The sequence below is a fragment of the Eumetopias jubatus genome, unplaced genomic scaffold (genome assembly GCF_037043125.1).
Source record: "Eumetopias jubatus isolate StellerSeaLion01/CBP00866 unplaced genomic scaffold, mEumJub1_p1.0 scaffold_5, whole genome shotgun sequence".
In the NCBI taxonomy this organism is placed as follows: domain Eukaryota; kingdom Metazoa; phylum Chordata; class Mammalia; order Carnivora; family Otariidae; genus Eumetopias; species Eumetopias jubatus.
In genome coordinates this window covers 81416298-81704655 of record NW_028274811.1, presented here as the reverse complement: position 1 = coordinate 81704655, position 288358 = coordinate 81416298, and positions in this window count along the sequence as shown.

The following is a 288358-nucleotide window of genomic DNA, read 5'->3' as shown; positions in this document are numbered from 1 at the left end:
TATTCTAAGGTGTTTTTGCCAGGACCACTACTGAATTATGGCTCTTAGCTATATATACTGGAAAAGAAAAGTATATTTTTAAGAGAATAATCGATCTTGCGGAATTTCTAACTTTACCTGAAACAAATCATACCAATTGTTTTTCCTTCAATACTGGGAGAAAAAGAAGTTTACTCTTTGTTTAGAATAAGAATAAGAGAAAAACCCGGATCTCTCTGAAAAAATTATATAAAACCCATAAAATTAATATATGTTCATTTTTTTCCTAAGAATCTCAAAATATTTTACCCAATATTAATTGGTCACCTATAGCAGCATCTTATTTATTTGCTGATTTTACTATAAAAGATAAGCTATCATCAAAAGCCTGTTATTTGTGCACAGTCCCTTCCAAAACCAAAAAGTAAGTTAACTATCATTAACTTTTGTGTATTTGTTAAATGTTCTGAGCATATGTTAATTTTTATGGACATGCCTATCTAAGCAGGAGAAAAAAATGCATTGCTACCAAACTGACTTTTATTTTTTGCTTTCACAATGTGAATTATACATACAATGTATGAGACATTCCAAAGCCAAACAAATTATTTTTAGATAACAGACATGGCTACCTTACCTTAATGCAGAAAATTCAGAATTCTTCGAGTGTGTCTATATAGATCTCATTATATATCAGTTCTACTCAGGACACCTGGGTGGCTTAGATGGTTAAGCGTCTGCCTTTGGCTCAGGGCATGATCTCAGGGTCCTGGGACCGAGCCCTGCATCAGGATCCTTGCTCAACTGAGAGTCTGCTTCTCCCTCTCCCTCTGCCTCTCTCCCTACTTCTGCTTTCTCTGTCTTTCACTCTTTCTTTCAATTAAGATAAATAAAAATATTTTAAATTATTCTACTCAATCACCATTTTTATTCCTTTTAAATAGATGCATAAAGTAACAACACAGTTTTAAATTCTTTTTTAAAAATAACATTTCTGGGGGCACCAGGGTGGCTCAGTTGGTTAAGCATCTGACTCTTGATTTCGCTCACATCATAATCTCAGGGTTGTGAGATCAGGCTCCATGCTTAGAATGGAGTCTGCTTGTCCCTCTCCCTCTGCTCTTCTCCTCCCCCCACCGCCACTCATGTGCCCCTTCCTTTCTCGCAAATAAATAAATACATAAATAAAATCTTTAAAAAAACATTTCTGGATATATGGCATAACAGATATCTGAGTTGAGACAAAAGATACCTGATTTATGCTTGTAGTATCTGCATTGTACCAATAGGGAGAGATGAAATTTGCTTCAGCTTTCTAACAAATAAATTACTCTTAATGTATTAATTATATACATTAATGGGGTGAACTTGGCTTTTAGTACTGGTAAACTAATAACTTGAATTGCCATGGGGTATTTAGTTCTCAAATCAAGAGATAGACACACACACTTGAACACTTTTATGCTCACCTCATTTCCACAAATAAAAGCAGTACAAAGTTCACTGGTGATAGTCAATGGAAGTCCTGGTCCTTTCAAAAATAATTGCCAGGCTGTAGTATAGTCATTTAAATTATATAACCTCTTAATCTAGTTTTCTTAGCCATTTACTGACAGTGTTCATATTCTCCTAAAGCCAGTTACAGGAATGAGGCACTGCAGAGCTATAAATTGTGATCTGTTTTTATAAATTTTGCCATGACATATTCCCACATCCTTTATAAACTGTATGAAAAGTCATGGGAAGGACAAAGTCAAAACTGTATTTTTCAGTTGCTTGTTCATCATAGATAAAATTATGTACTTGTGCTCATAATTGTTTTGCGTAGAAATGGCCTTTAAATTTACTAAATAGTTACTGAGCATCTGTCAGATACCGGAAATGTTGGAAGTGTGAGTAGTATAAAATGAAACTTCTGGCTTAGAGGAATCTGTGGTCTTGGTTGGGGATATATTATATTCCTAAAAATATTAAATGGTAGAAAGTGGTGGACAGAATAATTATTGGAAAGATGAATCTTATATTATGCAAAATATATGAGATTATAGCAGTCTTGAGGATTCAAGAAAAGAATAATGTAAAATTTGAGAGTTAAGCTGAATTTTTAGAAAGAATGAAAAGATGGAGTAAGAGAATGGTGGCAGACATTACAGAGAGTGCAACATAGAAGTAAATTGAAAAAATCAGGATTTCATAGAGCATATGGGTTTCACAGGAAAGGAGTGTCTTGTTGGGAGTTTGTGACAGGTAAACTGCATGTACATTAAGAAGAGTTTGAAAAATCTGTTTTAAAAGTTGGATATCTTCCTCTTAAGAATATGGATTCTTCATGATCACAGAGATGACAGTGATGGTCTGTCTTTGGGGGCTTTGGTAAATTGACTTCTAGATCAGCAAGTGGACACACTCTAAATTAAGGTTATGTGTTTACCAGAAAAGGGTAGAGATTATCTTTGAGTAGCAATTCCTTTTTCCCTGTAATGTATTTGTTTCCTAAATTTTTTTCTCTTTTTCACATACACACATAGGCACACACACATGGTGCACTCAGAGGATCAGCCTTTACTTACCTAAATTGTTGGAAAAGAGCCATGATTAGGGAGCTCAAAATTGAAAAACAATTTTGGTTTGGCTTTGGAATGCTTAGTAAAAAGTATCAGTGCATATTCATTTTGCCAATTGCTTTTTTTACACTGATACTAAAATGAGTTTATATAATAAGTAAGTTTCATTTACGTTGTTAGCCACATCAGGCTTTTTGCCATTCCCTGAGCGTAACATCTCTTCCGCTGCTTCTGCATGTTGTGCCTGGCCAGTCTTATGCCAGGGATGTTAACTTTAGCTACTATTACATTCTTAGAATGTGCCAAGCACTATGCCAAGTGCTTTTTATTGATCAGCTCATTTAATCCTTACAACAATCTCAGGATGTTGATTTTACAAATGAGGTAATTAAGACCCAAAAAGACCAGTAACTAATTCTATCCCACACTAGGTCATGAACTCATTGCGGGCTGAATCTGTGTATTACTCTTTCTTCTGTCAGTGACTATCACAGTGATACTAAGTGTTGGCTGATTAAATACATAGCTGATGAGGAGGAAGGCACAAGCAATTACACTAACCTGGAAAGATCCAGTATTATGTAAAAATGACATCATACTTATGTAGGCAAGGCCGAAATGTTGGGGAGTAGAATGTTCATGTAAAAGACAAGTGGAGATCTAGTCAAGTTACAGTGCAATTATTGGAGATCTCACAGACACTCACAAGTCATTAACCCCAACACAGAGCCACACTTTGGATTTCATTATCACCTAGATTAATTCATTTTTAATATTTTAAATAATAGTACCATAGTTTCTGACCAAAACCTTTAATGTTTAGTTTATAATCCATCGAGATAGTCTGTGCTTTTCTCAATGGTGTTCTCCAAGAAAACATGATCACCTTAGTCTAGTTTCCCCCTCAGACTGGTGATGAGTTGGCCTACTACGTTATTAATGGTCTCAAAATTACAGTCCTTATATCTTTGACTGCATCAATCATTCAACCCACAAATGTGTTATCTATTTTCCTGCACTAAAAAATTAAATACTTTTGGAAAAATAACTGCAAAAATATTTGGAATGGTAAATTGATACAACTTCGATATTTGTTTTCAGTTCTAGTTGAGCCATGTACAGTACATGCCAATCATTTTAAAAAATGAATTTGTGCTCCTTTTCCGTTAAGTCCTCCTAATAACTTTAGAAATCTTTGTGGTGCTTTACCAAACTTCCAAACCATTGCTCTCAGAAGCCACACACCCTCTGACTTGATTCACAGGGCAGTGGCCTACAGTTCCTGACTCGACCGTCTCCTCAGCAATGCTCATTAAGCCTTTCTAATTAACCTTTTACTTACTCATTCCTAAATCCCTGGAACCTAACACATTCTCTGAAATATCACAACTAATCAGTTGTTGAATTAAATGAAAAAAAAATCATTAGTTAATAGAAGTGAGGTTGATAACAAACTGGCAGTCAGAAATGGGGATAAGGTATTCAATCTGAGGACAGATTGGAGAAGCAACAATAGTAGACACTGACAAACTGAATATGAATGCTTGAAGTGAAATGGAGGCCAAGCACCAGAAAGAACCATGTCTGAACAATAACTATGATTAGTCAAGTCTTTATATTGTGTTTTATGAAGAAATGACACAAAACCTTCTGTTGGCTTCGATTTTAAAGAAATGGAGCTTAGCCCATGAGAGAGAATGCAGTAGCTATCCTGCAGAGACGGATGGGTTATCTGAGTTTAATAAAAGGTGTGACACATGGCAGTTGGCTCTTACCCTAACCTCTCTTTTTATTAAAATCACTGGGCACAGAAAACCTAAAATTTTTTTTAATTTTTATCACTTTTTTTTAAGATTTTACTTATTTATTTGTCAGAGAAAGAGAGAGAGAGAGAGCACAAGCAGGGGGAGCAACATTTAGAGGGAGAAGCAGGCTCCCCACTAAGCAAAGAGCCTGATGCGGGACTCAATCCCAGGTTCCTGGGATCATGACCTGAGCTGAAGGCAGATGCTTAACTGCTTAACCGAACGAGCCACCCAGGCATCCTGAAACACTGATATTTATAAGAACTTCCTTCCTTTTAATGGAAAAGGATGGCTTGAACAAATTGCAGGTATAGGTTAGCAATGGATACTGATACCTGTCTGAAAATTTGTTTTACTGTTTTTATTATGAAAGAAAGAGGAGGAGAATTTTAAATCCAGACACATTGACTCTATATTTCACTTTTCATACATGTCTATGTATGCTCCCAATTCTTTTTAAGATGAAAGGCATTCTTATCATATTTTGAATAAGGAAATGTATGCTTAGAGAGATAATTTGCTTACAGCCATTTATTACATGGTAGAATTGGATCTGAAACCACATTGTCTTTTTCCATTATCCTGTACCGATTAAGAAAAGAAACTGCATCTTCCTTGAGTGGCCTGGATAAAAAGCAGGATTAGATAACTTAGTAAGAAAGTTTAGGAGATATTTAATTTATCATGCTAAGCCATTAAATAACATTTCCTACTAAATGATGAAAGGAGGAAGAAAGAGTTGCTAGTTAAAGGAGAACTCCAACCTTGAAAAACCCTTTCTAGAAGTGGGTGCAAGTATTTTTAGTTTCTACCTATCTATTTGAACTTCTTTAAGTCCTGGTCAAAATAAGATGTTGTTTTAAGTTTGTTAAGTGAATTTGGGAAATTAATATTTACTTAAATATTTGTGATAGGACATAAGAATTTTAGATTTAACAATTTTTTGACCTGATAGATAATGTATGGGAAATTCAGACCCTGGAAACAAATTTTACTGTGCATCTCTCTGTCATTCATTCATTTTTAGAAAGGTGAAGTGTAGTAAATGAATTATTTTGGTGACCTTGTAGGCAGAGCATTCTGCAGCCTTAAGGAAATGATGCCTAATTAATGCTTTTGTTTTATTTTACCTTGAAGTTTATACTTTATGCTACTGATTATATGAACCTAATTAATTTTTAAAAATAACTTGTTCATACTAGCACCACATTTTCCCCTATTTTTTTCCTTTGATGAACTTAAAAGCATAGTTTTTAAGACTAATTCTGTATTTAATTCAAGCTTTTGACTCTTTCTCCCCAGAGCTTACACTGTCCACAATCAGACTCACCATTAGCAGATATGCATAGAGTGGCAATACGTAATGCTAATTCATGCCTAGAAGGAAATACCTATTTTAAACATGAAATTGTTGAATAGTTGTAAATGTTAAATACTACCTTTAATCACTCATTTTGCCTGCTCTCCAGTTGACTAAATAGTACTTAAACCATGTGAATTGTCTTTACTTAACCCAATTAATTATATGAGATTATTGAGCAGCTACTATGTGTGACAAGGAAAAAAATGGAAATCACTGGTATTGTAATCACCTCTCTATTTTGCCTTTTAATCTCCAAGACTAATCTCCCAGGCTATATTGAAGGAATAGTGGTCTATAGGAGAAATGGAGAAGTCAAGAAGAGGTTGAATTGTGCCAAATGGAGCTAGATTCAAACAAGCCGTAAGGAAAGTTATGTAAAGTGAGCAAAGAAGCAGTAAATCAGGAGTTGGAGAAAAAAGTATTGAGAGAAACAGACATAGGAGATTCTAAAAGGAGTAGAAGTTTTAAGAAAGAAATATTGAAAGAGAATTCTTTTATGAAGTCTTATTGTAATTAGCAAGATGTATTCTCTAATCTGACACAATTGGTAAAGCTTGGCCATATCTTTCAAGTATTTTGACAGAAAGGATTTGTGTGTGAGAGTGTATGTTTTGTGTGTCTACAATTAGCCTCTAAAGAGTAAGGCAAAGGGATAGTTAAGCAAGTAATATGTAATATCTGAGTTAATAAAGACAATAACAACATAAGAAGAGACCTTAATAGATAAAAACTAACAGAAACCACTGTAGGTATTTATATTTATGATTATGCCTATATTTATTAATATACCACATTCTAAAATCATACTTCTAAATCTCCCATTGATAAAAGTTGACACTCATTTTTTTAACCCTTTGGGCTTATTGAACAAAGTTGATGTTATTGATTCGATAATGATAAATTGATCTCTAAACTTTTAACCATGAGTTTATTGCACATTTATTTTCCTCCAGGTTTATATTTTTCTAGTAACTGGCAGCAGTAGAGCCATTATACAAAACTTCAAAAAGAATATTTGATTTTCTCATTTCTGTGCAAAATATTTTATGAACTCTTGGACAGTTTTTCTGATCTTACTATGTATTTTATATAAAGTATCTGTAGAGTTACTCTGTATTTAAGTATATAAGTAAACATCTTTTTCTGGCATAAACATACATATTTAAATTTAACTAAAATGGAAATGTTTAATTTTCATGCTAGCCAAGAGGAAAATATACATTTGGCTGCTCAGTTATTTAAGTTAGATAAATTTAATTGTACAATTTCTACCATTCAGTGGATTCTACATTTGTTTTAAAATCACACATTTTACACTTAAATTCCTTAAAGGCTTTGAGTTACCCAGACTTGTAGAAGTATTCATCATTTGATTTTATATGATTCTGAAATCTATAGCTGGGAATTCAGTGAACAAAAATATACATCATTATTTTTCACAGTGGCTAGTAGAGTGCCTGCTTGAAATTGAAAATGAATGGAAGTCAGTAACCCTTGGTGATCGATCAGCTTAGCACATGTTTTCCTTACCTGGCATACTCATCATGCATTTTCAGGCCAAGTGACTTTTCCACTATTAACTCTTACTATGTCTTGGCATATAATCTAAGGATAAAATTGCAACTAAACATTTTATAGGAGGATGTTTGTATTGCTTATATGTTACATTATGTGTTCTTTATTGAGATTGTGATGGCTTTCAAATTTAAATCTAAACAAGTATAGTAGTCTCTTGGTATTCAGGCATTTAGCATGAAATTTCAAATATTCATAATCAACCTTAGAGTTAAGTGACAAATAGTAATCAGTAATTTTACTGAAGTACTAATTTGAATCACTCTTGAAATGAGGCTTTTGTTGACAAAGAAGTTGATGGTTTGCCTAGAAAACTCATCTCAGGGTTGCTCTGTGGTTCTTCACTTGCATATTTTATGCTTATTTTTGTCAGGTTTCAGTACAAGAAAAAGAAATTACACCAAGCATTTTAAGCAGAAAGTGATTTAATAGAGTTAATTAAGAGCATATTGACACATTAGAAAGAAGAGGAGCAAACTTCACATTAGGCTTCAGGAGAGACTTTCAGAAGACCTATAACTGTCCAGGGGAGCTACTAATTCTGTCACTGTCAGACAGGCAGAAAGCAAGAAACCAACGCTAGAACAATTTAGTTCAAGAAAACCCCACTATAGCTGCTATCCAGGAACGAGCCTCCACATCCAAAGCCTTTGTCTCTCAACACCCATGATGCCCATGACTGGACACTGGAAGTCAGCTGCAGAAAAAACTTCCTATGTCCACAGTCACACTTGCTAGGAGATTGCCCAGATCATCAGTGAGGCAGCATCTGCCTTATCTATTTGCTTTGATTCTTATGGAGTACATCTAATTGTTGAAACCTAATTTGTATTCAGAGGGACTTCAGAGAACACAGGTTTCCAACCTGTGTAGTATAAGAAAACACACTAGAAAGTTATGGGAATGGGTGCCGAGAGTTAATGGGCTATATTTTTAAAAGATCTTAGGATGATTCCTCTTGAATGTCAAGGATCTTATACTGTACTTAATTATGTGCTGTACATAAGTTCCATTTAAGGAAAATGTAAAGGCAGGGAGGAGATGGAGTCTTCCTTTCTTGACCACTTTAGTGTAAAAGACTGTAGCCTTACAGCAAATTAGAACATTGCAGGACAGAGACCTCTCAAGTGTGTTTTTAACATCCCAGGCAGTGTTTAAGATGATTGTGGTGATGGAAGAACTTTTGTGTGTATTCATGTTTTATCTAATCCTTTGTTAAATATGAGGTACAACATACATCATTTATTGGTAGATTATATGTGTCTATTTAAAAATTGATATTGATGACATTTACTCAAAAACATTGTAGCAGTAGTGATGTGTGATGAAAACATTTGGAGACGACTAGCCTAAAATAATTTCATGTAGCCATATATATCATTGATGGATTCTAGTAACCTTTGCATGTCCTGCACATGTTGTAGAAAAAAACAATTTTAAAATTTTCAGGAAGATTATTCTTGCCCTGTATGATTGGAGAATAGGCCTTATTTAGCATAGACTACTGTATTTCATTGCCTTCCCAGAGTCTGATAGTAATGTCCATGGACATAAAGCAGACTACATGTCCTATGCCTAAAAAATAGCAGAGGAAAGAAAGGAGGAGGGAAATGCTCTTCAGATCCTTTTAGTTTTACACAAAACTGACAAAAAATACAGTCTTCACTGCCTGATTTCTCAAGCACATTTTCCAGCTCTCAATTAAACAAACAGGAACTTAGAGGCCATTCAGAGCTCCCTGCTCTTTGGCAGATGCACACTTGTCCCTTCCTGGCAGAGCCGCACATATTGTCTGCAATACACAACTGGATGTATAATGGCTTTTTGCAACCTTGGATCATTCTCTGGGCCTTGGCCACCTACACTGAGCAATAAGGGGACAAAATTGAAGAAGCTTTTTAGCTTTTATAGCTTATTGATTTTTATATTTTCTGATGTATTAGAGCAATTTTTCAAACGTATCCTCCTTACCTTGATATCTTGAGTGCAGAGAGAGGATTTCACATTTATTAGCTTTGCTTTGGTAAAAAAAAAAAAAAAAAGAAAAAGAAAAAGTATATATATGTGTGTGTGTGCGTGTGTGTGTTCTCAATGTTATCTCAGCGGTATAAATGGTTTGGTATGAAAAAAATCAATTCTCAGAGTAAAATTCAAAGACTGTGTGCAAGTGTTACATAAAAAGCAGACAACAAGAAATATACCACAGGTAACAAAGATGGTTTTGAAAAGTACAGCTTCTCGACTGCAGTTAAACTCACAGATGCTTAATACTTTTCAAATAGAAAAGTTCTATCATAATGGAGAGCATATAATGTGGTAAATACTTTTTATTATCACTGATCATCCGTGACAGAATTAAACAAAGAAGTGCAGCAGAAATGTCTTCTCCAAGGGGAGTGGTCTTTTCTCAGAGCTCAGATAGTGAGACAAGATGTGAAGCATTTCATGGTAAAGGCTCTTTGAAGTTTTGCTTCTAAAATAAAAGGTGCAAAAGGAAATTACTTGGTGGTATACTAGTTCCCTGTTTCATACAAAGGACTTGATACTTTCTATTTCAGAGAGAGTTTATTACTTTATAATCATGAATTTAACTTGAATATTTTCTATCTTTAAAATGGTTTAGGATCAGGCTGAACATTCCCCTTTTAAATTTTTTTGGAAAATAAATTCCACGATGAATCAGTATCTTTTAAAAACTTTGAAAACTGCACTTGTAATGTATTTGGATAAGAAAAACCATTAAAAACAGCAAGGGATTTTTTTAGAAACCTCAAGTCTTCCTTCCTCCAAACATGTCTCCTATTATTTTGATATCATGAGTCAACTTTATGGAATTATATTTTCCCTGAGTGCATTTTTTTTCAAGAGTTAACTATTACAATATAGAGAGCAAATTAAATTAAACACATACTCCTGATTTAAAACAAATTATCATTTTAGATTCTTTTTTTTACTGGTGATCTAAATAAAAAAGCAAGAGGGGCGACTGGGTGGCTCAGTTGTTAAGCGTCTGCCTTTGGCTCAGGTCATGATCCCGGGGTCCTGGGTTCGAGCCCCGCATTGGGCTCCCTGCTAGACGGGAAGCCTGCTTCTCCCTCTCCCACTCCCCCTGCTTGTGTTCCCTCTCTCACTGTGTCTCTCTCTGTCAAATAAAATCTTTAAAAAAATTAAAAAAAAAGCAAGAGATATGATAAAGTCTTTTTCGATAAAGGGAGTGCAGAAGATAACCTTAAATGCTAGTGCCAAGTCAATTATTGCATGACCTTTGTAAGGTAGTAAACCTGAGAATAGTTGGTTGATCTATAAATTGGGTATAATGATATTTAAACAGGGGTTGTTTTGAGATCAAATAATATAACTGACATGAAACACAAAGCACCCAATCAGGAATGTAGTTTTCACTAAAAAAAATACGACAGTGCATTGTCTTCATTGTTCCTTCTCATCGTTTATGAATTTATTTTTTAGAGCACTTTTTTAGATGTTTTATTTATTTGAGAAAGAGAGAGCACAAGCAGGGCTGAAGAGCAGAGGGAGAGGGAGAAGCAGACTCCCCGCTGAGTAGGGAGCCCAACACGGGGCTCGATCCCAGGACTCCAAGATTACCACCTGAGCTGTGGGCACACACTTAACTGACTGAGCCACCCAGGTGCTCTATTTATGAATATATTTGATTTGGAGGGTACTGTATTTGGAAAACAGTTCTGATAGTGATTACATGTGGTATAAATGGTGGTAGGTATTGAGTCAAGGGCTCTAAACTCATCCCAGGAAAAAGCTAGGCACTGTATGAAGGAAAGAGAGAAGAATAGATCCTGAAAGGAAAACATGGTAAAAAGGAGCAGATTAGTTCACCTGCATCCTAATTTTATTTAGGACTTACCCTGAGCTTTGCTTTTATATGCACAGAAGATTTGATAGAAACTGTAAAACCTTGAGCTGCTATGACATTGGTTTATAAGCATTTCTTTCAACCACAATGTGGCTCTTGCCATCCTCAGGTCTTCAGTATAAATTGACTACATCCTTTCCTTGGCTTCTTAAGTTATTGAAAGTTGTCCATTTTAATTTGCTTACTTACATCTTCTGGCAAAGAAAAATATGCCAGTGTGGAATATGCCCCCCTTTGGTTCACTTCAGTGAATCAAGGTAGGGGTCGGGTATGGTGATTGAAAAACTGTCACTTAATTCTTAGCAGCTGTGTGAATGCTCTGAATAAAGAATGAGCATCCCTAGACTCTTTGTACAATGGCAGGAGATCTCCATATGGTCTCTACCTATTTTCCTATCCCATATCTTCTTTTCATCCTTGAAAAGAAACTGCAAAGCATTGCCATCAGTTCTGCTTTAAGAGCAGAGAACAAAGATGATCTGACAGCCCATTCTGTGATCATCACACAACAGATTTCTGGAGTCCAGCCCAGTCTTTGGAATTATCACTAAAGTTCTTAGCAGTGTTAAAATCCCCTTTGCCTGACCCTGATGGTTTTGACTTCAATTTTCTTGACAAGCAAGTTTGTTTTGAACAAAGGACTGGGAGAAGAGGATTGGAGTTGAAGGGAAGTAGGCTTTCTAATACATTGAGAGCAATAGAGCCTTGAGTAAACATTGACCTACGGTGATGCTATAGATCACTACCTGAATAGATTATCTGCCAGATGTACACTGATTGTGTAAACTGGAACTTTCCAAATATGGTTTAGCTTGAACTATCTTAGTTAGAATCTGTAAATGGTCTCCATTTCTTCTATGGCTTGCTCGTACTCTATAGCATTTGCTTTTCATAAATGTTCCATTTTCCATTTTCCTCAGCAAGTATTCCACTGTTAATATTACATGCCATTTAGTTTATGGTTCAAGCGAGGATACACTTGAAAGTGAAAAGGGTGAGACAGATAATATACCAATAAGAACTTTGAGAAAACAGGACAAATAGTCATAAACTGGGACATCCCAGGCAAACTGGGACAAATGGTCACTTATTGCCCATTTTCATTTCGTCTATAAAGAAAGCTGAAGGATTTTGGCAATATTGGGCTTGGATTAAACATATAGATATAATTTTATTTAAAGGATTGTCTGTCATGGTGAATTGCAGCAGGAAGAACTTGAGGTCAAAGATAGGGCTTTTGGTCCGCTTCTAATATTGCCCTAATAAAAATTATGGGGAAATGCATTTAATAATGCTTGCACTTAGAGTTGTAAGAATTAAATGAGATAATATATTTGAAAATGCTTTATAAACCGCATAGCTATATCAAAATTTAAAAATGTTATCTAAGACCAAGGTGTTTTGAAAGACCAATGTTTTGAAAGTATGTGGATTCTAAAGGGATCAGAGGAAGAGTTTCAGGAATTGATAAATAGGGTCAGAAAAGGGAACACCTAGAACTCAATAGAGGTATGTGGAAATCAGAATCAACAGGAAGGTGATTTAGGGTATCCAGACTCCTATAGTGCCTCCAGTGGAGGCAGTGGGTATTGAGATTAATTCTAACATTGCTAAGACAATACCTGATAGGCAAGGCTTAGTGTTAGAGGTAGAATAAGAAAAGAGATGGGTGTGGTTGCAAGAGACTGTTACTGATTATGTATATTCAATTCTTTTTGTAGGAGGATTGTACATTGGTGATTCTTTGATTTTAGGTTTGGCCATGTGATTTGTGTCCCTCGCCACCATTTCTTGCAGGATTTGATACTATCTTGCTTACTTCAGGAGTGGGCAGGTGACTTTCAGAAATGAAATATGGGCAAAAATGAACTGTGATTTCTTAACAATAAATTGTCACCCTTGGCTTGCCAGACCCCTTTTATTTCTTCTTCCTTTTTTTTTTTTTTTTTTTTTTAGTTTTAAGTAGGCTCTACATCCAACATGGAGCCCAACATGAGACTTGAACTCATGACCCTGAGATCAAGACCTGAGCTGAGATCAAGAGTCTGACACTTAACCAACTGAGGCACCCAGGAGCCCCCAGATCCCTTTTACTTTTGCTATTCCTCTGATAGACAGCTTAGTCAACCTGTTCCCCAAATCAAGGTGATACTGGGCGGAATCATAACCATCCACGATGGACATGTAGCATTACCAAGATACTAAGCTTTGCTATAAGCATGGAGTTGGGATATTGCAGTTTAGTTGTCTTGAGTGATCCAGTGGTCTTCTAATCTTCCCAAGGAGTGTTCTGATGGGAATATGAAAGTTGGCAGGGATTGGTCTTATGGCAACATGTCCGTTTCCATTCCAAAAATACATACAATGTGGTCTCTCCCAACTAGTATTTTTTTCTTTTAAATTTTAGTTTTAACAATTCAAGGAATTTTTAACACTTGCTCTATCTGTCAAATCTGTCCTTGTAACCCTGTTTCCACACATTCATCAAGTGACCCTTGTTAATGTCTCTATACTTCAGTATTACAGCAATAGTTCCAGTTACAACCTTGTCAACTCTTTTAAACCACAACCATGTTACCTTGTACAAATTAACTTTGCTATGAGTGGAGAACAATTGTAAGAGAGTAGATTCAGCATTATTAATTAGTTATCAAAAGTATAAAAAAAGATTCTCTTCATAAACACTGAAAATCATTTAGAATACTTTTGGTTTCCAACAACAGAAGTCTAAAGCGACAAGAGTTTCTTTAGGCTCCCCCATTAGTATAAATCTAGAAACAGAGCTGGAGATATGGCTCCAGGGATGTTTTTAACAAGTGGGTTCTTTGGCAGTTCTTTCTCATGCTCCCCCTTCTGGGGGGCAGACTTCTTATTTAGGCTGTCTTGTTAAGTAGCTTTATTTGAAAAGCAAGAAAACATTTCTTCCTCTAGAAGCTTCATCAGACTTCTCCTTATAGGAGATCTGATTGTGATATATAACTGATGTATAAATGCCACTGTCTTTGATGTCCAGTTGTGACCAGAACTATGTCATGCATTCATCAGCTTGGCGTGTGTTCCTAAATAAAGTAATGAAGTGGGAGAGTTACCTTAAAAATAAGTCCACCCAGGGATGGACTTAGTCGATGGCTCAGTCAATTGGGCATCTGCCTTTGGCTCAGGTCATGATCTTGGGGTCCTAGGATTGAGTCTTGCATGGGCCTCCTTGCTCAGCAGGAAGCCTGCCTCTTCCTCTGCCTGCCACTCCCCCTGCTTGTGCTTGCTCACTCTCTCTCACACACACACAAATAAATAAAATCTCTAAAAATATTATAATTAGTCCACCCATTCTTGAATACCTGGGTAGAAGCTTATCTGAAGACACAGAGCTTATGTCTTAAAAAAAAGAAAGATGGTGGGGTGCCTGGGTGGCTCAGTTGGTTAAGCATCCGACTCTTGATTGCAGCACAGGTCATGATCTCAGGGTTGTGAGATCCAGCCAGCATAAGGATCCATGCTCAGTGAGGAGTCTGCTTGAGATTCTCTCTCTCTCCCTCTACCCCTCCCCCCACAATAAATAAATAAATAAATAAATAAATAAATAAATAAATAAAATCTTTTTTACAAAAGGAAAGTATGACTAACATAACATAATAAAATAAAATTAATAAAAAGGAAAGAAAAATGTTCACTATATATGCTGTAATTTATCTGAACAATTATCTTTTGTATTATTTCTTAGTGAAAATAATAAGCAGTAATAAAAATATTTTTGAATACCCACTCAAATCAAGACAGTATAAAGAATAGATGTAACATCATCCACAAACATTAGACCATATATTTAATTGAGAAAGAACAGCAAGTATTCATGTTGTTATGTTATTATCATCATTGCTATAGATATTTCTATGATTCCTATTGAAAAGGTCTTTGGGTGGACTGAGGATGCACTTAAATTATTGCCCAATTTCCAAATATGCATCTTTTCCCACTAACAGAATAAAACTATAGTCAATCTTATTGTATATTTAAATAACTTTTCTTGTCTTCTTTTATTTATATTACTTAATTCACTTAAAGACTACTACTTTCAAAATGTCTCAATGCTTTGGTAGAGTTAAAAATGAGATAAAAATCATCAATATAATTCCCACTAATTTCCTAATAAAATGATTATCATTAACATGTACTGAGGTCTATCCTAAGCACTTAAGTTTAGTTAATCCTGTTCATTGATTTGACATATCTACGGTTGCAAGAAGTTTCTAAATGTTATTTTTAGCTTTTTTGACCCATTTTATTCTTTCTGAGCTTAATACTGCCTTGGTATTACCTCAGGAAGAATTTAAAAAATTATACAAATATTCAAGAAATATAATTCATTAAAAGAATAATTTGTACATTTGGAGTATACTCCTCAAGAGTACCATCTGATATTATTTGGTGGCACATAAGTTAATCCATATTTTATGCCCTTTGGGTATAAGGAGCAGCGTGTTGCCCTTGGAAACACTGTCTACTGCCTTGGCATTAGTGAGATCCACTTGGCCTGAATTATGGAGTTAGGCCAGCCCTGAAGATCTGAAATCATTCAGGTTTCTAAAAGGGAGTAAGAGGGGTGCCTGGGTGGCTCAGATGGTTAAATGTCTGCCTTCAGCTCAGGTTATGATCCAGGGTCCTGGGATCAAGCCCTACATCGGGCTTCTGGCTCAGCGGGGAGCCTGCTTCTCCCTCTCCGTCTCCCTCTCTGTCTGCCTCTCCCCCTGCTCATGCTCTTTCTGTCTGTATCTCTGTGTCTCAAATGAATAAATAAAATCTTTAAAAAAAAATAAAAAGGGAGTAAGAATACTATTGTCCCCAAACCCTCATTTCATACATCATCACTCAAAATATCTTCATGTTTTACAACCTGTTTTAAATCATTTTTATCAGCATTCTTAGTATTAGATTCAGGTCATATTTCCTTGTTGTTATTTGTTGTTGATATTGCCATTTTGTTTTAATTAGTGTAACTGGTATTATAGTGCAATTAACATTTTTATTCTTTGTACTCTTTCAAGTTAGGAAAGCTACAGTATGAGTTATTGGCAGGTGGTTTTCCTCTTACTACATTGAGATGTTCTCATTTTGCATACAGATTGAATGGCCATCTGTTCCAATTTTTTGTCTCCAAATTTAAGTATTTTCAGTATCACAATCTGGAAAAGGTAAGATCCTTACTAAGATATAATAGGGCATACAATAGTACATGAACGTAATAGCATATAATGACATGTGAATTAACTGCAAAGAGTTGAAATGACTCCTCTAACACCTACCTGATCTATTCCATTTATTAATTGATTTTCTACTCTGACCTATAGTCTGTACATTCATAGCTTTCTTGGCTATTTGGTCGTTACCAAAGAACCTAAGTGTGAGCATGAGTATATAATTTTTATGTACTAGAACCTGTCTCATTATCAGTCATCAAAACAGTTGCCTTCTAGTAGGCAAAACAGTTGAGCAAGGTAATAACCCAACTGGGTGGTACAGTTACACTCCTTTTATATCAAGCTGTGAAGTCAAGTGAGGTTATCAGTTTATGCTCATTCAATGTTGTTTTGTTGTTCAGTATCAAGGGCTCGGGGTCACTAGAGGATGTCCATTTAAAGTATGGACTCTGAGAAACAACTGAGGCTTTTAGAGGGGAGGGGCGGATGGGGGATGGGTTAGCCCAGTGATGGGTATTAAGGAGGTAACCTACTGCATGGAGCACTGGGTGTTATACGAAAACAATGAATCATGGATCACCACATCAAAAACTAATGATGTATTGTATGGTGACTAACATAATAAAATAAAATTTAAAAAAATTAAAAAAAGAAATAATAAAGTACTGAGGAATTGGCCAATAGAAAATATGAGTGATGAGCCAATTCCCAAACATCTATGGTTGCATTCTGTGAATATCCTTAGATCTTAATTGTAGTAAAAATGCTATTAAAGTCTGTATTCAGTTGTATCCACTTATTAGAAAAACTAAAAAGAAAAAAAATGAGGGAGCTAACATAGCTAAATAAAAGCTGTAAGGAAAGGGTCTTATTATTTTTTTTCTAGAAATATAAATAGAATTATGCCTTGGGAAAAAAACTTAAATTTGTATTTATCCTCCAAATACCAGAGAATGATTTGTATTATAAGGAGATTAATTTTATGATATTGGGCACATATTGTTTTGAATGAAATATAGTAGGATAGATACATTTTCTTTTTTTCTTAGAAATCTACACTCTAACTCATGAAAATGTTTATTTCTTTATTAGAACTCCTGGAATAAAATGAGACAGATGTTACGTACCTAATCTGTTTTATTACATAAAAATCCTTTGACAAAATTAAATTCAAAATTTCCACTTTGTTCATTCTAAACAGAAATTCAGTGCTAAGTTTTAATAAACATGAAATTCAATATTTTTACTAAATTCATTAGTTAGTCAAATATCTAACATTCATATTTCTACAAGTACTTGAACATATTCTCCCCTTAAAGGACTACGTAGTGATCTTTAGTCCCTTTCCAGTACTTCTCTAAATCAGTCTTGTATTAATTTATCTGTTTATTGAACTGACATATTATTGTTTGGAATGAATAAATCCAATAAAAAGGATAAGCCATAATTGCACAATAAGCACTGCCTAACAAATACTGCATAACCATATGGTTTATTGGAAATGTTTACCATGAAACAAAGTAAAAACATATTATACTGCTAATTTAGTTCAGCTTGCTTTGGGTTGGAAAGAAGGTAAGCTTTTTAAATCACAATATGGTTTAATTTTAAAACAATTTCATGGTATATTTTTTATTGAATATCATGAAACATTAAATATTTATTAAGGTTTATGAGCACATGTGGAAAAGAATATATTGTCTACTAATATTTATGAAGAAATATTTCATAAATATCTCAAATATCTAGAAAAAGTTTCCATGTAAGTAAGGATGTATTTATAAATAAGAAAATTTTACAAATTTTTGTTCTATGTGTATTATAAGTGTCCTCTATATAGCAAAAGTTCAATTGTGTAATGGTGATAGGTTTTCTTCTCTCTCTCTCCCCTTTTCTTTCTTTTTTGTTATTTTGTGAAAAATCATTCCAAGTGTGCCTATAGTCCTAAATGGATAGACACTTGAATACACTGGAAAATTATACACTGATATAATTTTTTGTGAAAAGGTAAGTATTTGTGAAATATTCGCTATACTGTATTCTTTCTAGAGCAGTTATTTTGAGCTTTTTGAAGTCCAAATTAGATGTTTTCTTTATCACTATTTAAGTGATATTTAAAATCTGTATGTGAATTGGTTAATATCATCTATACTCTTTAATATATACCTGAGCTCATCTATTAATATTATAGGCTAAGGCATGGATTTTAGGCATGGACGCTTTTTTTTTTTTAAAAGATTTTCTTTATTTATTCAACAGAGAAAGACAGCAAGAGAGGGAACATAAGCAGGAGGAGCGGGAGAGGGAGAAGCGGGGTTCTCTCTGAGCAAGGAGCCCGATGCAGGGCTCGATCCCAGGACCTTGGGATCATGACCTGAGCCGAAGGCAGATGCTTAACGGCTGAGCCACCCAGGCACCCCTCTTTTTCTTTTTTGACAAAGATGATTAAAAAGCATATTAAGTTCTACAGAGATACCATTTCAGTGATAATGTGTTAAACGGTATTATTTATATTTCACTCTCTTCCCCAAAAACATGAAATATGTGTATATATAATATGGATATACATGGATATATCTCCATTTTCATTTACTTTCTTATGAATTCTATCTATACATATTTATTGAGCACTTGCTATTTATGAGAGGTTGTGCTGGACATTTGAAATAGAGTAATAAATTTATTGAGACCCTGCTGTTATAGAATTTACATTTTCAGTGTTTAGTGTGTGTGTGTGTGTGTGTGTATGTGTTTGTATGTGTACAGGGGAACAAATGATAAACAAATGAACAAAATAAATAATAAGGGAACTTTACATACTACTGTGATAGTTTTATGTGTCAACCTGACTGCGCTAAGAGATGCCCAGATAGCTGGTGTCTTCAGAAGAGATCAGCATTTAAATCAGCAGACTGAGTAAAGAAGATCTGCCCTCACCAATAAGGGTGGGGACCCCTGAGGGCCCAAACAGAACAAAAATGTGGAGGAAGGGCAAATTGACTATTTTCCTGACCCATGACTTCCATCTTCTCTAGCCATCAAACATTGGAGCTTCTAGTTCTCATACCTTGGACTCACCAGTGGCCTCCTTGTTCACCAGCTTTCAGAAGGCAGATCATGGGACTTCTTGGCCTCCATAAAAGATTCCTATAGTAAATTTTTTTCCATATCTGTAATATCTATGTCTATATATCCTGTTGGTTCTGTTTCTCTGAAGAACCCTAGTACACCTGCCTAAAGTGTACTATGAGTAGGATTTTGAAATTGTGACTAAGAAGCTACTTTACATTGGGGCGTAAGGAAGACAAAGTTTAAGCTGAGACCTAAACCATTAAAAGCAGCCAACCAACTAAAGATTTGCTAAAAGAGATTATAATAAAGAAGAGTAAATATCATGTTCATAGACCCAAAGGCAGAAGTAAGGGCAGTAGGGTCAGGGAATAGAAACTGCAATGCTATTATGTTTGCATGGTATCAGTGAAGTGAGGGAAGAGAGATGAGCCAAAGGTGAGACACACAGGCAAAGGCCACATTGTTTCTTATTATTAATTGCACTGGGAAGGCATTCTAAGATTTCAGGTGGGAAATTACAGGATATGATTATTTTAAAAAATACTACTCTGGCTATTCTTGTTTATAATGTACTATAGGGGATTGAGTCAAAATGGTAAGAGAGAGACTCCTTAATAAAATTAGTAAGCCTTTATAATAGTACAGGCAATAGAGGGTAGGTACTGGGACAAGGATAATAGAAGCAAAAATAAGTAGACCCATTGGCAGTATGTTTTCAGGTAGGTATAGACAGTATTACCCACCTAATGCACAGTATTTCTTCAGCCTTCTCCATATCCCCAACCCTACTTTGGCCCCAGTTGTTTATTTCCCTTTTTTTTAATTTTAAATTTTTTTATTGACATACAGTTTATTGACATACAGTTTCAGGTATGCAACATAGTGATTGCATTGGTCTCTATGTTATGCTGTGCGAGTGTAGCTACCATCTGTTACCATACAATGCTATTACAATATCAATGACTATATTACCTATGTTGTACCTTTTATCCCTGTGACTTAATCATTCCATAACTAGAAGCCTGTACCTCACATGCACCCCTCACTCATTTTGCATTTACCCCAGCCCCTCCCCCCTGGCAACCATTAGTTTGTTCTCTGTATTTATGAGTCTGTTTGTTTTTTGATTTTTAGATTCTGCATATACATGAAATCATGTGAATTTGTCTTTCTCTAACTTATTTCACTTAACATTATAACCTCCAGGTCTATTTATGTTGTCACAAATGGCAAGATCTGATCCTTTTTTATGACTAAATAATATACATTGTAAAATAATCTGCACTCTTCCCACTAACTTAAAATGGCACCTTTGTTGGTAATTCATGAAATCTCATAAAAAATGAGATATCTTTGTAGAATTTCTATTTTGTTCCACTGGTCTATTTGCCTACTCCTATGCCTATGCCATATTAATTTGATTACAATGTTTGTGTGTTCTAACATCTGGTAATGCAAGCTTACTCTGACTATTCTTTTTAATACTGTTCATGACTATTCAATTTTGAGAATGCAGTGTTCCAGATAAACTTTAAAACCAGGTTAAATAATTAAAATTATGCCTACAATAAAAAAGTCCTGTGGCATTATAATCATTATATATTACATACAAAAAAAATAATATACATACACACATCTTCCTTATCCATTTGGACACTTGGGTTGCTTCCATATCTTGGCTACTGTAAATAATGCTGCAAGGAGTATAGGGTTGTATATATATTTTCAAATTAGTGTTTTTGTTTTCTTTTCTTTGAGAAAATACCCAGTAGTAGAATTACTGGTATTTCTATTTTCAATTTTTTGAGGAACCTCTATACTGTTTTTCATGTGGCTACACCAATTTGCATCTCCACCAATAGTACACAAGGGTTCCTTTTCCTCCATATCTTCAGTAGTACTTGTTTCTTGTCTTTTTGATTCTAGCCATTCTGACACATGTAAGGTGATTATCTCATTGTGGTTTGATCTACATTTCTCTGCTGATGAGTGATGTTGATCATCTTCTCATATGCATGTTGGCCATCTGTATGTCTTCTTTGGAAAAATGTCTATCCAGATCCTCTGCCCATTTTTAAATCAGATTATTTAGTTTTTTGGTGTTGAGTTGTATGACTGTATATATTTTGGATATTAACCCCTTATTGGATACATTGTTTGCAAATATCTTCTGCTATTCAGGAGGATGCCTTTTCATGTTGTTGGTAGTTTTTTCCATTGGGCAAAATCTTTTTATTTTGGTGAGTCCTAGTAGTCTATTTTTGCTTTTGTTTCTTATTTCTGAGGAGACCTATGTAGAAAAATTCTGCAATGCATCAAATAAATTGTTGGCTATGTTTTCTTCTAGAAGTTTTATGGTTTCATGTTGCACAATTAGGACTTTAATCCATTTTGAGCTTATTTTTGTTTTTAGTGTAAAAAGGTGGTCCTGTTCATTCTTTTATATGTAGCTGTTCAGTTCTCCCGGCATCATTTATTGAAGAGACTGTCTTTCCCTTGTTGTATATACTTGTCTTTGTCATAGATTAATTCACCATATAAGTATGGGTTTATTTCTGGACTCTGTTCTCTTGATCTATGTGTTTATTTTTGTGCCAGTGCCATTCTGTTTGATTACTATAGCTTTGTATTATATCTTGAAGTGTGGGATTTTCTCCAAGCTTTATTCTTTTTTCTCAATATTGCTTTGACTATTTGGGTCTTTGGTGGTTCCATACAAATTTTAGTATTATTTGTTCTAGTTGTGTGAAAAATGCTGGTGGCATTTTGATAGGAATCGCATTGAATCTATAGATTGCTTTGGGTAGTATGGACTTTTTAACAACATTCTTCTAATCCATGAGCATGGAATATCTTTGCATTTGTTTGTCTTCAATTTTATGTTTTTATCACAATTGTAAATGGATTTGTTTACTTAATTTCTCTTTTTGCTACTAGAAGTGCAACCAATTTGTGGGTATTAATTTTGTATCCTGCAACATTACTAAATTGATCTGTTCTAGAAGTTTTTTGGTGGAGTCTTTGGGATTTTCTATGTATAGTATCATGTCATCTATAAATTGTGACAATTTAACTTCTTTCTTACCAATTTGGATGCCCTTTTTTTTTTTTTTTCTTTGTCTGATTGCTCTGGCCAGGATTTCCAGTACTATGTTGAAGTGGTGAGAATAGGAAACCTTATCTTGAATCAGATCTTAGAAGGAAAGATTTTAGTTTTTCACTGTTAAGAATGATGTTAGTTATGGGCTTATCTTATATGGCCTTTATAATGTTGAATTATGTCCCCGCTATATCCAGTTTGTTGAGAGTTTTTATAATAAAATGATGCTGAATTTTGTCAAATGCTTTTTCTACATCAATTGAGATGACCACATGATTTTTATCATTTTCTCAATGTGGTATGTCACATTCATTGATTTGTGGATGTTGAACCATACTATAATCCCAGGAATAAATAACACTTGATCAAGGCATATTATCCTGTTAACGTACTGTTGAATGCCGCTTGCTTATATTTTGTTAAGGATTTTTGCACATATGCCCATCAGGGATAATGATCTGTAATTGGTTTTTGTTTTTGCTTTTGTTTTTGTTTTTTTCTGGTAGTGTCCTTGTCTGGTTTTGCTCAGGGTAAGGTGGGGCTTATGAGTTTGAAAGTGTTCCTAGAAACATATAAATTACCAAAACTGAAACAGGAATAAACAGAAAATTTGAACAGACTGATAACCAGCAAAGAAATTGAATCAGTAATCAAAAAAACTCCCAAGAAAAAATATTCCAGGGCTAGACGGCTTCACAGGTAAATTCTAGCAAACATATAAAGAAGAGTTAAGGTCTATTCTCAAATTATTCCACAAATAGAAAAGGAAGGACTACTTCCAAATTTATTCTAGAAACTACCCTGATAACTAAGCCAGATAAATACACCACTGAAAGAGAGAACTATAGACCAGTATCCCTGAAGAATATGGATGAAAAAATTTTCAATAAAATACTAGCAAACCAAATCCAACAATACATTAAAATAATCATTTACCATGATCAAGTGGGATTTATTCCTGGGTTGTAAGTGTGGCTCAATATTCGCATATCAATCGATGTAATATATCACATTAATAAAAGGAAGGATGAGAACCATATGATCATTTCAATAGTTTCAGTAGATGCAGAAAAAAGCATTTGAAAAAGTCCATCCATTCATGTTAAAAACCCTCAAGAAAAGTAGGTTGAGAGGGAATATACCTCAACATAATAAAGGCCATATATGAAAAATCCCACAGCTAATATCACCCTCAATTTGGAAAAACTGAGAGCTTTTCTTCTACAGTCAGGAACAAGGCAGGGATCTCCACTTCCATCATTGTTATTAATATAGTACTGGAAGTCCTAGTTACACCAATCAGACAACAAAAAGAAATAAAAGACATCCAAATTGGTAAGGAAGAAGTAAAACTCTATTTGCAGATGACATGATACTATATATAAAAAACCCAAAAGATTCCACAAAAAAACTGCTAGAACTGATAAATGAATTCAGTAGGGGTGCCTGGGTGGCTCAGTTGGTTGTGCATCTGCCTTCGGCTCAGGTCATGATCCTGGGGTCCTGGGATGGAGCCCTGCTACGGACTCCATGCTCAATGGAGAGCCTGCTTCTTCCTCTCCCTCTGCCCTCTCCCCTCCCCTGCTCATTCTCTCACTCTCTTGCTTTCTATCTGAAATAAATAAAATCTTTTTTAAAATATGAATTCAGTAAAGTCACAGGATACAAAATCAACATACAGAAATCTGTTGCATTTTTATACACATATGATGAAGCAACAGAAAATAGAAATTAAGGAATCAATACTATTTACAATTGCTCCAAAAACAGTAAGATACCTACAAAGAAACCTAACCAAAGAGCTGAAAGACCTGTATTCTGAAAACTATAAAACACTGATAAAAGAAAGATATCCCATGCTCATGGGTTGGAAGAACAAATAGTGTTAAAATATCTATACTACATATTTAATGCAATCTACATATTTAATGCAATCCCTGTCAAAATGCCAACAGAATTTTTCACAGAGCTAGAACAGTCCTAAAATTTGTATGGAAGCACAGAAGACCCCCAAAGCAAACTTGAAAAAGAAAAACAAAGCTGGAGGCATCACAATCCCAGACTTCCAGTTATATTACAAATTTGTAGTATTCAAATCATTATGATGCTGGCACAAAAAATAGACACATAGATCCATGGAAAAGAATAGAAAATTGAGAGATGAACTCATCATACTATAGTCAATTAATCTTCAACAAAGCAGGAAACAATATCCAATGGGAAAAATAATGTCTCTTCAATAAATAGTGTTAGGAAAACTGGACAATAACATGGAAATGAAAGAAACTGGGCCACTTACACCATATGCAAAAATAAATTCAAAATGGATTAAAAACCTAAATGTGAGACCTGAAACTAAAAAAAAAAAAAAAAAAAAAAGAATCCTAGGAGAGAACACAGGCAAGTAACTTATTTGACATCAGCCATAGCAACTTCTTTCTAGATATGTCTCCTGAGGCAAGGGAAACAAAATCAAAAATAAACTATTGAGATTTCATCAAAATAAAAAGCTTTTGAGAAAGAAACAGTCGACAAAACTAAAAGGCAACCTATAGAATGGGATGATATTTGCAAATGATATATCTGATAAAGGGTTAGTATGCAAAATATATAAAGAACTTATGTAAAACTCAACACCCCCAAAAATGAATAATCCAGTTAAGAAATGGGCAGAAGACACAAACATTTTTTCCAAAGAGGACATCTAGATGGCCAACAGAAACATGAAAAGATGCTCAACATCACTAATCATCAGGGAAATGCATATCAAAACTACAATAAGATATCACTTAACACCTGTCAGAATGGCCTAAATCAACAAAACAAGAAACAGGTGTTGGCAAGGATGTGGAGAAAGGGGACCCCTCTTGCATTGTTGATGGGAATGCAAACTGGTGCAGCCACTGTGGAAAACAGTACGGAGGTTCCTCAAAGTGTTAAAAATAGAACTACACTAGGACCAAGCAATCACATTACTAGGTATTTACCCCTCCACCAAAAAAATAGTAATTCAAAGGGATATATGTACCCTGATGTTTGTAGCAGCATTTTCTTTCAGCAATTTCTACAATAGCCAAATTATGGAAACAGCCCAAGTGTCAATTGATTAATGAATGGATAAAGAAGAATATATATACAATGGAATATTACCCAGCCATTATAAAGAATGAAGTCTTGCCATTTGCAGTGATGTGGATGGAGCTAGAGAGTATTATGTTAAGTAAAATAAGTCAGTCAGAGAAAGACAAATACCATATGATTTCACTCATATGTGGAATTTAAGAAACAAATGAGTAAAGGGGAAAAAAGAGAGGCAAACCAAGAAACAGACTCTTAACTATAGAAAGCAAACTGATAGTGACCAGAGGGGAGGTGAGTTGAGGGATGAATGAAATAGGTGATAGATATGAAAGGCAATGTATGGAAGTGCTGAGTCACTATATTGTACACCTGAAACTAATATTACACTGTATGTTAACTGGAATTTAGATAAATACTTTCAAAAATAAATGTATTTAAAAGGGAGAAAACTTGGTAATGGAGATAGTAACTAGCAATATAATAATGAACAAAATTAACATTTGTGTATTTTTTGTGGGGGCAGTATAATAAAAAAATATTCCTTCCTCTTCTGTATTCTGGAAGAGTTTGAGGATTGGTATTAATCCTTAAAATTCTTAGGATTCACCAGTGAAGCCATCTGGTCCTGGACTTTTCATTCATGGGAAACTTTTGACAAGTAATTCAATATTTGACTAATAATTGTCTTTTTCTTCATGATTCAGTCTTGATTTCTTGTGTTTGGGGGAATTTATCCATTTATTTTGTCTACTTTGTTGGCATATAATTGTTCATAATAGTCTCTTATGACCCTTTGTATATTATCAGTTGTAATGTCTCCTCTGTCATTGATAATTTTATATGAGTTCTAATCTTTCTTTTGGTATGTCTAGCTAACATTTTATTATCTTTTTAAAAAGCAGCTCTTACTTTCACTGATCTTTTTGTCTCTATTTCATTTATTTTTGCTCTAATCTTTGCTCTTGTTTTCCTTGAGGAATAAAGTTAGGTTGTTTGAGATAATTGTTTCTGAATGTAGCATTTATAAATACCCTTCTTAAGACTGCTTTTGTTGCATCCTTAAGTTTTGGTATGGTATATTTCCATTCCCATTTGTCTCATGATATTATTTGATTTCCTCTTTTTTTTCTTGATCCATTTGTTGTTCAGAGACATGGTGTTTATCTCCATGTATTTGTAAACTTTCCAGCTTGTAATTGATTCCTAGATTTATACCATTGTAGTTGGAAAAGATACATGGTATGATTTAAATCTTTTTAAATTTATTAAGACTACAGTGAAAGACTGGGAAATGGGCAATTTTGGTGGCTCCCTCTGTGCTGAACCCTGGTGAGAGAGCTGATTCACAGTTGCTTCTCTGTTGGGTACAGTCCTGTGGGACTCACGAAAGGAATCTCCTTCAGCTATCAGAATCAGACATTTGTGGACCTGTCCTTTGGCTACAGTTGCAAAAGCTGGGGTGCAGATGTGTATGCAAGCTCTTTCTAGGGATTTTCTGGTGACTTGGGGACAGGCTGCAGGGAGACAGCAGGAGTCGTGTCCACCAGCTTACCTGATCTTTGAGTAGAAGTACCTCAGCCCCTAGAATGAATTTTGAAGTGTGTATTTAGTCATTTGTGTCATGTTTTGGAGTCCCTCAGCTATATTCTGGATCTCTTTCAGAGAGAATTGCTCCATGTATAGCTGCACTGTACATTTGGTGCATCCATGGGAATGGGGAATCTTAGGAGCCTCCTCTGTTGCCAACTTGGTCAAATTCCTCTGCTGTATTTTTCTTTAATGCATTTTTTTTTCAGGGGTACAGGTCTGTGATTCATCAGTCTTACACAATTCACAGTGCTCACCATAGTCCATACCCTCCCCAGTGTCCATCACCAAGCCACCCCATCCATCCCACCCCCCTAAACTCCAGCAACCCTCAGTTCATTTCCTGAGATTAAGAGTCTCTTATGGTTTGTCTCCCTCTCTGGTTTCATCTTCTTTCATTTTTCCCTCCCTTCCGCTATGATCCTCTGTCTTGTTTCTCAAATTCCTCATATCAGTGAGATCATATGATACTTGTCTTTCTCTGATTGACTTACTTTGCTCAGCATAATACCCTCTAGTTCCATCCACGTCATTGCAAATGGCAAGATTTCCTTTTTTGATGGCTGCATAATATTCCATTGTATAAATATATCACATCTTTATCTATTCATCTGTTGATGGACATCTAAGCTCTTTCCATAATTTGGCTATAATTTCGCTATTGTGGACATTGCTGCTATAAACATCGGGGTGCACGTGCCCCTTCAGATCACTACATTTGTATCTTTGGGGTACTTAGTGCAATTGCTGGGTCATAGGGTAGCTCTATTTTCAACTTTTTGAGGAACCTCCATACTGTTTTCCAGAGTGGCTGCTGGCTGCACCAGCTTGCATTCCCACCAACAGTGTAGGAGTGTTCCCCTTTCTCCACATCCTTGCCAATATATATCGTTTCCTGACTTGTGCATTTTAGCCATTCTGACTGGGGTGAAGTGGTATCTCATTGAGGTTTGGATTTGTATTTCCCTGATGCTGAGTGATGTTGAGCACTTTTTCATGTGTCTGTTGGTCATTTGGATGTCTTCTTTGCAGAAATGTCTGTTCATGTCTTCTGCCCATTTCTTGATTGGATTACTTGTTTTTTGGGTGTCGAGTTTGAGAAGTTCTTTATAGATTTTGCATACTAGCCCTTTACCTGATATGTCATTTGCAAATATCTTCTCCCATTCTGTCAGTTGTCTTTTGTTTTGTTGACTGTTTCCTTTGCTGTGCAAAAGCTTTTTATCTTGATGAAGTCCCAATAGTTCATTTTTGCCCTTGCTTCCCTTGCCTTTGGCGATATGTCTAGGAAGAAGTTGCTGTGTCTGAGGTCGAAGAGGTTGCTGCCTGTGTCCTCCTCAAGGATTTTGATGGATTACTTTCTCACATTTTTTAGTCTATTTTTGTGTTTGGTGTAAGGAAATGGTCCAGTTTCATTCTTCTGCATGTGGCTGTCCAATTTTCCCAACAGCATTTGTTGAAGAGACTGTCTTTTTTCCATTGGACATTCTTTCCTGCTTTGTCAAAGATTAGTTGACCATAGATTTGAGGGTCCATTTCTGGGCTCTCTATTCTGTTCCATTGATCTCTCTATCTGTTTTTGTGCCAGTACCGTACTGTCTTGACGATTAGAGCTTTGTAATAGAGGTTGAAGTCTGAAATGGTGATGCCACCAGGTTTGCTTTTCTTTTTCAACATTCCTCTGGCTATTAGGGTCTTTTCTGGTTCCATATAAATTTTAGGATTATTTGTTCCATTTCTTTGAAAAAAGCTAATGGTATTTTGATAGGAATTGCATTAAATGTGTAAATTGCTTTAGGTAGCATAGACATTTTCACAATGTTTGTTCTTCCAATCCATGAGCATGGAATGTTTTTCCATTTCTTTGTGTCTTCCTCAATTTCTTTCATGAGTATTCTATAGTTTTCTGAGTACAGATCCTTTGCCTCTTTGGTTAGATTTATTTCTAGGTAACAGGGTTTTGGGTGCAATTGTAAATGGGATCGACACCTTAATTTCTTTCTTCTGTCTGTTGTTGGTGTATAGGAATGCCACTGATTCCTGTGCATTGGTGCCACTTTACTGAATTCGTATATGAGTTCTAACAGTTTTGAGGTGGAGTCTTTTGGGTTTTCCACATAAAGTATCATATCATCTGCAAAGAGTTTCACTTCTTCTTTGCCAATTTGCATGCCTTTTATTTTTGTTGTCTGACTTCTAGTACTATGTTGAACAGCAGTGGTGATAGTGGACATCGTTGCTGTATTCCTGACCTTAGGGGAAAAGCTCTCAGTTTTTCCCCATTGAGTATGATATTCACTGTGGGTTTTTCATAGATGACTATAATGATATTGAGGTATGTACCTTCTATCCCTACAATGTGAAGAGTTTTAATCAAGAAAGGATGCTGTCAAATGCTTCTTATGCATCTCTTAAGAGGATCATATAGTTCTTGTTCTTTCTTTTATTAAAGTATTGTATCACATTGATTTGCAGATGTTGACCCAACCTTGCAGCCCAGGAATAAACCCCACTTGGTTGTGGTGAATAATCCTTTTAATATACTGTTGGATCCTATTAGCTAGTATTTTGATGAGAATTTTTGCATCCATGTTCATCAGGGATATTGTTCTGTAGTTCTCCTTTTTGATGGGGTCTTTGTCTGGTTTTGGGATCAAGGTAATGCTGGCCTCATAAAATGAGTTTGGAAGTTTTCCTTCCATTTCTATTCTTTGAAACAGCTTCAGAAGAAAAGGTATTAATTTTTCTTTAAATGTTTGGTAGAATTCCCCTGGGAAGCCAACTGGCCCTGGCCTCTTGTTTGTTGGGAGATTTTTGATTACTGCTTCAGTTTCCTTAGTGGTTATGGGTCTGTTCATGTTTTCTATTTCTTCCTGGTTCAGTTTGTGTAGTTTATACATTTCTAGGAATGCATCCATTTCTTTGGTGTTGGTTGTGATCTCTCCTCTTTCATTCATGATTTTATTTATTTGGGTCCTTTCTCTTTTATTTTTGATAAGTCTGGCCAGGGGTTTATCGATCTTATTAATTCTTTCAAAGAACCAGCTCCTAGTTTCGTTGATCTGTTCTACTCTTCTTTTGGTTTCCATTTCATTGATTTCTGCTCTGATCTTTATTATTTCTCTTCTCTGGGTTTAGGTTTTCTTTGCTGTTCTTTCTCCAGCTCCTTTAGGTGTAGGGTTAGGTTGTGTATTTGAGACCTTTCTTGTGTCTTGAGAAAGGCTTGTATTGCTATATACTTTGCTCTTAGGACCGCCTTAGCTGTATCCCAAAGATTTTGAACAGTTGTGTTTTCATTTTCATTGGTTTCCATGAATTTTTAAATTCTTCTTTAATTTCCTGGTTGACCCATTCATTCTTCAGTAGGATGCTCTTTAGCCTCCATGTGTTTGAGTTCTTTCAAACTTTCCTCTTGTGATTGAGTTCTAGATTCAAAGCAGTGTGGTCCAAAAATATGCAGGGAATGATCCCAATCTTTTGGTACTGGGTGAGACCTGATTTGTGACCTAGAATGTGATCTATTCTGGAAAATGTTCCATGGGGCCTAGAGAAGAATGTGTATTCTGTTGTTTTGGGATAGAATGTTCTGAATATATCTGTGAAGTCCATCTGGTCCAGTGTATCATTCAAAGTCTTTATTAAAGTGCCCTACTACCATTGTATTATTGTTGATGTGTTTCTTTGATTTTGTTATTAATTGGCTTATATAATTGGCTGCTCCGATGTTAGGGGCATAGATATTTAAAATTGCTAGATCTTGTTGGATAGACCCTTTAAGTATGATATAGTGTCCTTCCTCATCTCTTATTATAGTCTTTGGTTTAAAATCTAATTTGTCTGATATAAGGATTGCCACCCCAGCTTTCTTTTGATGTCCATTAGCATGGTAAATGGTTTTCCACCCCCTCACTTTAAATCTGGAGATGTCTTTGGATCTAAAATGAGTCTCTTGTAGGCAGTATATTGATGGGTCTTGTTTTCTTATCCAATCTGATAGCCTGTGTCTTTTGATTGAGGCATTTATCCCATTTACATTCAGAGTAACTATTGAAAGATATGAACTTAGTACCATTGTATTGCTTGTAAGGTGACTGTTACTGTATATTGTCTCTGTTCCTTTCTATGTTAAGTCTGTGTTACTTTTAGGCTCTTTCTTTGCTTATAGGACCCTTTCCAATATTTCTTGTAGGGCTGGTTTGGTGTTCGCAAATTCTTTTCATTTTTGTTTTTCCCAGAAGATTTTATCTCTCCTTGTATTTTCAATGACAGCCTAGCTGGATATAGTATTCTTGGCTGCACATTTTTTTCATTTAGTGCTCTGAATAGATCATGCCCATCCTTTCTGGCCTGCCAAGTCTCTGTGGATAGTCACTGCCAATCCTATGTTTCTACCATTGTAGGTCACAGACCTCTTGTCCTGAGCTGCTTTCAAAGATTTTCTCTTTGTCTCTGAGATTTTTAAATTTTACTATTAGATGTTGGGGTGTTGACCTATTCTTTTGATTTTGAGGGTGGCTCTCTGTGCTTCCTGGATTTTGTTGCCTGTTTCCTTCCCCAAATTAGGGAAGTTCACTGCTATAATTTGCTCCAATATAACTTCTGCCCCCTCTCTCTCTTTCTTGTTCTTCTGGGATCCCAATTATTCTAATGTTTCAATTTATGGTAGTACTTATCTCTTGAATTCTGCCCTTGTGATCCAGTAGTTGTTTCTCTCTCCTTTTCTCAGCTTCTTTATTCTCCATCATTTGGTCTTCTATATCACTAATTCTCTCTTCTGCCTCATCTATCCTAGCAGTTAGAGCCTCCATTTTTGATTGCACCTCATTAATAGACTTTTTGATTTCAACTTGGTTAGATTTTAGTTCTTTTATTTTTCCAGAAAGGGATTCTCTAGTGTCTTCTGTACTTTTTTCAAGCCCAGCTAATATCTTTATAATCGTCATTCTGAACTCTAGTTCCGACATCTTACTAATGTCTGTATTGATTAGGTCCCTGGAAGTCGGTACTGCCTCTTGTTTTTTTTTTTTTTTTTTTGAGGTGAGTTTTTCCATCTTGTCATTTTGTCCAGAGGAGAATAGATGAGAGATCAAAATGCTAAAAGGGTAACCGACCCCAGAAAAATATACACTAAACAAATCAGAAGAGACTCAAAACCAGAGGGGGGAGGAGAAATATGATCAAGCTGGTGAATATAAGAGAGCCACACACTAAATTTTGGGTGTATTTTGGTCTGTTTGTTAGAAGAAATTACCTCCCAAATTTTAAAGAAAGAAAAACTTACATATATATACAAAAATAAGGGTAAATACAATGAAGGGATGGAATATGACTGTAAAGATGAAAATTTAAAAAGATCTTAAAAAAGGAATTGATAAGATGTTGGTTGAAAAAAGGAGAGAAGAAAAATTCAACTAAAAAAATAGAAAAAGACACTTTAAAAAATTAACTTTGAAAGACTAAAGAAGCATTGGAAAAAAGCCATGAATTCTGTGCTGTATTCCCCTAGCACTGGAGTTTTTCCTTTCTCATTGATCAGTAAACTTGGTCTTGGCTGGCTGTTCTTGCTAATCTTCTGAGGGAGGGCCTGTTGCAGTGGTTCTTAAATGTCTTTGCTGGAGGCGGAATTGCCCTGCCCTCGCCAGGGTCCAGGCTAAGTAATCTGCTCGGGTTTGCTCTCAGTAGCTTTTGTTTCCTGAAAGCTTTCCGTACAGTTTTGGTGGACGAGAGTGACAATGGCTGCCTCCCAATCTCTGGCCCTGGAGGAGCCGAGACCTTGGGGCCCCACTCCTCATTGTGCCCTTGGAGAAAAGCAGTCAAACACTCCTGTCTCCCTGGTCTCTGGCCGCACTCCGTGCTCACGCAGCTTGTGACTGAGCATTTCTATCCCTGCCACAGGACCCCATTTGGAGTCTCCAAACCCAGCAGATTCATGCGGTGCACTCCTGCACTGCTCCTCCCAGGGGAGGAAGGGGAGTCTCCCCAGATCTGCCGCTTGTTGGGTCCCTGCTCTTCAATCAAGGTCCCTGTGCCTCGGATCACCATTTATGGCAACCCCAAGCTGAGCGCCCACTCCTAGTCTCTGTCTTTGCAGCCGGCTTTCCCGCTCTGATACCTGGGAGCTCTGCCACACTCAGGCACCCCCGGTCTTTCTGTGACTCTGAGGGTTCCACCCCCTGCTTAGCCACTGGAGCAACATCCCTCAACAGAGCAGACTTCTAAAACTTCTGATTTTGCACTCCTCTACTTTATCACTTGCTGGTAGCCAGCTGACAGAGGCTCCCTCCCCCTGTGGTCTGTCTTCCCATATATTGCCTCAGATTCACTTCTCCACACGTCCTATCTTCCAGAAAGTGGTCACTTTTCTGTTGAGAGAGTTGCTGCTATTCTTTTCTTTGATCTCCTGTTGAGTTTGTAGGTGTTCTGAATGGTTTGATAACTATCTAGCTGAATTCCTGGGACCAGACAAAATTTAGGTCTCCTACCCCTCTGCCATCTTGCTCCTCCCCCTCTGCTATATTCTTAAGCATAGTTGTCACCAAGTGCTTGATCTCTTAAATGTTCTAACTACTCCTAGCCCAACAACCCACTCAACAGATGATATAACTAGTCCATCAACCAAAAAGAAAGTTAATGCTGGAAACTACAAATTTCAACTTCACAATTCTTATCCATCTTGAAAATATTTAAAGACAGAAAGGGGATGACCAAGGTGTGCACAATTGCCTATTTACTTGGTCACTGATGTGGCTTGGCCAAAATTTAGTCAGGCTTCCCCTCTCCCCACAGTCCTAAGAACTTTAGCTTACTCTGGATTCTAAGGTAGTACTAAAGGGGTAGAACACACTCCATTTAAAGCTCATTCTGATTATCAGCTGGCAACAGGAAGAAACATTACCTGTTAGGCCACCTTTTTCCCCTCTCAGTTCTTGCCAACTCTGTTTGACTCTGCTTCATATCCTCTATAAGAGTCTTTTCTGTTTGATTTAGAAATACCTGCAGATCTCATTGTCTGGATGTTCTCCCTATTGCAGTAGTCTTTCCAGACAGTCTCTCCTTGGTTGAGTTCAGATTTGTTTTTATTTAAAAACATATTTAGATTATGCAAAATAAAATCTATTATTCTGTTTTATATCCATGGATTATAAATCTGCATATATATATATTTATTTAATGTAAAATTTCTTGGGTATAATAACCACCTTATTAAGAATGGTGGCTACATTGGGAAGGAAGAAATAGTTAATGGATTGTATTTATATGAATTATGTAAAGAGCTTCAACAATTTGGTAAGATTTCAGTTTTTAAGCTGGATTTTGGGTACATAAGTGTTAATTTAATATTCTTTGTATTGTATTGTATCTCTAAAGTACTTCAATGTCTTATTAAGGCTTTGATAATGTTAAAAAGAAACAACAGGCCCAGAATGGAATCACTTGTTTTTAGCCCCACATCAGCAAACCAAGATTTAATACCTAATATAATTGCAGTTTCAGCCTTTCCCAGGAATGAAACCTTTACCTAATCAACTGGGAATTACCTGGTCAGCACTCGTGAGGTAATTCCTGATAAGACCCCTTCTGTTTCCCATCAGTAGGTTACCTAGCCTAAAACAGTACACTCTGTGCTAATACATTTTTTCCACTCCTTCTGTGCCTTTAAAAACCTTCTCTTTTCTGGCACATTTTGGAGCTCCTTTCTATTTGTTAGATAGAATAATGCCTGATTCCTGAATCATTAAATAAAGCCAGTATCATCTTTAAATTTAATCAATTGAAGTGTTTTTTTTTTTTACAATAGTAAAGAAAGGAACAAATTAACAATAGAAGTGGAGATAAGGCAAGGCTGTTGCTGGCATGTAAGAGCTTTACATGTTTATTTCATTAGCAAGGGTTAAATATAAACTAAAAACTAAGATTCAAACTGTTCTCAATCAAAACCTTGGGTACTCATAAGTTTTCTCCTGAGATAGTATTCATAAGTACAAGATTTAGTGTCAAACAGTTCCAGAATTAAATTTGTTGTTGACACCTTCTATTTCTGTCACCTTAGAGCCTCTGATCCCTCATCTATGAGATGGTGTGGTATAAGTGCTACTTCTTCAGTCTATTTTGAGGTGTTAAACAACAAAATCCAATGAAGTAAATTTGAAGATCTAATTGGGTTTACTAAACAATTCATGAATCCAGCAGCATCCCACCTAGCAAATAGGAAAGAACTCCACTGAGCTGTAGAAAAGGAAAGGTTTTTAAAGGTAGAGAGGGAGTGGTAAAAAGAAAATTATTAGCAAAGATTACATTATTTTAGGCAAGGTTGCCCTCCTAAGGGGAACAGGAGGGGTCTATCAGTAAATTTCCTAGTGATGATCAGGAAATTCCAGGTTAACTGGTTAAAGGTTATGTTCCTGGGGAATTGAAACTATGGTTAGGTATTAAGTCTTGGTTTCCTGACATGGAGCTCTTAACATAAGATTCTCAGCTTAAGTGAGAGATGTGATCAAAATATAAAGCATTAGCGCCACTCTGAGCTACTGCACTGTATTTCTTTGCAGTTTTTGTTGATTTTTTGTTTGGTACTCACAGGTCATAACTTCAGGTTCACGATTTTTAAGTCCATCATTTTCTTTGATCTTTAGGTTGATCATTTCCTTGGTGGCTACCAGCTGCAGACATATATTTAAAACTTTGAGAGACTACAACACATTAGGGAGATTATTATGATTACTATAAGCAGGAGTTCCCAATGTTGGGAATGCACTTCAGAGCTATGGTTCCCAAGACCCAAACAAGTCAAATTAGGTAAGTCAAAGACCCCACTGAAGGAGTCACTATTGAATTTGAGTGGCTTGTTCAGTGTCCTTATGTAATTGTTTCAACTTTCCTAGATGTGCTAACCCAGGCACAACAGGGGGTAATGGCTACAACAGACACTTCTTTGCTCAGCTAAAGTATAATCAGGGGCTTCCCTATTATCAAGAATAACTTTGGCCCAGAGCTTAAGGATCCTTGTTGGGCAGCTATTGTCTTAGCAATAAATTTCATAATATCTTCAGGATTTAAGGAGACGTTCTTGATGATACTCTCATTTACTCCTAGGCTGAAGTATTGCTTGGTGAATTAAAGCTAATTGAGTCATATATGCCTCCTGGTAGGTTTTGCTTTGTTTTTTGGGTTTTTTTCCCCCCAACTCAGTGATGTAAATCCAGAGGAGGTGACCAATAAGATGTCTTTATATACCACTTGTGAGAGGTACTACCCAGCTGCGTGCCAGCCATTGAGGCATAAATAAGCCCAAGGAAAATGACAACCATCACAAGGGCAAACCTTGTTGGGACACAACCTACTTTCACTAAGGTGGCATTGCTAAAGGGCAGATAGCCATTTTTGATGACAAATGTTACCCCCATTAGCAATGGCCTGGGAAAAATGGTTTAAGGCCAGGGCCGGAGTAAAGGAAAGAAAGGGAAGAAGCAAGGGTTTCATGTTTGAAGTATGAAGTTATAATCTAATATCTTGGAAGGTGCAGTTTACCTCAATGTCAGCTTCTTCTCCTCCTGGTCAATTTGGTAAGAAGGTCTCTGGAGTCTGTCAGGTGAAGCCTTTTTCAGTTGTGAGATGCATGTCGAAGGGTTAAGTCCCTGAGGTTTGGTTGCTACCTTAGTGAGTAATATTTGGTGTGGTCCCTCTCAAGGAGATTCAAGGGCAGTCTTTGTTTTACTGATTCCAAATCTGAAGAGTGGGATACAATAGGAAATGTTAGTTTGGAGAGTCAGAGGGATTTTTACAGAAACTAGAAGAAGTTAGGAAGTAGTTCAATTTATAGGTATACCAGAACCACAACAGGATTAGAATCTAATACACAGGTATAAAAATATTTCTTCCCTCTAATTACCCTCTGTTTTTAATAGTGAAACTAATTTGTTTGCATTAAACTTTGCCTGATTATATATATAAGTGTCCCAAGAATAATAATAGAACACTTAAGCTCTTTTTAAGACTGCTTTGCTGGAACCTTGTAAGAAGGTAACAGGTCATTTTTTTTTTTCCCAAAGGGCTTTAATGGCTCTGTAAATCAACCTTACCTTTTTAAAACTGTCATATATGAGTCTCCACATCTCTCTCATTTCCAAAAGTGTTCAATTATGGGAAGAACAGATTCCCATTGAACTCATGTAAATAACTATTTAGTCATGATAAAGAATACTCAAGAGTTTTTGAATTTTGGAGGGATCAGGTAGGGAGAAATATACATGTTTCATTTTTGTTCACAAAGTATATCTTACTGAATTGTTGATAGCTTAAGAAAGAAGAGAAAAAGGCTTCCTAAGGTCTAAAAAAGTAAAACATAAGATAACCAGTAATATTTAAAACAAGTAGTCACAAAAATTATAATCATCTTCATTTCATTTTAACCTTTGTTATTCATTCTTGTTCTGCTAGAATCATTTTTCTGCTAGTTCTGAAAATTCTTACCTAGTTCAGTTGTATGATATAAAAGTTATCAAAAATCTGTATTCTAGAATACGTGTCAGATTCCTTTCCATAAATTTCTCTGAAGATGAAACACATTTGTAGGAAACTTTTGTAAAAGCATCTGAGTAAAACAATAACTGTCAGTAAATAACCATTTCATTTTTAAGTCTTCTAAGGGCTGATTAGAATTCATAATTGATCAAAAAATTGACAAAAAACAGAATTATGACTGATAACGTTAACATTCTGATGTACCAGATATAGAATTTTTTTTACAACTTCTATAACACTTATATTAATATTTACCCATACAATATAAGCTAAAAAGGTTTAGATGACTTATTGACAATGCTTCCCATGTAATTTAGCATACCAAATAAACTTAATTAGTTTTACATTTACCTTTCTATGAGAAAACAAATCCTTGAAATGTCCCAGGTACTCTCTGCAAGATTTCAAAGTTAATTTGTGGTCAAAAGTCTTCACTTTAAAATTTATTTTTGGACACTTAACTAAATAGGATCATAGTTCACTGTGAAACAATACTTAGTTATCTATGCAAACAAAGTGACCAAGACTTCACAGGTAAATACAGAAGGTTACAAAGTTCTGAGCAAAACTTAGCTCTTTTAATATCAGGAAGGCTGAGTTTACTTAAGTAATCAAAGACTTGATAAAGACAAAACACAGAATCTTTGTTTTTCTAGGCAGATTATATTAAAGGTAAAGAAAAATCTGTCCTTTTTTAAATTTTGTACTAGTGTACTTTAAATATTAAAACTCTTATTTTTATCTTAGCCAGCTTGACCACACATTAAAATTACTTTTCAGAGATTCCTTTTCCACAAATCTATAACCTTTTTTTTTTTTTACATTTGGATTTTGCCTATATTTTCCTCTCTTTAAAAAACTAGCTTTGCTTTAGGACAAAATTATATTCTTTTCACTCAACAAAAATGCATTTCCATCCCTATCTTCTATTACCAAAAGCATACACCCTAATTTTTTTTTTGCATTCAGAGATGTTTCTCTTATTTCTAATAGTTTTATTCATATATATTAGAATTCTTAACCCTGAGGACCTTTCAATTTCTAAAATTAAGTAAACTAAGTAAAATTAAGAAAACCAAGTAGTAATCAATTGTGAACTATTATAGTAGCATTCTTTAGGTTGACGAATTTATGAATACCTTTCATAATTTCTGGAAACATGATTCTTCATAGTACAATCTTTGAATAAAGGTCAAAAATGCTTACTAACAAACCCAAATTTATTTTTAATTTCTCTGTGGTAAGACGAATAGATAAACCTATGTTCAGTAATTATTTTATCATTCAGTGAATTTCCATCACTTTTTAAGTTTCAGGTTACCAAAAAGATTTTGAAAACTATAAGTGGACATAAAACATAATTATTGTTAAAAAGTTAACCTTTTTAAAAACTCCTATCTTACAACTATCTAAATCACTTGCTCCCAACTGTATTTAGATTACCCACAAAAACCTCATGAGACATTAGACCAAATCAGCCATCATTCAAAGCCATTTTTTCTGACAAATTTTCCAAGACATAATATGAGCTCATTCAACAAATAAACCCAAAATAAAATGTTATGTCTGCGTTATATCCAATGTTGATAACTTTGACATGTCTTTATTAATTCAAACACCAAATTGGTTTTTATTTACTGAAAATTATCCTAGATCATGTGAACTTGAAAAAACTTTGGGTTAGTTTCTACTATATTTCTAAGATAAATGCTTAATTTACCAACGCTCATTTTTAAAACAATTAAACAGAGCTCTTATAAGTTAATTTTAGTGATAGCATTCAGAGGTAGAAAATTTCACACATCCATAATAGACACATAAACAGAGATCTTATTGTTTTAAAATTTTTAGCCATAACATAGCTATGATAATGTAAAATTCACTGGTTTACAGAACAGTAGTTGGATCCAAACCGTTTTTCTGGCAAATGTAATAAGGATACCTGCTCAGATGACTTAAGATTTTTCTACTAATTTGTTTTAGAGAAAACATGATTTTTCATTCCTATAAATTTCAAAGGACCTTTCCCCATTTTATTTTACTTCTGATAAGATCTACCTCCCTAAATTTTCAAAGACACAGGGAAAGAATGCAAGTTCCTTCAAGAAGAATTTGGGTTTGAAGGCCAATAATTTACAAGCTCTTTGAGATAAATAGGGGAGGTTTTAGGATTGGTAAACAGGGATAGACTTTGGATTTTTCTTGAGCTGCATTTCCAATTTTATTAACATAAAGACAGTTGCTTTTAATTTCTCAAAGAACTGAGTTGTAGCCTAGATGTTAAAGAAATGACATAACCATCTATCTGTGTTGGAATAGATTTGTTTTATTTTAGTTTTCCCTTTGCTGTTTAAGAGACTAATGCAGGAGTTTATCAGAAAACCCCTCAGAGTCTCATCAACTCTGGGAGAGACACATAGGCGGTCCTACTTTGAAGGTGTTTTTAGAGCCATTAATTCGGTGGACTTTTCTGTATACTTGCTTAAAGGGCATTTCAAACAGAGCCCTAGAACGAGTATTCAAGTAAAGAAGAAGAGAGGGAAGCAGTAATAATAGAGTCAATCTTAGTCTTTTGCATTAGGTACTTCTTGTGTCTTTTTAATTTTATCAGCTTTCTGCAATGAAACTTTCAGTGAAACTATTTTTAGAATTTTGAAGTCTGCTTTTAAGTGTGCTTCTTAAATGATCTTATCAAATTGGGTTGTTTCTCTTAATGGCCTTTGCGACTCTAGCTTGTAATTACCCTGAGGGCCCGCAGCAGTTTGGTTGCAACCCAACTGTAAATGGAGTGTAACCCACATTTCTCTTTGGCCTTACTTTGATGCCCCCAACGTAAGAGTTACCAAGCCAAATTCTTCAGGACCAAAAACAAGCTTAGTAAGATTTTGCCATTTTTGAAAATATTTCTGGCTTCTGCAACTATAGTTCTAAGACATAAAATAAGCAGGTGTGCCACAATGTGTCACACTTAACTCTTTGTACTTTTAAAAGATCCCATTTAAAACAAATTTTATTCACCTGAGGCCTCCCACTGGACTCAGTCCAGCCTAAATGGGGCCCAGTTCATAAATTGAACTCAATCCAGCTCAAGTCAGACCCAGTCTATTCCCAGACCCAATCCAGTCTTTAAATTGGACGCAGTCCAACTATGGCAGGTAACCTCCAATAATTCCCAATATGGCAACGGCTAGGGTTTTCCACTAAAAAACCTGGGAATTGTGTCTGCCAGTTTAAGCTGCCCAGTATTGCAAGGGAAAGCCAATTAGACTGGGAGCTGGAAGCAAAGAAAACAGAGCTCAGAACTGAGAGTGAACTTACTCAAGGCCTTTGCAAACAGTGAGAAAGGCTCTGAACTCAGAGGGTTAGTAGGGTATTTCTTATTGTCCCCCAAAGCCACCAGAGGTCTGTTTTGGATCCTGTTACTGCCACGATCTGTTAAACAACAACAAAAAAACAGCTGAATAAATGTGAAGATCTAATTGGTTTTATAATTTATTTGAAATTTATTAAAATGGTTCACTAGTCAGCATCCCATCTAGCAGACAGAAAAGAACTCCATCAAGCTTCAGAAAAGGAAAGTTTTGTTTTGTTTTAAGGTAGAGAGGAAGTAGGGAAAAAGGAAACAAATTATTAGCAAAGGATATAGTTTTAGGCAAGGTTGCTCTCCTGAGGGGAACAAGAAGGGTCTATCAGTAAATTTCCTAGTGATGACCAGGAAATTCCAAGTTAACTGGTTAAAAGTTATGTTCCTGGGGGAGATGAAACTGCAACATTTTTCACAGAACTGGAACAAACCATCCTAAAATTTGTATGGAACCAGAAAAGACCCTGAATAGCCAAAGTAATGTTGAAAAAGAAAAGCAAAGCTGGAGGCATCTCAACTCCAGACTTCAAGTTGTATTACAAAACTATAGTGATCTAGACAGTATGGTACTGGCACAAAAATCAGACACATAGATCAATGGAAGACAGTAGAAAACCCAGAAACGGACACACAACTATATGGTCAACTAATCTTTGACAAAGCAGGAAAGAATATCCACAGGGAAAAAGAGAGTCTCTTCAACAAATGGTGTTGGGAAAACTGGACAGCAACATGGAGAAGAATGAAACTGGAATACTTTCTTATACCACACACACACAAAAATTCAAAATGGATGAAAAACCTAAATGTGAGACAGGAATCCATCAAGATCCTAGAGGATAATACAGGCAGAAACCTCTTTGACTTTGGCCATAGCAACTTCTTACTAGATATGTCTCCTGAGGCAAGGAAACAAAAGCAAAAACGAACTATTGGGATGTCATTGAGATAAAAAAAAAAAAAAAAAAACCTCTGCACAGTGCAGGAAACTATCAACGAAACTAAAAGGCAACCTTTGCAAATGACATATATGATAAAGGGTTAGTATCCAAAATCTATCAAGAACTTCTAAAACTCAACACCCAAAAAACAAATAACCCAGTTAAGAAATGGGCAGAAGACATGAATAGACATTTTTCCAAAGATGACATATAGATGCTAACAGACACATGAAAAGATGCTCAGCATCACTCATCAGGGAACTACAAATCAAAACCATGAGATATCACTTCACACCTGTCAAAATGGCTAAAATTAATACAAGAAACAACAGGTGTTGGCAAGGATGCAAGAAAGGAGAACACTCTCACACTGCTGGTGGAAATGCAAACTGGTGCAGCCACTCTGGAAGGCAGTATGGAAGAACTACCCTATGATCCAGCAATTGCACTACTAGGTATCTACCCAAAGAATACAAAAATACTGCTTCAAAGGGACGTATGCACCCCAATGTTTACAGCAATATTATTAACAATAGCTAAATGATGGAAAGAGCCCAAATGTCCACTGACTGATGAGTGGATAAAGAAGAGATAGTACACATATATGCTATGGAATATTACTCAGCCATCAAAAAGAATAAAATCTTGCCATTTGCAATGATGTGATGGACATAAAGTGTATTATGCTAAGTGGAATAAGTCAAATACAAGTGCCATATGATTTTACTCATGGGAAATTTAAGAAACAGATGAATATATGAGGGGAAAAAAGAGAGGCAAAGCATAAAACAGACTCATCTTCATAGAGAACAAACTGAGGGCTGATGGAGGTGGACAGGGGAGGGACTAAATGGGTGATGGGGATTAAGGAGGGCACTTGTGATGAGCAGGAGATGTTACATGTAAGTGATGAATTCAAACCCTGAAACTAATATTACATTGTTAATAAATGGAATTTAAATAACTTGAAACAAAGAGAAACCGCAGTTAGTTTAGATATTAAGTCTTGATTTGCGGACATGGGGCTCTTTTTTTTTTTTTAAAGATTTTATTTATTTATTTGAGAGATTGAGAGAGAGACAGCACATGAGAGGGAATAAGGTCAGAGGGAGAAGTAGACTCCCTGCCAAGCAGGGAGCCTGATGCGGGACTCGATGCTGGGACTCCAGGATCATGACCTGAGCCGAAGGCAGTCGCTTAACCAACTGAGCCACCCAGGTGCCCCTGACATGGGGCTCTTAATGTAAGTGGCTTCATTTGGGGACTGTGGTTTCCTTTTTCACAGAGGTAAAACAGAAATAACTAGGTACTTAAAATGTTAAAAGTAATTATTTAAATAAAAGATTATGACAAAAAGCGCACCTGGGTGGCTCAGTCAGGTAAGCGTCAGCTTTTGACTCAGGTCATGATGCCGAAGTCCTGGGATCAAGCCCAGCGTTCTGCTCCCTGCTCAGCAGGGAGTCTGCTTCTCCCTCTGCCCTTCCCCCTGCTCATGCTCTCTAAATTTTTTTTAAAAAGATAAAAGATTCATAATAATCTGTCTTCCACATGATTTTTACAGCCAGACTCAAGACTACAAGAGAGCCTGAGAGCTCAGATTTAAAGAAATTTAGTCTAACTTTAAAAAAAAAAAAAGATTGTTTTAAAAGTTAGGAGACTTGCATTATAGTACCAACCCTGACACTAAAAAGTTATATTATTTTGGCCTCTGTAAAATATTTTTGTTGAGCACATATTAATATGCCACTGTAAAGTGATAAATGCTAAGGACAGGTATTAAATATAGTAAGTTCATTTGTTTTAGGAGCTTACATTTTATCATCTATAAAATGAGTGCCCTTAAATTGTTATTTTTGTTTTACTCAAGCTCCAATTCCCAAATAACAAGTGCTTTGCCAGAGCTGATCTTGATTTTTTTATTAATACTGATTTACCATAAAGAAAGAAGAGTCAACTGTTTGCACCTAAGATAAAAGTTTTCACCTGGGCCTTAGGCAAGGATCTGTGATACTAAATGTTGATTATCTAAAAGGAGGGAAATTCCTCTCTCCCCACAACCTTGCTGTATAGCCCCAGGTGCACTATGTAATTTCGGGTCCTATTTCTTTAAGAATAAATGCTCCCCCTGCACTCTGAAAATGCCTACCATGATGGCTTTCCCTTAAAGATTATACTTTGCGGGAGTTCCGGTCTAAGATGGCAATGTAGAAAGGCCCTGAATTTACCTCCTCCACAGACACACCCAATCTACACCTATTTATAGAGTAATTCTTTTCAAAGACCACCTGACGGAACAGCTGCACAGCAAAAGATAAACCACATAGAGAACAGCAAGAGAAAAGTAGACACAGTAACGAAGGGAACTCCTACCACAATGCTACCAACTGCAGTGGGGAGGGGTAGTAGTGAGGAATCATGAGCAGATTCCTGTGCCCTGGGCACAAAAGAAAAGCCACCTTTTTTAAAAAGCAACTAGTATATAAAAGATCCAGCCTTAGAACCCCACCAAATGGCAGGGGAACTTCCAGGTTGGAGTTTTGAGTGCTGTGGCTTTATGTTCCCCTCCACCTTGACATTGTAGATGGGAAAGAATCTGGGCACTATAACCAGCTTGTCTCCTCAAGGAGTACCAGATTCTCTGAGGCAGGGGAAAAAAAAGCCCTGGCTTATAAGAGCCAGCCCTAGAACTGTTGGAACTCTCTGCAGGTCAGATGGCTGGCCTCCACATTTTATGTTCCCTCTCTCCACACTATTGGCATGGATGGAGGCAGGTTCCAAGTACCAAAGTCGGCCATCTGCCTCAGTTAACCAGGGGCCCCTAGCTCACATCAGCTCCTGCCATCCTACTAAAGCAGCCACAGAACAGCACACACCTGATCCCCCTGGTCAGTGCTCACAGTAGCTCCAGCCATCATGCATTCCAGAACATCCCAGACTGTCCCCATTTCACTTCCAAATGGCTTGCTAGGGCAACCCCAGTGCAGAGCACTCTGAAACCTCCTGGCTTATGCCTGCTTCAGCGACTGGGTGCCCCTTGCATGGAGCACCCTGGGAACCCCCAGTCTGGCACATGCCGAGCCCCGCAAGACACCCCAGCTTGCATCCACTTCTGCCAAGGTTCTCTCTGCACAGAGAGTTGAGAGACCATCCGGACCCACACCCTGGCTTGGATCCAATCCCCACCCCCACAACATGTTGCCTGTGCAAGTCACCTTAGGATACCCTGGCCCAAGCAAAGTACCTAAGACACCCCCACTTGCACACTTCAAGTTCAGCCATCCTGCCAGGGTACTACTCTCTGCAGAGTCCCAAGACCACCCCAATCCACACCCACTTCAGCTCTGGTCATCCCAACTGGGCAGCTCCGGCATGGAGTACCCAGGGACCCTCAGCTCTTGCCAGCCAGCCAAAGTCACCAGGCACACATTGTCTACACAGGGGATGACCATACATAAAATCATTTCTTCAAGTTTAGGAGGCATAGCTGTTCTGCCTAATTCACAGAAACAAATAGAGAAAGTCAAAATGTGGAGACAAGAATATGCTCCAAACAAAAGAACAATACAAAAAATGAAATATAGGTAAGCAATATGCTTGACAAAAACTTTAATGATCAGACGTCTGGGTTGCTCAGTCAGTTACTTCACTGCCTTCGACTCAAGTCATGATCCTAGGGTCCCAGGATCGAGTACCACATCGGGCTCCCTGCTCAGCGGGAAGCCTGCTTCTCCCTCTCCCTCTGCCTGCAGCTCCCCCTACTCATACTCCCTCTCTCTCAAATAAATAAATAAAATCTTAAAAAAAAACCTTAATGATCATAAAGATGTTCATGCAACTGGAGAGAAAAGCGGAACTCAGTGAGAACTTCAACAAAGAAATAGAAAATACAGAAAGAACCAGAGTTGAAGAATGCAGTTACTGAGGGCCCCTGGGTGGCTCAGTTGTTAAGCGTCTGCCTTTAGCTCAAGTCCTGATGGAGCCCCACATCGGGCTCCCTGCTCTGTGGGAAGCCTGCTTCTCCCTCTCCCACTTCCCCTGCTTGTGTTCTCTCTCTCACTGTCTCTCTCTGTCAAATAAATAAATAAAATCTTTAAAAAAAAAAGAATGCAATTTCTGAAATGAAAAATACAACAATAGGTGAGCAGATGCCCAAGAACCAATCAGTGATATGGAAGATAGGATAATGGAAAGAACCCAAGCTGAGTAGCAAAAAGAAAAATAATCAAAACATGAGGACAGCTTAAGGGATCTCTTGGACATCAAGTAAACATTCATATTACAGGGGTCCCAGAAGGAGAAGATAAAGGGGAGAAAATGTATTGAGGACATAATAGCTGAAAACTTCCCTAACCTGGCAAAAGACTCAGACATCAGGTTGAGGAAACACAGAAAATTCCAAAAAGATGAACTCAAGGCGGTCCATGCCAACACACATAATCATTAAAATGCCAAAAGTTAAAGATACAGAGAGAATTATAAAAGCAGCTGAAAGAGCAAAGCGTTATGTACAAGGGACACCTCATAAGGCTATCAGCTGATTTTTCAGCAGATACTTTGCAGGCAAGAAGGAGTGGTGTGCTATATTCAAAGAGCTGAAAGGAAAAACCTACAACCAAAAATACTGTACTTGGCAAGGCTGTCATTCAAAATTGAAGGAAAGACAAAGAATTTCCCAAACAAACGTTAAGGGAATTCATCACCACTACACTAGCCTTATAAGAAATGTCAAAGGGACTTTTCTTTTCTGCTTAAAAGAAGCCATAGCAGAAGAAAATGATGGATAAAAAGATATAAAATATGAAAACATATACATAAAATGTGGAGGGAATAAAAAAGTTGTTTTAGAATCTGTTCAAACCTAAGTGAGCATTAACTTACTATAGACGGCTACATACTTTGGATCCTAGATATGAACCTCATTGTGCCACAAACTTAAACCCTTTAATAGATACAGAAAAAACTGGGCGCCTGGGTGGCTCAGTTGGTTGAGCAACTGCCTTCGGCTCAGGTCATGATCCTGGAGTCCCGGGATTGAGTCCCACATCGGGCTCCTTGCTCAGTGGGTGTCTGCTTCTCCCTCTGACCCTCTTCCCTCTCATCCTGTCTCTCATTCTCTCTCTCTCAAATAAATAAATAAAATCTTTAAAAAAAATAGATACAGAAAAAATAAAGAGAAAGCAAGCCAAGCATAACATTAGAAAGTCACCAATCACAAGGGGAGAAAGCAAGAGAAGAAAGGAATAGAGAACAACTACAAAAAGAACTAGAAAACAATGAACAAAACGACATTAAAATGTAAATTGTCTGAATGCTCCAATCAAAAGACATAGGGTGAGAGAATAGATTTTTTTTAAAAAGACCCATTTTTATGTTGACTACAAGAGACTCACTGCAGACCTACAAGCATATACATCCTGAAAGAATGGAAAAATATATGCCATGAAATAGAAGCAAAAAAAAAAAAAAAAAAAAAAGCCAGAGCAGTGATGCTTATACTGTATTAAGAGACAAAAGAAAGGTGTTACCTGGTGATAAAAGAGTCAATCCAACAAGAGGATATAACAATTATAAACATCTAAGCATCCAACATTGGAGCAGCTAAATACATAAAGAAAATATTAACAGACCTAAAGGGAGAAATTGACAGGTATACAATAGTAGGTAGGGGACTTTCTCATCTTACTTACATCAATGGATATATCATCCAGGCAGAAAATCAATAAGGAAAGAGTATCTTTGAATGACACATTAGAACAGGTAGACTTGACAGATAAATATAGAACATTCCATCTAAAAACAACAGAAGAACATTCTTTTCAAGTGTACATGGAACATTCTCCAGGATAGATCACATTAGGCCAAAAAACAAGTGTCAATAAATTTAAGAAGATTACAATCATATGACACATTTTGTCCAACCATAATAGTATGAGACTAGAAATTAATCACAAGAAAAAAAAACTGGAAAAAACAAACATGTGGAGGCTAAACAACGCACTACTAAACAGCATATGGGTCAACAAAGAAATCAAAGAGGAAATAAAAACAGATGGAGACAAATGAAACATAATAGTCCAAAATCTTTGGGACTCAATGAAAGCAGTTCTAAGAAATTTACAGCAATACAGCCAACCTCAAGAAACAAGGGAAATATCAAACAATCTAAGCTTACCTAAAGGAACCAGAAAAAGAAGAACAAAGCCCAAGGTTGGTAGAGAGAAGGAAATAATAAAGATCAGAGTGGATACAACAGAGACTAAAAAAACCCAAAAGATCAATGAAACCAAGAGCTGATTCTTTAAGAAGATAAAGAAAATTGATAAATCTTTAGCTAGACTCATAAGAAAAGGAGAGGACATGAATAAAATCAGAAATGAAAGAGAAATAAAAGCCAACACCACAGAAATACAAAGGATTATAATAGACTACTATGAAAAACTATATGCCACTTATCACTTTTAAATATAGTGCTAAAATTCCTTGGCAGACTAATTAGGCAAGAAAAAGAAAGGCATTCAAATGGAAAAGGAAGAAGTAAATTATTTTTGTTTTCTGACAACAGTGTCAACTACCCTGATTGTAACTGACATTTATAGGACTCAACTCAAATCATATCCAGAACCTTAAGTCTCCACCAAAAAACTGTTGGAACTAATCAACAATTTCAGTAAAGTTACAGTATACAAAATCAATATAAAAACATCAGCTGTGTTTCTAATATAGTAACAATAAATTATCCAAAAAAAGAATTTAGGAAAACAATCCCATTTGCAATAATATCACAAAGAATAAAATAGGTATAAATTTAACCAGGGAGGGGGAACATCTGTACACTGAAAACTGTAAGTCAATGATGAAGAAATAGAAGAGTACACAAATAAATACAGAAGTATTTCAGACTTATGGATTGGAAGTATATTGTTAAAATGTCCATACCACCCAAAGCAGTCCCTATGAAAATTCCAATGGTGTTTTTCAGAGAGATAGAAAAAAATATTCCTAAAATTTGTATGGGTTGCAAAAGATTCCAAATAGCTAAAGCAATGTTAGGAAAGCAGAATGAGGCTGGAGGCATCACATTTCCTTATTTCAAGCATTATTACAAAACTATAGTAAATGAAATATGGTATTGCCATAAAAAAAGACACACAGAACAAATGAACAGAATAGGGAGCCTAGAAATGAACCCATGCATATGGTCAATTAATTTTCAATAAAGGAACTAAGAATATTAGGAAATTGGTAGTTTCTTCCATAAATGGTGCTAGGAAAACTGGAAAGTAGCATGCAAATGAGTGAAATGGGACCCCTGTCTTAATACTAGCCACGAAAATTAACCTGAAATGGATTAAGGACTTAAATGTAAGACCTGAAACCATAAAATACCTGGAAGAAAACATAGGGGGTAGTTTCCATGACACTAGTCTTGCCGAGGATTTTTTGGATTTGACAACAAAAGGAAGGCAACAATAGCAAAAATAAACAAGCAGAACTACCTCAAGCTAAAAATATTCTGCATCCTAAAGGAAACAATCAGGAAAATGAAAAGGTAAACTATGGAATGGGAGATAATATTTGCAAGCCACATAAGTGGATAATACCCAAAATATACAATGAAAACATACAAATGAATGAAAGTTTGTTTAACATCACTCATGATCAGGGAAATGCAAGTCAAAACCACAATGAGATACCACCTCATCGGTTAGGATGTCTGTTATCAAAAAGGTAAGAGATAACAAATGCTCGTGAGAATGTGAAGAAGAAAAGGGAACCCTTGTATACTCCTGGGAATGTAAACTGGTAAAGCCACTATAGAAAACACTAGAGGTTCCTCAAGAAGTTAAAAATGGAATCATCATATGATCCAGCAATTCTACTTCTGTATATATATATATTTTTTTTTTTTAAAGATTTTATTTATTTATTTGACAGAGAGAGAGACACAGCGAGAGAGGGAACACAAGCAGGGGGAGCGGGAGAGGGAGAGAAGCAGACTTCCCGCTGAGCAGGGAGCCCGATGTGGGGCTCGATCCCAGGACCCTGGGATCATGACCTGAGCCGAAGGCAGACGCTTAATGACTGAGCCACCCAGGCGCCCCCTGAATATATTTTCAAAGGAAACAAAATCATTATCTCAAAGAAGTATCTGTATTCCCATGTTCATAGCATTATTCACAGTAGCCATAATATGAAAATAATACAATCTAGGTTTCCATCAATAGACAAATGGGTAGGAATATTGTGAGTGTGTTTGTGTACACAATGGAGCATTATTCAGTCTTAAAAAAAAAAAAAGAAAATCCTGTCATTTGGGACAACATGGTTCAGGATAAACTTGGTGGGCACTATGCTAAGTAAAATAAGCCAGACAAAGGAAGGCAAATACTTTATGGTATCACTTATTTGTGGAAAAAGAAAAGGAAAAGGGGCACCTGGGTGGCTCAGTCATTGAGCGTCTGCCTTCGGCTCAGGTCATGATCCCAGAGTCCTGGGATCGAGCCCCGCATCGGGCTCCCTGCTCGGCGGGAAGCCTGCTTCTCCCTCTCCCACTCCCCCAGCTTGTGTTCCCTCTCTCGCTGTATCTCTCTGTCAAATAAATAAATAAAATCTTAAAAAAAAAAAGAAAAGAGAAAAAAGCTCAATTCCTAGAAGCAAAATAGAAAAGCAGTTTCTGAGCCATCATATTGTATACTTTAAATATCTTATATTTTTATTGATCAATTATACTTCAATAAAGCTGGGGAGAAGCACATCATACACACAAAAAATGAATAAAAATAGTGAGTATTAAAATCTGAGTAAGAGTAAAAAGATTAGAGATTTGAGGGGAGGCAGTCAGGAGAATTCAGAATATTGGGCCCAAAGTGTTCTTAGATAATAGAGTGAGGATGATAGTGGTGATGCAATAAATTTCCTGAATGTATTCACTGGTGGCATAGACATCACAGTTTTCAGGGAACATATACATAGCAGTCACCATAATCACTGCAGAAGCGTATCCTTAGGAAGCCAGAATCACATCTAATACTGTATGATTATAGAGGACCATTCACTAGAGTTCCTGTAGGACTTTGGCAATGATGTTCATTATTTATGGTAAGATTGCCCACAGTCCTGATAATTTTCCAAGGAGGGAAATTGCAGGATTTCCAGTGAACTTCCTGAGTGGCTCATAGCAACACCTATAAGCACAAAAGCTGCCCAAAAATGATCTGCAATGGCAGTCAAGTCTTTTAGGTTTACTCCCAATGCTTTAGCCTCTTCTCTCTTAGGAACATGATGAGAAAAGAAGTTCATAGATGGCTTTTAGTGTTGGAATTTTACACCTAAGCTTGTAGGTGAAACACGTTTTTATAGACCTTTTGGATCACCTAGTGCCTGGAAAAATCCGAGGTCACAGAGTAGTTAAGAAAATAGTCTGGTTGAAGATTGATGAGGGCTAATAAGATTAGCTATAAACAGGATCCAGTCCAATAGATATAAATAGGCACAATCGCCATAAAAAAAAAAAATCTGTCTCAGGGGAGGCTATCCAGGGTTTATGGAAATAATTGTCCCATGGATTTGTATTTTGGAATTCATATCAGCTTTTGATGGAAATGTTCTCCTATCCCTCAATTTTATAGAAAATCCTTCCCTGTTGGTGGGTTAGGGGGGTCCTTTATTGTTACATGTAGATCAGATACAGACCAAGGCTTAAAAGTAATTAGTTGAGGAGAAGGCGTTGAAGTCATTTAACTTTCCTTCCCTGGGTCTGAATAGTAGGGGAGCAGGACCAAGATCTTGAGTAGCTTTGAGCAACTGGGGAGTGGAAAAAATAGGAACAGGTGTGAGGAGGGGCATGTAAAAGCAAGGAGGGTCAGAACACGGTGATGGAGGAGACAGAAACATGCTGAGAGAAGCATAATGATAAAAAGAGGGAACATAGTGAGGTGGGAGTGTCTTTGAGGTAGGAATAGATGTGGGACTAATAGTTGAGGACAAGTGAATGTTGATATATTGGAGTTTCAGATAAAGTAGACAGATTGTTGGATGGCCTAATTAAGATTATACTGAGAAAGCTGTTTTTCTTCTTTACACCTGGAGCAAAAAGCAAACCATATTTTAGAGGAGATTTTAGATCATTGGTATTCAAGGCCTTCTGGAGATAAACCAATTTGGAGAGACTCCCCAAATCCTTGCTCTCATAAACAATGCTGCTTCATGTGTATGAGACAGAGTTTCTCAAAAATATATATGTAGAGGAGGATTTTTAGAATCATGGGAACTGGGACCTTTAACTTTACTAGCTATTGCAGACATATTTTGAAAATGATTGTACTCATTTTATTTTCACCATAAAAAGTTTACACTTGGTCCAGATCCTTACAACATTTAGTATTGTGAAACTTTTATACTTACTCGAACAGAGGGTTTGGGCTATAAATCGGTCTCTTTTTGCTTGTGGTTTTAATTTTGTTTTCTAAAGAACTTGAACATTTCCCCCCCTCAGGTACCTTAATTGTATTGCCTATTTATATTTTCTACTATTTTTCTAAAGTTTATAATTTTTTTATACCTTTGTCAGAATTCTTTAAATACCCTAGCTGTGAGAACTTTGGTGGTCATAAATATTGCAAATGTCTTTTCTCAGCCTGCAAATTATCTTTTTACTTAAGTACTGAATTTTGAGGACTAGGGTAAGGCACATGTTTTCACTTTTTCATTTTATGATTTGTGCCTGTTAAATCATTTTTGTCTACTACAGAGTCCTAGAGATATTTTTCTATGTTTTCTTAAACTTAAGTGTTTTTCATGCTAAGATCACTGTGTCCTTTTGAACTGATTTTAGAAGTAATAATAACCCTCTATTCGAATCCAAACCTTCATCAGCAACATTAGGTGGGGGGCCCCAGAATTCATCCTCAGTTTTGACAAGACTTCTCCAATCTTGCCTTCTCTCTTAACATCTACAGGATTTACTCTGTCATTCCTTTTCCTGTACAACAGGAAGCACAGGATCAGAGGTCATACTCTATATTCTGGACTATAATTCTCATGATCCTATACATATTCTTCTCTTCCCCATCTGCTACATCCCTCCATTTCCTCAACATTCATTGTGCTACCTTAAATTGAAGGTCAGTAATAAAAGCCTCCTTACTCTTTAAGCACTTGTAAATATTTCCTTCATCTTTGTCTAGCTTCACTCTCATGTCATATGCACTCTGTCTTCTGGTACTACTCCTTGTAGTCATCTGCAACTCACCCAATCTCTCCTCTTCCCTCCCTGAATATTTTGTTTCCTGGGTCATTATCCATCTCTCCAATAATATGCCTGTTATTGCTCTTGATAATTTCAATATCTATGTCAATTGCACTCCTTTCAGTTACATGATCAAATTTCCTCCAATGATCTTGCCTTCCATCCTACCCAGCCGTTCCATTATCATATCAATGCTTTTCCAAATCACACTCTATTACTCCACTGACAGCAAATGTTTAATTCAAATATAAGTTTAAATCCAGTGACACAAATACTTTTTATTCACCTCTTATCATCCTCCCCATGAACTTTATTCCCTTTTTAGCTAACTTTATGCTGTTGTCAATCATTTTGAGCATTCTACTCCAGCCTTTCTATCCTTTTGCAGTTTTTGTTACGCCACACAACCTACTTATATCTAATGGCTTATCCATTCTTGTTTTAGTCAGTTGCACTTTACCTCAAAATAATGCACAATAATATTACTAGTGTCACATTAATAATTAATCCCCCAGAGAGGATTCTGATGCTTAGTCTATTGTCTTTTCTGTGAAATATGAAATAGGATTTCTTGGTTTTTGTTCATTTCTAAAAGGTGTAATTTCCTATAATATCCTCATCCTCATTATAAGCTGATACAATTTTATTCTAATTCACACAAAAAAATTGAAGCAATTATAAGAATTTCCATTCTCACTAGCTCTTCCTATTATGATTTACCCAACAATACCTATCTGGGCCCATTTACTATAGCCTATGTCCTTTTACTGAGAATGAACTTACCAAGCTCCTCATTCTTTATCATGCCCTCAAAGACATCATCATTATTTCCTTTCTTACTGAATTATTCCTATCAGAAAACAAACATATCTTTATGTCTCAAAATAACAAACCACAGTAAATTATTTTAAACCCATTTTATCCTTCAGCTATCACTGTTTTTCTCTTCCCTTTATAGCTAAACTTCTTGAAAAAAACATTTATCCTCACTGTCTCCAATTTCTCTCCATTTCCTATTTAACCCCTTTAAATAAAGTACATTCTTATATCTTGCTTCAACTATCACAACAGTATTTGACATAGTTACTTATTTGTAGGACTTTTTTCCCTGAAAGGAAAAACTACTTCCTACTCTGTTTCTATTACTACCACACTCAGTAGTCTGACACTGGATATGTCAGGTTTTTCATAGTAAGCAATTCTCCAATTTTTGGTGGACATCCACTGGGTGTTTTAGAATTTAACTCAATTTGGACACTAACTGCCAGAATTAGAGCAGACCCTAGAAGTTAAGACTTCCCCTTACTTCAGACACCAATAACAAGTCCAGGTTGCCACCTGTGCTTCTGACCAACTAGCTATTTAATGGCTATTTAAACTATAAGTTCCTACCACCTCTTCATAATTTCCTAAAACTTTACTTACTAGATAAGCAGTTTATTATAAAAGGTTATATGACTCAGGAGCAGCCAAATGGAAGAGATACATAGAGCAAGGTGTATGGGAAGGGGTGCAAAGGACTCCAAACCCTTTCCAGGGGTGCTGCTCACCTAACACTATACATGTTTGGCAACCCAGAAGTTCTCTGAACCTCTTCAGTAAGAGTTTCTTAGAGAGGCTTCATCACATAGGCCTAATTGATTGATTCATTGTCATTGATTTATTCAACCTCTAGCCCTTTTCCCCTCCCTGGAGTTGGGGGAAGGGGCTGAAGGTTCAACCCTGTAATCACATAGTTCCCCTGGTAATAAACCCTCATTTATGGGGCTTTTCAAAAGTCACTTCATTAACATAAATTTGGGTGTGGTTGAAAGGAGCTTGTTATGAATTAAAAAAAACTACCCTTTCACCATTATTGCACTTATCACTTAGGAAATTCCAAGGCTTTTAGGAGCTCTGTGCCAGGTACAGGGACAAAGACCAAACACATATTTCTTATTATAACATCATGCTCCCTAAACCCATCCACCCATTTTCAGCATTGTTTTCTTCTCCTCTTTTTTTCCCCCTTATCACTCCTTTTAACACACTATTCCCACTGCTAACTTCAGAATTTTGCCATGTCCTACATGTGCCATGATTGCTCGCAGTTCTTGGGCTTTGTCAAGTTAATGAATAGAAAATTCTTTTCCTCTCTTTTTTAACTTTTTTTTAAAAGATTTTCTTTATTTATTTGAGAGAGAGAGAGAGTGAGAGAGGGAGAGAGCCCAAGAGGGGGTAGGGTCAGAGGGAGAAGCAGACTCCCTGCTGAGCAGGGAGCCCGATGTGGGACTCGATCCTGGGACTCCGGGATCATGACCTGAGCCGAAGGCAGTCACATAACCACCTGAGCCACCCAGGCGCCCTCTTTTCTAACTTTTGATATCCTGCCAAACCTTCAAGATACTCATTAACTATCATCTTCTCTGTCAAGAATTTCCTATTTTCTTATAGGAAATTGATAATTTTAGTCTCAAAGAATTTGTAGTAGCCTTATTTTGTATAATAATTAATTGAATATACTTGATTCCTTTAATAGTTTTCTTGAGGACAGAACCACTGTATTATTAATTTTGGTATCTTAATTACTTAAGTCAATACTTGGATCGTTTATGTGCTGAGCATATGTTTTGGATTGAATTTAGAATTGAGTAAGAGGGCAGATTTTTTAGTAGCATCTTTGTTTTGTATAGTTACCTGGGGAGATCTAGATCTATGAAATATGATTATTAAGTTCACTTCCAGACACGTATGTAGATCAAAACCCAGATCAAAAGGATGAGTAGGATACATTTTGCCAGCTGTAGTGACTACTATCAGTTATTCAAATTGTTAGTATATGGACTTAAAAGGAAATGTGCATGTTTTTGGTAACTAGTTCTTATCAATGACATAACCTCTTCCTCAAGTAGGACTTGGCTCAGTTCTTATTTGTTAATAATAATATACATAAAAAATTTTCAAGTTAGAAAATAAAATCTTCTCAACATAAAAGTTTTCTTTGTTACTTTAAAATATATATATGCCTACACATACACATATCTATAAGAGTATTACACTGACACATGAATATAGAAGGCGTAAGTGTGGCTTATTAGAAATTCCAACTTTTATACAAAATTAATGATATGAGCATATCTTCACAGCTCCCTCCATCAACTCACACAATTTTAGCAGCTACGATGTCCTTTTTTATATTAATTGAAGGCTTTTTATTTTCCACAGCACTCAGTTTTCTCTGCTACAGTAGCCAAAAAGAAAGCTTCTGAGAAAAACTCCAAATTCATAGTATTTAATATTACAGAGTAAGAAAAAAATTCTTATATCTCAGTACAGGCAGAAAAAAGAATCCCAGTGACCACCATTTCTCAAATCTGATTTCTATTATGACCAGTCTGAGATAGAACAATTAGAGTAGCAGAGAACTAAAGCAAGTAGAGAATAGATCTGGATAATAATTCTGAATATATCTGCTATAGTCTGAATATTTGTGTCCTCCCCCAATGAACTGATGTGTTGAAATTCTAACACCCTAAGATTATGGTTTTGCAAAGTGCTAAGGTCATGAGGGTAGAGCCCATGGGAATGGGATTAGTATTCTTTTTGAGAACCATCAGAGATCCCTTGCCTTTTCTGCCTTAAGTGGTAGAAGACAAGGAGGCACTGACTATGAACCAGGAAGAGGGCTCTCACAGAATGTAACCATGCTGGTGCCTTGATCTTGGACTTCCTAGCCTCCAGAGCTGTGAGAGTAAATTACCCAGTATGTGGTATTTTGTTATAGCAGCCTGAATGGACTGAGACAATCTCTGTTTCTAACTACAGACTTGCAAATTTATTAAATTTTTACCTCATTACTAAATTTGGGGATAGTGTCACTTCTTCTTTGGCTCCCAACTTCTTGGGGAAAACAAAACAAAACAAAACATTAACAGTATTTCTGACTCAATGAGGTATTAAGGACAAGCTGATCATTCTGGTTTCATTCCATATAGTCTACTCATAACCCATCCAAATAGAGTAAGCTGTGGATAAGACAATGCCTTTGTAGAATCAATGTGACTTTGACATTATGTTTCTGACCTCTTTATTTCTATATTTAAGATGTAGCTCCAATACTGTCATTTCCACACATAAACTTTTGATCTCATCTTAGAACCTAATAGCTCCAGCACAAATCTTCCCAAACTTTAATCTGCATAGGATTAACTATGGATATTATTAAAATGCAGATTTTGATTAACTAGGCTTGGGGTGGGCCCTAAGATTCTTCATTTCTAACAAGTTACCAAGGGATACGAACACTGTTGTCTGAAAACAACACTGAGCAATAGGGTTCTTGCAGATTTTCCAAGATCCTTTAAGAAAAATTTCCTCACATCATTCTTTAAACTTTTTCTTACCTGTCCTACTTGATTGTAAGCTTCTTGAGGAGAAGGAAATAGTCATTCATATTAGCATGTGTACATGTGTGTTTTCTTTTCTGTTCTCTAAATTCTTAGCAAGTATCTCTATTTTCGCAGTTCCTCACTAAAGGCCAATATTGCAGACTGAATGGATACTTCAGGGCTGGGAATGACTGGGGAAGCCTCAATATGGGCAACCAACTATCTCATATTTGCAGGTTTTATGTGACTTTGTATGATGGGGAGAGTAGCAATTTATGTTTGTGGGGAATGGAAGTTAATGAAATCTTTTTAGTTTGAAAGTAAGTATAGTGTGTCTATGAGGAAAAAAAAATGAAAGAAGAATAGGCAGTGCATGTGGAGAGGCAGATCTTTACAATTCGGCTTAGACTACATGAAAACAAAATAAACAAGCAAAACAACAACGACAACAACAAACACAAGAGCAAAAATTTCACTTGGGTTTCTCCAGACTTCTGATAGCTTTTACGAAGATCGTAAAGTCTATCAGGTGTGACCAACTCTGATCAAGAAAGAGGACCAAGTGGCTTTACTCAGACAATCATTGCTAGGGAAAATGTTTTTAACCTTCTAATGAAATAAACATCTTTATCCACAGTATTTCTGTGGATACAAACACAGTAATTTAAAACAAAACAGACATAGTGAATTGATGTAGAAATTAACTTGAATGCAAGCATCTTAAGTATACTAAAGATCTTAATAGCTCTTAATCTGAAATATAGCTGAAGTGAAATAACTTATTAAAAAATGAAGGACCTGCTAAGAGAAACCATTTATTTTTCATGGACTGTTGGTGCCAAAACATAAATACTGAGATCATCTAGACCTGCACAGGGCCTTTGTACTCTATGCCTATGCATGAGTCCCTATCAGAGGACTGGGAATTTGCCAAGCCTCATATAAAACTGCAGTGACTTTTAAGGCCAGTGAGGCCATTCTCTCTACTCAAAAATGAAATTAGGCTTTTTTTTTTTATAGGCTTGAATCCACCTAAATTTGACCTCTATCTAGCACATCATTTTATCCATCAAAATTATCAATACTGTGAGTAAGGGGTAGAAAGTTTTGAGTCAATCACCTGAACATATCACTTATAATGTCTTTTATCAAGGTTTTTCAAATAAATTGGTTTTACAAATGCATTTAGAGAGAAATAATTAACTTTGAGGGTCAGAAAGAGAATATATATGTAGGCTATACAAGATTTTCTTTTCCTATCATCCAAGTTTATTTTTTTCTCCTTTGTGTTCACTTACTATATATGGAGAGTCTCTTTTGTAAGATGGGTAAAGAGATATTTTGTTAAAGGAATTAAAGTTATACTCTGAGAATTTATCGCTATTAGTTAGAAAATACAAATAATTGCCTGTAGGTGTTTTACTCTGAAGATTCTGAAGTCCTTAAGTCTTAGCCAGCAAGTCATAAAGGCTTAAAGATGTGATGCTATCTGTGTTTTAGGACCTGGAAGAGGAACAAAAGAGTAGAAAAAGAAAGAAGGTTTCCTGGAGAATTTAAGAGTCTAAGAGACCAGATTAATAGGAAAATTAATGATGAAAATCCAAGGTAATTTCCATATGTACTTGATGGGAAAAGTAAAAAATGTTTTACACATGAGACCAAGTGTCCTATGAGGAGCTAATAAGAATTATGTTGTTGGTGTGTACTTAATTCTTCTTCCCAAACCTTTTGGGCGTAAAGGTTTATGCTGTATTAGAAATAACAGAAGCCAACTTTGGTCTGTTTCTCCAAATTGACCACTGAGAAGTGGAGTTGGCGTTAATCTTTAAAAGAGCATCTTTCTAAACTTTGAAGGATTTCAGAGCAGCAATAGTCTTAGTTTTGCATTGTCCTTATTTTTTTCTAATTAGAACAGTCCCAGAATGAAGCTGGACCAATGAGTGACCAAGTAGCAAACCTAAATGGACACTCTTCCTTTCTTAGAGTAATAACTTGGCTCTCTTTCAGGGTCAGAAGAACTTAGTGAAGTATCAGGACAGGCATCTATCCAGACACTTCCCAGGCTTCCTGTGCTCCTATAGGGTTAGGACAGTCATTCCCTACACAAAATGAGCATAAAATGAATTTGAATGAGCAACTTAGGAAATAAAGATTTTAAAAAGATGTATTACTTTGTGGAGAAAACAGTAAAATTTTAGTAGCTCTACCAGTACCTTCCCAAATAACCTCAGGTGAAACTGCTAAATATACCTGCATGGGTAAACAACAAGACTTAGGTTGGGTTCTCAATGTGATATATTGCATATGCTGATCACCTTGACTAAGTATTTTCTAGTACACTTTGTTATGTGCACAGTGTGCATTTTATATGGCCCTTAGTGATATTGTGCATTTTCAAAATGATTCCTTTTATAGGTTGCTAAGTAATACTTCTACATAAAGAGACATTCATTCCAAGTCTCTTTTCCAGGACTCTTTAAGTATTTTGTTTTTCTGAAACACTTTTTGGTCCTTTTGTCCACTGTGACACTCAAATTAATTACCTGCCTCCCCACTAACACAAACATAACTTAAATAGGGAATCATTCTCCATCTGAAATATCAAATAATACACTTATGTAAATCTCTTTTTTAAGGGTAGCTGCATTGGCACTAGCAACACAAACACCAATAGTATGTCCTAGGCTTGCAATAGAGAGCAGCAGAACCCAGAATATACTGTGACTTTTGTCATTGCAACATTATCCACAAATGGATTAGCAGGTATTTTAGTAGAGGAGTATCCTGAAGTACAACCATTGTTGGTTTAAGCCCAAATTTTCAGGGTGTCTAGCAGAGGTGAAACGTTTTAATGATAATGGATGTTACATTCTTTGCTTTATACTGTGTACCAGGCACTAAACTAAGTGTATTTTCTAGATCATCATATTTATTTCTAATGCAAAAAAAAAAAAAAAACTGATGCAGTAGATATCATTATACTGATTTTACAAATAAGGAAACTAAGGCCTAAGAAGACCAAGTAACTAATATTAAATCTCAGCTACCGAGTAAAGAAGTTGAAGTAATACTAACTTTGACTCCCGAATTTCCAGTTATACTTACTACGTGTGGTGACCATTACTTTCTGTCCACCCAGCATACATTCTAATATTTAAAATAACACTTAGGAGATACTCTAAAAGAAATATAATGAAAAATATTATTTTTTTAAGATTTAATTTTAAGTAATCTCTACACCCAACGTGGGGCTCAAACTCATAACCCTGATATCAAGAGTTGTATGCTCTACTGACTGAACCAGCCAGCTGCCCCTGAAAGATGTAATTTAAAAAAAAAAATTATTCTTTTCCTCAAAAATTGGCCAAGGTAGCGGTCTCTTCCTCCCCTCCTTCCACACCTATAAATGAAAATGTCTCTACCCTTACCACACAGCCTCATCCAGCTGTGAAACTGGATAGAATAGCCTTCTCAGAAGAAAAGGGAATATACTTGGTAGGACAAGAAAAAAGAAAGTTGGTGTACCTGAAGAGCATAGGAGAAAGAATAAGATATTATCCTAAGGGGAGAAGTTTCCTAAATATCCAAGACAGGAGTGTTCATTGGATGCACAGTTCTGAGTCTAGAGTGACTATTGTCATGTTAATTAAGTAGCTGAGCATATTGTGAGATAGAGTTGCCTCTCTGTTCTTGAACCTTGTGGATTTTAGATGATCTGGCAAAGATAAATACAATGCTGATATTTAATATGAAGACAGTGTGTATGTCTGGTAACCCGCAAGAAGACAACCCAGTAAATATTTTTCATAAAGAACTGTACTGTTCTTGACTTTATGCAGGTGTTGTTCATCTTAAATGGCTATTTCCACAGTCTGGATTAATGATAGAAAGAAAATCTCTTACTGGTTTAATTGAAACCATTATTTCTATTATTCCATGTTTACATTTAAATTAAATTTAAATTATGAATCCTGATTTATTTACATGTGATACATTCTCCATTTGAGGTAATGTGCGGTAATAAATTTCCCCAAGTTAACTTTATCTTTCTTTCTAGGATTTAAGAATGTTTTGAAATACTGTTTCATTTAAAAACCATCTGCTGGATAGCTAACATATGTGTATCTGGGAAAATACTAGGTACTAGATTAATAGTTTAATGGAAGAGAAAAATAAATATACTAACATTTAAACATAATGATTGTTCAGATAGGATAAGCCCTGAATGTTATGAGTGTGCATATGACCACACTTAATCAGGCTTGTCAGAATCATGGAAGGCTTCCAGGAGGAAGTTGAGTAACTGTAAGCAGTCTGTTATGGCAGGAACAGAGGTTTAGAGATGGGGGTTGGAATTCTAGGAGGGAGTTGGGGTGCTCAGATTTGAAGTTTTAGAGTTAAGTGGGGGCCAGTCTATGAATGTCCCTATATGCAAAGGTAAGGAATTTGGAATTTGTTCTAAGTGCTATTGGAGCCACTGAAAGATTTTTGGCAAGGAAAATTAGTGTCTAAATGTATATCTTAGATAAATTTATCCATCATGTCTTTGGAATATATTTTGGAAACGAGATTGGAAGGAGGCCAATTAGGAAATGATGTAGGTTTGACTAGTTCAAGACACATAAAACTAGTAGAATCAACAGACTTGAATGAATGATTCAGAGAAAGAGGTAAAGAGTGCAGAGTTAAGGGTGACACTCATGTCCTTCATTTGGACAACAGATTGTAGTGCTGATAACCAAGATGTATAATCAAATACAAGGATCAGTAAATTCAGAGGGGGGTTTCAAAAACTGAACATCAAATGTAACCATTTTTGAAAGGCAGAAACTACCAAACCTCATTCAAGAAAAACTATATATGCTGAATTATCCTAGATATCTGAATTACCCTATGTCTTTAACAAAAGAAACTGAATTTTGAAATAAATACTCCTGTAATTAAATGGCTTCACTGATAAATTAGCTAAACACTGAAGGAAAAAATAATTTTTACACAAACTCTTCTGGAAAGTAGAAGAAGGCAAAGCACATCCTCATTCATTTTATGAGGCCAATACTAAGACCGGACAAAGACATTAACAGGAAAACAAAACAAAACACCAGAACCAAATTCCCTCATGAAATACATGCAACAGTTCTTAACAATGTTTTACCAAATGAAATCTGGTAATATATAAAATTGATAAGACATTATGACCATGTTTGGCTCATCCTGGAATGAAAAGTTGCTTGGATATTTGAAAAATAAATGTTATTTGCCATAACAGATTAAAAAATGAAAATCATAATATTATCAGATATAGAAACTCATGGCAAAATTCAACATATTTTTAGGATAAAAATTCTGAGCTAAGTAGGAATAGATACTAATTTTCTTAGCCTTCTAGAGAGATCTATGAAAAACTTAATACTAATATCCTACTTGTAAAATGTTTTCCCCTAACATTGGGAGCAAGCAAAAAATAATTTCTCATCGCTTCTATTCAACATTGACCCGGAAGTCCTACAGAGTGAGTGCAGCAATATAAGAGAAAAAGAGTAGGAATTTTTCTTCTAATTTTATGTTTAATCAGCTTTGTCAAATCTGACCCTTCCTCCATGAGTAAAATGTTATTAATTGCCCCATTTGACTCATCATGCCCATTTTCTTTTCTTTTTTTTTTTTTTTTTTTTGAGAGGGAGAGAAAGGGAGAGGAGGTGGGCAGGGAGAGGAAGAGAGGGAGAGAGAGAGAGAGAGAGAGAAAGAGAGAGAGAGAATCTTAAGCAGGCTCCAAACTCAGCATGGAGCCAGACGTGGCCCTTGACCTCACAACCCTAAGATCATGACCTGAGCCCAAATCAAGAACTGGACGCTTAACCCACTGAGCCTCGAGGTGTCCCTCATCATGTTCATTCTTAATAGCATCAGAATCTATAATTGAGAAGGGAGTTAGGAATTGTTTCAATCAGGATACTCTAGATTATGCTGCACCAATAACCAAGCCCAAAATTTCATTGCCTGAGAATGATGCTAGAGATAATGTTTTATTTCTTATTCAACCTATGTGTCTATGACGAGACATTGGCAAAGACTCTGATGATTATATTTGTTCAGGAAACCACACTGATGGGGCACCTTACATGTCAAATATTATCCATAATTATGCCAGAGAAAAATAAAGCACTCCGCAGTGTCTTACACCTGCAATTAAACCATAGGCCTATAAGTAACAAACCCAACTCCTATCCACAATTCCTGGTCAAGAACTAGTCACAGGACCCTAATCAAGCATAAAAAGGTCAGGAAGGTAATCTCTGAAAAAGGAGTCTAAGAAATATTTATTAAATACCTGAATACCTCATAATTATTTGGCTCTTCCAAATAACAAGCTAAATACTTTTGATTATCATCTAAAACAACTTTATATATTAAAAAATAAGTATTAAAAATATCTGTAATCTCTGGGTGATAGACATTGGGGAGGGTATGTGCTATGGTGAGTGCTGTGAATTGTGCGAGACTGTTGAATCACAGACCTGTACCTTGAAACAAACAATGCAATATATGTTAAGAAAAAAAAGAAAAGAAGATAGCAGGAGGGGAAGAATGAAGGGGGGAAAATCGGAGGGGGAGACGAACCATGAGAGACGATGGACTCTGAAAAACAAACTGAGGGTTCTAGAGGGGAGGAGGGTGGGCGGATGGGTTAGCCTGGTGATGGGTATTAAAGAGGGCACATTCTGCGTGGAGCACTGGGTGTTATGCACAAACAATGAATCATGGAACACTATATCAAAAACTAATGATGTAATGTATGGTGATTAACATAATAAAAAAATTTAAAGAAACAAAACAAAACAAAAATATCTGTAATCTCAACTGGTAAATATATAAGGAACAAACAGTAGTTTAGGTAAAGTACTCTTATTTTTCTAGTAGTTCCACTTATTCTTTTAACAAATTCCTCATTATTTATTCTAGTTTAATGCATAATTCCTCATAATTTATTCAGATGAAAAAGGCCTGGTCTCATAATAAATATTTTAAATTCTACATATGGCTTTTTGCAAAGTCACATATACCATAAGTTGGCAACCTATGGACTATGTAAACCAAAACCAATAATACTAATATTTTTATGTTGAAAAATATTTATGCACATATGCATATATATACACATCTATATGTGTATATAGATGGTAAATGGTAATAAAAAGAACTTTTTTCCTGAAACTTATTTTCCTCACGTATATCATTAGGGTAATTTTTACTATATACTAAAATTTGCAGCATATATAATGATTAATTTAACTATAATAATTTTCTGTTTATATCATGGATATAAATATATACTAATCAAAGCCTAATTTATAAAATATTCATTCTGATGTTGCTTTGCTATTCAATACCATTTGTGGCTACCAAATGCAATAAATAATCTTCATGGCTAATTTAGTTTCCATTTAATTTATATATAAAAAAGACATGCTTAAGAAAAATACACTGACCATTTCTACCATGTCACACTGAATTTATATTATACTTTTAATATTTGTAACTCGGTGCACATATGTCTTAGATCAGGTTTCCTCAGGATTAGATTAATACTGTTATCAAATGTTTTCACTTAATTCCCAAGCCCTTTTGCTTGCATGGCAACACTCTTAACTCTGTCTATATGTATATTTATATGTGTAAATATGTGTATCTTTTATTTTCCACTCTTGGGAATGAAAGAGAAATCAGTGTAGAGAGGAATGAGAACCAGGGAATAGGAACAGATGAAAGAAGTAATAGAAGGAGCAGTTAAAAGGAGAAAGTAAGACAGAGTCATATTTTTCCCTCATCAAATGATTTGAAAAAAAAATTTGTTTACAGAATTAAATATAAATAAAATTTTACAAATTAACATTACAAAATTAAACTGGATAATAAAATTAGGTTTTAATTTTGGTTTATGCCATATGAAACAATGTCAATTTTCAATTATTTTTTGATAACATGCACATGATTTAAGGTCATAAAATCATTTCTGGCTGATAATTTCCTAATCTATGGACACAAAGATAGTTTTCAATTACTGAAATGGCACTAGCACAAAGTATTTGTAGTATGAACTCTGAAACAAAATTGATCTATATAAAAAATTCCTATTTTTGAGATCATACAAAGTATTGGATAGAAATAGTTCTTCATGACTTCTTTGTGTCCTTATAGGAATGCATTTTTAAATATATTTTTACTCATTATATTAACTTCACACCCAGATGCTTATTATTACCAAAAGCAGGATTACATGGTTATTACTTGATGTTACTTTTTAAGTTACAGAACCATAAATTTTACTCAAGTCATTAAGCAATAATAAATACAACCACAAAATTTTTCCAAACTTTTACATATAACAGTGTGTAGTTGTTTCTAAATCTAAAATGATAATTTAAAATTTTCTTGAGTTTTGTAAAACTTCTCATTTTGGAGGCTCAGTGGATGGTTGACATAATCTTTTAACAAATTTATACATCATTTCTTTTTTTTAAAAAAAAGATTTATTTATTCACTTGAGACACAGAGATACAGAGAAGGAGAGAAAACATGAGCAGGGGGAGAAGCAGAGGGAGGGGGAGAAGCAGGTCTCCCGCCGAGCAGGGAGCCTGATGCAGGGCTCAATCCCAGGACCCTGGGATCATGACCTGAGCCGAAGGCAGACGCTTAACCTTCTGAGCCACCCAGGTGCCCCTATACATAATTTCTTGATAATTCTATTTTAATATGAATAGTCATCTTTGATCCAATATTTGCAAATGAAAAAAATGGAAATTATGGAGTGTACAGAAACCGCAGAAGTCATGAGACCACAGTCTCCCTATACATTATGAACCTCAGATCCAGGACTTAAAGATAACTCTTTGGTATTCCCTGAATTTTTCCCCTTGTGGTATCTGCACTTAACTGTGCTCCAGACACTGTAGTAAGATATAAACTTATAGAGCATGTCAAAGGAATTCTCCTCTGTGAATTTGAGGATGTTACACATATAAAGTACACTTTCTTTCCTTTCTTCCTTCTTCTCCTAGTACTTTTTTTTTAGTTTTTCTACTAATTTTGTAATTTAAAAATTTAAAAATCATGTTTATGCTTACCTGTGTTTGCTAGTGTGTCTGTCTGTTTAAAGTCATTACAAACTTTTGAAAACTGGGGATAGATTTCCAAGGTGTTTTATATCCTCAGATATTAGCAAATGAAGTAATTCACATGTGGTTGTAAAAATTAGCAATGGGATTGGAAAGAGAAGGAAGCTTTCAAAAGTTTTTGTTGACTAGAAGAAATTGAATACATGCAGCTTGCCCTGCTGTCCAGCATATGTGATGAGACCAAAATCTATTTTATTGCTTTTTTTAGTGAAACTGAAAGCAGCTTTTCCCCATACTAAGGGTAAAAAAAAAAAAAAAAAAAAGGACAGTGTCAAGAAGGTAGCTCAACATTTTCATCCTATTAAGTTGGTGAACAGGAAATTAAAGATTTTTACCCTAGAGATAATCTGCACTGGAAGGTTTTACGGCCATGTTTCCCAGAAGCATCAGATTTTACCCTCAAAGAGGATGGTAATAGAATACCATATGCTATGTTAGTAACTATTTGGGAAAAAGAAAAAGAATCATTTTATTGAGTATAGAGCAATGATCAATACATTTGCATTTTTTCACAATTTGGGGTATGAATACTTCAAGAAGGATAAAAATAGGTTAAAAATTTAAATATAATGTTGCTTTAGATTAGACTCAGAAAAATCTGTAAAATAAAAGTGGAATAACCTCTGCTTCCTATAGCCATTGACCAAGAATTAGATCGGCTTATCTACAGAAGAGAGACAGTTTACTGAGGCATCCTTCCACTATGGGTAAAAAATATAAGTTTTATGTGTTTTACATATTCCTGAAACATATAGATATGCCTTCATTTTTCTTGGTAGAAAATTGGTGAGAAAATGGTAGCTCCAACAAATCAGTGAGTAAACAAGACCATTACATCAAAATAGATTTTTCTCATTTACTCTGACAAGTATAGCAGTTTAAATTATTTATAGTTCCATTCTGAATGGGTTTAGTAGATGCCCCATAGTGCATTTTGTAAATTCAGTAGTCTTAGTAACTTCTTTATTAATTACATTTATAAATTACACTCCTTACAAAAGCCCTGGAGCATGTAATTGATACATTTATTTAAATATTTAGCAACTCAGAAGATAGAGCATTTTATATATAGACCTATTTAACTAAATATGTAGATACTTCCTTTTGGTAAAAGAGTAATAATTTATTAGGAAAGGAATTATAAAATAAAGAAATACTTTGAAGTTCTCCTAATTATGGTAGAAGTTAGTTATGCCTTCTAAGTCTTTCTCATCTCCCTTTAGGAATGATATGCTCATAGACATCATAAACACAATACTCAGTCCTTTGTCAACTTTTGAGATTTCTAATTATAATAAGTGTGATCAATTATCTCACATTACTATATATCATTATGTAATAGTTAACATTTATTGAGATCTACACAGCCATTCAGGAAGAAGATGGGAGAAATGCTGCACAGGCTCCCAGAAGGTGGGGGCCCTAACAATGTATTAAAAACTCCCCTAGTCTCCTATCTGCCCACACCTAAATGAAAATACACAAAGAGAAAAAAATTACCTGACTAGGCAGTGTTACTTGATTTTTTTCCTCCACACTTCTTACCATTTTCATGCCATTCACAATCAAAAGATTTTAACTCCCCATAAGACAAGAAGACCTGAGATAAAAGCAATGGATGGTGTGAGATATACCATGTTTGGATGTCAATTCTGTGGTAGGTATTGGAGAAGCAGGGAGAATACTCGGATCAGTGCACTCGAGAGTTTCTGGCTTCTCAGAAATCATTTCCAGATAACTAAAAATTGTAAACCATTTTTATTTGGGGGAATAATTTTGCTACTTCTTCACAGAGAGCCATGCAAAATTATATATAATATATACACTATATAAAGCACTGTATATGTGTGTATATTATATACATACGTACATACATACATATTTCTTTATCACTGTCTTTGCTAACATTTGAAGCTAACATGAACTTGTTAAAGCAGTAGGGGTTTTTTGTTTTGTTTTGTTTTTAAGATTTTTTTTTAATTTATTCATGAGAGACAGAGAGAGAAAGGCAGAGACAGAGGCAGAGTCCCGCGGAACAGGGAGCCCAATGTGGGACCCAGTCCCAGGACCGTGGGATCACAACCTGAGCCGAAGGCAAATGCTTAACTAACTGAGCTACCCAGGCACCCAAAGCAGTAGGAGTTTTAAAAAGAAAAACAGTATTTGTGAGTTTTCTTTTTGGTTCTCTTTCGCATGCTTGGTAGTCATATTTTAGTAAGTCTACAGACTGGTGAGTTTATCTTAAAGTCTTATTTATAATCTCTTAATCTTGTCAGGTAAGAAATCAGAGCAATTGTCAGCTACCTGCCCCATACTTATAAAGAAGTTAAATAGATTAATCCATGTAAAACATTCAGAATTGACCCAATTTTGAGGGCGTATAATCATTTTATTGCTAATTACAAGAAATAAGTTATTTTTAGGTAATAACTGCTTTAAGAATTACACATCATTGTTGACTGCAGCTTTAAAATGTAAAATTAGGGGCACCTGGGTGGCTTAGTTGGTTAAGCAAATGCCTTCAGCTCAGGTCATGATCCTGGAATCCTGGGATCGAGTCCCACATCGGGCTTCCTGCACAGCGGGGAGTCTGCTTCTCCCTCTGACCCTCCCCCCTCATGCTCTATCTCTCTCTCTCTCAAATAAATAAATAAAATCTTTAAAAAAATAAAAATAAAATGTAAAATTATTGGTTTTCTCTTTACTATATTCCTTCTTTCCAGAAGTAAAGGGATATATTTCCATTTGACCTCTATCTAGGCTGGTGTATATGGAGAAAATGGTACAAATCTTTTATAGTCTTTGGCTATGAGTAGTGCAGTTGCTGTTCTCCAGGAATGTTAATGTGACAGGATCTATAAGTCAATATCTCCTTGCATCTCACAGTATTCTAATTCTTTCCATTTGACAGTCATTAGATGAAAAATGGAAATAAAACTTCGTGAAATCAGGAATTTATCCAATAGATATTCTTAATAGGAAGGAGGGAATTTTGAAGAATAAATTATTCCTCTCTAGTAGATTCTCCAGGTCATAAACCCTTACCCGAAATCACCTCCTCTGGTGATAAAGCACTGATTTCATCTGCCCTTGCACACAGGCAGTGACAAGGGACACAGTGCAGGAGTGTAGAGAGTTACAGATATATTTAATGGAAAGATGAAAAAGGAGACAGCGACAGACTGAAAATGTGTGCAGAATGTGGAGTCAGAACAGGAGGAGAGTATGCTGTGGAAATTGAAGTAAAATAAATCTTAAGACCAGCAGCTGGGGTGACACCTAGAGTGTGTCTTTCCTCAACACTCTTGAGCCCAAAAAGAAAACTAGAACTAAGACTATAAAAATAGAAATAGAAAGAATCTCTACTAAACTTGGAGTTGTCACCTTGAAAAGGAAAAATGATAACAACTTATAGCATTTCCCCAATACAGAGCAAAGTGGAGGTAGGGCTGTATGCTCATGTCAGAAAGAAATGGACTATTGATCCATTTTGTGAGCCCTTAAAACAATAGGATTAGATTACCACACAAATGATTGTGAAGATCGCTTGCCTGGAGACCCAACCTATAGCACAGATATTGGTTCCTGGAACAGTAAGATGAAGAAAATGATGACTGTGGACAGAGGATGAAAGGGAGGTAAAGAATGCATAATGCTCAGGATAGGCTATTAATAATGTATATCTTATGTGGAGCCAAAGGCCTGCTCTCTGTTAAACTTACTATAAAAAGCATGCACTCTGGTAAATTTTCTGACTTCAAGGTACAAACTATTGCATCAGCTTTTTGTGCCTAGTTCATATATGATTTAACACATAGCAGATTAATTTCTGGGGACAATTCACAATGAATTTCATTTCTTGGCAGAAAATGAACCCTAAGACAGAAAGCACTAGAAACCCAATATCAGTGTCTGTTTACAGTCAGCTCGTGGACTTGGTATTGCATAATGCACATTTTCAGCTGAAGACTTACTCATTTGCACCTCTACTGTTTACCTCTCATTTGTGTTCTTGCACAACCACTCTCTGTTTAGGGAAATCTTCATACTATGAGTCATCGGTCACTCTGATTCCTGCCAGATTCCTAGGGTACATTTTACCCTAAAGTAATAAAAATAATACATCATACATGACAAATTCAAATTCAAACTAGCTGAAAGAATTCTTACAATAGTTCAGTTAACCTGTGGATGTTTACACTGGATATGCACTTCTAGGTGAGTTATATATAAATTATGTTGTTTGAGAAAAAAGACTCATTTAAAACAATATAGAGTGAGTTTTTAGACATTATTTATCTTTACCATTGAAATACTATAATATTTTCCCATTAATATTAAGTATTGTGGTCTTATTGAAGTTATTTCAGTAAAAAGGAAATGATTATATTTAATAAAGTCCTAATGAGACAGATTTACTTTCTTGAAAAGTAAATTTCTGTAGTAAGGTAGCAACTCTGTTAGGTGCACTGAAATTAACCAGTTCTTGCACCTTAGTATGTTTAACACATATGTGAGACCCTCACCTTTCATAATCATCTTCTACTGGGCTCATGAAACTCTGGGAAACCTGGTTTTTGTAACGCACACTTACATGAAGTTTAGTTTACAACAGAAAACTAATTAATTTACATGAAAATATTATTGCTAAGGTCAGAATACATATGTTAGCTAGTTACCATATTATCATACCAGATGGGAAAGATCACTTAAGGGGTGCTTGGGTGGTTCAGTTGGTTAAGCGTCTGCCTTTGGCTCGGGTCATGATCCCAGTGTCCTGGGATCGAGCCCCACGTTGGGCTCCCTGCTCCGTGGAGAGATTGCTTCTCCTCACTCTGAAGCTCCCCCTGCTTGTTCTCTCTTTCTCTCTGTCTCTGTCTCTCTCTCTCTGATAAATGGATAAAATCTTAAAAAAAAATCACTTAAACACACGCACACGTTTGTTTTTTAACTTGGTGAATATGAGAGTGGAATGATTGCAATGCATTTCCTCAGTCATCCTTCTCTCATGAAAATATGCTAACCAGGACAATGGATTTGTGTTTATCAGTATGATAAATCCTCTCTTCTAAAATGTGTTAAGGAGGGGCATCTGGGTGGCTCAGTCATTGGGCATCTGCCTTCGGCTCAGGTCATGATCCCATAGTCCTGGGATCAAGTCCTGCATAGGGCTCCCTGCTCAGCGGGGAGCCTGCTTCTTCCTCTCCTTCTGCTGCTCCCCGCTTGTGCTCTTTCTCTCTCAAATAGATAAATAAAATCTTTAAATGTGTTAAGGATGCCATAAGAGTGTATTTGTTTTTCCATTTATTCTAATTCAGGAGAAATGAATCACTGAGTGCTCCATTTTGTGACCTCCGTCACCTTTCAGCATTTAACATTACTTCTCCTTTTGTAAAATTTCAATATTCTTTGGTAACATGCCATAATTTCCCACACTGTATCATGTTTTATATTGATTACATTTCAGGATGACTGCTTCTCAATAGCATTTTGAGGAAGAGACAGAGCAACTAACTTCATAAAGAACACCAAATGTGTTTTCATACACTTCTCTGTTGGGAAGTATACCTGCTAATACAACATAATTATTATTGTAAACCATAAGCTATGTCCTTTTACTGAACTTTGCCTCTTTTTCACTTTTTTTTGCAGTTCTTTCCTCACATTTCTGCTTTAGCTCATTCTACTTCCTCTGCCTTCTCACTCTTATTCACTCATTTTTAAAAAGCGAACTACAGCATAGCTTATTTATACAGGTTTCTACCATTTGGAACCTGTATATTTTTGTTACCAAATATTTTGGACTCTAAAGTGTTCTTAATTCACTTTCATTTTTTTTTTATGGAAGCAAGTTTGAGTATATACACATTGATTACAGCTACAATCATAATTAATTCCCAATTTTTCATGCCAAGATAAAGAAACCTTACCAAGTAAATTGTGCTATATTAACTACCAGACCTTGCGCCAGAGAGAACACAGGTACTCAGTGTTAGGTTACCTTTCTGAGGGTATCAAACTCCTGTTGCTTGGTGGGAAACATGAGGTAATCAAGACTATTCTTACTGACAAAGTTGGCATTTGGAACCTAATTAAAAAAACAGCCAAACAGAATTAACTTTTATAGAAGTAGCATAACATCCTAAAAATTTCAATGACTCATAATATCCCCCCTTGTCATTCTTCATATATATATATATATATATATATATATATATATATATGACCGATAGTAATGAATCATCTTTAATGGACTTCACAAAGTCCTCTTTCTTCTTGTGCAAACTGCCTGATAGATGGAATTATCTAGAGGATTTTCCAAAATTTTTTGGTTTAGTCAAGTTCCCAACTTTGTGGAGGGGATTTTTATTTATTTTTTTATTGAGGTACTATTTTATATTAGTTTCAGGTGCACAACATAGTGATTCGATGTTTGTATACATCGTGAAGTGATCCCCATAATAAGTCTATTACCATCCGTCACCATACAAAGTTAATACAATATTATTGATAATATTCTCAATGCTGTATATTAGATCTCCATGATTTATTTTATAACTGAATTTTGTACTTCTTTATCCCCTTACTCATTTTACTACCCCCAACTTCCCTCCCCTCTGGCAACCACCAGTCTGTTCTCTGTAAGTCTTGGGTTTTTTTTTTTCTTAAATTTCACATATAAGCAAAATCATGTGATATTTGTCTTTCTCTGACTTTGTTCTTTTAGTTTAATACCCCCTAGATTCATCCATGTGTGGCAAATGGCAAGATTCATTCTTTTTTATAGCTGACTACTATTCCATTGTGTATGTGTGTGTGTGTGTGTGTGTGTGTCCATGCATATGTGTATGTTTGTGTGTATGTGTATATACATACATACCACATCTTTTTTATTCACTCATCCATCAATGTACACTTTTTCCATATCTTGGTTATTGTAAATAATGCTTCAATGAACATAGGCATGCACATATCTTTTCAAATTAGTGTTTTCATGTTCTTCATATAGATTAACAAGTAGTGGAATTTCTGGATCAAACAGAAGTTCTGTTTTTAATTTTTGTGAGGAAACTTCATGCTGTTTACCACAGTTGCTGCACAAATTTACATTTCCACCAACAGTGTACGAGGGTTCTTTTTTTTCCACATCCTCACCAACACTTGGTATTTCTTGTCTTGAAGATTCTAGTCATTCTGACAGGTGTGAGGTGATATCTCATTGTGATTTTAATTTGTATTTCTCTGTTGATGAGTGATGTTAAGTATCTTTTATGTGTCTGCTGGCCATTTGTTTGGAAAAAATGTCTATTCAGGCCCTCTGCCTGTTTTTTAATTGGATTGTTTTTGGCATTGAATTGTATGGGTTCTTTATATGTTTTTAATATTAATCCCTTATCAGATATGTGATTTGCAAATATCTTCGGTAGTTTGCCTTTTCATTTGTTGATCATTTCCTTGGCTGTGCATATGCTTTTTAGTTTAATGTAGTCTCAATTTTTTATTTTTGCTTTTGTTTCCTTTGCCTTTCCCTCTCCTTTCCCTTCCCCAACCCAAAACAACATTTCTGAGACCAATGTCAAGGAGCTTCCTGCCCTTGTTTTTTCTAGGAGTTTTATGGTTTCAGGTCTTGCATTCATGTCTTACTTCATTATGAGTTTAGTTTTGTGTATGGTCTAAGAAAGTGTTAGGCTTATTCTTTTGCATGTAGCTGTCTATTTTTTCTAGTACCATTTATTTAAAAGATCCATTTATGATAACTCTCAGTAAAGTGGGTATAGAGGGAATGTACCTCAATATAATAAAAGCTATATATGACAAACCCACAGCTAGTATCATACTCAACAATGAAATACTGCAAACTTTTCCTCTAAGATCAGGAGCAAGACAAGGTTGCTCACTTTCCCCACAGTTATTCAACATAGTATTGGAAGGCCCAGCCACAGCAATTAGGCAACAAAAAGAAATAAAGGCATATGAATTAGAAAGGAAGAGGTAATACTGTCACTATTTGCAGATGACATCATACTATATACAGAAAACCCTGAAGAGTACACCAAAGGATTATTAGACTAATAAATGAATTTAGTACAGTTGCAGGATACAAAACTAATATATATAAACCTGTTGCATTTCTATACACTAACAGTGAATTAGGCAATCAAGAAAACAACTCCATTTACAATTATATCCCAAAGAATAACAACTAGAAATAAATTTAACTGGGAGAGAACCTGTACACTGAAAACTACGTGACATTGATGAAAGAAATTGAAGAAGATGTAAGTAAGAAGAAAGATATCCATGCTTATGGATTGAAATAATACTGTTAACTTGTCCATACTACCCAAAGTAATCTACAGATTCAATGCAATCCATATCAAAATTCCTATCAAAATGACATTTTTCACAAAATAGAAGAGATAATTCTAAAATTTATGTTACCACAAAAGATCCCAAAAGCCAAACAATCATGAGAAAGAGTAAAGCTAGAGGTACCACACTCCCTGATCTCAAACTCTACTATCAAACTAATCAAACAAAGTAATCAAAACAGTATGGCACTGGCATAAAAGCAGACACATAGATCAATGAAACAGAATAGAGATCTCAAAACTAAACTCACTTATATATGGTTAATTGATTTTCAACAAAGAAGGCATGAATATACGATGGGGAAAAGAACAGTCTCTCTGTCATTTTTGATTTCTAGAATAAGCTTTCTTAGTGTGATCTCCTTGCTGACCCAATTTCCTGTCTATAGAAATTATGTTGAGGCAAAAATCATGACATTACCATTGCTTTTCTTATTGACAAATGTATGCTTTAGAGATGGTCTAAGTAGACGAGCTACCTATTTATAGTCAAGACCTTGAAAAGCCCTCTTTGACCCAATTCAAAGTTTGCTTATTAGCAGTATCCCTTATGTTAGGCTGACAGAAATTCCAAACAATGGTTCTTACTTTTTGTTCTGTTAAATAATCTGATTAAAACTAGCTCTTTCTTGAGAAGAAAAGACACTTTGACATAATGCTTTGTTTACAATTTGATGATTGCCTGAAGACTATTTGGGACCTCAGAACATGGACTTTGGATTAAGACTTCAAGTTCCCATAGTGACAACTCAGACCCTTTGTGGGAACCAAATTCATGGCTTTCTATCCAGGTAGATGCCATTTTCTTTGAAATTGAGCCTAAGATCGTTAGTCTGAAGATGTTAGTTTGGTTTCTAACAATTCGGGACAATGGCTCTTTTTGCATCTATCTTATAAATTCTATACATTCTGAAACATATGCACAGATTTTGGACCCATTTATCTACTTGTTTACTAATCATTTATACCTGAGAGACCAGGGGACAATTTAACTAGAGATGATCTCTTGGCAGATAGCATCTATCTAAAGCCTGTCTGTATTTCTACCTGTATCACAGAGACTATGAAGTTGTTTTTGTTGCTGTTGTTGTTGTTTGTTTTTCTGTTTTTTGGATTTTTTTCTTTTTTTTTTTTTGGTTTTGGTTTTGGTTATGTTTTTGTGGTTTTCTTGCAAATAAGTTTCTAGATTTAATTTTGATTCTGCCAATGAGATGTCCTGGTTTGATATCTGGAAGATATAGATGAGGTGAAGGCTACCTTCTTTCTGTTGTGTTTTCTGGTGACCCAGGTGAGACAAAAGTGAGTGTGGCACTCACAACACCAGTATGGCAGCACTTGATGACAGGTTGCCAAGATGTGACAGACCACAGTGTGGATATTGGGGGTAGAGGTTGTGGTAGTTTCCTGATATCTCAACCAGAACTACAGGATAATGATCTTGAAATCAACAGAATCTACCATGACTTTAGGCATCTGTAGCCCCTTTGGTGACTGTGTAAGCATCTAATTCTGAATTAAGTTCCTTTTCATTTGAACCACCGGGAGTGATTCTGTGGTAGTTTCCAGCTGAAACCTGATTTACAGATGATTCTAAAATGAATCTATGTACTTGCCTACTTACTTCTTATTCAGTGCTCCTTCAGTATTCCCTGCTTCAGCAAACGACACTACCATCCGTATAGCTGCACAAGCCAGAAACCTAGGAACCATTATCTGTTCTTTCCTTTTCATGACCATCCCCTTCTCCAAATGAACCACATACTACTAAGTCCATATGGTTGTCTTCTCTAATCTTTATGACAAAGTATTAAGCCATATCTACTGCTTCTTCATTGGTCGAGGTTTTCATTAATTTTTGGGTGGTGTTCACTTCATTCTTGACATTTTGTTTGGACAACATGGCTGTCAGGAGTTCTTAAAATTACAAACTTCTACAGTGAACTCCAGTAAGAAAGAGAAAAAAACACTTATTAAGTAGAAAAAGGCCCAGAATACAGTCTCCTTTATTTGATCACTTTGAATTGGGTAATGTGCCAACTTAGGAAGTAATAATGTGCAGCATGATGAGATCTAATGATTGATTGGTTTAAACTAAACTGGTCAACCCTTAATCAAGGATGGGATAAATATAAGCCAAATTGTGGGTTTTAGGGTACTTTTCAAAAACAGTTAATGAGGGAAAAATTTCCAATGTAGGTTTTTATTTAGCCTCTTTACTATTATCCTGGTGATATTTATAAAATGCAAATATAAACATGTCACTCTTTTTCGTAATCCTGCCAAGACATGCACATTTCCCTTAGGATTATGTTCAAATATCCGAGCAAAGCTAGCCCTTGCCTATTTGTCTTTTATATATAATTATCATTTATCTAATAATGACACTAAAATAGTTACCATATTATCAGGCTTTACAAGATGTGCCAGAGACTATGCTAGATATAGCATATGGGTAATCACATTTATCTTCCTCAAAATATTTGTATTTATTGTTTGTAAGTGATGACACTGAGACTGAGAGATATGAGACCATTTGATCAAGGTCACCAAGATAAATGGCAAAGCCAGACCCTTGGATTTTCCACTCCACTCTTCTGCTCAACAGTTGTTTATTTCTTCAGAGCGGAGTATCAAGAAATGGAAGAACTTTAGAAACAATCTAGTCCATTTCTTTATATTTTATATGAGGAAATACATTCAAAACTGTCATTTGTTCCATAAAATAGCCTAATAAGCTAGTGTAGGCAAAACATGTGTGTGTCTTAGATGATGAAAGTGTGAAAGAAGATGGATACAAGTGTCCCTAATTGAAATTGTTTATAAAAAAGACTAAGTAGTGTACATGTTTATTAGACTGTCAATAAAACAAGGGAGGCAACACTAGTGCTTAGCATCATGCCTCTCCTAGTAGGTAATTCATGACTTATTTTAAATAATTATTACAATTTAAATCAAACAAATTAGTTATGTATTATTATATTCACAAAGCCAAAATACTAATTCTATACATGAAGATTTTCTAATGATTATTTGTCTGATTACTTATACTGAACACCCTTCTTGAACTGTATATAATACACTTCAAAAAATATTTAAGTATCTACAGGAAGTCATTATGAAATACATCAATTTGTGTGATGTGTTCTTGTTAGTATTGGAATCTTAAAGTGTCAGCCTTTTCCCAGGTAATTAGAAAAGGACGTATTATTTCTGAGTAATTTCTTTAATTGAAATCAGATAAAATTTTGAATTTAACTCACAATGTTCTCTGATTATCTAGTAATGTGAATATATTTGGTTATTTCTTTTCTGGCTGTTTGAGTTATACTTGAATGCTCCTTTCCTGAAAACTGATATTTTTCTTTACTCTTCTAAATAAGATGAAAAGAACAGACGGGGCTTCTCCCAGAGGTGGTTATATTCATGATCTCCAATTTCAGCATCTTGGGTATTCCCAGACCAGAAGGTACTGTGACACTTGTCCAGCTTTGATTACATCAACCTAACTTCCCAAAATGCCTGTGTTTCCTTATTTGTCAAATCATTAATCTCGTAAGGAGAACAAACTTCTCAGGCAATAAGAAAATATACATATCACATTTAATTCTATTTCTTCAGTAACACTTTAAATATTGTTTAGAAATACTCTTTCTTCTTTTTTTTGGCTCATACTGCATAGTTCAATGCCAATTTATGAAAAAAATGGATAATTATAGTCATACTTTTTGGCATACTAAATAGCTATTTGAATATACTTAGGAGAATGGCATAATAAAATTTCAATTTATTACAATTATTACAGTACTTTCTTTTAGAAATAATAATTAATAATTCACCTTGTTTTTAGCAAATTCAAAATCCAATCCCAAAGGACTAACTACTATATATTTAAGTGACTGCTCTTGCTGTAATATTAAGAATTCTTATAAAAATATATGTTCTATGTGTGTGAAATTACAAGATACAGGAATTAAGGTATACATAATAATTTGAATAAAATAAAATTAAACATGTCTTACATGAAAGGGAATCTAAAAGTGGTGCCTGAATCTATATCTCTGAACTTGAGTATTTTCTTTCTATGACACAATTTAATATGAAAGAGAAAAAAAACAATTTTGTTATATAAATTATCCTAAACTATACTGAATTATATTTTCAAGGATTTTTTTGTTTTTTTTGATAGGAATTATCCTTCAAAGAGAGAGGCAAATTCTCTGTCTGGAACAAAGGGCAGATGTGTCTGCTGTCCATTATAAAAGCTTAGGGATCTCTAAGCTCATGGTTCCTCTCCTGTAAAGTTATCCACAGGATGTGCAGGGGTCTCTGGACATCTTTGCATTACCCTTGAGAACTGGGGTCTGGGAAAAACATACGTGAAAATTCTATTAGTCCATCTACTACCATTAACACTAAAGTCCTTTTTCTCTGATCCAGGAGGGTGTTCCTAGTATTCATGAAATGTGGCAGGCTAACTGGTTAGCATGAAGTAGACTGATATTTCAGACACTTTGTAGTTTGTGCAATCCATGTTGATATTTTTATATACACACACAAAGTACATTTGAAATGGTTCCATAGATCACGCCAGTACTCTGAGGAGAGAAGATGACAAGGAGAATGGGATCAAGGGAAATTATAAATGAAACTCTTCAATGCTATCTATAATGCTTTATCACTTTAAAAATGATCTGAATAAAGAGATGGAGCTTGGAAAGACGGAATAGGAAGATCCTGGGTTCACCTTCTCCCACAAACACAATGATGCTATAACTACATATAATGCAACTCACTCTGAAAATGACTTGAAGACTAACAGAAGAACTCTTTCACAACTAAAGATAGAAAGAAAAAGCCACATCAAGAAAGGTAGGAGGGGCAGAAACACAGTTGGGAAACCCTTCACACAGTGACCCACAAGTGGAAAGGTTATCACACTCATCGAGGTCCACTCAGAGGAATGAGGGGATCAAGTCCTATAGTGGGCACCCTCACCTTGAAGATCTGCACCCAGGAAGATCAGCCCCAATAACATCTGTCTTTGAAAATCAGTGAGGATTAACTGTGAGGAGCTGGAGGGCTGTAGGCAACTGAGAGTCCACTCTTAAAGGGCCAGCACACTATACCACCCACTCTAAGACCCAGCACAGAGGCAGCAGTTTGAAAAGTGCCTGAGTTATATGTAAAGGTGATTTATTGACAAATTTAGAGCATGTGCAGGAGAGGCAGGAATCTGTAGGAAATTTCTCCAAAAGAGAAGTGCCAGAGGGTTCCATTTTTCCTGCTCTCCTTCAGCTTAGCTGGCAGGATGTTGGTGGGAGTCAGTTCTGACACTCTCCATCTATCTTGCTTGCACCACTTACCCCACCCTGGCATTCTCGTGCAAAACCACCCCACCCAACCTGCCCAGCTCAGCAGGTGCTTTCTCAAGCAGATGCTACCCTACCTACCGCACATGGCAGACAGCCTCAGGTGGGACTGGCATCTCCTGAATTGATTATGTCCACATAATACCTGGCAGGCAGCCTCAGCCAGAACCAGCTTCCCTCCAAAATGACTAATACTCTGAGGGAGGGGAAGGAAGAACAGACTACCAGCATGCTCATAGCAGCTACAGCCAGTTGTCTCAGCCAGCCATGCAGGAAGGCATCCCTACCCACCAAGGCACCCACAATAGTCATGGCTGGTCATTGTCACCAGCCATCTGGGGGTCAGCCCTGCATACCAGCACACCCACAGCAGTTGTAGCCCAGTCACAACAGGAAGGTGTACACAGCCCTCACAGCAAACACTTCACAGCAGACTATGTAGCCCACCTCCCTTTCCACTCCTTTGAAGTGCCTGATTCTGGTGACCAGGGAGCACTGTATTACAGGGCTCCATAGGATGCCTTGTACATAAGACCACTACTTTCAAGACCAGGAGGTGTAACTGACCTACCCAACAGAAAGAAACAAACACAGAGAGTCAGACAAAATGGGACAAATATGTTCCAAAGCAAAGAACAAGACAGAACTTCTGAAAAAGCTAAACAAAATGGAGATAATTGATATACTGGATAGAGTGTTCAAAGTCATGGAATACTACAACAAAAACTAATGAAGTACTGTATGGTGACTAACATAACATAATAAAAAAAAAAGTAATGGTCAAAAAGATGCTCAGTGGACTTGAGAGAAGTGTGAATAAATGCAGTGAGAACATCAATAAAGAGATAGAAAATATAAATAAGAATCATAGTTGAAGAATATAATAACTGAAAAAAATACACTAGAGGAAATAAACAGAAGATTAGAGGATGCAGAAGAATGTTCACCAATCTGAAAGACAGGGTAAGAGAAATCATTCAAGCTGAACAGCAAAAAAAAAAAAAAAAAAAAAGAATTTTAAAAATGAGTATAGTTTAAGGGATCTCTTGGAACATGTGTACTAAAATTTGCAATATAATGGTCCCAGAAGGAGAAAAGAAATGGAAAAAGGGACAGAATACTATAGATTTTAAGATATAATACCTGAAAATTTCCCTAGCCAGGAGAAGGAAGCAAATATCCAGTTCCAGGAAGCATAGACAGTCCCAAACAAGATGAACCCAAGAGGTCCAATCAAAGATACAGAATATATAAAAATGTCAAAAACTTAAGATAAAGAGAAAAACCTAATAGCAACAAAAGAAAAACAATTAGTTAAGAACAAGGATAACTCCACAAAGTTTATTAGAATCATTCAGCAGAAACTTTGCAGGCCATAATACAGGGTGACATGTTCAAACTGCTGAAAGAAAACAAAACCAAACCAAAACAAAAAAAACCTCCAACCAAGAATACTCTACCTGGAAAGTTTACCATTTAAAATTGAAGGAGAGACATAGAATGTTTAATGAGTTTCCTAGACGAATAAAAATTAAAGGATTCATCTATCATTATAACCATCCTTATAAGAAATGTTAAGGGACTTTTTAAAGTAGAAAGGCCAAAACTACAGGTAAGAAAATTATGAAAGAAATGACATTTCATGGATAAAAGCAAACTACAGTGCAGGCAGTAGATTAATCACTTATAAAGCTAGTATGAAGGTCAAAAGACAAAATTGGTATGGTCAATTATATTCACAAAAATTAGTTAGACACACAAAAAGAAGTAAAATATGATGTTATATACATAAAAGGCGGAGAGGAGAGTAAAAATGTATTTTTACAATGTATTAGAACTGAAGTGACCATTAACTTAATATAGACAACTCTATACATAGGATGTTATATATGAACCTCAAGGACCCAAAGATCAAAAACCTATAACAGGCACAGAAAAAAATAAAAGGAAAGGAATCCAAATATAATACTAAAGGAAGTCATCAAATCACAAAGGAAGAGAGCAAGGTAAGAAGAAAAAGGAACAGAAGAGCTGTAAAAACAACCAGAAAACAATTAACAAAATGGCGGTAAGTACACACATATCAATAATTACATTAAATGTAAATGGACTAAATGTTCCAATTAAAAGACATAGGGTGATTGAATAGGTAAAGAAATATGATCTATCTATATGCTGCCTACAAGAAATTAATTTCAGACCTAAAGACATATACAGACTGAAAGTGAAGGGATGGAAAAAGATATTCTGTGCAAATGGAAGCAAAAACAACAACAAACAAACTTATTTAAAATAAAATAGACTTTAAAACAAAGAATGTAACAAGAGGAAAGGAGGACATTACATAACAATAAGGAGATCAAGCCAAGATAGATCTAAAAATTGTAAATATCTATGCACCCAACATAGTAGCAACTAAGTACATAAAGCAAATATTAACAGAAATAAAGGGAGGGTGCCTGCGTGGCTCAGTTGGTTAAGCGACTGCCTTCAGCTCAGGTCATGATCCTGGAGTGCCAGGATCGAGTCCCACATTGGGCTCCCTGCTGAGCGGGGAGTCTGCTTCTCCTTCTGACCCTCCCCCCTCTCATGCTCTCTCATTCTCTCTCTCAAATAAATAAATATTAAAAAAAAAAGAAATAAAGGGAGAAGTTGACAATAATACAATAATAGGAGGGGACTTTAACATCTCACTTACATTAATGGATTGATCATCCAGACAGAAAATCAGTACGTAAACAATGGCTTTGAACAACACATTAGATCAATTTGACTTAATAGAATTTTACAGATCATCCTACTTCAAAACAGTAGAAAACACAATCTTCTCAAGGGCACATGGAACATTCTCCAGGGTAGATCACATGTTATGGCACAAGACACATCTCAATAAATTTAAGAAGGTTGAAATCTTATCAAACATCTTTTCCAACCACAATGGTATGAAACTAGAAATCGATTATAATAAAATGGAAAAAAACCCATAAACACATGGAAGCTAAACAACATGATACTAAACAAGCAACAGACCAACAAGGAAATTAAAGAGATTAAAAAATACCTTAAGACAAATTAAAATGGAAACACAATGGTTCAAATCTTTGGGATGCAGCAAAAGCAGTTTTAGTTTCCTACGAGGGGAGTTATAGCAATACAGGCCTACACTTCAACAAACAAGTAAATCTCAAACAATCTAATAGTACACCTAAAGGAAGTAGAAAAAAAACAAGACCCAGTTACTTGAAGGAAGGAAATAATAAAGAGTGGAAATAAATGAAATAGACACAAAATAGAAAAGATTAATGAAAATAAGAGCTTATTCTTTGCAAAAATAAACTAAAAAAACCTTTAGCCAGACTCATCAAGAAAAAAAAAAGGAGAACTCAGAAATGAAAGTAAAATCAAAATGAAAGAAGAGAAGTTACAACTGACACCACAGAAGTACAAAAGATTATAAGAGACTGCAATGAAAAATTATACTTGAACAAATTGGACAATCTAGGAAAAATGGATAAATTCCTAGAAAAACACAATATCCAAAGACTGAATCAGGAAGAAATGGAAAATCATAACAGACCAATTACTAATAACAGAATTGAATCAGCAATCAAAAAACTCCCAAGAAACAAAAGTGTAGGACCAGATGGCTTCACAGATGAAATCTACCAAATATTTAAAGAGATAATTTTTAAAATATTTAAAGAGATATTTTAAAGAGATAAATTTTAAAATATTTAAAATAAAGAGAAGAGGGAGGAATGCTTCCAAATAATTCTGCAAGGCCAGAAATACCTTGATACTAAAACCAGGGAAAGGCACCATAAAAGAAGAAAATTACAAGCCAATATCCCGGGTGAACATAGATGCAAAACTCAACAAGAGATTAGCAAACTGAATCCAACAATATATTAAAAGGGTAATTCGTCTTGATTAAGTAGGATTCATTTCAGGGATATAGGATAGTTCACTAATCTGCAAATCAATGTTATACATACATCACATTAACAAAATGAAGGATAAAAATTATGAATTTCTCAATTCATACAGAAAAGGCATTAAAAAATCCAACATCCAAACATGACAAAAATTCTCAACAAAGTGGGCTTAGAGGGAATATACCTCAATGTAATAAAGACCATGTATAAATGACAACTAACATGTACTCAGTAATGAAAAGCTGAAAGTTTTTCCTCTAAGATCAGGAACAAGACAAGGGTGCACACTCTCACTACTTTTGTTCAATGCAGCACTGGAAATCCTAGCCACAGCAATCAGACAAAAAATAAAAGACATCCATATGGGTAAAGAAGTAATAAATATGTCACTATTGGCAGATAACATGATACTGTATATAGAAAACCCTAAAGACTCCACCAAAAAAACTATTAGACCTCAGAAATATATTCAGTAAAGTTGCAGGATACAAAATCAATATACAGAAATCTGTTTTGTTTCTACACACTAATAACAAACTAGCAGAGAGAGAAATTAATGAAATCATCCTATTTCCAAATGCACCAAAAATAATAAAATACCTAGGAATAATTTTAACCAAGAAGGTGAAAACCTGTACTCTGAAAACTATAAGACACTGATAAATAATACTGAACACAAATAGAGGGAAAGACACACTTATAGATTATGGAGAATTAATATTGCTCAAATATCCATACTGCCCAAAGTAATCTACAGTTTAATGCAATCCCTATCAAAATACCAATAGTTTTTTATAGAAGTAGAACAAATAATCTTAACATTTATATGGATCCACAAAAGACCCTGAATAATCAAACAATCTTGAGGAAGAAGAACAAAGCTGGAGGTATCACAATCTGTGATTTCAAACTATACTACAAAGCTATAGTAATCAAAAGAGTATGGTCCTGGCCCAAAAAATAGACAGAGAGCTCATTACAGAATATAGAACCCAGAAATAAACCCACACTCATATGGTCAATCTATGGCAAAGGAGACAAGAATAAACAATGGGATAAAGACTGTGTATTTATTAAATAGTGCTACATGCAAAAGAATGAAACTGAACAACTTTTTTGCACCATATACAATAATAAACTCAAAATGGATTAAAGACTTAAAGTAAGACCAGAAATAAAATTCCTAAAAGGGAGGCCGTAAACTCTCGGACCTCAGCATTACCAATATTTTTCAAGATCTATGTGCTCAAGCAAGGAAAATAAAAGCAAAAGTAAACAATCAAGACTATCAAACTAAAAAACTTTTGCGAAGAGAAGCAAATCATTGAGAAAACAAAACTGTGACCTATCAAATGGGAGAAGATATCAGTAAATGTTATATCCAAAAAGGCATTATATATAAAGAACTTATACAACTCAACACCAAGAAAACAATCTAATTTTTAAAATGGACAGAGGATCTCACTAGACATTTTTCTGAAGAAAACAAACAGATGCCCAAAAGACAGATGAAAAGATCGGAATTACTAATCATCAGGGAAATGCAAATCACAACCAGAATGAGGTATCACCTCACCTTAGTCAGAACTGCTGGTATGAAAAAGACAAGAAATAACAAGTGTTGGTGAGGATGTGGAGAAAAGGGAACCCTCATGCACTACTGGTGGAAATGTAAATTGGTGCAGCCACTGTGGAAAACAGTATGGAGGTTCCTCAAAAAATTAAAAATAGAAATACCATATAATACAGTAATTCTGCTACTGGGTATTTACCCCAAGAAAATGAAAACACTAATTTGAATAGATTTATGTACCCTTTCTTTTATTGCAGCATTGTTTATAAAAGTCAAGAGGAGGAAGCAGTACAAGTGTCCATCAATAGATGGATAAAGAAGATGTGGTCTATATACACAATGAAATATTACTCAACCATACAAAAGAATGAAATATTGCCACTTGTGGCAACATGGATAGACCTAAAGGGTATTACCCTAAGTGAAGCCAGACAGAGAAACACAAGTATCATATGATTTCACTCATATGTGGCATGTAAAAAAAAAAAAAAAAAAAAACCAAAAAACCCCACAAAAAAACAAAGTAACCAACTCCTAAAAACAGAAACAGACATAAATACAGAGAACAAACTTGTGGTTGACAGAAGGGAAAGGGGATGAGCAAAATAGGTGAAGGGAATTAAGAGGTACCAACTTCCAGTTATAAAATAAATAAGTCATGGAGATGAAAAGTACATCATAGGAAATGCAGCCAATAATATTTTAATAATCACATGGTGACAGATGGTAACTACACTTATTGTGGTGAGCATTTCCTAATGTCAAATTACTATGTTGTACACCTGAAACTAGTAAAATATTGTATGTTAACTATACTTCAATTAAAAAAAATTTTAAAAAATTGACATTCCTTAAAAACTACATATTTTTTCAAAGATGTACTTATTTTCTGGGGGAGGGGCAGAAAAATCTGTGCTCAAAAGCAGAATTTGCCACTTTGCTAGTTGTGTTATATTGCCAAAGGACTTGAACTCTTGACCCTTAGGTGCTTCAATTATAATACTGGGATAATACCTATCCTTCATAACTCCTGGGGTTGTTTTGAGGATTAAGTTCATTATATGAAGATAATTTTTGTTATAAAATATGGTGTTTTTTAAGACATTAGTCATGCTCCCTTGCTCTTATCATGTCCCCATATTTGTTTTACTCCAAAGTCCATTTCACTAACCATTCAGCATAAACACTGCTTTAATATTTCTCACCATCCTGATCTTTCTCCCCTGAATATGCTGAGCAAATGACTGCCTCCTCCCTAATACTACTTAAAATACAAACTTAAAACAATTCAAGGATGGGAAAAAAAAGTAACAGAGTATGAATAACTAACTTTAAAACTATGATAATAAATCATAAAAAGTCAAATGCATTTTACAGGTACTTTTCCAATTACAAAGAATAAAATGTTATTTTAAAACATATCAAAGTGGTTTCATTCTTGAGTTCAAGCCAAAAAAAAAAAATCAAAGACTACAGCCAAGGAGCCTCAAAGATTTATGAAATTTTATTTTTAAAATAAACATAAGATGTAAAGCATGAATATAAATGTAAATAAGGAAAGAAGAATAGAGCTGAGATTCATGGCTTTGGAATCAGACCTGGGTTTAAATTCTGACTCTGCTTATAGCTGATCTATACCTTGGTTTTCTCCTCTATTAGGTTATTTTAGAATACTGTAATAGTTACATGAGATATTTCAAGCTGTTAAGTCCTATGACTTCCAAGTAAGCAATCAATCAATGATATTATTATAAATTAATTCACACAACTTGCCCTCATATGGACATATTTCAAAGTTGCACAACCTGTGGATATTCTTATATTAATGCTGATTAATTAATCCTTTATTTTAATATTAAAAAATTATGGAGAATTTTAGAATTTATATAGCATTCCAAAAAATTTTATTTTCAACACTTATTTCCCTTTAATTTTATTTTAAACAGTTTTATACCTGTGCTTTAAAATTACTAGGTTTGAAAAGATTTAGTTCTTTCTTTCTAAAATTTTTTTTGCTTTTCATGACACCAAATCATCAGTTATCAGACTGACCCTCAGTTTTTAGGCTGTAATTTAGCAGGCAATTTCATATTGAATTGGAATTTATTAAATGTGAGCAAAAATTTCAGGCTGCAGTTTTGATAATATATTTGTGACCATTTATCTAGTGGAGTTTGGGAAACATATCATTTCTCTAAATAATGCCATGAAGAGAAAGCCTCTTTCCTTTAATATTTTGTATTTGTTGTGCTCTATAGAGCAAGTTTCAAATAAGAATAGAGCCATCAATGACAATCAGTTTTACAGTGCAGTATGCTTATCAATACATTTCTGCATCACATCTTAGGTTAAATGTAAACCAGGTTTAAGAATTCTTAAATTCATCTTTTTTTTTTAATTTGGTTTATTTGCTAGAGAGAGAGAGAGAGAGAGTGACAGTACAAGCAGGGGGAGTGGCAGGCAGAGGGAGAAGCAGTCTCCCCGCCGAGCAAGGAGCCCAATGTGGGGCTCCATCCCAGGACCCTGGGATCATGACCTGAGCCAAAGGCAGACGCTTAATCGACTGAGCCACCCAGTCGTCCCAGATTCATCTCTTCTTAAAATTTTATTTTGGTAGGCATTTTTCCTTTCTTTCTTTTGAGATCAGGTCAAATAGTCAAATATTATCCTTTTGTGCAAGGTAGGTACATGAGTGCTATATAATGATAAAAGTTCCTGCTCTATAAAAATCTAAATTGTCTAATAGGGTTAGAATTAGAACCCATGGAACATTATTCTCTGTAATAAAACCTGGTATGATGTTGATGCACATCAGTAAGTTTTTAAACTAATTAGGCCTGGATCCTAATCTTGGGTAAGTTATTTTTTTCAAGGACTCAGATTTCCCTTATGTAAAATAAAAATGTTGGGCTATATCAGCATTTCCCCAACTTAACTTATCCTGTGCTGCCTTTATAATTGTTGAGATATCCACAACTTATTTTATTTACTTAATATTTTAATTAACTCATTTTTTACACATATGACTTTTAAATGGAAAGTATAATATTCCCCCATAAATGGAAGCCAGTATTACTTTTTATTAATGGAAGGTAACCATAAAATTGTAATTAAATAGAGCTGGATACTCTTGCACAGGCAAGACTTGTTCTGTTGTTTGATCTCTCTTTTGGGAAAAGGAAGATTAGCTCCTGTTAGAGCAATGTCAAAGACAAACTTAAATCAAATTATCTGTGTCCTAAATATAATCCAAATGCTCAAAAGGGAATTAAAAGGGGAATAAACCTCTTTGTGTTTAATACAGTGCCTATCAAGCACAGGCATCTCACCAGGCTCAAAGCCTTCTCATGTTTGCTCTCTCTAATGGCCAATACTCCTAGGATTGTTAATTGCAGAGAAAATTTAGGTGTACTAATTATAATGATGTTAGTACTGATAATTATTTAGCTAAATGTATTAGGCTCTTATTACATGCCAGGTAATGTTCAAAGCACTTCATATGTTTTTCCCACTTAATCTTCGTGACAACTCTATGAGACAGGTGGTATTGTAAGCCATTTAATAAATAAGAAAAGGAAGACAAAATAAGATTTCATTCTCACCACCAGTGAAAGAGAGAGAGAAAGGTTGATAAAAATAGAATACAAGACAATGTGTAGAATTTTAAAAATGTAATTTGCTTCGAAAAATTACAAATAAATCTAGTAATAAATTTCTGAGGGTACTCTCAAATGAACTTAGAATTAAGATTTTGTATTTTTTTTTTAGGATAGGTAAAAGACATAAATTTCACAATGTCACCAGTGCCTAGCATAATATATGACATACAGTAAGAGAGCAGGTAGGTTGGAAGAAAGGTAAGCAATCAAAAAAACTGAAAGGAAAAAAGGGCTAAATAGAGAAGAAAATCTTGACATGAACTATACAACTCCTGTCAGGACATTCAGGCCCCAGAATGAATTGTGGTCAGATCTGGACTCTTGTAAGGATGCTAAGGCCTTGAATAATCAACTTGCCAAGACTTTTTAAATCTTTTTCACAAGCATTGGGTCTGCCAGGCCAATGGGAGTTCTTTTATCAGTGAGAGAGGGGTAGAATTCTGGAGAGGCATGCACAAATCAGCAGTCTACAAGAATATTTTATTTTAGATTCCATGTCCACCATTAGCCTTATATTGAGCCAAATTATATTTTGGACTTATATGTTGTAGGTGAATTGTGAACATGAGCCTGAGATGCAGTTGATTTAATTTGCCTGGAGTAAGAATGCTCTAACAACTATGGAAATAGAGTTTCTGGATCTTAGCCAAAAAATAAAACAAATTGATGGAAATTTATTTTTCATTATGTTTTGGCTTCATTTATATTGACATAGCTATAGATACAGATTTTGGTGAATAGACTAACTGCAATTCAGTGAACTTGAACAATTTGATCCAAGAGCAAAAATTAAAATACAGATAAGCTTGGAATCCCAAATTGCTTTTTATCTGAAGACTTTAGAATTCCTTTTCAGTTTTTCAACAATATATGATGACACTACTTGTAAAGATTTTCATGTTGAGTAAAAAAAGAAGACTGTGAAGTTTCTTAATCTCTAACCTATAAATAATTAGATGCAGGAATAAAATGCAATAAAATGCACTCCTGTTACTTTAACTTGGATTTCTTGCTAGGTTATGCTAATTATTATTGGTTTAAAACCAGTAGGAAGACGGTTTTTCTAGATGTCACTTATCCATCACAATTATCTGGAATTTAGACAAAAACCCAGAAAAAAAAATAAAGTCTCTCATGAGCTAGAAAGGAAGCACAAAATGAAATCACCCGAAGCCCTTACAAAATATTTACCAATTACCTCCAAATTCCTCCCAATTCACAACCTCTTTTTTTCTTATTTTAGACATGAATCTAATGAGATGGTTTACTTGGTTTCTTAAGCCACAACAAAAACAACAAATTAGAAGAGGGTAATTTTGCAAGAAGGAGGCAACTTGATAGTTCCAAGACATGGCAGCTGGAAAATTAGAAGAGACAGTAAGAAAGAAATACTGCTTCAAGTTGAGACAAGATGTCAGAGCATTATCATCCAGGGTATTTATTGAACAGGTATTCTTTGGACCTTGCTAAAATCAGGGGAGAGTATAGGTCCCAATTAATCAAAGCAGAAGTTTTTTAATGGCAAGAATATGTTTTTTATTCCCTATGTATTTTCACTGTAATTATATTAACTAACCTTTAGGTAGTACTCTTCTTACGAGCCACTATTTCATTATAATTCTTTCAGAAAAACCTGAACATATCTGGAGCTTTCATTTTAGGCGTGGCAGTTTCTGACAGACAGAAGGTCACAACCAGAAGGTCACGAGGCCTATTTTTTTCATGACTTTATCTGCAGGAGAAATGGTGGGTGAAATTTTCAGCAAATGATAATTTTATTACCTTATTTGAGAAACAGGCAGGTTCCTTTCTTTTCTATAGCAGCAACATTACATAAAGTAATATTTACACTCTCAGTATCACCTGTTTGAATTGGTATAATGGGTGTACATCATTTTGGGAAAATCTTGCTACATAAATTGTGGGCCTTGTGCCAGTGGCATGAACATCACCTGAGAGTTTGAAATGCAGACTCTCAGGCCATACCTCAAATTTCCCGAATCAGAATCATTTAACATTTTAACAAGATCTCCAGCTGGTTTTTGTGTGTATTAACATTAGAGAGTCAGCGTATAAACATTGGCATACAGATTTTATGATAACTTGATTTAAGTCACTGTTTAAACATTTTCCTAACAAGTATTTTAACACTAGAATAATGTGATACATAGATTTATGTATCTATATTTTTATGTCTCTATCTACACAGAATAATTATTTTAGTATCCTAGAAAGCTACTGTGAAAGGGGCAATTAAAATATCAGAGAATTGTATCTCGACTTTTACTCATGCATAGTATATTTCTTTATCATGTCTTTGAGGCTCTTTGAACACATAGAATCAACTAATCAGCAAGTATTTATTGGGTATTTGCTCTAAGCTGATATTCTTCTGGATCCTAAACAATTAGGTAAAGTTTATAAGACTTATATTTTGATTTTTACGTTATTTCCTCTCAGGTATTATAGAACCCATTTTCCCTTCTGAAGGCAGGGAAAAGTTTATTTACCAATAAAATGACATTAATCATAACTCAAGTAATAAATTAATGAAAGGTTAACATGTAAAAAACACTAAACTTTTTACATTAAGAACTTAATGATATTTCAGTAAAATTCATAAAAATCTTGGTAATGCAAAAGATTAACAATTAATGTACAAAAATAGAGGAAAGGGAAGATGCATGTTATTTCTACGGTTTGCAAAATGTTATTATGCACAAGTATTATGTAAGATTGTATGTAAGTACTATAATATATTTTATCACACTATTGGACCTAATCTATTAAAAACTGTTCGATGAATATCATCAGCACATAAGACCCTCAGTATTGCACTCTATACTATTTTAAGTTCTTAGGATCTCAAATAAATAGCTTTTTTGCAGTTAACTTCCACGATTGGTTAAATTGTAATTATTAAATTGCCCTTTTCATTAAGAGTGTACTAATTTCCAATGAGATGTAGTTTAGATTTGGTTTCACTTGGTAAGATTTAATTCAAAAACACTGATTGGTAATTAAAGACATTGTTCTCTATATGGAGCAGAACACTATAACTGAAGGTTTTGTGTCTTTCACTTTCTAATCTCTTTCCCCTTTCCTTAGAGGGAATTGTTTTATCTTTACATAAAACAGATCCACATAAAAACGTTTGTAGATTTTGACAGAAATCAAACCATACTACACAGAAAATAAACATGTTGGGTGATGTTTGTACCACATCTATAATACAATGTCACTTTTTTCTTGAATTAATATTTGTCTCTGTCCTTACTGAAACATCGTGATTCTGAGCATGAGGTGCCCAGGTGTTTGATAACATTATTTGAAAGAATAGACAAGTGTTAAAAGTCCCTTCCAGCATTGACCTATTTAAACTTTATAACCTTTCCCTTCTGGCAATGGTAGTTGGGGAAAGAAAGTTCAAGAGAGTGTGTAACCGCAATTACAGTGGTTTTGGCTTGGCACCAAAGTCATCCACTGAATCATAGTTTACAGTTTTCAAGAGTGCACTTACATTCCTAAAGTAGCTAGTGGCATGAACAGTGTAAACAATGGCTCTATATATTAAGTGATCATTATCTGATTGGCAAATAGCTATTGTAGTTAAATGAAATCACATTAAAGTCATTGAAATATACATTCCCTAACTGTATTCACCAATTGGAGGGAAACATATTTTAAAAACTTATTATAGATAAAAATGGTATTTTGGGAATGAACTATGTGTTTTCCCACATACACTTAATATGCAATACCTCGCATTATACCTTGAAGAGAATGCTAACATTTTTTCTTTTTTTGTCTGCACATTTCAATACCCCTTTTAGGTGTTTACTCAAATGTCACTTTGGTGGGGTCTGCCCTAACCCATTATTAATAATTACAGAGAAGTGACATCATTAATATGATGGAATAGGAAGCCCAGGATTTTTCCCACTCCACTGCACCCCAACATACCAATTCAACAGCAATAGAAGGATCAATTCCCTTTGTGAAAAATCCAGAAAATAAGAGGCTCCTGCACTCTAGAAAGGTGTGAAACCAGCAATGTCAAAAGTCTTAGGAAAAGTAGGGACACCTCCTCAACAAAATCCACACCCTAACACAGTGCCATATGATTGGGAGTGAATCCCCAACTCCCAGCTTCTTTCTGAGCAATGAAGATGTTGGACTATACCTCTAATGCCCAATTTGTCTGGATATTACTGTAGGTTCTGGATTTTATCTTACCTGTCTCACAGAGCTGATGGGGCCCAGCACAGTCTCTTGAGGGCTAGACACTAATATAAACATGTATAGATATTTGTGTGTGTGTGTGTGTGTGTGTATACATACACACATATATATATCTCACCTATATCACATATATACACATATACACTAATATAAAGTAAAATAAATTATATATGTATACTATATACTAAGGATACACTATATAATACATACTATATATTATACTATATATACACTATTTCTAATATATATTTACCACAGATATACACTATATATACTATATGTATACACACTATATTTAATATGTATATACACTAATAATGAACTATCTGAAATTACAACGCAACTGAATTTATGATAACGTTAAAGAGTAAATTACTGGGATGCCTGGGTGGCTCAGTTGATTAAGTGGCTGCCTTTGGCTCAGGTTATGATTCCAGGGTCCTGGGATCGAGTCCTGCATTGGGCTCCTTGCACAGAGGGGAGCCTGTTTCTCCCGCTACCTGCCACTGCCCCTGCTTGTGTTCTTGCTCTCTTTCTCTCTCTCTCTCTCCCTCTGACAAGTAAATAAATAAAATCTTAAAAAAAAAATAGTAAAACCCTTAGGAACAAAAACTGAGGAAGAGAAGAACTTGTACACCAAAAGCTATTAAACACTGTTAAAGAATCCAAAGAAAACACAAACATAAAGGTATTCTGTGTTCATGAATTGGATAACTTAATATTATTAAAATGTCCCTAGCACCCAAAGTAGCCTACAGATTTAATGCAATCCCTATCAAAATCCCAATGGCCTTTTTTTTTTTTAACGGAAATGGAATTCATATGGAACCAAACAAGACCCCAAATAGCTAAAACAATTTTGAAAAAGAAACACTAAACTTGAGGCATCACACTTCCTGATTTCAAAATATATTACAAAGCTACAGTAATTAAAACAGTATGATACTTATATAAAATCTCTAAAATGCTGACACTATAATGTCAATGTTAAAGGCTTAGCTGTTTTGTTACTTAACAAAAGTGACCTAACAATGAACAAAACTGATCAGCAACCATTTGGAAGTCAATACTGCCACATCCATCTGTTGCAGGAAAAGAAAAAATTTAACTGAATCCTTCCTATAAAGTTCTTGTCTACATGGTAACTATTGATGTTGTAAATAGTGACCAAATTACACATAAGAAAATAGGTCTTCACTGTATGTCTGCTTGTATACATATACAAATACTTAAGCATATACATACTTGAGAATATGTATATATACCCAAAAATATATATTATGTATATATTTTATATATATACATAATATATTTTACCTATATATTAATAGGTACATATGTGAATATGTATATACACATATATTTACACACATATTTATATACATATAAACAAGATGTTTAATGTATTACCAAGATATTTAGGACTTCAGAAATTTATATGTCCAGGTATTATATGCGGGGCTGTTTTCTACCTTATTATATAAATATCTTAATTGGGAAACATTAACAGAAAATCCTATAATCCATTCATTTTTATTACATTAGATGAAAGCTACTTCAGAACTCCTATAGTACTTAATTTCATAATAATTTATTTAGAAATTTATCCTAACTTTCCTAATGGAATTTTACTTCCAAAATGGTTTCACAAATGTTTTATTTAATGTCCAAAAAGTATATATAACGTTTTTTCAAATAATATAGATTCTTGGAGGAAATGGTCATATCTTATTCAGAGCATATAGCACAATGTTTTACACAAACAAGGTGTGTGTTTTTGTTAAAAAGGAATTTTGAGCTTTTATTTACACAACAGAGAATTTTTTGTAACAATCATTATCCATGTCTTTGCCTGTGACTATTAGAACTATTACTGAATAATACATTTGCCTCTGATTTGTAAATTTGGAGAGTTATATGTCAGTTTGAAGAATTGCAAGCTCAATAATTGAGAAACAGGAGCTGCAAAATAAGTTAGTCCAAACTAATTTCTAGATATAGAGATGATTATCTATCCATCATGGAAAACCAGGATTCTAGCTATACATTATATCCCATCATCCTTATGTGCTCAAGAACTCCCTCTAGCAATTCTTTCTTCACTTTCCCACATTATGAAATCTCCACTGGATCATCAAACACACACACACATTTTTAAATCATCAAACAAAGAAACACACATACAGAGAAGAGACATCTTTTTCTATATACATTCCATTTCTATATACATTCCATCAAATAATCCTATTAGCTCAAACTGCAAAAAATAATCAGGATTTGACCATTTCTTACCATCTACACCATTACCATATTGATCTGAGTACCACTACCTCTTGCCTGGATATTTGCCTACAGTGATATTTTCTCAACATGGTAACCGAAGTAATTCTTGTAAAGTTAGGTGAAATCCTATTACTCTTCTGTCATGGGTCCCCTTTCCTTCTAACTGAAAGTCAAAATCTTTACAGTAGCCTATGAGGCCTTATAATAAGGACTGTTAACTTTTTGTGCCATGGGCACCTTCTGCTGTCTGGTTAAGCCTATGTACCCTGCTTCATATTAATGTTTCTTTTTTTTTTTAAGATTTATTTATTTGAGAGAGAGAGCATGAGCACAAGCAGGGGGAGCATCAGGCAGAGGGACAGGAAGAAGTAGGCTCCCCACTGAGCAGGGAGCCCGATGTGGGGCTCGATCCCAGGACCCTGAGATCATGACCTGAGCTGAAGGCAGCTGCTCAACTGACTGAGCCACCCAGGTGCCCCTCATATTAATGTTTCTAAAGGCAACAACTTTGAAGATTCAAAAAAAATGGTCTCAATTATATTGTAATGAATTAATAATTTTAAACCTATTAAGAAATTTATGGTATAGAAATACATATGCATTTTAGTAATGCATTACATAAAGTTTAGCATTGGTTTTCCCTAGTGCTGAACCTGATAACTACTGCAATTTTGAGGGAATCATAACCATAAAAAATAGTTTTAGATCCTTTGAGAACTGTAATATATGAAAATACCTGGTGTTTTTATAACAAAGTCACATATACTGTTAATACTATTCTATTAAGAGATAATATATTTCAGTTAGACATGTATTGGTTTCCTATTGCTGCTGTAACAAATTATGACAAATTAAGCAGCTTAAAACAACATAAATTTATTATCTTGTAATTCTGGAAGTGAGACGTCTGAAATCATTTTCGCTGTGCTAAAATTAAGGTGTTGGCAGGACTTGGCTTCTTCTGGAGGCTTTAGGGGAGAATCTCTTTCTTTGCCTTTTAAACATCTAGAGGCTGCCTATAGTCCTTGGCTAGTGGCCCCTTCAAAGCACATCACTCCTATCTCTGTTTCTGTCCTTTCATCTTCTTTTTTTTTTAAGATTTTATTTATTTATTTGACAGAGAGAGACACGGTGAGAGAGGGAACACAAGTGGGGGAGTGGGAGAGGGAGAAGCAGGCTTCCTGCTGAGCAGGGAGCCCAATGTGGGGTTCGATCCCAGGACCCTGGGATCATGACCTGAGCCGAAGGCAGACGCTTAATGACTGAGCCACCCAGGAGCCCCACCTTTCATCTTCTTTAACACAGATCCTTCTGCCCCTTTCTTCTGAAGACCCCTATTGTTATATTGAGCTCACCAGATAATCAAGGATAATTCCCATCTTAAGATCCTTAAAATATTTTCTCAGTACCTTTTATAATGTAACATATCCAGAGGTTATGGGAATTAGGACGTGAATATTTTGGGGAAGCATCCATCATTCAGCCTACCACAGTAAGACTAAAAAATATTTCCCATCAAAATTCATTAATACCCTATGTTTTATTCTATGCCAGGATTAAGAAAACTTGCCTTATAAAGACTTTGCCACTAATAACTCTATGACCTCAACTTCTATCTTCTTTCCTTGATAATACTGCCAATGTGCACCCAAGATTTTACTATGTCCTTATTTTTTCCATGCCATATATTACCCTCTAGCATCCTATGTGATTCACTTACATATTATTCTTATTACTGTGCACCCCGTGCCCTCACATATTCCACTTCCACCTCCAACTGAAATCTAAGCCCTGCAATGACAGGAGTATTTGATTTCATCACTTGTTTATTTCAGATTCCTCGGCAGGATCTAAGCACTTAATACATACTAAATTAATGCTTCCTGAATCAATCAAAATTAAATATACACTCTAATGAGGGTGAGGGTACCATTTTACTTTATAAGAAAGTGCTATACCTTTACCTGTATTTCTAGCTTCACTTCCTCAATGAGTGTGTATAAGAGCACAGAAGCAGAAAACAATGACAGACTAGAAAACACCAACAATAACAACAAAAACAACAAAAGTTCACTAGACAAGTAGTCTGCAGAATAAACCCAAGAGGGATGCTTGGGTGGCTCAGTCAGTTAAGTGTTTGCCTTTGGCTCAGATCATGATCCCAGGGTCCTGGGATCAAGTCCCACATTGGCTCCTTGCTCTGCAGGGAGCCTGCTTCTCCCTCTGCCTACTGCTCCCCCTGCTTATGCTCTCTCTCTCTCTCTCTCTGGAAAATAGATAAAATCTTAAAAAAAAGAAGAAGAAACTCTAGAGCTAGAAAATGCTCACTCTGCATACTGTCTGTGCTTCATAAATATGGTGTCAGTCTATTCAGGCTGCCACAAAAAAATACCATAGACAGGGTGGCTTAAGCAATAAGAATAAATTTTCTGACGGCCCTGGATTCTGGAAGTCCAACTGATCAGCATAGTCAGTTTTTGGTGAAAGCTCTCTAGCAGACAACTGCTGCCTTGTGTGCTCATGTGGCCTTTCCTCAGTGTGTACACCGAGAAAAAGATAGAGCTCTGGTCTCTCTTCCTCTTCTTATAAAGATAGTAATTCTATGGAATCAAGGCCCTACCCCTAAGATTTCATTTAACACTAACTACTTCCATAAGGGCTTTATCTTCAAATATACTTGCACTACAGGTTAAGGCTTCAACATATGAATGTAGGGGGAAGCACTAACATTCAGTGTGTGTGTATATGTTTGCAGTATGCCAAACATGTGCTAGTATGTTTGCAAGAAAAACATGGGAGTGCCTCATGCTAATTCTACCACTATCTAACAAACTCAAACTTCTAAATAGAAGCTGGATCCTTCTATTTTAATTATGGATGCTGCCCAGAGGAAAAGAAGAGGGGAGGATCTCAAAATTGTAATAACTGCAAAAACCTTAGCAAGAATTTCAGGTAACTTGATCAGTAATAATAGCAGCATGGCTCCTTTAAGAGAAAACTGTGCCTGACTAATCTATTGGCATTTCTCTGAAGGATAAATATTCTTAGATAATAAGGAAAATAGAATCTCTTTAAGCTTTTAAAATGCTTTGAACAAGTTTTCATACCACAAGTACAGAAAAATTCACAGTAACTGTAAAATTAAAGGTGACTGACTTGTCATATGAAACGTAGAGACAAGAAACAAACATAAGTACTGGGAAAGTCTGATTCAACATTTTAATGAATTATTTAGATGATGGAATACATGATAAGCAGGCAAAACAAGAGCTGAAATTTTTCTTGAAATATTCAGAAAAACTTCACACAACTTTAAATATAAGAATGCAAAATAATTAATAGAAAAGTATGTATATTTTCTTTATATAAACTTTGAGTCAAAGGTTAAAACCCAACACTTGTCTTATACATTAGGTGAACAGTTGCCCAAACCCAGTAAAATCATGAAGTTAGTTTTGAGTACTTTCTTCTCTATATCCTTATTAAATTGGGGCAAAGTGGGATGTGAAGTAAAACGAAAAAGAAAATTTACATAAAAACCTCCTGTGGATAGATGAGTCGAATGGTCTGGTGTATGAAATTTGGATATGGAAAATACATCCATTTATAAAAGTGTCAATTGGTTCATTTTATGCTATTTCACTTTGGGAAAAGGAGTGCATTAAGACTGCTTTTGTTGCAAGTGATAGAAATATCAAATAAGCTTATGTAACAATTTAAAAACTTAACTCATGTAAGTAGGAATCCAGAGGATTCCTTTCTTTGTCTATTAGAGAGTGAGATTCCATGTGGCAGGAAATATACTTCCATCAACTTCTAGACCTCTATACCTCTGATTTTTGAACCCACTAGAAACAGTATCTCCTTAGAGCTCTTGGAAAAAAAACTTCATGGCAAGTCAGGATAGATGTGTCTTGGATCATGGGGCCAACCATGAACCAATCATCTATTTGAACCAATGATCTAGAGTACCTAGCTCACCCAGACCAACTAGAGTTGAGCCTGTTAGCCAAATACATTGGAGCCAGCTCTGCTCACCAGTGTACCCACAGTAGTTATAGGCAGTCACTGCAGCCAGCTGGGCCAGCCCCAATCACTAAATACACCCACAATAGTTATAGTCCATTCACAATGTGAAGACTCATGCAATCTACAGAGGGGATACCACTGGAGCACCTGGTACTGATGGCCAGTGGGGACTGAACTACTGGATCCCATGTGATGCCTTCTAAATAAGACCACCATTTTCAAGACCAGGAAATGTAGGTGACTTACTTAATATGTAGAAACACACACAGAGTCACACAAAAAGAGAAGACAGAGGATTATGTCCCCCCCAAAAAGATGAAACCTCAGGTTAAAAAAAAAAAAGGCTAAATGAAGCTGAGATAATCAATCTACCTAACAGTTCAAAGTAATGGTCATAAAGATGCTTTCCAAACATGAGAGAAGATTAGATGAAGTCAGAACTTCCAAAAAGAGACAGAGAGCAGAAAAATAGAAAAAAAAAATCAGAGCTGAAGAATACAATAACTAAAGTGGAAAAAAAATATGCTAGAGCAATCAACAATAGATTAGACAATGCAGGAAAATGGATCAATGATCCAGAAAAGTGGAATGTACCCAACCTAAACAGAAAAAAGAATAAAGAATTTAAAAAAGTGAGTATGATAGGCTAAGGGATGTCTGGGACAACATCAAGTGTACAAACATTAGCATTATAGAAATCCCAGAAAAGAGAGAGATAGGAGCAGAGAACATTACTGTAGAAATAATGCCTGAAAACTTCCCTAACATGAGGAAAGAAACAGATATCCAGGTCTAGGAAGCACAGAGAGCCCTACACAAGATGTACCAAAGAGGTCTACATTCAGACACATTATAAGTAAAATATCAAAAATTAAAGATAAATAAATATAAAGAAAATCTTAAAAGTGGCAAGAGAAAAGGAAACAGTTACATACAAAGGAAACCCCATGAGGCTATCAGGTGATTTTTTGCCAAAACGTTGCTGGTCAGAGTGTATGCTATATTCAAAGGCCTGAAAGGAAAGACCCTACAACCTAATATACCCCACCTGACAAGGTAATCATTCAGAATTGAAGGAAAGAGTCCCAGACAAACAAAATTTAAAGGAGCGCATCCCCATTTCTTATAGAAAATGTTCAAGTGACTTCTTTAAGCAGGCCATACGTAGAAATGAAAATATCATCATGAAAGGAAAAAATTTCTAACGTATAGGTAAGGTAGTATATCAATCGCTGATAAAGTTAGTATGAGTGTTAAAAAAACAAAAGTAGTAAAATCAATTATATCTGCAAAAATTAGTGAAGGGATATAAAAAATAAAGATGTAAAATATGAGGTCATCTACATAAAATGGGGAGGGGGAATAAATGTACTGCTTTTAGAATGTGTTTGAACTTAACCATCAACTTAAGATATAGACTGCTATATACATAAGATAGATGATCCTCACTGTAACCAAAAATCAAAAACCTATAATAGATACACAAAACACAAAGGAAAAGTAACCCAAGCAGAACACTCACTAAAGTCATCAAATGACAACAGAAGAGAGTAAGAGAAGAAGAAACAGGAAAACTACAAAAGAAAAAATAGAAAACAATTAGTAAAATGGCAATAATACAAACCTATCTATAAATACTTTAAATGTAAATGGACTAAATGATCCAATCAACAGATTTATGGTGATTGAATGGATGAAAAGACAAAACCCATCTATATGCTGTCTACAAGAGACTCACTTCAGACCTAAAGACATACAAACTAAAATTAAAGGGATGAAAAAAATATCCCAATCAAATAGAAAAAATACTGGGTTAGCAATACTTTCATCAAAGAAAATAGACTTTAAAACAAATAGTGTAACAATAGAAAAAGAAGGGTATGGCATAATGTTAAAGGGATCAATTCAAAAGAGGATCTAAAAATTGTTAATACCTATGCACCCAACATAGGAGCACCTAAATATAGAAAACATCTATTAGCAGACATAAAGTGAGAAACTGACAGTAATGTAGTAACAACAGGGGACTTTAACATCACACTTAAATGAATGCATCGATCATCCAGACAGAAAATTAATAAGGAAACAGTGGCTTTGAGTGACATATTAAATCAGATGGACTTAACAGATATATACAGAACAATCCATCTAAAAACAATAAAATACGCATTCTTTTCAAGTGAACATGGAACATTCTTCAAGATAGATCACATGTTAAGCCACAAAACAGGTCCAGTGATTTAAGAAGAATGAAATCATTCCAGGCATCTTTTCTGACCATGACAGTATCAAACTAAAAATCACTCTCAAGGGAAAAAAAAAAAAAAACTGTCAAAACCTCAAGTACATAGGGCTGAACAACATATTACCAAATAGCCAGTAAGTCAATGAAGAAACTTGTGAAGAAATCAAAAATACCTTGAGAAATGAAATCGAAAACAATGGTTCAAAATCTCTGGGAGACAGCAAAAGCAGATCAGACAGGGGAGATTATAGCAACACATGCCTATTTCAAGAAACAAGAAAAATCTCAATCTAACAGCTAAAGGAGTTAGACAATAAAAGAAAAAAATAAAGCCCCAAGTTAGTAGGTAGAAGGAAATAATAAAGATCAGGGCAGAAATAAAAGAAATAGACATTAGGGGAACCTGGGTGGCTCAGTTGGTTAAGGGTCCAACTCTTGATTTTGGCTCAGGGCATGACCTCAGCGTGGTGAGATGGAGCCTTGAATCAGGCTCCATGATCAGTGGGGAGTCTGCTTGAGATTCTGTCTCTCCCTCTCCCTCCACCCCTCCCCCTCAGCACTCTCCTTCTCTCTCAAATAAATGAATCATAAAAAAAATAGAGACTAAAGATAAATGGATAAAGAAAATGTATACACACACACACACACACACACACACAGTGGAATATAACTCAGTCATCAAAAAGAATGAAATCTTGGGGCACCTGGGTGGCTCAGATGGTTAAGCATCTGCCTTCGGCTCAGGTGATGATCCCAGGGTCCTGGGATTGAACCCCACATCGGGCTCCTGGCTCAGCAGGGAGCCTGCTTCTGCCTCTCCCCCCTGCTCATGCTCTCTCTGTCTCAAATAAATAAATAAAATCTTTAAAAAAAGAATGAAATCTTGCCATTTGCCATAACGTGGATAGAACTAAAGGATATTATGCTAAGGGAAATAGCCAGAGAAACACAAATACCACATGATTTTACCCATATGTGGAATTTAAGAAACAAAACAGATGAACATAGGAGAAGGGAAAGAAAAATAAGATTAATACAGGGACACCTGGGTGGCTCAGTCTGTTGTGTCTGCCTTTGGCTCAGGTCATGATCCCAGAGTCCCTGGATCAAGACCAGCATCAGGATCCTGGCTCAGTGGGGAGTCTGCTTCTCCCTCTCCCTTTACCCCTCCCCCCACTCATGCACTCTCTCTTGCTCACTCTCTCAAATAAATAAAAATAAAAGTAAAAATAAGAAAATTAAAAATAAGATTAAGACAGAGAGGGAAGCAAACTGTAAGAGACTCTTAGATAAATGGAATAAACTGAGCGTTGTTGGAGGGGAGGTGGGTGGGGGAATGGGGTAATTGGGTGATGGATATTAAGGAGGACACTTCATGTAATGAGCACTGTGTATTATATGCAACTGAAGAAACACTAAATTCTACCCCAGAAACTGATACCACATGGTATGTGAACTAACTTAAATTTAAATAAAATCTTGAAAGAAAAAAAAATAGAAACCAAAAAAAAGCAACAATAGAAAAGATCAATGAAACTAAGAACTGGTTATTTGAAAAAAATAAACAAAACTGAAAAACATTTAGTCAGACTCATCAAGAAAAAAGAAGATGCAAATAAAATCAGGAATGAAAGAGAGGTTACAACTAATACTGCAGAAATAGTACTTATAAGATTATAAGGATATAAGAAACTACTACAAAAAATATACATTAACAAACTGGATGACCTAGAAGAAACAAATTCCTGGAAACATATAATCTTCCATGACTGAATCAGGAGGAAATAGAAAATCTTACAGACCAACAACTATTAGCAAAATTGAATCAGTAATCAAAAACTTCCAACAAATAAAATCTAGGACCAGATGTCTTCACAGGTGAATTCTACCCAACACTTAGGGGAGAGTTAATACCTGTAATTCTCAAATTATTCCCAAAAAGAGAAGAGAAGAGGAGAGGAGAGGAGGGGAGGGAAGGGGAGGGGAGAGGAGGGGAGGGGAGAGGAGAAGAAGAGAGAGAAGAGAAAAGAAAAGAAAAAAGAAAAGAAAGGAGGAGGAAGGGATGCTTGCAAATTAATTCAACAAGGTCACCATTACCTTGATACCAACACCAAATACACTATAAAAAAAGAAAATTACAGGCAATATCCCTGAAAATAAGATGCAAGAAACCTAATCAAAATATTAGCAAGCTGAATACAATACATAAAAAGATTATTCACCAGATCAGCATTGCAGCATTATTTACAGTAGCTGAGATATGGAAGCACCCTGTCTCCATCAATAGATGAATGGATAAATAGTTTTACACACACACACATACAAATATTACTCAGTCATACAAAAAAAAAAAAATCTTGCCATTTACAACAACATGGGCGAACCTAGAGAGTATTATGCTAAGTGAAATAAGAGACACAAAGACAAATACCATGTGATGTCACTTGTGTGTGGAATCTTGGAAACAAATGAACAAATGAAACAAGACAGAAACATACTGGTAAATACAGAAAACAAACTGGTGGTTGCGGGGGGGGGATGGGTAAAATAAGTGATGGGTAGCAAGAGGGACACACTTCCAGCTATAAAATAACTAAGTCACAGAGATGAAAAGTATAGCATAAAAAATATAGTCAATAAAATTATAATAAGCTTGTATGGTAACAGTAACTACACTTATTGTGGTAAGCATTTCATAATGTATATAATTGTCAAATCACTATGTTGCACACTTGAAACTAATAAAATATTGTATGTAAACTATAGTTCAATTAAAAAATTTAAAATATAGGGTGCCTGGGTGGTTCAGTCGGTTAAGTGTCTGCCTTCGGCTCAGGTCATGATCCTGGGGTCCTGGGATCGAGCCCCTCATCAGGCTCCTCGCTCCTGGGGAGCCTGCTTCTCCCTCTCCCTCTGCCTACCACTCCCCCTGCCTGTGCTCTCTCTCTCTTGCTATCTCTCCCTGTCAAATGAATAAATAAAATCTTTAAAAAAATTAAAAAATAATTTTGAGATCAAATTAGAAATTAAAAATATGACAACCCACTTTTGCAATGTAATTTTATAAAGGAAATTTATTATTGGATACTAAGGACTAGACAGTCTTTTAAGTATTTTATGTATGTCTAATTTAATTTCTACAACAATGCTTTTAAAATTGGCTGTGTTTATCCTCATTTTACAAGAAATTTAATTAGAGGGTAAAATAAACTGCCCAAATTTGAAGAGCTATTAAGTGGTTGACCTGGGTTTGAATCCAAAGATCTTGGAACCAGGACCCACACTTTAACTTTTTCAGTGTATTATATTACACTGATTTTAAGAATATATTGTTATTTTGAAATATTTCTTAATATATTTTTAAATTCATTTACTTATTTTATAATTTAATTACATATCTTTCCTTTTTTAAATTGTTATATACCACATATTGAACTTTCTCAAGTCATATTATCTCATAATTTATATTCAGTAAAAATAGTGTATTGCTTAAACGGGCATTTATTTCTCTCCCTTATAAAATGTAAGATGCAATAAGAAGTCCAGGGTTTGCAACAAGTTTAATACTTATTCAGAGACCTAGACTCTTTCCCTCTTTCTGCTCTGTCATGTTACAGAGCAACGAGGTCAAATCAGTGTGGAAAATAACTACCAGAGCACCAGTTCTAAACATCAGCTAGGAAAGAGGGTGTAAGGGCAAAAGGGCATAGATCTAGCAGAATAATTTTTTACGTAGTTCTATCATCTGCCTGGCCACAGAACAGCCTGGGAAATATTAGTTTTTTTATGTAAGTATGTTATCACCCAAAATACAATAGAGTTTCTTTAAGTAGGAAATAAAGGGAGACTAGGTATTCAGTAGAAAAATCAACTGCTCAGATACAGTCAATAAAAACATCTGGCTCAAAAACAGGGTCGTTTAATGATTTTCCTGCTCTTAAGGTGGAGATATTCATTGTTAGGAACATGACTGATTTTCAAGTAACTGTGAAAATAATTTTGAATATCAGTCATACCAACTTCATTTTGTTAAATTATAATACACAACCTAAATTATAATACACATCCCATTCCGATAGTCTTCAGGGCATTATTGGATAAATATCAAGTAATAGAGTAACACATCTCCTCTGAAGCACTAGATTCTTTCAAATGTAATTTTACATATTTTGAAAACTGCTTTTTTTTTCTTTTCTCAATTATGATAGATCCTTAAGGAAGAAAAACAGACTTGGCAATTTCAACTAAGGCACTATTAATACTTCATAACAGTTTAATCATTAATTATAACCAAAATCTCCTTGAAATACATAAAACGATTCCAGTTTTACAAATGGGATTGCTGGAGTTAAGGAAGAGCCCATTCTTCATTGGAAAAATCACTCTATTATTATTAATCCTGAAAATGTTCTTGTTAGTAGATGAACTGCATAAGAGACTTTCTAATTACCCTTGGTTCCATTAAAGTATTTTAATGCTTCATGAAAAGTGATGGATGGTACACACCTTTGATTATTCAGGTGCTGATTAGTTGTAAAAAACACTCACACCACCAAAGTGTCAGCTAAATAGAATTCACATCTTATGATACGGTAAGGCTGAGCCTGCATGGGAGAGATAAAGTCGGGCTTAGAGGCTCTCTTGGGCATTATTTAAGAACTATTTTTATCATCATATTTTGCTTTAGTATTTCCATTAATGTCTGGAAATTTAAACTAGAGAAACTATAAAAAGGCAGTTACTTAAATTTGTAAAATATGTGAATAAAAAAAGATGAAGAAAATGGAACTAAGAATTATAGGGTTTTTGTTTTGTTTTTTTTTATTTGTTATAAGCATTTTAAAACACACAACTGGCAGAGCTCCTGGGTGGCTCAGTCCATTTAGTGTCTCTTTTTTTCTGCTCAGGTCATGATCTCAGGGTCCTGAGATTGCGTGCCCCCCCCCCATTAGGCTCTGTGCTCAGCTGGGAGTCTATTTGAGACTCTCTCTCCCTCTCCTTCTGCCCCTCCCCCTGCTCTTGTGTGCATACTAAAATAAAATCTTTAAAAATAAATAAAATAAAACACACAATTGGCATGTCTCCACAAAAGCATCTATTTTACTATTGGAAGGAAATAACTCATTTGGCATGACCAAATAAAATAAGAGGTAAGAAAAAAAAACATGATTATGAAATTTAGTTTATAATAGCAAAGCTTTTTCATGAATATTTTCCCCAGTCTGATAATTTGGAACTCCATGGCAACTAACAATCAATTAATGAGGTCTCTAAGCTACACGTTTCTAAGATAGCCTGGAATTTAATTAATGCCCTTACGTTATTCTATAAGCATAATATGCTATAAAGCCATTAAGATGTAATTTGAGAGGGGCGCCTGGGTGGCTCAGTTGGTTAAGTGACTGCCTTTGGCTCAGGTCATGATCCTGGAGTCCCGGGATCGAGTCCCACATCAGGCTCCCTGCTCAGCAGGGAGTCTGCTTCTCCCTCTGACCCTCTTCCCTCTCATGCTCTCTATCTCTCATTCTCTCTCTCTCTCTCTCAAAAGAAAAAAAAGATGTAATTTGAGAGAACAGTTTCTGTCAGTAAGGATTAGTAGTTAAAAGTGTGGATTCTGGATCCAGGATGCCTGTGTTTGAAACCCAGCTCCATTACTTATTAGTTATACAAAATTTCTCCCTCCTCCTCCAGCTTTACTGAGGTATAATTGAAAAAAATGTAAGATATTTAAAGTGTACAATGTAATGGTTTGATATACATCTATATTATGAAAGGATTCCCCCATTGTGTCAACACAACCACCACCTCACTTACTTTTTTTTTCCTTTTTTGGTACAAACATTTAAGTTCTACTCTCTTAGCAAATTTGTTATACAGTACTAGATTCTTTCAGTGATATAATTCATCTAAAAATTATGTATATGTAAAATTCTATATATGCATATATATCCATATAAGGTACATATGTATATTGTTATATGTCATATATATGTTATATATAATATGGAATATGGATATGCTAGGTCTTCAGAGTCAGACCATAACCAACAAAATGTTCCTTTTTTTAAAAGATTTTAGTTATTTATTTTATTGGAGAGAGAGAGAGAGAACACAAGCAGGGGGGTGGCAGGCAGAGGGAAAGGGAGACAGTCTAAAGCAGACTCCGCGCTGAGGGCAGAGCCTGACGTGGGGCTCCATCTCATGACCTTGAGATCATGACTTGAGCTGAAATCAAGAGTTGGACTGAGCCACCCAGATACCCCCCAAATGTTCCTTTAGATAAAGAATTATAGAGAAGAATAAGAAGATGAGGGAGTGGAAGAAGACAGAAAGGTACCAGCTGTGTGCAGAATGAATCATCTGTGTGATCCATAAAGATTCATTTTGTTCTATCCCAGAATACTTATGTGATTGGACTGTGAGAGAGAGAGAGAGAGAGGGAGTGAGTGAGTGCATCAACACAAATATGCACATGCCAAGGAATAGCAGGAGTAAATTTTGCTTTCAGACTAATTCAGGCAAAACTAGTCAGGGCTTTTGAGAACACACATATCAGGAGCAAACAGGAGATTGAGAGCATGCCCTTAAAAATTTGCTTTATTGAGGAGAATGCTTCGGATATCTTCAGATCGTGGAGTTAAGATTTCACATCAGCTTTACCTGCACTTTTGACATAGTTATTTTCCCAATTTCTTGGCTACATATTTCTAAGCTAAACCCAAAGCTTGGCCAAAGTACAAGTAACAAACTTTTCCCCATTCTACATCATTAGTTGGCATGAATGTTATCGCTGTGATTCTTATCATTGTAGAAATATAAATAGCAATATTAACCCTGGTATTATTATTTTAGTTTATAATTAGAGCTCTATATATTTTTCCTTTCAGTCACTTGATAATCCTATAAGGAATTTTAACTTCATTGCTTTAATTTTAAAAAGATGATATAGAGTTTTTTCATTGTCAAACTACCTGCTTTAGGTTAAGAAAATAAATAGTGGAGGAGTTGCAACCAACATTCTCTTTTTACTCTAATTGTTTAAGTGTTTCATTTTTTGTACTAAGAAAAGATGTGAATTGAAGGATTTTTTTATTCCAAAAAAATGTAGTGGGTGTAAATATACAATTCATATTTTCACTCTGTCAAAAAAATGACCCTTTTGATGGCAGTCATTTAAGTCATGACAACCAAGTTTACGTTTTTGCCTTATTGTATTTCATGGTCAATTGTTATTAAAATTGTTTCCTAAAATAGGGTTTCCAATATAATTCCATTTTTGTCTCATGCAAGAAAAATTCCATCTCAAAATCTGACACAAACATATTTCTCTTCTCAAAAGACCAGAAAATTAAACCCCTGAACCTCATACCAAATATGCTGCAATGTTTTTGAAATTTGTAAATGGTTTTATTTAGAAAGTGAAATTTGTAAGCCTAATATTTTGTGTCCTCATTTTTCTAGACTTTCAGAGTAGATATGCCGTCAAGGGATTTTTTTTAAATGAATTCATAAATGCTACTTTTCTGTTTGCCCTTTCTTAAAATTAAGGTGTTTTAGTCAGAAGATTGGAACTTTGGCAAGTAGTATTTTTAATTTACATATTATCAATGGTAATACATATTAAGACAGTTTTGATAGCTGTTGATTTTAAGATTTCTATTTCTTTTTTATTTAATTATTTTTTAAAGCTTTATTTATCTCTACACCCAATGTGGGGCTGAATTCACAAAAGTCGCATACTCTTCTGAGTCAGCCAGGGGCCCCAAGATTTCTATGTTTAAATAATTATAAGTAGAAAGAAATGTTGTAAAAATTGTTTACAGTGTTCATGTAATATAGATTCATCATCTTCAAATGTTAATAACTTACATAACCATAGAATAATTGAAATCTTGGGGTGCCTGGGTGGCTTAGTCTGTTAAGTGTCTGTGTTCAGCTCTGGTCATGATCCCAGGGCCCTGGGATCCAGCCCCACATTGGGCTCTTTGCTCAGTGGGGAGCTTGCTTCTCCCTCTCCCTCTGCCTGCCGCTCTCCCTGCCTGTGCTCTCTCTCTCTAAAATAAAATCTTTCAAAAAAAAAAAGAATAATTGAAATCTAGAAAATTGCTTCTCTTGGTGATACAGTAATATATAGTTAATCTAAATTTTAAGTGTACAATGAATCTTGGAGTTTTATCACATATAATACCATAGAAATAATAAAGTTTAAATCCAGTTGTTTACTTGGTTGTTTCTTTTGATCTTTGATTTATGACTAATTTATTATTTAGAGCACAGCACCTGATAGGACACAGAATAAAGAAAATAAAAATTTTTGGTTTCAAGTAAAATTAAATATATATTCCCATTCTATGTATTTTTCATTTAATATCCTGTTAAAATATTTAACATAGCCTGAACAAGGAGACAATTTAGGTGTTCTGCTCTTTTGATCACCTGACCCTCTTGGATTAGATAACTTTATAGAATTTCTCCAGATAAATCCCAAAAGTGAGTGAGAACTATTAATGTCTTTGAAGCAATGAAAAGGTTATTATTTGGTACAGAATTGTTTTCTTTCACTGTGTGGTGTTTCCCAATTTGCCTCTGGGTATCCCTGCCCAGTAATACATATTTGTGAACAAACATAATAGACAAATATCTTGGATAATTACAATAAAAAGTAGACCTATTACAATTTTATTTTTAATTTGATGAACAAATTGCCTGAATATTGTAAAGTAACTGTTGAAAATATCCATCCATTTGAAAAATTTTGCACTGTACCAGATACCTTGCATCCACTCCTCTAGATTTTCCTCTAAGACCCAGTACCTGCTTTGTGACTATATGGACGATGTCTCTAGGTCTGTTGATCTATGGCTTCTGGGGAGTGGGGATAGCCATCAAACACAGGAAAAAAATGAAAGACAGGAAAATAAATTGAAGTAATCCCTTGACTTCTGTGAAGAGTTGCTAAAACCAGCTGCTTTTGTTGAAAGGGTGACTCAGCTCCCACTCTCTATGTGCAAATAACTCTGGCTGTCTCCCAGTCCCATTCAGGCTTAATACAGCAAAAGTTCCCATCTTAGTAATCCTGTGGTACTGCACTGTCCATATTTTGTACTCTGTGTGTTTGTGTGTCTATGGAGATAAAGAGAAAATGAGAGACGAAGAAATACAAGAAGGAATAGAAACAGAGACAAAGGTTCATGGAAAGTTTTCAGAAATCAAAGCTCTGTTTCATGACCTCTGAGAATGGAGATAAGAGCATAAACAAAACATACCAAGAAAGGAAGAAAATCTGGTCAAAACCAGTGGGCTCTGAGCTAATTTAAAATAGTAACCAAAAAAAAAGGCATTAGCCAGGTACAGTAGCTAGAAAAAAAAGTGTGTGAATTAGATGATAATCATTTCAATTTCTATCTCTATTTCCTTGTTTTGTACTACATCTCCTCAAGATCAGATGTCACTCCTGTCCCTTTCCAATACATCCAGAAATACAGGACTTGCTTCTTGATGAGATCCCATTCCAAAGTACAACCTGAGTTGTATCACATTCTCATTATTTTCCTACTTACCCAAATCAAGTTATTTATCCCAATGTGTGCCAATATCACAACTGTTTTTACTTATTTCCAAATTTAAGAACATCTTTCGGTACTTTGACCTATAACTAAAATTATCTTAAAAATATGCTAGTGTTTAATATGCTATCACTAAATTCAATTCCCTCCCAACCAACATGGTTATACTTCAACAGTAATCTTCTACGGATGATGAAATTTTTTTGGCCCTGGGTGTGAATTAAGTGGAATGACTGAGAGGGTAGAGTGCTGTATTCAAAATGGAAATGACCTAGGAGTAAAGCATCCTAGGTATGTATTCTAAATTCTCAAGTATTTGATAAATGCAAATATACTTTAGCTACCATGGCCTTGAAATCCATGTTGGCAGAATGAGGTGGTTTTTGGAAATTAACTACAAACATGCAGTTAATTTCTATGCAGATTAGCATGTTCTGTCATCCTTGAAATCATCTTTCTGTTTCCTTAATACCTATGTCTAGCCTTGAGGGTCTCTGCCCTCAGATGATTTTGCATCATGATGGAGAAATTCTCCTTCTGCAAAAATATTTCAAGCTCTTTTGCTAGTTAATCTAAAGTGAAAATCTTGAAAAGCATCCTCAGGTCAGTGGGAATTGTTGAGTAAAGGATGACAAAATAGGATCTGGGAGAAAGGGAGGGATTATTGGTTAAGATTACAAAAGCCTAATTCAATTTTGGATTATGCTCTAACAGTTCTACCCTGCAAATTATTTCTACTCTGCAGAACGTCTATACATACTAGTCAAACTGGTCAGGAAAAATTTCTGTAAGGGCCAACAATTTATGAAACTTAAAAAAAACAAACAAACAGGAAAAATACCAGTGAGGTTGACTAGGGAAATTTGAAGTTATCCCATATCTAGAAATAAAGACAGCCATAGAACATGATAATATGGTGACTATTGATAACAGCCCCATTATGATCCACGATGATAGATCTGCAAGTTATGTAAGTAAGGAACAGATATAGATTCAGGTTGAAAAATACATTTAGGTAAAAAACATTCAATGGAAAAATCAAATAGAATAATAAATAGTGAATTAACAGGATATGAATTCTAGACAGTTCAGGAACAATTAAAATCATTGTACACAGTAAACAATAAATATTAGTTGAATGTATTGAGGAAAATCATGAGGACCTATAATATTCAAATGATGATCCTTGTAGTCCCATTATGGAAAAACCAAGGGTAGTGTATTGCGAAAACCTATTTTCATATCTGGCTAGACTCTATCATTTGGGATTATCAGTGCCAGTGGCTGGTCTATCTTTTGCGTAAAGAGGGGAACCTTCCATCATCTATTATTCCAGGAAAATTACTGAGGGGTTCTTTTCTTCTGTTTTTATTTTGCCTGTTAGAGGATATGGGATATGTGGCTCCAAAGGAGCTCATCTTGTTCCCAAGTGCCTGTCCTATTTCGTGTGCCTCTTACCTGAAATTCTCACTTCTTTACTCAAAGAGAGGAGTCAAGAAGTGGGGAGAAAACAAAGTACCCTTATTGTATGTCTATCACATGCTCTGCACTAAAAGCACTATATAAATACCTATCTGTACATCTAAATACACATTCTTTTTCTCACCCACACATGCATGTCTGTGTACACACACACACACACACACACACACGTCTTACTTTTCACCACAAATCAGTGGATTCAAAAGTATGCTAATTTGCCTAAAGTTACCTAACAAGTAAACATGGAGCTAAGATTTGAAATCAGGTTCTTCACAGCATATTAGTAACAGGGAAATTAGGATACAAATCACATGTTCTTAATCTAGTATAATATTTTCAATTTAATAAGCTACTCTTTTTTAATATGTCAGGAACTGCCTGTAATTTTCATATTGTAACTTTTGTTAATCCCTGTCATACTATATTTGTGCTATTACATTCCACATTAAAATTTTAAAAAAAGATTCATGTGTTTGTGTCTATTGGAAGAAAAGAGAAGGATAGATAAGGAACCAGCTTAGTGTAAAAATGTGAGCCTATTGGTCTAAGTGGCAGGACACCCCATGTTTCTGTAGATGGTTGTTATGGCTTAAAAACACACACACATATTCCTAGTAATAAAAGCTTTATTGTACATTTACTTTCATTAGAAAGTTCAGTATTTTTAACTTTCAGTGAGTTTCAGAGATGTAATCCTTAATATAAATCAACGTTTTGACTGCAAAAATCTGCAAAATGCTTTTCTCACCACACTGAAGATTATTTCATTTATAAAATAAATGACATGCCATCAATAAGAAAGGCTGAGCTGGCAAAGACAGGCCTCACTCCCAGTACAAAAACATATGTAACTGCTTTATCGCACAATTCATCAAAATGAATTGATTTTAATTTTTTTTCTCCCATCACTGCCTTCTACCAGGCTTCATTCAATCTCCTTTTCCTTTACTATGTTTTGCAGTTTCCATTACTTTGTGTTCATGTTCAGATACGTAAGAGGCCTAGTCAAGTTTAAAAATCAACTCTATGTTCAATTAATATTCACTTTTTATCCCTTCCATTAGCACTGGCCAGGCTTTTTCAGGAAAGACTTGAGAGGAAAAGTAGAGTGTACTCTTTTCCTGAGACGACACCTCCTCAAAGTCTGCTTCTTCTTCCTTTTCCTTCTCTTTTCTCGGTTGCCATTCCTCTGGCATGTTCATGTGGGAAAAAAGAATAGATCTGAGAGCAAGTACCTTTTTTGCATATATTTGTCCACTGTCCTAGATAGGGCTGCGGTTTCCCCTTTGGTTAAGACAGGCTCACTTTCTGTGTTTTCCGTGAGACAGGGAACCAAATATTGTTTATCAAATGGAGGACACATGTGAATACTTCAGGAGACCCTGTAGGCAAATGAGCCTCTGAAGATTTCCTGGTGTAAGATATATAACCTGGCATGGCCTCTTCAGTTGTACAACTGTTTACATCATGACATCTTTACTCTGCAGCCAGCCTCCTGTGTGGTGGATCTTAAAAATTTCAAAATTTCTGAGGGTTCTGGAGGGGGTGGGGGTGGAGGGGATGGGTTAGCCTGGTGATGGGTATTAAAGAGGGCACATTCTGCATGGAGCACTGGGTGTTATATGCAAACAATGAATCATGGAACACTACATCCAAAACTAATGATGTAATGTATGGTGATTAATATAACAATAAAAAATAAAAAAATAAAAAATAAAAAAAATAAAACCGAAAAAAAAATAAATTTCAAAATTTACTCTTTCCACAGGGTCCAGAAGGAGACTTCCTCATCTTTGGCATTATAAGCAAGCATAATGCCAGCTGTTCCGTGGCTTTTCCATATCTACATTCTCATTTTCAGTGATCTTTTTTTCTAAGTTCAAATAATAAGCCCAGAGGATACATTAGTCAATGCTGTGCATAATCAAATATCCAATCAGGGAAATAGATACCAGTCTGTGCAAGTTCTTCAGTTCTTTTTCATAATGCAAGATAATTATTGACTATTTTTCTTCAGTTATAAGTTCTAGCCTCCAATTTTGGCATAATAAGGAAAATCTGATTCAGTATGACATAAAACATAAAAGTGATATAAAAATCACTTTTTTTAAAGATTTTATTTATTTATTTGAAAGGGAGAGAATGAGAGATAGCACAAGAGCGAAGAGGGTCAGAGGGAGAAGCAGACTCCCCACTGAGCAGGGAGCCCGATGCGGGACTCGATCCCGGGACTCCAGGATCATGACCTGAGCCGAAAGCAGTCGCTTAACCAACTGAGCCACTCAGGCACCCAAAAATCACTTTTTTAAAAAGATTTTATTTATTTGTCAGAGAGAGAGAGAGCACGAGTGGGGGAAGCAGCAGGCAGAGGGAGAAGCATGCTCCCCCACTGAGCAAGGAGCCCGATGCGGGACTTGATCCCAGAACCCTGGGATCCTGACCTGAGCTGAAGGCAGAAGCTTAACAGACTGAGCCACCCAGGCATCCCTAAAATCACTTTTTTAAAGAAATAAAAGAAACCCATTAATGCTAGAAGCCAAAGGGAAGAAAAAACCCCAAATTATATGTATATGTTAAACCTTTGTGGTCTTTGGAGATATGATAAGAAACATATACTAGGGTTTTAAATGCTACCTGAAAGAAAAGATGTAGCATTAGGCGTTTAGAAAAAGGAAGCTAGAACAAAGTCCTGCTTTGCTCAAAGATTAGAAAACTGAGACTGATCCATACTTGAAGTCATAGGAGGAGAGTTAGCCATGAGAAAGAGAAAATTAGAACCTGCATCATCCATGGATATGAGTTCTGGAATTGTATTTCTACTTGGGAGTAGGCACCCAACACCAAAATAAAATAATAAGCTACAACATGTCCAAACCCAGTTGATAACTTAGAATAATGTAAGCCAGTGATGCAAAACTCTTTCTGATGGAATGTTTCTAGAACCAAGGCGTATGAAACGCTCTACAGGAGAGAACAACAAGAACAAAGATACTGTCCTTCAAAGATGAGCTCAAAATTAAAAAGGCGACTTGATAAGGAAATAAACTATCATGAGGGAGGGCCAATTGCTATAAACAAGAGAGTTAGCACTTTCAGAAAATAAATATAACAGCAAACCTAAAGGAGATCATGAAAGAAGTATTAAAACATGACCAAAAATATAAAAAATATGCTATTTGTTTGTAGATAATATATTTGAAAAATAATATAACTTCTAAAATGAAAAAATATGGTAATTTTTAAAATTTAAAAGTAGCTTTAAAATTATATAGAATTGATTAATAGATTTAAGGTAATACCACATATAATATCATACAAGGAATTTAAGAGGAGGAAAGTATGGATGACATTAAAAGTGCTAAGGATATAAAAAGAAAATCCAGAGGAAAAAGAGAAAGAAAGAAGTGGAGCAATATTGTGAGAAATAATAGGAGTGTTTCTAGGTTTAGAGAAAATACTAAATCCTTACATTGTGCACCAGTCTTCACACATAAAAATCTAGTCTTTACCCACGTATATCATAGAATGAACATTAAATTGAGAGAAAATAAAAAGAACTCTAATAGGTTGACAGATGACTTCTCGTTAATAAGAATAAATACCTGAAGACAAGTAATTAACATGTTTGAACAGCTGAGGGAAAATTTAGCTATCACTAGAACTTCTATGTTCATCTAGATTATCCAACAATAAGAAAATAAAGAGCTTCTATATTACACTCAGCATTTCATAAAAAAAACTATTTAGGGAAGAATTACAAAGAAAACAAAAGGAAAGTCACACTCAAGAAAAATAACAAGGTAAGGAATTAGCAAATACATTAGCTAATGTATTACTCATTTGATGAAAAATTAATACTGATTAATTTCAGAGAAGTTAAAAATTAGGTCAGAAACAATATACTACACAAAATAATATTAAATATCAATGGAGAAGATCTGATTGAAGTAGTTAATGGTTCTTGTATTGTTTAGAAGGTGATAAGTATATTGATTAATTCATTTTATTATAGTCAAGTATGTACATTAGTAATGTATAAAGAACAAATAAAAACTGGAATATTTAGTTTTTTTTTAAAGGAAGAGTAATAAAAATACCCTGATGTATCCAGAGGAAGGTAAGACCTGGAAGGAATACAAACCAAAATGGTACACAAAGAAAACACAAAATAAAAAGTCCATCTGTATGAGAAATAATACATATAACTAACTTGAACTTACTATCAAGTCACAAATTGGATTTTTAAATATGATGCTGGTTGATATATTAGAGGTTTAAGGGCCCCCAGAATATTTAATGAGGTTAATAAGTAGAGTACAATGGAAATAAAGAGAATTAGATGCATAGCTGAATTTATGTAATAAGATGCTTGAATTTAAGATATCAGAGTACAACAGTTGACAATGATTAATATTAATATTCAAATATGGCCATGAAAAGTGAAGAATCTGAGAATCAAGGAATTCAAAAGTTTAGAATATAGGGATATTTGTCTACATGGAACTTTTAATTCACCCAGGCTAATTCCCACTATGGGGCTAGTAAGATGGAGTTTATCTTTAGATGATGAAGTAATCATATAAGTAAGAAGACCTAAGCAGAATGTCAATAAAAAAAAAAAAAGAAGACAGTAACACATAACATGAATCTCTAGTAGGAACAACTGAAAGCTACTGAAGCATGACGGGGACATTACCTTTGTTTTCAAAAAGTTGCAGAGTGCTGCCGCAGGATTTGTGAAGACAGGGAGTTTGTTAACTACACATAGGAAGTGATTGCTGCCATATAACTTTAATTAAGTTAATTTATGCAGTGTGGAGTCTTTCAGTTAGAGAGGAGAGAGGTTTTGTTTATGGATTATCTCAAACTGAAGCACCACTCCATATCCTATCTGTATATCAGAAGTAATGTGTTCTAGGGCCCTGGGTGGCTCAGTTGGTTGAGTGTCTGCCTTTGGCTTAAGTCATGATCCCAGGGTCCTGGGATTGAGTTCGACATTGGGCTCACTGCTCAGTGGGAGTCTGCTTCTCCCTCTGCCTCTGCCTCCCCCTGCTCGTGCTCTCTCTCTCTCTCATTCTCTCTCTCTCAAATAAATAAATAAAATCTTTAAAAAAATAAAAAAAGAAACAATGTGTCCTATTTGACTGCACCCTGATCATCAGCTGGTGTGTAATAAAAAATAAAGACAATAGCAAAAAAGCAAGATCCATTGATGCTTTCCTAGTTTGGAGGCAATAATAAAAGTATAGGTATGCACTAAAGTTTTCCAATTTCAGTGGATTAAAAAATGTAAATCTTTCTCTTTATGTATATATTCATATATTTTGTGTTCACTGCAGACTTCAACAATTATTTGTTAAATATAACTGATTTTTCTGCTCATATCACATTGGATTTATCTGAACTTTGGAGTGCAGTATTCATGAGGAATATTATAAATATTTTAAATAATTCATGCATGGGAGCACAGCATAACATGTATGAACCACACAAGTGTTTTCACTTCCGAAAATTACACCACTGATTTTGAAGACATTAGTAGATGACCCTTATTTTCCTTCCAAATCACGGACTTCACTTTATATGCCCCTGTGCTTTATAACTGCTTCATTTAATTCAATGGTGTTTACTTTTTTTAAATACAAGAAAGCCTCACATTTGATCTGTCAAAGAAAAAGAAACTTGTCTATATTGATATATAATAGTTACCTTTTATATGAATTCTTTGGTGGTAGGATTTCACTGGTGGTACATACAGCGGAATCAATAAAGGACAGAAAAGAGAATCCTTTAGCAAACATGACAAAGAAATGGTAAAAATGTGTATGATAAAGTAGATCTTATACTTGATGTCATGAACTCCTGCCCTATGGCAGTGATTGCACTATTGATACAATAAATCTTTGACTGAAGAGGTCAAAAAACTTGAGAAGAGCTCCAAAATCTATTTGCTGCTGATAGCAAAGATGATGGGAGAGTGTGAGACATTACTCTAGGGCTGATGTATAAAACTTCATAACAACAAGCCAACATTCTCAAATCATTTCAAATAACGTTTAAGCTTCCTTTATAATACTATCATAGACAATAAATGGTAGACAGATAGGGATTTTGCAAATGTATTATAATGGATTTAGGGAAAGTACTATGCATGGGTATAAGGAAGAAAACACTCAAATTAACAATTTCTGTTTTTGTTGAATCTATTGGCTGCTATTTTCCTCCCACTGAAAAGGAAAAACAAAACAAAACAAAACAAAACAGGGTTAATAAAATTCCCAAGTATGGGAGCCTGGGTGGCTCAGCCAGTTAAGTGGCTGCCTTCAGCTCAGGTCATGATCCCAAGGTCCTGGGATCAAGTCCCTCATCGGGCTCCCTGCTCGGCAGGGAGCCTGCTTCTCCCTCTCCCTCTGCCTGCCTCTCTGCCTACTTGTGCTATCTCTCTGTCAAATAAAAAAATAAAATCTTAAAAAAATATATATAAAATAAAATTCCCAAGTAGTACGAAAAGAGACAATGGGAAAGAATGCAGAAATGACTAATACACCTTAGTTCTTTTTTAAAGTGCATTAAGTGCATCAGTTATTTTACTTATTTGCTACTGAGATTTTTCAGTAATTACCTAATAGCTTTAAACCAAAAGGATGATTCAGATATTTTTTCAAATAGTCCATAATTTATATTAAAACAAAATGGTAAAAAAGAAGAGCACAAAATGAACAACAGAATAAAAATAATTCAATAAGTCCTGAGCAGGAAAAATGGGAACATAAAGAATACTAAAAAGCGTCATGTAGGAAAATTTCTTAAAATCAACAAGTGATTGAATACATAATTTAGAATCTGAGAAATACCAAAATAGGGTGACTTTTTTTCATGATCTCAATCATGTATCATTATATTTCAATTTAGAATCAAATTAACACTGCTCATTTAAATATGCCATTTAGTAACTTATTCACCAAAAATGTTTTTTAAAAATCTCCAAGAAGGCCAATAAAAATATTTAGAAAAATTAAAAATTATTCAGATTCAAGAACAGTCATCCCTTTCTATGTAAGTACTGGCTGAAAATGGGAGAAAGAGAAATGGCCTAGAGGGTTTTCTTTGGAAGATTAGAGAGCAGGAAGATCCTGAGCTCACCTCATCCCACACACATACCAATGCTGCAACTACATAGAGTGCAACACATTCAGAGAGCAACCTCAAAATTAGCAAAACAGTTCTTCCACAGCTAAAGATATGAAGACAAAGCCACACTGAAAAAGGTAGGAGGGTCAGAGATGTAGTCGGGGAGCAAACCCTCTGTGCAGCAGATACATTAGATGAGACAGACTTAACAGATATATACAGAACAATCCATCTAAACATAGCAGAATACACATTCTTTACAAGTGCACATGGTATATTCTCCAGGATAGATCAGATGTCAGACCACAAAACAAGGTCAGTAATTTAAGAATGAAATCTTATTATGCATCTTTTCTGATCAAATGGTAGAAAACCAGAAATCAATCAATTACAAGAAAAAAATGGAAAAATAACCCCACAAATACATGGAGGCTAAACAATGTGCTACTAAATGACCAATGGGTCAACCAAGAAATAAGAGAGAAAATCAAAAATACCATGAGACAAATGAAAATGAAAACAATAGTTCAAACAGGTGGGATGCAGCAAAAGCAGTTCAAACAGGGAAGTTTATTGCCCCTGGAGGGCAATAAACTCAGGAAACAAGAAAAATCTCAAGCAATCCAACCTTACACTTAGAGGAACTACAAAAAGAGGGATAAAGCAAAGCCCAAAGTTAGTAGGTAGAAGGAAAAATAAAGATCAGAGGAAAAATAAATGAGACAGAGACTGAAAAAAAATAGAACATTTGGATGAAACTAAGTTGGTTCTTTGAAAAGATAAACAAAACTAAAAAAATCTTTTGCCAGACTCATCAAAAAAAAAAAGAGGATTCAAATAAATAAAATCAGAAATGAAAAAGCCAAAGTTACTGACACCAACATATACAGAATATGAGACTGCTACACCAACAGAATTATAACACAACATATAGGACAACTTAGAAAAAAAATGGATAAATGTTGGGAAAAGTACAATCTTCCAAGACTGAATCAGGAAGCAATAGAAAATCTGAACAGACTGATTACTAGTAATTCAATTAAATCAATAATCAAAAACTTGCAACAAATAGAATTTCAGGACCAGATGGCTTCACAGATAAATTCTTCCAAACATTTAAAGACGAGTTAATACCTAGGATTCTCAAACTATTCCAAAAAGTTGAAGAGTAAGGAATGCTTCCAAAATTATTATATAAGGATGGCACTGCCTGACACTAACACCAAAGACAGTCCAAAAAAAAGAAAAAGAAGAAAGAAAATGACAGACCAATATCCCTGATAAACAAAGATGCAAAAATTCTTAACAAAATATCAGCAAACTGAAATCTACAATTCATTAAAAGGATCATTCAGCACAAAAAAGTGGGATCTATTTCAGGGATTCAAGGATGGTTTAGTATCTGCAATTAAATCAGTGTGATACTGGGTGTTATACACAAACAATGAATCATGGAACACTACATCAAAAACTAATAATGTAATGTATGGTGATTAACATAACAATAAAAAAATTAAAAAAATAAAAGTAAATCAATGTGATATACCAAACTAAGAAAATGAAGGATAAAAATCATATGTATGTCTCAATAGATGCATAAAAAGCATTAGACAAAATTCAGCATTCCTTCATGATAAAAACTCTTAACCAAATGGATATAGACGGAACATACCTTACTATAATAAAGGCCATAAATGACATCCACAACTAAAATCCTGCTCAGTGATGAAAAGCAGAAAGGTTTTTTTTTTTTTTTTCTAAAATCAGGAACAAGACAAGGATGTCTATTCTTGCCTCTTTTATGCAACATAGTACTGAAAGTCCTAGCCACAGCAGACAAAAGGAAATAAAAACCATCAAATTGGTAAACATTTAGTAAAAATGTCACTGTCTGCAGATGACCTATTACATACAGAAAACCCTAAAGACTCCACCAAAAGATTCTTAAAATAAATGATTTCAGTAAAGTTGCAGGATACAAAATTAATTTTGTGTTTCTATATACTAATAACGAACTAAGAGAAGGAAGTTAGAAACCAATTCCACTTACAATTGCAGTGAAAGGAATAAATTTAACAAAGGATGTGAAAGATCTGTACTCTGAAAGCTGTAAGAAATTGATGACAGAAAATTAATACAAAACAAATTAATGGAAAGATATCCATGCTCATGAGTTGGAAAATTAATATTGTAAAAATATCCACACAACCAGAAGCAATCTACAGTTTCAATTCATTCTTTATCAAAATACTAATAGGGGCGCCTGGGTGGCTGAGTTGTTAAGCGTCTGCCTTCGGCTTAGGTCATGATCCCAGAGTCCTGGGATCAAGCCCCGCATCAGGCTCCCTGCTTGGTGGGAAGCCTGCTTCTCCCTCTCCCACTCCCCTCTGCTTGTGTTCCTGCTCTCCCTCTCTCTCTCTCTCAAATAAATAAATAAAATCTTTAAAAAAAAACAAAAACAAAAAAATACTAATAGTATTTTTTAAAGAACTAGAACAAATAATCCTAAAATTTGTGTGGAACCACAAAAGACCTTGAATAGACAAAATGATTTTGAAAAAGAACAAAGCTGGAAGTTTCGAAATCCCAGATTTCAAACTACACAACAAAGCTATAGAAATCAAAAAAATATAGTACTAGAACAAAAATTTGTACATAAATTAGTGGAACAGAATAGAGAACCCAAATAGAAAGCCATGCTTGTATGGTCCATTAATCTACTAAAAGGAGGCAAGAACACAGAATGTGGAAAAATGCTCTCTTCAATAAATGGTGCTGGGAAAACTGGAGAGCTACATGCAAAAGAATAAAACTGGACCTGTTCTTACATCATATTATAAAAATAAACTCAAAACATATTAAAGATCTAAATGCAAGACCTGAAACCATAAAGCTCCTAGACATAAGCAATAAATCCTTTGTTATCAGTCTTAGTAAAATTGTTTGGATTTGTCATATTAGGCAAGGGATACAAAAGCAAAAATTAAAGAAAAATTCGGACTGCATTAAACTAAAAACCTTTTGCACAGTGAGGGAAACCATCAACAAAATAAAAAGGCAACCTCTGAATGGGAGAAGGCACTTGCAAATAATATCTGATAAAGGGTTAATATCTAAAGTATATACCCAAAGACAGAGATGTAGTGAAAAGAAGGGCCATATGCACCCCAATGTTCATAGCAGCAATGTCCGTAATAGCCAAACTGTGGAAAGAGCTGAGATGCCCTTCAACAGATGAATGGATAAAGAAGATGTGGTCCATATATACCATGGAACATGACTCAGCCATCAGAAAGGATGAATACCCAACTTTTACATCAATATGGATGGAACTGGAGGAGATTATGCTCAGTGAAATAAGTCAAGCAGAGAAAGTCAATTATATGGTTTCACTTATTTGTGAACATAAGGAATAGCATGAAGGACATTAGGAGAAGGAAGGGAAAAATGAAGGGTGGAAATCAGAGGGGAAGATGAACCATGAGAGACTATGGAATCCGAGAAGCAAACTGAAGGTTCTAGAGGGGAGGGGGTAGGGGGATGGGTTAGCCTGGTGATGGGTACTGCATGGAGCACTGGGTGTTATACAAAAACAATGAATCGTGGATCACTACATCAAAAACTAATGATGTAACGTATGGTGACTAACATAACATATTAAAATTAAATTAAAAAATAATAAAGCATATACAGAACTCATTCAACTGAGTAACAAAAACAAACCAATTGAAAAATCTGAAGAGGACTTGGACATTTTTCTAAAGAAAACATACAGATGGCCAACAGATGCTTGAAAAGACACTCAACATCACTAATCATCAGGGAAATGCAAATCAAAACCATGAGATATCAACTCACACCTGTCAGAATGGCTAGAATCAAAAAGATAAAAAATCAATTGTTGGTGAGACTGTGGAGGAAAGGGAACCCTCAAAACATTAAAAATTGAAATACCAGACAATCCAGTAATTCTACTAAATTTACCTGAAGAAAATGAAAACCCTAATTCAAAATGATATATGCACCTATGTTAATGTAGCACTATTTACAATAGCTAAGATATGAAAGCAACATAAGTGTCTATCAAGAGATGAATGGATAAAGAGAATGTAGTATAGATACACAACGAAATATTACTCAGCCATACAAAAGAATGCATCTTGCCATTTGCAACATGGATGGACCTAGAGGATATTATGTTAAGTGAAGTAGGTCAGAGCAAGACAAGTGTATGATTGCACTAGCATGCAGAATCTTGAAAACAAAACTAATGAACAAACAAAGCAAGACTCATAAATGCAGAGACCTGGTGGTTGCTAGTGGGGTGGGAGTGAGGGGATGAGCAAAATAGGTGAAGGGGATTAAGAGGTACAAACTTTTAATTAGAAAGTAAATCACAGAGATCTAAAGTACGGCATAAGAAATATAGTCATTAATACTGTAATAACTTTGTATGATGAGAGATAACTACATTTATCATGGTGAGCATTTTCTAATATACTTGTGTATAAATGTTAAATCACTATATGCTACACGCCTATTGTATGTCAACTATACTTCAACTGGAAAAAAAAAAGAAGAAAGAAATGGCCTGTGTTACTACTCTCCCATAATGGAGTGAGATGCATTGCTCTAACTTACTTGTAAGCAAATAAAAATTACATGACACGGCAGAATTGTTGTATGCAGAAAATATGTCTTCTGATTATTTTTTTTGTCATATGCTACATTTTGTTATATTTGCCAAAGAAGAAACATTTCATTGACCCATACTATGTTAACGTTTATGTGTGTACGTATATACATATATATATATATATACACATTCATACACACGTACACATGCACACAAGTTAACATAGTCAAAAAAATGCCTTTTCTTTGGCAAATTATATATATGCATGTATATATGATATAAATATAAAATATATAGCAACCTCTCCCCAGAGCTATTTAATTAATTAGGTGTTGTTCTTCCTTACTTTGTTTATGCCATTGGCAGTACACAGGGAGTTAAAAAATGATTCTAATTACCTGCCTAACATTTTATAGTGCAAGAATTCATATGGCTTCTGTACCAAAAGTTTATTTCAAACAAATATTGTACTTGGAGGCAAAATGTTTGAAGGTTTTATTACAGTGGTCTAACAGTCATTGAGTTTTTTAACGGGAGAATTGCTTGGTAGAGTAAATTAAAATAGGAAATTGAAGCTACAAATATTCATGAAAGGAATCGGCATAAAACTGCAAATCGTCAATAGTCTAGTTGAATATGTTGGTCCTCACTTGCCACAACAGAGTCAGACTCAGCAACACTGCGTCCAGCAGGAGCATTGTAAGGACTCTGGAGAAAGGTGGCCAAGATTTTATAGTCTCATCTTCAACTTGTTCACCAAATATAAATGCTGTCCTATATTTCAGTCATTTTGCTAAAAATACAAATGGGATATTTCAAAATACTTTGCCTTTCTTAATCACAGGTTTTAATAAAGCAATAAAACCATAATCGTTTTATAGCCTCCAGGTAGAACAATTATTAAAAAGGGACATGCCTTATTAAGAAATTATGAATGTTCTTTGATGAAGTTAGAGGTTAAATTTAGAGGAGTGTAGCTATTTACTCAACTCTAACATTTTAATCAATTTAGGTGGCTATTTGTGAAGATTGAAGCATAGGGTGTATAAAGTTTACCAGGTTAAAAAAAGAAGTTTACTAGGCAGTATGTTTTTCTATTTTAAAAATATTTTGAACAGAAATGAATAGTCCTGGTGTGTCGTTTGGAGTATTTATTTGTATACCCCTATAAATTTTGTAAAGATTAAGGCTATTGGCTCTGGAACTGGAGTGTCTGCTCTTGAATCCCACTGGTCACAATTACTCTGATTACTTACCACAGAATCCCTGACAACTTATATAACCTCTCTGTGCTTCAGATTCCTCATCCATAAAATTAGGATAAAAAGATGCCTTATAAGAATTAAATAAGTTACTTCACACAACACCTAGAACAATAAGTGTTAGCTGATATTTTTATTATTATTATGTTTCTTATTTAAGAAAATAAAAGGGAACTATGGTAATAAAATATTTGCTCTTGCCAATTGTTTGTAAAGCAGTTTTTTAACTTCCTTAAAGAGTACTGATAATTGTTTTGTTGTCACCATTCCCTTTCTTCAAAGGGAAGAAAAAATTTAAAAAGAAAAGAAACAAAAGTGTTTTATTTAAATGGTGATATTCAGTTTACAGTCCATTTTCTTCTAATTCACTATTTCCAAGACAGCACATGGTAAGTACCTCTTCATTTTCAGTGATAGAGCTCAATAAGCATTGATGGCTAAATAAGAGCCATATTTAAAAAAAATGTTTTCCACATAAACAGATGCTTACAAATCCCTGTCACATTTCCATACCTAAGATAAACTAGTTGTAGAAGCTGATGACATGCATACTGCAAGAATAAAATGAAGCAAAAACATCAATATAACTATGAAATTCTTCTCTAAATTTTGCAGTAACACCACTTCCCTTATTCTTGATTCTGTATAGGTCCCAGTAAATTCTACTTGGCTTCCTTCTGATAAAGTTGAAAGTTCTGGAGGCCCACTCAGTAATTTTGGCATCACCCGTACTCTCAGAAAGAGGAAAATGCAATCACAGAGGAGGTGATTCAAGCTCACATTCTTTCAAGGCAAAAACGATTGACTTGCATTTAGTTTGAGTTTTCTATAGTTTGAGAGCTATGCCATTGACTGAATTAAGCAGAAATATGCATTTCTGCAGTTGTCTTATATAGCATAATACTTATAATGGTATATACTTATACCAACATATACACATATACCATTATAATGGTATATACTTATACCATTTGGTATAAGTATACTTATAACGGTATATACTTATACCATTTCTATTTTGGTCCTCTCCATAATTATTCAAATATTTGTAGTTCAAGAATATTTTTCCTAAATTATTCTAGAAATTCTTTTATTAGTGAGTGACACATTATATTTCATAATTGGTAACTGGTTATCTAACCTATAAAGCTACTTGCTTGACTGACCAATTATCTTATTATTTGGATCCCCCAGTAGTGAATAAAATAATACTAGATAATTTTCCCTAAAAGCAGCGAATGATTCCATACAAAACCAAATTTCTCCTTAGAGACATAATTCAATAAAATCATGCTTCATTGTCTGAAGGGAAAAAGTCATACATCCATCCATCGGTACATTTCTTTTTTTGCCTGGAGAAAAAAAAATATATTTCCTTATAATGGTACAAATGAATTTGTTCAGGAAGTCTAGACAGTAATTGCAACCAGTTTCTAACAGATCCTGTTGTTTTGATCACCACACAGCAGATACATTTGTTTCCGGTGTAGCTAAAACATTTTGCCTCCTCAGTGCAATCATCTTAATGGCTCATGTAGTAATGACAGATTCTACAAATTCTACAGTTTCATTATTTTGTAAAAATGTGTATGGTTTTGCATAAGTGTGCATGTGCGCATGTTATGGGGAGGGATAGCTTTTCTGCATAAATCGTTTTAGAAAGCCAAATTTTACCTTTTACCACTGCCTGACTCTTTGTGGTGTTTTGTTTTCTTGGCTGTAATTTGAAAGGTCTTTTCTCTGAATAACTAACCCCCCATGCTAATTTTAAGCAGAACGATTACATTTAGGGAAGTTTTCCAATATCCTTTATTAAACTGAATTTTTATTACATTTACATTGCACTATTTTTGTATTTTTTTTCTAATTGTGGAATACAGAAATAGAAATAAAACAGATTCTGATGTCACTTAGGATTTGGAAAGCTTCAAATAATGTTTCTCTTGTACTAACAATGAAAACAACCAGGTATTCCAAAGAATATTAAGGTGAGGATGATGACAACATTCTCTGTCTCCACTATGTTGGCACAAGACCTGGGTCTCCTGCTCCAGGGTCTCTCACAAGAAAGGATTCAGGGCTGAAGACCTGACTCTGGCATGATCCATTTCCAAGTGTGTGTTGTTTTCAAGATTCAATTTCCCATAGGCTGTTAGATGGAGGACTTTAGTTCCTTGCTGGCTGCTGGCTGGAGGCAGTCCTTCGTTCCTTGTCATGTGGGTCTTCACACTATGGTGACTTGTTTATGTAATGACAGAAATGATATCCTGTCACCTTTGTGGCATTGTGTACCTAGAAGCAAGTTACAGGTGCTACATCCCAACGGTGTTAGTAACATGAGGTAGAAACCAGTGGGGATCTATGTTAGAAACTACCTACCGCACCAAATTAATATAAATGCAATTAATATATATGTATACATAGAATTTAGAAATTCAGTGCCTCGGGACGCTGGGTTGCTCAGTCGTTAAGCATCTGCCTTCAGCTCAGGTCATGATCCCAGGGTCCTGGGATCGAGCCCCACATCGGGCTCCCTGCTCCAAGGGGAGTCTGCTTCTCCCTCTCCCACTCCCCCTGCTTGTGTTCCCTCTCTCACTGTGTCTCTCTCTGTCAAATAAATAAATAAAATTTAAAAAAAAGGAATTCAGTGCCTCAGCTACATGAAGGTAAAGTGGCATATTAGGTAAAAATTAAATTAAAACTATTCCATATATTACATATTTTTCCATATTTTAGTCATAAATAAATGCTAGAAATCAACCATTTACCTATGCATTTCATTACAGTCATGTGATATTGATTTTCTTTACACAAATATATTCCTTCTTATGTTTCTGCTTCTGAATAGTTAACACAGTTCTGTTTTGACTCAGGCATACCATATGTTTAATTGATTTTAATTTCCTTTATTATGTATTATAGTACCTAAAAAATTTATATTTTAGAAAGCTTTATCTTTGAAGCCAATAATATGTCATATTTATATGGGCTGGCCTGTGGTTAGTGATTTAGCATATGATTTTAATTAATATCTGGTTAAGCAAGTTGTCAAGAATTTCACTAGCTAATATCAATATGTGTGATAACTCAAGCCCACTACCACTATAACACACTAATTCAAATTCAGTCAAAACATTTTATGATATACTTAAATGGCTTTGGCTAAATTTTTAAAAATTAATATTCAGTAGTTTTTGGTATTTTATTTTGATTTACTCTTTCTAGGAAATAACAGTATAAAAATATAATTTCCTTCTAAACATCTATTTAAGAGTGTATTTTAATTTCTACTTTAAAACTTGTGTTTTATTCAATTTTTTATTATTTTACATGTAATACTTTACATTTAGTGTTTAACATGAGTCTTTTTATATCAGATGCTTATTTTTACACTCTTGCCATTTACTCCACTTATATATATACTTCTAATCTTTAATGATTCCTGACCATTGCTCACTTTTTTTTTTTAAGATTTTATTTGCAAGAGAGAGTGAATGAACGAGAGAGCACGAGGTGGGGCAGGCAGAAAGAGACGGAGAGGCAGACTCCCTTCTGAGCAGGAAGCCTGATGCAGGGCTTGATCCCAGGACTCCCGGATCATGACCTGAGCCGAAGGCAGACACCCAACCGACTGAGCCACCCAGGCACCCTTGACCATTGCTCCTTAACTGAAAATTTATTCAGTAGGATGACACTGGATTATAACACTTTTTTCTCCAATTAAAAATTGCTTTATATCTCAAGGCATTTGTTTTACTATTTCACTATTAAACATTTTATCTTATAAAATTGTGTTTTTATAATTTCAAAGATATATATTCCTTTAGCCATATAGCATATTTCTGGAAAGCTGAGAAAAAGTATATGTTCCATTGTATTATTTGAAAATAAGGGGTTATTTTAATATGAATGATCAGCTTGCTCCCTGTTAACATCTTTGTCAACCTATGGGGAAGACAGAAGTTGCAGCATTAAAAAGGACATAGTGTACTGTCTGATACACACTGAATTATTATTTGATTTTTTTGGACTCTAATGTACTTATTCTTTTTTAACTAGTTACAATTCAAATTATACACTAGGTTTTTTACTTTTGGAAAAGTGTTTCAGGATAAAATAGAATGAGGTTGTTAATTTTCATATATGCATTAATTCATTTCATGGGAAGATGTTTAATGATTCACTTAATCATTCATTAACAGAACATTTATTGAATGTGTACTACTTGCCTGACATGGAGAATAAAACAAATTAAATAATGCCTTCTGTATGGAGCTTACACTCTACTGGCTAGGAAGTATATAAAATAAACACTATCTGTCAATTAATTATAAAATGCTACAAATATAAAGTAGAGGAAGTTCACAGAGAGTGAAGATTTGAGAGACGGAGGAGTAACAATGCTTACAATTACTTTCAATAGCTTTTAAAATCATTACAGAATTTTAGGTTATATAAGAGAGTGCAGAGATCATCAAATACAAGCTCTTTATTTTAAAGATGAAGATATTGTTGCCCAAAGTGAGGAGGGGAATAAATCGGCCAAAATCTTATTAGATCATATATTGGCAAATATGATTTAGAAACCAAATCATGTTTTTCCAAATGCAGTACCCACTTTAATTAGCAACAACCGTGCCTTGGATAAACCTCATTGGCTATGATACTAAATTACTAACTTGTTCCAGAATGTTCCAAGTTTGCTCCCAAATATTATACCTGAGGTAAAGGCCAGGACCGTCTTTCCTGTACTCCTCTACCTATCACCATATCAGAAAGAGTATTGTCTGCTCTTCTTTGCTTTTGGTTTAATAGTTTTTTTTCAGGTAGGTCTATAGTTCCAATCACATTCTTCCTTACTACATATTTATACATATAGAATCTCATGATTATATAACACTGGAAAGTAAAAGGTATATTCATGTGTGTGTGCATGTGTGTGTGTTTGTGTTTTATGTGTGGCCACCATATCAAGTACTTTGGTATAGAAAAAGGAGCTGACACGAAAACATATTTGACTGCATTTTATGAGGCACTTTCTCGGCCAGGACTACTATAAGAAATGTTCCAAAAATAAAATAATTTACATACATATTTTGACTCTGGGTCTCCCTCAGTGCTTTCATTTGGGCCCCAGGAAGCATATATTTACAAATGTGGGGAGACCTCAGGCAAAGATGAGTTAAGTTGAAACTGGCTCATTTCTTTGTGTTCTTAAAATATCAATCAGTCTTACACTGGAAAGGAGGATTGAAATCTCTATGGGCTTCAGTGGCACATCTGATCTATAAGTTTGGCATATGGGCTCTAATTTACCCTGAGTACAAATTGGAGCTCCTAACCATGAGAAAAAAAACTTTAGGGTTCTTTAAAAATATAATCAGTCAACAGGTAGCTTTTTATTGTGTAGTTGGTAACCATCTGCAGTCAATAAAAAACTACCAGTTGGCCTAAATATGTAGAAGCACACTGGTTACTTGTGTTTTGGCTTAGATTTGGTCCTATGCTCATGTGCACCTGTTTATCTATGCCCAAACACTGTCATGTAGACTGGAGGAGGCAATAAGTGCAACAATGCCAATAAGATACACCTGCAAGTAAGCGTACTCAGATTTTTATCCACACTTGCTTTAGAACGATGCTTCTACTAGTCAATGAAGGCATGCCAGTAAGTTTTATCTGCAAGCCCAACTTGAGTCACACAAATGAAAAGTAGAAATGTACAGATGAATGTGGTCTATGTGTACCTTTACTTCATGAAAATGTAAGTTTAAATCAGGGTTGAAAAACTTTATAAATTGTTCTGGAATTACAGTGATTCAATATAAATGAAATCTCAGCTGGCCTTGATGTAAGATTGCTGTGAAGAACAGCTTTGCTTAAAGGTGCTGCTATCACTGGGTCAAGGGTTGCTTCAAAGTAGGAGAAAGGGCTATGGAATAAAAATAATGAATAGTGGAAATAAATAAAATAGAAAACTATTGATATAGCATGAAAAATATAAAACCCATTAAAGTAATAACAGGTCAATCTACTAAAATTTCTCAAGGTATCTTGTAAAATAGCTCTGCATGATTTCTCTTATTTTCAGCTACAATGCTCTATGTAAATGGGTTCAGGTTCTATTGCTGGTATGGTGAAATGAAAAGCTTTACTTGACATCAGAAAGCCTGGAGTCAGAAAACAGGAGTTTTCACTAATGTGTGAATTTGAGAAATATCTTTACCACTATGATCAGTAGTTTCTTAATTGATAAAAAGAAATCACAGAATAATAACTTAAATACCTTTACTTTAGAAGTGAAAAGACTCAGCCCAGCAAAATAAAGTAATTTGTCAACTAAAAATTAGAGCTGAGGCTAAAGTTTACATTTCCAGACTTTGAGTTTAATGGTTTTTTTCCACCCCAGGGCTTTGCTCTTCAAAGTATGGTCCCTAAAGGAACAATATCAGTGTGACTGGTGATCTTGTTAGACATGCAGAAGAGCTGTGTAGCTCCCAGAACTACTGACTCAGAATCTGCATTTTAAACAGATCTACTGAGTTGGAAAAGGAACACCTTGCAATTTACTGCCTTCTCACTCTGCGATGGATGTGGGAAACAAATGAGTCGATAAATGTAAAACAAACTATGCTCAATTAATGCAATATAACTGTACTTAATGGTACCTCTAAAAGTACTTAATTCAAAAATCTGGAATTGACTAAGAATGCCCTTGTATAATTTCACCAATATCCTCACATTTATCAAAACCCCATATTCCAATGAATTAAAAACCCTTGTACAAGTCAAACTGAGAATAACTATTTTAATTAAATATTCATGGAGTATGATGCTGTATTTAATCTACAAAAGATTTCATCCATGAATGCTAGAAGAGTTTACAGAATCTATATTTTCTCTCCCTTTCTCAAAATTTGTTTATGATTAGATGCAAGCAAAGTTATAATTGTGCAAGACGGTAGTAGTGGAAACAAATTTTCACACACCCATTTCTGATTACATGAATATGTACTCCTTAAAGTGACAAGGAGAGTGGTACCAATTTTAAATTCTCACTTTTTAGATAAAGAAACTTAAATATAGCAATTGCATATTCTTTGAAAAGGCATCTTAAGTGCCAAACAAAATGCTTGAGTAAACTAAGTACAAAATAATTACTTTTTACAAAAAACTGGGGGGTGAGGTGGGATTAGGTAAAAACGTTTTTTTGTTTTGTTTCTTCTCATCACCTAATGGAAGAAAGAAGGAAATGGGATTGGATTGTTATCACTGAAAAAAATATGACAACTCACCAAAACTGAAACTTAAAATTCCTTTGTCTCAATCCAATTTTGAGATGAAGAGACACCCATTTGAGAAACCCTATACTACTATGACTAAAAAGAGCTTTGTGCTCTTCCAAATACTGGACAGAATAAAGCAAGATGCAGCATAATCTTTATTGTTAAAGATGCAGTCAAAAATAAAAAGCAAAATGTAGCCTTAAAAAAATAACAAGTTGATGCAAGCTGCGCTCTATTTAATAGGCTTAAAATAAGTGCAAATGTATGAAAATGTAATAAATAAAATATTTTAAATGATTTTGATTCTGGAGTGTGATAGAATAACATCTGCATAGAGCTTTCTATTCACAAATCCCAGGAATCTGTGAATATGCGTTAATATTGTAAAAGGAACTTTGCTGAGTTAATTAAAGTTATGGATTCTAAAATAAGAACCAATTACCCTGGATTATATAATTTATCTCATATTGAAAATGCAGATTTTATGTGGATGTAGATTTTATGTCTATAAGGAAGACATACCTCTACACTCTAATAGGATTTGAGAAAAAAAACAGTCATTACATGACAACATAAAGCAAAAGGGAGGTAAATGATCTAAAGTTGGAGACTGTAATGCCAGCAAAAGATGGTTTGATAATGTTTTAAAGAGGTTTGACTTAAAGTGTCAAGCTAACAGGAGAAACAGCTTCTGTCAACGAAGAGGCAGCAGATGCGTTCCCAAACACCATTAAGATAATGAAGAGAAAGGATATCTGCCTGAAAAGTTAATGCAGATGAAAACACCCTAATCTGGGGGGAAAAATGTCACAAAGGACATTTACTAGTAAGGAAGAGAAGCAAGCACCAGGTTGTAAGGCAGGCGGGGATGGGCTAACTATACTATTTTTGCAAGTGCAGTTAGGTTTATGATCAGGATTGCCTCTATCTGTAAAGCTGCTAAACCTTGAGCCTTGAAAGAAAATATGAACACCAGGGGCTAGACTTTTGGTTGTACAACAGGAAGGCCTGGACAATGAAAACCCTTTTACTGGATTGGTTCCATCAAGGCTTTGTCCCTGAAGACAGGAAGTACCTTTCCAGTAACGGACTGCCTTTTAAAGTTCTTTTGATACTGGACAATGCCCCTGGCCACCCAGAACCCCATGAGTTCAACACCAAGGGCATCACAGTGCTCTATGTGCCCCCTAACACAACATCTCTAGGTTATGGGAGTCATAAGGACCTTTAAGGCTTATTAGGATACTCTTTGGAAAGAGTTGTCAATGTCATGGAAGAGGACCCCAATAGAGATAACCTGATCAAAGTATGGAGGGATTACACCACTGAAGATGCCATCGTAGTTTGGGAAAAGGCCATGAAAGCCAAAAAGACTGAAACACAAAATTTTTCTGGATGAATAAATTTTGTCCAGACGTTGCGCACGACTTCACATGATTTACAACAGAGCCAATCAAGTCAATCATTAGGGATTGTGAATATGGCAAAAACATTGGGGGTGAAGGCATTCAAGATACGATCTTTGAGAAATTCAAGAGCTAACAGACACAACACCAGCAGAATTAACAGAAGACTGACTTGACAGAGAAGAGTGCTTTTGAACTAGTGCCAGATGATGGGGAAAAAAACATAGAAGCAGTGACCAAAAACAAATTGATATTAGACAATACGGCAGAAGCATTCTGTCCTACTTTTAACTTCTTTTACAGCATGGACCCTTCTATTTTACAAGCACTGAAACTAAAGCAAAAGGTGACAGACATCTAGATTGGTACTGTATAGAAACATTTTTACAGAAATAAAAAGGCAAAAAGTCAGATAGAAATTACAACGTATTTCTGTAAAAGTTAGACTGAGGGTGCCTGCCTCTCTCTCCTCCTTCCACTTCCTCCACCTCTTCTGCCTCTGCCATCCCTGAGACAGCAAGACCAACCCCGCCTCTTCCTCCTCAGCTACTCAAGGTGACAGTGACATGAATAACTTTAGAATGATCCACTTCTATTTAATGACTAGTAAATAATCATCATGCCTTATAGTTAATAAACTTTTGTTGTGGGGCACCTGGGTGGCTCAGTCGTTAAGCATCTGCCTTTGGCTCAGGTCATGATCCCAGGGTCCTGGGATCGAGCCCCACATCGGGCTCCCCGCTCTGTGGGAGACCTGCTTCTCCCTCTCCCACTCCCCCTGCTTGTGTTCCCTCTCTCGCTGTGTCTCTCTCTGTCAAATAAATGAAAAAATAAAATAAAATAAAATTCTGTTGTGTACGGGATTGTCTTCATGTGAAAATCAAGTAACTGTACAGCAAGAACTGGAAGAGACATTTTTGAGTCATCATCATCATGATGTAGGTATTCATTGTGTAGGATATTGTGTGCAAGACTTGTATGGAGTTGGATAGCCTACCTTTACATAGGTATAAGATTAGAGATTCTTAACATAAAATTAATGTGTTAGTCTTCTTACCATTTTATAACTTTGCTTTCAAAGACTTATGTTACCATAAAGTATGTCTGTCTCATAATTTAAGAAATGGCATACCAGTCTGTCACAGGTAGGTATTTTTTTAATGTAATAATATTTCCAAAACTGTATTATCAATATAACTATAATATGGTATTCCATAAAGAGTTTCTAACAATTTATTCATTAGTGTATAGGCTAGACTACTATGAAGCAATCACATTGATTACATTAGTCTATCATAAAGCAATCATATTGCTGCTTCATCATTATCAGTGAAAGAGATTTTATAAATAAATATAATTTTTCTTTTTCACATTATCTTTTATTTTTGAGTTATATTGTTAGTATTATGTGTAACATCTACAGTGTTTTGTATCATATAGGACAATATAGATGTAGATAGTGACAGACGATGTATACTGTAAGCACATGGCAAACTCACAGTATCTATTAATACAGTACAGTACAGTAAGTGTATTTTCTCTTATGATTTTCTCAGTAACATTTTCTTTTCTTCAGCTTACGTTTTTTAAGAATGTGGTACATAATACATATACAAAATAAGTGTTCATCGACTGTTTATGTTACTGGTAAGGTTTCCAGCCTGTAGTAGGGTATAAGTAGCCAAGTTCAGGGGGAATCAAAAGTTATATGCCAATTTTCAATTGCACTACCATTAGCACAATTCACCCCCATGTTGTTCAAGGTCAACAGTATATGTTTATCATAATCACCCTTTCAGTAACACACCAAATTAAAATTTCATATATATATATATCTAGTATAAAGTATTTTACAATTTTGATTATGAACTTTGTAGAAAGGAGTCAGTGCAAGCTTTATTTAATATAAATCACACATACTTAGTTGGAAGGCTTTTACCAACAATGAAATCTGGATATCAACAGTGTACATGATGGAGCAACAGTTAACAAATCAAAACAATGATTATATCCATAACCTAGTAGAGAATACAAAAAGGAAATACAGAATTCCAATTTTCTATATAGTGGATAGAAAACTCAGTTCTTTCTGTAATTTAAGAGAAAACTCTCAAAAACATTTGATACAAGTTTGGGTTGTCATTCTCTAATTTAACCAAGCACCTACGGGATGGTACCCAGAACTGACAAGACTCCTGCATGGCACTCCTGCATATCACTTCTTCAATCTGGTTACTCTATTTCTGTTTATGAAATAGAAGATCCCATTAGCTCTATAGGAACTAATCACACTGTTGATTGTTACTGATCTCACTAGGAAGTACAATCCGAAACCTCTGTGACACATGCTATTGCTGAGTGATCCTATCCTTTTTCATGTGTCTGTTGGTCAGTTGAATGCCTTCTTTGGAAAAATGTCTGTTCATGTCTTTTGCCCATTTCTTGATTGGATCATTTGTTCTTTGGGTGTTGAGTTTGAGAAGTTCTTTATAGATTTTGGATACTAGCCCTTTATCTGATATGTCATTTGCAAATATCTTCTCCCATTTTGTCGGCTGTCTTTTGGTTTTGTTGACTGTTTCCTTCGCTGTGCAAAAGCTCTTTTTTTTAAGATTTTATTTATTTATTTGAGAGAGAGAATGAGAGAGAGAGAGAACATGAGAGGGGATAGGGTCAGAGGCAGAAGCAGACTCCCTGCTGAGCAGGGAGCCCGATGTGGGACTCGATCCTGGTGTGCAAAAACTTTTTATCTTGATGAAGTCCCAATAGTTCATTTTTGCCCTTGCTTCCCTTGCCTTTGGCGCTGTCTCTAGGAAGAAGTTGCTGTAGCTGAGGTCGAAGAAGTTGCTGCCTGTGTTCTCCTTTAGGATTTTGATGGACTCCTGTCTCACATTTAGGTATTAAAGAGGGCACGTTCTGCATGGAGCACTGGGTGTTATGCACAAACAATGAATCATGGAACACTACATCAGAAACTAATGATGTAATGTATGGTGATTAACATAACAATAAAAAATAAAAAAAACTAATGATGTAATGTATGGTGATTAACATAATAAAATTAAAAAATAAATAAATAAATAAGATAAAGTTGCACGGTCACTGTTAAATAATCTATTTAGCTTGGAGAATTTGGCTAGTTTAGTTGCACTTACATTAAAAAAAACATAGCTATCATTAATAATTGATGAGAAAATGGTTTCACTTAAGGAATTAAAATAGCAAATACATTATTGAATCCACACATATTATGTACATCCCTTATATTATACTAAATTTAGTGATTCCACACTTATAAAAATAGCATTTTTTGCTTTTGTCTATTTCATTCCAATATAAGAAAATACTTTTCAATATGTGTACAGTGAATTTTATGGTTTTTACTTTGTGCTGAAATAATTTTACTTGAGGTATTCCTTGGTAGCAATATTTCGCCTGTCTCTCCATCCTTTCACAAATGAGATCAAGATGTCAAGGAAGAGAAAATGTGATTGTATGTTTTTTTCTTAAAAATTTTATTTATTTGACAGAGAGAGACACAGCGAGAGAGGGAACACAAGCAGGGGGAGTGGGAGAGGGAGAAGCAGGCTCCCTGCTCAGCAGGGAGCCTGACGTAGGGCTTGATCCCAGGACCCTGGGATCATGACCTGAGGAAAAGACAGATGCTTAACCAACTGAGCCACCCAGGCACCCCATGTGATTATATGTTTATGTTACATACCTTCCTACTTATGAACTGCACTATTACTAACAACTCTATATTAAAATTAACAGTAATTATATCACATGTACAAAGGGAGCTGTGCCTTATAAAGCACATTAGAGGCTTTTATTTTCTCTGTTGGAATTTCATTAAGTATTTTAATTTCTCTCATGCTACCTCAAATTGGTTTGTTCTCTCAATGCTGCTCCAATTTGAGACATTTTTTTTTTCTTATGCTATTATCCCTTCTGAAGTAAAGGAAAATTTACAGTACACTAAAGGAGCAATGAATATAACATCAAGACTCCACTTAGGTCTGTCTTGATCTTCTGTTTGGTCCTTTTTGTTTTCAATTTGTCATACAATTTTACTTTTTATTAAACCTAATCAAAAAGGAAAAGGATAAAAAAAGAGTTGGAAAGCAGCTGACTTCTTGTTTCACTTTCTAATACACCTTTTTCAAATGGTCACTCACTCTTTGTGAATTCTCCTAAAAGTTATGTTCATTCTCAGGGTGTCACCAATACAACAAATATTAATGACCCTTTTCTTTTTTATTTTATTTTATTTTTTAGAGATTTTATTTATTTATTTGAGAGAGAGAGAATGAGAGATAGAAAGCACGAGAGGGAAGAGGGTCAGAGGGAGAAGCAGACTCCCTGCTGAGCAGGGAGCCCGATGCAGGACTCGATCCCAGGACTCCAGGATGATGACCTGAGCCGAAGGCAGTCGCTTAACAAACTGAGCCACCCAGGCACCCCATGACCCTTTTCTACCTGGTAGATATTTTGCTATGTGATACCACATTGTCCCTCATGGAAACTGATGCTGATTATGACGACAAAAGAGGAGGAAGATGAAGATTACTGCAGTAAGGACAGTAGGATGATCACAGCTAATATTTTTGGAATGCTTGTTAAATACTACAAGCACAATAGATACAGATATGTACATACATAGGTAATTCATTTTATGGTCACTTTCACATATAATCCTCACAGCCATCTATAACCTATGCACTATTAATGTCACCATTTGGCAATTAAGAAAATAAATTAGAAGTGCTTATTAAAATGTTGACTGATTTTTAGATATATTAACTTCTACAAATATTAACTTATGAATAAAGTACCTTAATAAGACTAGTAACCATACTTGGACTCCCAAGTGTACATTTTTTGAACACTTAACTATTTGCTCAACACTGCATTAAATTCTTTACCAAATGTATCTCAAATAATCTTCAAAACCTTAAAAAGTTGGTATTTTTCCCATTTAATATACAATGAAACAAAATCAAAGATACTCAATTACTTATGAGAAGCACTGCAGATCCATCCAATTCTGACACTAAGCTCTAAGCTCTGTTTACTACTACACTGTTTCCCAGCAATGTACACTGCTTCAATTTATATAATAAGTATTTCATAGGATTTATGTCAGAATACCGGCAAGGTCTGTTATCTCTGAAAGACCTTAATTAAATTAGGGATTTAGGACCATTTAAATTAACAATTATTAGTTTTTTTTAATTGAGGGCATTAAATGCAAATATAAGAGTGAATGACATTTGAGTTACGATGAGAGATTATTCCAAATCCTCTAAAACATACACAGGAATATTTCAAGTAACAAATACTTGTTGATTATACTTTGTTAAAAGTGGTGGTGAAAATTGCAGGGAAATGATGACTGTGTTCTTTAAGTATGAGGCTCTTCCACATTATGTTTGATGACCAAATAGCATTTAAATCTCTAAATAATTAGAAGTAGCTTTATTTTCCTTGAGGATAAAAATGTAATGATTGTCAAAATTAATTACCTAAAAGGCACAATTCTATATACTCTGTTCAGACCCACGAGTCACAGCCATGAAAATGCAGTTCACAGAGAGCCTGTTGTAGAGGGCATGGTTGATTCTCAGCCCCAGCTGCCACCTGTCAGAGCCCATGACCACAACTGTGCTGAAATCACATTCCCACCTGCCAATTTCTATGCATTGTGGGGCTACTTATCCTCTCCTAGGAGCCTTTGGCTTGATGACTATCCATCAGTGTGGTCAAATTTTTCTGCAAACTGCGCAGGAATCTGATTCTGCCTGTCGAACCTACCTGTCCTTGCCCTTCCTCACAGGTGTCAGACCTGCTTGCAGTCAATGGGCGCTCCTAGCCTACCGCTGCTCCCCTTCTCCTTTATTCTTCACGGAGATTTATTGTCCTATCCTGTCCTGGTGAACGATTGCAGAGTACCTAAGCTAAAACATCAAGTCAATGAATCCTTTTCTAAGAATGGGACTGGAAATGAGTCCAAAGTGAACTATTGAAGTTTATTTTGAACATCATTTCTAAGACCATTTGTTGAAGGTAGGAACTTGGAAGTAACTTGGAAAAGGAATCTGTTAAACAGCCTGATGAATAAAGTGTTCACCTCCAACCCTGAGAAAAATATGGGATTCTTATAGGTCAATCCTCTTACTGGAAAAAAAAAGCCAGACTTTCTAAGTTCCTAGTGACTCAGGTTAGGGGTGGCAGTGAGGGTTAAAGGGAGAGTGAAATGATTGAAAATGCCCTTCACACGATATACTGCGCTGTTCACAAGAAAGAGATACTGCTCAAAATTGATTTCACATATAAACGTGAATTAAACTCCTTTTGCTAAGAAAAAAAAAGTATGAAGGAGACTTTGGTTTGGGATCTAAGTTAAAAAGTATTTTTTATATGCTTCAAAATCAAGGTGGTTATAAACAAACAATTTGGAGCTTTTTAAAATCAAATTAACTTATCTCTGCATTCATTTATTTATTCATTCAACAATTAGTGAAATGGTTGTGGCACACGATCTGCTAAGGATCTGAAATACAGATGAAATAAGACACCACCCTTGCTGCAGTCGGGTTAAAGTATCAGGCACCTAAGTGAGCACTTTAAATAGGAAATATTTGTGGTAAGTGAAAATGTGAATAGACCAAGTTATATTTTTAAAAAGTGTGCTCTCATTGATTTTCCAACTGATTTCTAACAATCACATTGTGAGATAGACATTGTATTATCTTCCTAAGTTTTTGATTTTTGGGGGGGTGAAGTTGAACACTGGTATCCAAGTATTGAATTTAGTGAATTTCCAGTATTTTCATATTGTAATGTGCTCGAAAGCAGCTGAAATGAAGTCAAAATAATGACAAAAATTTTAAATTCAATGCCCAAATTAAGGCAGGTATGTTGTGGTGGTTTCATAAAGATATTTTTAGCCATGGTGGGACACTAGTTCTGGAGGAATATATTGTAAGTCACACCTTTATATTTTGATTCGGAATGTTTGTTATGAGGGGCAAAGCTGATAACTATGCCCCTTCCTACATGTGTGACCAAAACCAGCAATATGATCAATAAATAGCCATGAAAGAATTTTATCTTGAGGTTATTCTTCTTAATCAAAAAAGTCTTTGCACCATTCACCGTATGATGCAAAGATAGTAAAAAAAAAAATGTATGCAATATGGTGATCATTATACATTTTCAGTAGTTTAAATCTAATCCAGAATCTTGAGAGGCAGCTAAATAGACTATAAATCTTCAAAATATATTCTAATAAATCTGCTCAGTATAAATGCAAGAGTGTGATAATTCAGCGAAATTATCCTGAAGGCTTTGAATTACCAAATTGACTGCCAAAGCAACTTCTTTTGCACAGAAACTCATTTTCTAAAGTTATTTTTTAAATTTTGAGATAATTCTAGATTCAAATACAAATATAAGAAATAATAGAGAGATAACAAGTACAATTACCCATTTCTTTTCCACTGGTAAGACTTGTAAAACTATAGTACAATATCATAACCAAGATAAGGATGTTGACAGAGTGAAGATAAAGATTTCCAACACCACAAGGTCAATTAGTCTGCACTTTTATAACCACAACTACTTCATTCTAGCTTTCATGCCTCATTAACCCCAAGTAACCACTAATCTACAAACTATTTTCATAATGCTGTCATTTCAAAAATGTATAAATGAAATCATACAGTATGTAAGCTATTGGGATTTCACTCAGTATAATTTTCTGAAAATTTATGCAGCTTATTGCAGGTGTCATTAGTTTGTTCCTTTTTATTGCTGAATAATATTCCAGGATAGGGATATATCACAGTTTGTGTCACTGTTCACCTGCTGAAGAGTATCTGAATTGTTTCCTTTTTTTTTTTAGATTTTATTTATTTATTTGACAGAGACAGTGAGAGAGGGAACACAAGCAGAGGGAGAGTCAGATGGAGAAGCAGACTCCCCACTGAGCGGGGAGCCCAATGTGGGACTAGATCCTGGACTCCAGAATCACGACCTGAGCCGAAGGCAGTTGCTTAACCAACTGAGCCACCCAGGTGCCCTGTTTTCTGTTTTTAACTATTATGAATAAATCAGCTATAAATATATGTACAGGTATCTGTGTGAACATCTATTTTCATTTTTCTGAAATTTCTGGGTTATATATTAGTTGCATGTTCAACATTTTAAGAAAGTTCCAAACTGTTTTCTAGGTGGCTCTCCCATTTTTCATTCTTATCACCAATGTGTAAGTGATCCAGTTCCAAAAATCTTCATCAGCATTTGGTGTTACCACTGCTTTTTAGTTCGCTTTTCTGACAGATGTGTTATCTCATTGTGGTTTTAATTTATATTTACTAATGGCTAAAGATATTCAAAATCTTTCATGTGCTTATTTTCCATCTGTGTCTCATCAGTGAAAGGTCTATTCACATCTTTTGTCTATTTCCTTGTTTGGGTTTTATACACATTCTAGATAACGGTCTTTTGTTGGATATGCGATTTACATATATTTTTTCCAAGTCTGTAGGTAGTATTTTCATCCATTCAACAGGTTCTTTATTGGAATAAAAATTCTTAAATTTGATTAAGTCCAATTTATCATTTTTTTCCTTTTATGTATTGTGCTTTTGGTGTCAATTCTAAGTACTCCTTGCTTAGTTCTAGATCCTCAATTCTTTTTCCTAAAAGTTTTATAGTTCTATATTTTATATTTAAGTACATGGTTATTTTGATTTAATTGTATAACATTTTGAGACTTAGGTTGAGGCTTTTTTCTGGGGGGGAGTTGCCTACAGATGTCTAAATGTATACAATTTGGGTAAAATGAATACATTGCTATGTTGAGTATTCTAACCTATAAACATGGCATCTCTCTCCAATTTTTAGATCTACTTCGATTTCTTTTGTCACTATGTGTTGTTTTTAGCATACAAGTCCTGTACCAGTTTAATTAGGTATACCTCTAATTTTTTCACCTCTTAGGGATTTTAAATGATAGTTAATTTCACATTTCAGTGGCTACATGCTCATTGAACAGTGAATAAAATTTAATTGACTGATTACAGCTAAGCCTCATTCCAGGTAGTTATAGGAATTTGTTTTTATAAATTCTGTAAGATTTTCTGATTAGACAAATATACCATCCTCAAATAAGGACAGTATTATTTCTTTCTTTACAATCTGTGTTTTATTTCTCATTCTTGCTTTATAACAGTGGCCAGAATTTCTATCACTATCTAGCACATTGAGATGCCACACATTCCTATTTTTCTGAAGGGTGTTACAAGTATGGGTGGTGAATTTTATTTTTTCTGCATTCCTTTGTCAATATTGGTAGTTTTCTTTTTTATCCTCTTAATATGGTGTGTTACATGAATTGGTTTTGAATATGTAACAAACCCCACTCAATCGTGATGCAGAATTGTTAACTGCTATTTGCTGTTAAAGATTTTTGCATAAGATACATTGATCTATATTCACGAGTGATAGAAGAGTGGTTCTCTTTGTTCTTTTTAATGTCTGTTTTTTACATCAGAGTAATACAGCCTTAATAAAATCAATTGAGTAGTGTTCCCCTTCTTGAATTTTCTGAAAACATTATATAGAATTAGAATTATTTTTTATCTTTTTATCATTGTACAATGTCCTTTATGGCAATTCTTTGTTCTGAAGCCTACCTTATCTGATATCAATGAAGTCACTTCTGATTTAATATTTTCATGATATATTTTTTCATCTTGTTTATATCATTATACTTAAAGGGATTTTCTTATAAACAGCACTAATTTGGGAGGTTTTTTATTTCTTCTGCCTTTATCAGTCTTTTAATTAGTGTATTGAGACCATGCACATGTAATACTGATACATCTGAGTTTAAGTCTGCTGTTTTGTTTTTTTCTGTTTTCTTTCTGCTTCGTTTTTCCTACCTTCCTATGGGTTAAATGATTTTGCTGGACTTCCATTTGGATTCATGCAGAGTGGGTTATTTTTTTAATTGAAGTACGGTTGACATACATTACATTAGTTTCAGGTGTGCAACATGGCAATTGAGCTTCTCTATTCATTATGCTATGCTCCCCACAAGTGTAGCTACCATCTGTCACCACACAACACTATTACAACACACTGACTATATTCCCTACACAGTGCCTTTTATCCCCATCACATTTTTTTGAGTGTGTAGGTAGCTGAGTAGTTGTTCTAGGTATTAGATATATAATTTAACACTGTCTACTGACATCATTATAGCAGCTTAAGTGTACAAATGCTATCCCCTTTATATCCCTTCACCCCCACCCCCCCACTTAACAATGGTCTTAGCTATGTCTGCTATATAAACTGAGAACCCCACCAAACAGCGTTTTATAATTTTTATTTTGTCAAACATAGTTTAGGAGAATCAAGAGGAGAAAGAAAATCAATTTTATTTACCCATGGTTTTGCTTACTGCATTATTTTTCCTTCGTGATGTTCCAAGGTTACTCTGTTGCTATTTTCTTCTGGCTTACAACACTCTCCTTAGCATTTCTTTCAGAACAGGTCTGCTGGTAACAGATTATCTTAGTTTTCTCTCATTTGAGAAGGTCTCCATTTCTCCTTAATTCCTGAAGATATTTTTACTATATACAGGGTTGACATTTTTTTTTTACCACTTAAAAAATGTTATGACCATTTCTTTTGGCCTCCAGGATTTTTGATAAAAATTTGCCATTATTTGTTTTTTCATCTTTAGGTAAGAAACCTTTTTTCTCTCACTACTGTCAAGATTTGTAGGTTTTTATTTTCATAAGTTTGTGACATATGCCTTGATGTGTATGAGTTTTCCTATTTGGGTTTGCTCAGGTTCTTGAATTTGTAGGTTTGTATCTTCTGCAAAATTTGCTAAGTTTTCAGCCATTATTTGAGTAGTTTTTTCAGCCCTTTTTCTTATCCTCAAACTCTAGTGACACAATTATTAATCTTTGTTATATTCCCACATGTTCCTATAGAAACAAATGGAGATTGTTGCTCCATTATTCTATTTTCAAATTCACCAATTCTTTTTTCTCTCCATTTTAATGTCGAGACCACTCATTAACGTTTTTATTGTTTTGGTTCTTATATTTTGTTTTCAAACTTTATATGTGGCTCTGATTTTTTTTCTGACATTACTCACACTTTTTTTCATTTTTAATGTTTGTTTATAATCACTTATTCAATTTTCATGATGGCTTCTTTAAAATATTTGTCAGATAACTCTAACCTTTGTCATTTCAGTGTTGGCATCTATTTATTGTCTTGGTACACTCCATTTGTGGTCTCCCTGGTTCTGAGTTTGAGGAGTGATCTCTAACTGAAACACTGACCTATTTAGTATTATGTTGTAATACCCTGGCAGAAAGTTAGGGTGCCTCACTGTACCTTGCATGAAAGTCTGGATTCGAACTTGGTTTTTGCGGGCACACTTGACAGTGCGACCACCGTATTTTCTGTGCTGTCTAGCTGGAGTCGTTATGGCCTAAATGTTTTTTCTTGCTAGGCTGCCCCTTTCTTGGGTTTTGTTTAGAGAGAGTATGTTTTTGTTGAGGCATTTTTTTTTTTTGTCTGCACAGTTTGACAATTCTTGGTTGCAGGCTTTTCCAGTACCCTGTCAGGGATAGATCAGGCAAAAATAAAACCCAGGAAATTCACCATGTTGTTGCTTAGGTCTATATTGGCAATCTGACAAATTAGCCAAGACCTAAGTTTCATGGACGCTGACTGAACACATATGACTTGAGGCAAAGGCGTAACAAATTTCATAGTTATCAGCATATTTGCATCAGTTCTCCTTCCATCCAAAGAGTTTAGCGGCAATGATCCATGGGCCCAGATAGATGCCTGCAGTTGCAGTGGCTAGCAGTACAGTAAAGGATCCATGAGCTTAAGGAACCAGACTCTGCATTCTTGCTCTTTGCTCCAGAAGAATATACTCCCTGTATCTTCCAAGGCTGTTAATTATAAACATCCTAGGGAAGGTCATCCGGAGCAAAGGGCAGTCAGTGCCAGTGCACGCTCCTTTGTGGTGGGAGGCTTTATCATCATTCTATTTTTGTTGTTTTTCTCCTCCTCCTACCAAGGTTTTATGAATACAATACTAGGTGCAAAGTGCAAATGCAAATGTAGGGTTTTTTTTTTTTAATTTTTAAATGTTTTTGGTTATTAGCCGACAAGAGTTTCTTGTGTAAGGTGATATTTAGTATACAGGAAATTCAGTCATTGACCTTAGCTACTTACACGGCAAAGACTTCTCTGCTGATTTCCAACCACCTTAAGTATTCAACTATAAATGGCTTCACTTTTTCTGGTGCTATTTTGTTTTTCCTCCAGATATTCCTTAGCTTACAGTTTCATTGACCGACATTGACTGTGGTCATGTACCATCTGGGTCAACTTAGTCTCCATTAGCCTACAGGAGTCAAACTCCCTAAGGCCTAGGACTTCTTACGATCTTGGAACACAACAGTTCCTTTGTTTCAGACCCAGACGGCCTCTGTGTTTCTGCTCACCCTATCTTTGTTTTTCATTGTGGTTATGGCTTTTCAATTATTAGAAATTGTGCCTCACTTATATTTATCGATGTAGTTGGGGTGGAAGCAGAATTTCAGACCAGTGCTGACAGTACCATTTTACCCTAGAATTTTGTTTTACTGTTCTCATCAGGAACAAAGCATAGATTTTTACTTTTGGGGGAAAAATTCAAAATCATCATCTCATTAGACATGATGATATAATTATTGCAAATTAGACATAAAACTATACCTAAAAAAATATGCTAAGTAATTTCCCTTAGTAATGTACTATTGAATGTCCTATTTAATGGGATCCTTTCAAATGTTAAATATCATCCTTGGATTTCTTTTTATATAACTTGTGATTTTCCTTTGTGTATTTCTGTTTAAAACAGAAACTCTGCTGATTTACAATTATCTATTCAAATGTTAATCCATAAGCAGATATATATTGATTAATTTTTACATGCCTAGCAGTTTACAAAATGTTGTGAGCAATTAGCATATACACACATAAATGAATTCCTGTCCTCAATGCAACTTATGAGTTGTTTACCTTAAAATGTAAATTTTCTGATTATTACATAACCGACGAATCAGGAAGATTATAATTGTACACTTTCACAGGTATCAACATGTTCAATCTCCCCTTTTTAAAACGTCCACAACGGTTTTAAGACTTAGAAACATTTTAGCCTTATATATCTGGACAGTATGACAGCCAAGTATAGATAAGGCCACACAATGTCTGTATCATTTTGCCAAACAAAATAACATACTGCAGCAATCTCCTCTTTGAACCTTAGGTCTCTAGATGCCTCGCTATTTCCTTTTCCTCTTAAACCTTTAAAATTTACTCCATGTTAGCAATCCTTCTATAGTACTGCCATGAAAATAATATATAATCATTGAAACAAGTGGCTTTTTCAATGAGCATAAATTTTATTTCAGATCTTCTCCCCTAAGGACTTGCTTTCTGTATGGGAGTATTTAATTTGTATAATAGGAAAATAAATTACATGTCTCTTCTATTTTCTATTGAAACTTACATGGAAATACCTATAGCATGTTTTGATGTTCATTGTATCTGATGTAGGGTTATTATCAATGCAGAAAATCAGAGAAAATATGCCAAATATAATTTCTCAAGGTTTTAGTTTGCTTTCCTTTGTTATTGTCTGTTCACAAAAGATATCAGGCAACAAAAGACAGTATGTTCCGGAGATATAAGATAATTCAACAAATTAGTTGAACTTCCATAGGTGTAGGTACATCTTGCAACATTCTCTACCATGTCAGACAACACTCTCTATTTGCAAACATTATACTTGAAATCCTATAATAGTCTTCCATTTATGTATATTTTAAGTTAAGTTAAATTGAGGTCTTTTAGGGGTTAAAAAAAAAATAAAGGGAACAAAAAGGTTTAGATGCGATTGGCATCACTTTTCCCTAGAATGATTTGATTACATATGCTTACTTATTCTGATAGGTTTTATCTAGAGGTACATCAGCATCATTTGACAGTATAAAAATTTAAGACAATGTAAAGCACAGACATACTATTTATATGCAGTACACACACATACTGATCTTGTTGGTGTAACACTTTAGGAATCTGAAATCACCAAGATTTGTTCTTATTGTCCTATTTCCTTATAAACAAGAATTATATGTGAAGTCAAATTATGTGAAATATCATTATCTATATGGTCTATGCATAGTTTTAAAGCTCTTTGTTAGGCCAGTTCTACTTGAACTGCTGTCTTACAAAGCATAATACTACAATTGCTTGTTTGTAGACTAATCAATGAATGGTATGTAGGATAACCTGGGCACAAATGAGGCCTCTTTTATTGTTTGTGTGTGCTTTTATATACTTCAGTTTAGTAGACAATTAACTGAAAAAAAAAAACCCCGATATATATATACACGATTGTCTGTAGATGTAAAAAATATATAAATTTAAAATTGAATAAAAAGAGAAGAAAGCAGAATTGGTCAGAACTGTGTAGTCAGTTCACTTGATTATCCACATGGACCACAGCCTAATTAGCTAAGTAAAAATTTCAGACTGATCATAAAAATATCAAGTGATAAAAATTACTTAATCATTTCTCTATGCAGGGTTTGATATAACCTGGGCTGGAATAAAATGAAATGAAAGCATATACTATTAACTAATCAAGTTGGTACAAGTTCATATGAATTTCACAATGTATAGTTTATGACTGTGGCTCTGCACATGTTTGGAAGGTAATTCTAATAGTGCTATGTATATAGGCTTTACTAATTAAGGAAGTTCAAAGACATCAATTCAATGTACTTCTAAAGTTAAAGGTCAAATAAATTCTAAATGTTATCCAATAGGCATTACAAACTTTGAAAGCAGCATAATTGTGATGGTTAGTTTTATATGTTAATATGGCTTTGCCATGTTTCCCAAATATTTGTTCAAACATCATTCTTGATGTTTCTGTAAAAGGTGTTTTGTGGAAGAGATTAACATTTAAATAGGTAAAGCAGATTACCCTTCATGATATGGATGTGGGTGCATCATACTATCAATTGAAGGCCTTAATAAAACAAAGACTGGCATTCACTGAAAAAGGAGTTCTGCTACCACATGGTCTTTGGGCTCAAACTACAACTCTTCCCTGGGTCCCCTGCTTGCCAACCTACCCCCCAGATTTTGGATTTACTAAATCCACACGTTCTCATGACCCAATTCCTTAAAATAAATCTCTATCTCTCTCTCCATATATATGTGTGTGTATGTATATGTATATATGCATACACACACACCCACACACCTGGAAAACCTTAATATAGATTATGGTACCAGGAACTGGGCTGCTGCTACAACAAACACCGAAGTATGTGAAAGAGGCTTTGGAACTGGGTAATGGGTAGATGTTGGAACAGTTTTGAGGTGCATGTTAGACAAAGTCTAGACTGTTTACAAAGACTGTTAGTAGAAAATATTGGTGTTAAAGGTGCTTCTGGCGAAGCCTCAGATGGAAATAAGGATTATGTTATTGGACATTGGATGAAAGGTGATCTTTGTTAAAAAGTAGCAAAGAAGTGAATTGTGCTGGAGTGTTTTGTGGAAGGTAGAATTTGTAAGAGATGCAGCTGGCTATTTAGCTAAGAATTTAGAATGTGTTGAACATTCAGCCTGGTTTCTCCTCACTGCTTATAGTAAAATGTGAGAGGAGAGTTATGACCCTAAGAAATTGTTAAGCAAAAGGGAACCACACTTCAAGATTTGGAAAATTCTCAACTAATGCATATTGCAAAAAATAAGAAAGCATGTTCTGAAGAGAACAACAAGTTTGTGCCTGTATAATAAGTTGTTAGAGAGATCATGTGTAGGACTCATGATTTAACCAGTCATCTCAGAAACCAAAAACAGAGTTCTACCAGCACCAGTAGAAACCCTGCCAGTTTGGACTAAAGGGGACAGAGATGGAACAAAATGAAGGAAGACTGTCGGACTTTTCTCCACTTTAGTTCTCCCTCTTTTCTACTCCCCACCTCCTACTATGGCCCCACTGGGTTTGGAAGTGCCAAGTACCACTCTGGTGGCTTAGGGGACAGAGCACTGAGACAAAAAAAGATTATTCTCCATCCTTAAGATCTATGGAATTTACCCCGCTAGGTTTTGGCTTTGCTTGGTCCTGTGACCCTTTTTATCTTTCCAATTTCTTCCCTTTGGATTGGGAACATCTATCTTACGCCAGTGCTACCAGTGTATTTGGAAGCAAATAACTTGTTTGGTTTCCCAGTTCACAGCTGGAGAGGAATGATAAGGAAGGATGAATCATACCTTGAGTCTCAACTACATTTTAATTTAGATGAGATTTGGGATTTAGAATTGATGGTGGAATGGGTTAAGACTTTTGGCTTGCTGGGATGGGGATGAAAGTAATTTGCATGTGACAAGGACATGAATTTTGGGGGTCCAGAGTGTGGAGTGTTACAGGCTCAATTATATCCCTCAAAATTTAAAGCCCTAATCCCCAGTACCTCAGAATGTAACTGCTTGGGAGAGAGGGCCTTTAAAAAAGTGTTTCAGTTTAAAAATGAGGCTATTAAGGTAGGCTCTAATCCAATCTGACTGGTGTCCTAAGAAGAAGAAATTTTGACACATAAAGAGACAAGACAGTGGGAATGCACACATAGAAAAGACCATGTGAGGACACTACAAGGAGACAGCCATCTGCAAGCCAAGGAGGGAAATCTCATAGGAAACTAACTCTGCCAACACCTTGATCTTGGCTTTCTAGCCACCAGAACTGTAAACAAATTTCTGTTGTTTAAGCCACCCAGTCTGTGCTCTTTTGTTATGCCAGCCCTAGCAAACTACAGTAATCATCCTAACATTGCCAGAATGATCAACATAAACTTAGAAACTTCCAGGAATTCCTTGGTTTCAGGACTCGCTTGCTGGAAAAGCTCAATAAGAAATAAAGACTTCAACATAAATATAGATTTGATTGTATTAAAATTCTTCCAGCTGAAGCTTTGAATGAGTATATACTTAAATCAGGCAGTTCTAAAGTTAGCTACACTCTCTAAGAACGTGATGTAAGAAAATATCAATTTATACAGTTGACAAAAAATGTAAACAAAGTCATAGCCTTGAGTAAAAGCATCCAATGTGGGAGATTATCAAAGAGTAATATGGAGAGATTGGCATATTTGCAGTACCTAACCTTCGAGACGTGCACTGCTGAGGACAATGGTGGTATCCAAGAAAGCAACACTTAAGTTTACAAAAGAAGTTAAAGAGGAATACATTAATCATTAGCTTACACAGCACCAGATTTCTGAGATTATTCAGCTAAACTTTTTCTCTAGTTTCCTCTTCCCTCACTCTGAGTCACCATAATTGGGCAAACTCCATACATAATTCTTCTAGTGAATACTCAGTAAGAATTATCTTCCTGTGGAATTTGCCACAGGGATTTTACATATCTCATCAAATTTTAAAATTATTTTAGCAGCTGACAGGGAGAGTGTATAAATGAGAAATCAGATACAAAGTTGAATACTTCAAAAGATCAGGTCACTCTAATCAAAATTAAAGGAAGAAAATTGCAGATACTTAACCTCCTTTGAGGCATTAGGATAAATTCAGTTAAATAATTCTACTAATTCAGCCTTCTTAACGTTATTTAATTTCTTCTTCCTTATATGGTCGTTCACCTAGTCCATGTTTTTATCATCTCATAACTTTACTCTTTTCCTAGTCTTATCAACTTTCTAGTATTTACAGCCATCCATTTAAGTCATCTTAATATTGTCCCTATCAATTTCATATTTATCATCAATAATGTATTAGGAATTCCACATAGTAACTTCAAAGGAGTTTTATCTTTTTCAAGCTCAATTTACTCACTTGATAAAACGTGGAAGGAAGAGTAGCAGGTGTGAGGTGAAACTAATACTAGTTCAAATAACACTAATACATGAAAGGAGTTTTGTGTCATCTGGATGATGGAATTTGTTTTCAATGACTAAAGAGTATTGGGGCTCAAAAACTGAAGATAAATCCGATTTCATGGATGACTAAAAGAATCACTGACTTGTTTTGGAAGGGAAAAAAATGAGGCCATTTTTGTAGACTACATATGAAAATAAAAATATACATGTGTGGGCTTTTCCAGTAGAAAGCTGAAATGGAACTCATGAGGCCTGGTGATATAAAAGAAGAATCATTCACTTTAGGGTAATAGTTGAAACACAGAATTGATAAAAAAAAAAAAGAACAGATTATCTGGATTTACGGGTACATGTGCATTAGCCACTATCAAGAAGAAAGTAGAAGCAAACTGTGGAAACACAAAAAGGAAAAGGTCATGGAAGTTGTATAACACGATTATTTCCAACAGCCAGAATAGGATAAACTACCAAGAACTGTATGATCAGTAGTATAAAGTACTGTGAAATTGTCTCAAAGTGGGGTTATGAGGGGATCCAGTGGATTTTAACATTAAAATGAAAATGGCAAAGTTCAAGAAAACAGAAAATCTGTTTCCTGACAAGTGACTTGTTTTAGGAAAGAATAGAGGGGAACACACGTTTTTATTGCATGCAGACTCCTTAGTCTTTAACTTGCCAAAGTAGAAAGGAAAACAAGTTCTTAGAGGATGATAAAAAAATTCTTCATTATTTTCTGTATTTTGTAGTATAGGGATTATATCCTTGGGGTCTAGAGAAGGACATCTGATTAGTTACAAAAAGCAGTGTTTTAGCTATAATTCTAAGGGTGTGGTAAATCAACAGGCATTAGTATTTTGTGTTACATTGTTCTACAATTTTCTTCATAAACACGTACATTAAGAAATCCTCTTTTTGTTAATAAAGCAACATATCCTCATTTAATTTTCTATAAAATAAAGATGGCAAAATAATTATAATTTCTTATGATTCATTAAGAATGTCCACTTAAAATAATTAACATGGATATAAATTAATGTGTACCTTTGAGTGATTTTGTAACAGGACTAACGATTTGGGTACTCAATTTATGCAATTAATTTATGCAAATAATACATAGATAAGATCCTTGTTTAAATGACAGAGAAGTAAAATCATAAGTAAACGTAAACTATTAAATATCTTTATCCTAAGCGAGGGACTTACTAGCTTTAATACATTTAAAAATAAATAGATGAATATGAAAAAATTAAACCATGCAATGACATGCATGGTAATTTTGTTATTTTAAAATTCACTTATACAAATAATTCTAAAATGTACTTTAATCATTTTGTCTATTACTTTTTGGTCAATAAATATAAAATCTTTAATAATTTATGAGACCATTTGTTTTAAAACTTCCATAATGTAGATGATCAAATATTTGTTTCCTACGATATTTTTGTTACCAACTTCTGAAAATATTAATGAATCTTCTTGGTCTTATTCACATGAGATAACCTTGGGGTGACAGCATAATGCTGAAAAAAAGCTTTTAAAATAATATCCATTTTCCATAATACATCATGCATGGTGTATAAGTTGCTCTACAAAACAGTTTTTGATGTGATCTCTTTTCTTTCTTACCTTTTTAAAGTTGATGCATCATCAAAACATTTTGTTTTCTTATGTGTTTCAAAAAAAGGTAAAAAACAATCTTCTGACCTTCTCTGCAATTGGCTGAAACTTTCATGCTTTCCATTCAGGGCTCCATTAGCCGAAAGTGGTTTTAACTATAGCTGTACCCAAGCATTTCAGTCAATTACCAGCTTTTATCTTGTTGTTATCAGAAAGGGCCATTTTTTTTTCCTAAAATGCTCAATTAAGTTCATGAAAATAAGTGGTGAGGAATATACAATTTGTTAGCCGTACTGTCAGGAGGACACTGGTCTTGGGGAAAAACATTTCAGAGGATTTCTTAATGAATAGAAATAGCTTTCATCAGACTAGATGTTTGTTCACATTTCTTTTTTCTCTGGCCGCAATTTACAGTTAACAACGCGGTAATTGAGTATTTGAAAGCTCTTAAAATATCTACCGTATACTTAAGGAAGGGTCCCATGTTTTTGCTTAACTACTCCATTTGTTTCCATTTGTATAAAGTGCATTTTAGAATCAATTGAGGTAGTAGGTTTTATTTGAAAAGCATCAGGAAAAAGTTGTTTTTTTTTTTTTAATATGGGAAAAATGTGATAGAAAGACAAACATTTGGAGAAAATTAATCAAAGAATAAACTCTAAACATACAGAAATATTACAGCAATGAATGTAAAACTTGAAAATATAAGAAAAAAATTGATAGCAGCCCCTAATTTGCATAATGATGTAACACTGTAGATGCTGCCTACAAGAATGCAGGCTTGAATGATGCTGCACCCATTTGTTGATGCTTTAACTTCTACTTTTGTCTTAAAACAAAAGTATTTACTGTTTGTCACACCATTCTAGGCCCAGTGTAAATTCTAGTGTGAATAGATAGGCAAAACCATGTATGTTAAATCTGATTATACATCTTCCAGACTAGCTTGGGAAATATATTCTAAAAATGTGAAATGTGACTAACATCTTTCTGGATTATGAGTAAATGCTGAAAAGTTAGTAATAAATCTATCAAGAAAAAAACTGTATGTCTTTTGTTTTTTTACTGTTTCACAATTTTCTACACTAATATTTTAACAATAAAAACTGTATCTCAAGCATTTTATCCTAGCGAAAGTATCCAAGGCAATGGCAAAGAAAATTTATTGAATAAATATTACTTCACCAAAATGGTTTTCTTTCCTCTCTTTGCATTTGAAAACCAGAAGTTAGGAGATTAGCCAGCCATTGTGGTGGTTGCTTTTGTGTGTCAACTTGGTTAGGCCACCACGCCCAGATATTAAGTCAAAGGCCAGAGTATATGTCACTGTGAAGATATTTTCTGGAGGAGAGTAACATTTAAATCAGTAGACTTTCAATAAGGCAGATTATCTTCCAGAACATGGATGGGCCTCATCCAATCCACTGAAGACCTTAATGAAAGCCTAACCTTCCCCGAAAGAAGGAATTCGGTCTTTGGGATCAAAGTACATCATCGTTTTCCAGGATCCCTAGCCTGTTAATCTTCCCTGAAAATTTTGGACTTGCCAGCCCCCACAAACATGTGAGCCAATTCTACATCTTTTATATATTTGTATATGTACGTATCAATAAATACATACATACAATATATATACGCACACATCCTGTTGGTTTTGTGTCTCTGGAAAGCCCCAATACATATTTCTGTCTGAATGTGGTGGCACGACAGCCAACAGACAAAAATCACTGTGTACTAGGAAGGCTTATTTACAATTCAGCGGTGGAAAAGAATCTAACTCATTTAAGTACAATCAGTTCAAATATATATCAAGAGATCATTGATACCCTCACATGAATGGTATACAGATATATGTGTATGCACATTACCAATTTTTTCCCATAGTCTTGAAAAGTGGACAGTCACTGGGTGATATAACTTAATGAGCAGGTGTAATTATTAATATACATGTTTAGAACCAGGAACACAGTAACAGAAGGTGATTATTTTCTCAAAGTAACTAATTTTTCTATTTTTAATTTTATTTTGACTATAGTGACCTGATCTTTTGAAACATTCAATTTCATATTTCTCATTTATACATTCTTATCAACTGCTAAGTAGTTTCCCTGAATAAAAATCTAAACATTTATTTTGCATTAACTTTCCTTGAATATGGAAAATAATCATGGTCATGACCATTGATACTTTGTAGATTGTAGGCAAAATACCATAATTTCAACTCTTTATCTTTTAACTCGGTAATGCTGCAATATTTTATCTCCAGGAGATACACAAGGTTCCAAAAAAGTGATTGTTTAATCAAAGACCAGTGCTATTTCATCAATGTAAATGGCTTCAAAGGCATTTAATTATACTTTTCATTGCAAAATTTGCCTTCGTTTCTCTTTGCCGATTGGTTTTATGTTCTATTACAAAATTTTGACAACTAGGATATACTTGAGGGTGAAAGAGAAAGAAACACACCATGAGGAGAAGTTGGCAAACACGGATAGGACACATCAAGAATGTACTGATTAAACCCTCACCAAAAAAGGCATTTCCTCAAGTTAAGAACAATCTTTAACTCACCTTTTTATATTTAGATTGTAAACTATTGCCTCAAATATTATAGACAATTAGTATTTGTTGAAAAAATTCCATAGAGAGAATAAGATAAATAATTACTACGACAATCCAGACCTATTTTAAACTCAGTTATTCAATTTCAATTTTATTTACTATTTAAATTATCTAAATAAATTAGTTGCAAGTATGAGTCTTTCCATTTACTAAAGCATTTACTCTTCATATATACAGAAAATATAATACATTGTTTTCAATTATCCTCATACAATACCCCTGAATTATCCCCAATCTATTAAAAAAATATCATGGCACAACATAGAAAATGCTACAGTTTAGATATTTGGCCAGAAAGCGTGAAAGAAAGTAATAACGCTTCATAAAGTTGACTAGTCATCCAAAACTCAAAGTATGAAACCACTAAATATTGGAAATAAACCATAGCTTTTTTAAATTTATTCTTGCAAGTGGATTTTTTTTATTATTGACTTCATTTTAGTCTTTCAATGTTATGTAAATCTAAATAAAATTAATCCTAAAAATAAAATCAATTTTTATAAATTTTTCCATAAATGCTAATGGTTTAAGTATCTATTAAGAACTAATTCATGAGTTTTTTTTTAATTTGATAAACACATAAAAAAGAAAACTAATTTCATGGAAGCCAAACATTCATTTCTGACATTTTCAATTGGCTGTTTTAACTCAGTTTTTAAAAATTTTGGTTTCCTTCTTTCATATACCCAAAGAAAGATTTGCAGACAGATTTCTGTGACCTAAAAATATTAATTTACCGGGGCGCCTGGTTGGTTTAGCCAGTTAAGCATCTGCTTTCAGCTCAGGTCATGATCTCAAGGGTCCTGGGATCAAGCCCCTTGTGCAGCTTCCTGCTCAGCAGGCTGTTTGCTTGTCCCTCTCCCTCTGATGCTCCCCTGCTGCCCATGCTCTCTCTCTCTCTCTATATATATATCAAATAAATAAAATTAAAAAATATATTAATTGACCTTTTGTTTTATTTTTGGGTTTGATCTTATTATTCTACTTTAAAAAGACTGAGGCTTTGAAATAGAAGTTTGCAGTATCCATGTCAAATGATCGTGACAGTACATTGAAGATGTGTTGTATTTAAAACATATTTAAATAAAAACTTCTCATTTTAGGAGAAATGCACAGTACATTTTTATATACAACAAAGTTTCACTAAAGCTACTTTCATAAAAATTATAAACTAAAAGTGGGAAAAAAAATAGCTTAAGGTGTTTAGTTACATAACTGGGACAACTGAAATATTATTTCCTTGTTTGTGCTCTGCTCTCTGTAGTAATGATTTGTAAATAAAATATAAGAATGTTCATTTAAAAAGTGATATGCTTTTCCATGTGTGCTTACTGTGAAAAATAATTAAATAATTGAACCTGAAAAGGGAGATTAATAATTAAAGGATTTTCTTATTACATATCATACCAAATATTTTGCTTTCTTTTGTCCAAGTCTCAACATCTATCTAGCTAATCTAGCTAACCTAGCTAGCTAATCTATGTACCTACCTCCTGCAACAAGTTTATATTAGTATTTGAAGAATAAAATGAGAAAAATAGGGAAAGACACATAGTCCCTAGAAAGTAACAGATTGGAGAAAAAAATGAGCCCACAATGTCATGTCATGTGTAGATGCAGAGGATTTTTGAAAAGTCTCAGAATTATTAGTGGAAATATAAAATCAAGGAAGAGCTTAAAGGGCATCCAATTGTTCTCCTACCCCATCACTGCAATCTGATATTCCATTAAGGGAAAAAAAAAAAAAGAAAATCACATTAACAAATAAGGAAGGAGTTTAAGGAAAAGGGGAGTGAGATAAAAATCTCTGTAAATAATTTATTTGGCAATGCAAATTTATATAGTTATGAAACACAATTTAGCAAAACTGGAATATATTTAGCATCTAAAAATTATTATTTTTCTATAAAATACACAGTGTGGCTTAAAGTATCCACAATATAAAGACACTGGTCATATTGGATTAAAGCCCACCTGTATGACCTCATTTAATTTTGATTCCCTATTTAAAGGCCTATCTCCAATACAGTCCCACTCTAAGATACTGAGGGTTAGAACTTCAACATATGAATTCTGGGGAGCACAATTCAGTCAGTCCACAATAAATACAACATGTGTGAAAGTTTGAGAGGTTAGGCACTGACTCATTTTCACGTGTCTCAAGGATTTACTTTCCCTTCAGTTCCAAATCTTTCCAGTCGGAAGCCCACTTGGATCTTTAAGTATAAGGTATGTATGTAAGTATATATGTATGTATGTATTTAAAAGGTTTTATTTTTAATTAAATCTCTATACCCAATGTGGGGCTCAAACTCACAACCCCCAAGATCAAGACTCACATGCTCCACCAATGAGCCAGCCAGGTGTCCCTAAGTGTAATTTTTAAAAGAGAGCTGGAGAAATAGCTATGTGCTGATGCCAAACCAGATACCAGATGCCTATCATTAATTTTTATGTTAAATTTAAAAAGTGCTGAGAGCCTGGTACATGGGGCTCGATGCTTGATATGTACAGAAAAATATCCCAATCAGTGACTATGTGGACATTCCAAAAGTTTCATTCTCAGTTTGGCCAAGGGTCATTGCTATGGCCCTAGGCATTCCACTGATAACCAACAACTGAACAAAAACAGACCTGCTTTCATATATGTAGAGGTTCTAAAATAAAGTTAATCTCAATTATACAACACGACTTTTAAAGAGGATTAGGAAAAGATTTAAAGAAATCTTTAAATCTCTAAAGATAAGATTTTAAATGATTTTTCTGTTGCCATACTATACTTTCTAAATTTTCTATAGAATTACCATTTTATTCAGAAAATATTAACAGCAAATTTTATGGAAATTCTTTATCCAGCCTTTATGCCTGAGAATTTGACATCTCTCTTCCATACAAATCCCCTTACCATTTTTAAAAATTCCTCTCTATATTGTTTCCAAGCCAATACCTGGATCTACCTATCATTATTCTTTCCCTTTCTGTGTAAATCATAATCGTAGTCATGAGGAGAGTCTGGTATTATTTGTTTTATATGGATACCTTTGCCTTCCCCAAAAGGACTCTTCTCACTAACCATCTACTATGCCTGAAATCTGTTTTAAGTATTATTTTATGAGTAAGAAACATTGAGGAAACATGGTTGGAGTCAAGAGTTAATTAACAAAAAATGTTTTTTCTTTTCTCACAGAAAGCACATTAAAGCACGCATGTTTGGGAAGATCTGCAGTTCTACGGGTTTACTTCTGCCACTCACCCTATCCTCATTCAGTATTAATCATTCAGAGAAATCAAGCTGGATCTACCTCCTGTATTTACTGTTATGGCTACAAGGACTGATTCTTAGAAAGGATAGGGAGAAAGGTGAATTTACTCTATTGACAGGGCTTAAGAACTGATTTGCAATCAGAAAAGCCTAGTGTTTTTACCAAACTGGGGCTAGAAAAGGGTTGCACTGCCCTCATGTTAAAATACTTTTATAACTCCCCATTGCCTGTGTGATAAAGTGGGAACTCTTCCGTATGACATACAAGTCAACATATATGGCTACTGTCCATCTTTTCTGTGAATTTTGTATTGCTCTCCGATACACATGAAATGTTCCAGTCTGGATGTATTTCTATTCTCTATGTGTTCCAGCTTTTTTCTAATTCCATGTTTTGTACTCCCAGACTTCAGAGTGAATTTTCTCAAGTTAGGTCAAAAGTTACCTGTTCCATAAATATTCCATGGCTCCTCCTATTCCATCACAGTCAAAGAATCATCTTTGTGCATCCTTAAAGGGCACTGTTCTATTCTAGCATTAATTATAATATATTGTAAGTTTATGTATATATTGCTCCCAATAATTACATGAGGACAAGGACTTTGTTTTATTATTTCCCAATTTCCAAGCCCAGCACAGAGTTGGTTGCATATACTATATTCCATAAGTTTGGGATCACTTAATAAATTTATTAAAGTAAGTATATCTACAAACATTCCATCATGACAACTAAGAGATGTCTAGCAAGTAAGAATTTTAATGGAGGGACCATGATGGATAAATAGGCTCCTCAACCTCCCTTCTCCCATGGATACACTGAATGTACAGGCACACATGAAGCATTCCCTCTGAGAGAAAGCCACAAACTAGCTGACTGCCTCCTCCTATACACTGGGCAAGTAAGAAAATATCCACGTCATAGTGGGTAGTAAAGGCTGAGACACACTCTCACCATAAACCCTACCCCTGCACAACACCATTAGTTAGGAAGGAAACGCCACCTCCCAGGTTATCCCTGAGAAGTTAAGGATTGCCCAATATCCCTAATGCCCCAAGTTTTAAGGCTCCCACCAGAGATGGACCTTTGAAACATCAGACTAAGAACCAACAAGGCTTGTATTCACAAATCCCACAGCACAGTGGCAAATAAAAAAGTAGTTCTAAATGAAGGCATGAGCATTCACCATGGCTATCCCACCTGAGCTCAGCTCAAGGGAACAGGCAAAAAATACCCAATGTGCAGGACAGAAGGCAATGTCTTCAAAGAAAACATTTTCAAAATTTTCAAAGAAAAAGCTCTCAATCAAATACAGTCTACCCAACACAGTTGGGCTTTAGACTCAAAGGAGAAATAATTTTCCAGGCAAACAAAGCTGAAAGAGTTAATCACCAATAGACTAACCTGACAAATTATGTTAAAGGGGGTTCTTCAAGCAGAAAGGAAAGGACTTAATTAGTAATATGAAAACATATGAATGTATAGAAGTCACTGTTAGGTAAATAGATAGCTTAATACAGAAATTTTAAAATTGTAGTGTTGCTAAATATATGACTTACAACTTTAATAATAAAAGTTAAAGAACAAAAGTAAAAAAAATCACTGTAACTTCAACAATTTGTTAATGGATGCACAAAATAAAATGATGTAAATGTTAACATCAAAAACAAAATGTGAGAGGGGAGGGGATAACTGTAGAACTTTTGTATGTATTCAAAGTTATCAGCTTAAAATACACTTTTTTTCAATGAGATGTTTTATGTAGCTTTATAGTAATCACAAAGCAAAAATCTATATTCAAAAAAGGAATTAAAGCATACCACTGTAATAAATCAACAAATCACAAAAAATAGCACAAAAGATAAAGAAAGGAAGTATAAAATATTCAGAAAACAAAAAATGGGAATAGTAAATCCCTATCACTAATTTCTTTAAATGTGGAAGGATCTAAGTTCTCCAATAAAAGACAAAGAGTGCCTAATGGATAAAGGACACACAGATTTAAAGGGAAAGCATGAGAAAACATATTCCATGAAAATGGAAACCAAAAGAAAGCATGGGTAGATATATCAGAAAAAATAGACTTTAAACCAAAGACTATAACAAGAGACCAGGAAGGTCATTATATAATGCAACTGGGGTCAATTCAGCAAGAGAAATATAGCAACAGTAAATACTTACATATCCAACATCAGAATACTGAAGTATATAAAGCTAATATTAACAGATCTGAAGGAAGAAATAAATAGCAATAATAGGAGGCTTCAATAACCCAATTTCAACAATGGATAGATCATTCAGAAAATTAATAAGGAAACAATGGACTTAAATTACACTTCAGAGAAGATGGATCTAATAGACATAACCACAACCTTCCAGCCAAAAGCATAAGAAAACAAAATTTCTGAAGCATGTATGGTACATTCTCCAGGGTCATGTATCAAGACCCAAAACAAAGTCTTAGCAAAGTTAAGAACACTGAAATCTCATCAAGCATCTTTTCAAACCACAATGGTTCAAAACTAGAGGTCAAATCCAAGAATCTAAGAATCTAAACTCATAAAATGTAGAGATTAAAGAACATGTTTTTGAACAATTAACAGATTAAAAAAAAGAAATCAACAAATATCTTGAGCTAAATTAAAATGGAAACATATAAAAACATACGTAATGCAGAAGTAGTTTTAAGAGGGAAAAAAAAAGTTCTCAAACATCTTAACTTTATCTCAAAGAACTAGAAAAAGAAAAACAATCTAACTAGAAGTCAAATCCAAGAATCTAAGAATCTAAATTCACAAAATGTAGAGATTAAAGAACATGTTTTTGAAAAATTAACAGGTCAAAAAAAATCAACAAATATCTTGAGCTAAATTAAAATGGAAACATATAAAAACATATGTAATGCAGAATAGTTTTAAGAGGGAAAAGAAAAAGATCTCAAACATCCTAACTTTATCTTAAAGAACTAGAAAAAGAAAAACAATCTAAGCTCTAAATAATAAAGGAATAAAGAAAATATTGAAGATCAGACTGGAAATATGTCAAATGAAAACATTAACAAAACTAAGTTGGTTTTCTGAAAAGATAATTAAAATAAACTTTAGCTAGATTTACCAAGGAAAAGGAGACTCAAATAAATAATAAATGAAAGATGAGACATTATAACTATAACCACAGAAATACAAAGGTTCCTAAGAGACTCCTATAAACAATTCTTCGTCTCAAAATTGGACAACTTAGGGGAACTAGATAAATTCTTAGAAATGTACAACCAAGACTGAATGGTGACAGAAGAGAAAATCTAAACAGACCAGTAAATGAAGAGACTAAATCAGTAAACAAAAACCTCCTAACAAGGCAAGGCCATGACTAGATGACTTCATTAGTGAATTCTACCAGATATTCAAAGAACTAAAACTAATCCTTTCAAAAAACAGAGAATGAAAAGGAACTTCCAAATTCATTTTATAGGCAGGATTATCCTGATACCAAAGCCAGATAAGGATACTATAAGAAATTAAAGCTACAGGCCAATATCTCAGGTGGATACCAATGTGACAATCCTCAACAAAATATTAGCAATCCAATTTCAACAGTACATCAAAAGGATTATATACCATGAACAAGTGGAATTTATTCCAGAGATGCAAGGATGGTTCAACATTTGCAAATCAATAAATGTGACACATCACATTACAAAATAGAAGATAACAATTACATAATCATCTGAGTAGATGCAGAAAAAACACCTGACAGAACACTTTTGAGATTAAAAAACAAAAATTCTTAACAAACTAACTATAGAAGGAATGTGTAACAACATTTTAAAGGCCATATATGACAAGTCCACAGTTAACACCATGCTCAATGGTAGGAAGTTCAAAGCTTTTCTGCTTAGATCAGTGACAAGGCTGCCCATTCTTAAAAAACTTTAAGCAGTGTAGTACCTGAAATGCTAGCCAGAGCAAGTAATCAAGAAATAAAAGGCACCCAGCTCAAAAAAGGAAGAAGTAAAATTATCTGTTTGAACATGACATCATCTCTTATGTAGAATCTTAAAGATTCCACCAAAAACCAATTAGAATAAATCAATTCAGTCAAGTTGCAAGATTAAAAAAAAAAATCAACCTACAACTATCAGTTGTATTTCCATACACTAACAATAAACTATCAAAAAATTGTGAAAAAATTCCATTTATAATGGCTTTGAAATTAAAAATCCCAAACTTTAGAATAAATTTTTTATTATGTTAATTACCATACATTATATCATTAATTTTTGATGTAGTGTTCCATGATTCATTGTTTGAGTATAACACTCAGTGCTCCATTCAATATGTGCCCTTTTTAATACCCATCATCAGGCCAGCCCATCCCCCTCCCCCCTCCCCTTTAGAACCCTCAGTTTGTTTGTCAGAGTCCATAGTCTCTCATGGTTTGTCTCCCCCTCCGATTCCCCCCCCTTCATTTTTCTCTTCCTGCTATCTTCTTTCTGTTTTTTAACATATAATGTATTATTTGTTTCAGAAGTACAGGTCTGTGATTCAACAGTCTTACACAATTCACAGAGGTATGTAATTTGGTGATCAACAGATTTGTTTTTTTTTTGTTTAGTTTTTTTTTATTATGTTATGTTAATCACCATACATTACATCATTATTTTTTGATGTTGTGTTCCGTGATTCATTGTTTGCGTATAATACCCAGTGCTCCATGCAGAACGTGCCCTCTTTAATAGGCATCGCCAGGCTAACCCTTCCCCCACCCCCCTCCCCTCTAGAATCCTCAGTTTGTTTCTCAGAGTCCATAGTCTCTCATGGTTCATCTCCCCCTCCGATATCCCCCTTTCATCTTTTCCTTCCTGCTATCTTCTTTTTTTTTTTTAACATATAATGTATTATTTGTTTCAGAGGTACAGGACTTTAGAATAAATTTAAACAAGAAGATGAAAGATCTGTTCACTGACAACTCTAAAACACTGATGAAAGAAATTGAAGATTACACATATGAATGGAAATATAACCTGTGTTCTGCAATTAAAAAATATTGTCAAAATGTCCATTCTACCCAAAGCAATCCACATTCTCAATACAATCTCTATTACAAGTCCAATGTCATCTTCCACAGAAATAGAAAAAACATCCTAAAATGTATATGGAACACCACAAAACCCTAAATACCCAAAGCAATCTTGGCAAAGAAGAACATAGCTGGAGGCATCACACTTCCTAATTTCAAACTATACTACAAAGCAAGTCATTAAAACAATATGGTATTGATATAAAACAACACATAGATCAATGGAACAGAATATAGAGTCCCAAAATATACCTATACATATATCAATTATTTTTTGACAAAGGAGTCAAGAACATACAGTGTGGAAAGTACAGGCTCTTCAGGCTATGGTGCTGGCAAAACTGGATATCCACATGCAAAGAATGAAACCAGAGTTTTATCTGGTAGTGCACATGAAAACCAACTGATTATAGATTAAATAAGGCCTGAATATAAGACTTGTAACCATAAAACCCCTCCAAGAAAATAGAGGGTAAACTCTGTGACAATGGTCTTGGTGATGAATTTTTTGATGTGACACAAAGCAAAGTCAACAAAAACAAAAATAAATAGGTAAAACTACATCAAACTCAAATGCTTCCACACGGGGAGCAGCGGCAAAATTAAAGGCAACCTATGGAATAGGAGAACATACTTGCAAACCTACAAGGGATTAAATACAATCAGGGATTAATATCCAAAATATACGAAGAACTCTCTCAGTATTAAAAGACCTAAATAACTCAAATTAAAAAATGGGCAAAGGACTTAAATAGACACATTTCCAAAGAAGGCATACAGATGGCTAACAAATATCTGAAAAGGTGCTTAACAAGATTAATCATCAGAGAAATGCATATCAAAGGCACAAGGAGTTATCACCTCACACCTATTAGGATCTTTATTTTCAAACTGACAGGGGATAACAAATGCTGGTGATGATGTGGAGAAAAGGGAACCACTGTACACTACTGGTGGGAATGTAAACTTTTACAGCCGCTATGGAAAACAGTCTGCAGTTTCCTAAAGAAATTAAAAAGAGAATTAACATATGATCCAGCAAGCCCACTCCGGGTATATATTCGAAGGAAACAAACTCAGTATATCTCTAAGAGATACCTATATTCCCATGTTCATTGCTGCCTTGTTCACAATAGCCAAGGTATGGAAACAATTTAAGTGTCTGCCAAGAGATTAATGGATAATGAAAATGTGATACACACACACACACACACGTATACATACATATACACATATATACAGTGGAATATTATTAGTCTTAAAAATTAAGGAAAAACTGTCATTTGAAACAATATGGATGAAACTGAGGGGTATTATGCTAACTGAAATAAGCCAGGCAGATAATGACAAATACCACATGGAATCACTTATACATGTGACCCTTGAATAACATGGGTTTTAACTGCACAGATTCACTTACATGCAGGTATTTTGTAGTACAGTACAGAAATGTATTTTCTCTACTCTAAGAATAAAATATATTGTATATAACATACAAAATATGTGTTAATCATCTGTTCATTTTATTGGTAAGGCTTCTGGTCAACAGTAGGCTATCTGTCGTTAAGTTTTGGGAGACTCAAAAGTTATACATGACTGTGCAGGGGGTTGGTTGGTGCCCCTAATCCCTGAATTGTTCAAGAGTAAACTGTACATAGAATCTAAAAATTTAACCTTTAGAAACAGTGTAGAATGACTGTGGCCAAGAGCTTCATGATGGTGGAAATAGGGAGAGACTGGTGAAAGGATATAAAATTTCAGTTCTAAGATCAATAAATTCTGAGGATCTAATGTCTATTATGGTGACTACAGTTGATACTACTATATTCTATAACTGAAATTTGCTAAGGGAGTAGAATTTAAGTATCCTCATCATAAAGAAAGGTAAAAAGAATTTTAAAAGAGTAATATAAAGAGAAATTTTTCAAACCTAGGTCACTGTGGGAAGTTGCAGTTCCTCATCAAGGAATAAAGGAGCAGGCACCTTCTTGTGACTTGTTACAAACTGAAATAAGACAGAGTACCAAATCTGGTTCATTTCACAGACTGAGGCCTCTGTCCTACTTCATTAACTGCTTCTTTTTCTCCTGTGAAACTCAAGTACTTTTTTCTAAATCAGAAAAGAACAGAGTGAAAATGAGAAAGTAAACTTTGCTCTGGATATGGGCTTCCGTGCCATTAACCCTCTAGTTTTTGTAAAATGTGCTCATTCCGTCTTACCGGCCTAACAGCCACTTCACCCCATCAGTCAGTAAAGGATTTCACAAGCCAATGAAAAGGATTTCACTTCTCAACAAATCACAACTTCAGCATTTTCAAAGAATTATTATAGAATGTCCATAGGAAATTAAAAAAAAATGGTTAACATTGTACAGGTTAGGTATATCACAGGCACAGGTTATCACTTCAAAAGTAAAATATTTCTTAAAATGAAATCGTTTTAGAAGACATGGAAACATTTTTTTTTAAGATTTTATTTGTTTATTTTAGAACGCACATAAGAGGGGGAGGGGGAAGAGTAGAGTTCGAGGGACAAGCAGACAAGCAGACTTAGCACTGAGCACAGAGCCTGATGGGTCCCAACCCAGGACCCTGAGATCATGATCAGAGCTGAAATCAAGAGTCCAAGGCTTAACCAGCTAAGCCACCCAGGTACCCCAAGATGTGGAAACTTTTAAAATCTATATTTTTAAAGCTTTTATTTGTTTATTTGTCAGAGAGCTAGAACACAAGCAGGGGGAGAAGCAGGCTTGCCACCAAGCAAGGAGCCTGATGCAGGACTTGATCCCAGGACCCCAGGATCATGACCCCAGCTGAAGGCAAACAACCAACTAAGCCACCCAGGTGCCCAAACTTTTAAAAATATTTTTAAACAGAGTAGTCTACTGAAACAAATATTTCAATTCTTATGTTTTAAATTTTATTCAAAATTTAATCACTGTAATTGAAAAATACCATGTTTCATTAAAATAGATGCTTATGTAGGTTAGTGAATGAAATAGTGAAAATATCTTATCAAGAATTGGACACTGTGATATACTTCCTAGAACAAAAGTCTATCTCTTATAAAATAGAAAAGAAATTTAATTGGTAAGAGAAGATTCTGCTGCATTTTACAGGAAAAAAACCTCCGCTTTTAAATCAAATCTCTCATCAGTTGAAAGAGAGCTAGTCTATGCCAACTAAACATGTAAGCTGTGATTTAAGTCCTAAATTCCTTTTGGAAGCAGTCAAGGACAGATTCAATTTTAGCTGATTTCCAAACAATATTATCAGACCCAAAATTCTGCCCCTGAAATCTGGGGTTAGATTATCTTTCTTTTACCATGTATTCTTCTAAATGTGATAGGAAATTCAGAAAACAAAGTGTTTTAAGCCATTAAAAACAATGTCACATGTTCCAATATTACCTTTCTATGCTATAATGATGCACTATCAATAACCAGGCAATTGGGGACAGGTTTTTAATATTTAATCAAATAATTATAATAGCCTACATGCTAATATAAAATATTTTAAGGATAACTGCATCTGGCACGCAACTATCTTCTTCAGATTCCTTATTAACATAATTTATATTCCAAACAATCAATCATCAGAAAATCTTGTTGAAATTAAAGGATAGCTTTTTTTTTTCTTGGATGCATAACATCTATCTATTTATTAAATCACTCTGTTGAGGTACAATTATTTTATAAGATCTAGGATTCAAATCCATATTTCTTTAATGTAAAACAAAAGTTTTATCTATTGTGAGTACTAAAGATTGTTTATGTAGAATAAAATTTGAGACAAATAATTTAATTGGTAAATATATTAATTCCTTTCTCCAAGTATCTCTCAAAATGTTTTAGCTGTTTCTTACATGCAGACACTTCTAGAAAGTTCAATTTTAATTTTAGATTCGAAATGAGAAACTTCTTATAGCTACAATTGAATTATGGAAATAAAACACAGACTCCAAATTTAATTACTATATGAGATAAAGCTAGATAAACTGCCAAATTTTGTTTTGGATTCTACAAATTATGGGAAATCAAAGCAAGAATGTTCTCTGTATATATGAGTATATCAAAAACTTCTAATAATGTGAAGTCTAAAATAGTAAAGAAAATGTGGTCATACTTGATTGTATACAGAAAATAAAAACTGCTGGCAAAACCTGGGGTGATTTTCAACAATATTTTTTAGCTTCCAGATATAGATCAAAGACAGCCAGTTCCTAGGTCCTAAATTCTTTAACAATTAGATACAGTACTTGTCAGAGATTTTCATGGGCTTTTTTTGTGTTTTGTTTTGTTTTGTTTTTTTGTTTGTTTTTGTTTCTTATAACCAGGGGGTTATATAGAAAAAGAAGGGAGGCAAAGATTATATATACAGTTCGCTTACAAATTATGTGAACCCATCTTCAATCTCAAAGAATAGTAAGATCTGGAGCATCATTGTTTCTTGAGATTGAGGCCAAGGTCACAAAGAATACTGTCAGGTTTAGCAAGAAAGTTTCAGGAATTCAATTCTCAATACTACAGAAATCTAATACAAGATAACACAATACAAAGCAAATCGCATTTCTTAAAATAAAAAGGGAAGACCAAATGTGAGTATCATTTACTGGTATTAAGTGCTCTTAGTAAGTTTTCTCAAAGTTTTAAGTTTATAGGCTAATTTTATCTTTCAGACCTTAAATTAGTTATCTCTCCTAAAACAAATATTTTCAGAATATTTACATTACCCTATCATTTATTATTAAATACCTATACATACATCCTGAATGGTTCATGCTTTTTTAAAGTATTGTTTTTATTTGAAAATTTACATATTCATGATTCAAATATGAATAACATAAAGAAAAAAATAAATTACTCCCTCTTCTTGCCATCCTCCCAACATACTCCATATTAGAAACAACCATGTTTGAAATATTCATCTGTCCAAAACAGGGGAAGCTGGATATTTTCCATCACCTTTTATTATTTGGCAAAATGGGATGTTTATGGAGCTGCTCAATCAAAACTCAATGGTGTAGATACTGTGAAAAGATATTTGAGTTTAACATTTTCCGGTAGGGTCATGTTGCAATACTCTCACCCCTAAGTCTGTATCTTTCCTCTCTCCTGTTTCTTTTTTTTTTTTAACTTTTTATTTAAATTCTAGCTAGTTAATATACAGTATATTAATTTCAGGTGTACAATACAGTGATGCAACACTTGCATACAACACTTAGTCCTCACCACAGCACATGCCCTCCTTAATCCTTATCACCTAAACACCCCATCTCCCCCACTCACCTCCCCTCTGTAGCCATCAGTTTGTTCTCTATAGCTAAGTGTTGGTTTCTTGGTTTGCCTCTGTTTTCTTACCTTTCCTGGTTTGTTTTGTTTCTTAAAGTCCACATGATTGAAATCAAACAGTATTTGTCTTTCTCTGACTTGTTTTGTTTAGCATAATATTCTCTAGTTCCACCCACATTATTGCAAATGGTAAGATTTCATTCTTTTTTAAGGCTAATAGCACATATATGTGTGTGTGTACACAAACATATTCCATCTTCTTCATGCATTCATCTCCTTTCTTCTTTTTAAAGGCATTATCACAATGTTTTGGAAAAGATTTCATAAGTGAATATTCTATTTTAATACTTGTGTTTCTATTTCATATTAAATTGTAGAATTTAACACAAAGTGACTCATTCATTAAACAATTTAAAAATTGATATAATTTAAAATACCACAGGATGTCATATAAACTTGCATATGATCCAGAGCTTGACATATACTACGTTTCCAAAAATCATGAGGACTCAGGGCTAATACTATTCTGTTTATTTGTGTGTGTGTTGCTGTTTGGTTTATTTGTTTCGATGTATGGCATTTTAGTGCATCAGGAAATATAGCACCTAGGACTGCTATAATTTTTTTACATAGTTTTTTAAATGAAATGAGATACAGAGGTTTAATGTGTTCCTGCCTACTCTAAAAAAACTTTTCTTGTCCCTGAAGTGTCTTCACATAGTCCTTACAGGCTACCTAAAATTGCATTAAAGTCCTGGGACAAAGATAAATGAGGTTTCTGCTCAAGGTACTACAAGACCAATTAGCAGCATATAAAATATAAATATGATCATAAATACATTAAAATAAAGCCTTTAGGAGAACTAGGTCAATGACAAATGTTGAAAATGAATGAGATTTACAAGGTTAAATACCCCAGAGGGCCATAAAATAATAATTTAGAAGAAAGTACAATATATTATATTTTAAAAATGACATTTTACAACAATTATCTACAAAAAGATGCTCTACAAATCCTCAAGTTTCTAAATTAGGCTTACCATCTTTCATTTTCTCACACATACATAGTAAAGTCCAACACAACTCCTAGCATTATTCACTCTCAGAAATTTGACTTGTTGGCAAAATGTATAATAAACTACATTCCTTTCCTCTCAAAAATTATTTTTTTACATACCCATTTATTTTTTTCCTCAGGAAAAAGTGTGTGTACTTTCTACTGAGTTATATTTCTTTCTTTTTTAAGTAAGCTCTATGTGGGGCTTAAATTCAGGAACCTGAATCAAGAGTTGTATGCTCTACTGACTGAGCCAGCCAAGTTTCCTGAGCTACACTCTTTTTTTAATGTTTTATTTATTTATTCATGAGAGTGAGAGAGAGAGAGAGAGAGGCAGAGGGAGAAGCAGGCTCCCCGCCTAGCAGGAAGCCCGATGCAGACTCTATCCCAAGACCCTGGGATCATGATCTGAGCCGAAGGCAGATGCTTAACCATCTGAGCCACCCAGGCGCCCTCCCTGAGTTACACTTTTTATGCGTTATCATACTAGAATGTTTTTTCCATTAGCTCCCCTTTTCATGCTTGTTTTAAATGTGTGTTTCTTCTCATTATTAAGTCAAAAGTTTAGTTCGTATTTCGTCTTCCCAATTCCTCATGTTACCACAACTTAGCTATCACAGGACTTAAACATTTCCATGCAGAAGTGATGGCTTATGATAAAAATCAAGAGTGAGAATTAAAAGTGCTCACTCTCTTTGGAAAATATCCATTGTCAGCTGTGCAATAATCAGAGTGCTTCTTTCTGCATTTAAGATTCAACCAATCCCTTTCAGCAACATCCCGGCATTATAAGTGTATCAATCGGTAAACTCAAAGTCTACTAGAACCTAATATAAAAAGAGATCTATGCTTTGCTCAGTAAAACTGCTGCCACACAGTTATGGCTCTTACTTGTTTAAGCAAGCAATACCTTTAGACTTCCTTTCCGTAATAAGGCACTTTTTCACCTCTTGAATAAATTCCTAGGAGTGCAACAGCTGGGGCACATGGTGAGTAAATGGTTAAATTCTTAAGAACGTTAACTGGATACAACCATTCTCTACCATCACTACCACTATTCCATACACGTCTTGACTGGAATGTTTCCGTAACCTCCCAAAGGCTCCGTTTCTATCCTTGTCCTCCTATTGGCCACCAAAACCACAGCAGTGATTTTAATACATGAACCATGTTATGGCATTGCTCTATTAAGAATATTTCAGTAAGTTTCCACCTCCCTTTCAATAAAACCTAACCTTTCCATCATAGGTCCTTGGTTATCTCTAAAAATTTATGTGCAATCTTCTATAGCCACATTAGCTGCTTGCTCTCCCTCAAACCTGTCAAGTATGCCACAAATTAAGGACCTTTAACTTGCTATTCCCTCTGCCCAAATGTACTTCAAGTATTCTTTTTTTTTCTCCTCAGGTATTCTTAATAGCTTATTTTTTTCACTTCATCAAATTGCTTTTTTAAGTGTTACTTTTCAGTTTAGTCCAACAACTCAATTTAAAGAATATACATTTCAGTCATTAGCTATGTTTTTTATCTATAGCATTTATTGGTTTTTAGCATATTATAGAAGCATTTGTTTATTTATCACCTGCCATTGGCATTAGGATATAAATTCCAGTGGGTGAGGTATTTTTTCTTTATTCTTCCCTTTATTTCTTTATTCTTTACAGTTTCTCTAAAACTTAGAATAATACTAGGTCAATAGTAGGAATTAAGACATTTGTTATGGTAACAGATAACAAATGAAACATCCTATATTTTGGTCCACTTGCTTTTAAATCACCAGACTTCAATGAAGGAAGGAAGAAATGTAAAATGTAAGAAATGTAGTTGTACAACCCAGTCTAGTAAGCTTAAACTATTTTTCTATCATTTTCTGCATTATGTTCTCATTTTCCAGCTTATATTCAGTGAATAACAATTATAAATATAGGTTTGCAACTGACTCAAATCTTTAGTCTTTGTTTCTTGCAGATGAAATTACCCAATAATCCATAACCATAGTGAACTCAATATATTCCATTTTCCATACTTACCTCTGACTGGGTGAGCATTATTTCTCAAAATCATGCATTCAGATTAGGGTCCAAAACATTTAAGACCATTAGACTTAAAAGGACACTCAAAACTTCCCTGCAAATCTATCATATGTGTCTTTTATTTCTTAATATTTTTTCCTTTGGCAACCGCTATTGTCATATAATTTAGAGTATCATCTACTTATTTGTTGGCAAAATGAAGCCATCAGACTGGAGAACTCTTACCTTCACTATTTATTAAAATCTATCTGTTCAGTGAGCTTATTTTTCTTTTATCAGTCCTATTTCAGAAGAAGAAATGTCCCTAAAACTCTCAAAGTCAAAATCTCTAATCGTCTACTGAATCCTATCCTCCTTGCCTTAATCTTTAGATGTCCTTTCTTTCTCCATTTCTAATAGATTCTTCCTATAAATATAAAAACATATTATGCTATTCATATCCTAAAATAAAACTAAAAAACCCAACCACTCCTATTTGTTTATAACACCATGAAACTCCTATCTCTGCTCTTCATAACCACATTCTTGAAACAATATTCTATATGTACTGTCTCCTCTTAATAATTCCCTGATTAATCTTAGACATCATCCAGTCTGAGTTATATTGATTTGGCCAAGGTGACCAATGATTTCACGTTGTGTAATCCAGCCACTTTTGTAACTTCAACTCATTCTACATCTTGGTTGATTCTGATGACTCTTTATTAAATATTTTCCTCCATTTGCATCTGTGGTACAACCAAATCTTAATATGCCCCCTGATATATGATCATCTCATCCCAATCTCCAAGGCCATCTCATACTTCACATGACCAATTCCAAGTATATATTCCCTCAGAAAGCACACACGCAAGCACACCCTCAAACAGATATATGAACTCACACGGATATGCACATCTCACATACACATTCCCATACACACATGTACATCCTCATATAAACAGACACTCACACAGAAACATCCATATTGCTGCACATCTGTAGACATACACAGACACTACCAAAAGACAATCCTATAAATTATGTGTAACCCCGCACACACACAGTCACTTATGCATAGGCATTCCCTCACCTAAACCAACACACATTCATTTTCCATACACACTCACATACCTATATACACACATCACACTTGTACAGATACACAAATGCACACACATCTCCCATACATACTCATTAACATATATACATATGCAAGTTTTACACACACTCATGTATTATCAAGAATACACACCACACATAACTTCTTTCAGACTTCGAGTATGAATGCTGAAAAAAATGAAATCATGAAGACACTGACTGAAAACTCACTTTCAGATTCTGGCTCTTTTCTGAAAGGTCTAAGGCTACCCTTTCCTCACAAATTGCATCCTAATTTCATTACCTAAAACTGTCAATCTAGAATTTGCCTATATATTTCCAATTTGTCACCCACCTCGATATACCATTGTTTATCTATGTCCTAACATTTTTCAAGTTATCTATTTTTCCCTATCTATCCTGTATGATTTGAACTGTGTACCTATCTCAGAACACAATTCAGATTAAACAACTCTAACATTTACATTCATTCAATGACTATCCACCAACTTCTATTTTCATTATTAAAATTAGCCTTTATTGAAAATATAATGCTAGCGAGGAAATGATAAAATAGGTATCATTTATTTGATGTAACATTTTAAATCATTTAAAATGTATTTGACCAAACATATGTAATATAGGTCAAGATAAAAAGTAGCAATATACCATTTCACTCATAATTCCAATTCAGAGACACTATAACAAAATTTTATCAACTGCTATGAAAGAATCACGCACAAAAATACATACTGTGGTACTACTATAATAGGGCTTTCAAACCAACATAAAAATAATACTAGGGAAATAAACTATGAAGTACCCATTCAACAGAATATTATATACTCAAAGTATTTCAGAGTAGTTTTTATTGATATAATCAATGTTCACAATAAGCTGATTAATATATAAAATTTTGAACTATAAAATATAAAATGGGTTTAAATTTGTAGCTGCAATATAATCATAGCTCAGTTAAAACTAAAACAAAGAAAAATACACAAAAGCATTAACAGTGGTAATAGTTCAGTGATTCAATTATTTTAGTTTTCCTTCTCTTATCATCTGCATTTATCATTATGAGAATATATAAAGGAAAAACCATTTAACAAAAGAATTATTATTTTCCTCTTTTCTCTACCTGATGGCAAATGGAATAAAAGTAGCTCTGACACTCTCTGGGTCATTAAACCTTTTGTAGTCTTTTTGTAAACTTCAGGTTAATTTTTTTTCTCATCAGGGAAATTAATTTTAGATGCATTATTTATTTAAAAGTGCCTTTTAAATATTGAAAGTATCTTTTATTTATTTGAAAGTACTTTAATCAACAACCTGACTAGAATCAAAGTTCAAAATAGATGCTATTTGAATGACGGCATAATTAGGATGGATATCTATTTCATACATTAACTTCAAGGTGTTACTGGAAATAATAAATGGAATTAATAAGTATATATGACAGCCAAATCCTAAATGCACAATAAAATTGAGAATTCTGTTATCCTTCCATCGTTTCATCACATAATATGTTGTAAGAAAATAACATTGTCACAGGTTGGGTTCCTTAGACACAGAATTTGAGGTTTGGGCACAGATCTAGAGTAAAGTTTTCTCAAAAATACTACAAGTCAGATGTAATAAAAGCAGGACTGGGCAGAGAAACACTTTGCATTATAGCAGCCTAGGCTACTCTCAATGTGGTTGTGGAGCTGGTATGACTCTTCAGAGTTGTCCCCAACTGAGGGAAGGGCACTGACTCTTCCTAGCCCCCTACAGACCTTCTAAAAATAGGGACGTGTAACCTTGTTATAAGTAGTTCTTTTCAAGCATGCCAATTACCAGAGAAGTACACAGATATTAGCCACCAACACTCCTAACAAGTACGAAAAAAAAGTGCTTCTATCTTGAAAGGGGTGGTAAAGGATAATAAATGGAAATGGAGTACAACATGAATTCAAGTTTGTTCATTTTACTAGTCTCCTAAAATTGTTATGCCAAATATTGTGACTATTTCCTCAGATGTCCTAAGAGTATATTCCTACTTTACAGAGATCACTCCTGTGATAAAGAAAAATTTGAAATATTATTATCCCCTCTAGTAGGGTGGAGATCATTGAACATATTTTTAAGATTTAAGACAGAGAGGGAGAGAGAATCCTCAAGCAGATTCCGCATTGAGCAGGGAGCCCAACGTGGGGCTCGATCCCAGGACCCTGAGATCATGACCTGAGCCTCAACCAAGAGTCAGATATTTAACTGACTGAGCGACCCAGATGTCCCATCCTGAGTATTTTAAAACAATAGTTTAACTTTAAACTATACAGAAGCAACTTACAGAGTATTTGAAAAATAAAAATTCCTTTGTCATACCCCCAGATAGTCTCAGTTAGGTTTTTACAGGTAGTACGATAACACAGGCAGCACTACTCTTTTTGTCTGTATTTTTCTTACACTCAAAAACAGTTAATTGCTAGAAAAGTAAACATGGTGTTGTAGAAATTGGATGGAGGCAAAGTTGGAAAGTTCTAGAACTGCAGTAGCAATAAGCATATCCAGTGTCCATGTTTTCATTTCTAAGTCTATTCTCCAATAAATGAACCCTGAATTCCTTGGGAAAATGGCTGTTTCTATGAAAGGACAGTGAAAATAGAAGATGGGAGTGGAGCATCTTATACTGTCAAAAAGTAAGGAAATGCTCAATGAAGAGGATAATGTCATGTTCAAAGAAATGGAGGTCAATCTGAAAGATTTCCCAATGTCCAAAATTGGAACAATTTAAGCAACAAAATGAGTAATATCAATTTCTAGTTTTGGCCCCAACATTTCAAGAGCTTAGAAGCTCTCATTCTCATTCTTATAAGGGGCAAAAGCCAAACACATTGAACATGTATTATTTTTCCTGAAAATATCAGAAAATTGTGGCTGCAGTATAGTCACCCCCAAATCTGGAGAGACAGCTTAATACAAAGAGTCAAAGCTTACCTCAGCCTACAGATCTGAGAAAGTACAGAAGAACTAGTATTAACACTTATATGGTAACTTTTTTAAGTTACTGGAGGCTAAGTGTTAATGAGACTGAGAGTAAAAATCTCTGGATGCCAAAATCTTGGGAGAGGGGACCACATTTTCAATGGTTTTAACTCTAGGAACCAGCAGATTCTCAAGGTAAAGTGCCAAGAAAGATCCTCTGATGAGTTTAGCAGAGGGCAAAGAAACATAATCCTTGTGAATAATTCCTAGAGTGTTCTCCATACCAAAGTTCTACTCTCAGAGAGAATCTTCTAGAACCTTACCCTAACTGGAGAAGGGCATTCCTTCCACAGCAGCATGCTTTATCTTCCTACCTCATCTCAAGGGGAGAAAAAGTAAACTCCGCCCCTGGAACAGCACTTGTGATGGAGTCAGCCCTGACAGAGGTCCCCATTACAAAATTTAAGATTTTAATACAAAATTATAGAATGCTTCCTCTGCCTAACAACTGAAGAACACATCAAAAGGGCTTCAGCATAATAACAGTGGATTACGCTGAATGGGCAGTAATTGCTCTGAGAAGGGAGACATCTATCCAGGAAAGAATCAGAAACAAGGAAGCCTCAAAGAGGGGTATAGAGAGCACCAACAGTAATAGTAGACTTCTCTAATTCTCCTTCTACTTCCATCCATTTTTGAACCTCATCATGCAATGCTCCTTTTTATTCCTGATAATTTTCCTTGTTCCGAAGCCTTTCTGTTGAAGTACTACCAAAAGTACCCAACTATATGCTACAGGGAACACATTTTAAACAAAGAATCAGGTGAAACTAAGTAAGAGGAAAATATGTAACATGCTAACACTAATCAAAAGCAAGCTGGGGTAGCCATATGAATTCTACCCAAAGAAAACATCAAAACAAGGAAAATCATTAGGAATAAAGAGAGTCATTAAATAATGAGAGTCAAAAACAATGAGAGTCAAAACACTAATTGTGGAAGATGTCATACTCCTCTTTCCATTATAAATAAGGCAAGCAGAAAATCTGGAAGGATCCTGTTGACACCAACAGTATTATCAATCAACTTAACATAAATAGTATTCACATAATACTCCATCAACATCTGAATATACATTCTTCTCAAGCTCTCATGAAATATTCACCAACATAGACAACACTCTGAGCTCTAAAACATTCTCAGAAACTTAAAAGAATAAAAATCATATAAAAAATGTTCTCAGACATGAGAATTAAACTAGTACTATGATCAAAATGTTTGTTTCCCTCCAAAATATTTATGTTGAAATTTTAATCCTCACTGTGATTGTATTAGGAGATGAGGCATTTGGGAGATTCTTAGGTCATGAAGGTGGAGCACTCATGAATGGGATTAGGGCTCCTATAAAAGAGACTCTTGGGTGGCTCAGTCGTTGGGCGTCTGCCTTCGGCTCAGGTCATGGTCCTGGAGTCCTGGGATCGAGTCCCACATCGGGCTCCCTGCTCAGCAGGAAGCCTGCTTCTCCCTCTCCCACTCCCCCTGCTTGTGTTCCTGCTCTCGCCGTCTCTCTGTCAAATAAATAAATAAAATCTTTAAAAAAAAAAGACTCCATAGTGACCAGCCCCTAGTATCTCCCACCATGTGAGGACTCAACAGAAGCACTGTCTAAAAACCAGGAAGTGGATCTTCACCAGCTACCACAGCAAAACTGCTAGCACCATGATCTTGGACATCCCAAGCTCCAGAATTGTGAGAAATTAATTTATGTTGTTTACAAATTACTCAGCCGCTGGTATATTGTTATAGCAGCCCAAATGGACAAAGACAACTAGAAATCAGTAACAGAAGAAGCTGGGAAATTCCCATAATATGAATATTCAACAACATACTTCAACAACATACTTCTAGACAACACATATGTAAAATCTCAAAGATAAATTACAAGTATTTAAAACTAAATGAAAATGAAAACTCAATATCTAAGTTTGTAGGATGCAACAAATATAGTGCTGAGGAAAACATACAACACTCAATGTATATTTTAAAAAGAAGGAATATCATACATCAATAACTTAAATTTCTGCCATAGAAAGTAAAGAAAAAAGAGCAATATAAACCTAAAGCAAGCAGCAAACAAATTAAAAATTAAAGAAGTCACCAAAATTGAAAAAGGAGAGTAACAGAAAAATCAATAAGATCAAAAGCTAGTCATTTGAAAAGAACAATAAAATTAATGATTTCTAGCCATGCTAGGGGGAAAAAGAGAACACAAATTACTAATATATGAAATGAAATCATCACTATTTATGTCATGGACATTAGAGAAATAAAGAAAAATTATAAACCAGTCTAGGATCCAAAATTTGAAGACTTAGATGAAATGGACAAATTTCTTGAAGATGAAAAACACTAAAATGCACACAATGACAAATGGATAATTTGAATGGACCGATTTCTATTAACCTCAGTCAGCTGAATCAGTAATTAATTACCTTCCCAAAAGGAAAACAGCAGGCCCAGATGATTTCAGGATGAATTCTACCAAAAATTTAAAGGAACAACAATTCAAGAACAATATTTTAGTTAACTTTTCATATATCTTTCTTAGAATTAAGTGATTTGACCAAACTGTGTATCATTTGAAATTTATTTGTTATCAGGAGAATGTATTTTAAAGAAACAGTTTATCTCAAAAGATATCTTTAGCAACTTAGAATAACTTATATTTTCCTTTTGTAACAATTTAACAGCACTGGCCAAAATGGAAACAGAGAAGCAATGTTTTACTTGCTTCTCCAAATTCAGGGGGGGGATATGCTGTGTAGTTTTAATCAAATCTCTTTCTACATTTGGTTTAAGTATAAAAATAACATCATGAACATTCAGATATTTTCTGTTTGTTAAGTCACAATATAAGTTATTGAGTTACTCTAAGTTGTACTAGTATGATAACAGTTAATAAATTTTTCCTAAGAAATAATTATCATCAGATTTTTTTTTAAAGATTTTATTTATTTGAGAGAGCGAGAATGAGAGAGAGAGAGTACATAAGAGGGGGGGAGGGTCAGAGGGAGAAGCAGACTCCTCGCTGAGCAGGGAGCCTGATGCAGGACTCAATCCTGGGACTCCAGGATCATGACCTGAGCCGAAGGCAGTTGCTTAACCAACTGAGCCACCCAGGTGCCCTACCATCAGATTTTGATTATTGTATTTTAATCCTGTATTTTAATTTCCTTGAAAATTTTTTTCATCATGATAAAAATACCCACCATTCAGTGAAAAATTGGAGTTGTCAGTAAGGGTTAAGTTTGGGGACCATACCAGATAGCAACTTTGCTCCATTATTAACTCCACTAGAGTGAACTGAAATGTCAGAACTCTAAGAAAAACAACAACAAAACAAAACTTCAGTAATGTAACGTACAATAATGCTTCAAACCATGGACCAACATTAATGATTATGATTACATTTTACTGGAATTTAAGTGCAAAATAATTTCCTTTTCAGCAAAATCACATGAAGGACTAAGAATTGTTGGTGATTCTAAATGATGAGTGTCGAGTTCTGCAAATAGCAAGACAATTGCTACCAGGAAGATAGGCATAATGTATTAGCATGTGTGTGCATGTGCGTATAAAGAATTTTTTCACCATTCTACCAAATATTTCCTTCCTGAATCAGATTCTGTATCAGTTCAAATATAGTTACTTCGTCCAAATAGAGATTTATGAAGATTGTCTTAAAGTCTTGGAAACTTTCTAGTGATGGTAATGTACAACAAAAATAATCCTCTTTCAATGAAAATCTTCTAAAGGGAATTTTCCTTGGATCATTTATACATCCCAGTTGATTTATATATCATGCATTTGTTAATTCCAGTCACAAACTTCCACTATCCTTTACTTGTTTATTTTTTTTAATGTTTATTTTTTTTTATTTAAATTTTAGATAGTTAACATATAATGCAATATTGGTTTCTGGAGTAGAATTCAGTGATTCATCATTTACATACAACACCCAGTGCTCATCATAACAAGCGCCCTCCTTAATGCCCATCACCTATTTAGCCCATCCCCCACCCACCACCCCTCCATCAACGTTCAGTTTGTTCTCTATAGTTAAAGTCTCTTTACAGCTTGTTTCCCCTTTCTTTTCTCCCTTCCCATGTGTTCATGTTTTCTTAAATTCCACATGTGAATGAGATCACATGATATTTGTCTTTCTCTGACTTATTTCACTTAGCATAATACACTTTAGTTCCATCCATGTCATTGCAAATGGCAATATTTCATTCTTTTTGAAGGCCGAGTAATATTCCATTGTGTATTTATTCTATTAAAGGAAATTTAGCAAGATGTTTTCACATGACAATATGAATATTTTATGTATATTGAAAACTTGTCAAGATGCTTGCATTTGAAAATAACAGTTACACGAAAGAAAAACATTTGTTTTAGAAAGCATTATTTGTGTTTAAATGTAACAAGAACATTGGTACAATTCATGTTCCTTTGGTTGACCTCATTGATAGAGAATGAAACACAAGTCTATAAATTTACTTTGTTTATAGAGTAACTTAAATATTAGATTAATTCAGTTGATTCTATCTAGTTTTTGAAGCAAAAATATTAGGTATGAGAAAAAATGTCATAATCTGAACACATAATTGCACATTTATTTCCGTGTTTATTATTTATATTGAAGGAATAATGAAAAATTTTTAGAAAAGCATTATCAATATAATAAACTTTTAATATTAATTCAGTGAAGAAATAAAGTAGCACTTACACTTTGGGATCAAATTTGGTAAATAGAAGGTTAAAGATAGGTCACAATAAATTGATTTAAATATTATCAAAAACATTCAAATTTATAATTGCATATTTTAAAATCCTATGTAAGAATTTGTATTTTGGCACATTTATAAACAATCTTAGCCACATGTAAATTTTAGTTTTCCTGAAATGGTTGAGATAAACATAGAAATGTATGCAGTAAAAAACAGCATACATTCCATAAAACAGATACAAGTCATTTCCCATGATACAAATACAAATAGCATAGTTATTTGCAAACAACATAAACAGTAATTCTTGGATTGAGCTGGGATTTGATTTAATCTCTAAGCATAATACTAACTGTAATGATTTAAATGAATACTTGGCCATTTTTACTTAAACAACATCGTAATAACAATGCATGTCATTAAATTTTAGATTAGTTTGTAATTATACTTAATCAGGACCTTCAGATCTTTTGAGATATGCCCCACTTTAGTCAAACTTTGCCAGGAACCCCAGTGCTAAGCAAGTATGTGTGGTCAAGATGTTGTGACAGTTCAGGAATAAAAAGCAGCACTGATGGGGTGAGGCCTTTGGATCCATCATTGTACATGTACATGGTTGTTTAAGACAAATACCTAAAAATGGAGTTACTATATGACAAGATATCCATTTTTATACTTTTAACACACTGACAAACCTCTCTCCAATGTCTATTTCCTCACATGTCCACTAACACTATTCGTCACCAATCTTTATCAACTTGAAAGATGGAAATATACCCCTAATTTTAAGATTTCTTTTATGCCAAAAGAATGGACACATTCCTACATGTTTTGCCTTTATTTCTTTTGCCAGTTTTCTATAATATCCTAAATTTTCCACTGATGTTTAAATCATTATTTACCTTAATTAGTAAAATGCACTGATATGGTAACAGCATTATTCCATATTTAGTGATTTTGTGTACTGAATTTTTCAAATGTATAAGTTTTTTAAAATTTTTGGTGGAGGGTGCCTGGGTGGCTCAGTTGGTTAAGCGACTGCCTTCGGCTCAGGTCATGATCCTGGAGTCCCGGGATCGAGTCCCACATCGGGCTCCCTGCTCAGCAGGGAGTCTGCTTCTCCCTCTGACCCTCTTCCCTCTCGTGCTTTCTATCTCTCAATCTCTCTCTCTCTCAAATAAATAAATACTTAAAAAAAATAAAATTTTTGGTGGAAATATGCCACACAGATGTTTTAAAATAACATAAATTACAATCTTTGCTTTTATGGAATTGCTTAAGGTATTTCCTAAGAAAAAGTCTTCTCTAGTGTAAATATTCAACTACTAAGGATAAAAGGGAAAATCAAAACTCATGCTTTTTAAAATTTTATATTTATATTGAAATGAATCATTAATTCAGAACTGTAGGAGAGACGTAAAGCAGGAGGATCCTTAGCTCATTTCCTCCCATAAATACACCAAGGCTGCAAATGCATGTAATGCAACTCACTCTGAAAATGACCTCAAGACTAGCAGAACACCTTTTCCACAGCTATGGAAACAAACAAACAAACAAACAAAAAACAATACTGAGAAGGATAGGAGGGGCAGGCATACAGCTGGGAACCAAACTCCTAAGGGATTGACCCACAAATGGGAGGGATATCACAGGCACAAGAGGTCTTCCCTGAGGAGCACGGAGATCAGGCCCCAAAGTGGGCGCCTTAGCCCTGGGAATCTGCACCAGAAAGACAAGCCCCCATAACATTTGGCTTTGAAAATCTGTAGGGCTTAACTCCAGGACAGACACAAGGCTATAGCATACTCAGACTCTTCTCTTAAAGAGCTCTTAAATGTAAAGATGTAGCATTAATTCATAAATGCATAAAATTAACTGTAATACAAATCATACTACTCTAATAATTTCGTAGCCACGACTGTTGCTATTGTGCTGAGCTCAAATGTTGCCTGTATCCATTTAAAACACCATGTGATGCTAATCATCTCTACAGAACAATTTGTCCAATAATTATCTATCACAATAAAAAAAAAACTTCTCACGGTTCTTACATATTTTTCACTGAATTTAGTATAATACCATAAACCTTTAATAATACCATAGGACCCATATGAAGTATGACTAGTGATGTTGGAAATCCTCTCAAAAGCAGAGAAAAGTCCTGGCATTAAATAATAAGTTGAAAAGCTGGATATGTACTGTGTATTGAGGTCTGTTGCTGTGGTTGCCCACCATTTGAGGATGAATCCAGCATGAGGACCATTACTTAAAAAAGGGTGGGGAGGGGTATTTATGAGGCTCTCCCTACAGCTACACCGGTAGGTATAAAAACCTCGCACTTTTTGCAAAATACCTTTTTATCTTCTATTGAAAATGTAGCTTCTATGTGGGTACAAGTTTGCTGTACAAAAGGCATACTTATAGATTCTAATTAATTTTGAGAAAAAGCCAAGTCATTACCTGACAGCTTAAAGCAAAAGGAAGGTGAAGGATCTAAGCCTGGAGTATTTAATGCCAGCAAAGGATGGTATGATAATTTTAGAAAGACGTTTGACAATGATCAAACACAAATTGATATTAGACAATGTAGCAAAAGGATTCTGATGATTCACGAGTGCTTTTAACTTGTTTACAACATGGAAATGCACACTGAAACTAAAGCAAAAGGTGGAAAGATTATCATGAGGAACTTAAAAATGCAATAGTCCTCTATTTAGAGAAACATATGGGGCTTTCAGAGTCTTCAAATTTTATTCGTCCCTACAGCTGAACACATGGAAAATATAGTATTCAATTAGTCCAACACTTTCATTTAACCATGGGGAAACTGCATCCAAGGGAGCTTACTGGACACATGCAAGACCTCACAGCTAACAGTGGAAGAATGAACAGGATTGAGGATCTGCTTATATTCTTTATGTTAGCTCATGATGTTTTGTATTGTCATCTGCTTACAATAGTAAGGATAACTGAAGTAATAGTGGTATGACTAGTAAGATGTCCAGGAAATGAACATTGAATTAAGTGGTATCGAATTAAATGCTTTCATATTTTCCCCCCAAATGCCTCTCAATCCCTGAGCAACACTTTGATGGTATTCTGGAAATATACATTAATTTCATTTTGAAATAAAGCAATAAAGCTTTTATTCAACCATTAAACATGTTCCCTTGAATTGACTTACATATACCTAGAGATCCAGTAAAACTCAATAGCGTATTTTAAGATCTTTCAGAGGTGAAGAGTAATGAAAATTAAAGATGCTTGAGTTTAAAAGAACTAATTCATAAAAAAAATGACTTAGGCTTGTGAATATAAAGAGCATCAAGCTTACCTTCTGAGGGCTTTTAAATATTACACTTAAATCTACATGACTTCATGAAAATTTTACAAGAAAACACAAACTGAAATCTGAGATTAAATGCACCTTTTTTACATTCAGTTATTCATAGTTCATGGTTTATCAGTGTTACTATGTAAGTTTGTCCTAATAGGCATTCTTTTTATGAAAAACTATAAAAGCCAAATAAACATAGAAAAGAATCTTTAGGCACAAACATGTTTCTATATGAAATGATCCTTTAAAAACAAACTGTCGAAGGAGAATATTTAAATTGGATTACAAAATAAATTGATGCATGCCCTCATATATATGATATAAAGGTATCTAAATCTACAGTAAAGTTCATTAGACATTCTGTTTCTCCTATAAATACAGTAGTATATAAAGAAACGTAGTAGAGACCAGTATGTTTGTGTGTGAGGGAGGGGAGAGGGAGAGAGAGAGAGAGAGAGAAGTGGAGGTAGGGATAAAGTATAGAATTCAGGCTTTGAATCAATTCCCAAACAATACCCAGAAAATAATTTGTAATTCTTTAAACAATAATTTGTAAAATTATTGCTCAGGAATAGGTTGTAGTAACTGATTTAATGCATAACAATGATTTTTAAAAAGAAATGTATGTTGTATTTAAACAGTTTTAAGCCATTGCCCATTAAATGAGTTAAGTATCCCTGAAATACTCTGATACACATAGTCAAACTATATGCACAGCAAAACTGTGTAAAGAAAATATTTTCCTAATTTTAAGTCCTCTTTCCACTTCCTCTCAAAGTCTAAATTTTACTAACCACTTTTCATATCAAACTCATGTCTATACCTATTTTAAAATCTGACAAAACTGATAGTTTGGGGAAAAGAGTTTCTTCGGATATAAATGTTATTTCCATTTTAAAAAAAGATTTTATTTATTTGAGAGAGAGAAAAAGAGTGTGAGATAGAGCATGAGTAGGGGGGAGGGGCAGAAGGAGAGGGACAAAGGCAGAGGGAGAAGCAGACCCCTCACTGAGCAGGGAGCCCAACGTGGAGCTCCGTCCCAGGACCCTGAGATCATGACCTGAGCCAAACGCAGATGCTTAACCTACTGAGCCACCCAGGCGCCCCACAATATTTCCATTTTATAATTAGAAGTCATTACACTGCTGTCTTGTAGCCTGTCCTCTAAATACAATGTATGTTCTTTCTCACTTCTGTCAGGTATAAGTAATCTTGATTTAAAATATAGAGAATTTGGGAGGTGAGTAGGGGTTGGGAAGAAGCACACACACTTATTTCTCTTTAATTCCTTCATTTTCCTTTACAGGAACTATTTTTTCCTGAATGCTTCAGTGGAGATATACACACATAAACAGGTTTAATTGATAAATATTCAAATTTATTTACAGATTTTAATAGAAATCAGTGATAGCAGAATGATCATTGTGCCTATTTGATCAAAGAGGGTCCAAATTTGAGAGACAATCAAAAGTTTAGTTGACACAAAAAAAGTGTTTTTATGCTGTTTAATTAAAGTATAAGAAAGCAAAAACTAAGTCTAAGGAATAAGAAAACTCATCTCAGAGAATCAACTGTACTTTGTTCCTGAAGGGTCTCCCAATGCCAAGGACAGTTTTATTGAAAGAAGCCTGTTCTTTACTTTTTAATAACATTTACTGTAGTCCACAGTTTAATAAAAGTTTTTGGAGTTTCAAATCCTTTAAGCATGCTTAACAGTGTCTCAAGAACAAGGTGCACTGGTGGCTAAGATAACTTTTGATACAAAAAAAACACTTTATAGATCTTTTTATTTAGTTATTGACCCACTCCACACCAGCACCTTTTTTTGTTGCCGCAAGGTTAAAGGCCCAAACTATTCAATATGTACAACAATTGAAATTGACAATTTTTGTACCTGCTGATTAAGAATACTATTTCCAAAATAGATTTTTAACATGTATTTTATAGATCATGTTTTCCTGAACTATGCTCAAATTCATAGTTTTTGTTAATTTCGTAGGATGGTAAAGCTTTTGCAATGACAAGTTGAACTATCCATTTTGCTTGATACTTAGCCAGTGTTCAAATTTCTTGCTTATGAAGTATTATAGATACTAATATTCATTTCTAAGGGTAGAATTTTTTCCTCAGGTTTCAGTTTTGTTGCACATTTAATTGCTCATTTTCACTGGGAGTTGAGCTCAAGCCTATGATACTACAGCAGCAATTTATTAAGAACTGGCACTTTTAAGGTTCCACATTAAAAGATTAACAGTGAATTATAGCACTGATTGCACATTCAACTACCATCTTGTGCAACAAATGTTACAGATAATCTGCTACCTGAAATATTGATATTTTACGGCTTTGGAGATTACATTAATTACAGTCACTTTAAGAATGTAATAATTGGGATGTTTTATGGTAGCCACTAAGGTCAGTTTATACAAGTAATTATTCACCTGCTACAAAGCTTCATGAAGGCATTAAGTAATCACATACATACACATTCCCTCTGTATGTGTGTGTCTCTCACAAGTTGTGATGTTTAGGAAGTTTAATACTAGTAAATGGTATTCCTCTAACCAAAAAAAAAAAAAAGTCATTTGAAGTAAAAATGAGAAATCTGCCATCAAATTTAAGACATAAGATATAATGCCTGCACATTCAAGCCTGTATTAACAGATAATATTTTACATGTATTAAAAAACGATGCTGACAGGAAAATTTTTCATCAAAAATTCCTGGAAAATAACCCATTTTTACAAACAAATAAGGTTAAGTTGCTGTAATATGTATCTCAGTAATTGACCCATCAGTTCTGCAGAAAAAATACCAAACTAATTTTGGCATAATTCATGTATATTATATTTCTAGTATTATGTTCATCGAATAACTAGCATGAGATACATGGCAACATTAAATGTTAAAAAAGAAATATACACTGAATGAACATAGTAAGAGTTACAGGTGGGAAGCCAGTAATTGATAAATATAAAAGAAAAATTTTGCTACTGAACAAGTGTTAATGAACATTTAAAGCTTGAGCTACAATCACCATTAAGTAAATGACCCACATGAACAATATGTAACAATATGTAGTAAACAGGCTAAATTCTGAAAGAAATTTCAATTGCCATGATTCTACTATATTTTATGTAGTTTGGCTGCAGCTTTCAAGCCATTATCACTAGGGAGTTCAAGAGAACGTTTAGGTCTTAGAACTTCATCCATTGATTAACCAATTAGTAAACACGGTATGTCAGGACCTAGACAGTGCTTCAAACACACATAAGAAAAATGTTGACACATATTTTCCACATGAACTTCTCTGTCCCCACTTTCTAATTCCTCCCTTGCAAGAACATATTCCTGTATTTAATGCTTCAACATAGTACTCCATCATTAGAACATAATCCAAGTACTCTGTTTAAATTACCCACTCCACTCACCAACAGATATGTGTAGTTGTACTTTTCTAACTAGGCCGAAGCATCAGAAGTGGAAAACCATTATCTAAATTTACCCTTTCCTGATTATTTACCTTCTTTGATACTGTGCTCTAATCTTAATACCCTATTTTCTTTTTAACCCATGGACTTTGCTGTCTTCGAGTGATTTTCTTAATTGGCTTTCAAGTTTATTCATGTTATACATTTTTCCATCCACTCATTGTATTTATTCCCTTTCCTCATGAATATAGTATTTTGATATAGTCTAAAGCATTCAGCTAATTTATACAATACATTAGAACTCTCAGGAATCAATAATGGTACCCCCAGTTAAGATAATTTTTTCAGTTTCCATTAGGTTCTTGTTCAGGATCTAATGGCCTCTTGTGTCCACCAGGAACACTCAGATGTTTACAGAATCATTTTTCTACTCTAGGGTTTTTTGGCAATATGTGCATCAAATTAGTCTTTCCCCAAATAATTTATGCTAATACCAAATGTGTTATCTCTGAAGACAAAGATTCCATGATAAAAGACCACACTGTTTAACAGATAGAAGAGAGTACTGAAATATTCAGGGTTGTAATAGCAGGGAGTGTTGACAAAAAACAAATTATATTTGATTGTTGTCATTTACTTGGAAAATTCAGATACCTCCTTCTATTCTAAATGAAGTACCTTCAAAATAACTACCATCAGTGCAAAATTAAGCAAAAGAATTGGTCAAAATAGAAAATGGAACCTCTTCTTACATTTAGTCAGAACACATCTGAACAAGGAGGGTAACACGAATTGTGTGTGGGAAGTCAAGGGTAAAGAGAATTAACAGAAATACTGTGTCATGGAAGGTGGCAGACATTTTCTGACAAGGTAAAAACACACTTTTAGGGAAATATTTCTGATGAAAACATGAATTGGTGGATTTAGACTTAAAGTTCTACATACAAACAATATGTCCACTAATATTTAACTATTTGGTAACTGAATTTTTTTATTCAATCTAGTTAAAACAATTACACTTTCTTCTTCATGTGGAGATGCCTAACTATAAAATCTTACAATGGAAGAAGACTTTTCATATTTGTGAATATTCTGATCACTTAAATTTTTTGTTTACTGAGTCAAAAATTGCTCCTAAACTCATTCAAGGTAGCAACCTTTCCATTATATGGTTGTTTTCAGAAATGACTGTGGAGGATTTCAGCTGAAAAGAGAAAATATTTTTCTATCAACACTGTAACAGTCTTGTAAGTTAAAGGAAATAAGATTTCACTTTTAAAAGAAATACTTTAAGGATGCTATAATTATCATAACAGTTTATTATACATACCCCCAGTTTAAACTGTTTCATTGAAGCAATTATTACTCCAACTTCTTTCACTGATATAATAATCAGATAAGCCGATGGGTTGAGCTCATAAGGAACACAGTATTAGCCACAGAAAACTGCATTAAACCAAATGTCATGCGTTGTTGGATATATCACATAGCTATGTATCATCCAGTTGAAGCATTTTTTGACATAAATTTACCTGTCTCTTGTTTCATATTTAACTGCTGTGTATTTTATACTTAAGAACATACAAAACACCTGTTAACAGGCTTTTCTGCTTTCAGTCATTTTTCTGTAATCAATTCTACAGTTCTTCCTAAGCCATCTTCCAGAAGTACAATTAAATCACATTAATCCCTAGCTCAAACCATAATCAATAATGCCCCATTGCCTACAGAATTAAACCCTTACTCCTTAGGATCAGATCCCCTTATAATCTGGTCTCAACCTCAATTTCCAAAACCATGCCCCATCTCTCTTTTGCTCGTGCTGTGATCTGTAGCAGCGTATTTAAGTAGGAAAATGTTCACATACGGTAAATGATAAATTGTTCAGCTTGGTAAAGCAGTAGGTTTTCTTTTTTCCAACCTGTGTTTAAAGGAAAGTTAGTAATCACATCACACTACAAGGGGGTGGGTTTGGACAGGAGGTGAATACTAGGAATAATGAAGAGGACACCTGGCGGCGATCCACATCTCTCTCCTTTTAGTCAATGCTCACACAGTGTTTTCTTTTCATGTGTCCCTACCTCCAATTTTGTATAGTTCTTCACATTTTACTTAGAACACTAACTGGCAACCTTGGGTACATGTTTATTTGCATATAAAATGTGTCGCTTTACAAGAAAAAAAGGATGTTGATTTTTGGATTTGTTTCTTTAACCTTCAACATAGTTTCTCTCTACATATGGGTGAGAGTTGGAGATTCATCACTTGGCTTGACCAATTTCAGGATACAAGAATTTTCCCTCTCTGTGAAACTCTGGGCTAGAAAATATCTTCCCATTTGCTTAAGAACAAGAGCTTCCTGTCTGCTCAGCGGAAGCTATGCTTAAACAGGCATCTAAATGCAATCTGAACATGAGGCTGCTCAAAATATCTGCATGTAATAACCACTTATCTTATTAAAGGAGTGTGAAAACCTTAAAATTAAGAAACTAATGTAACTGAAATGGTTGAAATACAGAGCAGTGAGACAAACATGAAACTACCAAAACCACCACATGAGCATGCATTAAAGCCCAGAACACACGAGCATGCCATAGCCATCAACATTTCAAAAAACAAGTCAGGCCTGGTTTCAGGTTCCCTCATAAGGAGTTTGGAGTCACCACTTCATCCCTATAACAAGTAAAAACCTGAACAAACTGAAAAACCAATAGCCCTTCTTGGATCCATAAGAGAGAAGAAGACAACAGGACAAACCACTCCCCCCAAATTTGGACAGATAGGTGAATACAGGGAACCCTGATTTACCAGGATGGACCCTCGGGAGCAGAAATCAGTGCCAGGGCAGCAAAACTTGAGCTGCAGTTGATAACTTACTGGAGGCTCCGTGTGGACAGGTCTGGAGTTAAAAACTCCACAGGGATCCAGCTAGAGAGGGGCTACCACACTATTCACACTTCTCTGAGTTTAACCTCCAGGAGGTGAATGAGGTTTTCAGAGGAAATACTGGAGGAAAATCTCTTTAGGCTCTGGCAAGGGGAGAGGAAAAGGTCAATTTTTAAATACTCCAGAGCACCTGGTTCTTCTTAACAAGCCCACCCTCAGGAGAAACTATTTAACCAGAGCCTAAACTGTTGGGGTTTAATCAAAGCCTTACTGGCCTTTGGGAAGTAAAATACTGACTCTAGCCAGCACCTAGGCTTTCACTTGGGAAAAGGGAAATGCCAACTGTAGCCCACTTTAACAATTCTGTCCGATTCAAAGGGGGACATGGGAGAACTGAGAAGCATTGGTGAAGTTTACAGTCCAAAGTTATAGGCTCACTAAAAGACTGAGACCTAACTATAGGCCTATAGAATTCTTCCCTTCTCCTCACCAATTTACCCCACATCATTAAAGGCCTATTTACAACAGGTGTTTTTACCTACCACAACATATATGGCTATCAAAAAAGAACTTACAAGGAATACCCAGAGGCAACAAACACAATTAGGAGAGACAGGGCAAGCCTAAGAACCAGACATGCCAGCAATGTTGGAGTTATCTGACAGTTGAAAACAAGTATGATCAATGTGCTAAGGGCTCCAACAGATAGAATAAAAATCATTTAAGAAAAGAAGAGGGATTTGTAAGAAGAAAGATGGAAATCTTATGAAATAACCAAAAAGAAATGCTAGAGATGAAAAACACTATAACAGAAATGAAGAATGCCTCTGACAAACTTATTAGTAGACTGGACTTGGCTGGGGAAATAATCTCTGAGCTAGAGGACATACCAACAGAAGCTGCCATTACTGAAAAGCAAACAGAATGATACTGGAGAAAAAGAAAAAAAGAACAGAACATCCAAGGACTGTGGGACAACTACAAAAGGTGTAATATACACATAATGAGAATACCACATCGCCCATGGAACCCACAGGTCTGCTCCTGTGAGAGACACAGACACAGAGACAGAGAAGGAGACAGAGAATGAACCCAGGACAGAGGGAACCAGTAGAAGTCACAGACTCCATCAGCTTAGAAATGATATCACGGCATTTTGTGCCATTCTATTCCTGAGAGGGCCGTCACATTGGCCATCCACCCTGGAGGGCAGGGGATTCCACAGAGATGTGTGACCAGGACTCAGGGGTGGCAGGAGGCACTGTGGGGACTGCCCAGCACATGGGCTCCGAAGAGGCCCATGGACCTGAGCCTAACCGTAATGGGAGCCCCTGGAAGTCTGTGTTGGGAGAGGACAAGGTCAGAATCAGTTCATTACTACCTTCCCACAGGGGCTGGGACACAGGCAGGAGGGGGGTGGCTTTGCCTGGACCCCAGAGCAGATTAAAAAAAAAAAAAAAGAAGAAGGAAAGGAAAGAGAAACAGGAACAGAAGAAATATTTTTTAAAAATAATGACTAGGAATTTACCCAAATTAGGGTCAGAGACCAAATCACAGATCCAAGAAACTCAGAGAACACCAAATGGAATATGAGCAAAAGACAAAAACAAAAACCCAAAAAAACAAGAAGCCCACTATGCCTTGGCATATCATTATCAAATACAGAAAATCAAAAATAAATAAAAATTCCTGAAGGAAACCAAAGACGAGAAAGTATCTTACCTATAAAGGAAAGAAATAAGAATTACATCTGACTTAAAAACTGTGCAGGCCAGAAAAGAGTGGGGTAAAATATTTAAAGAGTAGAGAAAAAAAAACCCACCAACCTGGAATTCTGTACCCTTCATAATTATCCTTCAAAAATGAAGGAGGCATAGACTTTCTCAGACAAACAAACTTGAGGAAATTTGCTGCCAGCAGATAGTGTTGCAAGAAATGTTAGAAGTTCTTTAGAGAGAAGACAAATAATATAGGTCAGAAATTCAGATCTACATGAGAAAGAAAGATTATTGAAGAAAAAATAGTGAGGGTAAAATAAAAACTTTTGTGTTTTTTTAATTTTTAAATGATCTAACAGGTTTGTCCAAAATAATAGCAACAATGTAATCAATTATGTATGCTTATGTATATATCTTATGTGTGTATATATATGCTTATGTATGCTACATATAAGTGAAACAAATGAGCAATGGCACAAGGAATGGGAAGGAGAAATTAAGATTATTTTGTTTGTATAAGGTACTCATGAAAACTATGAAGGTAATTGTTTAGTTAAAAAAAACAAAAAGGTCATGACCAGAGTTTGAAAACTTCTTGAGTTGGTAATCTCCTTTGTGAGAGAGTTTAGAAGATGGACTAGAGTGGAAAATTTATACTCCAATAGTTAAAAATAACCTTATAATATGAAATTGACCCAAAATAAATATACTGGATATTCCAATACATAGAGAGTGAAATCAAAGCTTTAAAAAACTGTGTGAAATCATCCATATAGAACACCATTCAGCAATAGAAAGGAACAGCTATCAATATCCACTACAATTTTGATGGATCTCAATTTAGTTATGCTAATTATAATATCAGAAATGATACTGGCTTAATGATAAAATCCAATCTCAAAGGTTACATGCTGTATAATTGCATTCAGGTAACAAGCTTGACATGACAAATTATAGAGATGGAGAGCAGATTAGCTGTTTCTAGGAGTTAGGGTGTAGAGATGGAGAGAAGTGGATATGGCAAAAATGAATAGCACAAGGGATCATTGTGATGGAGATGTTCTATATTTTCACTGTGACAGTTGTGACAGAAATCTACATGTTTTGAAATCATATGGAACTAAATACACACAGCATGGAAAGCTGGTTAAGGGTGACTAAGAATGATGGATGTACCCATGTCCCTTTGTGATACATACTGGTTGTGATATTGTGCAGTAACTATGTAAGATGTTACCACTGTGGGGAACTCCTGTGAAGTATACATGGGGTTTCTCTGTATTATTTTTTACAACTGCCTTTGAATCTATAGTTATCTCAAAAAAAAAAAGGGTTTTAAAAATCAAGAGTCAAGACAGTATCTGAAAAAAATGTTAAAATCATTAAATACAAATTCTGAAAGTGAAAAATAAAACTAAATAAATTTATTGAAAACCTTAGAGCTAAGGAGGAGAAGGAAAGGGAGGGAAGGAGAACAGTACTGAATTTAGTGAACACAATGAATCAGATATTATGCTAGATGCATTATATGCATTCAAAATCACTGAAGATGTAGAAGAACCAGAGCAGGTGGGCGTTATTATCCTCATTTTACACATACTGTGATGTCAGCAAAGTGCTCAGCACAGCAGCTGGCTCTTAATAAATGCCCCAAAATAGTAGCCATTATTATTTTTATAGTGCTGTTAATATCATTTTATTGAGTGGAAATGGAGGCTGATTGAGGTTATGTAATGTAACTTGCTGAAGGTCATACAGAAGTAAACAAAACAAAACAAAAGCCAAAAAAACACTTATCAAATTAATTACAGGTTCTGGATCTCAATCCAACTACTTCTCTTCCTATAAGCCGTATTGAAAAACAAATTGAATAGAAAAAAACAAAAACAAACATACAAACAAAAAAATCTTCAACTTACATATTAATTGAAACTATGTGGCAGAAAGTATTATGAGCTCTTTCTGCTGATAAGTAATCAAAAAACCCCAACTTGTTCAAGTAGTAACAATATAAAATCAAACTGCAGCATGTATATGAAAAGCACATAAAGAAAAAAATTAGCATCAATTTCTCTCAATAGTAAAAACAAAACGACATAAAATTTATCCTGAAATACAGGAATATTGTCCCACAACAATCCAACATGAACTTGAAAAATTAATGAAGGAAGTACAGGTATGATGAAATAACTCAAAGCAAACATAGGTGCTCAGATAGGCAAACAACAAGAAGTGGTATTTAGAAAACACAGGAAACAAAAATGGTAAGAATTTAGGAAAGAGATCGATGGGAAAATTATTTCAGAAATAAAGATTCAATTACAAGAGTGTAAGAAAGGAAAGACCCCTTAAAAGCTCAATAGGTAATATGGAGTATAGAATGAGAAAACAAATAAAATGAAAAAGAAGAGGGGAATACGTCAAAAATTCAGATAGAATATAAATGTAACAGATACTTACGGTGCCTCACCATTTCAGTGCATTCTGGCCACACATTCACTACTGGCATCTCCATATCTTGTCCTGAAAGCTTTTTGAGACGCCTTCTGGAAAAGTCTTCTCTGCCTATGCACATGGGAAGCTGAATGCGGGAGAAATGTATAAGCCCCAAAGAGCAGACTTTCATACATGCTTGATAGGAATTATCCCAGTTTTGCTGTGTTTGGTTTTTTTTTGCCCTTCCACTTGGATCATTCCAAAGCCCATGTTTTTCACTGGCTCTGAGTTCCTCAGTGGTTTAAGTAATGTTGCCTCTGATGATAATCTGATAATAAGACACCCTCTATTACCTGCCTTTCCCTTTCAGTTTTCCCTCTTCTTTCCCATAACACTTTTTGAAAGGATGATCTTCCTTAAAACCTACTTGCCTAAGGGTTTTCTTCTAGCAAAACCCAAACTAGGAATAGGTATTAACAGTCATGGATTGTGGAAGCAGTTTTTCAGGATGAGATTTCAAAATTGAATAACTTACTATCCAGATGACAACAAGGACTACATTACTGGTGGTAAGTGGGTCGTGAGAGGTCTCAGTGGGCTAAAGCAACACAATTACTGCAACTCTCACATGTGATGAGTTGGGATATAATACATATGGAAAAGGATCCAATGGAGAGATACAGGGGCAGTGGTGATGATAAGGAATGTGGAGTTAGTTATGTGTTATAAGCATCACTGAAGCACTTATGGAAGAAAATAACAAGGTCAGGTCAGCCGGCTATTACCTTAAACATGGTCTAAAATTTAAAGAAACTCTAGCACATTGTAAAGAGACCTTGATCTCCTGCACTGAATGACAAGTCTGTGCTCAAATTCATGCTCAACCTCTGATCATAAGAGAAATGATACAAATAAAGCTAAATATAGAGCACTGTCAAGCCTCTGAGGCTAAAGTAAGGACAATGATATGGTAGAGCAGGAGCCTGAGTTCTGGGATAAGGAGACCCTTATCCTTATCCCAAAACATGACTTGTTTTGTAAGGTAATACTTGCCTTACTGAAGGTCTGAAATCACTGCCCCTAACTGCTTCAGGATAACTAGGGCCAAATTACAACATGGGATAACTGGAGAAGTATTGTTTATAATCCAGGAGTTAAGAAACTAATCATGAAAGGAACCGAAATAACTTGGCTATGTACTGGAAAGTACTAGAGTAACATGACTGGGAAATTACTTTGAATGTTGTGGACATCAAGGATGTAACAGAAACCTGGATAAGCAAAAGTTGAGTGTCAGTATTCAGCATCTCGGTAGGTATATCTGGGTATAATGATGACCTATAGTTAATAAAGTAGAGATCCTGCCACTGCCTTTACAAAGTATTAAGCAATATATCAGAGATATAAGTGTACTAAAACAGGTTTATTATATAAGACTAGAAAACCCAATTGTGTTTTTGAAGAGGGCCCAGAGGACCATCCTTTCACTAAAGCAACAAAAGATGCACTAGTGAGGGTGGCACCAATATCACTGAGAAGCTCGGTAGCAAAGTCCTCTATAGGCCAGAGCTGGTTGCAGGGAAATGTGCTGTGGAAGCTCATTTGATACTGTTAGTGGTAAAGACAGTGTTCTGGAACAGCAGAGACCTGTTGGCTGTACTTAACCATTAGGGACAAGGTGCATATTATTATTATCAAGAACTTGGCAGAAACTCCTCACAAGTTCTTGAAAGCCATAATTCTTTTGGTCAAATGGCCTACGTCACATGCTACTTATATCAGAGGTTTTGTTATTTTAATGCTATGTTTTGATCTGGGTGCCACTCAGGTCTGACAGCCTTCCAAATCACCCAGTGAATAAGTTGAAGTAATATTTCCTTCTGTGGTGGGCACCATCTCCAAACCTCAAGCAGACCTACCTGTTTGTCATGTGCTTCTTTCTTGGTAGTAGGAGCTAGAAGGTACAAGAGCTTGTTTGTGAGAAGATGACCCAATGGGTGATTCCACTGGATGCACTGTAGGATTAGAGTCCTGACCTTCTAGATGTGGTATATTCTTTAAACTAATTAAATAGTGCTATGTCCCTGATCGGTGTAATGCTGTGTCTTCAAGAACAGTCCCTGGGCATCATGACTTCCTGTGATTGCCCTGAGAAACATGAGCTTTCCTTCCCCACAACTTTTGGCTCTGATGAACTAGAATTCCTGATTCCCAAATAGGGAAAATGCTTCTATCAGAAGACATCATAGGGGTTCCACTAAACTTAAACCTAAAGCCATCTTCCAGTCATTTTACACTCCTCATATCACTGACCAAGAGGCAAAGAAAGGAGTTACTATGCTCACAAGTGCTATCGACCTTGGTTTTCATGAGGAGAATGAGATTGCAGTTACCTAATGGGGACAAGAAAGAATCACAGTATTCAGAAGATTCAATGGTGCTTTCATGCTTCCAGTCTATTTTAAACTGTATAAAAATCTTCCAAATAGCCAACTATTAAAGGAGAAAATAAAAACAGACATGGGTAACTATGTATAAATTACCAACAAGCATACATCAATTAGGATACACTTACATGTAACATTATCCTCTCCCTAGTACTGGCTTAAGCAGTGAATTGATTACACAGTCAATTTTCTAAGACAGAGCTACAGATCTTCCCATCTGTAAGGGCCTGCTTCTCCCCCAGGGCAGAACTTCCACCCCACTCTATAGAAGCTGTTAGCAGGGGAGGGCAGTGACCCATTTTTCCTTGCATGACACCAGTGCTCTAAGAACAGGCATTGAGGTAGTAGAGGAGCAACACAGTGATAGCCTCTAGTCTTCTTGGCTAGCCCCTCCTGGTGTGGATCCTCTCCTCTAACAGCAAGCTGTTTTGCACTTGACTGGGATCCCAGTATTCTTGGAGCCCTTATCCTAGGAATGGGAGTTGGTTGGGGTAAGGGAGCTCCAGTCTTCTCAGTTGTGCCTGTCTATAATAGCACTTCTAAATATAGGCCTAGGGAGGACAAAAGACTCTGGTGGCCTACCCCTCCTGGGGTATAACCATAGCCCTAGCCTAGGAGCTGGCAAGACAGGGAACTTCTGTCTTGGTCACAGATGCCCAGAGTCTACATCCACAATAGAACTTCGGTCACATAGTTCGGGAGAGGGTAATGTGGGAAAATGTCATGGCTCAAATGCTGCAGTCCCTTGCCATTCTTAATGAATTTTAGCCAACTTTCCTGAATAAATGTACATTTGATATATTTCTTAGGAAAATTTCCAGAGACCTTAAATTTTTTAAAAAATAGTTTGTACCATTTAAACAGTTGTTTTACCTAGAAGAGTATCTATTGATTTCCTCACTACACCATTGTAGAATATTTACAACATCTGTTTGAGGTCATATTTTATTATCTCAAAGTTCAGGTAAAGAAACTAAGGCTCACAGAGAGTATGTAATTGCTTATAAGTGAATTTCCTTATTTTAGTACAATTTTCTGGCCTGTAGTATTGAAATGAACACACAAAAAATGGATGAATAAGAAAATGCATCTGGAATTACAGAAAGTTTAAAACCATGAGATTGAATCTAATATTCTTAAGTGTTTTATAGAAAAATTAGATCAAATGCATGTCCATGTCATGACTGGAGTCACATTACCATAATTATAAGACAGAAATTAGTGAGCAGTTTAGGTTTTCTTGGTCCTATGTTTTAGAATATGGTCTTCAACTCAAGATTTTGAAAGTGAATCTTCATAGGGTTTATTGAAATTATTACTACAATGTCCTTGTAAGAATCCCTCTCTGTGTAAAAATAACTGGAGTGACACATACTGAGAGATATTTTCTTTGACCAATAAAACTTTGTGTGACACATATCTTTCATGTAGGGATGACCTGGGATTTGAACGGAGTCCAGTGCCTGGAGCAGATATGCTTCCCAGAGACAATCACCCCTCTTAACTCTGAACTTTGCCAGATGACCTCTGCTTTGGGAATGAGGCAAAGTGCTGACTGAGACTGTAATGCCAAAATCACTGCCATTGATCAATGAATGGCTGCTCTCTCCAGGATACATAATGTTAGTCATGTTGCTTCTGTGGGATCACTCAGGAAGGCACTCATGCTGTGGGGAAAATCAAAATTGTATAGCATTCAGTTAGGTTCACTTAAATTAGTTCTATTATGTCAGGCCTTATGTACCTAAAATTTAAGAAGAATGACTTTCGGTAGTGAGGAGGAAGTGGATTTTGTTTGGCTTTTTACAATTTATTTATTTTTTATTTTTTAATTTTTCAAATATTTATTTATTTATTTAAAGAGAGAGAGAGAGAGAGAGAGAGAGAGCAAGAGTGTGCAAAAGGGGGATGGGGCAGAGGGAAGAGGGTGAAAGAAAATCCTCCAGCAGACTCCCTGCTGAGCATGGAGCCTGACAGAGGGCTCAATCCCAGGACCCTGAGATCATGACCTGAGCTGAAATCAAGAGTCAGATGTTTAACTGACTGAACCACCCAAGCACCCCTGGTTTTTTATAATTTAGACTTGCAGACTTTCTGATCAAAATTGATAATGTATTTCCTCTCTCTTCTTCACTTTCCTTATGTAGCTAGAGCTTAAACAAGTGATTATATTTTGAAGAATGAAAGTAATAAAATTGGAAATATTGGTTCATCTGTGCAATCTTAGAACAGCTATGGGTCAAAGTACTGTTGTATTGTAGTTTTCAATTATTTTATTTTATTTTAATTTATTTATTTGACAGAGAGAGAGAGTACAAACAGGGGGAGTGGCAGGCAGAGGGAGAGGGAGAAGTAGGCTCCCCGCTAAGCAGGAACCCCGATGCAGGGCTTGATGCCAGGACCCTGAGATCATGACCTGAGTCGAAGGCAGAAGCTTAACTGACTGAGCCATCCAGGCACCTCTGTTGTTGTCAATTAACTGATGATATGATTTAATCCCTCATGATGGTCTGTTCTGGAAAGAGTATCAGGCATCTGGGTTTGCTTCTACCTCCACCACTTAAAAGATCTATGATTTTAAACACCTTCTTTGTAATCTCTGATTAGCAAGTATTTTTCTTTAAAACATCAATAATAATGTCTACTCCACATAATTTTTGTAAGTGTTGACTAAGATAACTATGTAAAAATATTCCTTTGCTCATAATAGTGCTAAATGAATATAGAATATACACACACAAATATTTTCTGCTTCACTTTCCATATTATGGAGCAGAGCTCTGATTGAGTGAACATGCTAAGTTTACTGATTCTTAAATGAAACTATATGCAACTATAAAGGAAACTTTATATATAATATAGAATTTACATGTATGATTTATCAGTATGTTTTTATATGTATATGTGCTGCATGTAATACATAAGATGTTTGTGTGTTGTATATATAGCCATGTGTGTAAATTTTGTGAGATGAATCATTAGAGAAATGATTGTTTTGTTGTATAAGGGGTTTGGGGACCATTGAATATTCATATACAAAAGAGTCTTTGACCTATACTTCATATCATATACAAAAATAAATTCAAAATCTTTTGTAATTCTAAAAGTAAAATGTAAACTGTAAAACTTCTAGAAGAAAACATAGAAGACTTTTGTAACCTATTAATAGGCATCAATTTCTTAGACATTGCACCAAAAGCACAATACATAAAAAAAGAAGACAAATTGGTCTTCATCAAAATTAAAATTTATGTTGTCAAAAAAAAAAAACAAACAAAAAAACAAAAAAACAAAACCAGGGAGTGGAAAGACAAAATAGGGATTAGGAGAAAATATTTGGAAATTGTGTACATCCCCAAACTCTCAAGTCTACTCAAAACTTAACAAGAAAACAACAAAACAATAATTAAAATTGGCAAAATATTTTGACATTTTATAAAATAATATGTATAGATAGAAAATAAGTACATGAAAATATGCTACACATCCTCAGTCATTTGGGAAGTACAAATTAAAATGACAATGAGATAATACTGTACATCTATTAGAATAGATCATTTAAACTATGCCAAGTGTTGGAAAAGATGTGAAAAATGTCTTTTACGTTTCTAAGAGGAATGAACAGTGGTAGACCATTTTGGAAAAATGTCAATTTCTTTAAAAAAAGTGAATTGTACACCTACCCTACCATGAGATCCATTCACTCCTGTTCTAGCTATTTACCCAAGAGAAATGAAAGCATATAGAAATATTCACATAAATACTTTAAAGAACATATAAAACTCAACACCCAAAGACAAAATAACCCATTTAAAAATGGGCAGAAGTTGGGTGCCTGGGTGGCTCAGTTGGTTAAGCATCTGCCTTCAGCTCAGGTCATGATCTCAGGGTCCTTGGATGGAGTCCCATGTTGAGCTCCCTGCTCAGCAGCGGTTCTGCTTCTCCCTCTCCATCTGCCCCTCCCCCTCTCCCTGCTTGTGCTCTCTCTCAAATAAATAAAATCTTTAAAAAACTTTTTAAAAATGGGCAGAAGATATGATCAGACATTTCTCTAAAGAAGACATACAGATGTCCAACAGACACATGAAAAGATGCTCAACATCACTCATTATCAGGGAAATGCAAATCAAAACTACCATGAGATATTACCTCACACCAGTCAGAATGGTTAAAATTGACAACACGAGAAACAAGAGGTCTTGGTGAGGATGTGAAGAAAAAGAAACCTGCTTGCACTGTTGGTAAGAATGCAAACTCATACAGCCACTGTGGAAAATAGTATGGAGGTTCCTGAAATAGTTAAAAATAGAACTACCTTATGATCCAGCAATTGCACTACTGGATATTTACCCAAAGAATACAAAAACACTAATTCAAACGGATAGGTGCACCCCTATGTTTGTAGCAGCATTATTTACAATAGCCAAGATATGGAAGCAGCCCAAGTGTCCACTGATTGATGAATGGATAAAGAAGATGTTATATATACATATATATGTATATATAGAATATCATTAAGCCATAAAAGAGAATGAAATCTTGCCATTTGCAACAACACGGATGGAGCTAGAGAGTATAATGCTAAGCAAAATAATAAGTCATTTTGAGAAAGACAAATACCACACGATCTCACTCATAAGGTAGCATTTAAGATATAAAACAAACAAAGGAAAAAGAGAGAAAGAGAGAGAAACCAAGAAACAGACTCAACTTTAGAGAAAAAAACTGATGGTTACCAGAAGGGATGGGGATTGCAGGATGGGTTAAATACGTGATGGGAATTAAAGAGTACAGTTATCATGATGAAAAAAAATAAAATAAAAATAAGTGAATAAAATATGAACCAACCACAAAAAAAGAAAAAATAATTATTACCTAGAGATCAGGCATTCAGGAAAAAACCCGCCTACTGTTAGTTATTCCTAGTTATATTGCAATGGAAAATACTTCGGTTTAACCAATATTGCTTCACTTAGACTGATTTTCTACCCTACAAACATTTGAATTCTCTTGTTTCTTAAGAGCCTTTAAACCTCAAAACACCTCAACTATGCAACCCTATGAGTGGTTGTTTTTGGACAATATCTTAAAGTTGTGTTTAGCTATGAAGAGTTCAAATATAGATTTAAACTAAGTTTGAGTATTACATGCTTCATTTCATTGTTGTGTTAATAATTTTGAGTTAATAATAACATATATATATATTAAAGATTATTAAAGTCCACATATTTCATAGTATCATTAGAGAATATAAATTTTTCCCTTACCCAGAAAGATGTATAATATAATATAATTTACCTTTGGGATAAATATTATGTTTTTAATCTCAGCATAAGAACATAAATCATGTGGCTTTTATGAGTTTCCTGGAATGTACAGAAAATGTATTTCTCCCCCCTTTTTTATGCTTCCTTTATAAAGTGACATAATGACTTAATTGAGCATTTGAAAGTTACCTCCACCATCTCCTTCTACAAGAAAATGAGTGAGTGATGGAATTAGAAGCTAAATGGAGAGGCTATGCAGAAGTCAGAACCTGGTCTTTGTATTTCTGAGGCATGGGTTCCAAAGAGGTAGTTTATTCTACAGTTGAGAAAGTGAAGTCTCAACTACTACAGGTCAGAAGTTTAAAAGTAAAAGAAAAATGTCTGGAGCTGGACTCATACCTAATAAAATCTGAACCCAAAAGAAATCCAATTGCATAGTCTGATAGTGACCCTGGAGGAGGCAAATCCAATTAATTGGGAAAAGGATTACTTTGAAGAGACCCCTCAAATGGAGCTTGCCAGAAAGGATCTATCTCAGTAGTACATTTAAAGAATAGCCTTCAAGTCAGTTGGATTATCAATACTCCTGTGCTAATCCTCCAGTCAGAGCATGAGATAGTTCATCTGCATTTTTTAGAAGCTGTCTTCCAATTAAAAGATAATTTATAAAACCAATGCTCTGTGCACTCTTAAGCCCCAAATACCCCGAGAAACCAATAGGGGGAAAAAAACCCGCATGGAATATTGGCTACAAGTTACTTTCACCAGCAGAAGGAGCTTATGTACCAATACTATAGGGATGGTCTAAAACAAATTAATGCAACCTCAGCTGTAAAAAGAGCAGAGAGAGCCCTCTGTTAAATAAAATTTGAATTCCAAAGATAACATTTCATAAGAAAGAGAAAACAATGAAAGCATTCTCAAGCTAAAAATAAGATTTTTCATTTGTTTGAAAAAAAAGAAATTCACAGTGGTGTAGTTTACTAAGAAACAGAATTATTAACCTTAGTCTTTTGCTTTTAAGATTGCCAGTAATGCAATGAAGTCATTGAAGGAAGGTACATAAATGGAAATCACATTTTGAATCCATCAAAAATATATAAGGTTAATTGTTTGTACTTGGGAGTTAGTTTTCCACTTATCAAATATTTATCTAACAATTAAATGTACCAGACATTGTGTTAGACTTCATGAATTCACAAGTTAATAAGAGCTACCTATTCTCAATAAACTTATTTTAGGGGTTTAGATGGGTGAAGGATAAAGAACACTAGCAAATAAAATAATTAGCTGCAGGTACCAAAGAAATGCATCCGTAACTGCTATATCATTTTAACTTTTTAGAATGACAATAATTTTTAAAATCATAGAAATATGTGTTGCTTATGATGCATAAAAATATTATGAATCTAAGTATTTTAAAAGTCATCTATGTAGTTTCCTTCTGAATCTCTGATCCTACCAACTTAATTCATCAAAAGCACTTATGTGAAACAGTGGGGCCAGTCATGTGACTAGTCAAGGTCAGCATAAGGAATATTAGGTGTATAACTGTATGGCAAACCTTAATGTAAGCACTGATGATTTTTTAAATGCATTAATTTCTCAAAAATTACTTAGTGCTGGGGCACCTGGGTGGCTCAGTTGTTAAGCGTCTGCCTTCGGCTCAGGTCATGATCCCCGGGTCCTGGGATTGAGCCCTGCATCGGGCTCCCTGCTTTGCAGGAAGCCTGCCTTTCCCTCTCCCACTCCCCTGCTTGTGTTCCCTCTCTCGCTGTGTCTCTCTCTGTGAAATAAATAAAATCTTTAAAAAAAATTACTTAGTGCCATGAATTGAATAGCATTATTATTATAGAGATATAACAGTAAAAAGAGTTATAAGCCCTTGCCATAGAAACAGATACTTCAGTGAAGACACATAATAAACAAATGAATGCATAAACAAGTAAATTGATATATTATATGACACAGTAACAAACTATGTGAAGCAAAGTTAAGCTTTATGTACTCAAAATTAAGAGTAAGAAATAAAGATTGATGGGGAGGAGAGGTATTTTGGATAGGTGTAAAAAAAACCCACAAAAACAAACAACAACAACACTTTGAGAAATCTTCATTAAACAGACCAGAAAGAATTGAAGGAGTGAGGAAGATATTAAGTGGAAGAATATCAAAGGCATCTAATTTGAGCATATGCTTGAAACATTTGAAGGGGATATAAAAGACCAGAAAGGTCAAAACAGAGTAAGAGGAAAAGTTTTTTTTTTTTTTAGGAAAGAAAACAATGTGGAGTTCTAGGCCATGGAAAAGACTTTGGGTGATGTTTTAAAAACAGATGAGATACCATTGTACACAGGTATTACATGATATGATTTTATTCATTTATTTTATTAACGTCACTCTAGCTTTGGCTGGTATAGAGAATACCATGCAGGTGCAGAAGCAAGAATTACAAAATATGTAATTGAGTAATTGCTTTAGTTTTGAGTTGCCAATATTATGTTTAGAAAATTGTGGATGCTCTGGACAATGTCATCTTCCTATAGAGATTGCTCTCTCCTCTAGTAGTCAATATAACATTAGATCTCCTCAACCTATTTAAGGACTTTGCTGATCAAGGCTGGTTTAAAATTGGTATAATTCTTGGTTTACCTTTCATTCATCATCACTCCTGAAATTCCAGCAAAGAGCTGAATTTGGTATTCCAGCAAAGAGCTGAATTTGGCCCAAACTAGGACAAAAAAATCATTAAAGCAACTACCTACCGACCACACAGTCCATATATTTATTATTGTTCTGATACAGATATTGCACAATATTGACTCCCCAGTATCTTGTCTTACACTTTTAGTTCATCCCAACTGACCAGAGGTTAAAACTAGCAACTGTATTGCTCACATATTGGGGTTTAATATTAAACCACTTAACCGTCAACAGTGTGGCCCTTAATGTCTCGATAGAAGTATGTGATCCAACTCCAGAAGCCTCTCTTAAGTTTTGGAGGAGATTTCAAGGTAACAAGAGTGAAACAAAAGAAGAAATGATATGCAAGAAGCAAATTTAAAGCTAATTATAATTGAGCTGGACTCACTTTCCAAAGAAAACACAGTCGTTTGCCAGTTTAAGTGAAAACTCTCAGAAGTAGACTGTATGAAACTACGACATCTTGGAAGAAGAAAGGAGAGTTCTTTGCCTATTCCAACCCATCTATTATCTCTCATTCTCCCAGCATCACCCAATGAGAAATTAACATGTCACATTTCTGGGTTATAATATTTACTCATTCTGCCAACCAATCAAATTGTTTTGCCTGGATATGATCAAGCTATGGTGTCTTGCAATGTTAGAGTCTAAAAAGTCTATGGTAACATCAAATCTTCATGCCTTGGGAGGTTGGGCTAGCCAGTAGGAGAGGTATCTAGTTTCTCCTTAGAGCAAGATGCTGAGGCCCACAGAGTGGATAGGACTAAGGACCTCTAGAAACTGCCTAAACTGGATCTGGTAGAGGGACATATATATTGTCCATATAGTGGGACACATATATTTAAGATATATATGTCTAACAGTGGGACATATATATTTAAGATTCATCAGTACATTGATGATAAGCAAATGAGATCCTATCCTGCCCTGACCCCAAGCTCCCACACTGAGACTAAGATCTGTAGCTGTAGCTTCTTTTTTCCTTTTTTCTTCTACCCTCCCTCCCTTTTTCCTTCTTTCCTTCCCTCCCTCCTTCCTTCCTTCTTTCCTTTTTTCCCCCTTTCTTTCTTTATTTTTTCATGGCTCTTCTCTCCTACCTTCTCCTTCTCTGGGGCTTTACTTCATGTTGATAGTTTATCCAGAATACTTTCCTCCTTATCTTCCTATAACTCACTCTTCATATCATTAAAATCCCAGTGTATATCACCTGAATAGTCTTCCCTGTCATTTTTATTTAAAATGCCTCTTTCCCCTATCCACCAATTTGTCATTTTTATCTTTCTACTTTCTAGTACATTATTTTCTTCATAACTTTTATCATTATTGGAAAATTATTAAATTTATGTGTATATTTGGGTGTGTGTGAAGATATGCATGTTTTAACTTACTATGCTTGGAAAATTATTAAATTTATGTGTATATTTGGGTGTGTGTGAAGATATGCATGTTTTAACTTACTATACTTCTCCCATAATACAAGATGCATAACAACAACAATTTTGCCTGTATTTTTTTTTAACTTTTTTAGTTCTTCTATCTCCAGAGCCAAGAACAAACTCTAAAAATATAAGGGCAGCAAAAGCTGTACCATTATGCATCAATGAGATGTCTAATTGATTATCTTTGAAATAGCTTTGAATCATATCCTACCAACAAGGAGAATAGGGAAATAATTGAGTCAGTACATAGATTAATTAAGTCCAATAAAGTGTTGAATCAATTTGACTGGGATAAGGTGGGGGTAGGGAAAGAATTGCAAACATGAACGAGATCTAAGAATCAAGTAATAGTTAACTTCAATTTATGGATGTAGGCTAAGAGACCAACACCTTTGTTAAATAGTCTCCATCTTAGGATTGTAAGAGAGCCTTAAACAGTCACTGCCCAAATTCCTGCTTTCCAGTCCAGATCTCAGCCAGGGGAAAAAGTAACACCAAATTTCTTGAAACGTTATCATCAAATTTTGTTATTGTGTAATTATTTGCTAGTGACTAAGGAAGGTTTAGAATTAAATAGAAAGATGAAGTAAATCAAATGCATAAAACCATGAAACTTTTATTTGTATTTTAAGTTTATCAGTGCATTTTGTATACTATTTTTGGACTTAAATGTTTCATATAATTTGTCATGGAAAATTGTGATTCTATTTTAAAATATGTAATTGCGTAATTGCTTTAGTCTTTGAGTTTAAGTTGTAAGTAAAAGATAATTTGAACTTTAAATTCACAAAAACAATTATAGTTCACCACATTTAAACTTGATTCATTAGACTCTAGGAATTACCTAAGTGCTTGAGAGAGTTCATGTGGTTATTCAGATAATTTAAAAGAACATAAATTATTAAAATTATAAATGCTGATAACATTTAAACATGTAAGTTACAAAATTATAGAAGTCTTTTTAAGAGTGATAATTAAATTGTACTAGTTTACTAGAGATAATATTTGTAGCTTGAATTTAAATGTTCAATCTGTTTTTTTCATATAGTGGGTCAAGAAACTGAATTACCAATTTAAAAATCAAGTTGCTACAAATGAGGGTTTTTTTTTTGTTTGTTTACAAAGATTACCATCAAGTATACCATGGAACTTACTTTGAAAATATATATTAATTTATGGGATGCTTAGATGGCTCAGTCAGTTGAAAGGCTGACTCTTGTTTTAGGCTCAGGTCATGATCTCAGGTTCTGAGATCCAGCCCCATGTTGGGCTCTGCACTGGGTGAGGAGTCTGCTTGAATCTCTCTCCCTCTTCCTCTGTCCCTCACCCTGCTCACACACATGCTCTCTCTCTCTAAATAAATAAGTAAATAATATCTTAACAAAAAGAATTAATTTCTAAAGAAATACTTGTTAAATGAATCAATGAATGAATAATTATTTTTTAGTTCTTTTAGGATAATTTCCTTTATGAATCACCTTGTAAAATCACCTCTGATGTTTGTTAAACAATACGGATTTGCAAAGTTTCCTCCACCTGGAGCTACTGATTGAGTAGGTCTTGATGGAATCTAGAAATCTGTTTTTCACTAATGTCTCTTTTGACTCTCACAATAGGCAAAATTGTAGTACACTGTCCTAAAGCACATTTCTAATTTGCTCCCTATCCAGTCTAGGTCTGAAGTTTTTTGACTAAGTTCCACGGCTGATGTCATCAACCTCCCTGACACAAACTTTCTCTGCATGGATGTGCATCAATGCCAGTTGATGCTCCTCTTTGCTAGCTGGGATTTCCTAGCTGTTTCCAGATCAGATTTTTTCCCAGGCTAAGAATCCTGGATAATGTGTTCTGATCCATCAGCAGCCTGCTTACTAAGCTCATTTCATAATAATTCTTTTCAATTTATGACAGCCTGTTCATGTCAGAAATAGGCATGAAAATAGCAAATTTGGACGGCAACTCACAGTAGAGCTTGAATATTTTATGTTCCTTTCAGAAAAGCAACTCAGTTATTATGAATGTTTACTTGAATATGTTAAGATTACACTAAGGCTCTTGAGTGACACTTTTCTTTCTTTCTTTCTTTTTGAACTCTATCCTGAAAATGATTCAGTTTTTGGTATTTGTAATAAAATCAAATACTTTATTCAATAGCAAATGCAGAAAATAACCTTCCAGTTTGATCTATTCCTAGGATGTACTATTTGAACATTAATAATTCCTTTTATAATTCATGGATCCTCAGTTTGCTATGAAATGATACTCTCTTTCCTGTGTAAAATCACAGGTAAACATGCTTAATCAATAACTACCAGCCAGAGGTTGCTCTGACAATGGAAGATTGGTTCTTAAAATTATTGAAATCTATGCCATATTCTACTGTCACTTTATATTCAAAATACTTCATCTGAATCAGAATTTTATATATATATATATATATATATATATATATATATATATATATATATATACTTCATCTGTATCAGAACTGTGATTATTGAGGACTGTCTCTTATATCCTCTTGTCTGCCAGCAGAATTACTTGGGCTGAGTTGAATTTTTTAAATCTACTGACTTTTTCTCAAAAATAAATGCATAAGCCTATCATTTAAGATAAATGGGTTATCTAGTTCCCAATGGATCAAAAAAAAAAATACAACAACCAAAAAAATCCCAAAAAATGTTGCTATCCATGAAGTCTTACAATGACAAAGAAGTGACAAGCATACTATGTTACAAATAACCCTAAATTAAGTTCACTCACATATTTACCCTTATTTTTACTTTCTTCTTCATAAATTGAAAGCACACAATTCAGTCTTTTTTATACTAAAAATAAGAATACCTTTTGTTAATCATGTCATCTCCTAATTGAGGACAGAAAGATCAAGAAAGCAGTGTTTTGTGGGATCACTGTAGCTGCAAATTCGCAGCACAGTAATTGCCCAGCATGTGCTAAGAAACTATTCAGCTCATCCAGGCACACTCAGTCAAAGAATGTAAGGAAGCAAAGAGGAGGAAGATAATCAATGGTAATCATTTCTGTATTTTTTCATTTCCCTTCAAATACCATTGTCATCTCATTTATGTGAGAAAAACAAAAGGTAATTTTGAAAGTTATCAAAATTAAAAGGAGAAAAGTGCAATTTAGAGACAGGAAATATTCATGTGAATTGAAAAGAAGGTTTAATTCTTTCAACACTGAATGAGTACACTTTTGCAACAAGAAAAGATAGCAGTATGTTGTTCTACTGATAATGCCCATTGCAAGGAAAATTCAAAAGTATTTCATGATGAATTGAATTATACTATGTATATCAGCAGGAGATAAGGAGACAAACTAAATTAGAGATTATAGTAATACACAGTGTGGTCCACAGTTATTTTAGATTTTGAACATAATCAATTAAAAATGAGTACTCCTGGGGCACCTGGGTAGCTCAGTCGTTGGACGTCTGCCTTTGGCTCAGGTCATGATCCCAGGGTCCTGGAATCGAGCCCCACATCGGGCTCCCCGCTTGGCGGGAAGCCTGCTTCTCCCTCTCCCACTCCCCCTGCTTGTGTTCTCTCTCTCACTGTCTCTCTCTCTCTCTCTCTGTCAAATAAATAAATAAAATCTTAAAAAAAATAAAAAAAATAAAAAATAAAAATGAGTACTCCAGTATTCTAAATATATGGTTAACTGTTAATAGTTCCTGTACAAATATGGCTGATCATAATATTCAATAACTAGTATACTTTTCTAGTGTGCAGATTTGTAGTGGCCATTGTTTATAGAAAGAATAAAATGAGCTCAAAGTCTTGGGGCACCTGGGTGGCTCAGTTGGTTAAGCGACTGCCTTCAGCTCAGGTCATGATCCTGGAGTTCCAGGATCAAGTCCCGCATCGGGCTCCCTGCTCAGCAGGGAGTCTGCTTCTCCCTCTGACCCTCCCTTCTCTCATGTGCTCTCTCTCTCTCAAACAAATAAATAAAATCTTTAAAAAAAAAATGAGCTCAAAGTCTTTATCATTCCATATCATTCCATATTCATTTGCATATGTGTTTATATATATATTTTCAGGCATGAGCTCAATTTGAATAAAGACATGCATTCAAAGTGATTTAAAATTGACATCCCAATCAAAATACCTCAAACATATATTCAAATTACAAAATTTGATTTTATAATATCCTTATATCACTTAGGCATAATAAAGTAAGCTCAAATGATGCACTTAGATACTTGAATTTCAATATTTGGACATCTTTCCTTGCTTTGGGTTAAATAAGTTTAGATAAGTGTCTGATTTTAAATATTTGGGAAAAAGTATGATTATTTTCTTCAGAGTATTATTTCTTTGTTTTGGGGTATTTTTTTGCTCATAATTTATGATGAATATCAGATCTTATAATATCTACATTTAGGAGATTATCAAGTCATGGTTTACATATATTAACATTTATTTTGTGGTGATAAGCTTAGAATCAGCTGTCTCATAGTTCTTGTTCCTAATTTCTGGTTTAATGGCAGGAGGAATGGGATAGAGGGAAACACATCCAAAGAAAACCTTTTAACTAACCTTAGTATTTAGATCTCACTTGCTTCCTTTTATTTAATTTACTAAGTTATTTGACTTTTATATAAGCACCATATGTAAGTCTATCAAACTGGATAATGTTCTACAAAAAGTCTTCAGATGTCCTGCCCACATACACAGTTACCTCCAGGCTATTGGGTAACTAGTTTTCTAAAGTGAAAACTACTTTTCAGCAAACATTTTCATAACTGATCACAACACATGAGTGATCATAATTCAACATGCTTACCTCTTAGATAATATGACCCACTATGAATCCCTCAGCAAATTATGAGTCAATCAGACAGAAATATCTTTTACTTTGCTGAAATTATCGTGTATGGTCTATTCTCTCTCCTTTTAGGTGAATTCTGCAGATAAGAGTCTATAACTTATTTCCTTAAAGCTATAAGAGTGCCTGTGTCCCGTCAGAATGGCTAAAATTAACAAGTCAGGGAACGACAGATGTTGGCGGGGATGTGGAGAAAGGCGAACCCTCCTACACTGTTGGTGGGAATGCAAGCTGGTGCAACCACTCTGGAAAACAGTATGGAGGTTCCTCAAACAGTTGAAATTAGAGCTACCATTCGATCCAGCAATTGCACTTCTGGGTATTTACCCCAAAGATCCAAATGTAGGGACCCGAAGGGGTACGTGCACCCCAATGTTTATAGCAGCAATGTCCACAATAGCCAAACTGTGGAAAGAGCCAAGATGTCCATCGACAGATGAATGGATAAAGAAGATGTGGTATATATACACAATGGAATATTATGCAGCCATCAAAAGGAATGAGATCTTGCCATTTGCAATGACGTGGATGGAACTGGAGGGTGTTATGCTGAGTGAAATAAGTCAATCAGAGAAAGACATGTATCATATGACCTCACTGATATGAGGAATTCTTAATCTCAGGAACAAACTGAGGGTTGCTGGAGTGGTCGGGGGTGGGAGGGATGGGGTGGCTGGGTGATGGACATTGGGGAAGATATGTGCTACGGTGAGCACTGTGAATTGTGTAAGACTGTTGAATCACAGATCTGTACTTCTGAAACAAATAACGCAACATATTTTAAGAAAAAAGAAAAAGAAGATAGCAGGAGAGGAAGAATGAAGGGGAGTAAGTCAGAGGGGGAGACGAACCAGGAGAGATGATGGACTCTGAAAAACAAACTGAGGTTTCTGGAGGGGAGGAGGGTGGGGGGGATGGGTTAGCCTGGTGATGGGTATTGAGGAGGGCACATTCTGCATGGAGCACTGGGTGTTATGAACAAACAATGAATCATGGAATAGTACACCAAAACAAATTATGTAATATATGGTGATTAACATAACAATAAAAAACCCTAAATCCCCCCCAAAAAAAGAGTGCCTGTGTGTTAGACTGTCCATAATTTTGTCCAAAACGCCTGTATCATTTCTGTATATGCCCTTCCTCCTATCGAAGTGAAATACAAGTCTTCTACCCTTATCATTACCTATTTCTGTCTCTAGCATCCTGCACTTTTAAGCCCTGGATTCCTTGGAGACATGATTTATTTTTATTTTTAATAAAAGGTTTATTCCAGAATAGTTTAAGATTTATAGAAAAGTTGTTAAGATAGTAGCACATGCCCACATACCCCTTATGCTTCAAACCTAGATTTTCCTATCATTAACATCTTTCATTACTGATATATTTGTCACAATTAATAAACAAATATTGGGGGGTGAAACATTATTATAACAAAAGTTCATAATTTATCCAGATTTCCTTACTTAACATATAATGTTCTTTTTCTGTTCCAGAATCCCATCCAGGTAACATTACATTTAGTCCTCATGGCTCATTAGGTTCCTCTTTTTGTAACATTTCTTATACTTCAATTATTTTCAATGACCTTGACAATTTTAAGGAGTACTGGTCAGATAGTTTATAGAACACTTCTCAGTTTTATTCTTCTCATGATTGTGGTTATGGGTTTTTGAGGAAGAAACACAGAGGTGAAGGGCATTCTCACACACCCACATCAAGGGTACATGGTATCAACATTACTCATTACCATTGCTATTAACTTTGCTTATTTGGCTAAGGTAGTGTTTGTCAGGATTATTCACTGTAAAGTTACTATTGTTTTGCTTTTTTCATACTGTACTCTTTGGGAGGAAGTGGCTATGCAGAGCTCACTTACAGTGTGAGGACGTATGCTCCTTCTCCCTGAATGATACATGGGGATTAAACAATATACCACTAAATAACACAGAGGCCAAAGGAAAAATCTCAGAAGAAATTAAGAAATATTTGAAGTAAATGAAAGTGAAAACACAGTTTATCAAAATTTAGGGGATGAAGCAAAAGCAGTGCTTAGAGGGAATTTTATAGTATTAAACACATATTATAAAAGAAGAATTCTATAATCCATAATCTAAGTTTTTAGTTCTAATAATCTAGTTCAAATGGAATAGAAAAGAAGAGAAAATTGAATTCCAAGCAAGCAGACGAAAAAAGTAAGAAATAGAACAGAAAATAAACTTGAAAACAGGAAAAAATATTAATGAAACCAAAAGCTGTTTAAAAAAAAATCAGGAAGAGGAGCAACATGGTAGAGGAGTAGGAGACCTAAATTTCTTCTGGTCCTAGGAATTCTGCTAGATAGGGATCAAACCATTCTGAACACCTACAAACTCAACAGGAGATCAAAGAAAAGAATAGCAACAACTCTCTGAACAGAAAAGTGACCACTTTCTGGAAAGTAGGACGTGCAGAGAAGTGAATTCAAGGCGATATTCGGGAGGCTAGATGGTGGGGGAGGGGGCCTCTGTCGGCCGCTTCTGGCAAGTGATAGAGCCACAGAGCACAATATCAGAACTTTTAGAAGTATGCTCCGCTGAGGGATGTCGCTCCAGTGGCTAAGCGGGGGGTGGAACCCTCGCTGGGACAGTATGGTCTCAGGACCCTCCGGGTCACAGAAAGACCAGGGGTGCGTGAGTGCGGCAGAGCTCCCAGGTATCAGAGAAGGGAAGCCGGCTGCAGAGACGGAGCTGAGGCGCAGGCTCTCAGCTTGGGGTTGCCATAAACCATGATCTGTGGCACAGTCGGGCCACTGCTCTTCCAGCAGGGACCCAACAAGCGGCAGATCTGGGGACAGTTCCCTTCCTCCCCCAGGAGGAGCGGCGCTGGGGCACACCACAGGGATCTGCTGGGTTTGGAGACTCCACATGGGGTCGGGTGCCAGAGATAGAAACACTCAGTCACAGGCCGGGTGAGCATGGAGTGTGGCCGGAGACCGGGGAGATGGGAGTGACTGACTGCTTTTCTCTGGGGGCACACTGAGGAGCAGGGCCCCGAGTTTTTGGCTCCTCCAGGGTGGAGATTGGGAGGCTGCCATTTTCACTCTCGTCCTCCAATGCTGTACGGAAAGCTTGCAGGGAACAAATCTCCCAGAGCAAACCCGAGCAGATTACTTAGCCTGGCCCCCGGCAAGGCAGGGGCAATTCTGCCTCCAGCAAAGACATTTGGGAACCATGGCAACAGGACCCTCCCCCAGAAGATCAGCAAGAACAGCCAGCCAAGACCAAGTTTACCGATCAATGAGAACAGCACAACTCCAGCCCTGGGGAATACTGCACATAGAATTCCTGGCTTTTTCCCCATGATTCTTTAGTCTTTCAAAGATAATTTTTTTAATTTTCTTTTCTTCTTTTCTTTTTTTTTTTTGAATTTTTCCTGTTCCCTTTGCAATCAACATCTTATCAATCCCTTTTTTAAAAAAATCTTTTTTATTTTTCATTTTTAGAGTTATATTCTATCCCTTCATAGTAGTTAACCTTATTTTTGGTATATATAAGTTGTTCTCTCTTTGAAATTTTGGGATACAGTTTCTTCTAACAGACCAAAATGTAACATAAATCTCTAGTGTATGGCTTTGTTCTAGTGTCCTGCCTGATCACAGTCTCTCCCTTTTTTTTTATCCTCTTCTTTCTTTTTTCGACCAACTACTTATCAATTCTTTTTATAAAATCCTTTATAATTTTCATCTTTATAGTCATATTCCATTCCTTCAGTGTATTTACCCTTATTTTTGTACATATATAAGCTTTACTTTCTTTAAAATTTTAGGAGGCACTTTCTTCTAACAGACCAAAATACGCCCAAAACCAGTGTGGCACTGAACATATTTGATCATATTCTGGGTTTTTTTTGTTTTTTTTTATCTTTATCTTTTTCTTTTTTTTTCTTTTTTCTTTCTTTCCCATTCTTTTCCCCCAGTTTCAGGTCTTTTCTGATATGCTTAGTGTATATTTATCTGGGGTCGTTATTACCCTGTTAGCATTTTGTGTTTTCATTTCTCTATTCTCCTCTGGACAAAATGACAAGACGGAAAAAATTACCTCAAAAAAAAAAAAGAATAAGAGGCAGTACTGACTGCCAGGGACCTAATCAATATGGACATTAGTAAGATGTCAGACTAGAGATCAGAATGATGATTTCTAGCTGGGCTTGAAAAAAGCATGGAAGATATTAGAGAAACCCTTTCTGGAGAAATAAAAGAACTAAAATCTAACCAAGTTGAAATCACAAAGGCTATTAATGAGGTGCAATAAAAAATGGAAGCCCTAACTGCTAGGATAAATGAGGCAGAAGAGAGAATTAGTGATATAGAAGACTAAATGATGGAAAATAAAGAAGCTGAGAAAAAGAGAGATAAAAACTACTGGATCACGAGGGTAGATTTTGAGAGATAAGTGATACCATAAGATTAAACAATATTAGAATATTTGGGATCCCAGAAGAAGAAGAAAGAGAGAGAGGGGAAGAAGGTATATTGGAGCAAATTATAGCAGAGAACTTCCCTAATGTGGGGAAGGAAACAGGCATCAAAATCCAGGAGGCACAGAAAACCCCCTCAAAATCAATAAAAATACGTCAACACCCTGACATCTAATAGTAAAACTTATGAGTCTCAGAGACAGAAAATCCTGAAAGCAGCTTGGGAGAGAGATATGTAACCTACAATGGTAGAAATATTAGATTGGCAACAGACCTACCCACAGAGACCTGGCAAGCCAGAAAGGACTGGCATGATATCTTCAGAGCACTAAACGAGAAAAATATGCAGCCAAGAATACTATATCCAGCTAGGCTGTCATTGAAAATAGAAAGAGAGATAAAAAGCTTCCAGGACAAACAGAAACTAAAGGAATTTGCAAACACGAAACCAGCCCTCCAAGAAATATTGAAGGGGTCCTCTAAGCAAAGAGAGAGCCTAAAAGTAACATGGACCAGAAAGGAACAGAGACAATATACAGTAACAGTCACCTTACAGGCAATACAATGGCACTAAATTCATACCTTTCAATAGTTACCCTGAATGTAAATGGGTTAAATGCCCCAGTCAAAACACACAGGGTATCAGATTGGATAAAATACAAGACCCATCAATATGCTGTCTGCAAGAAACTCATTTTAGACCCCAAACATCCCCAGATTGAAAGTGAGGGAGTGGAAAACCATTTACCATGCTAATGGACACCAAAAGAAAGTGGGGTGGCAATCCTTATATCAGACAAATTAGATTTTAAACCAAAGACTATAATAAAAGATGAGGAAGGACACTATATCCTACTTAAAGGATCTATCCAACAAGAAGATCTAACAATTGTAAATATCTATGCCCCTAACATGGGAGCAGCCAATTATATAAGCCAATTAATAACAAAAGCAAAGAAACACATCGACAACAATACAATAATAGTGGGGGACTTTAACACCCTCCTCCATGAAATGGACAGATCATCTAAGCAAAAGATCAACAAGGAAATAAAGACTTTAAATGACACATTGGACCAAAGGGACTTCACAGATATATTCAGAACATTCCATCCCAAAGCAACAAATTATACATTCTTCTCTAGTGCCCATGGAACATTCTCCAGAATAGATCACATCTTAGGTCACAAATCAGGTCTCAACCGGTACCAAAAGATTGGGGTCATTCCCTGCATATTTTCAGACCACAGTGCTTTGAAACTAGAACTCAATCACAGGAGGAAAGTTGGAAAGAACTCAAATACATGGAGGCTAAAGAGCATCCTACTAAAGAATGAATGGGTCGACCAGGAAATTAAAGAAGAATTTTAAAAAATCATGGAAACAATGAAAATGAAAACACAACTGTTCAAAATCTTTGGGAAGCAGCAAAGGCAGTCCTAAGAGGAATGTATATAGTAATACAAGCCTTTCTCAAGAAACAAGAAAGGTCTCAAATACACAACCTTACACCTAATGGAGCTGGAGAAAGAAGAGCAAATAAAGCCTAAACCCAGCAGGAGAAGAGAAATAATAAAGATCAGAGCAGAAATCAATGAAATAGAAACCAAAAGACAGATCAATGAAACTAGGAGCTGGTTCTTTGAAAGAATTAACAAGATTGATAAACTCCTGGCCAGACTTATCAAAAAGAAAAGAGAAAGGACCCAAATAAATAAAATCATGAATGAAAAAGGAGAGATCATAACCAATAGCAAAGAAATACAAACAATTATAAGAACATATTATGAGCAACTCTATGCCAGGAAATTAGATAATCTGGAAGAAATGGATGCATTCCTAGAGATGTATAAACTACCAAAACTGAACCAGGAAGAAATAGAAAACCTGAACAGACCTATAACCACTAAGGGAATTGAAGCAGTAATCAAAAATCTCTCAAGAAACAAAAGCCCAAGGCCAGATGGCTTCCCAGGGGAATTCTACCCAACATTTCAAGAAGAATTAATACCATTCTTCTGAAACTGTTCCAAAAAATAGAAACGGAAGGAAAACCCCCAAACTCGTTTTATGAGGCCACCATTACCTTGATCCAAAACCAAAGACCCCATCAAAAATGAGAATTACAGACCAATATCCCTGATGATCATGGATGCAAAAATTCTCACCAAAATCCTGGCCAATAGGATCCAACAGTACATTAAAAGGATTATTCACCACAACCAAGTAGGATTTATCCCTGGGAGGCAAGGTTGGTTCAACATCTGCAAATCAATCAATATGATACAATACATTAATAAAAGAAAGAACAAGAACCATATGATCCTCTCAACAGATGCAGAAAAGGCATTTGAGAAAGTACAGCATCCTTTCTTGAACTCTTCAGAGTATAGGGATAGAGGGTACATACCTCAATATCATAAAAGCGATCTATGAAAAACCTACAGTCAATATCATTGTCAATGGGGAAAAACTGAGAGCTTTTCCCCTAAGGTCAGGAACACGGCAAGGATACCCACTATCACCACTGCCATTCAATATAGTACTAGAAGTCCTAGCCTCAACAATCAGACAACAAAAAGAAATAAAAGGCATCTGAATCAGCAAAGAAGAAGTGAAACTCACACTCTTTGCAGATGATATGATACTTTATGTGGAAAACCCAAAAGACTCCACCCCAAACCTGCTAGAACTCATACAGGAATTCAGTAAAGTGGCAGGATATAAAATCAATGCACAGAAATCAGTTGCATTTATATACACCAACACAAGACAGAAGAAAGAGAAATTAAGGAGTCGATTCCATTTACAATTGCACCCAAAACAACAAGATACCTAGGAATAAATCTAACCAAAGAGGCAAAGAATCTGTACTCAGAAAACTATAAAATACTCGTGAAAGAAATTGAGAAGGACACAAAGAAATGGAAAAACATTCCATGTTCATGGATTGGAAGAACAAATATTGTGAAGATATCAATGCTACCTAGAGCAATCTACACATTTAATACAATCCCTATCAAAATACCATCAACTTTTTTCAAAGAAATGGAACAAATAATCCTAAGATTTGTATGGAACCTGAAAAGACCCCAAATAGCCAGAGGAGAATTGAAAAGGAAAAGCAAAGCTGGTGGCATCACAATTCCGGACTTCAAGCTCTATTACAAAGATGTCATCATCAAGAGAGTATAGTACTGGCACAAGAACAGACACATAGATCAATGGAACAGAATCGAGAGCCCAGAAATGGACCCTCAACTCTATGGTCAATTCATCTTCAGCAAAGCAGGAAAGAAGACAGTCTCTTCAACAAATGGTGTTGGGAAAATTGGACAGCCACATGCAGAAGAATGAAACTGGACCATTTCCTTACACCACACACAAAAATAGACTCCAAATGGTTGAAAGACCTAAACGTGAGACAGGAGTCCATCAAAATCTAAAGGAAAACACAGGCAGCAACCTTTTCAACCTCAGCCACAGCAACTTCTTCCTAGAAACATCCTCAAAGGCAAGGGAAGAAAGGGCAAAAATGAATTATTGGGACTTCATCAAGATAAAAAGCTTTTGCACAGCAAAGGAAACAGTCAACAAAACCAAAAGACAACCGACAAATGGGAGAAGTTATCTGCAAATGACATATTAGATAAAGAATTAGTATCCAAAATCTATAAAGAACTTATCAAACTCAACACCCAAAGAACAAATAATCCAATCAAGAAATGGGCAGAAGACATGAACAGACATTTTTCCAAAGAAGACATCCAAATGGCCAACAGACACATGAAAAAGTGCTCAGCATCGCTGGGCATCAGGGAAATCCAAATCAAAACCTCAATGAGATACCACCTCACACCAGTCAGAATGGCTAAAATGAACAAGTCAGGAAATGACAGATATTGGCAAGGATGTGGAGAAAGGGGAACCCTCCTACACTGTTGGTGGGAATGCAAGCTGGTGCAGCCACTCTGGAGAACAGTATGGAGTTTCCTCATAAAGTTGAAAATAGAGCTACCTTATGACCCAGCAATTGTTCTACTGGGTATTTATCCCAAAGATACAAATGTAAGGATCCGAAGGGGTACATGCACCCCGATGTTTATAGCAGCAATGTGCACAACAGCCAAACTATGGAAAGAGTCAAGATGTCCATTGACAGATGAATGGATAAAGAAGATGTGGTGTATATATATATGCAATGGAATACTATGCAGCCATCAAAAGGAATGAAATCTTGCCATTTTCAATGACGTGGATGGAAGAGGAGGGTATTACACTGAGTGAAATAAGTCAATCAGAGAAAGACATGTATCATATGATCTCACTGATATGAGGAAGTCTTAATCTCAGGAAACAAACTGAGGGTTGCTGGAGTGGTGGGGGTGTGGGAGGGATGGGGTGGCTGGATGATAGACATTGGGGAGGGTGTGTGCTATTGTGAGCTCGGTGAATTGTGCAAGACTGTTGAATCACAGACCTGTACCTCTGAAACAAATAATACATTATATGTTAAAAAAAAAGAAGAAGATAGCAGGAAGGGAAAAATGAAGGGGGGGAAATTGGAGGGGGAGATGAACCATGAGAGACTATGGTACTCTGAGAAACAAACTAAGGGTTCTAGAGGGGAGGGGGGTGAGGGGATGGGTTAGCCTGGTGATGGGTATTAAAGAGGGCACGTACTGAATGGAGCACTGGGTGTTACACACAAACAATGAATCATGGAACACTACATCAAAAACTAATGATGTAATGTATGGTGATTAACATAATAAAATAAAAAAAATGTGTTCACTCCAAAAAAAAAAAAATGTGAAACCAGTTCAATAAAATAAATAAATAAATAAATAATTAAAAATACAAATGAAATTAAGAAAATCAAAAATTGATAAACCTTGGCCAGGATTAACCTAGAAAAAAAAAAGAGAAAGGACACAAATAACTAATATTAGAAATGAAAAAGGAGACATCACTACAGATCCAATGAACATTAAAAGGATAATAAAGTTATACAGTGTATATTCATAAATTTGAGAATCTAGATGAAACAAATCAACTCCTCAATAACTAAAGCTGCCAAAACTCATAGAAGAAGAAATAGACAATCTTAATAGGCCTATGTTGATTAAAGAAACTCGAAGACTGGGTATAGTGATGATTTTTTAGATACCAAAGACACAATCCATGAAAAAAATATAATTGATAAGCTGACTTGATTAAAATTAAAAACTTTGTTCTGCAAAGACCCAACAAAGAATAAGATAAGCCACAGACTGGGAGAAAATATTTTCAAAAGACATATATGATTAAAAAAAAAAACCTGCTATCCAAAATATACAAAGAACTCTTAAAATTCAATAATAAGAAAACAAACAAACCAATTAAAAAATGTCCCAAAGCCAGAACAGACACATCACCAAAGAGGACATATAGATGGCATATCAGTATATGAAAAGATGTTCAACATCATCTGTCATTAGAGAAATGCAGATTAAAACACTGTTACACAACTTATTAGAATGGCCAAAATCCAGAACAGTTGCAACACCAAATGTTAGCAAAAATGTGGCAACAATGTGGAGTAATAGGAACCCTCTTCATTACCAGTGAATGAAATGAAAATGGTACGGCCACGGTGGAAGACAGTTTGGTGGTTTCTTACAAAACTTAACATACTCTTACCCTATGATCCAGCAATTATGTTCCTTGGTATTTATCAAAGGAGTTCAAAATATATGTCCACTCAAAACCTGCACACAAATGCATAGCAGCTTTATATATAATTGCCAAAACTTGGAATCAATGAAGATGCCCTTCAGTAGGTGAGTGGATACATAAACTGGTACCTCCAGACAATGGAATATTATTCAGTGCTAAAAAGAAATGCATTTCAAGCCAGGAAAAGACATGGAGGAAACTTAAATGCGTATTACAAAGTGAAAGACGCCAATCTGAAAAGACATATTGTGGTGATTCCAACTATATGGCATTCTAGAAAAGGCAAAACTATGGAATCCATAAACTGTTAGTGGGGTGGAAATAAACAGGTGTAAAGAAGAGGATTTTTAGGGCATCAAAAATACTCTATATAGACAGTATGATGATCGATTCATGACATTATACATTTATGCAAATCTATAAGGCAAAATACCAAGAGTGAACCCTAATGTAAACTTTGGACTTTGGATGATTATGATGTGTTAATGTAGGTTTACCAGTTGTAACAACTGTACCACTCTAGTTGGGATGCTGATAATGAAGAAGGCTATGCATGTGTTGGGGCCAGAGGATGTAAGAAATCTCTGTACTTTCAATTTTGCTGTGAACCTGAAACTGTTTTAAAAAAATAAGGTCTATTATAAATTTCCAATAGGTTCCTTAAAGTCTTTGCTGAGACTTTTTAATCTTTTATTTGTTTCAGATGTTTTTGTAATTGCTTGTTGAAGCATTTTATGATGGTGATTTAAAATCCTTGTCAGATAATTTGATATCTGTGTCATTTCAATGTTGGCATATATTTTTTTTTTATTCAACTTGACATTTTCCTGATTTTTGCAACAGGGAAAAGGAGGAGACACCAATTATTTACTGCCAAGTGGGATTGTAAGTTTAGCTTTCCCACTCAGCTTCTGTTGATATCTAGTGGGGATGTTCTCCTGGTTTCTCAGAGCACGAGTAGGAATAATAGCTATGCAATAAGGTCTTCATTTATAGCACTGGCTTGAGAGGGTGACTCCTACTTTGCCTCTGGGAGTGCTCTCTTTATGACAGGCAATGGTGAATGTCCTAACTCTCCACTAGGTCTCTCTGATGCCATCTCAACATAGATGGAAAGGATAGGAGTGGAAATTCAGGCTCCCTCTGTGGCCACTGACAGGGACGGGTAGGTTATGGCTCAGTACTGCCAGACAGTGACCAAAGTCCCTACTTCATATTGTGCCTGGATATTACATCAGCAGGGATTAGTGTGGAACCAGGTCTTCTCATTACAGTCTGGTGCAATTAGAAGGCCAGGCAACTGTCAGTGGTGGAGATTCGACTGCTACCTCTCTGAGTCATTTTTGTAACATCTATAATGTTCACATGATTAACTTTCCACTCTGAGGGCGGAATATATATCGAAGAACTACATATATTCCACGTCTTTGGAAGTTCTAGGCTTATTGAAGTATTTCACATATGAAAGTTGTATGATTAGGCTCAGACTTCAGAGAGACAAATCTTGTATGGAGACAGTTATAAGGTACAGAAACAGACAAGGCAAGAAATGATGTAATGCAGAACTAAGACATTGGCTGTGCCATTGGAAGAGGAAAGACAAATACAAAAAAACAAAAGTGAAGAGACTAATAAGATGGTGGTTGTTTGGGATCAGTTGTTTGATAGAAAACTATACCCAGTACATGTTTAAAATTTACAATATTCATGATGACTCTAGAAGCTTATTCCCCATACATTAACATTCTTTGTTGTGAAGATTTTTTTCTCATTTACCAGACTCCAGTTCATATTTTGATATATAAAAAAAGAGCCACACTCTAAAACATGGGGAATTTTAAGAAGAAAATATGCTTTAATCGAAGGTAAGAAAGTGCACAGTAGAGCAGAATAGCATATTTATAGTAGTAGTGACACTGCTTGCTACATTCAGGGTCATTTATGACTTACTGGAGAGCAGGGTGATTTAATAAGAAACATCAGAGATATCATAACCCTCTTTTTGAACACTAGAAAGCACTAGACAAAAAAAAAGATTCTAGTGATAGTGATTCCTCAAATTAAGGCTTAAAATGGTAACAATATTACTTTTCCCCTTCTGTTAAGAATAAAATTCAGAAAGAAAAGAATCAGATAAATATATGAAATCTTTAAAGCCAATCATTAATAATGATAGTAAACATGGGACTTTTATGTATGCATATATATGGGAAATATATATGTGTATACACTCACACATATATATGCACACACACATACTTACACACACACACTACAGTTTTAGAATCTTAGAACCCTTCAGCTTTATTTTTAAATGTGTTTGTAATACTGCTTTTGATTCAAAAAAATAGCAAAGGTTTCACCTCTGAAAAACAGTAAGTTCTTTAGTAAATCTGAACTTAAAATGATTTCAATGAATATAAAATCTCAAAACTATGTTTTCAATATTGCTGATCAAACTTCACAGCCTGACTTTTATTATATATTTAGCACTTAACTTTTGACAAGTTTCTTCAGGTCCTAAATATTTGTATAAAAAATTTTATGATCAAAGTGTTAATTATAAGAGTCTTATAAACCCAAGTGATTGTTTATATATGCTTTCTTCTCATAAACATTATAATTTTGTCCTTATAAAATGACCATCATGATGCTAATAAAATGATATTAATAGCTAATATTTACTGATGCTTAACCCTAAAACAAGCATTGTAATAGATGCTTTCTGTACAGTCTCAATTATATTTAATAGATTCATTTGGGTAGTTGCTCAAAATTATACCTAGTAGGAGTAAGAGCAATATTCAAACTCTAAACTATCTCTAAAGTGTGTGTACTTAGTCCCTACCACATTATCTTGAATTTGTATATGATTCCATTGTCCTTTAAAATCTTTGTGTGTAGGGGTGCCTGGGTAGCTCAGTCAGTTGAGTGTCCGACTTGAATCCAGCTCAGGTCATAGAATCCTAGGGTCGTGGGAACAAGCACCCAGTTATGCTCTGGGCTCAGCATGGAGTCTTCTTTGAGATTCTCTCCCTCTCCCTCTGCCCCTCCCCACCCCCACTCACATTCCCTTGCACATGCTCTCTCTCTCTCCGAAAGAAAGAAAGAAGAAAGAAAGAAAGAAAGAAAGAAAGAAAGAAAGAAAGAAAGAAAGAAAGAAAGAAAGAAAGGAAAAGAAGAAAGAAAGAAAAGTAAAAAGAAAAAAGAAACACACTTTGTGGGTAAGGTGAGAGTAAAAAATATGTTACCCAAATTGCAAAATAATTGTACCATCTAAAAAAGGTAAAATTACTATAAACATAAGGAAAAAATCCTTTAGCTTACTATAAAAAAATATTTCAGCTAATAGTTGGACAAAATGGAATCTGTTGTTCCAGATATGGGTGTAAACAACATGCCATTTATCTCTAGAAGGTTGAGGAAAATTTACAAATACCTTAACCATAATATATTTACTAAAATCTATTAGTGTCTTTATAGATTTTGTTGAGCCTTGGAGGGCATCAGTTGCTACCCTATTTTTACCACCCCATTCACAGAGATTACATTCTAAAAAGACTGAAAGACTATATCTAATACAACATAATAATTCTTATTTTCAAAGCTAGTATTTAGCACATGGTAGGTTTTTTAATCCTAAATTTTTACTCCAAGAAAGTACGCAGGCATACCATCAGGCTTAGCCTCACCATTTATGTATAGCACCTGCAGCTTTGTTCAATTGACTTTGAACTGTGGACCCAGGAACCTGAGATTTATCATAGATAAAGGATGTTTACTGATGGAAAGTGAAATGATCAAGCTTTTTCCACAAGGGAGAATGAAACAAGTTGCATTTTTAATAGTTATCATATATAATCCCAAATCCTGTTTATCCCTTTACCTGTAGTTGATTTCACAATCAATTCTAATTCTAAAGATCAAATGAAGAGTAAAAAGAAGAATATCTTTTATATTTTGAAAAATCAATTCTTAAAAACAACTTTGCACCAGCTTTGAAAACCTTGCTTAAGAATTACTTGAGTAGGGGTGCCTGGTCTGGGTGGCTCAGTCAGTTAAGTGGCAGCCTTTGGCTCGGGTCATGATCTCAGGGTCCTGGGATGGAGCCCTGCATCTGGCTCCTTTGCTCAGCAGGAGCCTGCTTCTCCCTCTCCCTCTGCTTGTCACTCCCCCTGCTTCTTGTTCTCTCTCTGTGTGTCAAATAAATAAATAAAATCTTAAAAAAAAAAAAAAGAATTACTCAAGTATCACTCTGCCTGACTGCTACCAAGTCACTATCATGGACAGTGCTGTCTGTAGCCCATCAAGCTGGTAAGTAAGAGTCACCAGGTGCTGGGTAGGACAGGCTCACAGGTACAGTGCATGCAGTATGCAGGGAGTTCATGGACATACCAGTAAGTGCATCAATTGCAACATAAAAGGCCTGCCATGTGTGGAGGGCAATGTGATCACCTTGATGGAATCAGAACAAGGGGCTCAGAAGCTGGGCTGAACCTACTGAACCTACTGCATCCAAGATATCTGAGTTGATGGCCACTTGGCCCATCTGCATGATTTGCAACTGTTTAAAAGTGTTTAAAATAAAAAAAAATATTTGAGTAAAATAAACAAATACATTATGAAATAAACCGCTTCCCAGAATGAGCAGTACATTTTTAAGTATAATTTCACATTATCCTATATTGACTTCCTAATTGGCAGTCAATAAATTGACAGAGAGAAAGATGCTAAATACAACTTACTCAAATAGCCCCAAATATGTATATTGAAAAATAATATTTACAATTGTATAAATTTCAGTACTTTGTAAAGTCATTCACCCCACACACACACACACACACACACACACACACACACCTAGACTGCGACACTTGGAATAGTATGTGAACTAACACTGAGAACAGATACTTTTCTACATAGTATGCATTTGCTGATTTTGACAGCAGACAAGGAAAACAAATGTTTCATCCCCAAACCGTCTGGCTCTAAGTCAGTGGTGTACCTTCTTGTTTTCCCCTACCTTTAGCTCCTTCTCACATCCAGTAGGTGAAGGATGGAGGGCTATCAGTAAACTCAGGTCCTGTTATTTGAGGTAGAGTGATTTCAAACTCTCAAAATCAGGAAAACTGAACCTTTTAAATGTGGGATTTCAGCTTTGTCCCTGAGGCTTTGATCTTATACAGTTAATTCTGGATGATATTGGGCATAATGTAAGCTACTAACGTCGCTGGATGTGTAATGATGTTAAACAGACATCATGGTCCCAGACTTCAGGATAAAATTAGCTCATCCCATCATGAAGACATCAAACCTCCATTTTCATAAATAGAATACATAGATGGCACTGATTAAAGCAAAACAATAATCACAGTTAAAGGAAAGAAAACTATAGCTTCACAGAGTCACAGCCAATATTTTTCTGAGCATTTTAGATGGAACCAAAGCCAATCCTAAAAACAATTGATGAAGACTGCATAATTAAAGATTGTTCTTTAGGCAAATGAATAAACAATGACTAAGTTTTAGTAATGATAGTCCTGAAGCAAGAAGCAGACATCTCTGTGATATTTCCTGTTATATAGAATATCTTAAAGAGAGACAAAAAGAACCATGATTGTTCATGACTGTATTTAGATACTTGGATTCAGTGAATCCCTTTTTATCATTCCCTAGGAGACTATATTTTGGGGGGGAAAAGTTAGTGTCATTTAAAGATATACTCCTCAATAGATTCTGTGGTGAGGAGACTTCTAGATAGCCCTCAAGGTTCAAGTGCACTGGTATACATGTCTCTACAATCTCTCCCCTTGACTGTGGGAAGAACTCCTGAATATAGTGAGATAGAAAGCTAGCTATTTTATATGACAAAATATTTTCAGGTGTAATTAAAGCCCCTAATCAGCTGTGTTTGACTTAATTAAAGGGGAGGTTATGCTGGGAGGGCTTGATCTAATCAGGTAAAGGAAGGACTAGAGCCTTCATGGAGGTCAGATATGTTCCCCTGCTGGCTACTTTAAAAATATAAGCTGTCAAGTGAGAGTGCTTTTGCAGAGCAAATGGCAAAGAACTGAACCTAGCTGTTAGTTTTCAACTAACAGGGAGCAAGAAAATGGGACCTTAATCATATAGTCACAAAGAACTGAATTCTTCTAACAGCCACTTGGGTTTGGAAGAGGGTCCCAAGCAAATATAACATGGCGACCGCTTTTATTTCATCCTTGTGAGACCCTGAATGGAGAACCCAGTGAAGATATGTCCAGATCCCTGATACACGGAAACTGTGAGACGATACATGTATGTTGTTTTATACAGTTTAGTTTTTGGTGACTTGTTATGCAGTCATAGGAAATTAATACAGGGCGCCTGGGTGGCTCAGTTGGTTAAGCAACTGCCTTCGGCTCAGGTCATGATCCTGGAGTGCCGGGATCGAGTCCTGCATCAGGCTTCCTGCTCAGCAGGGAGTCTGCTTCTCCCTCTGACCCTCTTCCCTCTTGTGCTCGCTATCTCTCATTCTCTCTCTCTCAAATAAATAAATAAAATCTTTAAAAAAAAGAAAATTAATACAGACTCTTAATCCTCAGAGTAATCTCCGGCTCCTACCTATAGAACCAACATAAGCTTTATTTATTATTTTTATTATAATCACATTTTTTAATTCAAGTTAAGTCACATTTTTCCAAAAAAATCATACAATTTTTTTTGTCAAGACTATATTTCACACACAAATACCCTATATATTCCTACCTGAGGGAAAATATTTTCTTCATTTAGACTAGGTATAATTTGAATAAATTAATTTCTACTTTTTACTTTTAAGCAGGCCCAAACTACTCATATTTCACTCACTAAAACATGTTTAATTGTGGAACCTTAAATTAACATTCAGAATTGAAGTAGTAAATGTTTTATAATGCACGTGGCCAGGAAACTTACAAAGCACACTAATGCAATACATAAATAGTTTTAGAAATATGCAACCATGTACAAGCATAACCATTTGAGGAAGGAATTAAGTGCTAAGATTTAGTTTGTGTGTTTTGTAATGACACACAAAAAAGTAATATTTTTAGAAAAAAGCAAAATGTATTGTTATCTCTAATATTCATCACATTTGCTTGTAAAGGCTATTTGGCCAACAGTTGTGAATGTGCTAGCCAGGCAGGGAGTTAATGATACCATTTGCAAAGCACTCTCCAACATGGTCCTAGGGATGCCTAGATTGTTATCTGCTCACAGAGAGCTGAAGTCTCTTAGTTGGTGCTAGTGTTTTCCCTACTCAGGAAGAGTTAAATCCTGATTCAAAATGTTTATCAGCAAGGATGGATAATTGGAATAAATCTATAACATGGATTTTATATGTTTTTTTACATTGTGAGAAATGATAACTTTTCAAACAAAGTACCCATTCTTCATGTTTTCACTCTGTATGACTAGAAAGGGGTATGATGTCCTGCTCCCGACCCACTGCTGATAACTTCCCAAATGACCTTCAGGATTTGTTAAATTCCTGTAATGGGTAAGCTTGCTGCACACGTGGATCTTATATTTCTTACAGAAGCCCTAAAAGATAGATTTTACCCTCAAATGCAAAGGCTAAAGTTGAGCAACTTACTCTGAGGTCTCAGCCAATGGAAGGCGAGCAAGATACTAACCATCTATCTTATTCGGGAGCCACTCTTCTTTCCCAATTCAAATGACTCTCCATCTTGTCTATATCTATCCTATCAGTAGCCACCAAATAAATTGGTTTCCCCTCCTTGACTTTCTCAAAGAGCATCCTAAGCTTCATTGCTTTGAACCCCCCATTTCTGAAGCCACAGTCAACAAGAACAAACAAGATGGAGAAAATTAAAAAGGATCATGCCCTTCCTTTTATAGGCTTCCATTCTGAGGCTGGTAAAAAGACTGAACACAGAGGCAACTTAGAGTTTGTATTCTTCTATGGGACTGGGCAATCTTATTTCTGAATCACTGATATGAGGAATTCTTAATCTCAGGAAAGAAACTGAGTGTTACTGGAGTGGTTGGGGGTGGGAAGGATGGGGTGGCTGGGTGATAGACATTGGGGAGGGTATGTGCTACGGTGAGTGCTGTGAATTGTGCAAGACTGTTGAATCACAGTTCTGTACTTCTGAAACAAATAACGCAACATATTTTAAGAAAAAAGAAAAAGAAGAAGATAACAGGAGAGGAAGAAAAGGGGAGTATGTCAGAGGGGGAGACGAACCATGAGAGATGATGGACTCTGAAAAACAAACTGAGGGTTCTAGAGGGGAGGGGGTAGGGGGATGGGTTAGCCTGGTGATGGGTATTGAGGAGGGCACGTTCTGCATGGAGCACTGGGTGTTATGAACAAACAATGAATCATGGAACACTGCACCAAAAACTAATGATGTAATATATGGTGATTAGCATAACAATAAAAAAATAAAAAAATAAAAAAAGTGATTTTGGAACTGTTTGTATGATAATATGCAATAAAATCACATTCATGTTAGGATTTTCATCTGGTTCAAGGAAGTTTACACTTAATGAATAAAGTTTAAGGCGGCAGTGGAAGATGTTAAGTTGCGCTAGCCACCAGCTAAAGTTTGAGCATTTTCTTACTTGTCTATTTGCTTTTCATACTGCTTTTGCTCAGATAGATTTACCCTCTGTAATTAACTCTTTTGGTGACAGAAACATCAGTGCAAACCGGCTTAAGCAACAAGGGAATATACCGACTCATAAGCACAAATCCCAATGATGACACTGACTCCTGCTTTCTTTCTACCTTCTTCTACATGTTGACGTCGTTCTTCATGGCGTGGCAACATATGCAGATACAAGAGATACCGCCTGGTTAAAGTCCAGTGGAAGGGGGATCTTTTCTTGAAGTGGTCTGAAAGGGCCTGAGAGTCACTTTGATCAGACCAGCTTAGATTATGTGCTCATCCCTAAATGAATCATGTGGCTGGGAAATGTTATCCAAGGACAGGTGCTGATTTGGTTCACATGCCCCATACTTGTTGCTAGAGTAAAGCCTGCTTCAGATCACACAGACTGAGATTAGGGGAAGGATAGAACACCAAATGAAAAGCCAGGGCTGTCACAGGAAGAAAAAGAAATGGATGCTGGGAAAGCAAATAAATATCTACTGAGAATGGTATTTTTGTGAAAGTTCTATTCCAGCAGGATATTCCAAGCATTAGACAAGATTTTAAGGACCCAACCCATTTAATTTAAGCCTTTTTGCAACAAAGTGCAGTCTTCATACTTCTTACTTCTGTATTAGCTTTTTACATCTTGGACTGTTATCCACATATGCAGGTATTCAGCCCTGGGTCATAAATTGTTCAGAGCCTCTGTTCCAGAAACTTGATGACAGTCTTTCTCCCTTGCCCCATTGTCAAAGATGGGTTCAAGTACTGCTCATAAATGTTTAAGAAGAAGATCACATAAGAATAGTCAAATGTAATTTGCAGTCTGTGTAGCTTTTACTTGACGCTAAGTTACAGAGATTTTCTCAGAAAGACTCCAGAACTACATGGGACGCCTGGGTGGCTCAGTCGGCTCAGGTCATGATCCCAGGGTCCTGGGATCGAGCCCCGCATCGGGCTCCCTGCTCAGCGGGAAGCCTGCTTCTCCCTCTCCCTCTGCCTGCCGCTCCCACTGCTTGTGCGCTCTCTATCAAATTAATAAAATCTTTAAAAAAAAGACTCCTGAACTACAGTTTTTCTAGAATTTCTTTGTCAGAACACTCACTGAGTTTGAAAAGCTGCACTGCAATGATGAAGCCATATAATGGCCTTCAATTCCATATCCATTTGCTCCCACTTGCACATTTAAATTTGTAGCAGAAATCCAAATGTTTAGCTTAATTGCCCTACTATGAAATACAGAGATTTATGAAAAGATGCTAACAGCCTGTCCCTGTGCCATCATTGAAAAGGCTTGCTGGGTATTCAATAATAGGAAAGAAAAAAAGCAAAAGTATAAAGAGGCAAAAATTACATTTAAATCACATGGCAAAAGGTTTCCATGGTACAAAGAAAAATTAAATCAAACAGTGGGGTTCTTTTCAACTGAGGCCTTTAAGGAAACGGGCAAGATGTAACGTTCTTTATTTGTCAGACAAGTGACACAGTTAATCAGTGCTAATTGTCCAGGATTGGCCTCTCAGTTATGTCAGTTAATTAAAGTACATTCTCATATGTACTGACCAAACCCCTCTATGTGTTGGGTAGGCAGAGAAATGAAAGGCATAGACAGTGGGTCCCTCTGTCACTTGGAAAGAGAAATCAATACTGATTTAGTTGTAGCAGAATTGAGCTATTTTGTCTTCAGTCTTTTTATCTGCAAGGCCCCCTGGCCATCAGTGTGGGAAAACATTCATGGAATGAATGCATTTAGCAGGAGTAATCATCATCATCGTGAAGTGCTTATCAGAAATGAAGACAAAATGCAATTAGGCTAGATTTACAGTTGGACCAATAATTACTACTCAGATGTTTCAGCTGAATGGAAAATACATGATTCCAAACCATGACATTTGTGTTCGATTGCTTTCTCCTCCTTTCTCTTGTGATCTCTAACCCTCCTCCATTTTCTTTTCTTTTTTTTTCTACTTTTAAAATATGTCAGTCATGATGTAGCACAGCTGAATAATTGTCATAGAGTCAAATGCTTGCAGGTGGTTAATGGAAACAGAAAATTAAATGAACAGCAGTAAAGAAACTCATACAAAATTAAAGAACTCTATTGCAAATTTAAAGGGTCATTTGGTTTCATCAAAAATCAAATAATATGAATATGTTATCCTCTGCATGAAAGAGACTATGTTAAATTGTTTTGAGAGCTGAAAAATGAGCAATCAATGGTGTGCTAATGAAATTTGTGAAAAAATCATGCACTATTGAAATATGCTGTAAATTGTCATTTAGTCCCTGCAGACGAAGGCCTACTTTGAGGGATCAATTTTTTTTTTCTCTTGAACTTATTATTTACCTAAATGACTGAATTGAAGATATGACTTGAAACAAGTTAAGATTGTTCCTAAAAAGAAATGAGAGTAGGATTAGACTAAGCAGACCTCTCAGAGTTGAAAACAACAACAACAACAAAAACACCACCAAATTAGTTACTCCTTCAAAAATGTCTAGTCTGAGACATTTTTCCTTATATGACAGAAACTCAACAATTCATAACACATTCATGACATGTCCAAAGAACAGAATCAATGGCCCCATCGACCTGCAAGGACTTAAGATGGTTTAGACCAACTAAGCTCTCATCTGCCTGGCATTTTTGAAATATATAATTGATAAAACTTTTGTGAAAAGAAAAGCTGTCTTTCTGGTGAAGCATCAGATATAATGTTGTATGGTGTCATTCAGAAGTGGATTTCAGTTACAGATTCTTTAAGAATAGATTTCAAGGTTGCAAAGCATTACATTCTTTATTCACTCCTTTTTATTTTTCATTATCCTCTTCATTCTCTAGGAAACCCAAAAGTCAATATGAAATGTCTTTTGTCCATCATAAAATGATTTTCATCTTTGATGGTTGCTCATATCAAAAGGAAAGAAAAATGAAGACATATAATTGAGGCTTCATTGGAAATAACTCAGACATTTGTGACATTGCCTTGAATGGCTATCTAGTAGCTGAATATTTTTAATGACTAACAAAATCTTAGAGGGTGTTTGAAAGTGATTCAGTTTTTCACATTAAAAAATAAGACTTAAAAATAAAGATTCCTAAAAGAACAGCTTTAAAAAGGTTAAAATAAAACATGTTTCTTAAACAATATAAATCGCTTAAGATGATTCCGTCTTTTCAAATGCAAAACAAAATGCATCTTATCTTGCACTAGTAAGAAAGAAATAATATTATAAACACACAGTTTTTTTTTCTTTTCAATTATCCTTGATGATGAAACCAGTGAAAAGTATTTTTGATAGTTCCCCCCCCTCAAACTTATGAGCTGTCAGTGGACTGTACATGATGCAGAGGTGAAAATATTAATTCAACTTTTCATCTGAGTGAGTATAAAAATATACCTTAATTTAATAATACCTAGCAAAGGTAAAGCTTAGTTGCTTATCATTTCATGTTAAAATAAGATAAAAACCCAAAATAGCTCAACAAATATGAATAGTTTGCATGAACAAGTTATAATGAAATGTCCAATTTTTTGAGTTAAAGCATTTTTCTGTATATTTTTCAAACGTTACTCAAATTTTAAAGATTTTCTGCCCTTTTTCTAACTAAAGCTCTTTAATGCCCCTATTTTTACATAACAATAATATTGTTGTCATTTAAATCCAGCCATTCAAATATTAAATGTGTAGAAACATTATACAATATTCAAAACAGTACTCTTTGAAGACTCACCACTACAAAAAATATAGATGAAATTTGTAGCACGGACATCACCATTAGTCCCACTTAACATCACTGCTGTTCCATCTTTCTTTTAAATTAAAATTTTAACTTTTTTTACTTTTCAAATAAATATAAGACATTTTATGCCAAAGGCAAACATCTTTATTTTGATGTATTAAACTGCAATTTCTACAAATATCCCAGCCCCACTAAAGGCCTGTATTCAATATTTCTGTTCAGTTCAAAGTACATTTCTTACAGAGTACAGAGCACAGGTGTGTCTGAAACATTATATATCTTGATAAATATATCCCCTTTCAATAATTCTATTCCCTTAAATTAATACATATCAAAGCAGCAAGTTTGAGGGGAAAATAGAAAACATTTATACTAGCATTCGGAGTGCCTTTCTGAGTTCAGGATGGCACCAGAGGCTAGGAAAGATGTTTCCTCAGTGGTTTGAGAGTCTGTGGATGAGACTAGTCTAACAAATATGAAATAAGTACAAAAATCAGTATAAGTTCGTCGTAATTTTCTAGAGCTGTCAAGGTCAAGAAAATTACAGCAAGACTATAGTGGAAAGTGTGTTACCTTGCCCAGGTCCACCTTCAGGAATAGGCATTCATTTTCCCAGCTGCCAGCAATGTTTGCCACTGACAGCCCAGAGCTGAGTCCCTCCCCTACAAGTACACTTCACCTACAGGAACTGCCTCCAAAACTTGCTTGCCTTCACCTGGGTCCACTTCTGGGATCCATGTGGGTACAACGTTTGCACCCTTGCCTCAGTTTTAGGCATCTCTAAAAGGCCACCACAGTCTCAATGCTCCCCATGGGATCAGATAAGCCATTCTTATTCCCTCCTTAATTTGCCCACTACTGCTTCTCTTATTTCATCATTGAGGGTTGCTTGAGAGCAAGCCTCAAGAAACTTTTGCACACAGATCTTAGCGTCAGATTTGGGTTTCCAGTGACCCAATCGAAAAGAAAAACCTTCATTTGCACTTGAGTGATAGGCAGCATTTGGATGATTACAGAGATGAAGGGAAAGCATCATAGCCTGGTGTGGCTTGGAATAAACAAACCCTGGTGAAAAGTGGAAGTGACTTACTATGTTTGGAAGATGGCAAAGAGTCCCTGGTCTGACAATCTGAGGGATTTTCAGGGAATTATTTGAAATGATAAGGGAGAAGATAGGTATTCGTAGAATGTGAAAGATATTAAATGTCATGTAAAGGATTTGGATTTTATTGAGTAGATGTTTGCAAGTCACTCTAAGTATGGAATAAAGGTAGAATGTTTAAGGAAACTTGGTATAGTAAGGATATGCAGTATGGAATAGAAATAGGAATGATACCACAAATCTGTATCTTAGAGAGTGAAGGCCTGCACAGGGGCAACAGAAAGGATAAATGAATCTCTCTTTCCACTTTCTTTCTGTCTGTGTGTGTGTATGTGTATGTGTGCGTTGCTGAAAAAGAGAAAAAAATCTCACATATACTTTCTAAGGAAGTCACAGAAGGTATGAATAGGTCTTTAATGAATCCTCTGTTATGAACTGTTTTTCCAAATCTACCTTAGAGATAAATTACCTGGTATATTTTTTTCCTTCCATTACCTATTTTCTACTTCTATCTTGTGGAGATACTTATGAAAAATAAAACAAACTTGTAAAGAAAGCAAGAGGAAGAAGAAGAAAAGGACCTGGAAAATGGTACATAAACTAAATAATTACCTTCTGGCATAACTGAGAGTTGTTTTCCTCAGCCTGAACCCTGTGTTCAAATCCTCTCCCTAGGATACAAGGTGAAAGACATAAGACCTAAATGAAATAGTAAGTGTCCTATAATCTAATTACTTCTTCACCAACCTCGAACAAGACACTAGGTTCTCACCACACACCTTGTTCCCCAGGACTGTTTTCCACATTCTTTTTCCCCTTAGGAGCAGTTTGAGTTTGTCTTTCAACGTGACAACATCTATCATCCTTCAGTGAATTAGCAAGTGTATCAGTAGGTTATCATTAATATCCAAATAAAGATCCCAAAAGCAAATTCCTGACAGTCTTATAATTATTCTCAAGTACTACAGGTATTTCTATTATTTATTTATAACTCCTTCAAAATTAGGAAGATGTCCAAATCAGATTATCAGGTAATATCTCCTCATGCACACATGAAGAAACAATTAAGAATGTAAATACTATTTCAAATCATAACGAATACATTTGTTCTTCAGAAAAAACCTGAGGCTATCCTAACAGATTCATAGAACACTTTGCTGACTCTAGCCTAGGTTACCTAGCCATGGAATAAAGAAATATTAAATTGCTATGGGTTCCTTTAAATTTCTGTCTTCCTAAGAAAGGAGTTATACAGATATATTGGTTTAAAGATTTCAATATAATAGCGTTTGAGTTTAAATGGTTCCCCTTCATTTTGATTTTACATTCTTAAATAATTCAGTATATACCCAACATCCAAATTCCTCCAAGTAATAGTTAGGAAAATGAGGCTAGAATAGGATACCTACTTTAAACTTCTGCCAGACATCAAATTTCCATCAACTTAACTTAGTAGTTCTAAATGCGAATCCAAGTTTCCTATCTTCTAGAAATTCCACCTTGCCTGATTATGGAAAGCTTGAGTCCTGACAAAATCCCTTATTAAAAAAAATGATTTTCTTCACAAGTCATTGACTCTTATATTGTCAAATAGTAATGACATTTTGTCATGCCTAGCATGGCGTAGTCATTTAATATCGAACAATAATGTACTTTGTTGTTCTTTCTGTCTACTTTTCTAAGAGCATGCTTTGACTTGATTTTGTGATGAAGCATAGGAAATTGTATCTATGTTTTTCTCTTCTATTTCTATTTTGTCATAATTGTACAAATTATCCTGAACCAGATGACAATAGGACATTTTATAAAATATGAAAATTATTCAGTGAATTCTGATATTGCTCTGGCCACACTGGAGCTAAACTGCATTGCTATATGGAGACTCAGTTTTGATTATCAGAACTCAAGTGGGGCAATCAGCACCTGAAAACCTCTGGAATCCTCCAAAACTCTCTTTATACCAGCCCCCACACCACCACTATTGCTGTAGATGGAGGTTATGCAGGAAGGGTGAGGAGAATTAGTTAGCTTTTTAGTCACTTGCCACCAAAGTGAGGGGAAATGGTTCTTCTTGGAAGCTAAGTTAAAGGAGATGAGGTTTATCACATGGAACAGGTGACAGTGATTTTCTTCAATCTAGGTCATTTTGATTATGCTACAGACTATCTTCTCATCACAGAGAGCTTTTCAAGAAAACAGTAGTAAAATTGCCAGAAGTATTTTTGTTTCACATAATTAAGGACTTGTATACTCAAAAAGGAATTAAATAATGGAACAAAATTATGCAGAACTGTGGACATTTAATAATATAATGAAGGGGTAGAGACCCAAACAGTTTGCTTACTTAGGAAATTACAGCGGAAGATTTACATTGAGGCTCAATCAGAGCTTTTCGGGTGTTTAAAAATTATTCCAATCAAAGTGTCATCTGATTAATTTTGAAAACAAAGTTTTTATCTTATTTTTACTACTTGTGATTGGGCTAAAATGTTCAAGGCTACTGAAATTTAAGTGAATAACTTCCTAAGGGCTAATTTTTATTTGGTAATGAAAATGCAAACAAAATATAGATCCAGTCATTATTTGGAGGCATTTTAGGGTATGGCCATTTAATAATGAAGATAAATAATAATAGCAATGAAACTCATCATTCCTAGGGAATTTTTTATGTTTAAGGCATCATATGAAACACATTTTCACATTATATCAACTCATTCACCTCATTTAATATAGTCCCAAATAGACTCCACACCTTGGATCTTCTTTTTAGCCTTGCCTGAAATTCCCTTCTTACAGCCATTTCCTTGAGTTATGCAACAAGGTAATGTAAATGTTCCATAATGTTCTTATTTAATTTTGACTGTGACTTTGTGGAAGAGATTCTGTATTTGACATTTGTGGCAAACAGAAAGTCATATCTTTGGCTGCTCCTGATTCTGCTGATAATTAGCTGATGGAGTTATGGCAAATTATTTATGGATTTTGAATACAAAAGCAAGTTTAGCATTAAGGTAGGTTGTAGTTTAGAAATTTTATTTTCTAAATCTTGGGAACATATGACCTTCAATCATTAATAATAGATCTGGGAAGATGCAGTTTAAGACAAGTGAGTTTCCCTGAACTTTTAGGGGAAGGGTTCCAGAAGATAGTAGAGTCTATGGGTGGTGAGTGATGCCTCAATGTCAGAAAACACATCCCATTAGCATACAAGAGAGAGCAAAGGACAATTACGTGGGAAAGAGTGCCAGAGAAAGATAGCTAACACTTCTACCATCTTCATGTAAGAACTGGTTAATAGGTACGTGAAACCAGAGCAACACGACTTTCAAGTTGTCTTTCCCTAGGGACCACCTGGTCACTAATTGTAACATTTCTGCCATCTAAACAGCACTAGTTCTACTTCTCTGTCATATCAGTTCTACTTCTCTGCCATTAAGTAATAAATGGCTCTCCAGATACAGAAAATGTTTCTAAGGCAACCTCATCTTAGGGTAGCTGCAATTATTAGCAGCCATCAAATATTATACAGTTTGGATTTGCTTGATCTCCTAAGAGAGCGGAATGTTGTCCATAAATACCTCCCTGTGTATATATTCAATTTAATTTACTCACATACTCTTAAAAGCTATCTCTTTATGGCTAATGCAACCTACTGTGAACCACAAAAATTTTTTCACAAAAATACAGCTGTCAAAGTGTCAGAGCTTAAAGTCATCGTGTGGTGGTTTCCCTAATTCAAACTGGGAGATGTCTCTAGATAGAAATCGTTTCTTGAAATGACTTCCAACACAAAGCATTGTTCATATCAGTTCTTTTTGAAGATTTCTTTGACTACTTTTATTTGTTTAATCACGCTAACAAGTTGTAGGCAGATCTGTGAGTCAGTTTTTCAATAACGAATCTACTGAAACTTCAGATTTAGATTTCTTTACACACTGGTATTGTAAAAGGTTTATAAAATAAGCCCTGAAAATGCCTTAAGGGTACCTAAATATTACTTATTCATAATATAGTAGATGATAGAAATAAATAACTTCAGGGTAAATTCCAGGGAAATCCTATATTCACTCTCTGTCATTAAGGAGCTTGAATCAGTTGAAGAATATACAGTCCAATAGTTCTTTAGAAGGGCTATATAGTGAAGATATGCAATAGAGGATTTTAAATGGGAAAACAAAATTTTCTTCAGTGTTACATGTTTTTAAGGGCTTAGAGTCAAGTTTTACAAGTGTTTCTTTAATTCATGTTTTTCATAATCTTCCATGAGTTAGAAACTGACCAGCATTTGAGACAGAAGGGAAAATAACTTTTCATCTTGAATTAACTGCTTGGGAAAGTGAAAACTGGGACAATATTTTTGCTACTTAGGCTCAAGTAGTACAAAAATGTTTTGAGTTATTTTATTATAAACAAAATCAACATTCTTGTCCTACATACAAGAGGAAAATCCTGCACCAAAAAGATTTATCTTACCACTTTCAATCAATATCTGACTGCGTGAAATTGATCATGTACGTGTCATTTTTAAGGAATCAAAGAAACTTACAAATTACATAGAAATATAAAACTGAACTTTGAAAAAAATCCCACATTGCATAAATCTACATCTATGCAAAATTCTCTGGACTGATAACTATATAATATCCAACCTAAATCTATTTATTTGTTTATCTAAGGAATAGGAAACATAACCACTAAATAGTCCTCTAACTAGTTACTGTGAAATAATACAGTGGGTATCCATTATTTTCTACTGCTTAGGCAATTATTATCTTCCAACTAGCACTCAGATTTTCCTTTATAGAACCACCTCTTCTTCTTTTTTTTAATTTTATTATGTTAATCACCATACATTACATCATTAGTTTTTGATGTAGTGTTCCATGATTTATTGTTTGTGCATAACACCCAGTGCTCCATTCCCACCTCTTCTTCTCGATCAGTAATTCTCTGTAGGTGAGGTTGACCCTAACTGGTCACTCTATGAATGGGCAGATGATTTAAATTCAGTCTACGAAATGAAAATAGCATTGGCCCTAGACATTTTACTATAAACTTCAGAATGAAAAATCTCTTTTTGCATTGGATTTGTCAGGCTGGAGCTCTGGCAACTATTTGATCATCAATTATGAGAAAGCTATCTGAGAATAAAAGCAAAACACAGGGAAGATACGAAAGGGGATGAATTTCTGATGATGTCATTTGACAGCCAATATCCTTTTATGTTTGAAGCCACATTAAACACTTAGTATCTTTTTGTTGGAGCCAGCTTCTAGTGGGTTTCTATAATGTAAAATTTAGAGTCCTGACCAACAACATTACACTCATAATTAGAAAGATAAAAGAATATCATCTTGAAATAATCTTAAAATGTTAAGAAAAAAACATCAGGAAACTCTTCAGATATGTGATATCTATGGTCTTAAGGCATGGTACACATGGCTACCTGACTCATTCTATCCTTTCTAACCCATTTGTAGATGACTTACTTTCTCAGTATTAATGTGCTTAAGAATCTAATGGGGATCATGTCAAGATACAGATGGTGACTCAATAGGTTTGGGGTGGGCCTTGAGGTTCTGCATTTCCAACAAGCTCCCAGATGATTAGAGGCTACTGCAGTGGAAGAAACTTGAGGTAATAAAAAGTCACTGCATCCTAGAAGTCAGAAATCGAAAGAATACACTCCTCAGATTTCTTTGCAGCTTGGATTTGAATTGTGGTTTAGCTTCCACTAAGCAGACATAGAGCAGGAGATTTAGAGGTAATTTATGGGGTGGAGAATATTCCCACTCTTTAGCTGATCCTTGCACTAGCAAGTTCTATCATGGCACGGGACACTCTTTGCAGATAAAGATTGTGGCTGAAGTAGTGTGGGCCTGGATGCAATAGTTTTGGAGGTAGCTTTCTGGTCCCCAGGTAACAGCCAGGGCAATGTGGTTTGCAAGCTAGCAGAGGGGCAAGTTCCATAATTCTTAGGTTTCTAATCATAGCATATCTTCCTCAGGGGCAAGTTCTGGTGTGGTTTTTTTTTCTGGGAGGCAGAGCCTAGAGTCTTCTCCAGTCCTTACATAACTTGGTAAGCCAGTAATTTGCCATGTTCAATCCCTTTCACTATAAACTAGCAAAAATATTTTTATCTGCCAAAGCTATAAAGCTCAAATGAAATACCTTCTTAGGGCATAAAGAAAAAGAAAAAAAATTACATGGCAAAATGGAAGGATAAAAGGAATAATTTTAATAGCAATGGAGTGACACGGGCTCCTGAGAAGACTGAGCATTCTTGTTTTTGTGGGCTTTCTAGATCTTTCCAAAGAGTTTGGCTGGGCCATATCACATGAGGCAGCATGATGGCAGCATGGCTAGAGTGATTATATGGCATTCAAAACTCAGGATTCTTTTATGAGTTTAACAGTGACAAATATCTATGAGGATCAGGAAGGTGGCACAAGTGATGAAAACAGATTAGGAACATTTAAATAGGCAGACACTACATAATCTTTCATAAGAATGAATGTCTTTCCTGGCAGATCTAACAAATTTTCAAGATAACACAAATTAAAATTATCCTGATTTTTTAAATGTTTACTATTACTGTTTTATCAAATGCTATGTTGATTAAATAGAATCTATTCCTAGGATATATTCACAATCATTTGGAAACTTCATTGCTAATCCTGTAAATTTTTATTTCACAAACTTGAGACTTAGTACATTTCCATATATGCCATGTAAATAGAGCCTAGTGTACAGTAAGAAACCAATAAAGGGTTTCTATTACTATCCTTAGCTGTCTTCGTACTTCACAGAAATATGCAAAAACTTGAAAAGGATAAGGAGCACATGACTTACAATTAGCCAGGTTATATAAACGTGCAGCATTAGTTTACACACAAACTCTGTTTTATAAGCAAAATAAATGTCAATAACACTATAAAACAGGTTCCAGAACTATTCAAAACAGGTTTGTGTTGCCTTTGATATATGGAGCAAAGACTCAAAACTCTCCTCTGAGGAGTAGCAAGTAAGTTCTATGTTTTTAATTTACGTATTGTTACTCTCCTATGATCAAGAACAAGTCAAATAGTACTTGACCATATAAACTATGGGTCAATACTGTATACTCAGTAAAGGATGGGCAGTTCAAGAATTAAGATTTTATCTATCTACAGGCTTCCATTTGTGGAATGAATAAGTCACAGGAATAAAAGGCACAGCATAAGGAATATAGCAACTCATATTTTATCAGGATAGATGGTGGCTATACTTATGGTGATCATAGCACATAAACTTGTTGAATCATTGTGTTGTACACCTGAAACTAATGCAATTTTATGTGTCAACTATACTCAAAATTTTTAAATTTAATTAATAGTTAATTAATTAAAATTTTATCTATGAATAATGTACCTTGTCGACTCATTGTAGATTAATTACTGATAAAAACTTAGTTCATCACATGCTTCCTTTAATTGGATTATAAAATTCATGGCAGAAATGAGACTAACCTATGCCCCCCAAAATGAAATATGCATTAATCAGTGAGATTAAGGATTGGGAGACTGGATTTAAAAAATATTGTTTTCCAGGGGTGCCTGGGTGGCTCAGTTGGTTAAGTGTCTGCCTTTGGCTCAGGTTGTGATCCTGGGGTCCTGGGATTGAGCCCCATGTTCTGGCTGGCTCCCTGCTCAGCAGGGAGTCTGCTTCTCCCTCTCCTTCTGCCCATGCCCCTACCTCATGCTCTCTCTCTCTCTCAAATAAAATCTTAAAATAAAATTAAAAAACTAAAAATATATATTAATATTTTTCCAAAATGAGTCATTTCAGTTTTATTTCAATAACATCAATAATATAAATTTAAAAAGCTAAAATAGAGATATTAGAGATGGATTTGAATATACATTTCCAATCTTTAAATAAAAATAAATTTGCATTTTTATAAATTTTTTTGACAAAAACAGGAATTTTCTGTTGTTTCTTATGTTTACTTAGTTTCTCCCTGATAAATGATGTGGAATTCAACTAGTTCGCCATTCCTTGACAAGATTTTTAATTTAATGCCTTTTAAAATTCTTTTTATAATTTAACTATTACCTTTTGAGATTTACTATGCCAAAGTATTGTGTGTTTATTTTGTAATTCATTGTATATATGCACATATATACATGCAAATATATGCTCTATGAACCTGTACATTCTACATGTCATATATATAAAACACTTTTTTGAGCCTTAAGAGGTTAGGAATTCCTACCCATAGTAAGCTTCATTTACTTATTTATCTACTTATTTATTTAAAAATATAACTTATTTTCCAAAAGGATATGAAATTTGTATATATATGCTTTTTTGTTTCAATTTACAGGCACTACAGTGTTCGAACAGAGAAAAAAAATTATTCAACATAGAAATAACTATACCAAGGAACTGGAAAACATTGTATAGGATAGTGGAATGTGAAGTGAAATATCCTTTGAAGGATGATTACTGGTTTGTTCCAAATTGGAAAAAAAAAAGAACACAGAGAAGACTACTTCTTCAAAAATAAATAGTACAGAAGCAAAGAGTGGGGATTTACCCAGCAAATGTCAGAAAATGTAGGTGTTTGATGGAACTGGAACATAAGATATACAAGAGTGCGTGCGAGGTTTTGATGAATGACTTGCCAAAGACTTTGAACTTCATTTTAGAGATGGGGCAGTAATCAGGACACAACATTCAAGGAATATAGAGCATATTTGAGGATAACAGAGCAAAAAAATCGGTATTGAGAAGAAAAAGATATAAGAGAAACTATGTATATTCTGAGTGTGTGAATGTGGGGAATAGATCCCTGGGTGGGAAAGTGTCCAGGGTGAAGGACAGTATTTGATTTGTTTATTTTTACATGCATGGTCTGTGGGTATATTTGTCTGCTGATAGGAATGCACCATCAAGTGAAACTAGAGAGATGAGAAAGAAGACACTGTTGGAATAAGACTCCAGGGCAATAAAATAAGAGGGCCTACTCATAAGTGGTTAAGAAATGCATGGAATATAAGGTTTATATGTTTTTTTATATGCACTTTAGGATGTTAAAATCTATACAGAATGTAAACAGGAATGCATTGTGTATAATAGAATATGTGCAAAATAAAACGTTGCTATATGTCTGTTACACAAGTGAGAAGATATATTTCAACATTAAGATAACCCATGGTAATATGATCAACTCACATACATAGGGCATGTGAATCTCTGCTCAGGTAATAGGGTTGTGATAAACTGATTACTCTGTGGAGGTATGGACATCAGGATATACACAGCCATGTGAAATAGGACTCTCTTTCTCTGAAAAACTGCCATTAAGCCAAAGGTATCAGTGGGAATTCTGTGCATTTTTGGAAGTACAGAATTTCATGGTTGTAATCTGTCATACTCTATGAAAGAAGATAAGTGACCTTTAAAAGATTTTGACAAATCATCAAGTGTTATTAAAACAATAAATCACCAACTATAGTCTTTGAACATTTCTTTTAACTCTACACTCAGGCCATTCTCTTTCTCATAACTTTCTTGGCTATTTATCCTCATGGTGCACCAAAGACCCGTATAAGAATCATGTAAGTATTGCCATGTGATGAGTGTATCCACCAAATACTTCATTGTCAACTGCAATACTCTCAATGGAAATTCAAGTTTGGCCTTTCTGTTGACTAAAAGAATACTTTTATTGTAGCAAGTACCCACAGTTGTGATAAAAAAAAAAAAAAAACTTTTAAAAGAATGGACACCATTATGAAAGAGAACATTGCCCATAATTCATTAAAACACATTTAAATATTTATAAAACACAATTGTAACATAAAGTAGGTATGCTATCACAAAACTGTGCCTTGTTTAGACTATGAATTTCTTTCACAATAAGATTCCTAAAACAAAGTGCTTTATAGCCCTAAACCATGATTTTAGCCAAAATAATTGCTGGTTCTAGCTTTTGTAAAATTTAATTTAATGTACAAGATCTTGTTCTCTTTTTCTCTTCATAACTTCATTTGATGAAGCCTAGGGTTTGGTTTTTTTTGTTTTTGTTTTTGAGCTCCTTTTGCTCTCTTGTCAATTTTAAGTTCATTTTCCCTGAGCTTTCTCTGCTGTCAAGAGAACTATATTGTGCACAATTATTCTTCAAAATAGACAGGGTCAACTATTGTTTCACTTGTTATCATGGGTTATGAATGCTGATAGCTGACTTCTCTCATTGTTGCCACCAAGCTAGATGCCTAAGGAACTCTCACTGGTACAATGGACTGTGGAGGACTTTTAGCTCAAAACTCACAGCTGCACTTGCTTTAGAAGTGAATGTTTTAGTAAGGATGAATTAATTCTTATATTCTTGAGACCATAAAATTAATAGTTGATCTATACAAAGAGGTATGTGTGGCTTAGATGCAACATTTCAAAAACACATGTGTGTTTTACATGACAGTATATTCAATATTAAACAGTTGTGTGACATGGTTGACAAGCTATATATATAGAGAGAGAGAGAGAGTAGAATAAGATAAATAATAACAACACTCTGCTTGAAACAATTTGTAACTATCCCTTCTAGTTCCAAATACCCTGATTTATAAGGATTTAAAAGAGATATTGACAAACTTTGGTTTATTTTTTAAAATGATTGGAATGGTGATTTGGAACCACATAGTGTGAGATATGTTTCCAAGGAAATGGGATATTTAGCCTGCACTCAAATAGATTCAGGAAGATAGTCCTTAAATATTTGAAAGGATGTTATTAGAAAAAATGATTGGATTTACCTTGTATATTGCCAAGGCTTAAATTTAGAAATAAAAGAGTAGAAGAGTTACAAGGATAATTTTAAACTCCATTTAAAGGAGTATATTCTAACCATCAGAATTTTACCTTGATATAATTTCATATACATAGTACTATCTGTCCATCTGCCTATATAATTGTGAACTAATAAATGATAGGCACTCTTCTAGACCCTAAAAGTAAATCAATAAACAAAACAAAAGGTCTTTTTTTTTTTTTTTAGAGTGCATAACCTAGAAGAATTCAGAATCCAGGGGTAAGAGTATGAAATTATAAGTTCTGAGAAAGAACAAATATATCCACAAATGAAAAATCATCATTCCATATATTCAAGGAGACTAGAAAGCCCTCTGTACGATATTTTATAGATGCACTGAATTGTTGGTTATTAGCCCAGCTTCATCACTACCAACTTCTAAGAATTATCCAGAGATAGTGACAGCCACACTTGTGGGACCACAAAGATATTTGCTTCTTCAGGTTGAGCCCTTGAGAATAACTTGCTTTGCTGCTGCGGATTGATATTGTTTGTCAAAGTTCCTCAGAGTTGAAGTTTTCACTAACAAACTAATATTCTCAGTTATAGTGGCCTCCCTAACCTCACTCTCCCACCCTTTCAATAATTGCATAAACATCTATTCCTGTGTATTAAAATCTTTTGCATTTTTAATTAATAGAAAGTCTTCTCTATTCCTAAATGAATACTGACTGATACATCTGTAGCTACCAGAAATGATTTTGGGGGGAAAAATCTCCAAAAAATGACAATCTAGAATTGGCTCTCTGTTCTGATTAGATCTGAAGTCAATAAGGCCTCTTTGACATTGGAACAGTCATGGACCCATACCTCAATTCCCAGGTATAAGCCAATTCATAACCCAGATCTCCATAAAAGACAGAGGCAAGGATCACTTCTACAAGGAGCTTGAAATGCTGCTACAATTACACACTATAACACTTCTCCCAGTCTCCCTCAAGGGAACCTGAACCCATTCGCCAGAGTGAATTTTTTTTGGTGGGGTGGAGGGAAAAATCAAAAACTTTTCATGGACTACTTGGCACTACCTCTGAAATGAAGTAAATTCCTTGGGACCAGAAACACTCCTCTGGCTCACCAGTAAAAGCAAGGGCTATTGGGAGTGAGATGATAAATGGAGATTTTGTCTTGGTCCATTTCACAGTGTCCCTGTGTGGGTCACATAACTTACTCTGTGGTTTTTCTCCAGTTCTTAGATATACAATATGAACAAATAAATTCCACACTGCTGACAGTGGAATTCCACTAATGTGGAATTCCCACATTAGTCCCATGATAAATGAAGTGTGAACTATCAGGATGGCAAAGGCTAAGCACAAGTCCCTAGGACTCTCTCTTCCCACCAAAAGAATAAAACAAAAGTAATAGACCACATCCTAAAGGACCTGCAGATATTAACATCACAATCAAAGACCTGAAAGAGGCAATGGTGGGTATTACATTCACATTCCCAAACTCCTATTTGGCCCATGCAAAAGAATTACTGATCTTGAAGAATTAAAGTGGGTTTCCAGAAACTCTTACAATTACAGCTGTATTCCAGATGTGGCATTAATTTGCTTTTTATAGGAGCAAATTAATATCTTTAGTAGTACTTGGTATGTTTCTATTAATCTTAGGAATGCTATTTTTGTTTTTATTTTTATTTTTTTAAATCTTAGAACAGAACTACAATAGCTCCCTATCTCCATCATCATCTAGTCCTTACAGACCTTGGTTATCTTTCCATTACTCAAGGTCTCATTCTGATCCTGTATTGTATGGCCTCATCTGTATTGATGACCTCATGCTCATTGGACTTGGTGAGCACGAAAAATAAAATACCTTAGAAACCTTGTTAATATTTACATGTGCCAGAAAGTGGGCAATATAGTCTCTCAATGTTTAAGGGACTATCACCTCAGTGAAGTTCAAAATAGTCCAGCGGTCTGCACCACACTGAGATATATATGACAGTGAAAGACCATTATGTTACAAATTGTACCCTCTAACATTAAAAAGGGGAAGCGATACTTGGTGGGTCTTTTCAGATTCTGAAAGTAACTTGTACTACACAGTTGAGCATGTTGCTTTAGTTCATTTACAGAGCAACCTATAAGGAGAAAGAAGTGTCATTAATGAAAGTCCGTATTGCCACAAAAGGTCTGTTATTCCTTGGTCATATAATCCTGCACATCCAATGGTGCTTAAAATGTTTATGGCCAATAGAGATGATGTATGAGACTTCTACATTTCCCAGTAGGATAATTGTGTACTTCCTTCAGGATTTGGAAAATAGGCATGCTCTCTTCACCATATAACTCTTTTTTTTGATAACAGCCTGTAACAGACAATGAATCCCTCACTAACAAACATCAAGATGTTTGATGTTCTTCATGTTGTCTGACCTACCAAACCATAAAGTTGGGCATGCAAAAAGTACATAATTACCATGTGCAAGTAATCGACATAGCTTTAAAAGATTCTGGAGTCACAAGTTATTTGCCTGAGATATGGCTCAAATTTCACTCATTCCTCTCCTTCTTCCACACCCCCACTTATAGCCACACGGGCAACTGTGTACATCTAATGGACTTGGAAAGATAATACTTGGAGTTGTTTTCAGATAATTCCACATGAAATTTTGGCACCGTTCAAGAGATGATGGCACAGACAGTGTAACTTCTCAGTAGGGAAGGGAGATATTCCCAGTGAAAAGGATTTAAAGCAGTGCATCTTGTTATTCACTTTGCTTGGAGGAAAGATGATCAGGGATATGGATCTATCCTAATTCATGAGCAGTTAATAATGGTTTGCCTGATTGTTCAGGGACTTGAAGGAGCATAATTGGAGAAGTGGAGATCTGGGTTAAAAATATGTGCAGGGCTTTTGCAGGGCACCTGGGCGGCTTGGTTGATTGAGCATCTGACTCTTGCTTTCAGCTCAGGTCATTATCTCAGGGTCATGGGATCGAGCCCTGTGCAGAGTTCTACACTCAGTATAGAGTCCACTTGAGATTCTTCCCCTTCCTCCCTCTCTCTCCCCGTCTGCTCCTTCCCCCACTCACACTCACTCTCTCTAAAGTAAATATATAAATAAAATCTTTGTGTGTGTGTGTGTGTGTGTGTGTGTGTGTGTGTGTGTGCAGGGCCTCTTAACAGACATATGGTATAATTATATCCATGTCCCATATAAACATTCACCAGAGGATATCCACCACAGAGCAAGCTTTCAATAATCACATGGACAAAAATAACATTTTCTGTGGATGTCATTCAGTCTCTACCATCCAGTTATTTAACAATGGGTTTATGGATTGCAGCAAAGGTGAATATTATATACAATCACACCTGTATGCTTTTATTCTCACCAAGGATATTCCAGCTGCAACTAAGTTTAAAACAATAAACACACACACACACACACACACACACACACACACACACACACTGCCAATAGTAGAAATCAGTGCAAAACTTTTTATGACAAAATCTTCAAAGAAGAGTAGCTAGGCAGTATCCTTGGGGAACAGAGCCATACAGAGTTCAGCCTAGTCTAGCATGGCTAGACTATAAAGGCTACAGTTTTCTGTTAATTTTAATTTGATAAAATAAAGTACTAAAAGACACTCAAGAGTGTGCCCTATCCACCCACAGATAGGACCATTATTTTGTGTAGACACTTGAGGACCCAATAGAGGCAGGTCCTGATTCAGACCCTTCTGGATACCCCAGTATGTCAAATAATAATGACAGACGCAGATGCTGAAAGCAATGAGATCATGGAATGGATGGTGATAAAAGAAAAATATAAATCCAAGCCCAACCACACATTGCAAAATCTTAATAGCCATGCCTATTTCTTACTTACTTGACAAGAATGTATTTGTGTCTAATCAACTGGTATTTCCCTACCCTGCTGCCCACCTACCTAATGTCAAGGTGGATTAATGGTGACTACATTATAATTCAGTATACATTAAACTGTTAATGGGGCCTGTGATTAGACTGGAAAATAAATGATTTAGAACTCAGAAATTATAAGGGTGCAGTTTGGAGCAAAGAAGATTGGTCTATGGTTGTACTGAATACTTAGATTAGGAATAATGCTGCCTATTCTTAAAAGATTAGATGTGATTAAAAGGGAATGCATATGGATGCTAAATTGGCAAAGGATAGACTGTGCTGGTTTGCATGGTTTAAGTAACATCTCTTGTCTATCATAGAGTAGGAGACAGGAGCAATATACTCCAGAATCCCCTTCTATCTGTGGTTTCCAGGTTCAAGCTGATAATAAGAAGCATTCTCATAGGTGCCTAGACCAATATATTTGATAAATATACACCTGAATATGTTTGCAAGTATTTTTATAATTCATAAAATACAAACTGTTTATACTGTTTTAGATTTCCATAAGTGCTATTTTTGCATGGTATCTTATGTAGTCCCTTTTTTATCTTGAAACTATTTTTACATCTATCTTCTTGAAGTATGCATATCTAGTTTGTTGCTTCTTACTTCTACATACTAATCTATAGTATATATCTACCATATATTGCTTTCTTTTTCCTCTATAGATGAGACTTAGATATGTTCCAACTCACTGCTATCACAAACAATTACATAATAAATATCTTTACACATCTTACCTGAAGAAAATACATATTTCTCTGAGACATTTACAAAAATCACTGTGTCATATGGCATAGTTCAAAGTCCATTCCACCTTCCTTCTCTTATATTTCTCTACTACAGAGTCTAGAAACTACACATTATGTTTCCCAGAATCCATGCAGTTGGAGTTTTAGATATGCATTAAGTTCTGACAGCTACAAGCACTCAGGTGAGATTTGTAAAGTACAAAAAAGTCAGAAGGTAACTTCCTGCCTCTTTTGTCTGTTTTCTACTGACACACTATTCAGGTCATTTTTTTCTTTGTGCTTCCACTTTATTAATGAAGGAAAATGGTAAGCTACATATTGTCTAACATTCTTCTTCTTCTAAATTTTTCTGGTTACTGTGATGTAAAAGTGGATTTTTTTAAGCGTGAAGAGATGTTTGTATGGTAAGTTTGGAATCCATGTAGGCATTTCTAAGGGTCCTGTAGTGTAACATTGCCTTGAAAAAAACAGGACCTGCCAGATTATAGATTTCAAAATTTCATTTGTTATCATTTGTATAATGGTGGATTAATCACTTGGGGGAAAATTTACATTAAACAAGCTTTCAGAAACTAATGCATTAAAATCAGAATGCCAATGTGTTAAAGTAGGGCATATAATATGATACTTGTGTTCATAATCACTCCCTCTAGGCAAAGTTGTATGAGAAGTCAAATTAAAATCAGAATATTGCTTCATACTAGATAATCATAACAAGGGTTGGAGGTAAATTGTATGATCTTTATGATTAATGTCCTCAAGCCATGAACACTGGATGCATCCATCTCTTTTGTAATGACAGATCTGGTATACACCCTAGAGACATTTTCCTGAGTCTGGTCACTTTCTACCCTGGTTAGTGATGGACACATACTGTCAATTTGGTCCAATTAGATTGCTTGACTTTTATAAATCATGTGCAAATCATCTTCCTTAAATAACACATTCTATCTTGGGAAAGAATAGCTTTCATATGCATACTAAGACATAATTTTTTAGTTAAAGTTATGATTTGAACAGAATCCTTATGACTTTAAAGATTCTAAAAGGTACAGTCAGTTTCCCTCTAATAGATATTGGGTGTCCATTCCCATTATATGCTTGTAAATGTGCCAGCAAATTCTAGGTGTTTAAATAACATTTGTTTAATGACTGAACTTTTCTTTTTTTTAAGCAGATTACTGACTTTATCACTAACATATTGATATAGGCCAGTTCCTTTCTTTAAGAGTAGTTTAACTTTAGAGGTCTGGATAATTTCTAGCAGCTCCATGTGCCATATCAAAATGAGATTTTACTTTGGTAATATATAAAGCAATAATATTAAACTAAATGGTGTGCAACATTATTAAAAATAAAATTTATTAGCACTTCATAGTTTTAAGACTATGCATGTATAAAAGACTTGAAGTCACATTATATTTACATAGTCAAATTAGCTCAGGTAATATAGTATTAAATCATTAAATCATTTAGTATCTCTTCTAACATTTAATATCACTTGTATAAATGATTTTTCAAAAATTCAGGAATAGATTTTTAATTTATAGCTTTGAATGGAATACAATTTTAGATAAAGTTAGACCGTCAAAGGCCTTAAGAATTAAACAGCTAATGAGGCTCCATTTTCCTTCCCCACTGACATATTACAAAATAGAAAACTTTGTTATATGTATGCTGAAATTAAGATCACTCTTTCTTATAAATATTGTAATTGGAACAATATGGATAATTTCTCAAAGCTGAATTTCTCTTTTTCTGCATTCTCCTGCTTTACTGATGTCATAACCACGAATTTAATATCTCTAAAATGTAATCTTGTAAGGGACATCATTTAATTGAGTAATTCTTGATTTATGGGGAAAAGCTGATTACATTAACTATTTCCACATGTTCTGATTCTGTTACACCTTTCTTATGAAAAACTGTTATACGTTCTCCTTCTTTCCATGTCCCTTTGTGGTTGCAGATCATGTGTGTGTGAGGGTGTGTGTGTTAGTTTCTTCCTCCCTTTTTTTATTAAGAAGTTTCAATTTGCCTCTTTTTTATAATCTCATTGTTGAACACTCTCCATGCTTAAAGCATCTATCAAAGACTTTTAAATGCCTCATTGTCCTGAAATAAGGTCTGCTAGGCTTTTTGGAGGCGGCATTTTTAGTTCAATATCTTTTTAAATATTTGATCTTTCACTGCTTATAGATATCATCTACTGGATGTTTCAAACCAGCTGATCAATTAAGATTAAATGATAGCATACTATGACAGAGAGGCACAGATTCCATCTTTAGAATTGTATGCTACCAGTGTCAGGTAGTGAAAAATGTATATATATTGTCTAACACTATACTATTATATACATTCATAAAATTAAGCTAAGATAATCATTTACATATTTTTGCATGTCTTAACATAAATTTATTCTAGGAAGAAGTCTAACATTTCTTAAGAAGTTGTTGGTGGGTTCCATTTGTCTGCAGAAAAAGAAAAAAGTTTATTTGCCAGAAAACAAGATAAAAAATCATATTGGTATTAGAAATTCACAGTAGCAAAAATAGCAAGTGAAATGAATCAAGTGATAGGTTATATTTCTGGTTTCATTACCTATTATTCCTTCCCTCCTGTAACCAATTATCTAAACTAAACCCCTCAGAATGAATTTAGTGGGATTAGCAACAATAGTCCTAGCGCTTATACTGGGTTACAATGAAATGATATGGCCTCTAGGAAAATAGTGTTTTTAGGTATTTAATGATTCATTATTTAATGTTGTTATATAATTGAACATTTTTTCTTCAATAAGTAATCATGTTTTAGTTCAGTTGCTCACCATGGAAAATGCCCTTTTTAATTAATAAATTTTAAAAGTGTTTTTCAGAGTCTCTTATCTTTCTCATTCTGTCTTCCATCTATGCATTTATTGAAAAGAGGTAAGATATGTATAATGCAAATTAATTTCACACCACACTAGAGCTGTTAAGCCAGGTATTCAAATTCTTTTCCAATTCAAATGAATTCTAAAGCTTAACATTATTACTGGTAATGAGTAATTTAATTTACTTAATTTAATTAAACTATATTTAATTCAGTTACACGAAGGCATTCTAGGAGACTTTGAAAATACATATGAAGATAATATCCATGGATTTAAGAAAAATATTGTGTTGCAAATATGGTTCATTATATTGTAGAATCACTGAAGGATAATAGTTCTTGAATCCTGAATAAAATTCTCTAAAAGATAATGATTAAAAACAAATCAGACAACAAACAATGAAGGGTAAAATTAACATATAAAATATGATTTCAGATTGAACAAGAAAACCTGAATGACACTTAAAGCTCCCTGCAAAACAATATCAATAGAGCACAAGAGAAGCATTTTTTCCCCTCAAAGGAATAAATTAAAAGTCAGAAAAAAAATCTAAAACAAAAACTTAAGGAAGTCAATGTCTGCCTGCTTTCTTCTAATTTCTTCTCTATGAATTATGCATGGTAGAAACAATACCATGTGAAAGTTTCTATTAGGTTCCACTATGTGGTGTGTTGTTTTTTTTTAACACACATTATTACCAAAGCTTATCCATATGCATGGAGACAAAAATTTATAATGGCTTTTCATTCTTAACTAAAGCTTACACATTGAATTTCTCAGAGGCAGGGAACACTAGGGCCACTTATGAATAGCGTGTTGTGCAGTGGCTACGGGGGCTAAAGCATAGAGTGCAGGCAGCCCATTCTCCAGACACTGAGCTGCTTGGTTCCACTCCATCTACTAAAGGGCATTTTATACCCAAAGGCTTTGGGGGCTCCCTCTTGATGAGCTCACGGAGTGAACAATCAAAGCCTTCACTATGTGTTTTAAAAGCAGAATCTCCTTTCCCAAACTTTCCCATGTCCCTATTCACTTCCTGTTCTTGTTGATTTTTGGACATTTTTTCCCACCCCTTGTACAATTATTTAGTGTCTGCCCTGCTTTTTCATGTATTAACTTTTGTCCCTCAGAGACCACACTATGCATTCTTCCTTTTTCTGTTACTCAAGCATCCTACTCTCACCAAATTGTATTTTTCACCATACTTCTTTTGCTTTCCGTACTTATTCTGTCTTTCTCATTCCTTTTTATCCTTTCATACAGTTCTTTTATTTTCAAAATATATTCAACAAAATATACTCCGTGTTTACTGTTTCTTTTAAAAAAATGCTAAAAATTTCTCCTCAAGTAACACTACAGTGTTCCCTGTTTCTCTATGGGCTTGGACATAGAGGGGTGGATTTAGAAACATCATAAACCAGAGAAGTGAAATAGCAGAGAAAAAAGTGTTTGGCAGAAAACAGAATAGATGCAAGGTGAGAACAGGACAATTCTGGGCAATATTCCAGGGGTAATGATAGGTAGGTGGAGAAACATGCATGGGAGGGGAGACTAGAGGTCAGAATGAAAATTGAGTTCAAATTTTCTGGCTTCAGGAGCAAAAATAGTGACCATGTGAGGAAACTGGTACAAAAAAAGAGAAACGGTTAAGGGGAAAAAGAACAAGTTTATTCAGATAATTTGACATTAAGACTGAATATACTAAATTAAGGAAATATCTAAGGAATGAGAAGTTAATGCATTAGAAAGAAAAAAAATGTTAGCATCCAACATTTTCCAGGGATAAAAAAATTAGGGTAAGAGGAAAATAATTTATTTGTGGAAATACATCTATCGCTGAATAGTTTTAAAGCAGCAGCCAGTTACAGAATCTATTCCACCGTGCAACCTAAAGTCACTATCCAAACATAAAAATGGCTTTGAATTATTCAAAACTTTGTAAATCATAGGCAAAGAGAAAACAGAGATTGATTCTCCAGGCAGGCCCTAAAAGGATACTGAGATTCTCTGACACTTAACGAAAACAAGATCATTGATACTATCACAGAATATAGATTATTGACACTTCTGTACAAAAGCAGAGTAACCACTGAGAATTCCATTTTATTCTTCTCATGCAACTTATTTACTGGAGAAAAACAAATATAAATTTCCTGAACCACTTATGCTCAGGGAGATGTGATAGTCACCACAAGAAACTAACATTTGCATTGGAGATCTATGATTTTTTGTTGTCTTTTGTCTTAATTATTGCTTTTTTATTAAATTAAATTATGAATCACTCCTGAGTTCATAGAACATCTCTATCATACAATGTATAATTTCCTCACATAAGCTGCTTATCTTTACATTTCTTCAACCTCCTTTTTAAATTTTAACAATCACATGTGGGGCCTTTCTGGAAACAACTGACGTGTAATGATAGTCTCTCTCCCCTCCCCGACACACACAGACTGGATTCAATATTATAGGATACTGATTATTACAGGGTTTTGTGGCTGGCTCATTAGGGCTAGCAAAGAATTGTTCCCCATGTGTGGTGTGTCTGAATAGAATTCATGGAGAAAAATGCCAGAAAAATATTACTTTTTCAAGAAATATTGAAGAAGCTAGTCTTTTATTCTTTTATGTTCCACAGTCACAGTGCTCAAGATAAAAATACAAAGAACACAGGGGTGTCTGGGTGGCTCAAGTTGGTTAAGCTTCTGACTCTTGATTTTGGCTCAGGTCATGATCTCAGGGTGGTGAGATCCAGCCCCAAGTCGGATTCCGTGCTCAGCAGAGAGCCTGCTTAAGATTCTCTCTCTCCTTCCCTCCACCCCTCTGTATGCGTTCTCTCTCTCTCAAAAAAAATGTACAAAGAACACATGAAAAGCCCTCATTTGTAAGAATCTTACAGTCTAGAGAGACAATTATATAAATAAATAATTCAGACTCCATGCTAGAATGGCAACATAGAAAACACGCTGTAACAACAGAAAGAGAGACCAGGTAACTACTGATTCAGGGGAGTCTTCATGAAAAAAAATCAAGTATGTTTTCTGTAAGGTTTTTTTTTTTAAGATTTTACTTATTTGACAGAGAGAGCACAAGCAGAGGGAGAGAGAGGGAGAAGCAGGCTCCCTGCTGAGCAAGGAGTCCGATGTGGGACTCGATCCCAGGACCCTGGGATCATGACCTGGGCGGAAGGCAGCCGCTTAACCAACTGAGTCACCCAGGCGTCCCTGTTTTCTGTAGGTTTTGTTATGTGAACAGTTTCATTGAGATATAATGAACATACTAAAAATTAATTCACTGAAGGTGTACAGTTCTAGGTTTCCACCATGTTCACAGAGTTGTGAAATTGTCACCAAGATCTACTTTTACATAGTCTTAATTACTCCCTAATAAAACACTATACATATTAAGGGTCACCCCCTCACCCTAAGTAAACACAAATCTACTTTCTGCCTCTATAGATTTGCCTATTTTGATATCATATAAATGGAAACATGAATAAATAATCTTTGGTTACTTGTTTCATTTTCTTACATTTTTCAGGTTCAGCCATGTTATACCATGTACCAATGCTTCCCTTGTAATGGCCAAATAATATTGCATTACATAAATATATATTTTGTTAAATTATTCATGAGTTGATGAAGATTTAGGTTGTCTTCTCTGTTTCTCTATTAAGAATAATGCTGCTCTGAAGATTTATGTATTTTTTTTGAATGCCTGCTTTCAATTCTTTTGGGTATATACCTAGGAGCAGAACTGCTATGTCATATAGTAGTCCTGTGAGGTTCTATGAGGAACCACTGAAACTGTTTTTCACAGCAATATTTTATATTCGCACTATTAATATATGAGTGTTCCAATTTCTCCATATTGCTTGCTAACACATTTTATTGCTTATCTTTTTTTATTACAGCCATTCTAGTAGTTATAAAGTGGTATCTGATGTCTTTGATTTGCATTTACCTAATGATATTGACCATTTTTCATGCCCTTATTGACCATTTGTATATCTACTTTGGATAAATGTCTATTCAAATATGTTACCTATTTTTAATTGGGATATTTGTCTATTATTGAATTGTTAGAATTTTTCATAAATTCTGGGGAAAAATGCCTTAACTATAAGATTTGCACATGTTTTTTCTCCTACTATGGACTGGTTTTCATTTTCTTGATGGTATGTTTAGAACAAAAGTTTTTTTAATTTTAATGAAGTCCAATTTATCTATTTTTTTCCCTTTGTGATATGTGTATTTGGTGTCACATCTAAGAAACTACTGCCCCATGCAAGGTCACAAAGTTACTCATATGTTTTCTTCTAAGAATTTTAGAGATTTAGTTCTTACATTTGGGCCTATAATTTATTTTGGGTGAATCTTTGTGTATGGTGTAAGGAAGGAGTCCATTTATTTTCTCATGTGAATATCCAGCTCTCCCAGCGCCATTTGTTGAAAAAACAATTATGTCCCATTGAATTGTCTTGAAAACCATGTTACAATCAACTATCCACAAATGTGAAGGTTTCTTTGTGGGCTGTCAGTTCTACCCATTTGATCTTCCTGTACATAGATATGGATATTTTTATATTGACCTAGATCCTCTTTAATTTATCTCAATAATGTTATGTAGTTATCAGTGAACAAGTCTTGCACTTGTTTTTTTAAGTTTCTTTTTAAGTATTTTATTCTTCTTGATGCTGTTTTAAAGGAAATTGTTAGGGTACCTGGGTGGCACAGTTGGTTAAGTGTCCAGCTCTTGGTTTCAGCTCAGGTCATGATCTCAGGGTTGTGGGATCGAGCCCTGTGATGGGCTCCATGCTCAGCATGGAATCTGCTCAAGATTCTTTCTTTCTCTGCCTCTCCCCTCTCCCCGCCTCACATAAATAAAACTTTAAAGGGAATTATTTTCTCATTCGGATTCCTCATTTATCATTTTTGGATTTTTCATTGATAGCAAATATTATTTCAATTAAATTTTTATTTATTTATTTTTTAAAGATTTTATTTATTTATTTGAGAAAGAGAGAGTGAGAGATAGCACGAGAGGGAAGAGGGTCAGAGGGAGAAGCAGACTCCCTGCCAAGCAGGGAGCCCGATGCGGGACTTGATCCCGGGACTCCAGGATCATGACCTGTGCCGAAGGCAGTTGCCCAACCAACTGAGCCACCCAGGCAGGCGCCCCTTCAATTAAATTTTTAATATTGTTTTAATATTGATTGCATATCTTGTACCTTTGGTGAACGCATGTATGAATTTATGGTCAACTAATAGTTTTTAGTGAACACTTTAGGAATTTCCATATATAAAATCATGCCATCTACAAATAGAGATAAATTCACTTCTTCCTTTCCAGGCTGTACACCTTCCATTTCTTTTACTTTCTTAAGTGCCCAGGCTAGAACCTCCTGTAATGTTGAATAGATGTGGCAAGAATGACATCCTTGCCTTCTTATGGATCTTAAGGAGAAAGATTTGAAACTTTTCCAATCAAGTAGGATTTTCACTATAGGGTTTTTAGCAGATGACATTTTTCACATTGAGGGAGTCCCTTTATATTCCTAGTATGTTATTTTTATCATAAATGGATGTTGTCATTTTCTAAATTTTTTTCTGCATCTAAAGACATGGTCATGATTTTTTTTCTCCTTTATTTTGTTAATATGGTCTATATACTGATGGATTTATAGATGTTGAACAAAGCTTGCATGCCTGGGATTGAGTCTCCTTGTTTATGGTGTATAGTTTTTATGTGTTGCTAGACTTGATCTGCTAGTATTTAAAAAAAAAAAATATTCTGCACCAGATCTGTACCTCTGAAACAAATAATGCAATATATATTAAGAAAAAAAAAGAAGAAGATAGCAGGAGGGGAAGAATGTGAAGGGGGGGAAATCGGAGGGGGAGACCAACCATGAGAGACGATGGACTCTGAAAAACAAACTGAGGGTTCTAGAGGGGAGGGGGGGTGGGGGGATGGGTTAGCCTGGTGATGGGTATTAAAGAGGGCACGTACAGCATGGAGCACTGGGTGTTATACGCCAACAACGAATCATGGAACACTACATCAAAAACTAATGATGTAATGTATGGTGATTAACATGACATAATAAAACCTTAAAAAATATTTTGCACCTATATTCCAAAAGGATATTGGTCTGAAGTTTTCTTTTCTTGTGATGTCTTTGTTTGGCTTTTATATCAGGGTGTTATTTGCCTAGTAGAATGATTTAGGAAGTATTTCCTCATCTTCCATTTTCTGGAAGATTTTCTGAAAGATTAGTATTAATTGAGGTGAACTGTAGGACACCCAGCTAGTGTTTGGAGTATTGCTTCTTGGTGTGGGGAACCCCACACCACCACATTGAAAAGTGGGTCTCAGAATACCTTTTTAGTTCCAACCCAAGAAGGGGGTCCCTGGAAGCATAGATGATAACATAGACGTGTGACTGGCATGTGAAGTGCAGAGCAGTAGGGCAGTCTTTAGGATTCAACTCTTAACCTGTGGAATGTGATGCTATGTCCAGGTAGATAGTGTCAGAATTGGAACTAGGGCATGATATGGGGAATGGGTAGGGAGCTAACATGCCCTCCCCAGTCTTTCTCTTTCAGAACTTTGAATATGTCATGTCACTGCCTTCAGGCTTCCATGGTTTCTGAAGAAATGAGCTATTAATTCTTGAGGATTCCTTGTACATGATGCATTATTTTTCTGTTTTTGCTCTCCAGATGCTCTCTTTGCCTTGATTTTTGCTTACTGTGGATCTTTTTAAAGACTTTGCTTTTTTTCAAAGCAGTTCTAGGTTGTAGGTTGTAGCAAAATTGAGAGGGACATACAAAGATTTCCCAAATACCCCTGACACTGACATATCATAATCACCCAAAGTCCTTAGTTTACCCTAGGATTCACTCTTGGTGTTGCATATTCTATGGGTTTGGACACATGTATAATGACATGTGTCATTATAATATCATACAGAGAATTTTCATTGCCCTAAGAATTTTCTGTGTTCTGCCTAGTCATCTCCCCACCACCAGCCCTGGAAACCACTGATCATTTTATTTTCTCCAGAGTTCTGCCTATTCTAGAATGTCATACAGTTGGAATGACACAATATGTAGCCTTTTCAGACTGCTTCTTTCATTTGGTAATAAAAATTTTTGATTTTCTGTAATCTGAAAATAATATTTCTAGGTATAGTTGTTTGGACATTTCTCCTTGATGTTCTCTGAGCATAATGGGTATGTGGTTTGACATATCTGACATTAATTTGGAGGAAGTTCTCAGACATTATTATTTCAAATATTTCTTCTGTTTCTTTCCCACTTTTTTTTTTTGTCTCTGGTTTTCACATTACACATATGTTAAAAGTTCTGTCACAAAGTCTTTGGATATTCTGTTCTGGTTTTGGAGGGTGTTTTTTGTGGTTGCTTTTGTTTTGTTTTGTTTTTTTCCCCTCTGTTCTTTTCCTTCACCCCTAGGTTTTTGAAGATTTTATTGATATATTTTCTTTTTTTAAATTTTTTTATTGTTATGTTAATCACCATACATTACATCATTAGTTCTTGATGTAGTGTTCCATGATTCATTGTTTGTGCGTAACGCCCAGTGCTCCACGCACAACGTGCCCTCCTTAATACCCATCACCAGGCTAACCCATCCCCCTACCTCCCTCCCCTCTAGAACCCTCAGTTTATTTTTCAGAGTCCATTGTCTCTCATGGTTCCTCTCCCTCTCCGACTTACTCCCCTTCATTCTTCCCCTCCTGCTATCTTCTTTTTCTTTTTTTTTTAACATATCTTGCATTATTTGTTTCAAAGTACAGATCTGTGATTCAACAGCCTTGCACAATTCACAGCGCTCACCATAGCACATACCCTCCCCAATGTCTATCACCCAGCCACCCATCCCTCCCACCCCCCACCACTCAGCAACACTCAGTTTGTTTCCTGAAATTAAGAATTCCTCATATCAGTGAGGTCATATGATACATGTCTTTCTCGGATTGACTTATTTCACTCAGCATAACACCCTCCAGTTCTATCCACATCGTTGCAAATGGCAGGATCTCATTTCTTTTGATGGCTGCATAATATCCCATTGTGTATATGTACCACCTCTTCTTTATCCATTCATCTGTTGATGGACATCTTGGCTCTTTCCACAGTTTGGCTATTGTGGACATTGCTGCTATAAACATCGGGGCGCATGTACCCCTTCGGATTACTACATTTGTATCTTTGGGGTAAATACCCAGTAGAGCAATTGCTGGATTGTATGGTAGCTCTATTTTCAACTGTTTGAGGAACCTCCATACTGTTTTCCAGAGGGGTTGCACCAGCTTGCATTCCCACCAACAGTGTAGGAGGGTTCCCCTTTCTCCACATCCTTGCCAATATGTGTCATTTCCTGACTTGTTAATTTTAGCCCTTCTGACTGGTGTGAGGTGGTATCTCATTGAGGTTTTGATTTGGATTTCCCTGATGCCCAGCGATGTTGAGCACTTTTTCATGTGTCTGTTGGCCATTTGGATGTCTTCTTTGGAAAAATGTCTGTTCATGTCTTCTGCCCATTTCTTGATTGGGTTATTTGTTCTTTGGGTGTTGAGTTTGATAAGTTCTTTATAGATTTTGGATACTAGCCCTTTATCTGATATGTCATTTGCAAATATTTTCTCCCATTCTGTCAGTTGTCTTTTGGTTTTGTGGACTGTTTCTTTTGCTCTGCAAAAGCTTTTTATCTTGATGAAATCCCAATAGTTTATTTTTGCCCTTGCTTCCCTTGCTTTTGGCGATGTTTCTAGGAAGAAGTTGCTGAGGCTGAAGTCAAAGAGGTTGCTACCTGTGTTCTCTTTTAGGATTTTGATGGACTCCTGTCTCACGTTTAGGTCTTTCAAACATTTGGAGTCTATTTTTGTGTGTGGTGTAAGGAAATGGTCCAGTTTCATTCTTCCACATGTGGCTGTCCAATTTTCCCAACACCATTTGTTGAAGAGACTTTTTTCCATTGGACATTCTTTCCTGCTTTGTCAAAGATGAGTTGACCGTAGAGTTGAGGGTCCATTTCTGGGCTCTCAATTCTGTTCCATTGATCTATGTGCCTGTTTTTGTGCCAGTACCATACTGTCTTGATGATGACAGCTTTGTAATAGAGCTGGATGTCTGGAATTGTGATGCCACCAGCTTTGCTTTTCTTTTTCAAGATTCCTCTGGCTATTCGGCATCCTTGCTGGTTCCATACAAATTTTAGGATTATTTGTTCCATTTCTTTGAAAAAAGTGGATGGTATTTTGATGGGGATTGCATTGAATGTGTAGATTGCTCTAGGTAGGATTGACATCTTCACAATGTTTGTTCTTCCAATCCATGAGCATGGAACGTTTTTCCATTTCTTTGTGTCTTCTTCAATTTCTTTCATGAGTATTTTATAGTTTTCTGAGTACAGATCCTTTGCCTCTTTGGTTAAATTTATTCCTAGGTATCTTATGGTTTTGGGTGCAATTGTAAATGGGATCGACTGCTTGATTTGTCTCTCTTCTGTCTTGTTGTTGGTGTATAGGAATGCCACTGATTTCTGTGCATTGATTTTATATCCTGCTACTTTACTGAATTCCTGTATGAGTTCCAGCAGTTTTGGGGTGGAGTCTTTTGGGTTTTCCACATTCTGCAAAGAGTGAGAGTTTGACTTCCTCTTTGCCGATTTGGATACCTTTGATTTTTTTTGTTGTTGTTGTCTGATTGCTGTGGCTAGGACTTCTAATACTATGTTGAATAGCAGTGGTGATAGTGGACATCCCTGCCGTGTTCCTGACCTTAGCAGAAAAGCTCTCAGCTTTTGCCCATTGAGAATGATATAGGCTGTAGGTTTTTCATAGATGGCTTTTATGATATTGAGGTATGCACCCTCTATCCCTATACTCTGAAGAGTTTTGATCAAGAAAGGATGCTGTATTTTGTCAAATGCTTTTTCTGCATCTATTGAGAGGATCATATGATTCTTGGTCTTTCTTTTGTTAATGTATTGTATCACGTTGATTGATTTGCGGATGTTGAACCAGCCTTGCAGCCCAGGGATAAATCCCACTTGGTCATGGTGAATAATCCTTTTAATGTAATGTTGGACCCTACTGGCTAGTAATTTGGCAAGAATTTTGGCATCCACGTTCATCAAGGATATTGGTCTGTAGTTCTCCTTTTTGATGGGGTCTTTGTCTGGTTTTGGGATCAAGGTAATGGTGGCCTCATAAAATGAGTTTGGAAGTTTTCCTTTCATTTCTATTTTTTGGAAAAGTTTCAGGAGAATAGGTATTAATTCTTCCTTAAATGTCTGATAGAATACACCTGGGAAGCCATCTGGCCCTGGGCTTTTGTTTGTTGGGAGATTTTTGATGACTGCTTCAATTTCCTTAGTGGTTATAGGTCTGTTCAGGTTTTCTATTTCTTCCTGGTTCAATTTTGGTAGTTGATACATCTCTAGGAATGCACCCATTTCTTCCAGGTTATCTAATTTGCTGGCATAGAGTTGCTCATAATATGTTCTTATAATTGTTTGTATTTCTTTGCTGTTGGTTGTGATCTCTCTCTTTCATTCATGATTTTGTTGATTTGGGTCCTTTCTCTTTTCTTTTTGATAGGTCTGGCCAGGGGTTTATCAATCTTGTTAATTCTTTCAAAGAACCAGCTCCTAGTTTCGTTGATCTGTTCTACTGTTCTTTTGGTTTCTATTTCATTGATTTCTTCTCTGATCTTTATTATTTCTCTTCTCCTGCTGGGTTTAGGCTTTATTTGCTCTTCTTTCTCCAGCTCCTTTAGGTGTAGGGTTAGGTTGTGTATTTGAGACCTTTCTTGTGTCTTGAGAAAGACTTGTATTGCTATATAATTTCCTCTCAGGAATGCCTTTGCTGTATCCCAAAGATTTTGAACAGTTGTGTTTTCATTTTCATTGGTTTCCGTGAATTTTTTTAATTCTTCTTTAATTTCCTGGTTGACCCATTCATTCCTTAGTAGGATGCTCTTTAGCCTCCATGTATTTGAGTTCTTTCCAACTTTCCTCTTGTGATTGAGTTCTAGTTTCAAAGCATTGTGGTCTGAAAATATGCAGGGAATGATCCCAATCTTTTGGTACCAGTTGAGACCTGATTTGTGACCTAGGATGTGATCAATTCTGGAGAATGTTCCATGGGCACTAGAGAAGAATGTGTATTCCGTTGCTTTGGGATGGAATGTTCTGAATATGTCTGTGAAGTCCCTTTGGTCCAGTGTGTCATTTAAAGTCTTTATTTCCTTGTTGATCTTTTGCTTAGATGATCTGTCCATTTCAGTCAGGGGGGTGTTAAAGTCCCCCACTATTATTGTATTGCTGTCAATGTGTTTCTTCGCTTTTGTTATTAATTGCCTTATATAATTGGCTGCTCCCATGTTCAGGGCATAGATATTTACAATTGTTAGATCTTCTTGTTGGATAGACCCTTTAAGTAGGATATAGTGTCCTTCCTCATCTCTTATTACAGTCTTTGGTTTAAAATCTAATTTGTCTGATATAAGGATTGCCACCCCAGCTTTCTTTTGGTGTCCATTAGCATGGTAAATGGTTTTCCACCCCCTCACTTTCAGTGTGGGGTTGTCTTTGGGTCTAAAATGAGTCTCTTGAAGACAGCATATTGATGGGTCTTGTTTTTTAATCCAATCTGATAGCCTGTGTCTTTTGATTGGGGCATTTAGCCCATTTACATTCAGGGTAACTATTGAAAGGTATGAATTTAGTGCCATTGTATTGCCTGTAAGGTGACTGTTACTGTATATTGTCTCTGTTCCTTTCTGATCTATGCTGCTTTTAGGCTCTCTCTTTGCTTAGAGGACCCATTTCAATATTTCTTGGAGGGCTGGTTTCATGTTTGCAAATTCCTTTAGTTTCTGTTTGTCCTGGAAGCTTTTTATCTCTCCTTCAATTTTCAATGAGAGCCTAGGTGGATATAATATTCTTGCCTGCATTTTTTTCTCGTTTAGTGCTCTGAAGATATCATGCCAGTCCTTTCTGGCCTGTCAGGTCTCTGTGGGTAGGTCTGTTGCCAATCTAATATTTCTACCATTGTAGGTTACATATCTCTTCTCCCGAGCTGCTTTCAGGATTTTCTCTTTGTCTCTGAGACTCGTAAGTTTTACTATTAGATGTCGGGGTGTTGACGTATTTTTATTGATTTTGAGAGGGGTTCTCTGTGACTCCTGGATTTTGATGCCTCTTTCCTTCCTCACATTAGGGAAGTTCTCTGCTATTATTTGCTCCAATATACCTTCTGCCTCTCTCTCTCTTTCTTCTTCTTCTGGGATCCCAATTATTCTAATGTTGTTTCATCTTATCATATGGCTTATCTCTCGAATTCTGCCCTCGTGATCCTGTAGTTGTTTCTCTCTCTTTTACTGACCCTCTTTATTTTCCATCATTTGGTCTTCTATATCACTGATTCTCTCTTCTGCCTCGTTTATCCTAGCAGTTAGTGCCCCCATTTTTGATTGCACCTCATTAATAGCCTTTTTGATTTCGACTTGGTTAGATTTTAGTTCTTTTATTTCTCCAGAAAGGGTTTCTCTAATAACTTCCACGCTTTTTTCAAGCCCAGCTAGTATCTTTAAAGTCATGATTCTGAACTCTAGGTCCGACATCGTACTAATGTCCGTATTGAGTAGGTCCCTGGCTGACGGTACTATCTCTTGTTCTTTTTGCTGAGGTGATTTTTTTCGTCTTGTCATTTTGTCCAGAGGAGAATAGATGAATGAGAGAACAAAATGCTAACAGGTTAACAATGTCCCCAGCAAATATACTCTATACAAATCAGAAAAGACCTGAAACCAGGGGAAAAGAAAGGGAAATAAAGAAAAAAAAAAAGAGAAAAGAAAGAAAAAAAAAGAAAAAGATTAAAAACAAAAACAGAACAATACAAAAAAAACCGAATATGATCAAATATGATCAGGCTAGTGCATAGATCAGTGCCACACACTAGATTTTGGGCATATTTTGGTCTGTTAGAAAAAAGTGCCTCCTAAAATTTTAAAGGAAGAAAGACTTATATATGTACAAAATAAGGGTTGATACAATGAATGGATGGAATATGACTGTAAAGATGAAAATTATAAAAGATTTTATAAAAGGAATTGATACAATAAGAAGTTGTTTGAAAAAAGAAAGAAGAAGAATTTAAAAAAAAGGGGGGGAGAGAATGTAATCAGGCAGGAGACTAGAACAGAGCCATACACTAGTGATTTAGGGTATATTTTGATCTGTTAGAAGAAACTGTATCTCAAAATTCTAAAGAGAGAACAACTTATATATATATGCCAAAAATAAGGGTAACTACTATGAAGGGATAAAATGTGACTCTAAAAATGAAAAATAAAAGGTTTTTTTAAAAAAAGGGATTGATAAGATGTTGGTTGAAAAAGGGAAAAAGAGAAATTAAAAAAACAGTTAAAAAAATTAACTTTGAAAACCTAATGAATCATGGTAAAAAAAGCCATGAATTCTATGTGCAGTATTCCCCTAGCGCTGGAGTTCTCCCGTTCTCCTTGATCGGTAAACTTGGTTTGGCTTGCTGGCTGTTCGTGCTGATCTTCTGGGGGAGGGGCCTGTTGCCGTGGTTTCCAAATGTCTTTGCTGGAAGCGGAATTGCCCCGCCCTTGTCGGTCCCAGCTAAGCAAGCTGCTCAGGTTTGCTCTCAGGAGCTTTTGTTCCTTGCAAGCTTTCCGTACGGCTTTGGAGGACGACAGTGAAAATGGTGGCCTCCCAATCCCCGCCCCAGACGAGGCAAGAACTCGGGGCTCCCCTCCTCAGTGCGCCCCCAGAGAAAAGCAGTCACTCCCGTCTCCCTTGTCTCTGGCTGCACTGTGTGCTCACCCGGCCTGTGACCGAGCGTTTCTATCTCTGGCACCCGACCCCGTGTGGAGTCTCCAAACCCAGCAGATCCCTGTGGTGCGCTCCCGTGCCACTCCTCCCGGGGGAGGAAGGGGAATTCTCCCCGGATCTGCCGCTAGTTGGGTCCCTGCTGGAGGAGCAGTGGCCCGACTGGGCCACGGATCACAGTTTATGGCAACCCCGAGCTGAGAGCCCGCACCTCGGCGCCGTCTCTGCAGCCAGCTTCCCTGCTCCGATACATGAGAGCTCTGCCGCACTCAGGCACCCCTGGTCTTTCTGTGACCCCAAGGGTCCTGAGACCACACTGTCCTGCAAGGGTTCCACCCCCCCGCCCCCCCCCCGCTTAGCCACTGGAGCAACGTCCCTCCGTGGAGCCGATTTCTAAAAGTTCCGATTTTGTGCTCCGTGGCTCTATCACTTGCCAGAAGTGGTCGACGGAGGCCCACACCCCCGCCGTCTATCCTCCCGAATATCACCTCGGATTCACTTCTCCGCACGTCCTACCTTCCAGTAAGTGGTCGCTTCTCTGTTCAGAGAGTTGTTGCTACTCTCCTCTTCGATCTCCTGTTGAGTTCATAGGTGTTCAGAATGGTTTGATCCCTATTCAGCTGAATTCCTGAGACTAGACGAAATCCAGGTCTCCTACTCCTCTGCCATCTTGCTCCGCCCCTATCGATATATTTTCTACCTCAGAGATTCTTTCTTCAACTATCTCTAGTCTATCTATAAGCCCGTCAAAGGCATTCTTATTTTTTTAAAGATTTATTTATTTATTTTAGAGAGAGAGAGAGAGAGAGGGGGAGAGAGCCTCACAGATTCCACACTGAGCATGGAGCCCAATGCAGGGCTCAATCTTAGAACCCTGAGATCATGACCTGAGCTGAAACCAAGAGTAGGATGCTTAACGGACTACACCAGCCAGGTGCCCCCATCAAAGGCATTCTTAATTTCTGTTACAATGTTCTTATCTGTAGCATCCCTTTCTGATTATTTCTTTGGATTTCCATCTCTTTGCTTTACCTTAACCATCCCTTCTTGCATGCTCTCTATTCAGTAGAGTCAACATGTTAATTATCATTGTTTTTAAATTCCAGGTCTGATAATTCCAACATCGTTGCCATGTCTCGTTCTGATGTTTGCTTTGTCTCTTCAAATTGTTTTTTTTTTTTTTTTTCTTTTGGTATGCCTTAGAATTTTTTATTGGTGGCTATACTGGGTACAGCTGCACTGGGTATAAGAAACTGCTATAAATAGGCCTTTCATAATGCAGTGGTGACATGTGAGGGGAGGGGAAATGTTCTATAGTCCTATGAGTAGGTCTCAGTCTTTTAGTGAACCTAGCCTCTGGACTATGAACTTCACAGTATTACTTAGTTTTTTCCTTCTCCTCTTAAGTGGTGCAGGATGGCTGGAGTGGGTATTTTCATTCCCCTGGTCCTTTTGGCTCTAATAATATCTCAAAATATTAGGCTCTGATTAACTGTTTCCCCTGAGGGCAGGCTTTGTTAAGAAGAGTATACTGGCATATTTCAAAATGGTTCCTTTTTCCCCTCCCCGTGCTGGAAGCAGGAGAGAATTTTTCTTCCATTTTTACTATGGGAATATGGTCAAATCCCTGGTGCTAAATATCACAACATGGTGGAGGTCCCTCAGGATTTTTTAACTCTGATTTCTACATGTTGATCCTCCAGCAAGTCATTAATAGCAGTTCAGGTTTTTCCACCTTAGCTCTGGTTCCTCTGTTGGTTTCTGCTGTTGAGTCTCTGCTTCAGTAAACTGTAACTCCCTGTATTTGCCATTCTGTCTCCTCAATCTTGGGTCAGTGTCCTCTCTTTTATAGATCCAAGAAGAGTTAATTTTTCAGTCTGTTTAGCTTTTTACTTGTTATTAGGATGGAATGGTGACTTCTAAACTCTATGGGGAGAATTGAAACTGGAAGTCTCTCTTTGAGATCTCTTTGAGTTTATCCTGCTTGAAGTTTGTTGAGCATCTTGGATATACAGATTGATATTTTCATCAAATTTGGGGCATTTTGGGGGTGCCTGGGTGGTTAGGCATCCAACTCTTGGTTTTGGCTCAGGTTATGATCTCGGGGTCCCAGGATCGAGCTCCGAGTCGGGCTTTATGCTCAGCATGGAGCCTGCTTGGGAGTCTCTCTTTCTCTCTCCATCTACCCCTCCTGCTCGTGCTGTCTCTATCTCAAATAAATAAAATCTTTAAAGAAAGAAAAAAATGGGGACATTCCATGCATTATATCTTCAAAAATTTTCCCACTTCCAATTTGTTTTTCTTTCTCCCATCCTTCTGGGACTGCTTTATACATATGTTGGCACATTTAATGATATCCACAGGCCTCTGAAGTTTTGTAATATTTTTCATTATACCTTCTAAATTCTGATCTTCAAACTGTATAATGTCAACTGATCTATATTCAAGTTTGTTGATTCTCTTTTCTTATAGTTTGGATCTGCTCTAATGATTCTCACCATAGTTAATTTTCCATTTGGTTACTGTATTTTTCAACTCCAGAATTTACATTTAGCTTTTTAATATAATTTATATCTATTTATACCATATTTCATGATAATCATTGTCATACTTTAATTCTTTGTGCATTATCCTTTAGTTACTTGAACATATTTATATTAGCTGTTTTATGGCCTCTATGCCCCCCTAAGAGACAATTTCTATCAATTGGTTTTATTTTATGTGTGTGTGCTACACTTAAATGTTTCTGTGTGTGTTTCATAATTCATAATTTCATAATTTCTTGTTAAAACCTAGAAATTTTAGATAGCATTATGTTACACCTGTGGAAATCATATACTCCCTCCCCCTCTGACCAGATTTTCTTGTTTATCTTGTTATTGCTTTTGTTCTTGTTATAGCCATTTGCTTATTCAGTGATTTTTCTGGACTGATACTAAAAAGCAGATTTCCCCTAGTATGTGACCATTGAACTTTCTGCTCAAACATTTTATTGTCAGCTAATAATTAGTCACAGTTGTCCTTAAATGACCAGTAGGCCTTCTATCGTTTGCTAAGGAGCCCTATGTGTTCAATGCTTAAGAAGATTACAACTCTGTTTCAAGGTTAGGCTGTGGTATGTGAATAAGACTCTCTCAATCACTTTTTCTGGACAATCATATAGATGTACACAGTCTTTAAAATTCCCATAAATAGGGGCACTTGGGTGGCTCAGTCAGTTCAGTGTCTGCCTTCAGCTCAGGTCATGATCCTGGGGTTTGGGTTTGAGCCCTGGGTCAGGCTCCCTCCTCCACGGAGAGCCTACTTCTCTCTCTCTTTCTGCTGCTCCCCCTGATTGTGCTCTCTCACTCTCAAATAAATAAATAAAATCCTTTTAAAAATTCCCATAAGTATTTCAGAACAATTCTAAGCTCCCTGTGTACATCTCATTACCCAGATATTCATTTTAAGTTTTGTCAAGGCACTTGTGATCCCCAACTATATCACAGCAACAAAGCAATTGCAATGTCAAAAAAATTGTCCTAAATTGTTTGTTACAAATACCCTGGGGACAAGGATTTTTTTTGCAAAACTCTGACAGTTCAAATAGTAACAATATTCTGCGAGTTGGGATTTTTCTAGTGAGATGTGAGAGAGTTTAAATAGTATTAATGCTAAAGGATAGGCTTTTTGAAGAGTTTCAACCCTCTTCGTTGATTGCATGGTGCTGGCTTTCAAAACTATCATGGAGCTTGGAGAGAGTAGAACATGCATATAAGAGGAGTATGGTAAGTGAAAAGGCCACAAAACCTCTGTTTTAACAAAGGTTTAGTAGTCTTTCTTGAATATACGCTACTGAGATCATTGCAAACCTCTAGTTATTTTTTAGTTCTGAAAAAGTTTAACAATTGTCCATGTAAAGGTAGACACCTAGATCTATGGAACAGAAAATAAAATACAGAAGTAGCCCCAAAAGAAATGTGGCCAACTCGTTTATGATACAGGTGCAAACAGAATTCAGTGGAGTAAAGATAATATTTTTAATAAATACCATTGCAATAACGAGATATCTGTAGACATAATAATAAACCTCCACTAAAATTTCACATTTAAAAAATTAAAATGTAATATTGACTAAATGTAAGATGTAGAACTATAAATTTAAAATCTCCAGGTTTAGACCAAGGAAAGAGTTCTTAAACCAGGCATCAAAAACATAATCCATAAAAGGGGAAAAACATAAATTTGACTTCATTAAAATAAAAAACTTCTGATCTGCAAAAGACTCTGTAAAGAGGATAAAACAAGCTGTAGACTCAGAGAAAATACTTACAAACCATATATCTGAGGAAACACTTTTATCTAGAATATGTATATATCTCAAAATTTAAGAGTTAAACAAATCCAAAGAAAGTATTCAGAGGCCATATAAGCACATTAAAAGATTTTCAACATCACTAGCTATTAGTTAGCTGCAAATTAAGATGAGAAATCATTACACACTCATTGGAATAGCAGAAAGAAAGACAAGGAAGGGAAGGTGGACAGAAATGTGATAATACTAATTGCTGATAAGGATATGAAAAACTGGATCTTTCATACATCTCTCACACATTGTTGGTGGGAATATAAAATGGACACTCTGGGAAAAATAGCCTGGTAGTTTTATAAGCAAAGAAACATACATTTGCTATATTATCCTTCATTTTACTTTTGGGTATTTATTCCAGAGAAATGAAAAAATATGTGCACATAACTTGTACACAATTGCTTATAGCAGCTTTATTTGTAAAACCCCAAAACAGGAAACAACCAAAATGTCCTCCAACAGGGTGAATGTTAATAACAACTGTGTTCCAATCATATAATCGAAAGATAATGACTTACTGATTTACACAGCTTATACAGAACGCAAAGACATGATGCTAAGTGAAAAAGTCAATCTTAAAAGCTTATATCCTGTATGACTCTATTTACATAGTATTTTTAGATGATAAAATTATAAAGATAGGAAACAGATTAGTGGATTTCAAAGGTTGGAATGTTGAGGAAAAGGAGAGGTATATCTGTAAATGGGTAGCATGAGGGAGACCTTTGGGTGACAGAATGGCTCTTTGTCTTGATTGTGGTTGTGGTTTACAAATCTACATGTACAACAAAATGACACAGAACTGTAAAAACACACTGTTCCAAAAAAAAAAAAAGTCTGGTTTAGATATTGTACTATAATTATGTAAGATGGAAAAAAACTGGGATAAATGTATACAGGATCTCCCCGTATTACTTCTGAAAATTCCTGTACATCTATAATATTTTTTCTCAGAAAGAAACAAAAAAGAAAATGGATATAAGCCTTTGTTGAGATTCTGAATGTAAGAAGTTTGCAAACCTGGAAATCACTGACTGAAGAACCCTCCAACACAATGACAAGTATACATAGTAATGATTCTCTCAGCCTACCCCAATGGTACTGTAAATATTTATTCCAATAACATTTGGGGAAAAGGAACCCACATATTTTCAAGACTGTTTGATGCAGGTTTCTAGTTGATATTGATACCAAAAGACTCCAAGCATCATCACTGATCCCCTATTAAAGAGTAATAATATGGGAACAAGGTAATAAATGGAGTGTGGCTTAGGTCTTGCTCATATTAGATATGTGGACATACAGAGTGGGCATTTTCCTAGTCACAAAGTGTACAAATATCTATTTTATACACTTGTCCAAGTGTATAACTGGATTGCACATGGTATTTATATATGTGTGTGTGTGTGTGTGTGTGTGTGTGTGTGTGTGTGTGTATACAGAGAGAGAGAGATATCTAATAGATCTAGATCTATCTATTTAGGTAGGTAGATAGATAGATAATAGACAGATAGATAGGTAGATAGGGGCTATGGTTAAGAATTTTCATTATAGGGAAAGCCAGTTGGAAGGTTCTGAAAATTCTTTCTGCAGGGGCCAACACAGAAAATAAAAAGCAATATAAAATTTGGAGGGCAAAGACAGAAATTAGTGCTACCCTTAAAGATCTGAAGGATACAGGGATAGTGATCCCTGCCCTTTAATTTATGTATGTGTCCCTTTCAAAAACCAAATAAATCTGGAGAATGGAAATGGAGTATGGAAAAATCAACAAAATCAGAACATGAATTGCAGCTGTTCTCCTTTTGGTATCTTTGCTAGGGCAGAATAGACATGACCTCAGATCCATGATATGCAGCTACTGATCTGGAAAATACATTATTTCCAACTTTATCAGAAAGGATGATCAAAAACATTTCACATGCAGTTTGAATGGAACACAGTATATATTTACAGTCTTGCCACCGGGCTCTCTCATTCTTTGCAAATACATATTCTAAAGAGATTTGGATCAGCTTGGCATCCTGCAAAATATCACATGGAGCCATTATATTCATGACTATACCAATTTCAAAGGATGAGCATGAAGCAACTAATATCTTTGAGTACTTGGTAAAACATGTATATTCCCAGGAGTGAGAGGTAAATCTTAGGAAGTTTCAGGTATCTGTTACATCAATAGATTATGCAGATGTCTACCAGTCTGGGTCCACCAGATTATCCTCCCAAAATAAAGATTAAGTGTTTCATTTTAACACTCTCACCACAAAGAATGATGCACAATGTTTGCTAGAACTCTTTGAATTCTACCTGAGATACTATTTTAACTCATAAACTAGATGACACAAAAGACTCCTAGGTTTGAGGCTTAGCGAGAAAATTGCTTTACAACAGTTCCAAATTGCAGCGCAAGTGGCCCAGGAGCTTGGGCCATATGATCCAGCAAACCCTATGCTTTCAAAGTTTTCAATATTGGAAAAAGGCACCAATAAAACTTTCTCGCAATCCCTAATGAAAGGATCACAATGCGTTTCCTTAAAGTTCTGAAAAAAACTGCACATTGTCTGTAGTAAATAATTATAAACATTTGAAAAAAATAGCTACTGGCAGGCTGCAAAGCCCTGGTAAAGATAGAATTACTTATCATAGTATACTAAGTAAGCCTGCAGCCAGAACTGCCTGTTAAGAGCTGATTTGTAACAGATTTACACATTCATGGTCATAAAGTTAGACAAGCTCAGCAGCAAGAAATCCTAAGTTAGAAATTGCATCAGGAATCAAGCACAGGCCAGAAGACACAAACAAGCTTCATGAACAGGTATCCCAGACTCCCACATTATCTCCCACTATTACCTAGGTGCCTGGCTATTCAATTCATGCCTATGATTACAAGAGATTGGTCCCTTTTGACCAGCTGACAGGGAGGCCACAACCTGAGTTTGGCTCACAGATGCATTAACTTCGTGGATGGAAGCCAAAAAGGACAATGGCCACCATATAGGTCCACCAAAAGATGGCTTTGAAAGAAAGTACTTTGTGGGGAAGTCTCACTGAATAAAGCTTTAGGTGTTGCACCCAGTTATCTACTTCACATTGATGGGAAAGTGGCCTGAAGTTAAAATACACACACCCAAAAGTAGTAAATGGCTGACTGCCTGGTCAGGTGCCTCAAAAGAGAAATATATGAAGATCAGAGAAACAAAACCCTGGGGTAGAGACATGTAGACTGACATATGAAAATGAGAGCTTATAGAGCAAATATAATTCATTGCCAAGTTAACACCCATGAGAAAGTATCTACCACAGAAGAGACACTTAAATAGCAGAGTAGACAAAGGATTCCAACAGCTGAAAGCATTAGGCCTCTGTTATCGGCCACCTCAACATTGGCACAATGGGCTCTTACTCGTCAGGGCAGATCTAGCTATAGCTACGTATAAGGATAATGTAAAATATATTATCTTTTATTCACTGAGCTGATAATAAACATTTTATTCATGCTCTATCTAAAATGATCTAATCATTTATAATTTTGAGAGCAGACTTGTATTTATTTATTTATTTACTGTCCTGCACACACCACCCACTTGTGTGTGTGTGTGTGTGTGTGTGTGTGTGTGAGACGTAAGCATCAGTAGCATTTTACATCATTATGCAATCAATAGTACATATTTAATATGGAATCAAATATTCCATGAAGTGCAGCATTGAGTCCCATATAGAAGTACTCATTAGGTTTTGTTGTTATTTTTGTTGATGATGATGATGACGATGATGTATTCAAGTGTGCCAACTTAAAAAAATTTCCACTTCTAGTATGTTACATTCAATGAACTCATCAGAACACAAAAGCCTTAAAATAACTACACAGGGTCATGCTGCAAACTGTTTGGCATGATTATATCAACTGTGAACTCTGTGCCAGTCTTGGCATTTGAATCTACTTCTACAGTGGTTGCTATGGTAAGTAATTGTGAATATTCTTTTTCATATTAAATGAAAAGGAAGTTAAATAATGTGAAGTGTGGAAGTGCATAAAAGTGGTTATAGAGATCAAAGCTAATGTTAAAGTTCTGGGGCATTAAAAATAGGGTTTGAATAGGGATTGATTCACTAGATTATTTTAACCCAAAGAGTTTCCTCCAATTTACAAAAGAATCAGGCCCACTGTCTGGATAAAATAAACTGACAGCCAAAAATGAGAAAAGACACCTAAGACAAAGTCACTCTCTCAAAGACTTAAAAGAGCTTCTCTTACTCGCACAACATAGGGTGTGAGAGAGTGAAACCACAGAGGACTAAGAGCCGGGATCACAGTATATGATGGTTTTCAGGAATCATTTCTAGATATAATGCAGATTCTGAAACTTTCTTCAAATAACAAGTATCACCTACTGTAGTCTTTTCAAGATGGGTTGCAACACTCATTTACTAGCCATTATAAACACAGGACCAGTGTGGAGCTTACAGATTACAACTGTCAAAATCTGTTATAGTTGGCTGCTTGCCACCTGTTATTTAGATATAGGGCAAAGCCATCTTCTAGAATGGAAATAGCTTTCTGTTAGCAGCAGCCAATAAAATAGGCATAGAGAAATGAATGACAGAAAGAATGTTCAGCAGAGAATAGAGGGCATGTGAAAAAGATAATTTTAATTATGTAGGCAAAAAAAAAAACCCTTCCAAAATCTTGCCTTTTAAATCAGAAATTCATCAACAGCTCTTTTACTTCTTATATATCTTATATATCTTGGTGTGTGTGTATATATATATAATTTAAATACTAATTATTTATCTAGTAAGCCCCATTAACTATTCATTATTAGAAAAACACCCATTACATAGCTCAAGAATATGCTTTAAAAACTGCTTTAAAATCTTCATCCCATAGCTTCATTGATGTTGAGTTCAGTGTGAAATTAATGTTATTAATTTAAGGGAATCTGGTTATTTAATTTGATCTGGAGGGCTTTATTTTACCCAACTTATATATTATAAGGATTATAAGTAAATGGGATGTCTTAAGCATAACCATGCCTGAAGCAAAGTTAACAGAATACAGGACGATATAAATGGATTCAACAAAGCATAGCAGACGGGAGTCCACTCAGCAATAAAATAAATAGCTTCACATGCTAAATAATCTCTCCAAGGCATTCAATAACAATATGTATAAACAATCTGCCAACAATTGTGGTCATATATGAACAAGAAAAATTTGGTATTTTCAATAATTTTTTTTATGATTTCACAACAGGAGGCAGGGTATTTGAAATACATCAGTCAAATACTTGTGATATTGAAGCAATGGTAAGTATTTTCAAACACTTGAAAATCTCTAATATGCAATAGAGATTACATTTCTTCTGAATCATTACAAACTGAAAAAAACATGGATAAATAGATGGCAATTAAACAAGGTCAAATTTTGGGTCAGAATCCGAATGAAATTTGTATCATCTAGAACTGCCTGACTAAAGGAACGAAAGCTACCTTGTATGGAGAAATTTCTGTCAATAGGGAGAGGTCAAAGATAACTCTGTAATTCACTTATCCACATTTCTAGAAGGGATTTTTTATTTGAAATGTGGACTCTTAACATCCTCTGAACTCGTTTTCAAACATTTCCTTCCGTATTCAAAAGCAACCACTTTTTGAAGGAATATGTCAATTTCTCCTCCAAATGTTAGATTGCACTGATACAAAAAGTTCCCAAAACTCTAACTCATTTAAAAAAAAAATTGTGTATAAATGAGGTCTTTGCAGGATCTGCTCATATCCACACATTTTCTATCCAGCCACGACTGGATGCCTTACCGTGTCTGCATGCACACTAACACTTGAAAACACTTCAGGCACATGCTCTTCGTGTTACTGAACTTCTCGAAGTGGCAAAAGTGTCTTCTTCACTTCTCAGATTAAAACAAAAAACAAGAGATAATGGCCATAACTGTCATTCTTTGTTGCCTCACCTCACCTTCAAGTTGTAAATTTTAAGACGGTGAGTTTAGTATCAGTGTCAATGAGAAAACCACTGCCTGCTTTGAACTGTAAATCACTTCAGTGCTCTTAAAGTCAACATGATGTCAGTATGAAATGCCAAAGCTTGAAGTTATGACAATATTTAATTATTATAAAATGCTCCACAAATAGAGTCATTAGAATGTTGACAAAAAAACAGAATTAAGTATTTATATATGCATAGCAGCAGACCTTGTTCTTTCCAGAAGAATTTAATATTCTAAAAATGCAGGCATCTATTCTTTTAAATAAGAGTTAACACCAACAATGAAATACTGTATTTTTTGATTAACTAATGTATCTACAAATGTCAGTGATTTCTACCCTTTTCAGAAAATTATCAAAGAAATTGATTCAAGGTCCCCTTCTTCCCAGAGGTTTCCTATCAAATTCCACTAAAAAAAAATAAAACAAGGAAAAAATGCCTCATTGACGTTAGTGACAATTTGAAGGTCATAATAATCTCTGAAGGTCAATTTTTTGAACCACAGTTCAGTGCTTTTGCTATAAGGTGGGGTGAGCTGAGTGTTTTGGTGCAGCCTGTTTCAATCAGGAGTTAACTTGTGAATAATCAAGAAGTACTTCACAAACTTCTAAATTCCACTTTCCTAATCCAAAGGTGTGATAGGGTGCAGCCAACCATGGTGATTCGACTTGGAACAAGTTATTATCAGATAGAAAACATGATGGTTAGCTGAAAGATGCTGGAACTTTAAAGGCATCTAATGTTTTACCACACACAATATGCACTTTTCTATTTGTTTTTTTTTTTTTCAAAACGGATCATTTGTGCTCTATAGTTGAGCCTCTCATGTCAGACACCTGAAACAGGAAAATAAAAGAACAAATCTTTCCCTAATTTTGTATCATTCCCATATAATTTGCCATGTACTAGATTTTGCCACCTTCTTCTTCTTTCCCCCCCATGGAAACTCTCTACAGATATTCCTGACAGAGAATAAAGCTGTATTAAGCTGACTGCCTGGCCTTTCCGCCTCAGAGAATCCAGGGCCGATTTATGAACAATGAATCTAATGCAGTCTGGCAAAGAAATGGAATCACAAAATTAAAGATTTGTAAAAAAAAAAAAAAAGATTAGGAGTTAACGCGGAGTTGATGTTGAGTTCTTGTATTTGCATATTAAAAGAGGGTCTGTTCTTTTGTTTTTCCTTAGAGACACTAAGCTTTTTATGATCACTTACATTTATAAAAAAGAATTCAGTGGGCTCAGAGGTCCTCCCAAGTCTTTTTAGTTTATTCTTATAGTTCAGATGGCATTTCTGCAATAAAACAGCCACCCTGAATAAACTTGAAGAGTATTTTGGGTATTAACATGCAAATGAGAGAATCAAGCATAACTCTCTGCTATGGTAATTCTTCCCAGACTGTTTTTCTTAAAAGGCTATCTGTGAGGGACTAAAGCATCTACAACTGAGGTTGATTGCCAAGACTGTGGGGTTATAAAGTTCTATGCAAATGTATAGTACTAGACTGTAAAAATCGCCGGTTTATCTTGTTTTTGGTACAGACTATTGGAAATAATCTGATAAAGAGTATCAAATGATACATAGATCAACCTGAAGTAAGAATTAGACCTTTGCTACAAAAGAAGCTGCACATTACCATTACGTGACTAGTCTTACATGCTTGAGAGAAAGACTTGATAATTTACGATCAATAAGACTTCCTGAGATGTATTTTAAAGCACAAGAACAAATCTTTTAGTGAGGATTATTCTTTCTGTTCATTAGTGAATTCAGCATTTTTTTTTTACAATGTCTAGGACTCTGTATGGTGAGGTACTCTAAAAGGTGTATTATGACCATTTGACAAATTAGAAGGTATTGAGAACGAAGTCCACTTACAAGTTACTTGTTTACTATGTAATTGAATTTACTGTGGATTTTAAAAAGACCTTGTTTGTATTTTTTCCCATGACACCAATTCCAAGACATTTTAACTGATTATTTTTTTCATGTTTCTGAAAGTGATAATACACTCTACTAGCCTCTACTATTTTAGTTTCCAGTTTAGAGCACAGAGAGAGAAAATATACACGCCTGCCTGGTAGTAATAACGCCCATTCGTCTCTAAACCAGAATTGTCCTTAAGGCCCCAATATCCTTAGGCGCTAAGAGTAACACAGGGCAGAGAAAAAGAGGAGGAAGAGTAGTGAGAGGAAAGTAAAGAGGAAGAGGAAAAGAAGTAGCATCAGGTGAGAAGAAAGAGATGTTAAAGAAGAAACCTGGAAAAATTCATCTCCTTGTTGTGTTGATGTCTCTTTTGTTATTATTGTCATAATGTTATTCCCAGAGTAGCACTTTTCTCCTATTAGTCCTCGGGCCATATTTCAGTGCACTCAGCACTCAGGACACCTGTCCTAGTCTATACAGTCACACATTTACCACCATAATTCCATATTAAAACTTCGCTATGGTAAGTCAGTCTTTATTCTTTCTTATTTCCTTCCTCCTCTCCCCTTGTTTTTTTTTTAAAAAAAGTTATTTCCTTCCTGTAAGGTAGAATTAAAAGACTGAGGTAGAGAGTAACTCAAAGGTGAATAAGATTATTGCTATTGCCAAAGTTTACACATTTGTAGAAACTAAACTCTAAGTATAGGAAGTCAGCTTTACTGAAAGGTAGACATTGATTAAGTTACAACAGAGGTTCAGTGTGCTGAGGGATCAAAAGAAAGCCACGGTGTTCTCTTTCCCCAATTAACATATATAAATCATAGGGGAAACACTTAAGATAGTGATGTTTAACATAAAACCAGAGGCATGCTCGTGCTCAACATTGAGAGAAGAGTTCTCCCTCAGTCCTGATAGATGATGATTAATGTTCTGGTCCTTTTTTTGAAAAAAAAAAAATGTTATGACTTTAAATTCTGAGCAGTCTTATCAGAAGTGGCAGCTCTTTAGATATAGAAGGACAGTATAACTTATCATCTGAACTAAGACACTATTGAGAGGAAAAAGGAACACCTTGACACACGGGACTGCAGCTGGCTGGTCACCCTAGTTAGATGGCCGGAATAGACCAGTATCACTTTTGTGTATCTGAAACTAGTTTATATCAACTGATTATATCAATCTGAAGAAAAAAAAAAGCCAAATGTATAACTGAGGATGAGGTGTTAAATGTGAAACATGAATTAAGTGTAAACTAAAATGCCAAAAGACATATTTAATCAAAATAGGCTCAATCCTATTGCTAGTAAAGCAGGAGAAAATGAAAAAAAAAATAACATGCTTGTCATAAAGGTAAATATAATTCCTAAGAAATCTTTTATACTGTATGAGAAAACTTACAAAATGTTAACTTACATTTAAGGCCACTTATTTTAATTAGGGTGGAAATGTATTCCCAAAGTACATTAGACCTCAGATCCAAGCAAACAGCTGCTTGTTATAGTATGATAAAAGTATACTATACTTATAAACCTTACTTTTTCATTGTATCACACTAATCGTCTTTACAGTGATGACTGCAAGTTCCATGTAATAAAAAATGTAAATTGTTTTGTCAAAAAAATCATTTTACTGCCAAGGAAAACTTAAAGTAAATAGGTATTCAAGGTAAACGACTTCAGAGAAGTATTTATATTCAACTTCTCCCCCATATAATGGTATATTACTCATTAATCTTCATTTCGAGATTTTCCTAGAACAGGATCTAAATGAAATTTAATTTACAAAGGAAATGAAAGCAATCATAATATTAGTGCCCTTCACAAAGCTGGAACATATTTTTTCCAGAAACTTAAAAATAACATGATTAGATTTATATATGTTTCCTTATGCAAAAATAATGTAAATGAAAGTCACTAGTAACTACTTAATAAATAAATCAGGCTCATACATGAGTATGGATATATGGCACTTGCCAAACCTTACCAAACTGGAATTACTGTTGCTTAGTTCCCACCCTAAAACTACATAATTTCAATGATATGGTGTGTGACCTTGGCATCAGAACCTTTAAGACTACTCAGGTGATTAAAATATATAGTAAAGATTGAGAACCGGTGCACTATGTTGTTAAAAAAAAAAAAACAAGACCTTCTATATCCTGTTCCATCTGACAGTTTCGCTGAATAATCAAACACTATGTTTTGGAACAAATATCAGCACTTGGATTTTGTCTGCTGACTTAACTTCCTCTTTGTGCACTAAAGCTGATATATTAGAGACCTGATCTTATATATTCTTGCCTCATTGTGGGGCATTTTTTTTCTCTTTTTCATTTTTTTATCTTGACTATAATTTCAACCTATGGTGATGGGTATTTAGATTTCTAATCTCAAATGTTGACATTCAGTTTGACATGCCAAATATTATCTGCAAACATGGATGCTTTAATTAACCAACCAATTTGCCTGTCATTGTTTTGTATCTATCATCATAGTTCTCAACTCTTTTCACTTTCCACTTCATGAAATTTCCATTAAAACTGTGGCCTTCAATCTATCTGGGGACCTGCAGATAAAAACTTCAATAATGCTTTCAATAAAATTTTTAAAAGCTTCACTTCTTTTGTTATTCCCAAACTTAATGTTTCCATATGAAAACATAGAAACACTTTCATATCTTAGATATGTATTTCTATTGTGAAATTTTCCGAGAATCTACTAAATACATACATTAAGGGTTTTAACCAAAATAATCAAGTTTTTCAATAATCAAGAATATCTTTATTCTTACCAATGCATTTTTGTTCCAGAATCTCTCTGCCGTAATCAACCATTAACCTGGAAATTTTATATTTGCTACTAGTGTTTTCTCTACTGTGGGACAAGTAGAGCAGCATCAATACAAGAAAAGCAGGGGAGGCCAATATAAAAACAGGTATTAAATGAGATTTCCTTGAGAGAGAAAATGTTTATATGCAAGTTCTATACAAATGAACGAATGAGACAAGTCAAGAAGATGCATTATTTCTAATTTATTAGGCATGACTTTAGAGATATTCATCTAGGCCACTCTACAATTAAAAAAAAAAAAAATAGGAATAATCTGTTGCCCAGACTAACATTATTAGAGAAAGGGTCTCTCCAACTACCATGCTGAAGTTAAAGAGAATTAAATGAAGTACAGGTACAGCAAAGGGCAAAAATTAAATGGAGTGGGACTGTGTATTTCTAAAACATAAGGCTACTAGCAAAATTATGAGCTTAATTTACTCACTTTCTTATTCATATATTTCATGGAACCAGTGCATAAAAAAATAAAGAAAAGACAATTTGCTAGGTAATTTAAAGGAAGGAAATTAAAGTGTAATGGCAGCCATGTACATTTTTTAATGTATAAAGTTTTGTATTAAATTATATTACCATCTGCAATATTGAAATTCCCTTAAAACTTTACCTAACCCTGTTACGATTCCCTAAAATACATTTTAACTTATCTTCAAAAGGTATTTTATCCTCTGAGTTTTAAAAAGAACATGAAATAGATTCCACTCCTGTCTGGCCTTCCTAAGTTTAGCCTTCTCTTCTATTAAATGATTAAAAATAATTTTAAATAACAAAGCTGCACCAAGTAATTCATCTTTTCAACATGTCAAGGTTCTTTAAAGCTAAATTGCTTTTAGTAATAGTCGGTTTCAATTACGAATTAACTTTGATTTGTTGCTGTTCTTGTCCATGGCATTTGACTAGAATGAATAACTGCGGTCTATAAATTCTGGTCTCAAACCTACATCTGGCAATTCATTAGGAATCATCTTTGAGAGACTCAAGAAAACATCAAAAGAAACAAGAATAATTCTTCCATGCAAAGCATTCTTAATTTCAAAGGCCCAGTTCAAAAACAAATAATCTTTCTCATATTTTAATTTTAACTAAGGTGATTAAAATAAAAATATATTCAAATTTTTGTCTTCTTAGGCCTGAAATAGGGCTCCATTAAAAAAAATACTGAAGCCAAAACATGTTCCATGATTAATAAACCTTTTAGTCACTTATACTTTACATCCTTTTGTTAATACAAACTGTCCCAAGTTGACATTTTTGGTTTTTCATTTAAAAAAAGGCCAACTGTGGCTTTGCAGTCTGAGTTGGAATAAAGGTAGTTGAACTCTAGGTCATACCTTTAGCTTGGAAATGGAAACTTTACCATGAAGTATTGTTCAATGAAGCTCATTCACAGGGTTATTTCTGTTCCTCTAGACTTATCTGTGTCATTATCCTTGCAGTTTTAGAATCCCTTTAAGATGAACAAGCTAGTCCCTCTGCCCTTTCCCACTGCTCATTCCCTCTCTCTCTCTCAAATAAATAAATAAAATCTTGAAAAAAAATATCAACAAGCTAGGATACAGAGGACAGTTAACGTGAATACGTGCAATAATCCATGCAAAAGTCGGCAATACTGGCCAAGCACTCTCACATACTGGTGATACAAAAGAAACTAAATTTAAGTTCTCATCAGCAATTCCCACATGCCCATGTTTAACAAATGTACTTTTCTTGCTGGCTGGGTTCCAGAGACTTTTAGGAAATTCTGCTTGAACTGTCATGTCCACTCTACTTCAGTAAGTTCTTCTAACAGTTAATTCTTAGATTTACATGTACATGTAAGTATCTTAATTCTGCACACTTACACCCTAGCATATAATTCTGTGCCTCCACTTCATATTCCTTTCCCTTCTTATGCCCTTATTTCAAGTTATACGTTATCAGAAATGATTGAGTATCTAGTTCCTCAAGGCCTTCCTTCTCTTATATTATCTCTGAATGGCTTTATTTCTCTTTCTATAGGTCCTAGAAACTAAGATCTCTTAGCCGACCCAGAAAGAACCATAAAAAGTGATCATTTTGCTATTTCAATTCCATAGATCTTTACATTTAGAACAGGAAAAACCAGTTTCTCTATTCCTACCATTTGGGATGTAAACTGTAATACATAAAATCAATGAACATGTAGGCTGCTGCCCTTCTATTTCATGGTCTCCAGTCTTACCAGAGTGAGCCTTCAGCCCACTTGTTAATCCTTTCAAAAGCTGCCTGTCATCACTGTCTCATTCTTCAGACAAGTCACTAGATTGGAGTAAATGAGGGATAATTACCATTCCTTGTGTTTTTTGTATCTTTGATATTTAGGAGTGCTTAGCCTATGCTAGATGAATGTACAAGTTTTCCAAAATTAATTTCTCTCTCCAAGTCTTAAACTTTTCTCTAAGTACTTTTGATCTCAGCAGAGAAAAAAATTGAGATTTTTCAAATACAATTCCTAACATTAACTGGCTACTACTTGATTCTGACAATAACCTGCGTATTTTGACATTACCCTATTTATTTTTCACAGTATTTCTAATAAAACGGGTACTATTATTCACACCTTACACTTGGGAAAGATGATGATTAAATTTTTAAGTACTTATTCCAAGTTTATACAGCCAGGCCAGGGCATGATGACATGTGTCTGACATCATATATGAGTTTGATGACAGACTTCTAAATCATTATCTTAATTAAAATTTCTCTATATTCTGCACACTTTCTTACAAATTATCTTTTATGGCTTGAAAATTGTGTTTCAAGTTTAATATTTTTTTTTGCTATCCTAATGTAATTAAAAATGTGATTTTTACATATGGATTTTACAATCTTAACTATATACATTGTAAAGTGAAGATTTCTTTCCTTTTCTATATAATTAACTGTCTCAACACTATTTTTTTTACTACCTCATGTTTCCTCATTGATATGCAATGCTAAATCTCACTGTATTAAGCCCTTCACATATACATGAACCTGTAGGTTCTTCATTCTGTGTAATTTATTAATTTGTATATTCTAATATTAACACTCCACATTCTGATTATTATTCATTATAAGATTTATTTATATGTGGTAGGATGTGCTCCCTGATATTACTAGACCTTCTCAACATGTCTTGGCAATTAAATATTCAAAAAGTAATTATTGCATTGAAACTTGTCCAGGTCATATGGGACATCTTCTAGCACTAGAGATGAGAAAGAATATTATTTTTTTCTAAATTTAGAAACTACAAAAATCTCATGGATTTCAAGATTCAAATTAAACTCTAATCATCAAAGATTCAAGTTTAATTTATTCTTATTAAATCACAGAATTTTAGGTATGGAAGGACTTTTAAAGATCATCTAGTTGAACTCATTTCTTTTATCTGAGAAGACTGAGACCTGGAGAGGTAATTTGCAATTTGCAAAATACCACGCAATGAGTGGCAGAGTATGTACTAAAATTATATCAATTAAGTGAGTAAAAAAGAAAAGGTTTCTATTCCTAAATCTCATAGTATTTAAGCTAGCTTTGATTTTTCCTGATTTCTGAATTCATTAACCAAAGAGTCAATGATAATTCAATCTATAATCATAAGATGACACTGGTTAGCTAATGAAAATAATTCAGAAATGCATCATTAAAATAGTTTAATATGCATTTGAATATTTGTATTTGAAGAGTTTA